Here is a 216,453-nt window from a genome sequence, read left to right on the forward strand (position 1 = left end):
GTTCGATGGAGTTGAGGTCAGGGCTCTATGCAGGCCAGTCAAGTTCTTCCACACCGATCTCGACTAAACCATTTCTGTATGGATCTCGCTTTGTGTACAGGCACCACTTCTAAATTAATCATCTGGAAATAACATGATGAAATATTTATCCAGCTGACAAAATATGGCTGCATCCCACTCCTAAATTAAACCCTATTTCCTATATAGTGCAAGTCCTTTGACCAGGGCCCATAGGGCTCAGGCAGTAAATCTGCCTGCACACCCAGGTGAGCAATTCAGCTGAGAACAAGAATAGAAGGTCTTTGTAAATCAAAACACTATTACTGAGCTCAATGTAGTTCTACACACAGAGAATAAAACCTGAATATGGAATGTCCTGACAGCTTGTCTTTTTCCTCAAGAGACAAAAGCTTTTGAACAGAGAGAAACTAGAGTACAGAGCCTGATGAAAARTAACACCAGGCAGGGAGCAGTCAAACTATTCTGTCCTTCACTCTATTTTAATATTTAGAGACAAGGAAAGTTATTCTCAGCCTACCATTGAAGTGAAGGGGGAGAAGGCCAGATACATTACATAACCAGAGGTATGTGGACACCAGCTTGTCGTGTTCAATGGGGTTCAGGTCAGGGCTCTTTGCAGGCCAGTCAAGTTATTCCTCACCGATCTTGACAAACCATTTCTGTATGGAGCTCGTGTGGTGCACGGGGGCAGTGTAATGCTGAAACAGGAAAGGGCTTCCCCAAACTGTTGCCACAAAGTTGGAAGCACAGAATCGTCTAGAATGTCATTGTRTGCTGTAGTGTTAAGATTTCCTTTAAATGGAACTAAGGGTTTTAGCCCAAACCATGAAAAACAGCCCCAGACAATTATTACTCCTCCACCAAACTTTACAGCTGGCACTATGCCTTGGGACAGGTAATGTCATCCTGGCATCCGCCAAACCCAGATTTGTCCGTTGGACTGCCAGATGGTGAAGCGTGATTCATGCCTCCAGAGAACACATTTCCACTGCTCCAGAGTCCAATGGCGGCGAGCTTTACTCCCCTCCAGCCAACACTTGGCATTGCGCACAGCTCTAAAGAAATTTGACGACCTGACTTGTTGGAAGTCACTGAGAAAGTCACGGAGCTCTTCAGTAAGGCCATTCTACTGCCAATGTTTGTCTATGGAGGTTGAATGGCGTGTGCTCGATTTTATACACCTGTAAGCAACGAGTTTGGCTGAAATAGCTGAATCCACTAGTTCAAAGGGGTGTCAATACTTTTGTATATATAGTGTAGCTGCTATTGTTTGTAAAAGTTTCTGTATAAATGTCTAAATAAACTTTTCTATACCCCATATCACAAACTAACAAACTGAAAACATAATATGTGCACAATTAATTGGTTAGAGAGAGGTCTCAAATATAATTTTCAATTCTATCCCAATCATGTTGGTTCCTGTTTCAGTCCCGTTTATGTTCATGTTCGAGTGGGTCAAACAAAAACACCCTAATGATTGGTTGACAAATATTGCCTCCAACAATGCAAGTGAGGGCTGCATTCATGGTGCAGTTAGTGAGAATAGAGAGGAAGAGGTGAAGCGAGAGGGATAACTGGGCCCAAAATCTGTCTTCTCCAGCAGGTGGCGATTTTCCATATTTTTTTTATGGAGGTCAATGAGAGAGTGTCTAATTTGGTTAAAAGGGAATTTCAATCTGGGGGAATCTGGGYTTGTTTTCATCATGTCTGAGGCGCATCTACGTCATTGAGATAGATGTGTTTCACACATAATTGCCCAGAAGAAATGAAGTTCTGGGCTTCGCGCGCTGAATGATACACCCTATGACGGCTTCTAGTCTATTGATATGGGGGTGTGATCTGAAAATAAATGTAGTCCTGCTTTGTGGCATTGCGCAAAGCCTGAGACAACCAAGTGTGGGTAGGTCAAATCAAATGTTATTGGTCACATACACATATTTTGCAGATGCTAGTGTGGGTGTAGCAAAATTAATTACTAATTAGTGACCTTAAGTCATCAATCAAGGACAAGGGAGGAGTGAAAACCGCAGACACACTGCCCTCCGTAGAATGAATTTGACACCTGTGCTCTATGTGATATTGATAACACTATACGTTTTAGTGTGAGTAGATAGGTTGTCCTAGTTAAATATACAAGCTGACACATTATTTCTAGTCTCTGAAAGACTACAACTCGTGTGGGGCGGTGCTTGGTGCTCTGGCCWCATCCTCACCCAAGGCAGGCTTTTTAAAAAGGGAGGCGGACATTAACAACACAATCCTTTGGGCAAAACTGAAAGAACTGACCAGACAGCAATGGCGTCAAGTGATTCCACTCAACGAATTTGACGTTCGACCATTTTTTGATATTCTATTAGCTACATGGTGACATTCAACCATTGATGTTTCAACCGGAATATAGGAAAGAGGATTAGAAAGAAATACTTGGATTTAGCTATATCCGATGCCAGCACCAAGAGGGCAGATGACAAATACGGAGGCTAGCTAAGTAAGTTATTTGTCCTGCAAGCCACCTAGCTAGTTAGTTCACTTTAGTGTTTCTACTGAACCCTATTTTGTGTATTGCTGGCTAACATACTGTGTTTCAGTGGAGAAAAAAATGTGTTTGCTAACTTAGATAGCTAGCTAGGTAGCTTGCTAGTCTAGCTAGCTAAGTTAGCTAAACAACTACAGGTAACTATATATGACWAAAAATAGAAGAGGTTGTACAATCTGAGCTCTATTGTATTTCGATAGGAAACTTATTTTTAGTCGTAGATATGGCTATTAAACAGCAAGCTACAACGTTACAACCAGCTACCTAAAGCTAGGTTTACCAACAAACATTAGCACATGACTGGAGTTGGCTGGTTAGTTAGCCTGGCGCCTGCTAACTTATGTGCCATGCCTCACGTTTAACTTGTTAGCAAACGTTTAACATCAGCAACTGTAAATCTACTAGCTAGTTATGTAACATAATTGCCGAGTTTTGAGATTGAAATGCATCCACGGTCATAATCATAACCAATATTGTTCTAAATTAAATCTCGTGCCTGTTTAACTTGTCTACTCTAATGTTGAGGGTTATGCTGGTACAGTTCAACGGTTGTTCAAACTGAACACTTGAGTATAATTTATTCTATCTTTTTGGTGGTGGCAGCATCATGCAGTGGGGATGTTTTTCAGTGGTAGGGACTGGGAGACTAGTCAGGATTGAGGGGAAAGATGAACGGAGCAAGGTACTGAGAGATACTTGAAGAAAACCTACTCCAGAGCGCTCAGGACATCAAACTGTGGCGAAGGTTCACCTTCCAACAGGACAACGACCCTAAGCACACAGCCAAGACAACGCAGGAGTGGCTTCGGGACAAGTCTCTGAATATCCCCTAGTGGCCCAGCCAGAACCAGATTGAACATCTCTGGAGAGACCTGAAAATAGCTGTGCAATGACGCTCTCCATCCAACCTTAGAGCTTGAGAGSATCTGCAGAGAAGAACGGGAGAAACTCTCCAAATACAGGTGTGCCAAGCTTGTAGCGTCATACCCAAGAAGACTCGAGGCTGTAATCGCTGCCAAAGGTGCTTCAACAAAGTACTGAGTAAAAGGGTCTGAATACCTATGTAAATGTGATATTTCAGTAACAAAATATATAATAAACTTGCAACATAAAAAAAAGAAAAAAAGTTTTTGCTTTGTCATTGAGGTAGTGTGTAGATTGATGAGGATTTTTAAAATCCATTTTAGAATAAGGCCGTAACGTAGCAAAATCTGGAAAAATGCACTGTAAATCGACAATTCTATTTTTAGTGTTTCAGGACAAGGGTGGAATAGATGGCTAGCAGATTGAGTTACTCTTATTTGCTAATATTAGCTAACGTTAGTCAATTATAGAACAAACAAATATTTACTCTGCTGAAGGTAGCTACCAGTGACTACATGGCAAAGGCAAAATTGATTGACAGTGTATAGCCAAAAGATAGCTAGCTATATGATTTACAGGACTGTAACGTTAGCTAGCTAATTAACTTAGTCCAGCTAGGCTAGCAAGCTAGCTAACGTTACCTCTAATYGAAAATCTTCTGTTTTTTTGTGAAGGAAAAATGGTATCATCACTTCTCAGCTGTCGTCGAAATGGATTCCCCATCCGTTCAGCCTGAAAATCCGTCTAGACTTTGGTCACCGGAAGCATCATTCTTGATAGTCGTAGCATTGGGCAGGGATGCAAACTAGTCACCTTTTGGCGAAATTCGCCGTTTTGAATCCAAAATAGGTGACCTACGTGATTCGTGTAAACCCGATGAGAAAAGTTTGGTGGGGTGGGGGGGGCTTTGGATCACTACTGGCTGTATGCGAATGATTGATGCGCTTTTGGAGCAATACTGGCTGTATCCAAGGCTCAGCCAATCGTTCGTGTAACAGTATAACTTTAGTACCGTCCCCTCGCCCCGACACGGGCACGAACCAGGGACCCTCTGCACACATCAACAACTGACACCCACGAAGCGTCGTTACCCATCGCTCCACAAAATCCGCGGCCCTTGCAGAGCAAGGTGCAACACTACTTCTAGGTTTCAGAGCAAGTGACGTAACTGATTGAAACGCTACTAGCGCGTACCCGCTAACTAGCTAGCCATTTCACATCCGTTACACTCACCCCCCTTTCAACCTCCTCCTTTTCCGCAGCAACCAGTGATCCGGGTCACGGCACCAATGTAACAGTATAACTTTAGTACCGTCCCCTCGCCCCGACACGGGCGCGAACCAGGGACCCTCTGCACACATCAACAACTGACACCCACGAAGCGTCGTTACCCATCGCTCCACAAAAGCCGCGGCCCTTGCAGAGCAAGGTGCAACACTACTTCTAGGTTTCAGAGCAAGTGACGTAACTGATTGAAACGCTACTAGCGCGTACCCGCTAACTAGCTAGCCATTTCACATCCGTTACATTCGCATAACAACAGAATGCAGCACTCGGCTGGAGAGAGAAGAGACAACCAATGTGCTAGTTACAGCAACAGCGCGCACTGAGCAGAGAGCAGAGAGTTGAATGGCAGTTTACCAGCTACAGCAACGTGTCCCCAGAACGATAATGATGAGGTAGGTGAGAAGCCTAACCACAGAGACTGGGGTGAGAAGGTGATGAAGCGTACTTCATGAGCTGTAACCGAAAAACAACTGCCATTTGGGAAGGTTGAGGTGAGGGAGAAAGTGTGGTGGAACAAGTATTGTTAGCATTGTTAAGTATTGTAACGACCCTGGGTTTATAAGTGCGGCTATCGACTCTGCCGCTCGAGCATGCTTTTGGGGCACATTCGATAGCGCGCTGGACTTCGGGCTAGAAGGTTGAGGGTTCGAGACCTGCTCCCTGCCTGTTTCATTACAGTGTCTTGCTACAATAGCTGGATCGAATTCTCCGTTAGCTAGCCAGAGAAATGTAGAGCAACATTAGCCAATTTAACTGATCAAATACTTGACTTTATGGTGTGAAAATCAGCTGGCTCAGTCAGCTAAGGTCAGASGGCTAACGTTACAACATCAGGTTAACTAACATTAGTAACCTAACCATTTGCTATAGTATTAACTGGTATACGACTCCTTGCCAAGTTATAACGCGTTAGTTGATTACAGGACCCTTTAATCTGTGTGAAATGTTAACAAGTTAACTAGAGTACTATCTGTGAACTGATGTTTTCCCTCTACAGTATGTGGTTAATTTTTTGAATTAAAGAATTAGGTGAAAATGAGGCGTTGCTTGTTAAACAAGTGGATTCAGGGATCAAGTGTAGTTGGAGCTGTGCCTGGCTTAAACTGGAAGCCACTATAGAGTTGGAAGGAATACCACACTTTCCTGCTCTCACTTTTTCATTAGTGGATAAAAAGGGGTATGCCAGGTGTACTCTCTGCCTGAAAGAGATCAATTATGCCAACAAAGGGTATCATGCTGTGCTGGCACATTGTAGAATAGATGTCCACAGGCAGAAAGTGTACGATGTAATAATGTGCAGTGGAGCCCAAATATATTGTTTTTGTTGTGTTGAACTTGACAGTAACACGTGAGTGAGAAGGGATTATTACATTTTTATTTACGTTATTTTTGCACACATGTAGCCTTGTGCACTTGATYGACGTCTACTATAGTGGCCACTATAATAGAGCAAAAATAGAATGCCTGTTTGTTTCATTCTATTTCTACTTTAAGATGTGAACAAAACAAGTGCAATATTTAGATGTGTGTGTGTGTGTTCACACGCGTTCTATTATAAACTTTATAGCAGAGTTGTGCATGCTACATCTACCAATGCTAAAGTCATAAACCCCCACAATTTCTCTTCATAAAATGTGATTTTAAACCTAACCTTAACCACACTGCTTATGCCTAACCCTAACCTTAAATTAAGTCCATAAAACACATTCTTGTTTTCATGAGTTTTTACGATATAGCCAATTTTGACCTTGTGGCTGTGGTAACTAGTGACAACCAGGACAGGGTTAATTGAAAATACTGTTGGCTGTTAAACCCGGTTAAAAACAATRTACAGTAAGTGTATATTTTGCATTAGTGAAATTATTTTATGTAATATGAAAGTAAAGGGCTTTATGTTTCTAGAACCGTATTCCACTTGATTAACAATTAACTTTTAGATGGAGTATTTGGCTGTTTTGGCTGCCAAGGCCAGTCCTCAGACAATGGTAGGCTTGCCTAGACTCCGTAACAGTAGGCTACATTCTTGGGCTAATGTAGCCTATTTAAAGGACATCACGCTGCTTGCTAAGCAAGTACCACTTCTTCCTGATTCAGCTCACCCAAAGGCTCAAACCCAGGACCTCTGCCTTGCTAGCACACGTGACCGCCCTCCTGAAGCGTCTTCCCAGTCATCGCCACCACTTCAGGCTGAGGAGTAAGTGTCACACATCCCCATGTGCTACACCTATGTGGCATACATATTGTAGCGAGATGCAGGGAAGCGAACCCGGGTCGCTGGTGTGAAATGCAAAAACCCTATTCATCGCACCAATCGGGTTAACCCACTTGGTGGGAATTGTAAAGTGGCTCAAATAGCAGGATCGCTACACTGCCCCCTCCGAACCGCGTGCTTTGACTACTCAGCTCCCTTACACGACGGGTCATGCGTTCTGATGGCCATTCCATTTCTGACACCAGTGTATCGAACGACAGGGCAGGGAAGTAAACCCAGGTTGGTGGCGTGAAATGCAAACACCGTATGCATGGCACCAATAGGGTTAACACACTTGCTGGGAATTATAATGTGGATATTGTGAGGATAGCTACAATATAATCAATATCAAGACTTCAACATTGAATTATGATTTGTCCCACCTACCACTGGGTGTATGGGTCCACATACAAAGATAGATAGCTAGCAATCTGACACTGTCCCCCTCAACCCTTCCCTGTGGCAGAATAGATTGATGACAGGACATTCTCTCTGGTCTATTTGTCAACAGGCCTTGTCCTTGCTGTCTAGCCTAGCCTGTGTGTTGTAGTGGATTGGACGCACTACACCAAATTCCCCCCAGGCCTTGCCGCCCCAAAAACGGGGATCAATGTGGAATGCTGCCCTTTTGAGTTGGGCAACACGGCTTCCTGTTTATTTGACTGCTGAGTAGACTGACCCTTTAGACACGTGACAAACTCATTCCATGGAGGGCCAAGTGTCTGCAGATTTTCGCTCCTCCATTGTACTTGATTTATTACTTAAGGTCACTGATTGGAACTCCCCTCACCTGGTTGTTTAGGTCTTAATTGAAAGGAAAACCCCAAAAAACAGCAGACACTACCCACTGGGCACAGACGTCAATTCAACATCTATTCTACAGTAATTTCATTAAATGATGGAGAAAACACACACTGCCGCATGAGAAACTGGCCTCCTCTGTCACAGGTGAAATAAGGTAAGCTGCCCCTGACTCCCAAGTCAATGCACTTCTTGAACCGGATATGACTACTATGGATGCTATTGATTTTATGAGGGATGAAAGATCCAATTTGAGAAACACGGCATTCGGTCTAACGGTTGTCTCGCGCCGAACTGCGCATGTGCAAAAAAGGCACTCCTTTGATATAAAGCTGTTTTTGACATGAAAACGTTTCAGTTTGCCACTTTCACAAGGTTGGAGTATAACATGTTCAACTACTTAAGACATTGGCTGAAATCTAAGTTGTGCCTTTACATTTACAGAAAATTAACAACCTATGGAGGAACTTCTCATTGCCTTCTCAAACCCCAGCTTGGTCTGTTTCGCAAGTGTTCCCGGAAGTCTCGCGATGTTTCGCCTCTGCGTTTAATCCGTGTTGAAGTTGACATTTAAAATGGGTAAGGGTTAAGATTTGGCGTTAAGGTTTAGGGTATGGATGTCCCAAGGATCACAGGGAGCACTGACCCTCTGTGTTTAGAAACGTTGTTACAGTAAGTTTTAAATTGTACTTAACTCTGTGTGTATAACTTATTTACATTGAATATATTGTAATTGAAAATGAATTTTAAATGAAAAAGGTAAATTCAAAAGTGCATCCTGTTCTTCATGAAGAGAGAAAGGCTCTCACAGAAATCCAGCTTTGTCGAGAGCAGTGGACAACAACTGGTCGATTGCGATCGACTTCTGTAAAAAAGTCAAAACTTGTGTTCCTATTTCTTTTATTTATTTGTCTTTCACTGTTGGCGGTAGGTGCACCTGATTCAGCTCTCTCGCATGGCGGGTAGGCGGTGTGCTCTCATTTTGAGCCATTTCATATGTCCTCAGCTACAAACTGCCTTCCCAGCGGCCCGGGGGAGTAAATCAAGTACACTATAGGTCTACCACTGGCCAATCGGTTGGCTCAGATTATCGTGTCTGCAGTAATGTTGCAGTCATAAAAGAACGCTACAGCAAAATTGCTACTGTGAGATTTGAAAACTTTTAAAACCATGACTAGAAAGAGACTGTCAACGGATAAAAGAGCTGCAGTTTTTATAAGTTAGGTCATGTTTAAGTTTACTCAGTACTGTCAACATTCTATTAAACACTTTTATATACCGTAAAATGGGCGACCTCCGTACTTCCATTTGCACTTACACTACAACCAGCATTGCAGCTGCAATGAATAAATAGGAAAGTATATCGATAGGCTTGCGTTATTATTAGAAGGGTCTTTTAATATTGAAGAATATTTAACTTTCTCTGGTCATAGAAGTAACATTAATTTGTGCATGAGGCACACCATCAGCTGGAAGACGGTGTCCCTTTTTGGTCAGCGGAGGAAGGGAAGGAAGGGGGGCTGAGACTAACCATCAGATGCACGCTCCAACAGCCCAGTAAAAGAAAAAAGCAAATCACTCAGTTGTACTTCACAAGTAATACAACAACTGATCTATTACCGGTGTGATCATATAGCCTACCTCAAATGTTGACATAGAAAAAAAAAAATATGGTGTGAGAAGAACAATGCATTGGCAGGGCAATTCAAGCAAAGCCGACATGCGGTGATAATGTTTTGTACCTATAGCCTACTGCACAAACCTCATTACTACAGTACTGTTTTTAAATTGGTTAATGTTGCATACGCTTACTTTTTTCATGTAAAAAATAAAAAGTAGATCTCGGCTTGCATTTTGACTCAAAGTGTTCGACTCAAAAAAGGTTGGGGACCACTGGTCTAGAGGACAATAATGTACAAAGCAGCGCTGTGTGTGCCACAACCATCAAGGCTATAAGGGCACAGGGCGAGACCCAGATGCAGATGGTTCGAGTCTCTGTAGCCCCGAATCCATCTGAACATTCCCTTTAGCGATGATGTATCCCAGAAAGGAGATAGTGGAGCGGTGGAACTCACACTTCTCAGCTTTTACAAACAACTGATTTTCCAGGAGGAACTGAAGGACCTGTCAAACATGGAGAGTGTTCCTGGGCAGAACGAGAGAGAACCAGGATGTCAGAGGTAGACAAAAACAAAATGATTCAACATGTCCCGGAGTACATCGTTGACCAGGGCCTGGAAGACACCGGGCGCGTTGGTGACTCCAAACGGCATGACCAGGTACTCAGTGTCCACTGGCAGTGTTGCAAGCCGTCTTCCAATCATCTGCTTCGTGTATCTTCACAAGGTGGTAGGCATTCTRAAGGTCCAGTTTAGAAAAGATGGTAGCCCCCTGGAGAGGTTCCAAAGCCAAGGAGAGGAGTGGTAGAGGATACCAATTTTTTCATTGTAATGTCATTGAGACCCTGGTAATCAATGCATGGACGCAGGGTCTTGAACTTCTTCCCCACAAAGAAGAATCCTGCACCAGCAAGAGAGGCAGAAGGACGAACACTCCCAACAGCCAGAGAGTCCTCAATGTACTCCTCCATGGCCTTGGTCTCAGGACCAGACAGGGAATATAGCCAGCCTCGAGGCGGTGTGGTGCCCGGGAGGAGGTCAGGACGATGTGGAGGAAGGGAGGTAGCACGAGCCTTGCTGAAAGCCTCCAGGAKGTCATGGTACTCTGCACGAATGGCAGAGCGATCTGGGGCCGTACTCAATCCTGGAGGCAGATGTTCCGGGGAAGGCTGTGCCGCCTTCAGGCAATGTGAATGGCAGAATGGGCTCCAACCCAGGATGGAACCCGGGGTCCAGTCAATATCGGGGTTGTGCTTCTGGAGCCAAGAAAAGCCCAAAACAATAGTGATGTGGGGAGACTCAATGAGAAGCTGTATTGACTCACTGTGGTTTCCAGATACCCGCATATTAATCCATGGGAACGGAGAGGAGTTGAGTAGGGATACTTAGTTCCGATACCAGGGTAGCKYCMATGAAACGCATCTGCACCAGAGTCAATGAGCACCCGGAGAGACTTAGGCTGGTCTCCCCACAGCAAGATCACATAAAAAGGGAGTTTGGGTAATGAGAATTAGAGGTTTCCCAGTCAGGCTCACCAGTGTACTTGTACCTACTAAGGATTCAGGTCTCTTCATTGGGCAGTGGTTATGTAATGCCCTACAGCACCACAATACGGACAACAATTAGAGCTTAGCCTGCGTGAACGTTCCCTAGGCGATGATCTAGCTCTTCCCAGTTGCATAGGTTCCGGTGTATCCGGCTCACCCGTCATCGATGATTCTCGAGGGAGCTCGGGTGGCCTCGGATCCTCTCGGAAAACAGCCTTCGGGGACTTCCGGATTCCTTCGGAGGTGAGTGAGCCGCAGCGGATGGATGAGTGGAACCTAGGCCAGACCTCCTCTCACTCCTGCGTTCCCATAGACGTCCATCAATCCTGATGGTGAGGACGATGAGGGAATCGAGGTCCACCGGAAACTCCCGAGCAGCTAGCTCATCTTTTATCACCTCTGATAATCCGTGAAGGAAGGTATCGAATAGGGACTCCAGATTCCAGACACTCTCGGCGGCCAACGTGTGAAAGTCTTGACGTAATTCAAGTAGTTTTCAGGCCACCTCTCTCCCGGATACCGGAGAATCGAAAACCTTCCTCACCTCTGTCATGAAGTCTTCCAAATCACGACAAATAGCGGATTCTTGCTCCCAAACTGCTGTAGCCCAGGAGAGCACCCTTCCCGACATTAGCGTAATAATATACACTATCTTCAACCGATCCGAAGGGAACGAAGATGGCTGCAGCTCAAAAATGAGGGACAACTGAGAAAGAAAACCCCAGCAGGTTCCGGGATCCCCAGAATATCGCTCCGAAGTTCTCGGGGAGCCGGGGTAGGCTGTACAAACCCACCACTAATAGTTAAAAAGTTACTGGGGGGGGGGGGGGGGGCGTCTCAGAGGTGGCAGRCTGTCTATGAGCTAACTCCCTGATTTGCTCCATAATAGCATTGAACCCTTAGTCGTGGCGTTCCGTCGAAACGAAACCCTTCCAAAAGGTCCAGCAGTAGCTCCTCATGCCTCCCAATGGTGGCTCCCTACAGGGAGACAGCGTGGCGGAGCTGGTCCAAGTCTGCTGGGTCTGTCATGGCCAGTTCATACTATAAGGGCACAGGGCGAGACCCAGATGCAGACACGGGAGGCAGATGATTCGAGTCTATGATATTTATTATAATCTAAGGTGCAAGAGAATGGTCGTGGACAGGCAAAATATCATAAACAAGGTCAGAGTCCAGGAGGTACAGAGTGGCAGGTAGGCTCGAGGTCAGGGCAGGCAGTATGGTCAAGCAGGCTGGTTCAGAGTCAAGGCAGGCAAGGGTCAAAACCGGGAGGACTAGCAAAAGAGATAAGAAAAAGCAGGAGCACGGAAAAACACGCTGGTTGATTTGACAGACAAGTCAAACTGGCAACAGACAAACGGAACACCTGAATAAATACCCATGGACTAATGGGGATAACGGGTGACACCTAGAGGTGGGTGGAGACAATCACAAAGACAGGTGAAACTGATCAGGGCTTGGCAGTTTTAGATTCAGGGAAACAATGACACATTCAGAGAAAACACTGTTTACAAATAAGAAGAACATCTATATTATAAAATGACTGTGGTCAATGAATAATTCAAAACAGAAAAATAGAAGTCTTCAACTTGCACTGAGGTGGTACTGTATCATTGCACATGTAAGAAACACCTAGTCAGTCATCCAGKAAGACCGATTTGATAACCCTTTGAGCAACAAACCAGAAATATTTCTCAAATGTCACCACCCAGATTTATGAAGCTGTATCAGCGCTCATATCAAATTATGCTGAGGTGTTTTATTTTTTGAGGTTCACGTCCCAGTCCAACTTTCAACAAAACTATCTGTAAAGTGAGATGGTGTGCTACCATCTAGTGCACATTTGGTGTAAATGCATTTATTGACCCACATTAAATTAAGCTCCACATTAAATTAATAGCCAAGTCTTAAAAAAAAAAACATTTATTCAATGAGTACATAGTATTTCTCTGAATCACTGTAACAGCCATTCAAATATCTAGTTCTCAATCATAGATTTGTTGAAAGTACATCTACAGTAAGTCAATTAGCGGAATACTGTACAAAAACAACTATTTCATGGTGATAGCGCAGGCAGATTGAACAACAGCATATATATATATATATATATATATATACACACTGTTCAATTTCATTTAATTTTCAAAGTGAAACTATGTGCTGCCACATTTTAAGATTATGTGCTGTTACAGTATAAATAAAATACGAAACATAGAATTCAACTTAAATACTAAGACAAAGTCGCTCGCAACAGAAAAACCCTTAATTGTCAGACAAAAAGCCTTCATGGATATGGAAACCCCATACTATTCAAATAAACTCAAAGTGCATCTAAATGACTTCAAGGCTTGAGGGAGCAACACATGGTTCCCTTGTCTGAATAGATCCTGGTATTTCATTATTCTTTTTTTATCACGGGAAACAGAAAAGACCAGTCGTCCTAATTTCATCATATTGTTTTGGGGTCTGATACAGTAAACCACAAAAGGTTAGAATGGTTGCTGTCTCTATGCAAACTACTCTACTCGGCACTTAAGAATAAGACTCGAATGAGCAAACCAACAAAAATAAACTGTGTGTTAAAGGCTACTCCTGCAGAAACAATGTGGGTTAGTCGGTTGGTTGCTGATCACCAGTTCTTTGGCATTCCTTCTTCAGTCAAATTGAAACACAATGAATTGGAGTGATGCAGTGCTATTGACAGGAAGCAATTTACATTATATTTACACCTTTCTTAAAGAAACAGTAAACATACATTAGTGACCAGTGCAATGCAGTGATGCTGTGTTGATGGGAGTTTAATAATGAGAGGTGAATGAACAGGGGGAGTTTCATCTGTGGTCAGTATGAAGCTGCGCTGTCTTTTTGTGGTAGTGAGGTGAGTGCTGTGTTGTGTGATAGCGCCTCATGTAGTCCAGCACATAGCTGCTCTATGTTAATAGGAGACGTATGTGTGTGTGTGTGTGTGTGTGTGTGTGTGTGTGTGTTTGTGAGAGAGAGTGTATACTAGATGTATGTGTGTTGAGGTTAATTAGACCTCCTGTGGTCAATGTAGCTGTTCTCAATACACAGCACTATGAAATGGTTGGAGCAGCTGCGGGTGTGTTGGCCCAGAAGTCTGCCTGTCTGGAGGAGCGAGGCCTGGCCCGTCACCGCCATGTCACCCGCCCGCCACGCCTCACAGTAGTTAGTGGTCATACGGATGCCCACCGTACTGGAGCCATGCCACACCAGCTTCTGAGGCCTGCATTCACAGAAAACACACACCGAGAGTTAAACACAGATCTATGCCATTCTACATTTCCAGACACTCCTATCCAGAGTGACTTGCATCAATGTTCACCTAAATAGCCCAATCTGTAATTGTTCTCTGTATGTGTTTTAAGGGGTCAGCCAAAGCTGGTCACTCACCAAGTAGGGTCCGTCATGACGTTCCGTCCTTCAAAGGAGTAGATGGGGATGGATGGGTCAAACACGCCTCCGTTCCCAGAGAAGATGTTCATCCAGCTGCTATAGATCACCTCTCCCTGTGGAAAAGATGTGGTTAAAGCCACATTTACAGTCACAGACTTCCTGTAGTTCAGAAAGGAAACACCACGTAGAAATATATTTAACTATTTATTAAAGAATGAATAATGCAAATCTTGGTAATATAGGCTCTGCTCCTTCAGGGTAGCTCACTGTCCAAGCAAAGTATCAATATATAAAATGACCTACAAGCAGGTAGTGCGTATGGCTATACCAATTCCCTAGCAGGAAAACAGAACCTAACATGTGGGAGCAAAAGAAGCATACTAGCAGCAGCAGGATGTGTGAGCAGAACCGGTCAGATGAAATAGACCGCCAAATAAGGTAAGCGTGATTGTTACTAGCATCTAATTGGTGCAATCTCAGCTGACGCATCAGCTAGCCGGTTTTCGGGTTCCATTTCTGAACTGGCTTCACTTTATTTTCAACAACCGCATCATAACCAAAAAACTCAGGACCTATCAGTCCATTGCTTATGTTTTAGTTGTCATAAGAGACAACAACTGTACCTTGAGGTTGATGACGGGCATGTTGTAGCGGTCTCCCTTCTTGACGATGGTGGCCAGGTCCTGGAGGTGTGAGGACAAGAAGGCTCTGTAGGTGGCAGTGAGACCCATGGCTCGGGCCTGCTGGTAGCACTGGAAGTCTGCCCCCCGGATGCCACGCATGTCCCCAGAGAACGGAGCATTCAGGGCCACCAGGTGCAGCTGAGGGGGGCAAAAGTCAATGGAAGTAACCATAGACAACACAGCTCAAGCTAGTCCAAGGTGACTGTGCAACTGAGAGGTATAAATGTGCAACAGAGGTATAAATTCCACCTTACCGCTGGTACTGAGTGTACTGTATGAGGTAGGACATTATAGTTGGGCACGTAGCTAGTTCCAACTAGTTCCTAAAAAAAACACAAGCGCAGATTGACACTGAATAATGAAATCATAAATGAAACATTCATAACAAACTGTGAAGAGAGCAGATATAATGCGCAGTGTAACCACAGTACCTGGCTCTGTGGCCTGTGGGGTCTGGTGCGATCTCCTGGTCTGCTCAGGGCCTGGGACACTGCAGAGGATGGGCTCTCTGCTGGGACGAGGATGAGCTCACCAAGCTGGGGAGACAGGACACACCTCACTGAATAAGCACAGGCAACATCACATTTTCTAGAATTTTTTTGCCACATTTAGCCATATCAAAGGCTTTAATTAACTGGAGACATCACTGTGGGACTGTAAAGGCATGCAGTACCTGAACCTTGCGCCAGCCATCTCTAGTTCTAACGTAGAGTTCTCCCTTGTCTGAGACGTAGGCCATCGAGCCCTCTGCAGCACGGTGTTTCTCCCTCATCAAACTGTTGGTGTTCCTGTATGTGGACACCTGGTGCGAGAAGAGAGGAAGTTCACACTGAATCCTCTGGACATAGACAACGCTGCTCAAGCCAATCCATGGTGACAATGTGTGAACTAGTGCACACGCAAACCCACAAGTCGGTAAACACCTACACACATTTCTCTATGTTGACTTTGTGAGTATATAAGGAAGTACCCTACTGGTTACCTTACCGGGTTTTCATAGCCAGTAATCCCAGGAGAACCGGGAGGCCCAGGTGGGCCGGGAATACTCACAGCTGAAAAATAGAACAGTCATACAAAGGTATCACAGTGTACTGTAGGTCTACTAAACATACATTTGTGCTTTTCAAATGCATACATATGGAACTTGACAGCAACGCTAAGTTTAAGATGTTGTATTTTAGCGAGCACGCCGTGCAGTTACCTGAACCATAAACAGGGGGTGGTCCAGGGGGTCCGGCAGGGCCAGGGGGCCCCCGAGAGCCTGGTCGTCCAATGCCAGGAACCCCTGGTTCACCAGGAGCTCCAGGATGACCAACGGTTCCAACGACGGACTCACCTTTTGGCCCCTACATAAGCATATACAAAATGCACATTTGACAGTGTCTGACCATTACACAAATGTCTAAGTAATAGGTTTATCATGTATGCAAATTAGTCTTTGCTATTTACATTGACTATAGTTTGTCAAATGTATACTGTACTTGTTGAGTATTTTGAGCCTGGAATTACTCACCACAAGGCCTGATCTCCCAGGAAGACCTGGAGGGCCAGGCAACCCAGGTTCACCCTGGTCTCCTTTCATTCCTTCATAGCCCCCGTCTCCTTTTTCTCCCTGAGGAACAAACAGTTTGGTTGAATCAGACTGTTAATATATTATCACATGCATAAGTTTTACATAACATACATTTCCACTACTTATACAGTATTTGAGTTTTGAACTGGTAAATGTTCCTTAAAGAAGTTAAGGTAAAATACTCACTACAAAGCCTTCTGGTAGAATATCATCTGATGAGGGAGAACACACATCTTATATGTCATCTTGTATGTCGGTTGCAAACACGTCTGAGGACGCTCATGGATACAGTTTCGGTTCTAATCAAGTGCGATTATTGCCAATAAACAAGTTAAATGGAGGAGAAACTGCACCCCTGGCTGCACATGCATACCTGATTCTCCAGGCATTCCAGGAAGTCCAACCTCTCCCTTTTCCCCTTTAGCACCTCCGTTTCCTCTCCTGCCACCTTCACAGAAATACAGTACAGGTGCATGAGACCACTGAGCTCATCTGTATGTATATGTTGAAAATAGTTGTCCATAGACTAGTGATCATACTGTTATGATGATCACCCTGTATGATCAGATTCATTATCACAAGAGTATAATGTATGTCTTGCGTACAATGGAATATCTGATGACTTACCTTGTGACGACCCTTTGCTGCCATTAACCTACAAGTCAAAATGGTATGGTTATTGTGCTGTTATTGTGGAAGGATTTCACAAACTACATGGTTAAAATATGAAATTATACCCACAACCAGATCCACCACCAAAACCACCAAATAATCAACAATAAAACAGCTTTACATCCTATACACACACAACAGGTTAGTTGTTTTGTTTCAGTCAAGATGGCCATTCAAAAATGTCTGAAAATCAAAAGAGACATGTTATAGGAGAGAGATTTGTAATTCATTTGGATTTTAAAACATTCATACCAGCCTTGCACACAAAAGTTAAACATAAAATGAGGACAAGGATGGCAAGAGGTAGTAAGGAACTCGGTTTAATGTTCTTATTTTGGTTGGTCACCTTGAATCACAGGAGTTAGCCTTAACATTTTAGCACTGTAAAGCTAAAAAACAACAACAGATAAAACCACATGCAACAGCAACATGCCGGGGGTAGAGACRTTCCACCACGCCAAACCAGGGCTCAGAGTTAAAGGAACAGGAACACTCAAGGGGAATTTTTACACCGTCAGCATAAAGCAGGCAGAAAATAGATTTATATTTTTTAAATCATAGATTCTGAAATTGATGTATTGAATTCAATATGACTAGTCAGTGTGGTTGAGATAGATAAATATATGTAAAGTGACTGTATGATGTCACATGACTTTCTGACCTGCGGAGAAGCAGGAGCCAGCTTTATGCTATTGTGAGGACCACCACAAACCCAGGAAACACAAAGGGAGACAGCACGGCTGCAGACAGGAGGGAAGGGAGGGGCTGCCTGTTAGGGGTAAGAGCCCATGGACTTACATGCGCCGCCACACCCAAAGAGCCTTAAAGGGGCTCAAACACTAACTTACTGGTGTTTTGCAGAACGGTCTGGGACGGACCGGAAAAACTGTCTTTAAGATTCAGAGGAAAATTATGACATCAGCATTGATATTGACGTCATGGACGACATCTGGATATCCAATGGAAGCGAGTTCTTCATGTGTTGACATTATATCATTACTGGAGACAAACTACCATTTTGTTGTTCTGTTTTGTTTGTCTCCAGTGTGTCTTGTTGCGTCTATATGAACATTGCTACTAAATCAAAGGACCAATCCCTTCCATAGCGCATACTAATTATGGTAGAGTAACAGCAATGACATCAATCTGTACTTATACAGCAATGACATCAATGTGTACTTATACAGCAATAACATCAATGTGTACTTATACAGGCATACTGTACTTACTCCATTGAGTCCTGTTACTGGACCTGGGGGTCCGGGAGGGCCAGGAGGACCAGGAAGTCCCTACAAACACAATCACACAGATCAATCAATCACAGTCAATGACACCTCACTTTTCTGTCACTTAGTTAGTTGATTGTACTGTAATCGCATAAAATCATGTTTCAAGATGGCGATTCTTACTGGTTGACCAATGGCATCTCCCTGGTCTCCCTTCTTCCCTGCCATTCCAGGTCGCCCCTGCGGAGGTAAGAATGCCAACACTTACACGGGGAAAATTACAGGGACTCATCTTTTACTCAACCAAATTAAAACAGCAGAGGGTTGACAAAAAGCACTGACCGGTCGACCAGGGAACCCGTATTCTCCCTTTTGTCCAGTTGGTCCAATTGGTCCCTGAAAAAGAACATGGTTTTCTATCATTTCACGTTCACCCACTACTAGACAGTAGATGTTTACAGTTGTTACAGATACCAATATGTATAGCAAATACAGTGTACATTTTTATAGAGCATTATTTTATGCTTTCACAAGGCATCATTGGCTTACCATGACGCCATAAGCTCCAGGGAAGCCACGCTCACCCTGTGAAAAGCACACCGACATGGTCAGAGCACTGAATCATCAGAAAACCACTACCATACAGTGACCTTTAACCCTAGAGGTAGAGAGAGGAGTCACCTTGATTCCTTTTGGCCCCCGAGGGCCCCTGACACTTGTCAACACAGTTCCATCGGCAGCGATAGTGACACCAGCTTCCCCTTTCGCACCCTATGAGGAGAAAAGACATAGTAGACACATAGACATGATCATCAGGTCTTGGTTAGGTTGTTAAAGTCCTATCTGATGTAAGATCCATGAAGTAGTACTTATCTGGCATGGAGGGGCAGTAAACATTAACAGACCTTCTGACCCTTACCTTCATTCCTGGTGGACCTTGAAAACCAGGAAGCCCACTGTCACCCTTTGGTCCTCTTGGGCCCTGGGCAAAGACCACAATAATAATTATGGACAGAGAAGATATAAGCATATTAGAGCATATTTACTTATAGTAGTGAGTCAAAATATATGTTATATTCAGAACTACAGACTCTTATCATTATGATAAGGAACCTACCCAATTCCTTCCCATGGCAGCAAAGACAAAATGAAATCAGCATGGTATTTACAGTAGTACATAAATATACAATCCATCCTGAATGTTATATATGGGGTTGGGTCGTTCCACCAATTCGGTGCCTTTTGAGAAGTGTACCTTGGYCAATTTTTGTTGTTGTTAATTTCGCCTAATTTGAACATTCTGTCATAAAGACCACATGTCTATCTTCATAAAAAACATGTTTTCCCATCTTACGAGGAAAAATATATATATACTAWAGTAAGTGCCTATTGAGTGCTAAATAAAGTAACAGGGTTGACCGTTGACGATTTCTTCTTAAATCAGCCATAAATCCCGTTGTGACAGGGGGAATGGAAGCTTGTTGTGTGCAACAGGGAGTGGCAATTGAATGCAAGCTTCACCCAAAAAATCTAATTGTTAAATAATTTCTGGCCTGTCTATCTATAGGTAACAGGGTTGACATGTTATGCTCGACCCGCTCRGTTTTCCACCACAAAACAACAGAAAATGGCCAAAAATAGTAGAACCAGCTCACCTGCTTTTACTCTATGATTTGAATATTAGATGTTCATTGTTTCTTATGGGGGGAAAAAACAGTTTCACCATATTACGAGTTCAGTTCACGTAACAGCTTTGACCTTGAGGGACAGACGTACTGTAAATGAATCACTAATCACATCAAATAAATAATAATCTTTAGAAATTACTTTAGAAGCAACAAAATAACTAGGGTTTTACAATGAGGGTGAAACTTGGAGACATTTTGGGATGAAGTGGGTTATAATCTTCCTAGAAGTGACACAGGGTTGTCAAAATGATGAATATTGGCAYTTCAGCCAGACTTTATTCATATAAAAAACCTGATTTATTGAATTCTCCATGTGGTCTATATTAAACAGCACAGACTTTTAAAACTCAATATTAGTGCACAATTTCTACTTAAAATATCAAAGAAAGGGCACTCTTTTCGTGGAACAACCCAGTATATTAATATTAAGTATGGAGTTGCTCTTACAGGGAATCCTGCTCTGCCAGGCTCGCCTTCAGGGCCCTGTGACATGCAACAAAACACACAGGCAGGTAGCAGGACTGGGTCAGCATAGCTGTCAATCACATGCAATAATAAAGTAGCATGCAGCGTCTTTGCAGAATATACTAGCATGATAGCATCCATCTCACAAAATACAGCACAAACATTTCCAAGGCTGTAATGTAAGAACAAGCTTTTAAACCTGATAACATCATAGTTTAAGTGTATGCATTATGTAAGTAGGCGAAGCATATGCATTGTATAAGTAACCTGTATTATGGATCAAGTATGCATTATGGTTGCATTAATGGTTGTTTGGGTGGTTAGGTTGACCCTTAGCGGAGCCTACGAGTATCTCTAGTAAATAGGCATTGCAAATGAAAACAGGCCATTCTGGCTTCACACATGACAGGTGTGAATGAATAATTAGCATCATTGCTCATGCATGAAATAGCAATAAATGCAAACTGCCCTGAGGCATATTGATATGTGCCATGCTCCAGCATCCACACTATTTAATGTAAAGCATAATGGATATTGCCATTTAAATATAATGGGCTAGTTTCAGAAATACATCAAATTAACATTGTGCTACTCACCATTGGGCCAGGGGGGCCACGTATCTCAGTGATGTTAAACATGCCCTCTGTATTGTTCAGGAGGAGCTGAGGATAAACATATGACATATTGATTACAGTAGCAAATCTACTGTAGCTATACTAGTTATAAACTTTACATAATGTACAAACTATGAATATATGTAAACCATGTGGATGGTGACAGACAACTCAAGTTACTTCCTGTTATGAATGCTCATGAAGTTAATAACCCTTAATAAACCACAACAGCTCTATTCCTGTTCAAGGTGTGTGTGTAATTTGTGAAACAGCACTCAGACAGGGGATGAGAGGTGTGTGGGGTGGACGTACATCCTGCAGATTGATGATTGGTCCTGGAGGGCCGGGAGGACCAGGAGGACCAGGTACATTGTGTCCATCAGGACCACACTCCCCCTGTAAGACACCGCACACAGGAGAGTTAGGACAAAGAACCCCTATGAACTCAACAAGCCATTTGAATGACACAACCAAAGATGGTCTATAATGTTGTAACAGGCTTTGATACAACCACAAGTATTATATGATGAACATATGATGAACAGAAGAACAGCCCACATCAGGGTTAGTTTGGAGTCGTTCTGCTGTCTAACACGAACATACCTTTGATCCTGGATCACCTTTGTCTCCTTTCAATCCCTGCAGAGACAAGCACACACAACACAGTTAGCTACAAACTTTAAATTCATGGTTACTGCAGATGATGCTATACTTTCTGGTTCAATACTGACCCTGGCGCCTGGTAACCCAGCTAGCCCTTGGAGTCCCTCAGGTCCAGAAGCACCAGGCTCACCCTGAAAAGAGACAGAACAAAGGTGAAGACACATCCACCAATGTCCACTAATAATATTGTAGAAGGTGGTGTAAGAGAGATGCAACCAACCTTCACTGACAACCCAGGAGCCCCATCCTTCCCATCTTTACCCTGTAGAAAACAGACAGGATATACATCTGATCAGATTTCCATGTGAACCTAGTTTTTTCCACAGCATAGTTATTTTCCTCATTTGTACTCCTACCTTTGGTCCTGCAGGGCCAGGGAGACCAGGAGGTCCCTACAGAAGAGAGTAGATAACGACAGTTATTCCCATATATCTCAAGGTGAAATACAATGTAAAAGGACTTCAAAACTACAGGAGACACACACATATACCAATCTCAATCACCTGAGGGCCTTTGAGTTCTGTGCCAAGGACCATGTCATTCTTCCCAGACCCCTCCACGTCCTGCAAGCACCAACACACAACATTATTGCATTCAGAATCAATAGAGACAAAACAAGACAACAGTATGATGGGAAACTGACTCAACAGTAAAATCAACAAAACAGCACCTCGACAAAGAATCCTCCTCCTGGGGGTCCAGGCAGCCCCCGAGGTCCAGGGTCGCCCTTCTTCCCCTCTGGTCCCCTTGGTCCTGTAACTCCTGTCAGCCCTGGGTCACCTGATTCACCCTGCGAGGAAGAATAGACCCATTTAACTGACTACGAAGAACAAAGTAGAGTTTTGACTTAAAATGACAACGCCTAAAGTAGATGCTTCTGCATGTCAACAGCATGATTAGGAACATAGCTCTCATTGTTTGGTTTATGCATTTTATAATTGATAACTGATTTGTCAGATGGTTAAAATACCGTTGGTCCGTTTGGTCCAGCTAGTCCTTGTTCACCCTATGTGAGGAAAATAGATAGGTTAGAGTAAGCATTTGCAATGGACATGGTAATATGGGATCTAGGCAGCTAATTTCCCTTGTAAAATACAAACAATAGCCTCCTGAGTTACTGTCATCTTACCTTCAGACCTTTAAGCCCTGTCAGCCCAGCATCCCCATCCAGACCAGTAGGACCCTGAAATCAACAGCAGAGAGATGTGATGTCACAACCGTCGCTCTCTGAATCTCCTACACATAAAGGTCACACAAGTGACTAGTCAACCATGACCAAGACTGTCTTGCTTTTCTTAGTGTCATAGTAGCTACCATATATACCATTGCAAAGATAACGTCCAAGTCATTTAAAAGGTTTCTCATAATTATTCATGATGAGATTCTTTTTTTAATTACTTTAATCCCACAGAATTAGTTACTTTTCATCATAAAATATGATATTCTACTTTCTAAATAGGTTTAACACAAACGTTAATAAATCTTAGCCAGCCGGTGCGACCATTTCCCCTTTGCCATTCCCGAAGGAACAACATGGCTCATCGACTGTAAAAAATAAAGTGCAAGCTCCATCAATGCAGTTAGTGAAAGCATGCACGCAACAGACTTATATAAAAAGGAAGGTTCTCTCCAATGTAGCTGGACCATGTTTGATGTATGAAACACATACTGTAGCTCAAGCTCAATGTCCATCAAGGCAGTTRAAGTCAAACCTGGGTTGTTTCTCATTTAATGAGAGGGCGGGGGATGAGCATAGAGCCCCGATGGTTTCATAGATGGGTAAACAACTATAAGCAGAAGCCAATAAGCGCGCGTGCACACACACACACACACACACACACACACACACGCACACACACACACATACACACACATACACACAGTAAGTTAAATGGGCCAGGCTGTTAGTAAACATGGTTGGAGAGTACAGTCTTCCTTTTCAAGCCTACTGGTTCAGTGAAGGAACCAGGGAAATACCTCGCCAGAACCAAGCCCAGAGCCGAACAACCCTGAGCCAAACTCAGAGCCAAACCCAGAGCCACTAAACCAATCCTCATTCACCTGAAACAATAAAGGCCAGGGACAGCCAGGTCAATAACAACAGAGAGTAGAGAGGAAACCACTGTCAGCTACAATGCATGCATACACATATAGACTATAAAATAACATTTACAATACAAAACAAAAGTGGGAACATCAATAACAGTTGGTAACCGGTGGAAACAGGGGGAAACATCCATAATGGATCTTAATAAGGATAACGTGGGACAAAGAGAGATCTCACCGGTGGTCCAGGTTTCCCAACAAGGCCGTCTCTGCCAGGTGGCCCTGGAGGACCTGGTTGTCCAGGGAATAAGCCCTCGGAGGCTTCGAAGAAACGGGTGGGACCAGGCGGGCCAGGTTGACCTGGAGGGCCGGGAGGACCAGGGGAACCCTAGGAGAGAGAGGACACCTCACTGTAAAATCATCACATCACTATAGTGGAGTGGTCTCAACTCTATGTGATCAGATGAAACACCACTACCGGCTGGATATGGGATGCCATAACACACATTTAACACAGAGAGGTGAATATGCTTAGCCTCTTACTACCAGCCTGATATCGCAAGCTTACATAAATATGTGATTCCATGTAGTGAAACATATTTATGAGAGCTCGCGAGATCAGGCTGGTAATACGAGGCTAAAATACTCATCCTAAAGACGTTTTATTAGAGAGAAAAAAAACATAACAGATTGTGGAAGGACCACCAGAGGGCAGGCTGGGCTCACGGATAGTAGCCCAACAAGGCATGTGAGACAAGGTAACCAGAGGCAATTAAGCACAGCTGACGGTACTAATGATATATTCTCTTTCCCCTATAAGATAGACGAGGGAACCAGCAGGAAAGGGGAAGAAGAAGATAAAATATCTTGGCTACCAAGAGAGGGGAGCTATCCAAGAAGATCCATTAAGACAGTGACAAATCTGTGATTGTTGTTATAGTTTAAAGATAATCGTCTCTTGTGTTCCTGTGTCATCTAAAGGAGAATATGTATGTTGTTCCTTGGAAGATTCTCATTGATTGTGTTCGAGTGTTTGTATTGACAGAAATCTCTCAATAGAGAACTGTGTTCAATCAAGAAAACCTACTCCTGACTCGTTTATTCCACCTTTCCGCTTTAGAATGACACCAAATTACTTGGTCCGCTCACATTGGTGGAGAATCCGGGCATTAGGTGGACGAGTGACACAAGGATAAGTGAGTAAATCAAAATTCTTCCAGTAGACACAGAGGAACCATTCAAGAACGATGGACAACGCCCTACTACAACAGTGGATCACGGCACAGCAGACAACCATAGAACTCCTGCAACAACAGCTGAGCCGGCGAGAAGAACCTAGAGTGAAGCCAAGAGCGGCTGCTCACGCCATCTTACCTCGTCTCTCCAAGGAGGATGATCGAGGCCTTCCTCATGACCTTCGAAAAGACGGCCACCTTGGAAGAGTGGCCGCCCACAGACTGGGCGAGCGCATTAGCCCCTCTTTTGACCGGGGTGGCCCAGGAAGCCTATTTTGACGTGGATTCCCGCGAAGCTGCGGACTATGGGCGACTAAAAACCGAGATCCTGTCCCGGTACCAGCTGACTGCCCGAGATAGAGCCGTAAAGTTCCATCAATGGTTGGATGGTTCCATATATTGCTGACCAACCCGTCCGTGCCCAGATCTTCGCACTAATACGACTGACGAAACAGTGGCTGGAACCCGGGAAGGGAGTAGGACATGTAATAGAGACCCTCGTAGTGGACAAGATATTAAGGGAATTACCCAGTGACTTAAAAAGGGTCGTGGGGCAAGCCAACCCGTTGTCAGCCGACGACATAGCCCAGGCGGTGGAAACATACCGAACTACAGGGGAGTTGTTAAAAGGTGACAAGGAGGAACGGAAGGATTCTGCAAATCCCGTATCCCGACTCACCCTGGGGCGTCCGCCACCGAAACATCCAAACCCCCTCCGGAGGTGGGAGAAGTCATCCCACACACAGCAGGGTCAGTGTTATAAATGTCAGTCTCCAGACCATTATGCCCCACAATGTCCCAGCAGGGACGAGTCCATGGTCACGGAGTCATCGCTGCCCATCCCCACGCATCCCGGGTCGAGAGGGCAGGACCAACACTGTTGGTTAGCAGAAATAGCCCCAGCCCCAGAGATTCCGGTTCGAGTAGAAGGACAAGATGTGGTAGCCATTCTCGACTCGGGAAGTATGGTAACGTTAGTAGAGGAGCTGATGGTGACCTCCGCAACACTGCTACCAGACAAAGTAGCCATGTCCTGTATCCATGGAGACACACACAATTACCCCACCATGAATCTGTCTATTCTCACTCCGAACGGAAGATGTACAGTCAGGGCAGGGAAAGTACCMCAGCTGAAGGTGCCATTATTGATCGGGAGAGACTGTCCCCTAAATAAAGAGCTTCGGCAGATGATGTTATGCACGGGAAGAAAAGGGACAGGAAAGAAGAAAAAAACCGAATCCAAGCCCGAGGTAGTAGTCCTACAAGGAAACATAGCCTCGACCTCGTCCTCTGGAGCAGAGGAAGAAATAGTGACCCAACGTTTACGACAGATATTCCAGGAAACCACCGATGAAGACACCTGCGAAGGGTTATACACGATGCAGGAAGGAAGGAGCAACCAGGCGCTAAGGGAAATATTTGAAGCCCCATCCGAGGAGGGAACCTGGAAGGGATTCTCCTCGGTCACCCCTGGCGGGGATGGGGAACAACCTCCACACCCTTCTACCGAGGTCGACCTGGCCCAGGAATTAAAGGGACAGTTCGGCACCTCGCAGCATAGAGACCCAGACCTAAGGGAGGCCATGAGGAAGGTGAAGGTGATCGACGGGAGGAACGTAGACGGATCAGGTGAGCCCCCTCTTTCTTACTATGCAATCAGGCGGGGTCTCTTATATTGGGTCGTGCAACGAAGGGGGGAAAACCAGGAATTACTAATGGTGCCTAGACCATACAGGGATACAGTCCTACAGTTAGCMCATTCCCACGTCCTAGGAGGACACCTGGCACGGGACAAAACTATCGACAGAATCATGCAGAGATTCTATTGGCCCCGTGTCACCCGGGATGTGGCCAGGTATTGTAGGACGTGTGATCAATGTCAGCGTACAGCCCCACGGCCACACCTACGTAAACATTTGATTCCTCTCCCCATCATAGAGACCCCCTTTGAACGCATAGTTATGGAACTCGTGGGACCCCTCCCAAAATCCGCCAGAGGACACGAGTACATCCTAGTAGTCGTAGATTACGCTACCAAGTTCCCAGAGGCCATACCCCTGCGTAACATGTCGTCAAAGGGAATTGCCAAGGAATTGTTCATGATGTTCTCTTGGGTGGGCCTTCCCAAGATGATCCTAACCAATCAGGGAACCCTGTTCATGTCGCGGTTGATGAAGGACTTGTGTCGGTTATATCAGGTTCAAAAGATATGTACAAACATATTCCACCCTCCAACAGACGGGTTGTGCGAACGCTTGAACAAAATGATTAAAAGCATGTTGAGAAGAGTGGTCCAGAGACGGGAAAAACTGGGACATGCTTCTCCCACACTTAATGTTTGCCCTGCGAGAAGTACCCCAGGCGTCCACTGGATTCTCCCTGTTTGAATTGCTCTACGGCAGACCCTGTCGAGGGATCCTCGACTTAGCCAAGGAGACCTGGGAGACCCAACCATGCCCCTTTCGATCCACAATAGAACATGTTACCCTGATGAGAGACCGCCTGTCGGCAGTGTGGCCCATAGTAAAGGAGCATATGGAGAATGCGCAAAGGACCCAAGGCCGGGCCTACGATAAGTCCGCGACACCCCGTGAGTTCACCGTGGGAGAGAAAGTGATGGTGCTTGTGCCCACTGCTGAACACCGCTTGCTGGCGCAGTGGAGGGGGCCCTACGAGGTAATGAAAAGGGTCTCACCGGTCAATTACCTCATCAAGCAACCTGACAGGAGNAATTGCTCTACGGCAGACCCTGTCGAGGGATCCTCGACTTAGCCAAGGAGACCTGGGAGACCCAACCATGCCCCTTTCGATCCACAATAGAACATGTTACCCTGATGAGAGACCGCCTGTCGGCAGTGTGGCCCATAGTAAAGGAGCATATGGAGAATGCGCAAAGGACCCAAGGCCGGGCCTACGATAAGTCCGCGACACCCCGTGAGTTCACCGTGGGAGAGAAAGTGATGGTGCTTGTGCCCACTGCTGAACACCGCTTGCTGGCGCAGTGGAGGGGGCCCTACGAGGTAATGAAAAGGGTCTCACCGGTCAATTACCTCATCAAGCAACCTGACAGGAGGAAGAAGGTCCAACTCTATCATATAAACCTGTTGAAGAAGTACCATGGAAGAGAGGAGGAGGTGGCTTTGATGGCCCTGGAGGGCAAAGGAAAAGAGGAGGCTCTACCACAGGTGCGCAGTAGCCAAACTCTCCTGCCGGAGCAGTCGAGACTGCTAGACAAGCTGATTATGAACTGCGGCCGGGTATTCTCTCCATTCCCAAGACAAACAGATGTCCTGTTCCACCATATCCACACTGAACCCGGCAAGAAGGTGCATATACGGCCTTACAGGATTCCTGAGGCTTGCCGAGTCATCGCTAAGAACGAGGTAAGGGAGATGCTGAGGATGGGTGTGATCGAGCCATCTATGAGTGAGTGGTCCAGTCCCATAGTCCTGGTCCCCAAAYCCGATGGTAGTATGAGACTCTGCAACGACTTTAGGAGCGTGAACGCCATCTCTACATTTGACGCGTGTCCCATGCCCCGCGTGGATGAACTCTTGGAGCGCTTAGGAAAGGCCAAGTTCATCACCACCCTGGATTTGACGAAGGGATATTAGCAAGTGCCGGTGGCTCCGGAGGATCGCCCAAATACTGCCTTTGCCACACCGGAGGGGCTTTTTCAGTATGTGAGGATGCCCTTCGGACTGCATGGTGCCACTGCAACTTTTCAACGCTTCATGGATGCCATTCTACGGCCCCATCAAGAGTACGCAGCGGCATACAAAGACGATGTGGTCATCCACAGCGAGGACTGGGATAGTCACCTCCTGCGACTACGGGCGGTGCTCGTGAGCCTGGAAGCCACAGGGTTGACGGCCAATCCCAAAAMATGCTGCCTGGGTCTGTCCGAAGCGGAATACCTGGGGTACACCGTGGGGAATGGGAAAATACGCCCACAGGCAGAGAAGACCAGGGCAATTCGGGACTGGCCTCGACCCCGGACCAAGCGGGATGTTCGGGCCTTCTTAGGGATAACGGGATATTATCGCCGTTTCATCCCTGGATATGCAAACATTGCCAACCCCCTCACAAACCTCATCAAGAAAAACTTGCCAAACTGGGTAGAGTGGAAGGACGAGACGGAAGATGCCTTTCAATTGCTAAAAGATGGCCTATGTTCTGATCCCGTCCTACAGGCTCCGGACTTCTCACAAGAGTTCATTGTGCAGGTAGACGCCTCGGATACGGGGCTCGGGGCCGTCCTAGCTCAGGGTGAAGGCGAAGCAGAGAGGCCGATTCTCTTCATAAGTAGGAAGCTCAGCGATCAGGAACAGAGATATGCTACCGTAGAGAAAGAGGCCCTAGCCATTAAGTGGGCTCTCGATTATCTCCGGTACTACCTACTGGGGTCGTAGGTTTACATTAGTTACTGACCATGCTCCCCTCACGTGGATGGCTGGTAAGAGAAACAATAACAACAGAATAGCCAGATGGTTTCTTGCTTTACAACCGTTCTCTTTCCATGTCATCCACAGGGCCGGATCGAGGAACGGGAATGCAGACGCGCTGTCCCGACGCGACCAAGACGGTGCATCTGGCGCCCGACCCTCCGGTCCGGTCCTGAGGGGGAGGTATGTGGAAGGACCACCAGAGGGCAGGCTGGGCTCACGGATAGTAGCCCAACAAGTCATGTGAGACAAGGTAACCAGAGGCAATTAAGCACAGCTGACGGTACTAATGATATATTCTCTTTCCCCTATAAGAGAGAGGAGGGAACCAGCAGGAAAGGGGAAGAAGATAAACTATCTCGGTAGAATGACTACCAAGAGAGGGGAGCTATCCAAGAAGATCCATTAAGATGGTGACAAATCTGTGATTGTTGTTATAGTTTAAAGATAATCGTCTCTTGTGTTCCTGTGTCATCTAAAGGAGAATATGTATGTTGTTCCTTGGGAGATTCTCATTGATTGTGTTGGTGTTTGTATTGACAGAAATCTCTCAATAGAGAACTGTGTTCAATCTCCTGACTCGTTTATTCCACCTTTCCGCTTTAGAGTGACACCAAATTACTTGGTCCGCTCACAAGATAGACTGACAGCAGAATGACAGATTAGAAGAATGTTCTTACTCTGATAAATTCTGTATCGTCAAGGTCCCCAAAGCCAGAGCCGAGTGCATCCTCTCCATACTGCAATTCAAAGGAAAACAGGCAATTAAACACAAATCCCCATTTGATCCCCTGTTCAATCCGATGTTTCCAGGATGTTACACTGACACCCACCGGTACACTGTGAGATTTGAGTGGTCCGGGAGGTCCGGGTGGGCCTGGAGGCCCCGGTAAGCCTACTCCTGTGTCCCCCTGTACAGAAGAGAACACATGGTAAGACTAACTGCCTATCTCATACACATTGAATATATATATATATATATATATATATTTTATTTTTTTACTTGTAATTATTGTACCTTTTCTCCCTTGACTCCAACCTCTCCTGCCAACCCTGGGAATCCATGAGGTCCTCTTTGTCCCTGTGGGATATTTAAAGACATACAGTATATTTCTATAATAACATTACAAAACCGTACACATTTGACACAAGACCAGATGTACTCACTGGGTCTCCATCTTCACCCTTGCTTCCCTGAAAAATGAGAACAGTCCTTAGATGTATCTGTTCAATCTTGTCAAGTGAAGATAATAGAAAACATAATCAAACATGTACTAGTATCACAGAGTAATGGGAGATTATAATGAGGTAAAGCTCACCGGCTGTCCGTCCTTCCCTGGCACCCCAGGGGCCCCTGAAGACCCCTGAGGGCCCCTTGGTCCTGGCTGGCCGTGTCCAGACCTATCCTCAGAGGGAGTGGAAGGGCCAGTGGGGCCACGGGGGCCAGCAGGACCCATAGGCCCAGGCTCTCCTTGCTGTCCTTTCTGTCCGTGGCTAAGAGGCCTGCCCTGAGGAGCAGCAGGAGAACATTGTGTAAAATCTATTAAATACTGAATAACTTAAGCTGAATAACTTCAGCATTTAAAGCACATCAGGTTGAGGCACGTTACGTGTAATAATCTTAGCTATTACTTACATCCCCTGACCTCTCCCCTGGCTCCTCTGTTTGGTGGGATCCTGAGAGGAAAAAGCGACACCAATATGATTCACCAATGAGGCTTCAATAATGCTAACCATTGAGGGATATTTGATGTATTCAAACAACAACCACAACAACCGCTCTGACCACTAGACTACCTGGGGCGGCAGGTAGCCTAGTGGTTAGACCGTTGGACTAGTAACTGAAAGGTTGCAAGATCGAATCCTGAGCTGACAAGGTAAAAAATCTGCCGTTCTGCCCCACCTGAGTTAACCACAGTTAACYYACTGTTCCTAGGCCGCCATTGAAAATAAGAATTTGTTCATAACTGACTTGTCTAGTTAAATAAAGGTAAAATAAAAAAAACTAGATTAGCCAGTGAGAGACAGATAAGATTGATCAATGCAAAGGGAAAATCAAATAATAATTTACACAGTCACCAGGTGAGTTGAATCAAGCTTGCCTATCAAGTTATTTGAAAGTGCCCTGTAATGCCATGACATGATTGGTTAAGATAAGAGTATGGTGAACCTGCCTTCCCCACCTTCGAGCAGCATCTCCTGATGTGCCTTGTTTGTGGGGGTCAGGTGAACAGTGTACTCATCTAGCTCCAACTCTGGAGACTCTGTGGGCGGGGCTCGCACTGGCACGCTTAGCATGTCCTCTGGCTGGAGGGAAAGAAAATTAGGGAGGAAGATAGATAATGTAAAAAGAGGGAGGGAAGCAGGAATGAACAGTAAGTAAACTGATAAAACAATGTCCAATTTATTTGAAATATTGAGGAGTAACACAGGAAATATCTAGCTAATTAAAACATCTGGACAAGATTCAAATAAGAACAGACAGCTTATGTAATATATTTATTTGTAGTAATTGGGGTCAGGGCGGATTGTTTGTGCGTTTATTTAGGGGCAGAGTGAGATGACAAGTACAGTATGTTACACGGCTAGTGATAGGAGGATTAAAGTGAATGTAGCATACACACAGCCAGAATCTGGAGCAATCCAGCAAAGGAAGAGAAACGGACAAAAACAAAGGGGTGTTCACTAGCTACATAAACAACCACTGCTACCCATAGCCATAACAGACACATGAAAGGCCAGTGTAGAGACTTATCTCTGGGTAGAGATAGAGAGATAGAGGTACTGAATCTCCCTACTGGAATATATCCCCGTGTTCACTTTTACATACTTGTGTTTTGTACCAGGACAAATTTCAACTGATGAAACAGAAAAGATGTTCTGCTACATGTAAGAGACGTTCAATGAAGTCTGTCAGGGAGTGTTGCTCAGGCAACAATGTGCCTTGTGCCCAAGCCAATCTTAGCTGTGCGGACGTTCCTTGTCTCACCAACGCTCACCCAGCGTCCGCTGACATTCCGTTTCACCGAACACATTCCTCTCTTACACCCCATGCTCACATCTCCCACTTTTACTCACCCGTGCTGTTTCCTTTTTTCGTTCCATGTTCTTCATCGACTTGTCATCTGTATTACGGTCATCCAACGTGTCATCACCACTCCCATCCCCAGAAGCCTGGAATACAGGAGACATTACCACACATCTCTATTCAAAGAAGCAGGTATATCTCACTGGTCACCCCCAAAGCCAATTCCTCCTTTGGCCGCCTCTCCTTCCAGTTCTCTACTGCCAATGACTGGAACGAACTGCAAAAATCACTGAAGCTGGAGACCCATATCTCCCTCACTAGCTTTAAGCACCAGCTGTCAGAACAGCTCACAGATCACTGCACCTGTACATAGCACATCTGTAAACAGCCCATCCAACTACCTCATTCGCATACTGTTATTTATTTATCTTGCTCCTTTGCACCCCATTATCTCCACTTGCACATTCATCTTCTGGACATCTACCATTCCAGTGTCTAACTGCTATATTGTAATTACTTCGCCACCATGGCCTATTTATTGCCTTACCTCCCTTATCTTACCTCATTGTCACTCACTGTATATAGATTTTTCTTTTTGTCTACTTATGTTTGTTTATTCCATGTGTAACTCTGTGTTGTTGTATGTATCGAACTGCTGTGCTTTATCTTGGCCAGGTCGCAGTTGTAAATCAGAACTTGTTCTCAACTAGCCTACCTGGTTAAATAAAGGTGAAATAAAAAAATGTATAAAAAAAAAGATTGACACCAGTGACCTAGAAGTAGCATTTCTCTCACTAATCACTAGAGGAAATTAACTCTTCATTCCATAATTTAGGCACAGAAGGCCAGAGTAGTGGCAGCTTTGTACATTCAAATGTTGTTACATAGTGAGTGATATGAGTGAGAGCCAGTGAAGCAATCAACTAGTAAACAGTATTTCATATTTTAAACACAAGAGGGAGCCACCAGTATGCTCTATGCAGAGTCAAGTCATGTATAAATTAGTCTTGAGAGCCAGACGCTTAACACGTATTAAAGAATCTGTGCTGGCACGGCCTTTAAAATATCAGGAGCTCAAGGCTATGGATAAATACATATCTATGGAACAGGCTGTGGTGTAGCCACTCACATAGGGATCATCCTCTTCACACTGCTCCTCTGCAGCCCTAGGGTCCGGCTTGATCACCAGCTGCTGGATAGAGCCCTGTACAGAGGGAGAGAAAGAGAGATATGTGATAATGCTTTGGTGATGTATAATAGGGAGTTATTGTGCTGATATAGCTAATTGARTTGGCTAAATTGAGAGAGAGACGAGAGCGAGAGAGAGTGAGACGCAAAAAGAGTCACACAGCAGGAATGTTTATTTTGAAGGCTTTCCTATACAGGTAGAAAATGCTGGCTTTTAGAGGCAAGAGGCCCTTTCTACAAGCAACACATGGTTACACACATTTTAATCTGTGAGCAGTATTTGATAGGGACGGGCCTGACACACACTCATTAACTGTCATTGTCACAAGCATTCCTTCCACGTTATTAACCTAAAGCGTGTAATGTGCAACACGATGACGTCATTGGAGGACATTATAGAGAATACCACTGATCATGAAAGAGTGTGGCAATAAAAACATTGGCTAAGGCCCCTGGACTAGAAGCCAACAGGATGAGTAGATTAACATCACGTACAGTAGCAGATTCAGTAGCAGATTATGATCAGTAAAATACAGAGTACAGAACACAGCAAACTACTGACTGAAACACATTTACTGTGAAATCATAAAATCAAGTCCAAAGATACAAAGACAGACAGAGGGAGCGAGTGAAACTAATGAAGGCTGCATCAGAACAAAACCCAGAGCTTTGTCCAGGCTGGTTTTGAAGGGTGAGAGCCATCTCTTGGCACGGCATTTGGCCCATCAGTATTGTATCTCCCAGCATGACAGTCCACTGTGTTCTGTTGGCTGTGGGATCTCTTCCCCCCTTTTTCTCCCCCTTTCACTCACCCCTCTACCCATCTCCCTCCACCTCCCTGCCTCTCTCCTCTTCCACCTCCCTCCCCCTTCTCCTCCCTCCCTCTCTGGCCCCTCTGCTCTGACTGACAGACACTGTCTTTACCCCTCCTGGCCCCCTCAGGCCCCTGGTAGGCACCAAAGTGCCTCACAACAACAAAAGGAAAAGCTACCCACTTTGCTGCCATCGCCATGGAAACCACTTTCCCAAACACACACCACTACCACCACCACCGTCAGCACCTCTCTTAAAGTGCAGCAGCATGCTAATAAAGAACATTGCAGGACTGTCACGTTCGTAGAATAAATGTCGGACCAAGGCGCAGCGGATGTTGAGTTCCACATAATTTCACGAATAACGTGAAACTTAACAAAAACAAAAAGAATAAACTAACAACGAACCTTGACTACAGCGGTGCTACGTGCACTAACTCAAAACAATATCCCACAAACACAGGTGGAAAAAAGCTACCTAAATATGATCCCCAATTAGAGACAACGATACCAGCTACCTCTAATTGGGAATAATACACAATCACCAACATAGAAAAACAAACCTAGAACCCCACATAGAAATAATAAACTAGACTAACCCCCCAGTCACGCCCTGACCTACTCTACCATAGAAAATAAGGACTCTCTATGGTCAGGACGTGACAAGGACGGTTCATTTGGAGAATAAAGTCCCATTCACATTCACTCCATCATCATCAGTGTTTGTTGGACCATATTGAATTGGCCAGGCTTTAAGGGAAGTTTTGCTCTTATTGGGCTTGAAGTATGATATTAATATTTTCATAGACTATATTGAAACAGCTGTACAGTTGTCTCCATAGATAATCTATATGAAATATCTCAATGGTCTCACTCTCTGTAACGTCACTGGAAGACAGTCAATGTGGGGTAGAAGGGGAAGACACCGTTTAATAAATGGATCACTAGTCACTTTAATAATGCCACTTTAATAATGTTTACATATCTTAAATTACTCATCTCATATGTATACACTGTATTTTATATAATATAATATAATATCTATTGCATCTTGCCTATGCCGCTCTGCCATCGGTCATCCAAATATTTATATGTATATATTCTTATTCCATCCCTTTACTTATATTTGTGTGTATTAGGGAGTTGTTGTGGAATTGTTAGATTACTGTTAGATATTACTGCACTGTCGGAACTAGAAGCACAAGCATTTCCCTACACTTGCAATAACACCTGCTAAGCATGTGTATATGACCAATAAAATTTGATTTGATTTGAGTGAACCTCAGAGTCTCTCCTCTCAGAGAAGACTGGAACAGAGATCACAGGATACATTAACGCGAGGCCTTGAGCTGAGCTGAGTTGACCATGCAGAGGTGGTTCTGTTTATTAAACAAGGCTTACTGATATCTCTCCCTTCCTCTCTGAGAGACCGCCAAGACCTCCCGTTAGCCTTGAATCAGGTCTGTGTCCTATCGATGGCTGTCAAATACCAGAATGTTTTGAGCTGAGTTATACAACCTTATATGAGCTGATTCTGAAAAACTGTGATCAACTGACTATAATCCATGACTGAGCACATTCATACAGTAATCACTATACATGGTATAGCTAAACATTCTTGTTAGAATAGAATATTGTATGCTAGACAAGTGGTGCACAGCGAACGAGAAGATGTCCCAGCTGTGGAGCTTTTAGTACAGTTGTTAAGAATAATTCTACACAGACGATCTTTGAGTATTTTATCATGTTATTGGAGTAATGTTCATGCTAACACAGACTGGGCAAACAGAGTAGGACTCACAATCCACACAGTGCAAGTCATTTGTGCAAAGAATTAAACACAGAGAGAGAGACAGAGAGCAAGAGAGCCCAACCCACCCAAACCCAGCACACAAACTCAGTGACATGGTACTGTAAAATGATCAGAAGCAACCACCGACTTACCACAAACTTCTCCAGGCCGGTCCCTCCAGCGTTGCCCACAAAGATGCCTGAGCTGGGCTCAAAGCTGAGCTGGCGGCTGCTCCTGTGGAAGGTCTCTGCTTGGAAGTCATCACAGTCCATATAGAGGCACACTTCCTGGTCCTGCACCGACAGAGTGAATATCGTCCACCTTTTGGTCATATCAGGCACCTTGAAAGACACCACCTGCTGGCTGTGTGAGGACCCCTGGCCCCCCTCGGTGTAGTACAGCTGAATCCTCTGAGTCTGATCCTCCACGGCTGTCAGTGCCAGCCCCAGCTGCACCACCCTCTGCTGGGCATCAGTGATGGCGAACAGCACTCCTCCCTGGTTGCTGCTGGGCCTGATGGTGACGATGATGGCAAAGTCCCTGAAGAAAGGGTCGGGCATGAAGGTCTTGGTGAGGCGTCCGATGTTGGCGCCGGGACCGAAGTTGTAGGCCGGCCGGAAGCCCTCATAGCCGGTGATATAGGAGATAGAGGGAGGGAGCGGCACTCCGATCAACTCAGTCAGGTCTAGGTGGCCTGTAGAGCCAAGCTCTGTAAGCAGGAGGAAACGCAACAGAATCATGAAATCAAAACAATGAATAGAATCACGTGCGCGAGCCTAAAGCTGTATAGAAAACTCTGTGGCACTTAGCCTAGCAGTTAAGAGCATTGGGGCTGGTTCGCGTTGTGCCAGTAACCGAAAGGTCGCTGGTTCAAGTCCCCGAGCTGACTGAAAAATCTGTTAATGGGCCGTTGAGCNACACACACACACACACACACACACACACACACACACACACACTGCAACATGGTCAAATGAAACAGAAGACCAATAAGTGGTAGACATTACTTACCACAAACTTCTCCAGGCCAGTTCCTCCAGCATTGCCCACGAAGATGCCCGAGCTGGGTTCAAAGCTGAGCTGGCGGCTGCTCCTGTGGAAGGTCTCTGCTTGGAAGTCATCACAGTCCATATAGAGGCGTACCTCCTGGTCCTGCACCGACAGAGTGAAGCGCGTCCACTTATTCCTCATATCAGGCAACTTGAAGGACGCCACCTGTTGGCTATGTGAGGACTCCTCGCCCCCCTCGGTGTAGTACAGCTGAATCCTCTGGGTCTCGTCCTCCACGGGCGTCAGTGCCAACCCCAGCTGCACCACCTTCTGCTGGGCATCAGTGATGGCGAACAGCACCCCTCCCTGTTTGCTGCTGGGCCTGATGGTGACGATGATGGCAAAGTCCCTGAAGAAAGGATCGGGCATGAAGGTCTTGGTGAGACGTCCGATGTTGGCGTCAGGCCCAAAGCCGTAGGCCGGGAAGCCCTCATAGCCGGTGATGAAGGAGACAGAGGGAGGGAGTGGCACTCCGATCAACTCGGTCAGGTCTAGGTGTCCCGTAGAGCCACGCTCTGTAAGGAGGAGGAAACAACATATTCATGAGATCTAAACAAAATGAACAGAATCACATGTATGAGCCTAAAGCTGTATAGAAAACTCTGGGTATTTTTATTTTATTTTATTTCACCTTTATTTAACCAGGTAGGCTAGTTGAGAACAAGTTCTCATTTGCAACTGCAACCTGGCCAAGATAAAGCAAAGCAGTTCGACACGTACAACAACACAGAGTTACACATGGAATAAACAAACATACAATCAATAATACAGTAGAAAAAATATATATACAGCATGKGCAAATGAGGTAGGATAAGAGAGGTAAGGCAATAAATAGGCCATGGTGGCAAAGTAATTACAATATAGCAATTAAACACTGGAATGGTAGGATGTGTAGAAGATGAATGTGCAAGTTGAGATACTGGGGTGCAAAGGAGCAAGACAATAAATAAATACATACAGTATGGTGATGAGGTAGATTGGATGGGCTATTTACAGATGAGCTATGTACAGGTGCAGTGATCTGTGAGCTGCTCTGACAGCTGGTGCTTAAAGCTAGTGAGGGAGGTAAGAGTCTCCAGCTTCAAAGATTTTTGCAGTTCGTTCCAGTCATTGGCAGCAGAGAACTGGAAGGAGAGGCGGCCAAAGGAAGAATTGGCTTTGGGGGTATACCTGAGATATACCTGCTGGAGCGTGTGCTACGGGTGGGTGCTGCTATGGTGACCAGTGAGCTGAGATAAGGCGGGGCTTTACCTAGCAGAGACTTGTAGATGACCTGGAGCCAGTGGGTTTGGCGACGAGTATGAAGCGAGGGCCAGCCAACGAGATCATACAGGTCGCAGTGGTGGGTAGTATATGGGGCTTTGGTGACAAAACGGATGGCACTGTGATAGACTGCATCCAATTTGTTGAGTAGAGTGTTGGAGGCTATTTTGTAAATGGCATTGCCGAAGTCGAGGATCGGTAGGATAGTCAGTTTTACGAGGGTATGTTTGGCAGCATGAGGGAAGGATGCTTTGTTGCGAAATAGGAAGCCGATTCTAGATTTAATTTTGGATTGGAGATGTTTAATGTGAGTCTGGAAGGAGAGTTTACAGTCTAACCAGACACCTAGGTATTTGTAGTTGTCCACATATTCTAAGTCAGAGCCGTCCAGAGTAGTGATGCTGGACGGGCGGGCAGGTGCGGGCAGCGATCAGTTGAAGAGCATGCATTTAGTTTTACTTGCATTTAAGAGCAGTTGGAGGCCACGGAAGGAGAGTTGTATGGCATTGAAGCTCATCTGGAGGTTAGTTAACACAGTGTCCAACGAAGGGCCAGAGGTATACAGAATGGTGTCGTCTGCGTAGAGGTGGATCAAAGAATCACCAGCAGCGAGAGCGACATCATTGATGTATACAGAGAAGAGAGTCGGCCCGAGAATTGAACCCTGTGGCACCACCATAGAGACTGCCAGAGGTCCGGACAACGGGCCCTCCGATTTCACATATTGAACTCTATCGGAGAAGTAGTTGGTGAACCAAGTGAGGCAATCATTTGAGAAACCAAGGCTGTTGATTCTGCCAATAAGAATGTTGTGATTGACAGAGTCGAAAGCCTTAGCCAGGTCGATGAATACGGCTGCACAGTAATGTCTCTTATCGATGGAGGTTATGATATCGTTTAGGACCTTGAGCGTGGCTGAGGTGCMCCCATGACCAGCTCGGAAACCAGATTGCATAGCGGAGAAGGTACGGTGAGGTTCGAAATGGTCAGTAATCTGTTTGTTAACTTGGCTTTCAAAGACCTTAGAAAGGCAGGGTAGAATAGATATAGGTCTGTAGCAGTTTGGGTCTAGAGTGTCTCCCCCTTTGAAGAGGGGGTTGACCGCGGCAGCTTTTCAATCTATGGGAATCTCAGACGATACGAAAGAGAGGTTGAACAGGCTAGTAATAGGGGTTGCAATAATTTCAGCAGATAATTTTAGAAAGAGAGGGTTCAGATTGTCTAGCCCGGCTGATTTGTAGGGGTCCAGATTTTGCAGCTCTTTCAGAACATCAGCTATCTGGATTTGGGTGAAGGAGAAGTGGGGGAGGTTTGGGCGAGTTGCTGTGGGGAGCGCAGGGCTGTTGACCTGGGTAGGGATAGCCAGGTGGAAAGCATGACCAGCCGTAAAAAAATGCTTATTGAAATTCTCAATTATTGTGGAATTATCGGTAGTGACAGTGTTTCCTAGCCTCAGTGCAGTGGGCAGCTGGGAGAAGGTACTCTTATTCTCCATGGACTTTACAGTGTCCCAGAACTTTTTTGAGTTTGTACTACAGGATGCAAATGTCTGTTTGAAAAAGCTAGCCTTAGCTTTCCTAACTGCCTGTGTATATTGGTTCCTAACTTCCCTAAAAAGTTGCATATCACGGGGGCTATTCGATGCTAATGCAGAACGCCACAGGATGTTTTTGTGCTGGTCAAGGGCAAACAGGTCTGGAGTGAACCAAGGGCTATATCTATTCCTAGTTCAATTTTTTTTGAATGGAGCATGCTTATTTAAGATGTTGAGGAAGGCACTTTTAAAGAATAACCAGGCATCCTCTACTGACGGGATGAGGTCAATGTCATTCCAGGATACCCCGGCCAGGTCAATTAGAAAGGCCTGTTCGCAGAAGTGTTTTAGGGAGCGTTTGACAGTGATGAGGGGTGGTCGTTTGACCGCAGACCCATTACGGATGCAGGCAATGAGGCCGTGATCGCTGAGATCTTGGTTGAAAACAGCAGAGGTGTATATGGWGGGAGAGTTAGTTAAGATGATATCTATGAGGGTGCCCGTGTTTACGGATTTGGGGTTGTACCTGGTAGGTTCATTGATAATTTGTGTGAGATTGAGGGCATCAAGCTTAGATTGTAGGTTTGCCGGGGTGTTCATGTCCCAGTTTAGGTCACCTAGCAGCACGAGCTCAGAAGATAGATGGGGGGCAATCAATTCACATATGGTGTCCAGGGCACAGCTGGGGGCAGAGGGTTGTCTATAGCAAGCGGCAACGGTGAGAGACTTGTTTCTGGAAAGGTTAATTTTTTGAAGTAGAAGCTCGAATTGTTTTGGTACAGACCTGGATAGTAAGATAGAACTCTGCAGGCTATCTCTGCAGTAGATTGCAACACCGCCCCCGTTGGCAGTTCTATCTTGGCGGAAAATGTTATAGTTAGGGATGGAAATGTCAGGGGTTTTGGTGGTTTTCCTAAGCCAGGATTCAGACACGGCTAGAACATCCAGGTTGGCAGAGTGTGCTAAAGCAGTGAATAAAGTAAACGTAGGGAGTAGGCTTCTAATGTTAACATGCATGAAACCAAGGCTTTTACGGTTACAGAAGTCAACAAATGAGAGCACCTTGTCACGACTCCCACCGAAGGTGGCTCCCCTGCCTGTTTGGGCGGTGCTCGGCGGTCGTCGTCGCCGGTCTACTAGCCGCCACCGATTTCTTTTTCCTTTTCTGTTAGTTTAGTCTTATTAGTTGCACCTGTTGCTTTTTGTTTCTTGATTTTTGGTCTATTTAAGCCTGTTAGGCCCGCTTAGGTTTGGGGGGGTTATTTGTGTTCTCTGTCCGTTGTGGATGTGTTTTCATTTTTCTCCGGATCGTTTGCCCTGTGTTTGGGCTGGTCAGTGTTTATGCGCCCTGTATTTTGGCGTGACCGTTTTGTGCCGGAGAAATACATCACTGAACAAATCACTGAACCCTCTGCTCTCTGCGCCTGACTCCTACTCACCACTCTTAGTATCCGTGACACAGTAGGAGTGGAGCTAGGCACTGCAGGTCCTGGATTAACCTCTACATTACCAGAGGAACAGAGGAGAAGTAGGATAAGGGTACGGCTAAAGGCTATAAGAACTGGCCGTCTAGCACGTTCGGAACAGAGATTAAAGGGAGCAGGTTTCTGGGCACGATAGCATAGATTCAAGGCATAATGTACAGACAAAGGTATGGTAGGAAGAGAGTACATTGGAGGTAAACCCAGGCATTGAGTAATGAAGAGAGCGATATAGTCTCTAGAGACGTTTAAACCAGGTGATGTCATCGCATATGTGGGAGGTGGAACAACATGGTTGGTTAAGGCATATTGAGCAGGGCTAGAGGCTCTACAGTGAAATAAGACAGTAATCACTAACCAGGACAGTAATGGACAAGTTATATTGATGTTACGGAGAGGCATGCGTAGCCAAGTGATCGTATGGGTCCGGTGAGTGGTTGGGCTGGCTGGGGACACGGTGATTCAGAAAGTTAGCAGGCCGGGGCTAGCAAGCTAGCATAAGGGCCTTAGAGGGATGTTGCGATGGTGGAAAAGTCTGTTTTTGCCTCCTCGTGCGGTGACGTCGATAGACCAGTCGTGGAATTAGTAGGGTTCAAAGTAGCAGATGGGTCCAAGTCCAATTCGCAAAATGGGTATAGTGGTCCAAGAAACTGTCCGATGGATCAGCTAACAGTCCAATATGCTATAGATAGCTAGCTGGCCGCGGTGAGCAGAATGGGCCTTCAGGGGACGTCGCGCCTGAGGGGCCTGTTTGGATCCTCGGGCAGATTTTGTCGGTATTCGGAGTCGTGAAGGATCGGCGGGGTTCCGTGCCCCRTACCGGCAGTAGAAGGGGTCCAGATATTGTAGCCGAGGAGTGGGCTTCAGGAGTAGCCCAGGAGCCCTAGTCGGGAGATGGGTCTAGCTTGGGCTAGCCCCAGGCTAGTTGGTGCTTGCTCCAGCACGGAAACGTTAGCCAGGAGTAGTCAACCCGGGTTGCGGTTAGCTAGCTGCCATGATCCAGATGAAAGGGTTCAGAGTTTGCGGTAGGAATCGGGGGATATGGAGAGGAAAATAGGTCCGATATGCTCTGGTTTGAAACGCGTTGTACGAACTGGCGAGAGCTTTCCGAGCTAAAGGTTAGCTGACTGATAGCTGATAGCTAGTTAGCTAGCTACAGTTGAGGTAAATATAAATACTTTGGGGGAAAAAACGATCCAAACCACATTGGGTGAGGCGGGTTGCAGGAGAGTATTTTGAAGTTGAGCTTTAGGAAAAAATATAAAAAAGAATGCGAAGAAAAAGATATAAAAAGATATGTACATGGGACGAGACAAGACAAAGACGTGTGACTGCTACGCCATCTTGGATATATATGTAAGGATATAAAGGGTACGGTACTACTATAGATATCAGCAACATTTCTAATTTCAGCATTGCATAACTGTACAACGATAACATCCAAATGCTCTCGTCAAGATATGTCACCATACGTCATAAAGATATGTATGCCATTTCACCACTGAACATTTATGGATCTCCTCCAATGTAACTAATCAGTTAGCAGATGTACTTCTGTGCTATCACCTGACTATCATCACAATCACTATTACATCATTGTTTGCATGAGAACACACAAAGCATAAGCACAGATGTAGAGAATATCTCATCTTGCGGTAACTGATGTGTCCATGGTCTATAGTTTTTTCACAAATTCATCTATCCTCATCACTGACAGTAACAAACCCCTAATGAGTTAGACATTCACCTAAGGATMATTGCTCTCCCTCTTCTTCCCCTTCCCCTCTTCAGACCCTAATTCCCCCCAAATAACTCCAGACACTAGGTGAAAAGCCTTTCATTGGCGTTGGGGGGCTTATCATCGTGGCGTAGGGAGAGTGCTTAGTGGAGAAAGATCGATCACATTCTCTCCCACATGGAGCTCATCTCCCGTGACGACCACTCTCACCCCAACATTCCACTGAGGTAACCTCTTGGCCGTTAGTTTCACCTCAGTCTTGTCAAGTATTAACCCTCCTCTACACATCAGTGGGCCTCTGATCTCTGCCACTAGGCTAGACAGGGTCTCTGATTGGGTCTGTAATTCATCAAATTAGCGAAGTGGAAAAAGACATGACAATTAGGGAGGAGGGTGGTAGTGTTTGAACATCCTCCACTCGGAACGAATGCCTCCCACAACATGCAGCCTCACACCAACACTGACTGAGTCGCACAACCCACACTGCCACAGACAAGCCAATCTATAAGTGGGATCAGAGAGAGAGAGAGAGAGATCCATTAGAATTTAATGTAAAGCAGTTTGGTGGAAATATATCGAAACATGCACATCCAATGAGGACCCTGCCTTAGTATATCAACACAGTAATGCTAATAACATACAGGTGAAGGGTGTGAACCTGTGTAAAGTTCTTTAAGTAGCTTGTCATACTGAGTGAGCGGACATCTGGGTGCAGAGCTACTGTTTATGGAGGCTGGAGCGACAGACAGCTGTTGTACATTACCATGGTGGAGAAAAGCTGTCAGGGCATCACACCTACAGTACAGCTCAGACAGAGGAATAGACAGGAGAGCCTTCATCATGAAGCTTATGTTTTTACTATAAATGCTAACAACACATTTTGTTCTGAGAGAGCTTGTCCTCTTTGACTTGTGATTTTCTGAAGAGTCTACTGGACGATCATTTAGCGCCCAATTCTTCTAGTCAGTTAAGACCTCAGACATATAAACTCAGCAAAAAACAAATGTCCCTTTTTCAGGACCCTGTCTTTCAAAGATAATTCGTAAAAATCAAAATAACTTCACAGATATTCATTGTAAAGGGTTTAAACACAGTTTCCCATGCTTGTTCAATGAACCATAAACAATTAATGAACATGCACCTGTGGAACGGTCATTAAGACACTAACAGCTTACAGACGGTAGGCAATTAAGGTCACAGTTATGAAAACTTAGGAYACTAAAGAGGTCTTTCTACTGACTCTGAAAAATACCAAAAGAAAGATGCCCAGTGTCCCTGCTCATCTGCGTGAACGTGCCTTAGGCATGCTGCAAGGAGGCATGAGGACTGCAGATGTGGCCAGGGCAATAAATTGCAATGTCCGCATTGTGAGATGCATAAGACAGCGCTACAGGGAGACAGGACAGACAGCTGATCGTCCTCGCAGTGGCAGACCACGTGTAACAACACCTGCACAGGATCGGTACATCGGAAATTCACACCTGCGGGACAAGTACAGGATGGCAACAACAACTGCCCAAGTTATACCAGGAACGCACAATCTCTCCATCATTGCTCAGACTTTCCACAATAGGCTGAGAGAGGCTGGACTGAGGGCTTGTAGGCCTGTTGTAAGGCAGGTCCTCACCAGACATCACCGGCAACAACGTCGCCTATGGTCACAAACCCACCGTCGCTGGACCAGACAGGACTGGCAAAAAGTGCTCTTCACTGACGAGTTGCGGTTTTGTCTCACCAGGGGTGATGGTCGGATTTGCGTTTATCGTCGAAGGAATGAGCGTCTGTACTCTGGAGCGGGATTGATTTGGAGGTGGAGGGTCCGTCGTGGTCTGGGGCGGTGCGTCACAGCATCATCTGACTGAGCTTGTTGTCATCCTCCTCCCTCATGTGGTACCCTTCTTGCAGGCTCATCCTGATAAGACCCTCCAGCCTGACAATGCCACCAGCCATACTGCTCGTTCTGTGTGTGATTTCCTGCAAGACAGGAATGTCAGTGTTCTGCCATGGCCAGCGAAGAGCCCGGATCTCAATCCTATTGAGCACGCCTGGGACCTGTTGGATGGGCGGGTGAAGCCTAGGGCCATTCCCCCCAGAAATGTCTGGGAACTTGCAGGTGCCTTGGTGGAAGAGTGAGGTAACTTCTCACAGCAAGAACTGGCAAATATGGTGCAGTCCATGAGGAGGAGATGCACTGCGGTACTTAATGCAGCTGGTGGCCACACCAGATACTGACTGTAACTTTTGATTTTGACCCCCCTTTGTTCAGGGACACAGTATTCAATTTCTGTTAGTCACATGTCTGTGGAACTTGTTCAGTTTATGTCTCAGTTGTTGAAACTTGTTATGTTCATATAAATATTTACACATGTTAAGTTTGGTGGAAATAAACACAGTTTATTGTGAGAGGACGTTTCTTTTTTTGCTGAGTTTAGTATGTTGGTAACTGATTTCCCTAGAACTGGTGCACCATCCATCTCAATGATAAACATGTTGTATCTCTCCTCTCCTATCATCTCCAGCCTCTTGATCTCAGTCCTCCCTCCCATCCCTCACCCATTCGTCCCTGATTCCCCCTCTCTCTCTGACCCCACAACCCAGTGGGACCATCATCCTGTGGTACACATAATAACTCTGGACCCCGTATCCCAGCCCTCCCATCCATCAACCGTCTGTCCCCCACTTCCCTCTTTCTCTCACCCCACAACCCAGCCCAGCCCAGCGGGAGGCTCTGAAACAATGCTCACGCTCAGACCCCAATTTCTCCAGGTTCCAGGAAGGCTCCTGGGCCTAATCCTATTATTATAATATCATGTGATAGGGATTAACATTGGAAACCAAGGGGCTAGCAGGAAACCACAAGCCTACTCCCCTCGACAACGCACAGCCTCAATTAGACAAGTTAAAAAAGCGTAGCCGCACTCAAGCTGTGGGGGAACACACTAACTAATCCCTGTCATGATCCCACTACAAGTATCAGCTTGAGACTACTTTAACAAAAAATAATGAACCACCATGAGTCCACAGCTCCACAGCTGCCACATGTCAGTGTCTTCAGATTCCTTCAGGAAAGAGTTTTCATAGCATTATGCTAAATCATTACTGCATTGGTTCTCTTTCATTGAAAGTGCAAACAATTAATGTGCAGAACCAGTAACAGAACTGATTGTTATTTAACCACAAAATAAAGACAACTTTTTGGACAGAATCCCCCTACGGAAATAAAACTGAAACAACTACATCACCCAGCATACTCCAGACTAACTCACCACGACTCTTCCACATTTTCAGAGATATTTTCTTAGCCTTGGGCTTGATCTCTGTGGTTCCATCACCAGCAGGCTCCTGTATGCTCTGTAGCGGGGTACTCTGAACAGGTGCAGTGGTGAAGACCTCCGTCTGAGTCCCCACCTGGCCCACCTCTGTCCCTTCTGTGGTCCACAATACCTGGGTGGTTGTGGGGACGGTGGTGGGGGGCTGTGTGGTCATCTCCTGTGCTTTCCCCAGGAAAGCACTCCACCACTGGCCATGAACAGGAGCCATGAGCAGCAGCAGACTATAAAGACGCAGGAGAGCCATCCTGTCCTGATGCTCCAAGTACTGACTAAAAACTTCAACAAGATGTATGTTCTCAGCAGAACAGTTCAGCTCTCAGCCTTCCCTCTCTTCCCTGCTTCTATCTATGTTAACTCTCTCACTTTATGCTCTCGCTCTCTCTTGCTCTCTCACTTTATGCTCTTGCTCTCTCTCTTTCTCTCTCTCTCTTTCTCTTTGTGTGTGTGTTTGCGAGCCACTCTCTCCTCTCGCTCTCTCTCTCTCTCCTATCTCTCTCCTCTCTCTCTCCCTTCCTGGTACTCCTCTGCTCTGCTCAGTGTCTATCGGTGACCCCTGCTCCAGACCCCCTCAGCACCATGCAGACTTAGGTATTTCACAGTCGGCAACAGCAGCAGCAGCTCTACTATACGTCCGGCACAGCAGCAGCTCTACTATACGTCCGGCACAGCAGCAGCTGTACACTATGTCCGGCCAGCATCACAGTGGGTCTGTTAAGAGCATGTAAGCCACAGCCCTCTTGAGTAATGCAATCTACCTCCGTATACCACTATCACTAACTCTACTACAGCTTACTGAACATGAAGGAACTGTCTATCACTGGTCTTTGCTTACAAAACAAATTGTGGTCAGTTGGAAGAATGTTCAATAATGGGCACTGCGACATTGGCTAGGCTCCTGGATGAGATATTTCCTGCTTATAAGGACATAGTGAGCACTGCACACATTTTTCAATCCCCCAGGGACAGAAATCAGGACTACAAGATCTCAAAAGAATTCTGTAAAAAAGGCACCACAAACGAACAAATAATTAAATGTAACATTAACGGTTTCTACAACATTTGGCATTTAACATATTACCTATCCTCAGTCAGTTGCATTCATGTCCATTAATAAACTCAATAGAAGTACAGGTGTAGAGGTACATCTCCACTGTTTTTTAAATTATTGACATAAATGCTCAACTCGGGCAAATAGTACAGGGCCAGGAATCTGCCAATCAGTGGCTGTCTGACTTTGAGGGGCCATGGACACTGATTTGACATGGGAGAGTGAAAAGCTGGACTGTGACAAAAGAGGGGAGGAGAAACATGGCACGGAGGAGAGGAGATGGGTTTCTGCCAAGCCTGCACAGTTCAGTGATCAGAGGGGCTGGGCAGAGACACAGGCAGGCAGGCGTAGTGACAAAGAGAAGCCTCTTCCGCTACTCAGTACTCATGGCTCTGGTGTTGTGTGTTGAGGGGATGAGGATGGGGCCTATGGACAGGTCTCCTGAGTCACCCTTGACCAGCAGCACACACACACACACACACACACACACACACACACACACACACACACCACACAACACACACACAAACACACACACACACACACACACACACACACACACACACACACACACACAGAGAGAGGAGGATGAGCCCACTCCGGACCAATCATTTATAAGTAACAGAGGAACACACTGTTCAGATATTGCGTCATTAACAGTAACGGTACCCATTAAAATGCACAGTAAGATTACCTATACACAATCATCCATTGAACACTAACTGTTACTGTGATGTGCATGTTTGGATATTTCGACCAGGACTTGGAATTGACAGTGCATTATCATTTCCCAGCAATCCACAGTGGTGCTATGGATGGACTCCATCCACAGTGGTGCTACAGTGGTCCTAATGAGGGACTGGATGTTTGCTAAATGGACCAGATGATGGATTTACTGTAATCTGGAGAAAAGCAGAGAGGAAGAAAGGAAGCCCTGGTTAGCCTGCCCCCTGGTGGTAGTGTATTATGTACGGGTGTTCTGGGGATCCATGTTGCACCCCTCTCTAATCCCAGTCTTATCCAGGGGGACTAGAGGCCAGAGGGGCAAGGGGCTAGGAGGCCAGGGAAGGTAACCACTAACCTCCGTCTCACTTCAATGCCCCCACGACATCCATGAATTGGTTTATTGTCACAAGCCATCAGCTGAAGCATGTTGTGAATCTATTCACACAGAGATGAGACTGTAATTTTCCAAAAGGAAACAGCACACAATACCTTTGACAATATAGTAATATAGTAACACCTGCAACTTCATCACATGTATAGAAGAGCTTTGGCCCAAAGTGATTTAAATGCCCATTGCAATGAACAATGAGGACTGATGCTATAAATATTGAGCACATATAAAGCCTAACTATAAAAAATGGGTTTGAATACCCATTAAAATCTGTGATAAATTCCTKTCAATTTCACTATGGTGATGGAACCTCTTTGAAGCAGAAAATGTCTCTGTGTTTAATATAAGAATTCAGATTTTTGGTAACTGTGTAATTTGTAACAGGTGTAAATGCAATCACCATCACCATAGACCCAGTATTAGATAGAACGTCCGACCCTGTCTGCCTGTGGGGAAAACAACCTGTGGATTCCTAGGTTACCCCATTGGCTCATAGCAAAAACGTGCCTGTTGTCTGCTTGTTTTAGTGAATTACAAAACGACAATTAAGAAGAGTACAACATGTCTAAAGATGACTTTTCAACCTTGCCTGCTCCCTAACGTTCTCCCTACTGAGAGAAAGTTATATTGTTGGGCTTCCCTTATGCCCCTTTTCCTCTCCAACACCGAATAGCCTGAAGCCACAGGGCTCTTCTTGCAGGCTCTATTTCTCTACGCTGGAGCATTTCGAACCGTAGGTCGGGATTTTTTACCTGTCTACATGTACATTGAACAACATCATAGCTGTGTTTTCTACATGTTTTGTTATTTCTGTATAACAAAAAATCAACAACGATGTTGCCTATTTTACAGTGGGGCTCAATAGGAAAGAATGTTGCTTTTCCCCAATTTGTGGGCGTGGTCAAGGGGAATTCCTTAATATTACATGAACACCGACTGGGACTGTCTATAGTCGTAAATTCAGTGTTTACGCTGAGAGGTCTAAAACAACTACACACACAGTGGTCCTCTAGCTCCACCATGTGGTCACATCTAGAATCACAGACAGAACTTCATTCCCTTAAGAAAACAGCCTTGTATACATAGTCTGCGTCCCTTCCATCCCACATGGCACCCTATTCCCTCTATAGTACACTACTTTTAACCAAAGCCCTGGTCAACAGTATGCACTACACAAGGAATAGAGTGGAATTTGGGATACAGAGATACAACCCACAGCCAATCACAGCAGTCTCTGTCACTTTAGATTAACCAATGTGATGTCAGTAGGGGTCAGGTCTCACTAAAGAGAAGAGCCAACCTGACAGCCAACCTTGACAGAGGTCAGTTCTCACTAATCATTTAGCAAAGCAAAGGAGGCTTCACGGGTGAACAAAAACAGAGCTTCGCCACATTAAATCACCATCACTGGGAAGCTCTCTCATCAAGAGCCCCTCAAATATTGTATCATTATTATGGGCAGCAGATCAAAAGCAGTCTGAATTTATTGGGGTGATTTAATCAGACACGTGGGCCCACCGGCCTCTAGTTCAGTCTGGTCTAAGTCTCTTTCTCAAAAAAAGATTTGTCCCATCATGTAGCAAGACAAACATTCTGATGTTCTATTGTTCTTTGAATATTATTTTCCTTGCTAAATAATAAATTTTTAGTATGCCACCAGACATTAGGATATTCAGGAGATCCCTTCTCCAGTAGCTATCCTCACCAGTTGTTTACAGTAAGGAAAGTATTCAGACCTCTTGACTTTTCCACATTTTGTTACGTTACAGCCTTATCCTAAAATGGATTTAATAAAAACATTTCCTCATCAATCTGCACACAATACCCCATAATGAGAAAGTGAAAACAGGTCTTTAGAATTTTTTGCAAATGTATCACAAATAAAAAACAGAAATACCTTATTTTAAATACTAAGGTAGCCACTCCTCAGTAAGGCTCGACAGCCCGCTTGAAGTTTGCCAAAAGGCACCTAAAGGACTCTCGTACCATGAGAAACAAGATTATCTGGTCTGATGAAACCAAGATTGAACTCTTTGGCCTGAATGCCAAGCGTCAAGTCCGGAGGAAACCTGGCACCATCCCTACAGTGAAGCATGGTGGTGGCAGCATCATGCTGTTGGGAATGTTTTCCAGCGGCAGGGACTGGGAGACTAGTCAGGATTGAGGGACAGATGAAAGTACAGAGATATCCTTGATGAAAACCTGCTCCAGAGCACTCAGGTCCTCAGACTGGGGAAAAGGTTCACCTTCCATCAGGACAACGACCCTAAGCACACAGCCAAGACAACACATGAGTGGCTTCAGGACAAGATTGAATTGTACTACACCGGCTCTGTCGCTCGTCGGATGTGGCAGGGTTTGCAAACTATTACAGACTACAAAGGGAAGCACAGTGGAATAAAGTAACAAAATGTGGAAAAAGTCAAAGGGACTGAATACATTCCGAATGCACTGTATACATTCAGTTCAGCCTAAATTTTATCTGAGGGCTGGCCAATGTCTTTAATAAAACTACATAACATCTCAACGGCATAAAACTGCCACATGACATTCAAATAAAAGGGCGTTACTATGGACAAAATGCCAACTTGACATAAAAAGCATAAAATATTCCTTGGAATTTACAGTTGGACCAATCCACTTTGAGGACAGAGTATGTAGGATGTCCATACGGTAGCCAATGTATTTATTGTGTCAGAGGAACATAAAATCCAAATCCTTGTCTAGACATAAGAGCTAGAGGTGGAGACCAGTGGAGATGTAGACAGTGTGTGACTGTTCTCCAGTCTGGGACAGGTAATAATATAACATTTAACTTTTAAACTCTCCCTCCACACATAGATACATAAGTTCACTCTCCCTTCTAGCGATACAACTCAATGCAGCCTCGATTGCAAGTCTGTTTTCCTATTTCTAGGAAAACAGCAATAGGAAAAAATCCCCAAATCCTAGATGCCAAAGTCCTGCCCTTGAGCAAGACGCTTAACCCCTACAACAGCTCCCAGTGTGGCAGTTCACCTCGCCAAAACCTATGTATGTGGGGTTGGATTAAAAGTGGAAGTAGAGCAATTTACATGGTTAACTGCTTTGCTCAAGGGTACATCGACAGATTTTTTCCCCAGTTGGCTCAGAGATTCAAAACAGTGACGTTTCAGTTACTGGCCCAACGCTCTTAAGCACTAGGCTACCTGSCACCCCATGTGTGTGAACCAGCCCTAAGGGGTTTTGACATAGGCTTTGTTTGTGATTAGGTAGGGCTAAGGCCAGTCCTGCCCATCCTTATTGTGATGCAGACTGCCTCCCTCAGGGAAGGTGAAATCCAGAGAATGTAAAGAATGCTAGAGCTGAAGACACCTCGTGTCTCCCCAACACCCAGCTAAAGACACAGTGACCACTTGCAGGTCAGAGCTGAAAAGGGGGGGAGAAGAGAGTGAATGCATTTTCTTCAATCAATTATTTTAGAACTAGGGAGCTCCTCTATTGTCACTCAGGGATCAATCACAGTTAACCTGGGCTGGGAAGAGAGGAGGGGTCCCAGGAGACAGACTAAGTATGGTGGGAAAAGCCCCAAAACAGAGAGAAGATAGAGCCTATGAGTGGGTGTGTTGTTACCTAACCTGGGGGTGGCCAGAAAGCTGACCTCACAATAAGAATGCCTGTTCTAGAATGTCCTCAGAGAAAGAATGAAAAGCCAAAAAGCCAACAAAGGATTATTAAGGCACAGCAATATCTGACCCTTGTGAGACCTCAACCTATGAGGTTGAGATACAAAACTGTATTTCCAAAATACTTTTCATCACCTAAGCCTGGGTAGTGACCCTCCTATTTTGTGTAAACCACAGAGTGCAGATTGAGTGTAGCATTAGACTAAACCTGATGTTGAGGGTGTCTTCCAAGTACTTGTTTGTTACTGATAGACAATCAATGTCCTTGAGTGAGTATGTTCGCTAATCGAACTGCTTACTTACAGGTCTTTAGTTGACAGTGGGTAACTTATACAGAAAAGTACTTTGCACTTCGGCTTACCGACTGTCACAACTGTGAAGAGCAGTAACGTGGCTCAGCAGCAAATTAAAATATCCCAAAGGCGCCTTGTATTTGAGGATATGCCTCTATGCCATAAATCCAGAGTTTGGCTTTGGCTCTAGATAACCTTGAGAGAACTTAGTGTATAAAGCGACACAGCTCTCCACAGAGTGAGTACAGAGAGGGTCTCTTTTGACCAAAGTGGTTGTGATGTCCAGGGCAGGTCGTCCAGCCAATTCTATTAGCTTTAAAGGAAGTCATGAGAGGAGAATTATCCAACCTCAGACATTCTCCTCTCCTCAGATACAGACAGTGGCCTAAAGCGTGTGGCTGTGTGCTGTGACAGCCATGTAGGGATGGTGGACAGCAGTTGCCTGCAGCCATTGGTAATTGAGTAAAGAAGATATACAGTGTCTGGCATTGGCTCATTGAGTGGAATGACTTGTACTAAATGCATTACAGTGAGGTCAATAATATAAACCTATGCTAAATGCAAGTTATTTTGGAAGTTATCAGAGCACATAACACATGAACACCTCCACCTCAATCATCAAGTTTGCAGACGACACTACAGTGGTAGGCTTGATTACCAACAACGACTAGACGACACTACAGTGGTAGGCTTGATTACCAACAACGACTAGACGACACTACAGTAGGTGGGCTTGATTACCAACAACGACTAGCGACACACAGATGGTAGGCTTGATTACCAACAACGACTAGACGACACTACAGTGGTAGCTTGATTACCAACAACGACTAGACGACACTACAGTGGTAGGCTTGATTTACCAACAACGACTAGACGACACTACGTGTGGGCTTGATTACAACAACGACTAACGACACTACAGTGGTAGGCTTGATTACCAACAACGACTAGACGACACTAACAGTGGTAGGCTTGATTACCAACCCGACTAGACGACACTACAGTGGTAGCGTTGATTACCAACAACGACTAGACGACACTACAGTGGTAGGCTTGATTACCAACAACGACTAGACGACACAGTGTAGGCTTTGATTACCAACAACGACTAGACGACTACAGTGGTGGCTTGATTACCAACAACGACTAGACGCACACTACAGTGGTAGGCTTGATTACCAACAACGAATAGACGACACTACAGTGGTAGGCTTGATTACCAACAACGACTAGACGACACTACAGTGGTAGGCTTGATTACCAAACGACTAGACGACACTACAGTGTAGGCTTGATTACCAACAACGACTAGACGACACTACAGTGGTGGCTTGATTACCAACAACGACTAGACGACACTACAGTGGTAGGCTGATACAACAACGACTAGACGACACTACAGTGGTAGGCTTGATTACCAACAACGACTAGACGACACTACAGTGGTAGGCTTGATTACCAACAACGACTAGACGACACTACAGTGGTGGGCTTGATTACCAACAACGACTAGACGACACACAGTGGGGGCTTGATTACCAACAACGACTAGACGACACTACAGTGGTAGGCTTGATTACAACAACGACTAGACGACACTACAGTGGTAGGCTTGATTACCAACAACGACTAGACGACACTACAGTGGTGGCTTGATTACCAACAACGACTAGACGACACTACAGTGGTAGGCTTGATTACCAACAACGACTAGACGACACTACAGTGGTAGGCTTGATTACCAACAACGACTAGACGACACTACAGTGGTAGGCTTGATTACCAACAACGACTAGACGACACTACAGTGGTAGGCTTGATTACCAACAACGACTAGACGACACTACAGTGGTAGGCTTGATTACCAACAACGACTAGACGACACTACAGTGGTAGGCTTGATTACCAACAACGACTAGACGACACTACAGTGGTAGGCTGATTACCAACAACGACTAGACGACACTACAGTGGTAGGCTTGATTACCAACAACGACTAGACGACACTACAGTGGTGGCTTGATTACCAACAACGACTAGACGACAATACAGTGTAGGCTTGATTACCAACAACGCACGAGCGACACTACAGTGGTGGGCTTGATTACAACAAACGACTAGACGACACTACAGTGGTAGGCTTGATTACCAACAACGACTAGACGACACTACAGTGGTAGGCTTGATTACCAACAACGACTAGACACGACTACAGTGGTGGGCTTGATTACCAACAACGACTAAACGCGACACACAGTGTAGGCTTGATTACCAAACCAACGACGACTAGACGACACTACAGTGGTGGGCTTGAGAAACAACAACGACTAGACGACACTAACAGTGGTAGGCTTGAATGACCAACAACGACTAGACGACACTACAGTGGTAGGCTTGATTACCAACAACGACTAGACGACACTACAGTGGTAGGCTTGATTACCAACAACGACTAGACGGCCTACAGGGAGGAGGTGAGGGCCCTCGGAGTGTGGTGTCAGGAAAAAAAACTCACACTCAACGTCAACAAAATGAAGGAGATGATCGTGGACTTCAGGAAACAGCAGAGGGAGCACCCCCCTATCCACATCGACGGGACAGCAGTGGAGAAGGTGGAAAGTTTTAAGTTCTTCGGCATACACATCACGGACAAACTGAAATGGTCCACCCACACAGACAGCGTGGTGAAGAAGGTGTAACAGCGCCTCTTCAACCTCAGGAGGCTGAAGAAATTTGGCTTGTCACTGAAAACCCTCACAAACTTTTACAGATGCACAATCGAGAGCATCCTGTCGGGCTGTATCACCGCCTAGTACGGCAACTGCTCCACCCTCAACCGTAAGGCTCTCCAGAGGGTAGTGAGGTCTGCACAATGCATCACCGTGGGCAAACTACCTGCCCTCCAGGACACCAACATAACCCAATGTCACAGGAAGACCAAAAAGATCATCAAGGACAACAACAAACCGAGCAACTGCCTATTCCCCCTGCTAGCATCCAGAAGGCGAGGTACAGCTGCATCAAAGCTGGGACCGAGAAACTGAAAAACAGCTTATATCTCAAGGCCATCAGACTGTTAAACAGCCATCACTAACATTGAGTGGCTGCTGCCAACATACCGACTCAAATCTCTAGCCACTTTAATAATTAAAAATTAGATGTAATAAATGTTTCACTGGTCACTTTAAACAATGCCACTTTATATAATGTTTACATACCCTACATTACTCATCTCATATGTATATACTGTACCATCTACTTCATCTTGCCTATGCCGCATGGCAATTGCTTATCCATATATTTATATGTACATATTCTTATTCATTTCTTTACACTTGTGTATATAAGGTCGTTTTTGTGAAATTGTTACATTACTTGTTAGATATTACTAAACGGTCGGAACTAGAAGCACAAGCATTTCGCTACACTCGCATTAACATCTGCTAACCATGTGTATGTGACCAATAAAATTTGATTTTGATCAGGAATCAWTCAGTTGTACGATGTGTACACTAATGTCCACAGATTGAATAATACAAGGCATGAAACATTTGAGCAACCTTTTAGTATTAACTTCAATTACCTCTTGAATGTCAAAGTCTCTTTCAACAGCTGTGTGTCCTCTGACAATACTAAGCCTGCCATGCGGGGCTAAGCCTTGGTCAATCTTGACATCTGGCCCACTGAAATACAGTAGACTCAGTTTTTATTGTTTCAAGTGTCCCCCGACCTTACCCTAACCCCCACCCTTATCCTCACCCCCACCCTCACCCCAAGCCCACCATCGCCTGAAGACAAGCGCAGTAGGGGACATTGATGTGGTTTTTCCATTGGGTAATGCGTGCCCCAGATAATTGGGAGAGCTGAATAGGCGAGTCAATGTGGTAAGTCCTATAGACAAGTGGTCTCTCATGGTTGATCTATCCCTTTATGAGCTCATTTGGCCCGTGGTGAACTTGTAGGTTCACTCCCATTGTCAATTGTGTAATTGTTTGACCTAGCTCAAACGCCCCAAAAATGTGGGATTTTACACGAGTTTGAATGGGAGAATTCTATTGAATCTCCAATCAACATATTGTATGATATGAATATCACGAGGTTTCTTGTCTATGGACATTTGTGGAGGTTGGCTAGGAGACACTTCTGTGGCCAGCCCTCTTGTTTGCCCAGCTGTAAGCCACTATCTAAACACAACTTCTCAGCCTGAAAAATCTTGAAACTTTTTAATCTCTTGAGCACACGTGTAAATCCTCAGATCCCATTCTCACTGGAGGGGGGTGGTGATGGAGGGTGGGTCATGTGCTAGTAGCTGACATTTTCTTGGTTTCAGGATGTTCACAGAGTACTGTTAGTACTGAAATTATGAAATGTTTCATGCCACTTTCAACTGTAAATAGTGTCACTTTTTGGTCTCCGAGCATGACATAACATATAATCTATCCTTTCCTGTTTACAATCTAAGTGATTGCATTTAAATTCCCCCCAGTCCTATTCACCTCTTAAACACCTCTACATCATGTTTCAGTTGAGAATAGTTCATTCATGGCCATGTCTTCCTGTGCTTGGGTGTAACTATTTACATTTGGCTGTATAGAGAGGCTGGGCTGACCTGAACACAGGTCTACAGTACAGTAGCACTACAAGGGCTAACACGGCCATATTTCATTTTGTGTCCTCATTGGAAGCAATAACAAACAGAGTTCAGGGTCAGCCTTAAGGGCACACCTTTAAAGATCAGTGTAATTAACAGGAACGTTTTCTGAAACATCACCTGTCTTGCTGGGTAATCAGATGAGTTTATTTACCTAATTCTAAATGAATACCTTCTGGGAGGTCAGGTCAGCTAAAGTACTACAGTACCATTAATGCAATAAATTGTTTAAGAACATACATTTCTTATATTGTATGATGCCATGCCAAAATAACACAGTCCTTGATCATTAAGTGCTTAAAGTGGCCTAATGTCCAAATCCACTAAAAAAGGAAAGGTAGCTGATAAAGTGTCTGATAGAGTCACTAGATTCCTAATAACATCTGGGAGTACAGTACAGTTCACTAGGGACGTTTCTGCTGCAACGCTGTTCCCACAATTAGTAGTAATGGCTGGGCAGAGAGACCTGTTGAGATGCATTGTGTGGTCTGCCACTCATGCTTATTTGGGTCAGACAGAGGAGGGCCTGGGCCGTCTCTCTGGGTCTGCCAAGGGTCCCTTCACAACACAACAGGACAGAAGAGTTAGCAGGGTATCAGGGTTCAGACAAGCAAGCCCCTTCCAAAAACAACAAGTACACAAATGCATGCGCACACACACAGACACACACACGTACTTTGGCAGGTAAGGAAAACACAATGCCTCTGTGTCTGGTTTTGTCTTTCAGTCCGCTCTATTAAGACTATCTAGCCATTTCACTGGCTCACTCAACCAACCAGAAATCATACAGCACTGGTGGCATCACGTCATAACAGAATGTGGCAACATTATGTCCACACAGGAAAACAGTCCAGTAAAACAAACCTCTATTGATTGTTGTTCAGGCTGAGACAGATGTGTTACAGTGACTGAGCAGTGATTCAGCACCAGCAGAGTTCATTCATAAATCTCCCTTTGTAGGGAGTGAAAGAGGTCAAATGTACAGGTGAGATAACTTAGTAACGTGCCCTCAAACTATGAACTGTCACTGTGATGATCACTGTCTAGTGTCGACTGGTATCTCAATGATTTGTAGCCCCACAGTCACACTCTCCTCTAATTATGGTCTCACAGGAGAAGACTGGAGTCATTTTGTGTAAATTCACCCATATGCCAGCAGCATTTATGATCTTACAAGTTCATTATGAACTCATGTTAACCTCTAACTAGCCTCTGTAGAGTCCCCAACAACCGGATGTTCAAGTTTTCAGGGGAAATGGACACGACTTCTGCTTTTTAACATTAACCAGGCGACATCTTAACTCCTGCTCCTGGATTGGTTGAACAGTGCAGAAGAGAACCTCCCCTGACAGTTTTTATTTTATTTTACACATGCTACGTTTGGTTAACCTCTTCCTAACAACGAGAACAGTGTAAAGTTTGAACACACCTGGGATGTTAAATGTGTCACCTGTCATGAGACAGCACTCTGACCCTTTGATGAGGTGGTGAGATGCTGCTATAATCTAACAATAGACAATAAGTCATCTGTGCAGCACAAACACAAACACAAGCAGACCAATCAGAGCAAGAGTTCACAGATGAGAGAGAAGACACCATCCAGCAGGAATAACACTCTCCTAGTCAAAAGTAGTGCACTATAAAGTGAATAGGGTGCCATTTGGGATACAACCTAAATGTGAGGTGTTGACAGGAGGTACATCTAGTCATTCATTCTCCATGCCAGTGTAATCTCTCTATGAATCTGTGTCAGGTCGTCCCCAACACAGCTGCATAATGGCCAGGGCTTCCCTTTCACTGGGTGTGTTTCCACAACTTTACAGGACGGAGCAGCAGCCGAGAGAGAGAGAGAGAGAGAGAGAGAGAGAAAAGAGAGAGAGAGAGAGAGTTTTCTAAGGCAGACACAAGATTGCCTTCACATTCAAATGTGGATAATCTTTAGATGAGGGTTGTACTTACTAGCCTTTTCAACAGATGTAACCAAGGAGGAAACCTCACGTCTACAAAATAACACATTTTGAGCACATGGAAAATATGATATTCACGTCAACGTCCAAAAAGTAAAATAACTTTCCATTGAGTGGCTTTTCTCCTCAAAACTAAAGCTAACCGTTACATTATAGCTCAGTGACAACTTTTACAGTTGGTCTTGAAACACAATTCTGTTCTTCATGGCAATATACTGGAAATGGAGCTTACTGGGACCCTTTCCAAGAAGTGGAGGGAATTTCTTAGCCCATAAATCTGTGAATAAGGTTAATATTGTGAATTGTTCAACATATTAACTGGGCTTCGAAAGAAAACACCCACTGGGGGTGTCACGCCCTGGCCATAGAGAGGCTTTTACTCTCTATTTTGGTTAGGCCAGGGTGTGACTAGGGTGGGCATTCTAGTTTCTTTATTTCTATGTTTTTCTATTTCTTTGTGTTTGGCCGGGTGTGGTTCTCAATCAGAGGCAGCTGTCTATCGTTGTCTCTGATTGGGAATCATACTTAGGCAGCCTTTTCCCACCTGTGTTTTGTGGGTAGTTGTTTTCTGTATAGTTTAGTATCCTTACAGAACTGTTCGTTTTTCTCTTTGTTATTTTTGTTCTAGTGTTCTGATTTAATAAAATATCATGAACACATACCACGCTGCACCTTGGTCCACTCCTTCTTCATCAGACGAGCGTTACAGGGGGTCACCTCACTGTACTTTATTGGCCAAACATGAGTTCCTTCATGAGGAACTGAACTAAACTAAAATCAAATGTGAAAGGCAGTAATATTCGGCCCCAATAAAATAAAATAAAATCTGTGAAATAGACTTGACTGTAAAATGATGAAGTCCTCGGTCATAAAAAAATTAAACCTCAGTTAGCAGTGGATTTTGTGGGAAGACGACACAATCCCTGTTGCCTTTCACATCTTAATTACCAGATGTTTTGGCAATCGAGTGATGATTATATTTAGAATTACGACATTCCTACACATACACACATTCCCATGTTTTAACGCAGACATCTGAAAACTGCACATTGCGAATCGGAATTATGTTATTATACAGGCTTTTGGTATTTTTATTCTAATTTGATTCGAAGCATAGTTAACATGATATTCTCCAGAGCCACTCCATTAGACAGCAGATTGAAAAGGAAATATGTATTTCTGAATAGTCCTTCAGAGATTAACATAAGTCTGTGTTCAACAGATGGTACTGTGCAGAGTCAGGTTAATGATAAAGTAACAACCTTAAATAACAGCACAGTTATATCTCTATGGTAATAACAATGTCCTAGTGAACCTTACTTCATAAGGTGCCACAATAGTGCACTTGTCTGAGATGACAAGCTGAAGCATAAATGGATAATATCTGCTCACCAACTCAATCAACATTAGTCTGTAGCCAGAGGGGATGTTTTTGGCTTTCTTGGTTGGACTTAAACCCAGTGAAGGTGCAGCTCTGTAAACACAGAGACCGTATTAAACCCTGTCACACAGGGTGGGAGAAACACCCCAATATCATCCCTCCCTCTCACGTCCCTGTCTAAAACCCATAGAGAGAATGGGATGGGAGTGTTTTCCTCCTCTCCCACTTCAAAGTCACTTTTCCACACGGGCTTGGTCAGCATTACAAGCATGTGGACAAGAGGGAAGTCCTAATTTACATAAGAAGTGACCACACCAGTTCACACCCAGGTGCTGTGTTTAACCAGACCACTGCTTCCAGGTCCACTGTGCACACATGAGGATGGGGAGGAAACCATGTCCCATCAAACAAACARTAGATCCACATCCTATAGCACAGTATATGAGGACCTATTGAAACAAATTCAATAAATTAGACATGCTAAATTGGGAGGGGGGGGATATCTATACACTCTAAAAAGTGTTCACTTACACGTATTGTACTGTATGTGACTCACATATTATTTTGAATACATATGCAAAAAATGCAGGTCCACATAAGGACGTCATATGATCATATAACTCAAGACTAGCTCTGAATCTGTTTATCATATGCTACTGTATGCACATGATAATCTACGTGATGGAATAAAACATGCCTTCAGCTATTCATACAATAAAATAGTTGCATTCAACTTTCAGTGTGGAGGTAAAATTTTCAGCTGACAGGTCATTTGAAAAGCATCTGCAGCCTGGGTGGTCCAATGTAATGTACACTAAAATAAAACTACATAGGCTTACATCTCACACCTTAAAGCCAGAGTCCTTAAAGGCCCAATGCAGCCATTTTTATATCAACATCAAATCATTTCATTTCTGGGTAACGATTAAGTACCATACTGTAATATAATTCCATTAAAATCGGCAAAAGTAGGTTTTTAGCAAATGTCTGGGAGTGGTCTGAGTGGGGAGGGAAAAACAAAGAAATCGCTGTTATTGGTATCGAGATTTGGTACTCTCTTTGTTATTGGTCTATTAACCAATTTACAGCATGGTGATGACACCATGCAAAGCTAAAACTCCCGCCCATGTAAACCTGCTGATTAGAAGGTCCTGTGTAGATTGTATTTTTAACCAGCAAGTACAGTGCCTTCAGAAAGTATTCATACCCCTTGACTTATTCCACATTTGTTGTGTTACAGCCTGAATTCAAAAATTATTAAACTGATTTATTTTCTCACCAGTCTGCACTCAATTACCCATAATGACAAAGTGAAAACATGTTTGTAGAAATGTTTGCACATTTATTGAAAATKAAATACAGAAATATCTAATTTACATAAGTATCCACACCAATGAGTCAATACTTTTTAGAAGCACCTTTATCAGTGATTACAGCTGTGAGTCTTTCTGGGTAAGTCTCTAGAGCTTTCCACACCTGGATTGTGCAACATTTGCCCATTATTCTTTTCTAAATTCTTTCAAATTGGTTGTTGATCATTGTTAGACAACCATTTTCAGGTCTTGCCATAGATTTTCAAGTAGATTTATGTCAAAACTGTAACTCTGAAACTCAGGAACATGCACTGTCTTCTTGGTAAGAAACTCCAGTGTATATTTGGCCTTGTGTTTTAGGTTATTGTCCTGCTGAAAGGTGAATTCATCTCCCATTGTCTGGTGGAAAACAGACTGAAACAGTTTTTCTCTAGGATGTTGCCTGTGCTAAGCTCCCTTCCATGTATTTTATATCTTGAAAAACTCCCCAGTCCTTAGTGATTACAAGCATACCCATAACATGAGGCAGCCACTATGCTTGAAAATATGGAGTGGTACTCAGTAATGTGTTTTAAAGGGTTTTCCCCAAACATAACACTTTTTATTCAGGACAAAAAGTAAATTGCTGTGCCACGTTTTTTGCAGTATTACTTTAGTGCCTTGTTGCAAACAGGATGCATGTTTTGGAATATTTGTACTCTGAACAGGCWTCCTTMTTTTCACTCTGTCAATTAGGTTAGTGTTGTGGAGTAACTACAATGTTTTGATCCATCCTTAGTTCTCCTATCACAGCCATTTAACTCTATAACTGTTTTAAAGTCACCATTGGCTTCATGGTGAAGTCCCTGAATGGTTTCCTTCCCTCTGGCAACTGAATTAGGAAGGACGTATGTAGCTTTGTAGTGACTGGGTGTATTGATACACCATCTAAAGTGTAATAATAACTTCACCAACTTCACCTTCACCACCATATTCAATGTCAGATTTTTTTTACTCATCTACCAATAAGAGCCCTTCATGGCGAGGCATTGGAAAACCTCCCTGATCTTTATGGTTGAATCTGTGTTTGAAATTCACTGATTGACTGAGGGACCTCATAGATAATTGGGTGTGTGGAGTACAGAGATGAGGTAGTCATCAAAAAATCATGTTAAACACTATTATTGCACACAGTCCATGCAACTTATAGACTTGTTAAGGGGGGGGATACAGACTCACATAGACTTGTTAAGCACATATTTCATCCTGAACTTATTTAAACTTGCCACAACAAAGGGCTTGAATACTTATTGACTCAAGACATTTCAGCTTTTCATTTTTAATTAATTTGGATGAACATATTCCACTTTGACATTTTGGGGTATTGTGTGTAGGCCAGTGAAAAATAATCGAAATTGTATCCACATTTAATACAGGCTGTAACACAACAACATGTGGAAAAATCAAGGGGTGTGAAAACTTTCGGAATGCATGTATCAGGAAATAACACTGATTACATTTTTTTCACACTTTTGCAGTTAGTTTCATCACCTGTTGTACAATATGATATAAAACACAGGAATAACAGAATTTTGACCGCACTGTGGCTTTAATTGAAACAATAACAAAGCAGTTGCCCAGCCTCTGTTTTAGTAAAAAGCTGAGGGATGGCCTGGAGAAATGTAACCACTCTCAACTTCATAGACAGAGCTATGGATGCAAGGACTGGCCATCCAAATTAGAGTTGTAATCATGTTTTGAGGCTATACAGTGTGTGTTTACATTTACATAGTTTACAAACATTGGAGTAAAACAATCTTATATGATTGGTTCTGATGGGGTAGAACAGTTGAACTAAGCTCATGAGGCATTTATACGTTATCTTCTTCAATAATCAATGGGTATAGAGTATAACATAAATTTATAGGTACAAAAATCGATTTAGCAACTAAGGATTCATGCTTTAAATCAACCTCCTCGCAAAGTGATCATGTAGCCTTTATCAATTTGACATACTGTATGTAACCAATTTCACATAAAGAAGGCTATTTGAAAAGAAGCTACTTTGTCTTTCAATTAGCCAATGTTCAAGACATTCTTTACCGCGGTACACGTAGCAAGTCAATAGCCTAGGCTTTGAGAATCACATACAGCACTTCCAAGTAGCCTATCTCCCAGAAAAAAATACATCAAATAGACATATATTAATTATGAATAGTTACATTTCAAAACGTCTTACCTTCAATGACCTGAACCGCAGTAGAAAAGTGATACAGCAGGACGAGATGAATAACCAGAGACCACCTGGACAGGCTGGAGATAAGCAAATGATGTTAGGTGAGTTAGCCCGAATCTTTTTTGGTCTTCAAAATTAAGCACAAAACATTAAAATAAACACCCTTACCGAATAATCATTTTGGGCTCGATTTGCAAAATCCAAGAATTCAAAATGGTCCTTAATTAACGTGCTTAGAGTTGGAATCTGCTCTCTCACGCGCTCTGTCTCCTGCGGACCTTTGCATCTCCTGCGGCTGAGTGCACTCTCAAGCTCTCTCCCTCTCTCTCTCTCTCTCTCTCTCTCTCTCTCKCTCTCTCTCTCCGACAGCCTGGAGTAAACCCACCAATCGAACAAAGACATTCTCAGTTCTTCAGTGAGTCACTGGCCCATGGACATGGAAATCTGACTCCTTAAAATCCCTCACTGAACCGCTGCGTTAAACTTCTTATCCTCGCCATTTTTATGGCGACTAGCTGAACTGCCATAGACTTTTCCAGCAGCACTATTTATTAATTTTTTTTATTAGAGCTACTGAATATGATGGCATGACAGCTATATTGCAATCATTTTATCAAGCTGGCTGGGGATAGCTCCTCTACATACTGTAAAAAAAAGAAATAGAGGTGGCCTAACTGAAAAAAATTATAACCAATTCCACAAGTGTTTCATTTGGAGTGTTGCAATAAATCACATGTTTGAGTTGGCCAAAACTTTGTTCTGACTCAATGAGACAAGATGGGGGGAAATTGAAAAAAAATCGAATAATGTGTTAAGGAAATTGTTCTGATTCATGAGACTTGAAGTTGCTCAACAATGGAAATAATTTTATCACAAAATATTGGGTGGCAGGTAGCCTAGTGGTTAGAGCATTGGACTTGTAACCGAATGGTTACAAGATCAAATCCCTGAGTTGACAAGGTTGTTCTGCCCCTGAACAAGGCAGTTAACCCACTGTTCCTCGGTGTCATTAAAAATAAGAATTTGTTCTTAACTGACTTGCCTAGTTAAATAAATATTTGTCAAATATTGCAAAACGAATGGTAAACATCCTTTCATGGCTGATACCTAACAACAGGTAGTGGCACTGTGACAGTGAAGTTTAGTAATAAGGTCATAGACCTTGCAAGTCTGTTTGATGTTTAGCTGTCATCAACCACTGGGGTCTGTTAAGGCCTTTCCATAGACCCTGTATCACATTACTCTCAGCACCCTGTCTAGATGCTAATCTGTGGCAGACTTCATGAACTGGACCTGCTGGAGACAAGGGTAGCGTTAGCAAGGTGTACCCTGTTGGCATGTTGACCATGCCAGGCATCCCCACAAATACCTGACACAATATGCTATTATGAGCTGATATCAGTTGATATGCAACTGCACCAGATTCCTCCAGAACAGAGTTTGAAATTGGATGTGCTCTCTTTAAAGGATCATGGAGAAGTTAACATCAATCTTGGATGGTCATTGGTCAATCTAACATGATTTAATAAATGTTTATCAACTGATTTATTACATTAAAGTTTATGACATGATGTTTCCAAGAAAACTGGGAGAGGGAAAGAAAGCTCTAATGAAAGCAATCCTGATGAAGATTTATGTTGTTTATTTACTTGCACCGACTTGAAAACAATTTACTCAGACAATTTGCCTAATTGTTATTTTAGCTGAAGTCCTCTAATCAGTCAGCCACACTTTCCTCTGTCTCACAAAACACATCATGACAAAACCATTACATACCCAAAACAAAATGATTACATACCCGAACCAACATGATTACATACCCAAACCAAAACCATTACATACCCAAACCAACATGATTACACACCCAAACCAACATGATTACATACCCACACCAAAACCATTACTTACCCAAACCAAAGCCATTACATACCCAAACCAACATGATTACATACCCAAACCAAAACATACCCAAACCAAAACCATTACATACCCAAACCAACATGATTACATACCCAAACCAAAACATACCCAAACCAAAACCATTACATTCCCAAACCAAAACCATTACATTCCCAAACCAAAATCATGACATTCCCAAACCAAAAACATTCCCAACCAAAAACCATACATTCCCAAACCAAAACCATTACATTCCCAAACCAAAATCATGACATTCCAAACCAAAATCATTACATTCCCAAACCAAAACCATTACATTCCCAAACCAAAATCATGACATTCCCAAACTCAAAACCATTACATTCCCAAAACCAAAACCATTACATTCCCAAACCAAACATGACATTCCCAAACCAAAATCCATTACATTCCCAAACCAAAACCATTACATTCCCAAACCAAAATCATGACATTCCCAAACCAAAATCATTACATTCCCAAACCAAAACCATGACATTCCCAAACCAAAACCATTACATACCCAAACCAAAACCATTTAATTCTGTAATAAAGGAACTAGTGGCATAGTCACGCACTGACAAAGTGAACCGTGTTATGGCAAACCATTGCACTATAACAGAATAACATTGTAAGAACAGCTATCTGCATGTAACAACCTTTTCCTCACCAAGAACACAGAAGAGGCTGGTTTCAGTGAAAATAGTTGGGTTGGGATGTTAACACCTACAGTTAGTAGGTGTCAGAATGATAATGTTTTTTTGGTAAAGGTTCCCTACTCTACATTTAAACTGTGGAGAATGCAGACATGATTGTTTCTCCCTGATGATTGGAGTTTACATGCTCTTCTAATCTCCCAAGGACAATACGCTACAGGGTCAGATCTTATCTATCTTAGATAACTGATTTGTTGTTGTCATGTCAATGAAGATGTTCTGCTGAAACTTGCAAAGAGCATTTGTTTCACTATAGAGACGGCATTGTTCCATCATATAACTCTGTGCCATGTAATTTTTACAATATGTTTAAAAATGTATAACTCATCTGATTTCTAGTATTTAATTCAAGGCCTAGATTCATTAACAGATATTACTCAGAGTTTAGCCTTCTTATTTCTGGAACCACAAATACCACCCCTCTCCATTGTTTTTTGGAGGGGGGGGGGGGGGTTCCTCTCATTAGGCTTTAAGGCTTATGAGTAGTGAGACCTGCATGAGGTATTATTTTCTAGCAGGAGCACCTGTCTCCTCAACCTCTGTATCCCCCCTGCAATTTAATGATCATTTGGCTGTTCTGTACCATGCTTTAACAAGCCAGGTCACAGAGCCTTTTCTTAATGAAGCCACTCAACAGAAATAATTTGTTATCAACAAGGTCTGGTGTCAGCCGACCTCCGACCCCTGGGGTTAAGTGTAGCGGCTAGGGCCTTAAGTTGAGACAAGACACAGCTAGCTAATGACACAGCAGTGTTATTGCCCTTGGTCAGCTATTGGCTGTCTCTCACAAGTTACAAACCCTGACCTGTAGAGTTAACCCATTACTCCGTTGGCAGATTATGAATGAATTGTTGGCAATTAATGTTATCGCCAGCAGAGTAATCTGATAGAAAGATTGCAGTCACAGCATGCTTCTTTATCTTTTTGCTCCAAACTATCCCAGTTTGAATCTAGTAACCCCAACGGAATCTAAAGTAACACCCATTCCTCAGTCTGCACTGAGTGTACATTCTTCACATCACTTGCACCTTCGACAAGCATTCTGATGATAACTAAGCACTGAGAACATTACTTTACATCCCAGGGCTTAGTTGAATTCCACTCTCAGCAAGATGCAGCTGATACGTTATTAAAGCCTAAGTCATTTTGTTTTCCATTGAAACCTAGCGAACAACAACCTCTCTTTATTCATACAACAAAAATGTTCACATTCTTGATCTGAGATTCAGTATTCTGTCCTAGACACCAATAGAGATGTTACAAAGAGGCACTCAACAAGTTTAGTTAGATTGGCTAAATTTAGATCGAGGGTCAAATCAACTTTAATGTTAATGTCCTGCAAATTACTTAAAGTGATTTGGCTAGGGCACGCATGGCTCATGTGGCTGGTGGTGAAAGAGGCTCTGTGGAAGGGCAGGGGATTTTCTTGTGCGATGTCATATTGTGCGATGTCAGGCCGCAGGTCTGCATCCTCTTGGACAATTCACATGGTTCCAAATCTAACGGTTCGAGGCAGTGGAAAGGAATGGGAGTTTCAATGGGCAAGCAGAACACTGTCCGTTCATTCAATCTCCAGGGTCAAGGATTCCATTCACAGTGTACTCTTAATCRCCAATCTGCCCATGATGACAAACCTGTATGTTGTGGTTAAATTAAACTGGGACTAAGGAAGGCACAAACCATGGCCATCAAAAGCATCAATATCTGTATATGAGACCACTATCATCCTTCTCAGAGGTAGATAAAAAACGCCTTTCCTTTTTATGTTGTAAGCCTATTCAACTCACAGTTTTATCATACTCATTACAGTAGAATGAGTTTGAATTGGTAATTTTATGCTTAAAAGTGGAGAGTGGATTAATATTTTCCCAATGCCTGCTTTGTTTCTGAGTCGTTCTACATGGTGAGTTTAGATCTGAGAAGTGAGACTTGCTTTCTTTTACATGATGGGAGGCCAGATCCCCTGCTGTGTCCCTATGGTTGTTATAGGTTGTTGACTGATTGCTTTGGTAACCGCGGTAATGGCTTACGTACTGAAAGTGGATTTTCCCCAAGAACAGCCTTAGTATTCAGTGCTTGAAAAAAATTGAAATGTGACTTGTGTGGAATGCCATTTGTGGGATGTGACTGGGTTAGCCAACAGCTTACAGAGGAGGGCTAAATCAGGACAGTGCATGTAATTCTGCTCTTTCAAACCATGGGTCAGCAATTGCCATTACCAATCTTAATCAATTTAATTAGTTCAATTCTGATTGAGCACAAGATGATTTCAAAGAAGCTTTCAAATATGTAGAAAATGAAGCCACAAAATGTACATTTGCCATGAACATTCCGCACACACACAGCCCCCCACAAATACACACTTTAGCCCCCAGTATTTGATACAATCTCTGGTAGTATCACAGTTTGTGATAAACATATTTCAGTTGTAATTCATTTATTAGGTGTGATCTACTGTATGGTAAACAGCTAAACTCCATTTTCATTTCAGTCATTTAGCAGACTCTCTTATCCGGAGTGACATACAGGAGCAATTAGGGTTAAGTGCCTTGCTCAAGGGCCTCACAGATTTTTCACCAAGTCATAGTCAGCCTGGGGATTCGAACTACCAACTTTACAGTTTCTGGCCAAACACTCTTAACCACTAGGCTACTCCACACTGTCTTAAGTGTCCTTCTGCATACAATAATGCCTATAGGGAAATGTCTATAATGTGAGTGAGAAAAACAATTTCCATAGAGGGTTGCCTCCTCCACCCCCATGTCTCTGAAGCAACCTCTTATAGACTGGGCTCTGGGATTGGGGTGTGTACAATGGTTAAAAATGGGACCCATTATTTTAGAATTCTGTCATGCTTTGAACAGGTTGATATCTGTGGGGTACCCAGGGTGACACTGAGCTGAAAGGGCCACAGTCTGTTCTCTTTAGTCACAGACCATCAAACATCCAGGAGAGGAGAGGTGGGGCATGGATCTAGGATGGGGGCTTCCTACATTAAATGTTTCAAGATAACAACAGTGAAATTACGTCTTGGCAAAGTACATACAAAAGCTGAGAAGTTTGATAACTGGGTAACTGTTTTGAGTGTGACATAAAGCTCTCCAATGTAACTGTATAATCCCAAAACCCATGTCACCCTTCTGTACCCCCAATACTAAATCAGTTTGTTCAGGTCAGTTCTCATAGCAGTATTTCTCTAAGGATGCTAGACGCAGTTTAAACGTCTCCCCAGTCAGACTGTAAAAAGAGAACAAGATATGCAGAGCAAGGCTCTAGTAGTCCCAGGGAAATCTGGCTAATATGGTACAGCATGGTACAACACCCCCATCATGCCATTTATAAGTGGGCCAAGTAAGTGGAAATTAATTGAATAACATCCTGTGATAATTGTTAACCCATAAAGGGAAACAAAACATCATGGAGGTCTTCGTTTTTCTGGAAGTTCCTGGCCGATCCTCATTTCCTAATTTGTCTGGTTTGCTCACGCATCACGGCACAGCTCTATTTGAAAACTGTCTGTGAAGGAGGAAAGTTTTAGTGAGGGCTTCTCTGATAAGTAATGGGTGGCTGTACTGTCCTAAATGGGAAAACACTAATCAAACAACATTAACATCAATAAACATGGCTCACTTGAATTAAATTCTCATGTGCTTTGGGATACAAATGCATGTTGTTAGAGGCATTATACTTATTTCTAGAACATTAGTTAGCATTGTGTCTGTGACCCTTTAGTCTGGAAGGACTTACATAAGTTGGTTTAACACAGTAGCTGTTTGTGCTGGGCTGTTGGGACAGTTTCAGAGGTTGCTAGGCGTTGATTCCCAGCCACATGATAATAATCCTTGCCAGTGGAAAGTGCCCAAGCAGCATAATATGACAATATCATGGGAAATGTCATAGGATATGCTTCAACAGTTACATGTTGGAAAGTGTTTTCAAATGTATATCATGATGTTTTTATGGTAGGCTATGACAGTGGATGTTGGATAAAAGTAAAAACTTTGAGTGCAGTACAGTTTTCCATTTGCTACTGATAACTGACTGGTCCAGTTTAGTTCTCACTGTCACGAGTGCTAAACCTTTGCAAGTTATTGACAGTGGGAAGTTTTCACATTATTCTGATTRCCAACAAGACCTCTCCAGTAAAATGTTTTGAGCCATTTTTCTATTGTAAGCAATGTCCTCTGCTGGACAAACCCGGAAACATAAAAACAAGAACTTGGTACAACTTCTATATGGCCCCAGTTGTTATTCAGATTATATTCACATTATTCACACAGTCTCTTAAATATGTAGGCTATAGCTTGTTTATTCCTAAGCAGTTATGGTCACTTATAGATACAATGACAGCGTGGAATCACACGTTATGAAATGGTAAGGACAACTTCCAGCAAATTCATTCATTTTCTCAAACTCCAACAGTCAAGTTTCAGCAAATTCATACATTTTCTCAAACTCCAACAGTCAAGTTTTCTCAAACAGTCTATTTTCTCAATATAATTTACAAAAAAGGGAGAAAAAAAAATCTAAAGAGTTACAGAAGATGAAAGGAAACAGTAACTATTATGCTACCTACCAATTGTTGATGTAGAGGGAAAACCATACTTACATTTCTCATTTTAGTTTTCAATAAACACTTACTATGGACGAGTAAATGAGTCTTAAGAGTTTACTTAGAGATATCAGATATTACATACTCTATACTATTATGATATGCTGTTAACTTTAAATTTAAATACATTAACTCAGTCATTCATTCATTCTAAATATCTTTGGCACATCTGAACCTATAGGGCTCGTATCAGTACATATCATATGAGGAGTTTGCACTTTATCTCCCACTGTATTTCTATAAGGTGGATTACAGAATATAATAGGACAGCAATATGCAATACCGTCAAATAAATCTATAGTTTAATACAAAATAGTGCAAACCAATCTTAGCATTCATCTACCATCTGTCTTAAATGATGGATTTAGACACCATGTCATAGAGCAGGTCATAGTCGTATAGTTCTTGCATATTCAGCTAACACTTATTGTTAAAAACAACATCAGCTAAATCTTAGTGACAAATAACACATCATTTCATATGGTGCAGACCGCAGACACATACAGGCTCCCTCAAAACACACTATAACCTCACGAGATTGGATTCAAACAAACATATAGGTAGGTACTGTAGACAGCATAAGCATTGGTGGAGAGTACAACAATGTCGACCCCATAGTCCTATGTTTACCTGCAATACTCAATGGGGACATAAATAAACGTTTACAGTATCCCACGGGAAACACATGAATTCACATCCAACATCTGTTGACAGAGTGCAGACAGTCACAGTACATTAAATAAATCAATACAAGAAACATGAATGATCTCAATATCGACACACAATGGCTGCTTTCCTATTTAAGTGTACATGTACTGTTGGAATCTGACGTTGTGCTGCTACACAGTTGGTGAGCACAGTACAGAGCAACACAGACAATTAAATAAGGTACTATGTTTCCTAATACACTGTGATATGTAAACAGCAGAAGTAGTCAGTCACCTGATTTAGTGAATTGAAAAAGGAATCAATAATGGCATACAGTGCAGTAGGTCTAATGTTGCACTAGACAACACAAACATGTCATGCTGTGCAGCAAAATGTGACATGACATGGATACTATGTCACTCGGTTATACACTATTCAATATAACCCAATGGACTGTACAGTTCATTCCCCATATAACACCTAAATGATAGGCTGCCTCCCAAATTGCACTCTATTTCATATATAGTGCCTTACTTTTGACCAGAGCTGATACAGATGTAGGATCTTAATTTGATGACTCTGTTGCAGGAGAACTTTCCTGCAATGCAGGAAATGTAAAATGTGTAGTGTATTTAAGGTTTAAAAAGGCTTCTAAAGTTTGTAATTTACACTTTGAAATTTCAGACTTGATTTTCCCTTCTGAAAAATGTATCAACCCCTACAAAAATTTCCATTAATTATAAGCCACATAATAATTCACATTTCCTGTTGCTGCAGGACTATTTTCCTGCTGTAGCAAACTGGCTCAAATTAAGATCCCTCATCTGTAGGGCTCTGGTCAAAAGTAGTGCACTAAATAGGGAATAGGGTGCCATTTGGGACGCAGACATAGACAGTCGAGGATCAGAATGTACAGTTTGACTTCTGTTCTGCCTCATCTCTGACACAGAATCCAAACCATAAAGGCTTGTCATTTGATTAGATCAAATAAAGCCTGGTAATTATCTTAATGTACAGTATATTAAGTTTGGTCACCACAATGGACCACAAAAATCTCAAGAGCTTTGCTTTGGTGAGAACTATTTCAAATACAAAACTATTGTGTATAGCATATCCATATCTCCTGGCTATGGCTTTATTTGAAAGCTGTTTTATCAGGTATTTACACAGACATTCTATGGGAAAAAATTTAATTACATAACAGTTACTTAATAATTACCTTAATAAATAGTACTGTAAAATAAAACATAACCAATCTAATTTAGTGTAACAAAACTACATATTTGTATTGTGGCCTCCCTATGCCATTGTGTATTTCATCAAATTGAGATGAAAATACTGTATTACTATAATAGAAAATTGTGCTCAAACAAATCTCAATAAGTGAAATTTGTGAGGACATTTAATATTTTCATAATTCATTATGTTTTGCGCAAATGGCTCATATACACAACTGGATACTGAGGCGATTCACGGAAAATGGCTCGCTCAAGGGCACAACTGCAGTAGGCTGCCCAACCTGGGATTTAAACACCTGTCTACCATCTGAACTTACAAGCTACATCCCATATCAGCTAGACCAGGGGTTCCCAAACCTTTTCATTCCAGCATTGGGGAACATCCTGCACGCGTGCCAAGTCTATTTCTATGGGCAAAAGCTAAAAACCATTAGCTGCCATGGGCTAGTTGATCTGGACATTTATGACAAGTTATAAATAGCTCGCTAAGGTATGCAATGACAAGAGGAAAACTAACCAATGCATTACTACCCAATGAAATTGTAACTTGGGCATTCTACTATTACAACTTTCAAGAGTAAGTTGAAAGCTGGACAGAGTTTCTTTTTGGGGGGGGGAGGGGGCTATGTCAACAGAGACATCCTCTGATAACATAGTTCAGGGCAGTAATGCAGTATAGTTTACTGCACCCCCCGCTGACTCCTTGTTCGCCCCACAATTTGGGAATCACTGGACTAGACCATACTGCATTAGTGCCCTGAGCTATGTCATCAGAGGATGTCTCTATCTAATCTAATATCATTACTCATGCACTTTGTTCTACTGAAACAACTCCTATTCATAACGACTGACATGGAAAACCTGAAAGGAATATGACAAGAAATAAAAAGGGAGGATGATCCAGAGTGCCCTCTGATGTCCTCCACCAGTCAGCAGCGGTGTGTGCTCAGCCTGCTCTAAGAGTGGAGGTAGCCCCCTACTGTCCTCCCATACTGTAGGGGGCGCCCAGCTCCTCTCCTGGCACTGTGGCAGAGGCTGAGGCCCAGCCACTTGGCTGGCCGGCCACACCGGAGGCTCTGAGGCTGCACCATGCCCGCCCTGTGTCTGCTGGCGCTAAGAATAGATGGTGATCACCTCCCTGCCTCCGCCACGCACCAGCAGCACCCGGTCCAGCCCATCCATAAGAACCTCCAGGAACTCCATGTCTATAGGCCATGGTGTAAAGGAGAAACAACTGCAGTCTGGATATAAACATTGATGTGGAGGAGTACTAATGGCACCTATGGTACAGTCATTTGAAATGTCAAAAGTAAAAATAATGAGGGCAATAACCTAAAATTGTCTGGAATTTCTTTCAGCTGGAGATGCCCCAAACTACTTGATGGTGTCCAAAACAGCATATAGCTTCCATCCATGTCAGTCTATATTACTGTAAGATGATACTGACTAAGTGGACACTCAGTTGGCCAGTTCAGAGTATACTAGTGGTTTAAAAAAAGGATACAATTCTCATCTCCTCCCTTGTTTTTGGGCGGCCCAGGCATGTTCAGCAGCACCAGCTGAGCACCTTGGGACTTGTTGACCACAACCTCATTCAACTTGACCGCGGTGTGCATCCTCCGCACATTAGACTGGTTCCTATGAGAGTACAGGTTGAACTCAGCAAGAACAATTCTTACATGTCTTCTACTTGGGCTGTGTCCCAAATGGCACCCTATTCCTTTTATAATGCATTACTGTTGGCCAGAGCCGTATGAGCCCAATGGGCCTTGTCAAAAGTAGTATACTATATAGGGAATTGTTTGCCATTTGAGACACAACCTTAGACTATGCCTTATATCCTACTACAGGATGCTATTATAAACATGATATCACACCTGTCATAAGCATTCATTATAAGTGACTTGACGGCGTCATGACTCATGACTCAAATTTAATCACACGCTTACCAAGAATTGACAGTAAGCCAATTAGCTACCCTAAGTCATTGTATATTGAATGCCTCAATAGACATGCTACGGTATAGACATACCATATATTATATTGTTCTGACAGTGTTCATGATTGACCTTGTCAGGAGTTATGTCATGTTGATACTACAGAAGCATAGAGATCAGGTTCATGTCATGGTTACAGTAGCATTGTATCAGTAGGCTTAAAAAACATCTAATTAATGAATATTGTAGGTAGAAGTAATTGCATGATAGAATAACTTTGATGATTTGTCTTTAGTAATAATATCACGCCTCTCTAACTGATACATCAAGGCATATATGTTATATATAATATGCTTATGATTATAGCAAACAGTCTCGGCAAGTTAGGCAAGGTCATGCATGCAGAGAGAACGTTATCCTTTCCATGCAGGTCAACTGCGAGGGGGAGGAGGAGAGAAGTGAAGAAAGACTTCACACAACCCTCGCTTCTCCAATAAAAACTGCAAGGTCATGCCATGGAAAGGGAAGGATCACACACACATGCAGGCACACACACACCATCACACAGTTGAGACAAAGGGAAACTTGACTTACAGACTCTCCCACTCGCTAGAAGGAAGGAAACAAAACATATATAAAGGTTAATCACATTCTTTCATATACAAATAGGGACAACTGGGCATCAATGATGGATTACAAACTGATGCCAGGTTATTCACTATATAACGTCCTAAGAACAAAGACTAGTTCAAGTAATGGTACATGACACACTCTCTATTTCAAATAACAGTAGCTATTGTCGCTATGATTCAGTATCTGTGCAGTAGACAGGTGCATCTATGGAATTCCCAGTACCAATACAAGGCCAGGACAGAACAGCACGGCTTGGCTAGACTGAGTAGTGTGAAAGGGATACTTCTGGTCCAACAGCATGCTGCAGTGTGAGCCTGGAGCCTCTAGGGGGAGATACCTACGGTTTCATATTAAACAGGTCCTTCACGCCCACGTTGGGTTCGCTGCGGTTACGGTTCCTCTCGGTGATCAGCCTGTCTTTGGTCCAGGTCATGTGGACGCGGTGGTCGGGCGTGGCGGTAGCGTTGTCGTTGAGGTTGCCATGCGACTTAGTGCCCAGCTTAGTGATCAGCTGAGCCTGGGGAATAACAACACTGGTTTTACTACAGACCCAGGCAGCACGCTAAACAAAGTGGTGCCTCCCATCAGACAGGATCAGCAGGCCGGCACAACTGTAGAATGGAGATTGTCCTTGTTTTGCATTACCGACAAGAATGATAATGTTACTCCTAACAAAAGATCCACAATGTATTAGGGATGATATTCTCATTGTTGCATTACTTAATGCAAAAGTAATGAAATACATTTCAATACCTCAACATGAAAATAACAAAGTGACATAAAACAATGCATTACATAGGAACAAAATGAAGTGTACAACAGCAAACAATAATAAAAACATATTGCAAATAAATTGTAGTGAAGTTCAAAATTGTAAATAATGGGACTACATTTCTAGTTGAAGGGTTGGGGTTGGCAGTTTTCTAAAACACTCTAAGTTCTTAGTTCTAAAAAGATCTAAGTCTAATAGCTGCTACAAAGCCGATAACTCTCAGGTAAGTTAATCGAGGAGTGTGGTGACAATGACGCGGAGAGGGCCACAGCAATAGAGATCCTATAATCATTAAATTATTTTTCCACAGACATATTCACTCAGAGCAATGCTTCCCAGCACTGCTTCCAGAAACACATACAGCATTGGAGTACGCTGCTACTGGAACATCTCTGTCATTCCTTAAGAGTTCCTCAAGAATTCACAATCACAGCAATTTTTGGGGTATTTAATAGCTGTGGCTCTGTCTATGTCAGATACAGGTATGAGGATGGGCTAGAGGGTGGAGAGGGAGAGGGGAGGGAGATGCTTATGGGATGTTTATGGGACATCACATGGCTGCTTGGCTACCTCCTCATCCTCCCGCATGTCCCTGGATATGGACAGGCTTGGGACCTGTAGTGTGTTTGGGGCCTTTAGTGTCTCCACCACTGATGACTTCTTCCTCTTGATGGAGATACGCGACTCGTCTGTGATGCTCTGAATCTGAAGCCCAACCCAATGCGAGCCCAGAACATCCAACACAGCAGCAGGAAATCAGGACAGGCCAAAATGTCACAACAGTCGGCMAATATTACGAGCCGCACACGACAAGGAAGTAAATAACTACTGTAACAGGAAGGACCACAGATATAATCTGTCCCGTGCGTGAAGTGCAATCGCTGTCTTTGTTTTAAACACTTTGCATAGGCCTACAGTTAACATTCAAAGCAGTGATCATGTGTTTGCATGTCAATATAAATGATGCTTTATTCACTATTGAACCACCTGGTTAAACAGAGCCAGACAGAGTAGAACACCACGTTACCTCTCTCTCCCTCTCGTTCCTGGACAGCTGCATCTGTTTCAGCATCTGAGAGCGCTGCTCCATCACCAGGGTCTTCTCATAGGTGAAGGCTGCAATGTCACTATCGTGCTGAGGACAGAATTACAAAGCGATATGAAGAATTTGGCACAATATTTGGGGTAAAACCCTGACAAATGGTTTCTTATTGATCCTATATAACACGTATGATTGAGTGAGTGTGAGTGCAGCTACTTACCATCTCCACCACCTCCACTACAGCATTGAGACGGAGGTGGTAAAGGAACATCTGCAGGTCCTTCTTCATCTGAATACTGTTGTCATCCATCTGAGCCACGGTGAAGATACGCATCTTACACTTCCTCCACACCTGGGACGGAGAAGGAAATTGTTTAATGGCCAAATACACCATGACAGCGCAACACACAAGGGGTGGAACAGTGGCAAAGGTACCCACAGGACAAACAGAATAATATTAGTCTGAGGAGAGATTAAATAGCATTAATACAACAAAAATAATTCAAAACACACCTTTAGTTTACACCAAAGTTAAACAGATGCAATTCATTTTGTGAAAATCTGGCCTCCATTTGAAAGCAGTTTATTTTATTTTTTACAAAGCAACAGTACCCATGGGTATATGGTGCCCCTGTCACAGTACCTTGTGTTGGCGCAGTAAGAAAGGCAGCAGCATGAGAAGGCCTCCATCATGGACGATCCACCACACATCTATGGTGCCCTCCGCCAGACGGTCCTCAGAGCTGGGGAACTTGTCAATGTTCTTAGCAACCAGCAGGGCCTGATGGGCTGACGTTGTCTCTCTCACCGTCTCTGTGGGATAAGGAACCCATATAACAAGAAACCCATATAATTAGGTCCCACAGTTTTGACAGACTCTGGTCAGGTCATTTGGTCAGGAAAAACACTTGACTCGACCATAAGACATTCACTTGCTTGACATTCTCGGAACCCAAAACCAAATCTCACTCAAGGTACAATATATGGCCAAAGGTATGTGGAGTTTTGTGGACACCTGCTCATCGAACATCTCATTCCAAAATCATAGGCATTAATATGGAGTTGGTCGCCACATTGCTTCTATCACAACCTCCACTCTTCTGGAAAGGCTTTCCACCAGATTTTGTAACATTGCTGCAGGGATTTGCTTCCATTCAGCCACAAGAGCAATAGTGAGGTCGGGCACTGATGTTAGACGATTAGGCCTGGCTCGCAGTCGGCGTTCCAATTCATCCCAAAGGTGTTTGATGGGGTTGAGGTGGGGTTGAGGACTCTGTGTAGGCCAGTCAAGTTCTTCCACACCGATCTCGACAAACCATTTCTGTATGGACCTTGCTTTGTGCACAGGGGCATTGTCATGCTGAAACAGGAAGGGGGYTTCCCCAAACTGTTGCCACAAAGTTGGAAGCACAGAATCGTCTAGAATGTCATTGTATGCTGTAGCGTTAAGATATAAATTCAGTGGAACAAAGTGGCCTGAACCATGAAAAACAGCCCCAGACCATTATTCCTCCTCAACCAAACTTTACAGTTGGCACTATGCATTCGGGCAGGTAGCGTTCTCCTGGCATCCTACAAACCCAGATTCATCCATCGGACTGCCAGATGGTGAAGCGTGATTCATCACTCCAGAGAATCTGCTCCAGGGTATAATGGCGATGAGCTTTACACCACTCCAGCCGACACTTGGCATTGCGCATTGTGATCTTAGGCTTGTGTGCGGCTGCTCGGCCATGAAAACCCATTTCATGAAGCTCCCGACAAACAGTTCTTGTGATGACGTTGCTTCCAAAGGCAGTTTGGAACTCGGTAGTGAGTGTTGCAACCGAGGACAGATGATTGCTACGGCCTTCAGCAATCGGCGGTCSTGTTCTGTGAGCTTGTGTGGCCTACCACTTCGCGGCTGAGCCGTTGTTGCTCCTAGATTTTTCCACTTCACAAAAACAGCACTTACAGTTGACCGGGGAAGCTTTAGCAGGGCAGAAATTTGACGAACTGACTTGATGGTGCAGCGTTGAAAGTCACTGAGCTCTTCAGTACGGGCCATTCTAATGCCATTGTTTGTCTATGAAAATTGCATTGTTGTGTGCTCGATTTTATACACCTGTCAGCAACGGTTGTGCCTGAAATAGACGAATCCACTAATTTGAAGGGGTGTCCACATAATTATGGCCCTGTTGTGTAACTAGCTAGGTTAATTTTTCAAATGTATGTGAATGTCTTCTGGAGAAACTACTTTAGTCAGACATACTTGATGATGCTACTTAAAGGTACTGTAGACTATTCTTGTAAAGTATGGTAGAGTACAGTAGAGTATGAAATTACTGCTGACCAATGAAGTTCTTCCAGGGGTAGGAGTCCTCAGCCTGTTTCCAGCCCCCTGGCCAGGCCATGAGGACGGCGTTGTGTTTCATGCCCCCCAGCCCTGCCGACTGGATCAGGTGGGAGAAACCATCCCTCAGGTTAGAGGACACCACCACGTGGCAGAAACCTTTGGTACGTTCTGCGTGCATGGCCGACTTGACGTTCTGCACCAAGTGAAGAGGAACAGCCAGGAGGAAAGAGAATGAAAGAGGAAAATTGATTAATGGATGACAGAGGGAATATAAACAGTTTCCATAAATACTATTTTTACACTTGCAAGACACTCATAGTAGATGAAACATGTTGATGCAAGTATACTACAGAAAGTATGCAGAAAGTATGAAGGAGGCTTTTTTGGAGTTGTAAGCTTTATGAATGCTTTCTAAACTTGGACATGAAGTCAAGAGTGAGTGACCAAAATCATGTTTTAACATGTGCGGCAAATAAATGGAAACATCTATATAGCTGACTGCAGGAATTTCTACAGAGCCATTGGCGTTTGGCCTCGCATAGCGTTTTATTGACCTCTTTGTGCTTGAATTAGACCAGTCAGAATGTATCATTGACCATGGCTGGAGGGTAGCATGACAGAGCAAAAACGGAAAGGCAGCTTTCATCAGACTGTAATCTGGGATGAGGAAGAGGACAGAGAGTGAGGTAAACAGAGATAATAATGTATTTCTCTTCACCAGTTTGATTGTAAATTAATATGGTAACTTACTGAGTATATTATTCATCTCTAACAGTTTGCCTCTATGATATTTTAGCACACCCATCTGACCTCCCAGCAGGTGGCAGAATTCTCTTTTATGGGATAATGAATTGAGAACTCCATACCCCCCAATGTGGTGACTGCACAGGAGTAAGAATGTCAGAGTCAGGGATAATATTACTTACACTAGCACTTGGCTTTATAAACTGCAAGTCTCTTTACTATTTGAGTGGGTGTCTAAATTACACCTGCTTCCAGCGAGCACAAAACACTAGTAATGCAGTTTTATTTATCATATTGGACGGGTCTGAGAATCAGTAGCCAAGAGTGAATCTGTTCCAACTGCGGCTGTTCTGCACATCTTACCTTGTCTGAACACTGATTCTCTGCCACCCTGGTCATGTGATATTAGTGTCTCTCACCTGCTCTGCGCTCTTGGCCTCAGCCCCCAGGGTCATGTAGGTGCCCTCCAACACAGAGCTGACGATGGTCAGACCTTTCCCTGCCTTCAGCTGGGTGGTAAAGGACAGCAGACGAGGGTGTTTCACCCCCAAGTCTGAATCCAGCTTCAGTAGCACTAGTAACTGAGGCCTGGGGGGAGAGATACAGTACAGTCAGTGTATGTTCAGATAAATAGACATCAAGGCAAGCCACTAAACTAGGTCATCAGGCAGGACAGCAAGACAACCAAATGTTAGTCATTATCCATCGTTTTTTAGTGACAGCTCTACATTGCAAACCTAAAGTACAGAAACATTAAACCAAGGAAGGAGATATCATTCATGTGCGCACATAATGGGTCTCAAACGTCAAATAAATGTTATTCATATTTAAAAAGTTAATGTACAATGTGTCTAAGTGGGAAATGACATAACGGAGTATGACTCTGGCCCTCAGGAGTCATCCTCACCCTATGCTCTACACTGCTCTCAGCCTCTCACCTCCAGTTCTTAGTGTGTGGCTGCACTTCCTCCAGGCGGATCAGAGCGTAGCGGGCAGCGTTCAGGGAGAGACCTCTGATCCCGTCTCCCCACTCCTTCTCTGCCCTGAGAAGAAAGAGATCAGAGAGAGGGTTAAAAAAGGCAGGAGCACTACACAAAACCTGTTAGGATTACAGAAATCTCACACATTTAGATACCAATGCCAATACACCAAACTGTATAATTACAAAACACTGTCCAGAAAATGGGTTAAAGAAAGGCATGGACTCTACATAGAGATATAATACTGTGTTATATTTAATTCCGTGGGGACATCTCCCTTAGGAAACAACATCTCCACGCCGCTGATACTCAACACTGGGGCTCACAAGGGTGCATTCTCAGCCCTCTCCTGTACTCCCTGTTCACCCATGACTGCGTGGCCATGCACGCCTCCAACTCAATCATCAAGTTTTCTGACGACACTACAGTGGTAGGCCTGATTACCAACAATGATGAGACAGCCTACAGGAAGGAGGTGAGGGCCCTCAGAGTGTGGTGTCAGGAAAATAACCTCTCACTCAACGTCAACAAAATGAAGGAGATGATCGTGGACTTCAGGAAACAGCAGAGGGAGCACCCCCCTATCCACATCGATGGGACAGTAGTGGAGAAGGTGGAAAGTTTTAAGTTCCTCGGTGTACACATCACGGACATACTGAAATGCTCCACCCACACTGACAGCGTGGTGAAGAAAGCGCAATAGCACCTCTTCAACCTCAGGAGGCTGAAGAAATTTGGCTTGTCACCTAAAACCCTCACAAACTTTTACAGATGCACAATTGGGAGCATCCTGTCGGGCTGTATCACCACCTGGTAAGGCAACTGCACCACCCTCAACCGCAAGGCTCTCCAGAGGGTAGTGCGGTCTGCACAACGCATCACCGGGGGCACACTACCTGCCCTCCAGCACACCTACTGCACCCGATGTCACAGGAAGGCCAAAAAGATCCTCAAGGACATCAACCACCCGAGCCACTGCCTGTTCACCCCGCTATCATCCAGAAGATGAGGTCAGTACAGGTGCATCAAAGCTGAGACCAAAAGACTGAAAAACAGCTTCTATCTCAAGGCCATCAGACTGTTAAACAGCCATCACTAACATAGAGAGGCTGCCGCCAACATACAGACTCAAATCACTGGCCACTTTAATAAATTGATTTAATAAAGGTATCACTAGTCACTTTAAATAATGCCACTTTAATAATGTTTACATATCTTGCATTACTCATCTCATATGTATACACTGTATTTTATACCATCTACTGCATCTTGCCTATGCCGCTCTGCCATCGCGCATCCATATATTTATATGTACATTTTCTTACTCCATCCCCTTACATTACTTGTTAAATATTACAGCACTGTCTGAACTAGAAGCACAAGCATTTCTCTACACTCGAATTAACATCTGCTAATCATGTGTACATGACCAATAAAATTTGATTTGATTTGAGTGGGGACATTACCAATGTAATTACAGTAGTTTAATTAATGTTATTGAGCTGTTATTGGAAAACCAGAATCTTACCCTCTGTACTCAATGTACTTATAGATGCATCCAGCGATGGACATGGCTACCAGAGCGTAGTACCAGGAGGAGATGAACATGAGGGAGACACACAGACTCATCCCCAGGAATGACAGCGTCCTGCAGGGACCAGAGAACAGGACAACAGCTTATTGAATGGGCTTATTGTTTGGATAGGCATTAGGTCAGTGTTACTACATCCTGATCTTGGGCACGTTTGAGCAGTGCAGGCTTTTGTTCTAGCCCAGCACTGACACACCTGATTTAACTAATCAAGTGTGTGATGATGTGAATTTATGCCCACTTGTCACGAACACGCACACTGTCTAATCTGCCATTGGACTCTATATCCAAATAGCACTTTCTTTTTCCCACGTGCATTTTGCCATTTATTTCAAGAAGCATTATACTCAACATTACACATGACTATATAAGTATTTAGCTCCTTTGTTAGCAATAAGCTACTGTTTATAGTTCATTCCCAGTTCTGTAGGAAAATGTTTGTATGGAAAGGTATTTTCGTATAATCGGTTCCAAACATAAATGCGATGATTTACTTGTCTCTAGCCTATGATAGTGAAACGTTGTTTCATTGCACAGAATCATTGCAACACTCACGAGTTAGAGACTCTGTTTCATTCTGTTAATGCTATCCTTTGTTCAGACTTCCCACGTTGTGTCGGAGCACGGTGAGTCATGTCTTGTCTGTGTCATTTGAGTTGTGCGCCTTTGCGCACCACTATACTGCATGTTACTGAGTTGCAGCCATTCGCCGGCTCTATTCATGTAAGAATTCATGATTAATGTTTAATGTGTGCCCAATTTAAAGTGCACATGGAAGTGGTCACATCTGTTTTAGACAGAATGTATGTATTTGGGTAATTATGAGGAAGCCAGTTACATTTGTATACCAATTATGTGGTTACTTGTCATTGGACATGGGTATGTACCAGAGAGGGGCTTAGAGGGTATAAGCACCTGTTTTGGGTTTCTAGGTAGATTGGGATGGGTGATAGAGGGGAGGCTGCTTGAGCCATGTACACTTGTAAGAGCTATGGAAGCTACAGGGTGAGCCTGTTTTAGGCGTAGTGCAGTTCGGTATTTTGTGTGAGAAGTAAATTCATTGTCTACCCATTTGTCTTGTAAATATTTATTTGCAGGCTATCACTGTTAAGAAATATGGACGCCTTTGCACCAGAACCTTCTSCCTCCTTCGGAATATCTGCTCTTAAGACTGCATATGTACATGACCTATTTCACAAAGTGCTTCATGATTAGGTGATTGGATGCGTTAGGTGTGTTAGTGCTGGGCTGTAACTTAATATTGGTCCAGAGTCTAAGATCCCTGAATTGACACTTTTGGCATGGAAAATATTAACTCACCAATGGTAGAACTTAAACCTGGGCCTCCAGTTGGGAGTGCGGAGCAGTGTCTGGACAGCACAGGCCAGGTTGACAAACAGGTAGCACATCAGGAAAAACCTGCAACCCAGCCCCACAGAGAAGATGAATAGAAGTGACTTATAGGCTTCCAAAAGACAATGAGCTAATACTGTACACAACTGACAGGATAAAACACTCCCATCCCATTACTATAGAGAGAAAGACACAAGCTCACATTTGCTGTATCGCCTTCTACACACATACTGAACACACTCACATTGAGAGAATGGGGGCAACAGCATCCAGTGATGCAATGAGGATTCCAATCTCACAGATCCCAGCGGTCATCAAGAGGGCCCAGGTAGGTTCTCCATTGGCTTTACCATGACCAAACACCTGGAGGAGGGGAGAGAGAGAGAGATGGAGAARGAGAGAGAAAAATAAAGAGATAGAGAAACTAGCTGAAGTGTTTATGTTATTGAGATGCAATAGCAAGGGGCATAGCACAGTCTTTAGGACCTTCTTACCTGCAGAAAGGGGACAATCCCGTCACGTGCTATGGCCTGCAGCAGACGAGGGGCACCAGTAAGACTCTGCAGCCCTGCCCCACAGCAAGAGAAGAAGGAGCCAATCACGATCACCCATGGAGAAGGCCATGCCAGAGTTCCAATCACCAAGTTCTTCTTGACAGAGTCCCCAAATCTGTAGCGGAAACAGACACAGTTGAATGTTATACAAACACAGTTACTGTAACCCATAATGACAAAGTGTAAACATGTTTTTAGAAAGTTTTGCAAATTGATTGAAAATGAAATCTAATAACATAAGTATTCACACCCCTGAGTCAATACTTTATAGAAAGCACCTTTGGCGGCGACTACAGCTGTCAGTCCTTTTGAGTAAGTCTCTAAGAGCTTTTCACACCTAGATTGTACAATATTTGCTCATTATTCTTTAAAACATTCTTCAAGCTCTGTCAAGTTGATTGTTGATCATTGCTAGACAGCAATTTTCATGTCTTGACATAGATTTTCAAGACAATTTTTTAGTCAAAACTGTAACTACATTAGCATACCCATAACATGGCCTCATGGTGAAATCCCTGAACAGTTTCCTTCCTCTCAGGAAACTGAGTTAGGAAAGACACTTGTATCTTTGTGTAACAGTTTTAACTTTAGTCCGTCCCCTCGCCCCGACCCGGGAGCGAACCAGGGACCCTCTGCACACATCAACAACAGTCACCCACGAAGCATCGTTACCCATCGCTCCACAAAAGCCGCGGCCCTTGCAGAGCAAGGGGAACCACTACTTCAAGGTCTCAAAGCGAGTGACGTCACCGATTGAAACGCTATTAGCGCGCACCACCGCTAACTAGCTAGCCACATCGGTTACATTTGTAGTGACTGGGTGTATTGATACACCATTGAAAGCCTAATTAATAACTTCACCATGCTCAAAGGCATATTCAGCGTCTGCTTTTTTTCTTTTTACACATCTACTAATCAATGCCCTTCTTGGCATTGCAAAACATCCCTGATCTTTGTGGTTGAAACTGGGCTTGAAATCCACTACTCGATTGAGAGACATTACAGATAATTCTATATATGTGGTACAGAGATGGTCCATTCAACTTATTATGCAATTTGTTAAGCACATTTTTACTCCTGAACTTATTTAGGCTTGCCATAACAAAGGGGTTGAATACTTATTGACTAAAGACATTTCAGCTTTTAATTTTTTATTGATTTAAAAAAACGTTCTACAAACAAAATTCCACTTTGAGAGTATGGGGTATCGTGTGTAGATCAGTGACAAAAATGTGTCTGTATCGCAACAAAATGTGGAAAATGTCAAAAGGTGTAAATACTTTCTGAAGGCACTGTTTGAATGACACAAAGGTCTTTAATATACAAGTTATACACAGCAGGGATGGCTTCTGCATCAATGCTACTGTACATAATGTCATAACAGCTATTGCCATGTAAATAATAATTGTGGAATAGTAGTTACTTGTCTCTCAAAACGACACCCTCGATACAGGCCCCAAATAGCACAACACAGGTCATGTCTGGGAGTTGGGGTTAAGAAGGAAATAGTGTTGTCAAAGTTAACAAATGCACAACACATACCGTATCTCTCCCACACTAAAACACACATGCCAGCACTCCATGCATGCACACCACTCCACACATGCACGTCATCATCTCCATGGTTTCTCCAAGGATACAAATGAAAGAAGTGGTTGCTATGGCCAGGATGGTGCCGAAAGGAATAGACCTCTGGGCATCTCGGAGGTCTCCAGATCTGTTGGATCCCGCCATGATTCCTGTGATGGAACACACATAGATTCTTCAGAAGCTGAAATTCAGGAAATCACCAACATACTTAAATGTTGTCTCCGCAGCAGAAAACAACACCAAAACTAAAAACACAAAAGCGTAAGTTACAGTAACTCTTCCAAAGCACAAGTTACATTAACACCCTTACAATCAGCGTGAGGATGACAAACAATACATTATGTCATATGGTGGTAGCTACACGATGATATCTATGGTGACAATATGGCTACTATACCAACCTGTGACGGAGGGGAAGTAGATTCCCACCAGCAGAGTGAAGAAGGTGGAGATGTCGTTGAAGACGTAAGGCATGTAGATATCTCTGGAGTTATCCTGGGCTGGAACAGACGACTGATTCTTCTTCTCTACCAACATCCCACTGGGCCCGTAGTCCCCCCACATGTTGTCTAACAGGGGACACAGAGACTATAATCTGAGTGTACTATAATCTGAGTGTACAAAACATTAAGGACACCTGCTCTTTCCATGACAGGTGAATCCAGGTGAAAGCTATGATCCTTTATTGATGTCACGTGTTAAATCCACTTCAACCAGTGTAGATGAAGGGGAGGAGACATGTTAAAGAAGGATTTTTAAGCCTTGAAAGAATTTAGACATGGATTGTGTATATGTGCCATTCAAGAGAAAATATTTCAGTCCCTTCGAATGAGGTATGGTAGTAGGTGCCATGCGCACCAGTTTGTATCAATAATGGTCCACCAATCAAAGGACATCCAGCCAACTTGACCCAACTGTGAGAAGCATTGCACTCAAAATGGGCAAGTATCCCTGAGGAACACTTTTGACACCTTGTAGAGTCCATGCCCCGACTAGTTTGAGCCCCAGGTTGATCAAACCAGATGATACGGCTTTGATAAAATATGCCAATAATCATTTGGTAAGTGAGTAAGTAGTAAGCAAGTAGTAGTAGTGCCAATAAGTGTCCTCTGACACAGAATCAGATAACTTTATTACCACACAACAATGTTGTTTTTGAGAAATTTGTCTTGTTGCTCCACTGACCTTTGATGACCCCACTGAGCAGGCCTGGGATGCCCTGAATCTCAGTGACGTTGTTCAGGGTGAAGTACTCATCACAGGTGGCGTTGAGGTGGCGGCTGTCACAGAACAGCTCCCACAGCTTAGTGGTGTACGTCACGTTCTTGATCACCTCTGTCTTCACACACTTCTCAAAGTTGTGGTTCTGCAAGGAACGGTTCCCCAGGAGACAGATTCTGTGGGAAATATATACATATATTCATCAGGATATTTTCTTGTATAAAGAACTAAGAATCTTTTCCCCTTTGGCCACTGTAACCGCTGTAAAGAGTCTATAAATATCTGTCTCACTGATATCAATGTGTGATCACGTTAGTATTCAGCCCTATAAGATCAGATGACTGATGATGGTCCTTTACAGTGTGAATATGAATCTGACCAGACAAACATAGACACAAGCATCTCCTGTGTCTATAGATTAACTATCTAACTCACGGGAAGTCTGGTGGTTCTATGACGGTCTTGATGACTCCGGCGTAGATGGCCATGATGGAGAGCACCACACAGGCCAGGAAGACCAGGGCCAGCTTGTTGACATATTTGACTCCCACAAACACCACCAGAGCCATGAGAGCCAGGCAGCAAGTCCCGTACACACGCATGTTATTCAGCATGGCCTCCGCCTCGCCCTCCTTCTTCTCCGCCACAAACACTGCAGCGTTTGGCACGATGTACGTCTGGAACAAGAATAGGAGAAAGCTCGGACACTACCTTCATGAAACATTGTTTGGGCCAAGAGTTTTCCTGGCACATGTGACATGTCCAGGAAAAAGTCTAAGCCATTGTTATAGGCTGTTACAAGGTACCAATTCCTGGAAGAGTCATGTGGTAATGAAAAACTCCTGCCTCTAAACATTGTGTATTTTCTATATCACGACCAGGCATTGTTTTATCCTTACCAGAAGGATTTCAATGGTACCCAGGATGTACATGGAGCCAGCGAATGTGGTTCCCAGGTAAAAACACAAGCCCACAGCCCCACCAAACTCTGGTCCCAAAGACCTGGAGATCATGTAGTAGGAGCCTCCGGCTGCATGGGGCAAGAGAACAGATACGGGTAAAAGGACTGGAAAGGAAAAGAAGTCAGCCACAGACTATAGCTCCAATGCAATAGTGATATAGTGCTAAATAACCATAAAAGCAGAGTTTGAGGTTTCTTATTCAAGGTGGAAAATAAGTTGAAGTTGAACTGACATTACCTGGCACTACCCCATTTGTTGCAATAGCACTCATGGATATCGCTGTCAGCATGGTCTGTAAGAGAGTAAAAAAAAATACAAAAGACTAGCATTGGTGGGTGTATGGTTACAATGTCCTCAGGGAGCAAAATGAGACCGCTTCATTCATGGCAGAGAGAACTAAGATTGGCAGAGAATACCACAGTTTAGTACCTGAACTCCCCAAAACAGAGGAGTGTTTGTAGATAGGTAGTTAAGCTCAATAGTACTCACACCTTAGTACTCACACCTTAGTACTCCATTTGTATTATTACATAGTACTCACACAGGTGCAACACATGACGACGATGGCGAAAGACTCCAAAATGCCGGCGGTGCCAACGATCCAGGTGAGACGCAGGAAGAGGATGACTCCCAGGATGTTCTGCATGCAGGGCAGGTACACGCCGATGAATGTGCCCATCTGAGGACTCTGGAGGTGCCAACGTAGAGGGCCAGGGAAGAAGAGAGGTACAGTAGGATTACCATGAGTCAGCTTATGGTACAGCAGGGCTTTGTAAGATGTACTGTAATGCCACAATACAGCATACAATACAATATTGTACAATCTTATAAAATACACCTGAGAATACAAGGTCAATTGTCTGTAATAAAGAGATGCTTTGCTTTTTTGACACCACAATCAACAAAGCAAGTCCTCCATGCTCTAGTTTTCTCTTATCTTGATTATTGTCCAGTCATATGGTCAAGTGCTGTGAAAGAAAGACCTAGTTAAGCTGCAGCTGGCCCAGAACAGAGCGGCACGTCTTACTCTTCATTGTAATCAGAGGGCTAATATTAATACTATGCATGCCTGTCTCTCTTGGCTTGGCTACAAGTTGAGGAAAGACTGACTACATCACTTCTTGTTTTTATAAAAGAAACATTAATGTGTTGGAAATTCCATATTGTTTGCATAGTCAACTTACACACAGCACTGACACACACACTTAGTCCATGGAACTCCCTTCCATCTTATATAGTGCAAGTGAACAGCAAGCCTGGTTTCAAAAAACAAATAAAGCAACACCTCACGGCACAACACCCCTCCCCCATGTGACCTACTTGTTGTGTGTACACTACATGACCAAAAGTATGTGGACACCTGCTCGTCAAACATCTCATTCCAAAATCATGCGCATTAATGTGGAGTCGGTCCCCTCTTTGCTGCCAATAGAGCCTCCACTCTTCTGGAAGGCTTTCCACTAGATGCTGGAACATTGCTGTGGGGACTTGCCTCCATTCAGCCACAAGAGCATTAGTGAGGTTGGGCACTGATGTTGGGCGATTAGGCCTGGCTCGCAATCGGCGTTCCAAATCATCCCAAAGGTGTTCGATGGGGTTGAGGTCAGGGTTCTGTGCAGGCCAGTCAAGTTCTTCCACTCCGATCTCGACAAACTATTTCTGTATGGACCTCGCTTTGTGCAAGGGGGCATTGTCATACTGAAACAGGAAAGGGCCTTCCCCAAACTGTTGCCACAAAGTTGGAAGCAAGGAATCCTCCTCCACCAAACTTTACAGTTGGCACTACTCATTGGGGCAAGTAGCGTTCTCCTTGCATCCTCCAAACCCCGATTTGTCAGTCGCACTACTAGATGGTGAAGCAGGATTCATGACTGTATCCTAATACAGTTTGCATTGGCTTTTCAGACAACGAGTAGTCAAATGTATTGCTAAAAGACATTGCAATGTCCTTCGAACAAAACATCAGTAACAAGACATCAGTAACAAATCATCAGTAACAAGACATCAGTAACAAAACATCAGTAACAAAACATCAAAACAAACAATCATTTTTTTAACAATACTATCAAGAACAATCATCATACAAATATAAATAATATAAATTATCCCATAAAAATTACATCAGAAAAATCAGAACAAACATAGTAACAAGACATCATAACTAATAAAAAATAAAGATCAAGTAAGCATCAACATACATCAGTAACAAGTCATCACTAACATAAACTACAATCAACAAAACATCAAGTAAACAAACATACATATAGTAACAAATCATAACAATTCAAAGTAAACAAACTCATCATAACAACATCAGAAAACATCAAAACAAACATCCATAACAAATCATCAAAAACAAGACATCAGTAACAAGACATCTAAGTAAACAAACATCAGATTAACAAATCATCAGTAACAAGAAACAACATGTAAATCAAAGCATCAGAAAAACATCAGTACAAGTCATCAGAAAAGAAGACATCAGTAACAAAACATCATAAAATCATAACAATCATCAGTACAAAACATCATACAATCATCAAAACAAGAATCAGTACAAGACATCATAACAAGATATCAGTAACAAACATCAACAAAGCATATAGAAATCTTTCCTCAGTGCCCAGCCTATTTCCGCATGCCCAACCACTCATACTCATAACATAAAATATTTGAAGTCCTTCGCAGTTTCCAGAGAAATTAACACAGAACTATTCAGTGAAATTATACTATATTGCTCTGTGTGCTTGTACAGTTTGGAAAGCATGAATAGCCAATAAACAGTCAACATAATCTACACAGTGTGCAGTAACAGGCTACCTTAACAATGATCTGCAGACTTCATTTCACCAACAATCCATTACCGATCACCACAGGATAAATGAACAACTCCAGTGTCATCCACCGCCTGATGACATAAGCACCCCTGTTATACTCCAAAGGTGCACGGCCCCACTCTTTCACGATCAGAGAACCCCCCACACACACGTCACACGACAGCCCCCCCCCCCCCACTCACACACAAAACACGCATGAATACAGTACAACATATGTCCATAACACAACACAGCCCTCTCTCATACTGCTGTGGTTCTCCTATTACGCCTTTAACAGGTCAATGTGGCCCTTGTTCATAGACCATTCACAACCTGGAGTGGCATCCTCACTATCCACTCTGTCTCCACAACCTCCCCCCCCTGAGCCAATCAGATCTCCAGCAGGGAGAGGTACTGGGGTAATTGTCAGGGGACAGAGGCATGGTTGGTTTCTGTGGCCTCGTGTTGGTGCTGTGACGCTGAATAGCAACAGTAGGAGTATTTCTTTGGTTGGTTGGTCAGAAGAATGCGGCTTTATATTCTCACACGCGCTCTGCTCTCAGAGGTGCTGTTGCATAGCTACCACACTAACCTAGTCAACTCATGTTGGTATGCACAATAATATAGATGTTATTGTGATCCAACAACAATGTCCTTGTCAAGTGGATTGACAGTTAATAGAATGTCTGTCTACTACTGTACCTCTTTAGCGAGGTCTCCCACAAAGTACCCACCAGGAGAACTTCTCAATAATGCACAACGGTCATGTGGTCCGTACCTTGACTCTAATCTTTGTAACCCCCTCCTCATTTTCATACTCCTCATGCTCAGTGACCCCCTGGGTGAGGTTGGTGTAGTTAGCCAGCTTGTTGAGGAGGGAGGACACCATGGGGTTGCTCTCAATCTCTTCCTGTCAATAAGGATACAACGACATTGAATCGGGACGTCATGGCATTGAAGACATCCAAGTACAGAAAAAACAAAAGCAACAAATGTTTGGATGATATGTACTCTACAATATAATCCATGTAAACACGTAGCTCTCACTTTACATTAAAGTGGCATGAAACCTATGTGGTAATGAATTACATTATGATATCAAAAGCCTTGACATGTGGATTACCTCAAAGAGAGCCATGTTCTTGCCATCGTAGTAGTTTTCTTGGTCGTGGTCAGTGTTGTTGATGAAAGGGCTGCTCTCTCTGGGAGTGACATCTCCTGGGAGACAACAGAAAAGGAGAAAGAAAACATCTCTACTAAACTTTTCTGTCCAATCACTATTGATTTCATGGTATTTCATGGTATCTTATTGCCATTTCATCGCGTATCTTATTGATTTCATGGTACCTTATTGATTTCATGGTATCTTATTGATTTCATGGTACCTTATTGATTTCATGGTATCTTATTGATTTCATGGTATCTTATTGATTTCATGGTATCTTATTGATTTCATGGTACCAAAATATTGCACATTTTTTGAACTACATCTCTTATGAAACAACACAAACACCACTTTCCTCTGCAACCGATAAAGAAAACCTCTACAGTCCAGACAAAGTCATGTTGATTGTCATTTCCATAGTAATGTCCTATGGGGTTATGCTGTGAAGAGAGAAATCAATGCTATCGTGTGCAGCTAATGACACTGGTCAATGAGAATGACACTGGAGATCTCCTGTACAGTATAATGAATAAGGACAAACTACCCTGAACAAAACTTTCTCTTTTTGTGATACTGTATTACAATGTTATTTTCCCATGATTGCTCCCCACCTGGTGTAAAATAAGAGGTGAGATGCAGTGAAAAGTGCACAATTTCTCAAGCATTGGATTTCTTTGCAATACATATTTAGTTTGTCCTACAGTACACAATGGACACACCACGTAATTCCAACATGGAAATTGGGTAATATTTGATTGAGACGTTGATCAATGAGATTTCAATGTCACGTCCTGACCTGACCATAGTAAGCTGTTTTTTCTCTGTGTTGGTTGGGGCGTGATAGTGACTTGGGTGGGTCATCTAGGTGTTTTTGTATTTCTATGGTGACCTGATATGGTTCCCAATCACAGGCAGCTGTTTATCGTTGTCTCTGATTGGCGTTCATATTTAGGTAGCCATTTCCTCATTTGTGTTTGTGGGATCTTGTCTATGTTTAGTTGCCTGTCAGCACTATTTGTATAGCTTCACGTTTCGTTCGTTGATTTTGTTGTTTTTTTGTTCGGTGTTTATTTATTAAAAGGAATATGTACGCCTACCACGCTGCACCTTGGTCTCATCCTTACGACGATCGTGACATTCAACCTTTATTCATCCACTCAAAAACAGCCAGAAGTTTGTTGAATTCTCAAATGTGTTATCACTGTGCTTTCAACCATTTAAAAACACAAGTTCAAATGGAATACAATTTCAGATATTTATACAACAACTTAAATGCAGTGTTTCCCAAACCCCAAGGGGTGCACATCTTTGTTTTTGCCCTAACACTACACAGCTGATTCAAAGCTTGATGATTAGTTGATTATTTGAATCAGCTGTGTAGTGCTAGGGCAAAAACCAAAACGTCCACCCCTTTGGGCCCCGCAGACTGAGCTTGGGAATCCCTGACTTAATGTTTTATCACTGTGCTTCTTCTAATAGCACAACTGTCACGCCTACTCCTGCGCTAGACGTCGCCAGTCTACTAACCACCAGTCCTGGCAACTATCATCACGCACACCTGCTCCCCATCGTTATGCACACCTGGATCTCAYCACCTTGATTACTCTCCCTTTAGTTAACCCTCAGTAGCCTCAGTCATTAGGCCGTGTTGGTTTTGGTCAGTATGCGTCTCCTGTTTTGTTTATCTGCCGTCTCTCATCATTAAACTCACCTTCGGCACTTTCTTCCTGACTCCAAGCGTATACGTTACAACAACCAAACCTGGATTGCAGTTGAGATTATATAAAAATGACATAGTGCAAGTGATCAATGCTGTTTGAGATTCTGCACAGATTATTATAGCAATTGTGAAGATCTCCACAGACATGCACGGTTTCTATGATTGCATAAGAAGACATTTATAGTTACAGTAGGAAACCCTTCAAATTAGTGGATTCGGCTATTTCAGCCACATCCATTGCTGACACGTGTATAAAATCGAGCACACAGCCATGCAATCTTCATAGTGAAACATTGGCAGTAGAACCGCCTTACCGAAGAACTCCGTGACTTTCAACGTGGCACCATCATAGGATACCACCTTTCCAACAAGTCAGTWTGTAAAATTTTGGCCCCACTAGAGCTGCCGCGGTCAACTGTAAGTGCTGTTATTGTGATGTGGAAATATCTAGGAGCAACAAAGGCTCAGCCGCAAAGTGGTCGKCCACACAAGCTCATAAAACGGGACCGCCGAGTGCTGAAGAGCATAAAAATCATCTGTCCTCGGTAGCAACACTCACTAGGAGTCAGTGCAATAATTGATCGTCGGCAGCTTCATGAAATGGGTTTCCATGGCTGAGCAGCCGCACACAAGCCTAAGATCACCATGCGCAATGACAAGTGTCGGTTGGAGTGGTGTAAAGCTCGCCACCATAGGACTCTGGAGCAGAGGAAACGCGTTCTCTGGAGTGATGAATCACACTTCACCATCTGGCAGTCCGACGGACAAATTTGGGTTTGGCGGATGCCAGGAGAACGCTACCTGCCCGAATGCATTATTCCAACTGTAAAGTTTTGTGGAGGAGGAATAATGGTCTGGGCTGTTTTTTATGATTCAGGCTAGGGCCCTTAGTTCCAGTAAAGGCAAATGTCAATACTGCAACATACAATGACATTCTAGACGATTATGTTCTTCCAACTTTGTGGTAACAGTTTGGGGAAGGCCCAGAAGAGTGGAGGCTGTTATAGCAGCAAAGGGGAAACCAATTCCATATTAATGCCCATGATGTTGTCCACATACTTTTTATCATACCATGTATAATGCTTGGATAATTTTATCTGAGCCAATGGCTTAATCCTATTCTTTAACTTTTAATTTGTTAACGTGACGACAAGTTAATAGGCTATTTACTGTATAGCAAAAGTGATGATATACATATAGTGGATATAATGTTGAAGATCTGACATTGTTTCAAAGGTTAAAATTCAACATATTTTACAAGGTTTGTCTATGCTAAAGATTGGTTACAATGATGACATAATCCTGTGGTTCGAATCCAATATATTTTTTCCAGGTAGAGATTCCACATCACAATACGTTGACAATTTACGTTGAAACAATGTTGATTCAAACAGTTTGTTTCCAGTGGGTAGTCTCTTTCCACAGTCGCTGTTTCTAACGACAGGAGTTTGGCAAAGCAAAACTAGCACACTAAATACAATTGACAGACAGCCAGGACATTTTACAGTAGGCTGAGGAAAGCAAGCCAGTCTTCCGAAGAGAAGACGAGGGCAGTGGTAGAACCATCCATCACCATCTGCTCTGTTCATTCCACACACAGGGAAGGCATAGGTACCAGTTATATCAGGCTACATCGATAAATTAGACAAAGGAGAGCTGACACTGTGTCAATCTAGGGAAGTGGACAGGTTCAGGTTTATGCATTAATTCTGGGAGATAATCCTATTGATTTACAGTATGTTTGTTCTGTTGACAGAGATGAACAGCGCTGAACAGTACAGTAGAASTACTTGCCAAATTGTATGATAAGACATTTTGCCGTTGGCTTAAGTGAATAACTTCAAGGTAAGAATCTCAGACACTAGGAATATCTTAATTTAACTCCAATGTAGACAAAATCTCTCTCTCTCAAATATTAACCATTTGGCTGATTTAACAGACATTTTCACTATTTAAAGCCACCCAAATGTTGAAAAATCTGTCCACACAACAACACAATCTCATCAGGTAGTGTGAAGTGAAGTGTTGCGGCCTCTATGATAATAAATGACAATGAGAGCTGTTTATAACTCGTTAAGCCTCCACAGAGGCAGATTCATAAGCTGCCTAGCCTAGCACACCTGAGCCTGAAGGTAAGACGCACAGACACAGAGAGATATCAAATCCCTATATTTAACCCTCGGTCCCCCCCAGCACTAATGTAAACACAGATATACGTACCACAGACTAACAACTACAGTACAATACACAAGGACAGATCTAACAAACACATACATGATGATGGCTTAACCAAAGCTTCCACAACAAGACAAACAGCTGTGGTCATGAGCAAAATTCTTACTACAGACCAGATTATGAATATGCAAATATGATTAGCCTGATTATTTCATAGGGTTTATCACACAGATGAGCTCACCTGATCGTCGTGAACCCTCCCCAAGCTCCATACCAGAGGGGAGGTGCAGCTGGGGTCCACAACACTCTTCCAGTATGCTACTGTAAACCTCAGTAGTTACAGACCTCAGTCTGCTCTGCCTAGCCCCCCTTCAACTGAGTTGACTTGAATCTGTGTAACACAGTTCTCTATGAATGTCTGTCTGTTCTGCGCTAGGTAGCTTTCTGTAGCAGATTTGGTTGTGTCTTTGGTGCCCTGGGAATCAGCTGCTCCAGAGTTGTGGACATCCTTTCTCTGTCCTGTCTGGAGGCAGTGGAGCAGCATCAGCCCTTGCGCTCCTGACCCCTCATCCATTCACTGGAGGGAGGGAGGGGTAGAGGAGGGAGAGGGGTAGAGAGGGGAAGGGAGGGGGTGGGTGCAGCTTTAGCTACTTTAATTCTGTGCCCTGAAACACAGCTCAATGAGCTTACAGAGCATGACCCTACACACACACACACACACACACACACACGCGCGCGCGCGCGCACAATTGAGAGAATCCTTGTCGTGTTGTATCACAGCTTAGTACGGCAACTGCACCACTCGCAACCGCAGGGCTCTCCAGAGGTGTGGTCTGCCCAATGCATCACCGGGGGCACACTACCTGCCCTCCAGGACACCTACAGCCCCCAATGTCACAGGAAGGCCAAAAAGATAATCAAGGACAACAACCACCTGAGCCACGGCCTGGTAACCCCGCTATCATCCACAAGACGAGGTCAGGACAGGTGCATCAAAACTGGAGCCGAGAGACAGAAAAACAGCTTCTATCTCAAGGTCATCAGACTGTTAAATTCTGTTAAATAGCCATCACTAGCACATTAGAGGCTGCTGCCCTATATACATAGACTTGGAATCACTGGCCACATTAATAATGGAACACTAGTCACTTTAATAATGTTTACATATTTTGCATTACTTATCTCATATGTATATACTGTATTCTATCCTATTCTACTGTATCTTAGTCTATGCCACTCTGACATTGCTCGCCCAATATTTAAATATTCTTAATTCCATTCCTTTACTTTAGATGTGTGTATTGTTGTGAAATTGTTAGATATTACTGTTAGGTATTACTGCACTGTTAGAGCTAGAGACACAAGAATTTTGCTACATCCGCAATAACATCTGCTAAACACGTGATTGTGACATATACAATTTGATTTGACACATTTATTCCACTCAGCTATTAGCTTAGCATAAAAAGTGTGTACACAGTATACAGGCCGCAAAAATCCTCAAACGTAATCCGAGTCTTCTGTACTTTTTACATTTAACAGCTCAAATGGAAATCATTATGGAGTAGCTGAGACAGAGGACGTGAAGAAATAATCCATCCATGTACACCCAATCCTCTGGGAAGTGAAAAGTGCAAGCCACACCAAAGTCAATAGACTGCTGAGTTGTTGTCTGGCATATAAATAACATGGACCTGAAGGGCCTCTGACAGTGACATTGAAAGGTCTGCCGTGGTGATGACTAGCACATCTGATGCCATATTTCAAAGGACACAGCACACTATTAGATGAGGTTACTACTTATGTTTCAATGAAAAGCTCTATCCCACATGCCACGCTTTGAAAAGCCTTGCCAAAAGAGGTCCCCGTTTCACAAGAGTTCTGATTCAAGTGTTCAGAATTAAAGCTTATTGACACTCTTTGCAGCTACAGTAACTTGATCAGACACACTTTTATTAGCAACAGAACTTGGACTAAAGGGCAATTCCACAGTAACGGAAATACGCTGAGTCTCAGATATTTCACTTTAAAATGTATGCCACAACAAAACCAGTTGTTGTGGCATAAAACCAGATTGTAAAGTTAAACCAACCATACAACTATATGCATGAGGACTACTTTTAACAATTTCCACACACACACAAGAAAAAAACATTTACTGAAAGAACAGTGCAGATGCTAAATTAGGAAACAGAATTATGGGTAAAGTTTAAAAAATGAACAGTGGGTGAAAAAGTCACAGAGAGAACGTGTGACGATGTGGACTGCAACCAGCGGGCACCTTCACTTGGCTTCTAGTTCTCAAACACGTAATTCTCCTCTAGGCCTATATCCACCAGTAAGATTGTTAAATAAAGGTCATAAATACATATTGAAACCACTCATATTAGCCAACAATGTCCTTTCTAATTCCGTTTCATTCACGCATATTAATCAATGGAYCTTACATTGGAATACATGTTATTCCCACCTGTGTGGTCTTGTTGTGACATTGACTGCCATTGCCTTGCATACTGAAGAAGGGTTCATACCTGAAATGTTTGGGCGGCAATAAAAATATGTCAATTTAAGTTTATTTACTGGAGTGCTCTCCTATTTCGGTCACACCCTGATCTGTTTCACCTGTCTTTGTGCTTGTCTCCACCCCCCCCCCCCAGGTGTCGCCCATCTTCCCCAGCGTATTTATACCTGAGTTCTCTGTTGCCAGTTCGTCTCGTCAAGCATACCAGCATGTTTTTGCCGTGCTCTTGTTTTTCCTAGTCTCTGTTTTTTAGCCCCCCCGGTTCCGACCTTTTCTGCCTGTCCTGACACTTAGCCAGGCTGCCTGACCATTCGTCCTGCCCTGACCTTGAGCCTGCCTGCCTGCCGCCCTGTACCTTTCGGACTCTGAACTGGTTAATGAACTTCTAGAAGCCTGTCCTCGACCTGCCTATTGCCTGCCCCTTGTATTTTCATAAATATCAGAGACTCGAACCATCTGTCTCCTGTGTGTCACGTATGCTCTCTCKTCATGCTCCCGCCCTTAGCCGGATAGGCAGGATCCCGCGCCTTAGCAGAGGTGACCGGTCCGCTCCTGATCCCCGGGATCATCATCTTGGTCGGCGTCCTGCAGCTGAAGCCGCGCGTTGGGGTACTGTCACGTGTGCTCCCTCTCCGGCCTCTAGGTCACCAGGCTGCTCGTTTATGGCGCACACCTGTCACCATTGTTACGCGCATTTCCGCATAATGACACTCACCTGGACTCCATCACCTCCTTGATTACCTGCCCTGTATATGTCACTTCCTTTGGTTTCTTCCCCAGTCGTCATTGTTTCTGTTCCTGTTGTCGGTGCGCTGTTTGTGTTTCTTGTTTTGTTCATTTATTTATTAAAAGTATTCACTCCCTGAACTTGCTTCCCGACTCTCAGCGTACATCGTTACACGGTGTCTGCATCTGGGTCTCGCCCTGTGTCGTTATAATTGATGTTTTTTGGAATACACGTTAAGGCCTCATGACCAAAGTCTTTGACAAAGTCCAATTGATAAATGGAAAAAAGGGATGACTGTCTCTTGACACTGAGTGTGTTTTTCCTGAATGAAAGAACAATGTGGGAAACACTGTACTTTTAATAGAGAGCTTTCAAGCATCACACACAAACATCCTTTTCCTGAAAGGAGGACTATTTCCACATAAAAAGGGCTCCCAACAGTCCACTTGCGTCATAACCTTTTGACATCCTGTACACCACTAAATATCTGGGATAGGAACCTGGAGGGGAAGGGGATTATAAGGGGATTGTGGGAAATGGAACACTAGGGCCTAGGAAACAAAACAGTAGGCAGGCAACAACTGTCGTCTCAATTTACTCTCATTCTCTCTGGTTCCTCTCTCAGAGTAACCTAGATAAATGAATAATAACTATGTTGTTATCTGCTCCGATCACATGACATACAGCTATTAGGTACAGCTAAGTAGACCATGTCTACAGTAAAGACAGATATTCTCTTATCTGACATATGACAACAATATCATGTAACACCATGCAGAACACCATAAGACTATATGATAACAACTACCAGTATGTTCAACTACTGTAAACAAGATATCCAACATAATGTAGGTTCACTGAGAACAAAATACTGTATATCTTCAACCCAGAACGACAGAGACAAAACAGAGTGAGAGCGCCATTGTTATGAATGGTGATGCAAATGACAGTAGCTACAAGTAACAGGTCAAAGTTGAATGCCATCACACATGCATACAGACGACATGGCAGAGGACTTGTGTTTGTAGAGCTCTGTATTGGGCTCTTATTGTGACAGGCAGTAACACAACAGTTGAATGCCCCAAGGGTATAGGCAAATTATTGAGTGTTAAACTCAATTCACACACTAAGACGGGGGGCACGGAGCGTAGCACAGCATTGCAATGTCGTTTTTCATCACAAAAGGGGCGGCTCCTTGTTTTTTTACAGACAGAAATACTCCTGAGCATCCCCACTCCATTCGTTCTCGAGTGAGACTGAGCACCCTACTGTCACGCCCTGACCATAGAGAGCTGTTTATTCTCTATGTTGGTTGGGGCGTGATAGTGACTAGGGTGGGTTATCTAGGTGATTAATGGTTTATGTTGGCCTGGTATGCTTCCCAATCAGAGACAGCTGTTTATCGTTGTCTCTGATTGGGGATCATATTTAGGTAGCCATTTTCCTCATTGTGTTTGAGGGATCTTGTCTGCAGTTAGTTGCCTGTGTGCACACCAGTAGCGTCACGTTTTGTTTGTGGTTTTGTTTGGTGAGTTTCTGTTTATTAAAAGATGTGGAACTCTACGCACGCTGCGCCTTGGTCCGATTACTATGACGAATGTGACAGAAGATCCCACCACCAAAGGACCAAGCAGCGTGGCCAGGAGGAGTGGACATGGGAAGAAATCCTGGATGGAGAAGGACCCTGGACAAGGGCCGTAGAGTATCGCCGTCCAAGGGAGCAGATGGAGGCAGCGAGAGCGGAACGGCGACGATACGAGGAGTTATATCAACAACGGAAGCCCGAGAGGCAGCTCCAAAAATTGTTTGGGGGGGCACACGAGGAGATTGGCGGAGTCAGGGTTTAGACCTGAGCCAACTCCCCGTGCTTACCGTGGGGAGCGTGTCACCGGTCAGGCACCTTGTTATGCTGTGATGTGTACTGTGTCTCCAGTGCGCATTCACAGCCCGGTGCGTTCTGTGCCAGCTCCTCGCACTTGCCGTGCGAAAGGGAGCATCCAGCCAGGGCGGGTTGTGCCGGCTCAGCACTCCTGGTCTGCAGTACGTCCCCTAGGTCCAGGATATCCTGCACCGGCTCTACGCACTGTATCGCCAGTGCGCCTTCACAGCCCAGTGCGTCATGTGCCAGCGCCTCGCACTTGCCGGGCTAAAGTGAGCATCCAGCCAGGACACGTTGTGCCAGCTCTACGCTCCAGACCTCCAGTGCGCCTCCACGGCCCAGTATATCCTGCGCCGGCCATACGTACTGTGTCTCCAGTGCGCCTCCACAGTCCAGTACATCCTGTGCCTCTTCCCCGCACTCGCCCTGAGGTGCGTGTCATCAGCCCGGTGCCACCTGTACCGGTCCCACGCATCAGGTCTCCAGTGCGCCTCCACAGTCCAGTACGTCCTGTGCCTCTTCCCGCACTCGCCCTGAGGTGCGTGTCATCAGCCCGGTACCACCAGTGCCGGCCCCATGCACCAAGCTTCCGGCGACAGTTCCCAGTCCAGAGCTTCTGGCGACGGTTCCCGGTTCCCGGTCCGGCGTCTCCAGCGACGGTCCGGCGTCTCCAGCGACGGTCGGTCGGCGGTCGGGAGCCTCCAGCGACGGTCGGCGGTCCGGAGCTTCCAGCTACGGTCGGCGGTCTGGAGCCTTCAGCAGGGGTTCTCAGTCCAGAGCCTCCTGTGACGATCTACGGTCCGGTTCCTCCTGCCACGATCCATGGCCTGGAGCTTCCGTCGACGATCCCCGCACCAGAGCCGCCATGGAGGATGAAGTATCTGCGAGCGGAGTGGGTACTTCGCCCCGCACCGGAGCCGCACCCGATGTCCTGTGTCGTTCATCGTAGATGCCCACCTGGATCCTCCCCTATTGAGTCAGGTTTTGCGGTCAGAGTCCGCACCTTTGGGGGGGGGGGGGTACTGTCACGCCTTGACCATAGAGAGCTGTTTATTCTCCATGTTGGTTGAGGCATGATAGTGACTAGGGTAGGTCATCTAGGTGATTAATGGTTTATGTTGGCCTGGTATGCTTCCCAATCAGAGACAGCTGTTTATCGTTGTCTCTGATTGGGGATCATATTTAGGTAGTAGTTTTTTTAAATATTTACTTATTTTCCCATTCACATGTTAAGGTGGTAGGTAATTTACTGCTGTTTACTTTGTGTTTTTTCTCTTATTTCCCCTTTCATCACACTTTTCACCTGTGTTTTACATTGTGTTTTATATTGGACCATTTTCCTTCTGATATTTCCGCTTACGATCGTAAAATAAATATCTAAAAGGTCTGCAAATGTCTTTGTCTGGTTATTTGTACTTGTTGCAGAACATATTACTGTTCTGAATCAGTCACTCAGTAAACTTGTTCTGCTTTGTACATGAGCTATGTACAGTTGAAGTCAGAAGTTTACATACACTTAGGTTGGAGTTATTAAAACTCGTTTTTCAACCACTCCACAAATTTCTTGTTAACAAACTATAGTTTTGGCAAGTCGGTTAGGACATCTACTTTGTGCATGACACAAGTAATTTTTCCAACAATTGTTTCAGACAGATTATTTCACTTATAATTTACTGTATCACAATTCCAGTGGGTCAGAAGTTTACATACACTAAGTTGACTTTGCCTTTAACTTCTCTAGAATAGGGGGCAGCATTTTCACGTTTGGATGAAAAGTGTGCCCAGAGTAAACTGCCTCCTACTTAGTCCCAGATGCTAATATATGCATATTATTATTAGTATTGGATAGAAACACTCTGACGTTTCTAAAACTGTTTGAATCATGTCTGTAACTATAACAGAACTTATTTGGCAGGCAAAATCCCGAGGACAAACCATTCAGATTAAATCTTTTCAATGGGTTTTCATTGGGAATCCAGATTTCTAAGGGACCTTCCTGCAGTTCCTATCGCTTCCACTGGATGTCAACAGTCTTTAGAAATTGGTTGAGGTTTTTCCTTTGAGAAATGAAAAAGTAGCCATGTTCAGAATGAGGCTCCAGTGAAGTGTACTGTTTGTTATAGGCACGTGACCAGAAAGCATGCTACACATTGTTTTCCTCCGGTATTGAACACAGATCATCCCGTCTTCAATTTCATCTATTATTTACGATAGACAGGGAATTTTTACTGGGATTAAATGTCAGGAATTGTGAAAAACGGAGTTTACATGTATTTGGCTAAGGTGTATGTAAACTTCCGACTTCAACTGTAGATGAGGTTCATGTCTTGGGGGTCTGTCCTTAATATCTACAGCTGGACAGCCATTCTCACCCATGTACCATAGCAGGAAGGTCTCCATTAAAAGGTCACTTCACATGACTATGTACAACCTTGTATTATGTTAATTAGGTAAATGGCTCCAGGGTCTAGCCTTATTGTCTACAGCTGAACAGCCATTAATTGAAAGGCCACTACACATAACACAAGGTTAGGTAAATTTCATAAGGGTCTAGCTTCCCAAAAATATATTACAAACTAAAACACAAGGATAAAGTAACTGTCATTATGGTAGACTATGTGATTTGTAAAGTGTGAATAAGTAAAACAGCCAAATCCAACTACAAAACAAAGTGTGGAGCTCACAACATGACATATAAAACAGTAATCAACCAGAGGAAGAGAACATATGTGCACATGTTTTGCAAACCACACTCCAACATTTACTGTAGGGTGCCACCCGTGATCGCAGCATCCTGGAACGACACTTGACCAGCTGGTGTGAGGAAGTAGTTCTCTAGGTTGTTGCGCACGTCTATAGCAACACTGGTTGCCCTGTCTGCCGACATGTTTCTTGAGTCCAGGTAGCTGGTGTCCCCTTCTACCACCTGTCTCCACTCTCCTGGACGCAGGTCCCCAGTCGTTGTGGAGTGGTCAACAAACGTGGGGTGGATGTACCGTGTTGTCAGTGTCTGTAGTGTCTGTGGTGCAAAGGTAGTTGTGGAGGGCCATGCAGGCCTTCACAATGGTCTCAGCTTTCTCTGAGGCAACCTCAAGAGCTCGTCCCAGGACCCTCCATATTCCAGCAAGGATCCCAAAATATTTATCTGGTTCTTGAGTGGCGGTAGTTGTCAATCTTCTTGGCGTCATCAAGGCTTGAAGAACCTTTGAATAAAAGAAGCGTACTCCATTAGTATTGAACAGGAACATGAAAGCTATCAAATGTGTACTGTAACAACTGTGTAGCCTATGCTTTGGACATACTGTAGGCCTCCATCCTCTTACTCTTTTCACATCATATGTATAGTCACATGTATTTAGCGTATCTTACCTGGATATGGTCGCATCAGGTTTGCCCTCAGAGGGAATGCCTCATCTCCCACAAAGACATATGGGCTCTGTGTTTGGGTCCCCAGCAAGCACTCTGGTCTTGGTAGCGGCAGCTGGAATGCAATGAGTTGGGAGCCAAACTTTCTTTGTGAGAAGATTCCCACATCTCCCTTCCGACCATGTCGATCATGGTGAAGCGGTACCTTGCTTTGCAGACTGCCATCAGGACTATTGAGGAAAAGCCCTTGTAGTTGTAGTACTCGCTGCCCGAGTTCGCTGGAGCTCGCATCCAAAAATATGTTTTCCGTTGACAGCTCCTGCACAAAACGGATAATTCCAACGATCCCCAAACTCTGACGATTTCTGCCCATTTTGCCACGGAAGGATAAGCAACAAAATCCTCCTTCAGGACATGCCAGATAGCCTGGCACACTTCCGTGACAATGGTACAACCTGTACAGATTCCTAGCTTATAACTTGCAGCAAGACACAGACAGCCATTCTGCAGCACTTACGGGCAAGCTGTAAATTTCTCTTGTGTGAGATAAGGGGCAAGCGACATCCAAAAGTATTGAAAAGGTCTTTCCTCGTCAATGTTTCACATAGGTTGGACAAGAGACATGTATTCTCCATCGTCCTCTCTGAGTAAGAGCAGTTCAACTCGCTGTTCAAGCTCTAGCAATTGCAATTCTTAGAGAGACATGATTGCATCTGCTTCTGTGGCTAACAAGTAGCGTCGTAATGCATAGAACACCAGCACTAGCCAGACATGTAGCTAGCTAAATAGTATTCGTCAACAAAAAGGCATATAACACTGGATCCGGAAGTTTAAATGTTGTTGCTAGCTACAGTTAGAGGGCCTCGGACCCACTTGCTTGGTAAGCTACTCTGTCTCCCCCTAGTGGATATACATTACACAAGGACCCTCTTGCTTCATAAGCTACTCTGGCTAACCCCTAGTGGACATACACCACACAAGGACCCTCTTGCTTGGTAAACTACTCTGGCTCCCCAACCCCCTAGTAGATATGTACTACACAAGACAGACTTCCTCTCTGGGTGGAACGCAACGACGATGTGGACAGAAGTGAGCGCTGCCCCCAAAAACCTGGCTCCGCCCTTACACATGCATGCACGTCTATCGACAGAGTGGAGCTTGTAGCCACCTTTAAGGAGCTTCAGAATGACTGTGTGTTGGCCCGCAGTGTCCTGTGAACAGGATTTCAACAGTTATTTCTGTCTCTATGTACAGTCGTGGCCAAAAGTTTTGAGAATGACACAAATATTAATTTCCAAAGTTTGCTGCCTCAGTGTCTTTAGATATTTTTGACAGATGTTACTATGGAATACTGAAGTATAATTACAAGCATTTCATAAGTGTCAAAGGCTTTTATTGACAATTACATGAAGTTGATGCAAAGAGTCAATATTTGCAGTGTTGACCCTTCTTTTTCAAGACCTCTGCAATCCGCCCTGGCATGCTGTCAATTAACTTCTGGGCCACGCAGTGCGCGCTAACCAAGGGGACCAGGTGCACGGTGTTTCCTCCGACACATTGGTGCGGCTGGCTTCCGGATTGGAGGCGCGCTGTGTTAAGAAGCAGTGCGGCTTGGTTGGGTTGTGCTTCGGAGGACGCTTGGCTTTCGACCTTCGTCTCTCCCGAGCCCGTACGGGAGTTGTAGCGATGAGACAAGATAGTAATTACTAGCGATTGGATACCACGAAAATTGGGGAGAAAAGGGGGTAAAACTTCTGGGCCACATCCTGACTGATGGCAGCCCATTCTTGCATAATCAATGCTTGGAGTTTGTCAGAATTTGTGGGTTTTTGTTTGTCCACCCGCCTCTTGAGGATTGACCACAAGTTCTCAATGGGATTAAGGTCTTTCGCCTTATGGCAAGGTGCTCCATCATGCTGGAAAAGGCAATGTTCGTCACCAAACTGTTCCTGGATGGTTGGGAGAAGTTGTTCTCAGAGGATGTGTTGGTACCATTCTTTATTCATGGCTGTGTCCTTAGGCAAAATTGTGAGTGAGCCCACTCCCTTGGCTGAGAAGCAACACCACACATGAATGGTCTCAGGATGCTTTACTGTTGGCATGACACAGGACTGATGGTAGCACTCACCTTGTCTTCTCCGGACAAGCTTTTTTCCGGATGCCCCAAACAATCGGAAAGGTGATTCATCAGAGAAAATGACTTTACCCCAGTCCTCAGCAGTCCAATCCCTGTACCTTTTGTAGAATATCAGTCTGTCCCTGATGTTTTTCCTGGAGAGAAGGTCCAGCTTCTTTGCTGCCCTTCTTGACCCCAGGCCATCCTCCAAAAGTCTTCGCCTCACTGTGCGTGCAGATGCACTCACACCTGCCTGCTGCCATTCCTGAGCCAATTCTGTATTAGGCGGTGCCCCGATCCCGCACCTGAATCAACTTTAGGAGACGGTCCTGGCGCTTGCTGGACTTTTTTTGGCGCCATGAAGCCTTCTTCACAACAATTGAACCGCTCTCCTTGAAGTTCTTGATGATCCGATAAATGGTTGATTTAGGTGCAATCTTACTGGCAGCAATATCCTTGCCTGTGAAGCCCTTTTTGTGCAAAGCAATGATGACGGCATGTGTTTCCTTGCAGGTAACCATGGTTGACAGAGGAAGAACAATGATTCCAAGCACCACCCTCATTTTGAAGCTTCCAGTCTGTTATTCGAACTCAACCTGTGTTAACGAGAGAATCATTGACATGATGTCAGCTGGTCCTTTTGTGGCAGGGCTGAAATGCAGTGGAAATGTTTTTTGGGGATTCAGTTCATTTGCATGGCAAAGAGGGACATTGCAATTAATTGCAATTCATCTGATCACTCTTCATAACATTCTGGAGTATATACAAATTGCCATCATACAACCTAAGGCAGCAAACTTTGTGAAAATTAATATTTGTGTCATTCCCAAAACTTTTGGCCACGACTGTAGGATAAGAACCTACAGTAACTCAGTGCAGAGACAACATTTGTCACAGAAATTGATTGGAAGATCACATTTTAAACAAACAGTGTGGTTAGCCTGACTGTAACCACAGAGCCCCTCTGTCTTCTCTCTCTCTCTATAGGAACACAGACACAGAAAAAAAGATATGCCCAACAGATGGTAATTTCATCCTCATCCCAAGTCTGAAATTGTCTGAAGTTTAATTGGCATGTCAATGGAGGTAGTTTTCAGAACAGGAAGCAAAGTTAAGTCAAAAATAATTAGCATGTAGCCTACCATGGTTCTGTAGCTCAATTGGCATCCTAAATCTCCAAAAAGGAAGTAGGCCAGAGTCTTCCTCAATGATAAACACAATTATGAATGACAGGGTAACTGTCCTGTCTTGTCCAGACAAGCCACTCACACTGCCTCAGACTCAGGCTCACTGAATTAAATTAACATAGACTCAAATATGTTTGGCAATCCACATACTGGATTAGAAAGACAGGCTCGATTGCAACCTGCAGGGTAAACTAAGCATGATTGCAACTAGAAACACACAAGGACAAACCAGCAGATCAGTTGATCTCTCATTGTTGTTACCGTGTCAAGTGATTATGATACCAGACAGCTGGTCTAGATTCTCTACTCCCGCTCCCATTGAAATATCAACCCATTAGGAGCATCGGAAACCGTAAGGCTGATGAATGTAAAAATACGTATTTAAGTATAAAAATATAGAAATAGTAGGTCTATATATTTTTTTAAGTTTTACTTTAATTGGCAAAATAATATAATATATGCCATTCAAAATAACTTTATAGACTACGTTTTAATTTGATAAAAAATATTGATTACATAACTCAATCATGATTTAGTTGAGATAGTTACACATTTCAAGTATGGACTGACCCTCGATCTTGATAAGAAATGACCATATCAGACTATTTTATTTTAAAGACAGTTATATTTAATGGATGACATAACTTGGAAACAAATAAAATAATAAGAGTAGAACAGTTTTCTATTCATACAATGTATTTGGTAAATTGCTTCAGTTGATTTGCTGTGGTACATGAGGAAATACTTAATTTCAGTTGAATGGGATGATTGTCAAATAGATAAATCACCCTTAGAATGCTCATAAAGTAGGACTAAATTGTTCTGATGATAATACTAACCAGAGGGCGAAATAGTGAGAGAAAAAAATTTGGGCTGCAATCAAGACTAAGACATCCTCGACATCCGCGTTAGGAATGGTAAATTCCTGGCTAATGTTGGTTGAAATTGAGATCAGCTTTGCGGGTGATTTTAGAGCGTATTGATGGTTTAAGTAGAGACCAGGTGGCGATAATCTGGTGGCATTCAATGGTTGCACTTGGCCCACAGGTTTTATGACTTTGGTGAAGTAAAGTTTTATGACAAAACAAAAAAGCATTTATGGACAGTATACAGTATTTAGTGCATTTCAGGGAGAGACCCATAATGTCAGTTAAAGAAAAACAATTATGTGAAGCCTTACCCTGAGGCAGCCCATTTGGAAAAAAGTTGTTTATACTGGATGTTTTTTGTGGAGACAGCACTGTGTACAGGTACTGTTGGCGTGAGAACATAGAGGAGAGCACATGATGTAACACAGATAGAGCTGGTAATCTGGGACTGAGTGGAGCATTCCTAATGCTGACTACAGCCCAAAAGTGACCACAGCCCATAGCCTTCCCTTACATGTATCCTGTGTGACTCATACTGTACTGCCTTTAGAAACAGCAGCCAGAAAGGTTAAGAGCTCCACTCTCAGTGACACTGGGAATGTTAATCTGCTGCTAGATTTAAATGAAGGCACCATTTCTTAGTTTTAAAGAAAGGTTTGTGTTTGACTTTACTCAATTGGGCACTACAATTGCCAAAAACAAAGTACTGTAAATCCCATAGAATTTTACTCCAAAAATGATCATACACAAGCACTAGTTCTACCTTCCTCAGTGACCTTTTGTACTGCTCCTGACCTCTCTGACCCCTCCTTACCACTTTGTGAGGACAATATTGTATTCCAATATCTCATATCCCCACTCAGGCAGCAGTGGTGGCACCTGGAAGCTAAACTCACTTAACTGAACTGGCCAGAGGGAAAGTAACAAATCACTGCTTGCTCAATCATAAAGTAGGATTTTACGCAACGTCAAAGAGGGCCCTTTGACGTTGCGTAAAATGAAACACTGCCTTTAATTAATTTATAAAGCCCATAGAAGTGCGAGTTACCATACCCGATCACAGGGATGGCTAACTCTGGAAATTCCATCTGTTGCTACAGACTTTTAGTTTCTTCCCACCCAGTGTACGGAACAATCTTCAGAGTTCCCTACAACTGGATGTTCTGGTGCCTTTCGGGAAGTTCAGTGTTGATTGAGGACCTCTTTGTTGATGAATGTGATTGTTTTTCTTGAGTGTGTGTTGTATTTTTGCATTATAATTTATATATTTATATAATTTTATAACGTAATGTAAAATACTATATTAAATACTACAACGTTATCCGCAAAAAAAACACTGTAGTAAATACTACAGTATTGTCTGCAAAAACACTACAGTTTCCACAAAAACACTACAGCTTTTTAACTATGGTAATACCACAGTATTTACTTTGAATATACCCCACCCATTCCCATCCCCCATATCCTAATTTGTGCCACCCATGAGTGGGAAACCTACATGCCAAGTATAGACCATATATTGTGTTCCTTACAGTTTTTTAAAATATATTTTTTACCTTTATTTAACTAGGCAAGTCAGTTAAGAACAAATTCTTATTTACAATGACGGCCTAACCCTGGACGATGCTGGACCAATTGTGCACCGCCCTATGGGATTCCCAATCACGGCCGGATGTGATAGAGCCTGGATTCGAACCAGGGACTGTAGTGATGTCTCTTGCACTGAGATGCAGTGCCTTAGACCTCTGCGCCACTTGGGAGAAGAGCAGAAGCTCTGAACTATCCATTCAGACTCCAGTCTTATCTTCCTACAGGTTATGGAAATGTGCTCTTTTACTATTGTCCAGTAGGTTTCCTCAAGGAGAAAGTCCCCACTTCTATGTCAAAGATGATAAAATAAAACACTATAGTAAATACTACAGTTATGTCCACAAAAACATAAAAAACTATAGTATATACTATAGTAATTATTTATAGTAATACTAGAGTATTTATACTATACTAGTCATGTACGCAAAACACTACAGTAAATACTACAGTATACTACAGACATGTACGCAAAACACTACAGTAAATACTACAGTCATGTCCCAAACACGACAGTAAATACTAAACACTACAGTAAATACTACAGTCATGTCCCAAACACGACAGTAAATACTAAACACTACAGTAAATACTACAGTCATGTCCCAAACACGACAGTAAATACTAAACACTACAGTAAATACTACAGTTTTTTTAATGGGGGAAGAGTTTTTTAGGAAAAACACAGGCAGACACCCACGCAAGCACAAACACATCCACACACTCCAACAAACAAACATCTGGGGTATATAATCCCCCCCGTGAATAGATATCCCTTCCATACAAAGTCAGTGAGGGCTGACAGCAGACAATCAAAAAGGCCTCTTTCCTCAATAAATATATTTTTTAAAGCTACACAAGTGAAAAAACACCTCAGAATCTGAGATTACTACGCTTTTACAAGAATGCCATGTGCAAATACTAAAATAGTATAGTTACAGTAGTAAAGAGCACAGTCAGCCTGTGACATTTCAAAAAACTAACCCTAACCCAATCTCCCTTCCAACAGGAAGAGAACAGTGGAGCTCTACTGGTTTACAGCAAGTTAATACTTGACAGACGAGTGGCATTTTGGCAGTGACTTCAACTGTGGAATGTAAGGCTGAGAAACCTTGGAAGATAACAGACTACTATCCATATTGATTTCACATTAAGAGGAAGAAAGATGTGTGAATGTATTGAGTGAGTGATAGAGTGAGAGGTGGAAAGAGAAAGAGAGAGAGCGAAAGGCAAGGAAGATCTCAGAAAGCCCTTACATCTCAGGAATTGATTTGTCAAAATGACAAAAAGTTCAAAAGTTCACTCTTGTCATAAAAAGTATGTTCATCTCCTTAGGCCAGAGAAAAATAAACAAACAAACAAAACCATATATCATATCAGAATTCTGTAAGTCAAGGGCCAGTTAGCTTTGGGACACAACATTGGGAGTCTGTGTATTGGTTGGACTCCCTGAGGAATATTGTGTTCCAAAGCTAAGTTAAAGTCAACATGTTCAGCTGTTCTACAGATTCTACTCTGCTTGTCTGAGCCTGTCCTGAAAACGTCAACATAGTGTGCCCTCACCTGAGTAGGGCCGTCGTGGAGAAATATCTTCTTCATCTTCCTCACTAAACACACCTTCGAGAGTTGACTTCCCGGCCCCGCCATCCTCTACAGGAACCACAGTGAAGTTGGTGGGCATGTTATCCCCTCACCGCATTGGCTCTATTCTGAGAAAGTAAACTACTCTAGTCCCTCTCACCTTTTCAAGGCACAGTTGAAGTGCTCTCTACTTCTGTCTCTCTCACCTCTATTGCTTAGATTCTGTCCCCATGTGACCAGGCTCTCTCCAAATACGTAGTGTTCTACAACTCCTCCCCCAGAGAAAGTCCTCCTTCTTTACTACACTCAACCTCATCCCCATCTAGGCTATAGCACCTACAATAGACAAGACTCCTAATGTCACAGGGGGCACCTCTTCCTGAACAACTCTCCCTTTACTGAAAAGAGCCCTTTATTTGTAACTTACTTTGTAGAACTATGGTACAGTGACACAGGATTTTGTCTTCCTTCCTATATTTTACCCCCATTTGTAGGCCAGTAGACTACTACATATTAGCACTGGTAATGAAAGTGGTGTTTCCTTTCCCACAGAGCAAAGCCTGCTGGGTAATTCAGAGGTGTTGAATGCTAAACTGACCCTGCCAGTCGAGAGAGAGGGAGAGTGGCCCCCTGGGGTAAATGGCAATCAACACAAAAGGCCCTATGGGCAAGGCATGGGAATCACATAGCCTGAGTGTGCCCCAGAGAAAACATATGGAACAATTGAAAAAGATAAGTATTTAAAAGACCAAAGGCTATTAATGACAATGAAGATTCTGGAAAAACCATACGAATAACGTTAAACACAACAAAATAGTAATAATCTCAAATCTACTACTGGGCGATTTAACTGACATTTTAAAATACATCTTCCAGTAATCATTGCTGAGCCATTTTTTTGTTGAGACAATTTTTACATTCAGCATTACTCCATCAAGGGAAATATAGTATTCTTTCTAAGAAAGATATCTATATATATTTCAGGGTGTTGTGCATCCCTGGAAATAATCAGAATTAATTTCAACATTAGTTCTGAAAACATAGCTTGTCCCAAAAAAGTGTCCTCTTGGCACAAATTACCCCAGGGCTAAGTTGAGCCACAGGACTGGGTAAGTTAAGCACCTACAAATTCATGTACTGAATTTTTTTTTTTACCAGGTAAGTTGACTGCAAACACATTCTCATTTACAGCAACAACCTGGGGAATAATTACAGGGGAGAGGAGGGGGATGAATGAGATAAATGTAAGCTGGGGATGATCAGGTGATCATGATAGCTTGGGAATTTAGCCAGGACACCAGGGTTAACAACCCTACTCTTACAATAAGTGGATCTTTAGTGACCACGGAGAGTCAGGACACCCATTTAACATCCCATCCAAAAGAAGGAACCCTACACAGGGTAGTGTCCCCAATCACTGCCCTGGGGTATTGGGATACCTTTTTTTTTTTTTACCTGAGAAAAGAGTGCCTCCTACTGGCCCTCCAAGACCACTTCCAGCAGCATCTGGTCTCTCATCTAGGGACCAACCCTGCTTAGCTTCAGAAGCAAGCCACTAGTGGGATGCAGGGTTAGATGCTGCTGAATGAAATGTTACCACTATATTTTTAAAACCATGTCTGTCTTTATTTCCCAAACACAATCACAAACACCTCCCTCTGCAACTAGATCCTGGACTTCCTGACAGGCCGCCCTCAGGTGGTGAGGGTAGGTAGCAACACATCTCCCACACTGATCCTCAACACTGGAGCTCCCCAGGGGTGCGTGCTCAGTCCTCTCCTGTACTCCCTGTTCACCCACGACTGCATGGCCAGGCACAACTCCAACACCATCATTAAGTTTGCTGACGACACGGCCTGATCACCGACAACGACGAGACAGCCTATAGGGAGGTCAGAGACCTGGCCGGGTGGTGCCAGAATAACAACCTATCCCTCAACGTAACCAAGACTAAGGAGATGATTGTGGACTACAGGAAAAGGAGCACCGAGCACGTCCCCATTCTCATCGACGGGGCTGTAGTGGAGCAGGTTGAGAGCTTCAAATTCCTTGGTGTCCACATCAACAGCAAACTAGATTGGTCCAAACACACCAAGACAGTCATGAAGAGGGCACGACAAAGCCTATTCCCCCTCAGGAAACTAAAAAGATTTGGCATGGGTCCTGAGATCCTCAAAAAGTTTCTACAGCTGCAACATCAAGAGCATCCTGACCGGTTTCACTGCCTGGTACGGCAATTGCTCGGCCTCCGACCGCAAGGCACTTCAGAGGGTAGTGCGTACGGCCCAGTACATCACTGGGGCAAAGCTGCCTGCCATCCAGGACCTCTACACCAGGCGGTGTCAGAGGAAGGCCCTAAAAATTGTCRAAGACCCCAGCCACCCCAGTCATAGACTGTTCTCTCTACTACCGCATGGCAAGCGGTACCGGAGTGCCAAGTCTAGGACAAAAAGGCTTCTCAAAAGTTTTGACCCCCAACCCATAAGACTGCTGAACAGGTAACCAAATGGTTACTCGGACTATTTGCATTGTGTGCCCCCCCCAACCCCTCTTTTACGCTGCTACTACTCTCTGTTTATCTTATATGCATAGTCACTTTAACTATACATTAATGTACATACTACCTAAATGGTCCGACCAACCAGTGCTCCAGCACATTGGCTAACCGGGCTATCTGCATTGTGTCCCACCACCCGCCAACCCCTCGTTTTACGCTTCTGCTACTCTCTGTTCATCATATATGCATAGTCACTTTAACAATACCTACATGTACATACTACCTCAATAAGCCTGACTAACAGGTGTCTGTATACAGCCTTGCTACTCTTTTTTCAAATGTCTTTTTACTGTTGTTTTATTTCTTTACTTACCTACACACACACACACACACCTTTTTCCCCCGCACCATTGGTTAGAGCCTGTAAGTAAGCATTTCACTGTAAGGTACACCTGTTGTATTCGGTGCACGTGACAAATAAACTTTGATTTGATTTTTGTCGTTTAATCATTTTAAGCATCTTTTAACTCAGTCTTAACACCTTAGAAACACTTTGTACTTTTTTAAAGACGGGCCAGGCCCTGTTGTTTCCTCATACCTCAGCGACAATGCCTTGCATTATGCCTGTTAAGAAAACACTTTAATAGCGGAGGTGCATAAAGATGGTGTCCCCCATGCACTTACCACAAATTCCTTGTTTTTTTAAGTTCACCATATTGTACATTGCTCTCCGCTACTTTTTTTTGGTATGGTCATTAGCAGAGTATACATTATCCCAATTTTAGCTTCAAGACTGAACAAAAAAAAGTAGATTGTGCTGATTTATTGGCACATTAAACCATATTGCGTGATGTAGTTTAAAAACTCAGTGGATAGTGCTAATGATAGTATGAATAGTATGAATGATAGTATGAATTCTGCCAACTTTATGCACATTCGCCATTTGCTCAACTTGCCATTGGCTCAACTTACCCTAAGTCTGTAAATCACACTGTGTTCTGGGTATGTGCTAGAAGCCATAAACTTTGTCATGGGAAGATAAGATAAGAGGTTAAATGTCTTGTAAGACTGTGAGGGTCATTAAATGCTCCTTTGGCAGTTCATATAGGTAGTTTATTGTCAAAGCTCATACAGTATTGACAAAAACAACTGTGCGTCAATTGAAAAGCAAATGTCAACAAGACAGATAAACTATTTGGAAAATGCTGTAGTATAGTCCAATTTGTCATGTTGTCAATCATCTGTAGTCTTACCAGTTGGATAATTTTATAGTTTGGATAGAACAAAGTAGCATTGGAATACAAAAAAACCTTTGGTTAAATTTGACTGGCTTGTCAATGGGCAATGTTTTGACATAGAAACATATCCTTCACAATTTAGTTCGGGACTAGGCCTACAGTCAGAAAGGAACAGGCAAAGCACTTGGAAATCTTTGCTAAGAGCACATTATACCAAATGTTCCAAGACAGCGGAAAACCCATCCTTGCGGACATAACAAGGGCTATAAAGGAAATATGAACTTCAACCTGGGTGCAAGCTTAAGCTTGTCTCCCGGGCCTAGGTTCGAGAGACAAGCTTGCACACAGGTAGAGTTTCATATTTCCGTTATAGCCATTGTTAAGTGTAATGAACATAATGGCTGAATTAAATGCCAAAGTAGAACCTGTAGACAGTGGAGCATAAACAGACGAGGTCAGTTGCACATGAGAGCAAAACCCTAAGATGTTTAGCATTCAAACCTGGCCATTTATAACCTGCTGTTGCCACCTGCTGGTCATAGGGTCATACTGTAACCTACCACAAACCCTCTAGTAATGTGCTTTCTGTGTCTCTAGATGGCAATCACACCCTTCATTATTCAGTCTGGAATGATGGCACATGGTCCAATGTGAATGAGCATAGTCCAGGTGGTGAGTAAATTATGCTATAAAATGGTAGGCTATTTAATAGCATATATTTTAAATAATTAACAAAGCATGAATCTCTGATCTAGGCCTATAATGTAGAAGTTTTACCCTTTGCAATATCACAATCCATTTTTAACACACAGAAAGGAAATCTCCTGTTCAATAAAGTAATTTCTGAAATTGTCAACCTCAGTCTGACTGTATAACATCAACAAGAAAAAAACACTCCTTGGACAATTGACAGAGACAAAAATCCTATGGGGCACAAAGTACATTCAATTAGGGGGAGAACAATGTACATGACATTGGCCAGGCTGGAGGTCAGGAGGGGAGCAAGGTGAAAGTTGGAGAATTTTGCCTTTTCCAAACACCTGAAACAGCTGTTTCCTGCAACCTAGAGCCATAGTCAGTATGCTTAATTCTATGCAAAACATTTTTTATATTTTTCTACATATCTAAGCATACCACTTGAGCTGTCTGTATCCTGACTTTWAAAAAAAAGAAAATATGCTTCTCTGCATCTCTGCAAAAACAATTGTGTAAATGTTTGCAAATAATTTGAGTTTTATTCAGGACTTTTAGTTATTGCTTTCTTTTCTAAAATCAACCAACCTTGTCAGCAGGCATGCCAGCTAAAATAGTTAGACAAGCTAGCTGAAATGGCTTCTTGGTAGCTAGTTATGAGGTTGAGAGTTTGGGAACCTATCTTGGCTAGCTGAAGCCAACTTCATGGCTAGTAGCCAACTAGGTGGCTAGTAGTATTACAGAGAAATAACACAAATAAACATTTTTATGGGCATGACGCATCTGCCAGAGATACAGGGGGTACTTATATTTGTCATGTTACACTAACGGAAATTAGTTTCTTGCATATCCCAACTCCCCCTCCCCCAAATTATTATTATTATATACCTGAAAACTCCATCCATTACTTGATAGACCATCTTCATTTCAAAAGCAGAGGTTGCAGCCACGGTCCGACAGTGAAACAGGATAATAGAGCAGTAATGTCAAAGATGTTATAATAATCGGTAGCAACAGTTCTGTAGGCACCTGTGATTTGGAATTGCATATTTCACTGAAGAGGCGGTGCTACTTCCAAGCAGGGAAGTAACGGATGGATACATCATCCGTAAACATCAAAGCAGGTCGGTTGATACACGGCCAAATATACTATTTGTTTGGGTAATGTATAAATACAATCGTCGGAGTGTCTGCTTTAGAAAGTGATTAAAAAAGTAGTTGACACGTCACGCCGCAGGACTTGGTGGTGGCTGTGACATGTTTTCAGCTACTTTGGGATTTTTATAGGGGTCACATAGGCTACAGCGGTGCAGAGTGCTAGATCTAGACAAGAGTCTGCGGTCCAACTTTCCAAACCGAGGGAAATACCGCCCAAAAGATGCCTGTTCGGCGGGGACACGTGGCTCCTCAGAACACTTTTCTGGATACAATCATCCGAAAATTCGAAGGACAGAGTAAGAACTTTTTTACTTCAATATTGAGTCATTTTGGGGAACCATGCTGTGGTTTGGAATGTAATGCAAACCGTGTCTTTCGATTTGCAAAATGCGTTCTTAAATGCATTTTGTCCCGATTAAAATGAAAATACCAGGCTATTATTGTAGGTAGTCTGCCTGTGTTCATTATAGTTCATAGGTTTCATGAGATGTGACCACTTTCTATTATATAGTGTTATGATTGTCCTGTAAAAAGGAGCGTATTGTCTCTGCAAAATTTAGCCTTGATATGACTTTGCAAATATTGAACCAAATAATATAGATGAAGATTAAAGATGTACAGTATGCCGCACAGTTGATTGTATAGTCTCAGGGGTAATTATATGTTTACCCTCTTGGTATTGGAATTTTACACACATAGTCTAATGATAAAGGCATGGCTACATTTCTACCTGACATTTACTGGGAGACTAATATTTCAAGTGGATATAAATAGGGCAGCAGTGTCTGTCAGAGCATAAATATGGCTTATATCACAGCAGGACCTGAAGAACCCGAGCTGCATTTCTAAGCAGGATGGGAGAGAGTAAAGCAGCTACATTTCAATAACTAAAATCCATCACTGAATGTTTCCTTCTGGGGACATATTTTGATACCAAAACGTCATCTACTTGTTTTTCTAAGGCTCTAAACAGTTTATAGTTTTGATATAAACAGCAAGTCTAGTAGTTGAATGTGAAAACAGACTTGCACCTTACAGATTCTCCCATCTTAGTTCTCATGCATGGTTTACATGCCTTGGTGTCACTGATATGGCATGTTTGGTCAAGTAGAATAACCAATTTAATTTGTATTTTAGTTTACAAAAGGTTCAATCAGTAAGGCTGGAATGAATGCTTGCTTTAAATGTATCCAGTAAGCATAGGGTAAGGTGGGGTAACTACCCCCCCCCCCCCTAAGAACAGTGTCCAATTGCTGACACAAAGCAAAGTTTGGTAAAAATGAGGTATATGGATGGTCATGCTTAGGCAAGCAAACTATGACGGGAAATACAGTGCATTCAGAAAGTATTCAGACCCCTTGACTTCTTCCACATTTTGTTACGTTACAGCCTTATTCTAAAATAGATTAAATAAAACATTTTCCTCAACAATCTACACACAATACCCACAATGACAAAGCAAAAACATGTTTTTAGAAATGTTTGCAAATGTATAAAAAAAAAWTTTAAACAGAAGTATTCAGACCCTTTGCTATGAGACTCGGAATTGAGCTCAGGTACATTCTGTTTCCATTGATTATCCTTGAGATGTTTCTACAACTTGGTTGGAGTCCACATGTGGTAAATTCAATTGATTGGACATGATTTGGAAAGGCACACACCTGTCTATATAAAGTCCCACAGTTGACAGTGCATGTCAGAGCAAAAACCAAGCCATGAGGTCGAAGGAATTGTCCATAGAGCTTCGAAACAGGATTGTGTCGAGGCACAGATCTGGGGAAGGGTACCAAAACATTTCTGAACATTTGAAGGTCCCGAAGAACACAGTGGCCTCCTTCATTCTTAAATGGAAGATGTTTCGAACCACCAAGACTCTTCCTAGAGCTGGCCAAACTGAGCAATCAGGGGAGAAGGGCCTTGGTCAGGGAGGTGACCAAGAACCTGATTGTCACTCTGACAAAGCTCCAGAGTTCCTCTGTGGAGATGGGAGAAGCTTCCAGAAGGACAACCATCTCTGCAGCACTCCACCAATCAGGCCTCCACCAAGCCACCTCAGTAAAAGGCATATGACGGCCCACTTGGAGTTTGCCAAAAGGCACTTAAAAGACTCTCAAACCATGAGAAACAAGATTTTCTGGTCTGATGAAACCAAGATTGAACTCTTTGGCCTGAACGCCAAGCGTCACGTCTGGAGGAAACCTGGCACAATCCCTACGGTGAAGCATGGTCAAATCAAATCAAATTTTATTTGTCACATACACATGGTTAGCAGATGTTAATGCGAGTGTAGCGAAATGCTTGTGCTTCTAGTTCCGACCATGCAGTAATATCTAACAAGTAAGTAGCAGCATCATGATATGGGGATGTTTTTCAGCAGCAGGGACTGGGAGACTAGTCAGGATCGAGGGAAAGATGAACAGAGCAAAGTACAGAGAGATCCTTGATGAAAACCTCTTCCAGAGCGCTCAGGACTTCCGACTGGAGCGAAGGTTCACCTTCCATCAGGACATCGACCCTAAGCACACAGCCAAGCCCACGCAGGAGTGGCTTCGGGACAAGTCTCTGAATATCCTTGAGTGGCCCAGCCGGAGCCCTTGAACCCGATCGAACATCTCTGGAGAGACCTGAAAATAGCTGTGCAGCGACAGTCCCCATCCAACCTGACAGAGCTTGAGAGGATGTGCAGAGAAGAATGGGAGAAGCTCCCCAAATACAGGTGTGCCAAGCTTGTAGTGTCATACCCAAGAAGACTCTAGGCTGTAATCGCTGCCAAAGGTGCTTCAACAAAGTACTGAGTAGGGTCTGAATACTATGTGATTTTTATTTTGTTTTTTATTTTTAATACATTTGCAAACATTTCTAAAAACCTGTTTAGCTTTCATTATGGATTGATTAGATTGATGAATAAGGATGTAACAAACAAAATGTGGAAAAGTCAAGGGGTCTGAAACTTTCCGAATCACTGTAAGTGCTACAGTTGACAATTTTTTAGTTATTTAATGAAATCTTAATTTTACAAAAGTTTGCCCCAAGTACTGTGGGTAACTGCCCCCTGAAGTATTTTATAAATGTATAATTAATCTTAAAGGCTAAAGTCTATGTGTCTTATTTTAATTAAATAATCAAAATATTAAACAAAATGGTATTGCACATCTCACTATTAATAATTTTCGCACCAACTCATGTCCAATCATAAGTATCTGAAAAATGACTTTGTGATTCAATGATGTTACTTGAAAATGATTTGGACATAATTTAAAATGCTTAATTTAGGTACCATTAATTTACATTAGATTGCCAGGGGGCAATTTGCCCCATCTGGATCTGATGATCATTCCTCAAACTATTAATAAAATGTCTGTTGTATTCTGACTCATTCACTGAAGCTGTACTAGATTGAACTGTAGTAGACTGTATTATACACTGCTCAAAAAATAAAGGGAACACTTAAACAACACAATGTAACTCCAAGTCAATCACACTTCTGTGAAATCAAACTGTCCACTTAGGAAACAACACTGATGACAATAAATTTCACATGCTTGTGCAAATGGAATAGACAACAGGTGGAAATTATAGGCAATTAGCAAGACACCCCCAATAAAGGAGTGATTCTGCAGGTGGTGACCACAGACCACTTCTCAGTTCCTATGCTTCCTGGCTGATGTTTTTGGTCACTTTTGAATGCTGGCGGTGCTCTCACTCTAGTGGTAGCATGAGACGGAGTCTACAACCCACACAAGTGGCTCAGGTAGTGCAGCTCATCCAGGATGCACATCAATGCGAGCTGTGGCAAGAAGTTTGCTGTGTCTGTCAGCGTAGTGTCCAGAGCATGGAGGCGCTACCAGGAGACAGGCCAGTACATCAGGAGACGTGGAGAAGGCCGTAGGAGGGCAACAACCCAGCACAGGACCGCTACCTCCGCCTTTGTGCAAGGAGTAGCACTGCCAGAGCCCTGCAAAATGACCTCCAGCAGGCCAAATGTGCAGGTGTCTGCTCAAACGGTCAGAAACAGACTCCATGAGGTGGTATGAGGGCCCACGTCCACAGGTGGGGGTTGTGCTTACAGCCCAACACCGTGCAGGACGTTTGGCATTTGCCAGAGAACACAAGATTGGCAAATTCGCCACTAGGCGCCCTGTTGCTTCACCAGATAAAAGCAGGTTCACACTGAGCACATGAGCACATGTGACAGACGTGACAGAGTCTGGAGACGCCGTGGAGAAGTTCTGCTGCCTGCAACATCCTCCAGCATGACCGGTTTGGCGGTGGGTCAGTCATGGTGTGGGGTGGCATTTCTTTTGGGGCCCGCACCGCCTCCTCATGTGCTCGCCAGAGGTAGCCTGACGCCATTAGGTACCGAGTCCTCAGAGCCCTTGTGAGACCATATCTGACACATGCACGGGGCCTGCTGAGGTCATTTTGCAGGGCTCTGGCAGTGCTACCCTTGCACAAGGCGGAGTAGCGGTTCCTGCTGCTGGTTGTTGCCCCTCCTATGGCCTCCTCCACGTCTCCTGATGTACTGGTCTGTCTCCTGGTAGTGCCTCCATGCTCTGGACACTACGCGACAGACACAGCAAATCTTCTGCCACAGCTCGCATTGATGTGCGATCCTGGATGAGCTTCACTATGAGCCACTGTGTGGGTTGTAGACTCCGTCTCATGCTACACTAGAGTAGGAAGCACCGCCAGCATTCAAAAGTGACCAAAACATCAGCCAGGAAGCATAGGAACTGAGAAGTGGTCTGTGGTCACCACTGCAGCAAATCACTCCTTTATTGGGGTGTCTTGCTAATTGCCTATAATTTCCACCTTTTTGTCTATTCCATTTTGACAACAGCATGTGAAAATTTATTTCAATTCAGTGTTTTGCTTCCAAGTGGGAACACTTAATTTCTATTCGAAGTTGTGATTGACTTGGAGTTACATTGTGTTGTTTAAGTGTTCCCTTTATTTTTTTGAGCAGTGTATGTGATGACAAATTGCAATGACTCTTTAGATTAAAACAATATTGATCTATTACTCCCTCCCTCCTCAGATCGCAAGTTCATCATCGCCAATGCTCGCGTGGAGAACTGCGCCATCATCTTCTGTAACGACGCCTTCTGTGGCATGTGCGGGTACACGCGCGCTGAGGTCATGCAGAAGCCGTGCACCTGCAGCTTCCTGTACGGGCCGCACACCAAGAGGCCTGCCGTGGCCCAAATGGCCAAGGCTCTGCTGGGCTCCGAGGAGAGGAAGGTGGAGATGTCCCTCTACGCCAAAGATGGTACGACCCGACCTGGCACAGCCCGCCAGGGCTTCAGCATGGCTCACATTTTATTTTTAAACATAAAATACACATAGGAATAGTGGTTATAAAGTATTTCATTCATCAGTGTTTAATCTTTCATTTTAGGTAATTTTTTTAGGTAATGCCAGAGGCTTTTATTGAGATAATGAGATCCTTATAAAGGCTTTGGGTATTGGTTAATCCTAGTTTGATAACACTTTACTTGAATGCTCTGTCATAAGGACCACATAACACTGTCTTGATGATGGTACAGAAATGGATGATGTTTTTTGGACCATATAGCTGGAGAATGAGATGTGCATATTGAACATTCCATTTCCCCTCTCAATGTCCAAATGGTCCATGTGTTTATGTGACTCTATTATTCCTCTCATAGGTTCCAGTACACAGCTGTGCCAATTACAAGAAGAGATAGGAAAGCAATGAACTATAGATAGTGTTTTTATGACATCTTGATTGCTCTCTTCAGTGCCTGCCTCATGCCTCTCCAATGTACTCTAAATGGACATGATGCTTCCTACACCCAGAAAAACAGCCCCCTACACACACACACACACACACACACACACACACACACACACCCTTCACAGGGCAGGTGGGAATAGCGGAATCAAAACAATAGTAACAAAAGACAATGAGTTGTGACCCAGCTCACTCATAACATTCAGTGAACCATATGTTTCTTAGAGCGTGGTTGTCCTATGGTGCAGGATAGTTGCTTGTCTTTGGGACATTCTCAGCACATTTAAGGAACTTGACAAAATAATGTTTTTTTACTTTAAACAGAACGTTTCCTAAAAGTTCAAACATGGTTACATTTTGTGTAATGTTCTAGGAACATTCTCCAAATGGTTTGACATGGGGAATGTTCTCCAATAGCTCAGAGAACATTATGAAACAACTTTCTTCTGTGGGAATTTCAATACTTCAGCATAACATTTCCTACAGCTTTATTCATGGTTCTATTTAAAGTAATGTTCTCATTGTTCTGACAATGTTATGAAAAAACGTTCTTCTGTGAGAATATCAGTACTTCAGCATAATGTTTCCCACAGTTTTCCTCATGGTTCTTCAATTTAAAGCAATGTTTATATTTACAGTACATTTTAGTCATTTAGCAGCCGCTCTTATCCAGAGCGACTTACAGGAGCAATTAGGGTTAAGTGCCTTGCTCAAGGGCACATCGACCAATTTTTCACCTAGTCTGCTCGGGGATTCAAACCAGCGCTCTTAACCGCTAGGGTACCATAAAAAAAAACACAAGAAAACATTAGTAACATTTAAATAACTTTCTAAGAATGTTATTTAAAAATATACATTCCGTTCTCAGAGTCAACAAAACTCTCTCTATCCTCTATCTTAAGTGTGTTCAGGTGTGTTGGCCACGCCCACTAATTGGCCACACCTGATCTTAATGAGTGCTTGTTCTCTTTAAAATGGGGTCAGTTTGAATAGACAAAAATTAACAGCTTTGTGTGAGTTTAAAAAACATGGCATGCTAGCTCCATCCTGGTTGCGCAGTGGACTAATTCCATGAATAGAGAACAGAAGATCATAGGTTTAAATTTCAGTGATGCTGTGACACAATAAAATAAATGTGTTTGCATGCCTAATGCCAAGTGGACACTACACAACTTTTAAAATCCTAACATTGCTGAGCCTCTCACATTAAACAACCACCTTTCCTGTAGTTTTTTGTCTTGCCAACGTAGTGGCACAGACGGGGCATTCACACACTAGAAGATTCTTAACTTGGTCGTGATGATTCTCGATACGACGCTGTCTCACTACAACAAGGATGTGATGTGATTAGATAGCTAGAACAAGCTTTGGCTCAAAGCAGCCTCATAAACGTTTTCAGTGAGACATTCACGCTTGCCATAAAGAGTTGAAATATTTAGCCAATACATTTTGAATTGAATAACATTGCGTGTAAAGAGCTTGTCAGAGCTGTAACGATTTGACACTATGGCAAGTACAAACGCATACTAGTACTGGTCAATGCTCCTGCTCGAGAGTACACATTCTGGGTGCTGTGATAAAACGTCATCTCACTAGCTCCTCCTCTGGAGAGCTCTAATTGGCTGTTGCTGATCATCGTTCTCAAATCTTGTCGTTGCATATCTCACACTACAAGAGCATTGCAGATTTAGTGCCGATAAAATCAACTGTTTGAAAATATCGGGACGTCTGGGACTACTCAAAGACCGGATCGGTAGCCCTCAGATTGCGTCTCTGATCCGCTCACATTAAACAAGCGTTGAGAACGGCCGCTTACCCCGAGTAGGCAACGACGTGGGGATTTTGTTTCCGATCTCCAAAACCTGTCTGGCATAGCTAAATCGGGGCCAAACTCGTGTACACCCAGCTTAAACAAAAAACAAATTAATTTCCATGTGTCCTATCTGTGCTTGGAGTTCAAAAAAAGTTAACCCAAACTAAGCTAGCAGTGTTATTAAAAGTCTTATTGAAACATTCAGTGAAAGTTTTAAGGAAGTTATTCAACAACCTCCAAATAATCTTTACATTTTATTCACAACATTCAGAATGTTCTCAGAACATTATTTAATTACCATCAAATAACCTATCATTTCCATTCTCAGAACGTTAATTAAACCTTCCAGGAAAACTTTCAGGGAACCATAGTAAAACATTCTCAGAACCTCCCTGCAACCTAAAAATGTATGTTCGCGGAACAGGCAATATTTTCACTTCTGTTGTCAGAACGTTTAAAAAAACGTTCACTTTTACTGGTCAAGAAACAAAGGGCTTTGTTCCCAGACCAATGTGAAACCAAAAACCTCCAATGAACCAAATGTGCTAGCTGGGGATGGCTTGAAGGACGATTACTCACTATGGCGCTCAAATCCCAAAGGTAACCCCTGGATTTTTGAATGGTTGCATAAGAGTCTAAAACACACAATGCCCTCTGTCTGTTTCAAGGCTAGGAGGAGCAGAGCAGGGGGCGGGAGACAGTATTGTATCATGTAAATCAAATCAAATTTTATTTGTCACATACACATGGTTAGCAGATGTTAATACGAGTGTAGCGAAATGCTTGTGCTTCTAGTTCCGACAATGCAGTAATAACCAACGAGTAATCTAACCTAACAATTTCACAACAACTACCTTATACACACAAGTGTAAAGGGATGAAGAATATGTACATAAAAATATATGAATGAGTGATGGTACAGAACGGCATAGGCAAGATGCAGTAGATGGTATAGAGTACAGTATATACATATGAGATGAGTAATGTAGGGTATGTAAACATATAAAAGTGGCATTGTTTAAAGTGGCTAGTGATACATGTGTTACATAAAGATGGCAAGATGCAGTAGATGGTATAGAGTACAGTATATACATATGAGATGAGTAATGTAGGGTATGTAAACATTATATTAAGTGGCATTGTTTAAAGTGGCTAGTGATACAGGGCAGATGTAACTTTTTGTGTGCTGGGTACTTATACCGTACGTAGGTGTTAATTTTTTACGAGAGATTAATACATTCATAATTATAAATCCTTTTGCATAACAGTCTGTATCAAAGTAGACTGAGGTAAATTTAATAACAGTGGCACAGCATGCATAGGCATTGGATTCAGTCATTCATTAGTTAAGATCAGGGAGTTCACAGCCAGCCAAGCTCTCATGCAGGCAGCTGAATCGATGATCTCATCATATACACAGTGAGAGACCCTACTAATATACCTAAACTCCCAGTAGATTGAAATGGTCTTTGTAAACAAGAAAAAATTTGGCACAGTGTGTCTCAGTCCTCACAGTTCATCTCTCATGAGAGGTCATTAAAGCACAGGTGAATTGCTCACCAGAGTATTCATTCATTCCAGGAACTCAAATATACTGACGACAAACATTTGTATTTAACTAGGCAAGTCAGTTAAGAACAAATGCTTATTTACAATGATGGCCTGGGAACAGTGGGTTAACTGCCTTGTACAGGGGCAGAACAGCAGATTTTTACCTTGTCAGCTCAGGGATTCAATCTAGCAACCTTTAAGTTACTGGCCCAATGCTCTAACCACTAGGCTACCTGCCGCAAATCAGTAAACATATTCTCAGAAATGAGCAGCAATCCCCGGAAATCAGTGTCAAACCTGGTAACGCTGCAATGTGTTTGCATATAAAAGTTGCAGGCAACTGATGTATTTTACACCTTTGAGCCATATAATGTTGAGTATCAGAATACAGTGCCCATTTAGTGAGTTCCTGAGTGACAGATCTCCTTGAGGGTATTGGAGTAATGACCTCGCTAAAGGTGTAGATAATACTGTAGAATATAGCTGGAATAACCTAATGGCTATGGAGATAACCTTGGTGTTCACTACATCCTCAGTTTAATCCTAGTTAACCCCTTGAGAGTATGCTCCGTAAATGATAGATGTACCGGGTGTTTTTTTGTTGGGGGGGGGGGGGTGCTAATTGGATCGTTTTTTTCTGTAAAGAATGTCGCAGCAGCTTAATGTTGATTTTCTGGTGAATTACATTGCGGAGGAGTAACAGGGGAATTATTCCAAAATGTATCTGGATTTTGTGAATGCTGTCTTCTGGGCCCAGTCCAAGCACAACAAAGCTCAGGTTAGCATCTCCCTGCTGCCTAAATCTCTTTGGATCGTAGAACAAGCCCAATTTAATCTGCTTTGAAGTATGATAGTGTAAAGTTACAGCACGGTAAAGCTTTCTTCCAGGGTGATTTATGCTCAAGGTAACTTTGGATATGATGACATCTCATCTCGCTGTACTGGGATGAGTATTTTTAAGCAAGCAATCTGCATTTAGATTACTACTAGCAGTTTGAAGTAGTAGCAATCAATTAAATACATGCTCATTGTTGTGCTTCTAGTAAATTATTGGATGTATTGTCCTTTCAAACTGGGCTCAAAGACATAACAGCTGTGTATAGTATATTATGTACAGTTGAAGTCGGAAGTTTACATACACTTAGGTTGGAGTCATTAAAACTCGTTTTTCAACCACTCCACAAATTTCTTGTTAACAAACTATAGTTTTGGCAAGTCAGTTAGGACATCTACTTTGTGCATGACACAAGTCATTTTTCCAACAATTGTTTCAGACAGATTATTTCACTTATAATTCACTGTATCACAATTCCAGTGGGTCACAAGTTTACATACACTATGTTGACTGTGCCTTTAAACAGCTTGGAAAATAACAGAAATTATGTCATGGGTTTAGAAGCTTCTGATAGGCTAATTGACATAATTTGAGTCAATTGGAGGTGTACCTGTGGATGTATTTCAAGGCCTACCTTCAAACTCAGTGCCTCTTTGCTTGACATCATGGGAAACTCAAAAGAAATCAGCTAAGACCGCAGGAAAAAAAATTCTGGTTCATCCTTGGGAGCAATTTCCAAACGGCTGAAGGTACCACGTTCATCTGTACAAACAATAGTACGCAAGTATAAACACCATGGGACCATGCAGCCGTCATACCACTCAGGAAGGAGACGTGTTCTGTCTCCTAGAGATGAATGTACTTTGGTGTAAAAAGTGCAAATCAATCCCAGAACAACAGCAAATGACCCTGTGAAGATGCTGGAGGAAACAGGTACAAAAGTATCTGTATCCACAGTAAAACGAGTCCTATATCGCCATAACCTGAACTGCTGCTCAGCAAGGAAGAAGCCACTGCTCCAAAACCGCCATAAAATGTGATGAAAGAAATAAACGCTGAAATAAATCATTCTCTCTACTATTATTCTGACATTTCACATTCTTAAAATAAAGTGGTGATCCTAACTGACCTAAAACAGGAATTTTTACTGGGATTAAATGTCAGGAATTGTGAAAACGGAGATAAAATGTATTTGGCTAAGGTGTATGCAAACTTCTGACTTCAACTGTACATAGAGAGAGGATAAATCATTTCCGTTGACATCCTATGTTGAGTCAATATTTAGTGTCTAGTTAGCTGTACTGAAGTGTAACTATAGTTGGGTTTCAGTGCCTACACTAACCCCCCAGCTAAAGCACATTGATATGGTAGTAATCCCTCCCTAGTTGCTTCTCTGTGTGAGGCACCACATGAAGCCCAAGGACACACTGGCACATTACACTGGTCTTCTATCTCTCCTGTGGTTTGTGTGTAATTGGCTTTTCAATTTGGGAGCAGCGTGTTTTCGCGCCATGTCTTTTGGCTGCCTTCCATTCACGAGACAGAGATTTGGGACTGGAACTCCTGAAGATTCCATCCTCTCATTATTAGCATTAAAGCAGAAGACTTGGAAGAGAGTAATGATTTCTATTTGGGTCATTATTATGGCACCTTAATCTGGTTAAGGAGTGGAGGATAAATGCTAAATCCTGTTAAAGGGGGATAGGGCCAAGCCAAGCTGGTAATTATTACAGGAAATTAGTTACTGTGGCTCTTTCACTCTTTTCCTGTAGAATCACCATAGTCAATAATCCATATTTAAAGTCTTGGTTATCATGATGTCCTGTACTACAACCAGAGCATTCCACCCATGAAGTAATTTATGATTTTTATAAGGATCCCCATTAGCCGACGACAATGGCGACAGCTAGTCTTCCTGGGGTCCGTGACATAATGAAAAAGACCACAGACAAAAATACAGTACAATTTATATCTAAAACATTAGCATGGACATTAGAGACACATAATCTTAATCTTAAAATTAAAACTATAGTTATGCTAAGAGTAGCACACTTGTCTTGGAAAAGTCTATTGGCTATACAGTACAGAGAGAGCATTTCCCTGAATTGATATTATGTGTGTTGAGATATATGATATACTGGATTGTCTTCATGAGTATTTTCTTTAGAAACATTCCTATCACCCTCCTTCACATCAGACTGTAAATATTTCTGTCATATACAGTAATATTAAAACTGTTCTGCATTAATATCTTATTACAATTTTTTGCCCTTCGATCACTTTTGTTATAGTTTTTTCCTACATATATTGTTTCAGCTGACCAATTCAGTGGCCTTGTGGCTGGAGTGTCAGTGACAGGTAGCCTAGCGGTTAAGAGTGTTAGGCCAGTAACTGGAAGGTTGCTGGTTCGAACCCCAAAGCTGACTAGGTGAAAAGTCTATCCATGTTCCCTTGAGGCACTTAACCCCTGCTTGCTCTGGATAAGAGCATCTGATGCATGACAAAACATATGTTTTTTTGAAGGTTGTGAGTTCAATCCCTCGACGAGTCATATGAAAGACATAAAAAATGGGACCTGATGCGTATCCGCTTGGCACTCAGCATTAAGGAGATAGATTTTGGGGTAAGGCCCTGCGATAGACTAGGGTCCTGTCCAGGGGGTGTACTTGTACGTCAAACTGCCTCATGCTACAGAAACAGGAGATAGGCTCCTGCCCTATTAGCCGTTCTGGCTCGCACAAGATAAGGCTACTTACTTACGATTTCTTTAGCTACTGTATGAGATGTAAGCCCCCATGAGGATAATAACGTGTGTCATATAGACTTATGACCACAACTAAACAGAACTTAATGAGATCCTGTTTCGGGTCTAAATCAGAATGCTATGGACATATTACACGTCCAAAAATATATTTACACTAATGTTATTGTCATAAGAAGGATGTCGTTGTATAAACATATCTCATGGAGTGATTTCTTCACGCTATCCTGTGAATTGGTGTATGCCACTATTCATTTTATTAGTTTAAAATATTTTTACGTTTCCAGACATACTGTAGCCTACTGCAGTTCTCCTTCAAAACAAGTCACGATTCAGGGATATTTCTCTGACGTCATACGTTGACAGATGCATACAGTAGGAGCAGAACAGGATATATTATAAATCTGCAGTGCAATTTCTGCCACAGGCCGCAGTGTAAGTCATTTATTACTACGTCTGGGCATGGGGTAATGAAATTGTCCCACTGTAATGGGTAGAACAGTATCTGGTCTAAACTGGGGTTCTATTATACTGGCTTGTCACTGAAAAAAACAATCTCGGAAGTCCGATTTGGGAAACGACTGTTTTTTAGTACTATGGCTAATGTCACAGTTCAACGTACTGTAATACCAAAACTACTTTTAGTGTTAAGTGTACAGTTATTTTCTTCTTGAAAAGAGTGTAGTTTGAATGACTGTCTCTTCTTAACTCTAAGGTTAGCTATTAGAAAGCCCATTATTTTGTAACGATCAGAGGGGTTCTCACTATGGTTGAATACCGGTGACTGGGATACCGAGTTAGAGGTTGACACAGGAGTGAAATTTCATTCCTGTCTTGTCCTGTCAAAATTTTCCCGTGCTGTCTTGATCCTGCAACAGTTCTATAACCCCAGAACTTTCCTGTCCCGGCCTGATTAAAATCAGTCCTGTCCCATGCCCATGTGTACTTGTAGTAATCTGAAATAATTTCCTCTGTTAACTGCTCGTCTTTTTGTCCCCTGTGTAACTGACAGTTAGACTTGCAGGTTATGTCGTTGTTTTTTGTTTGAATTGTTTATGTGTTCGCTGTGTGGGGGAAATGATAAGACAAGCGGAACTACGTAGCTAATAACTGTTGTAACGGGGATCCTTATTGTAGCAACACACTTTTGGAGGGAAGGCAATCCCGCGCTATGTTAGCTAAATTTTCATGTCATCGGGTGTAGTTCGTAAAGGTTGAAGCATGTATGTTAGGATGGTAAAGTTATAATAATTAAGAATGAAGTGTGAATTCATGCAGGAATAATAAGTGTGAAGTTTGATTTCCTCCCTTCTGTAATAAGCAGCCAATGAGGTATTTGTCCTTTATTCATGTGTTTAATCTGATACTGTTATAGCGCCGGCAAAACTGTTTAAGCACTTCAGAGTTATACCAAGCTAATAAGTCACTCGTAAGATAAGGAGGTTGTAAGAGTGTGCTTAACTGTATTTTCATTTACTTTATAGTTCTCACGGAAGGTGATAATTCTGACTAAATTTACAGAATAAAGCCGCCAGTTAAAATCAAGGAACGGTTGTGCTCGTGGTTACTGGAGGGAGCTACACCCTGCTCTGGTGGTTTCCACTAGCCCAACCGGCTGGCAGGTGGCACTATTATTCCTATTATGTCATCTGTGTCCAACTGGACTGTATTTTGAAATGTTTTATTTAACCTTTATTTAACTAGGCAAGTCAGTTAAGAACAAATTCTTATTTACAATGACGGCATACCAAAAGGCCTGCAGGGACAGGGGCTGGGATTAAAAATAAATAAAATCACTGGTTGCTGCAGAAAAGGAGGAGGTCAAAAGGGGGATGAGTGTAACCGATGTGAAATGGCTAGCTAGTTAGCGGGGTGCGCGCTAATAGCGTTTCAATTGGTGACGTCACTCGCTCTGAGACCTTGAAGTAATTGTTCCCCTTGCTCTTCAAGGGCCACGGCTTTTGTGTCGCGATGGGTATCGATGTTTCAAGGGTGGCTGTTGTCGATGTGTGCAGAGGGTCCCTGGTTCGAGCCCAGGTAGGGGCGAGGAGAGGGACTGAAGCTATACTGTTACATATGGAAATTGTCTTTCTTGGCTGGGCGTCTGGTAAAAACTGCAGTAAAAAGACTGCTGCAACCTGATTGGCTCAAGTAGCATTAGCCACTCTAGCGTGGTGGAAATGGTGTTTTATTAAAGGTGCAATATGCAGAAATTTTATGAAGTAAACTATATTAGGCCTACACACATTTTTTTTCTTCTAACCCCTCCCTCAGTTTATAACTATTCCTATGCTGCCCATTCCTGTGGACTCGATTTTGTCTCATCCTGTCCCGAACTTGATTCTCGAACCTCACTCCCATTCCAAGACCTGCGGGAGGGAGGGAGAGAGAGAGAGAGGCCTGGGAGACCTTTTTTAGATTTAGGTCTGATGATGCGCTGAGCTCCCCAGTCTCTCCCCTTAATTACTCTCTTTGGTTCACTTGACCGTTTTGACATTCAGCTTCACAATAAACACGCTGAGGGTGTTTTTAAACGTTTGAGAGCATTTTGTGTAAAACAAAATAAAGTTGCACAGACATATAGGGAGTAGGGATGAATATTTTCCTGAAAATCCACCAAGTTTCAATACCGAAAATAATTCATATTTATCCCGATAGTCCCAGGAAAGACAGCAAAAAACGGAAGTGCCCATTTAAAACCAAGATGGTCACTATGCCAGGGTTCTCCCCAAATCACGGCTCTGCTACACTACAGCCAGGGGGGCGTCCGGCATTGCCATCAGACAGGGAGGGAATGCTTCCTTTTAAATCAGTGAAAGCTGCAATACCACCCGTGTTGCGGTTGTGTTGAGTCATGTCCAATGGCAGCGTCGAAGCTCAAAAAATGCAGAGGTTCAATTCTCGATGGCTATAAAGACACACGCCCAAATCTATATTTAATTTCAGAATTTATAAAAATTAGGGTCAGGGTTGAGGGTTTGGTTAAGGTAAGGGTCCGTTTTAGGTTTTTACTAGTCGTTTAAGTGTCGGCTCTACCGAGATGGGTGCTGTGCCATCTTGTCGACTTGGCCGCCTCACTATGTAAAGATTTCAGAGCAAATTCAACTGATATTTAGTAATGATAGGGTAACTATCTTTTCTCACCAATGACATTGTTGTGAATTGCGAGACAGGCCGTTCATAAATTCAGAGCGATATCATATTCCTCTATCAATTCAGCGCATTCCAGCAGTAGGTTATCTCGACACAGAGCATGATCAGGACGCACAAAGCGCACCCCAAGACAGAATATCTCCTATATTTGGCAAAATCTAGCTGATGATTATACAGATACTGTAGATGAAGAGTGGAAATAGTTTAAATATCAACCCACTGGGCACACACTGGTGTAAACAACGTTGTTTACACGGCATTCCAATGAAATTACATTGAACCAATGTGGAATAAACGTTGAACTGACGTCTGTGCCCAGTGGGAAGGTATCTTATTCTTAACGAGGACCAACTCCGTTTTAAACATATCCATATCTACTCTCAAACTGTTTGATGGCTATGAAGTGAATTGTGCAGTGTCCTATAAAATGTGTGACTGTCTGAAGAGTCACAATAACAGCTCAAAGAGGTACATGTTATTTTATAGGCTATACTGTAGAGGTTTCCTGTAGAGTTTATTAACTGCATTCGGATTGTGTGTGCAGTCCGGCAGTGTCAATTATGCGCATGCTTTGAATTTATTGTGACTTTGTGTGAAGTAAATACTAGGCTAAAGCTTCTATGTGACAACCTGTTTGGATAATGTGCTATTACATTTTTTGCTAATCTGCTGCTATGCATGTTGTATGTTTTGTGGAATTGCAATAGTGCGAAATTGGGGAAAATATGTGGAAGGACCACTCGGCTGTCCTGTACTGTGAGCTTGTGTTGCCTACATCCTCGTGGCTGAGCAGTTGTTGCTCCTAGACATTTCCCCTTCACAATAACAACACTTACAGTTGACTGGGGCAGTTCTAGCAGGGACGAAATTTGAAGGAAAGTGGCATCCTATGACAGTGCCACGTTGAAAATCACTGAGATCTTCAGTAATGCCATTCTATGGACAATGTTTGTGTATGGAGATTGCATCGCTTGGCGCTCAATTTTATACATTAGGAAAGAATTCACTTTTTCCACTTTTTGTTATGTTACTGCCTTATTCTAAAATTGATTAAATAGTTTTTTCCCCTCATCAATCTTCACACAATACCCCATAATGACAAAGCAAAAACAGTTTTTTTGAATTTTTTGCAAAAAAAAACTAAAACTGAAACATTATATTTACATAAGTTTTCAGATCCTTTACTCAGTACTTTGTTGAAGCACCTTTGGCAGCGATTACAGCCTTGAGTCTTCTTGGGTATAACGCTACAAGCTTGGCACACCTGTATTTGGGGAGTTTCTCCCATTTTTCTCTGCAGATCCTCTCAAGCTCTGTCAGGTTGTAGGGAGAGCGTCGCTGCACAGCTATTCTCAGGTCTCTCCAGAGATGTTCAATCGGGTTCAAGTCCGGGCTCTAGCTGGGCCACTCAAGGACATTCAGAGACTTGTCCCGAAGCCGCTCCTGCGTTGTCTTCGCTGTGTGCTTAGAGTCTCTGTCCCGTTGAAAGGTGAACCTTCGCTCCAGTCGGAGGTCCTAACCGCTCTGGAGCAGGGATCAAGGATCTCTCTGTACTTTTATCCGTTCATCTTTCCCTTGATCCCATCTAGTCTCCCAGTCCCTGCCGCTGAAAAAAATTCCCACAGCATGATGCTGCCACCACCATGCTTCACCGTAGGGATGGTATTGGCCAGGTGATGAACGGTGCCTGGTTTCCTCCAGATGTGACGCTTGGCATTCAGGCCAAAGAGTTCAATCTTGGTTTCATCAGAGAATCTTGTTTTCATGGTCTGAGAGTCCTTTAGGTGCCTTTTGGCAAACTCCAAGCGGGCTGTCATGTGCCTTTTATTGAGGACTGGCTTCCATCTGGCCACTCTACCGTAAAGGCCTGATTGGTGGAGTGCTGCAGAGATGGTTGTCCTTCTGGAAGGTTCTCCCATCTCCACAGTGGAACTCTGGAGCTCTGTCAGAGTGACCATCGAGTTCTTGGTCACCTCCCTGACCAAGGCCCTTCTCGCACGATTGCGCAGTTTGGCCGGGCGGCCAGCCCTAAGAAGAGTCTTGGTGGCTGTAAAGTAAAAAAATAAAATTAAAAAAAAGTCAAGGGGTCTGAATACTTTCCGAATGCACTGTAGCTACTAGAACTAACACGTTAGTAAATCGCTACAGCCATGCAGTACGGTGTACAGTCAGCAGCAAGCAATTTGGCAGTTACACCAGCGGGCCCCGGTGGCAATAAATTAATAAACCCAAAACCTACCTTGACTTGGAAGAGTTCCCGTGTTGGATAGCCATCGCCAGCTAGCTAACATAGAATGATTCTATATTTGAGCCAGGTGTTTGAATAGGCTAAACTAGCTAGCTGCATTCGACGCTAGCTAAGTAAGTGAAAGTAAAAAAATATATACTATTAAATCTCTCTTGCTTCTCTTTCATTTTGAAATAAATTAATTAGTTCAAAACTATTCAACTATTGTCTTTCGCTCTCTTTGAGTCAACTACTCACCACATTTTATACACTGCAGTGTTAGCTAGCTGTAGTTTATGCTTTCAGGACTAGATTCATTCTCTGATCGTTTGATTAGGTGGACAACATGTCAATTGATGCTGCAAGAGCTCTGATAGGTTGGAGAGCATCCTCCGGAAGTTGTCATAATTACTGTGTAAGTCTATGGAAAGGGGGTGACAACCATGAGCCTCCTAGGTTTTGTATTGAAGTCAATGTACCCAGAGGAGGACAGAAGCTAGCTGTCCTCCGGTTACACTATGGTGCTACCTTACAGAGTGATTCTGAGGCTACTGTAGACCTTCATTGCAAAACAGTGTGTTTTAATATTTAATAAATATTTGGTGACGTGAATATATTTGGTATAGTTTTATCTAAAAAGGATCACTTTTTTTATGTTTTACAATTTTTATTTTTCTGAAATTCACTGAGTAGGATGGTTCTCCCCTTCCTCCTCTGAGGAGCCTCCACTGATTTAAACGGTTATGACAGTTATTTTATTTTCATGACGGTCTTCATCCATAACCGTTGGTTACATGGTTATCCGGTAATTCTACCATCCCCAGCCCTGAATTGATGTTGTGTGTAGTAAAATATAATGCAGATCAATAACATCAGAGATGTGGAAAGTGTGATGTTAGAAAGATACTGTGGAAGGCTAAATGTAAGATACTCACACCAACCAGATTAATATTCTATGGGTGAGGAATGACCCCACACAGTGTAAATCTCACTGATCTATTATTGGCTGACTCCTAAGGTTATTATTAGGTAGAGTGATGATGACTTACAGGGCGTTGTGAATGGCTATTATGAGTGTACATTAGTCATGTCTAACTTTTCATAGATGTGTGTTCACAAGTAAAGCCAAATTTCGATGGTGGGATTATTGTTTTGGCTCTAAAATAACTGTATATTTCTGAATGAAGGATTGGCTCAGTGGTAATTGGTGCTTTATTTTTAGCAGGTCAAAGGTATCCTCGGAATCCAAACTAAATCAAACTGTTTGACTATTGTTGAAGTGAAACAGTGTTTCAGTGGGATTTTGTGGATGGGCCAAAGGTGCATCTGTCTTAAAATCTGTTTTAGAGGAATTCTTGTTTTCCTTTTCTTAGGTATTCAATAGAGAACCTCACACAAAGTAGTTGTTGTTTTAGGGTCTTCACATTGATGAGGACTTCTTATTTCCAATAGGGCCCAGGTCCTAGTCTCTATCTCTAATTCTCCTCAGTGAGAACAATGATGACTTCCTTCCACAGATAATAAGGTGATTCTCCCCTGAGAGCAGAATCAGTGTTTTATTAGCATTAATTGTCCAATTATCCCCAAGGCTCATTAACTCTAGTAATTAGCCTACATCCCAAATGACACCCTATTCCCAAGATAGTGCATTACTTTTGACCAGGACCACAGCCAGCTCTATTCTGGCAAATCCTTAAAGTCCTACTCTCATTTTCACCTCATTTAACACTTGTGTACTTAACAAAAGGCACAAGTGGCATTTCAATAGGTGGTCCAGATGCCTCATGACAKGGGGGGGGGGGGGGGGKTCCTCTTTTGCTCTCTATTGCTCCTCTAGTGTTCCTCAAGCAAGGCCGGAGGCCGATGACATCAGCGGGCACCAACAGCCCACCTCCTTGAATGCTCTACTCCTTGAAGTTTGCAGTTGTCTAAAAAACATGATTTTTCTCAAAACAAATTTTTGATACCCTTTAGTGTGTGTGTGCTTTACTGTATTTATACTTGGTTTATCGTTTTTCAACAGGAAAAGTTCAAATATCACTGGAGGTCTTAAAGTGTCATCTTCATGAACAGTATTCACACCTAGTATCAATCATTAGTACCCAGTCAATGATCCAATCCAGTGTCCACATTTGTGATGAATTTGGTTTTGTGAATATTTAATATATTATTTTTCTTTGCAACTCTGGCTAGAAGGCCAGCATCCCGGAGTCGCCTCTTCACTGCTGACGTTGAGACTGGTGTTTTGCGGGTACCATTTAATGAAGCTGCCAGTTGAGGACTTGTGAGGCGTCTGTTTCCAAACTAGACACTCTAATGTACTTGTCCACTTGCTCAGTTGTGCACCGGGGCCTTCCACTCCTCTTTCTGTTCTGGTTAGACCAGTTTGCGCTGTTCTGTGAAGATACACAACGTTGTACGAGATCTTCAGTTTCTTGGTAGTTTCTCACATTAGAATAACCTTCATTTCTCAGAACAAGAATAGACTGATGAGTTTCAGTAGAAAGTATTTGTTTCTGGCCATTTTGAGCCTGTAATCGAACCCACAAATGCTGATGCTCCAGATACTCAACTAGTCTAAAGAAGGCCAGTTTTATTGCTTCTTTAATCAGAACAACAGTTTTCAGCTGTGCAAACATAATTGCAAAAGGGTTTTCTAATGATCAATTAGCCTTTTAAAATTATAAACTTGGATTAGCTAACACAGCATGCCATTGGAACACAGGAGTGATGGTTGCTGATAGTGGGCCTCTGTATGTCTATGTAGATATTCCATTAAAAATCAGCTGTTTCCAGCTACAATAGTCACTTACAACATTAACAATGTCTACACTGTATTTCTGATCAATTTACTGTTATTTTAATGGACCAAAAATGTGCTTTTCTTTAAAAAACAAGGGAATTTCTAAGTGACCACAAACTTTTGAACGGTAGTGTATATCAGACGGACTCATTCTCAGCTGCTTATCTGAGTTGGGCACTGCTGGAATGCAAGAGCTGTCTGTCATTGATTTGTCATTGTTCCTCCATCACTTAATGATATGCATTCATGCAGGCTAGATGAGCAGTATTATTGGCTGAGTCTAACATGTATATCCATAATTTGTGTCAGGCATCTCTCATCTCTGGTCTTGGCAAAGTTTTAAACGGTTTGAACAACTCTGCTGTCCCCTGCCTGCCTGTGTTATTGCAGACAGAGATGAAATAGTGGAGGAACAGACAGATCAATAGTTCAGCTCTCTCCTCAGGCTAATATGTAAATATTTCATGAAGAGAAAGAGAGAGAGAAATCTCCAATGAGTAATTCAGAGTTTCTGATGATGAGGGAGAGGTAGGGTGGAAAGAAGAAAGAGAAGGGGGAGACTGACAGGGAGAAAAAAAACTGAGATGGAGAGAGAAAAAGAGAGATGGGGAGGGGGGATATAATCATATCATTTATTTTGGTTTATATGGTGCTTGTGGTCTTCATGAGAAGTATGATCCAGTTTCCATATTGCCCCTGATAATTGTCCTTGGCTCTTTGTAATATAGTCTACTGATCCCCTGCAGGTGCAGAAAATATGATATACATTATGCTAATGTTTATTTAAAAATGTTTTACCAGTAGTCTTAAAAATGTATTTAGGTCATTTTTTCCACTTGGACACTTATAATTCCAACCAATGATTTCAGTAAAGTCCTTCACTCCGTTATGGATAGGGTCACCATTGTTATTATATCTAGCAATCGAAGTGTTCTCAGGTGTGCTCCACATGTAAAAGGTGACTAAACCAATGTGCATATAAATCTGTATAGATTTAGGATGTGGTGCGTCCCGGAACAAAGTGTTCAGTAGCAGATGGTTCTGCAGTACAGTAGATGACTGTGTGATTTCAATGAGATTAATTAGGCAGAATAAGGGGCCATGTTAGAGCTCTAATCCGGGAGGGGATGATGATACAGTATATTCCTACTGTCCCTGTCAGGCCTGTCCTATGTGTCCTTCCTGCTAACCCGTTATCTGACTACCTCCTCCCCATCCCTCCACAGTCAGTCAGTGACCTCTCTTTCTCTCTCTCTCTCCCATTCTGCCAGGGGAAGCCAGATTGGTTTGGCTCCTGGCATAGCTGTAGCTCTCTGCCAGGTGGACGATGTGGAGGAGCCTCTCTCAGAAAATTACATCAAAAGACGTTGTTTACGTTATTATGGAGCCTATTACAATACTATCCTAAATATTGAATGATAACAGCAGATCATTCATTTTTGTTGAATTCAATGTGAAATCAACAAAATATATAATCATCTCATTGAATTTAGGTTAAAAGTTGTAGGACAAAAATACGAAATGCCCTTAAGTTGACGACTTTTTGCAAATCCAATCAGTTTTCCACGTTGATTCAACGCCATCACATTAATCGTTTTTTTTTATGACGTGGAAACAACATTGATTCAACCAGTTTTTGCCCAGTTGGCCACTCCCTGGCTGATCTCTGCAGCTTTCATTTGCTGTTGTGTGTCTCTCTCTAGAGGAGAACTTTGGTATGCATTCATGTGCTTTAAAATACAGGTGTTTTCTCACTTTGGTGGTGATGTGTGTGTCTCTGTGTTCAGGTATGTGTTTCTCCTGTAAAATTGATGTGGTGCCAGTGAAGAATGAGGATGGCTTGGTGATCATGTTCATCCTCAACTTTGAGCTGCCCACTGATCCACCTATTCCCAGCTCCCCGACCAGAGACCTCAACAAGCTGCCTATCCCCTGGCTTCCCCTAGGTAAACAAAGAAGATCCTCTATGTGTAAAACCTTAAAAAATCTAGTTCTAATAAGTCAGGAAGAGATTGAGGTAATGGTCCAGAGTTTTTAGAGTACAGTATTTTTCTCTTGGGTACAAGAAGATAGAAATACATATCATGCACCTTCAGAGGTACACATATGATCTCACATGGTACTGTTCGGTACCATTTCCGGTATGTGTGGATAATGTACTGTATTATAATGGTATATTTTTGTACAATCATTGGAGGCGTGGCTTATTTTGTTGGAGGCGTGGCTTAGTTTGGCTTAGTTTCAGTTTGTTCTTTTTGGCCACCTGTGAGTGGAAGTGTTTAAGTGGTCTCTGTTTATGTTATTTAAAAGTTGAGCTTTTTGGCTTTCAATTCTGAAGTCTTTATAAAGGCTTACATAAGAGACAACAAAGAGCTCTAATTAATATTGTAGTGACCTTAAAACCTCCTCAAGGATTTTCACCTAAAATGACATACCCAAATCTAACTGTCTGTAGCTCAGGACCTGAAGCAAGGATATGCATATTCTTGATACCTTTTGAAAGGAAACACTTTGACGTTTGTGGAGATGTGAAATTAATGTAGGAAAATATAACACATTAGATCTGGTAAAAGATAATATAAAGAAAAAAACATGCGTTTATTATTATTTGAAATGCAAGAGAAAGGCCATAATGTATTATTCCAGCCCAAGGACAATTTATATTTTGGCCACTAGATGGCAGCAGTGTATGTTTTTGACTGATCCAATGAACCATTGTATATCTGTTCAAAATGTTGTACACGACTGCCCAAATGTATTTGGTTTATTAATACAATTTCAAGTTCATAATTGTGCACTCTCCTCAAACAATAGCATGGTATTATTTCACTGTAATAGCTCCTGTAAATTGGACAGTGTAGTTAGATTAACAAGAATTTAAGCTTTCTGCCTGTTTCAGATATGTCTATGTCCTGGGAATTATTTTGTTACTTACAACCTCATGCTAATCACATTAGCCTACGTTAGCTCAACCGTCCCATGGGGGGGGGGACCGATCCCATAGAGGAAGGAAAAATCCACAAAAAATATATATTTAGTTCTTATTTAAAAAAATAAATAAAGGAACAAACTTTTAACCTCAAACTGGGTACAATTATGTACCTATAACTAATGGCACAATGGACACAGGGTACCACTACAGTCACATGCGTTTGTACCCCTTTAAGTACAATTCAGTACCTTTTTTTCTAAGAGTAGTAATTAAGTCATTGTTTTACTAATGATGTTGGTGCGGTGTGTAATGTAGTCAGAAACCTATCTCCTTTTCCCTCTGAACTGTCCCCTCTGACCTGCAGCACGTCGGCATAGGTTCCGCCTGCCCTCCGCTCTGCTTCGCTCCCTCAGCAGCAGTAAACATTCCCTGGAGGATGACACCGAGCTGGGCCACCAGCGGGACCTCTCTGCCCTGGGGCATGAGTCTGTAGCCCTGGACAAGCTGCTGTCCCTGCCAGAGCGCCGGCGGCTGGGGGGCACCGGGGTACTACTCTGGGACGAGGACCAGAGGGCCTTGCTGGGAGGTGAGTAGTCCTGTGTGGCTCAGTTGGTAAAAGCATCATGCTAGCAACAACATGCTTGTGGGCTTGATTCTCACTGCGGTCACATACAAAATATATGCACTCATTGTAATTTGCTTTGGATAAAAGTGTCTGCTAAATGGCATGTTTATAGGTGACCCAGTTTCTCCCACTGGGGACCCCTCGGATGCCCCTCAAGCCCTGTCCCTGGCCATGGGCTTCTCCCAGTCTTCCCCCAGGCTGCACTGCCTCTGGGTGGACGAGGAGTGTGGCTCCAACTGCAGCGTGATGCCCAGCCGCTCCTATGAGAGCCTCTGCAGCCCGCTGCACGCCTCATCTGTGGACGGCATCAAGACTCGCAGGGGACAGTCCAGCTGGCACGGGAAGCTCCAGACGCGGCCCAGCAGCACAGGTAGAGGGCAAGATGGGGACAGGGGTCATGGGCAGGAGACAGAGATACGGATGTGGATGGTGGCAAGGACAGGGACAGGGGCAGGTAGAGGACATGTATGGGACACACGAAGGAGGTTTAGGGCGCGGGTGGCATAACGAAATTTGAGGATCAAAGAACATGTAATTGATTAATGCTTATCTTACATTTATGTTCCATCTGTTCAATATCTCCTTATACTGTATCTTGCACTCAGCACATTCAACTCTTAAGTCACAGGCAATGAAATATCCATCTATATTTATTCCTTCTCAGGCGGAATGAAGTCCAGTCTGCGTAATGTTACATCTGACTCCACGTCTGACCCCAACCTCACCCGCTTCCGGACCTTAAGTCACGTGACCCAGCTCAACCCACTGGACAACAGGCCAGACCCCCTGGTGGCCCTCCCGTCTGCGGAGATTGACATCATCGCCCCCTGTAAACTAATGGAGCGCACACACGGGGTCACTGAGAAAGTCACTCAGGTTAGTCGCTGCTCTTCTCTTACCAGTGGATGTGTATGGATGGGATGACACTATTTCATGACAAACTGCAGTATCGATAGGCTTTCACAGACACCTTGCTCCTTATGTAGTCTGCCATTGCAGTATCTGTCCTGAGGGTGGCAGCACTATCCAGATAGTTTTGCTCTAAATTCAGTCGCTGCTGGTGAACTTGTCACTCACTGTAGAGTACAGAGGTTGACGGAAATGACTGCATGGTTATATTGCAAAACATTGAGTCAGTTGCTTTTGTATTGTGCCTCAATCAGCTCATCAACTAATTTAAGTGATTTTGTTGAACAAAGTCACCTCACAAAGTGCTCAGGTCTAAATCAAAAGGCCTAAAAACTCTCATAGACACTATACACCAGCATCACTCTAGGACTAGGAGTGAAGATGCAGCTCAGAGCATCTTCAATTTGAAATGTAAGCATTTCCGTTTCTTTCAACACTAATGTTTCTTGTTCAAACACTTCAGGCGGTTGGACAGAGCTGAAGCGATATTAAACACAGTGTAGCAGCCCAGTAACACACTGTAGCAGGCTTGCAGCCCACCACGCCACCTGGGAGGAGTTTGATTAATCCTGCCTAATGGAGTGGACAGCTGTGAAGAGGGAGATATGATGAGGTTCACTAGTCATGGGGCCTTTTCTCATTTGGGCTAAAGTCTCCATCGTTCTCTCTCCAATGTGACCCGGAAACCAATAAGTGGTTGAGTGGTTGAGGAGATGTCAATTCGTTAGTAGGCAAACTGAAGAGTGTCCATGGCCTTTTCTCAATTAGTTTGCTTAACACTTGCGTCCTCTCTCTTCCGTTCTCTGGCCTCCTTTTGGAAAAGGTCAAAGGTAATCGAGGAGAGGTGGCGAGGAGAGGGAAAGTGGTCAAAAATGCACTTTTATGAAATGAGACTCTTATTGATGTTTACAGGGTGGAATCCTAAAATAAATGTCTAAAGTGATAAAAACATCACTTAGCTAGTTGTGCAAGACATTTTATAGATAAAAGGGTAAGTAGAACTTCGTTTTTTTATGTTTGCATGCTTTTCTCCTTTGAGAAAACAGTAGTTGATTCAAAGAGGGTGTGGCAGATTTCCAAACTGTTCCGCGAAGGACTCAGGTAGCATACACTTGCAGTGGTGTAAATGTAACAGTATAACTTTAGACCGTCCCCTCGCGCGAACCAGGGACCCTCTGCACACATCAACAACAGTCACCCACGAAGCGTCGTTACCCATCGCTCCACAAAGGCCGCATCCCTTGTAGAGCAAGGGGAACCACTACTTCAGGGTCTCAAAGCGAGTGACGTAACCGATTGAAACGCTATTAGCGAGGACCACCGCTAACTAGCTAGCTATTTCACATCCGTTACATAAAGTACTTAAGTCAAAATACTTGAACTTCTTATGGCTGGGGGCAGTATTGAATAGCTTGGATGAAGAAGGTGCCCAGAGTAAACTGCCTGCTACTCAGGCCCAGACGCTAAGATATGCATAGTATTAGTAGATTTGGATAGAAAACACTCTGAAATTTCTAAAACTGTTTGAATGATGTCTGTGAGTATAACAGAACTCATATGGCAGGCAAAAACCTGAGAAAGAATCCAACCCGGAAGTGGGAAATCTGAGGTTTGTAGGTTTGCCTATTCAATATACAGTGTCTATGGGGTCATATTGCACTTCCTAGGGCTTCCACTAGATGTCAACAGTCTTTAGAACCTTGTTTCAGGCTTCTACTGTGAAGGATGAGGGAATGAGAGCTGTTTCAACCAGGTGTCTGGCAGAGTGCCATGAACTCACTCAGGCGCGCCCCCGTGAGAGGTAGCTGCGTTCCTTTTCGTTTCTAAAGACAAAGGAATTCTCCGGTTGAAACATTATTGAAGATTTATGTTAAAACATCCTAAAGATTGATTCTATACATCGTTTGACATGTTTCTACGAACTGTAATGGAATTGTTTTACTTTTCGTCTGGCCTGCGCATCATGAATTTGGATTTTTGAACTAAACGTACGAACAAAAAGGAGATATTTGGACATAAATTATGGACTTTATCGAGCAAAACAAACATTTATTGTGGAACTGGGATTCCTGGGAGTACATTCTGATGAAGATCATCAAAGGTAAGTGAATATTTATAATGCTATTTCTGACTTCTGTTGACTCCACAACATGGCGGGTACCTGTATGGCTTGTTTTTGTGTCTGAGCGCCGTACTCAGATTATTGCATGGTGTGCTTTTTCCGTAAAGTTTTTTAAAAATCTGACACAGCGGTTGTATTAATGAGAAGTTTATCTAAAGTTCCATGTATAATACTTGTATCTTTTATCAATGTTTATTATGAGTATTTCTGTAAATTGATGTGGCTCTCTGCAAAATCACTGGATGTTTTGGAGGCAAAACATTACTGAACATAACGCGCCAATGTAAACTAAGATTTTGGGATATAAATATGAACTTTATCGAACAAAACATACATGTATTGTGTAACATGAAGTCCTATGAGTGTCATCTGATGAAGATCATCAAAGGTTAGTGATTAATTTTATCTATATTTCTGCTTTTTGTGACTCCTCTCTTTGGCTGGAAAAAATGGCTGTGTTTTTCTGTGACTAGGTACTGACCTAACATAATCAGATGGTGTGCTTTCGTCGTAAAGCCTTTTTGAAATCAGACACTGTGGTGGGATTAACAACAAGTTTATCTTTAAAATGGTGTAAAATACTTGTATGTTTGAGGAAATTTTAATTATGAGATTTCTGTTGTTTGAATTTGGCGCCCTGCACTTTCACTGGCTGTTGTCAAGTGTATCCCGTTAACGGGATTTTAGCCGTAAGAAGTTAAAGTACTACTTATGTCGTTTTTTTGGGTATCTGTACTTTACTATTTATATCTTTGACTACTTTTACTTTTACTTCACTACATTCCTTAAGAAAATATTGTACTTTTTACTCCATACATTTTTCTCTGACACCCAAAAGTACTTGTTACATTTTGAATGCTTAGCAGGACAGGAAAATAGTCAAATTCACTCACTTATCAACCGAACTGGTCATCCCTATTGCCTCTGATCTGGCGGACTCACTAAACACAAATGCTTTGTTTGTAAATGATGTCTGAGTTTTGGAGTGTGCACCTGGCTTTCCGTAAATTAAAAAACAAGAAAATGGTGCCATCTGGTTTGCTTAATATAAGGAATTTGAAATTATTTATACTTTTACTTTTGATACTTAAGTATATTTTAAACCAAATAATTTGACTTTTACTCAAGTAGAATTTTACTGGGTTGACTTTTACTTTTACTTGAGTCATTTTCTATTAAGGTATCTTTACTTTTACTCAAGTATGACAGTTGGGTATATTTTCCACCACTGTACAATTGTACTTCCTCGCCAAAAGGAGGCTACCGATGAGGGGAGGACCGTCAACCGTTTGCCTACTAACGAATTAACACTATCCTCGACCACTTGACCACTTTATTGTTTTCCAGGTCACAGAGGAGAAAGACTTGTCCAAATGAGAAAAGGCCCTCCGCTCCTCGAAAGTCACTTTTCATCGAGGACGGTCATGTATACCCTACCTGAGTCCTTCGGAAGTGTTTTGAAATCTGCCACACCCCCTTTGATTCAGCTTTTGTTTTGTCGGAGGAGAAAGCATGCACACGTTTAAAACGATAAGTAGCATATTGTTTTTATCTATAAAGTGTTGTGCACAACTAACTTAATTTGTTTTAAGCACTTTACACATTTATTTTGGGATCCACACCTATAAACGGCATTTGCCTGATGACGTGCGAGTGGAGAAGCAGAATCTCATTTCATACAAGCTCATTTTCATCCATGTTCCCTCTCCTCGCCGCTGATTACCCTTGACCGTTTTCAAAAGGATACGAGAGAGGACGGAGGAGAGAGGATAGAGGAGTTGAGCAAATCTAATTGAGAATAGGCCCTGTGTGTATCGCTTAATACATCAGAGTGTTACAATGGTTGCCCCATGGATATTAATTCAAGTCACGCTGACCTCTCACCATTTATGATCTTTCACCCTCTAACTTTCATCATTATTCACGATTAATTCAGGATTATCCATAATCATGGTAGCATAGACATTAATGTAGAAGTGCTTAGAAACATATTCTATTATTATTTACAATAGAAGTGTCTCCAAAATTACACAATATATTATTTACCATTCATTTCTATTGGGCACAAAATAATCTGAAAACACAACCAAAACAAACTGCAAATGCATCCAACAAGTTTGTAGAGTCACAAGCTTGATGTAATCATTGGGTTCCAGGAATATGGGACCAAATACTACGCTTTTGACTATTTCATTTATAAGAATCGTTAGGGGTGTCAATGATTTTCACCCCTACTCTTTTGAGAAAAATGTTCCTTGTTGATCAAAATCTCTTTCTCTGAGCAATTGTATTAGTATAAAATAATATAATTTTCACTCCAGAAAATTGCGTAAAATATTGCTCAGTATTTGAATTATTTAAATTGTATATACAAAAGTATGTGGACAAGCATTCAAATTAGTGGATTTGGCTATTTCAGCCTCACCCGTTGCTGACAGGTGTATGAAGTCGAGCACACTGCAGTGCAATCTCCATAGGCAAATATTGCAGTAGAATGGCCTTAGTGAAGAGCGCAGTAACTTCTAAGGTGGCATCATCTTTTCACAATTTCTGACATTTAATCCTAGTAAATATTCCCTGTCTTAGGTCAGTTATGATCACCACTTTATTTTAAGAATGTGAAATGTCAGAATAATAATAGAGTGATTTAGCATTGCCTTTAAATTGTTTAACTTGGGTCAAATGTTTCGGGTAGCTTACCACAAGCTTAACACAATAAATTGGGTGAATTTTGGCCCATTCCTCCTGACAGAGCTGGTGTAACAACACATTTAGAATTACTGATGCTGGCACTAGATGTGTTCGTGGAAGCAGAACAACTTCTGTCGTCGACAGGTGCAGGTGTAGTACTGCTGGTAGTAGCAGTACTACCAGTAGAGCTGTTATGTGTCTCTTTGGACGCAGGGCTTACTTTTTAAAATAATTTTTCAATTTTCGAGCAAACGGAATGAGCAGCAGCTACGTTTGGCTACATACTGACCGTTAGTGGAATTCCCGCGAAAGAGTAACGGTTAATGAGATTGGATGTTCATTATTTGGTTAGGCTACCTGTATTTGACATTGTGTTGTTATTTCGTTTAACACTAGATGGTTTAATTTTATTTTTGGCAGTGAAAAGAGGCTACTCAGGCGAGGGGAAAAAACTCACCCAAATGTATAGCCCCGTTGGAAAATATGGACTGTTTGACAATGTGAAGAATTTAAAAAAATTCAAAACATTTTTAAATGTCAATCTCATTTTTATTTGGCGTACCCCAAACGGCATTGCGTGTACCCCAGTTTGGGAATACCTGGCCTAGTAAAAGTCCAGACCTAATCCGAATTGAGATGTGCCAGGATTTGCAATGAGCAGTTCATGCTAGAAAACCCACAAATGTCCCTGAGTTAAAGCAGTTCTGCATGCAAGAGTGGCCCAACATTACTCCACAATGATGATGTGAGAGACGGATCAACAACAACAAGAAGCGTTTGTTTGCAGTCATTGCAGCTAAAGGTGGCACAACCAGTTATTGAGTGTAAGGGGGCAATTTGTTTTTCACACAGGGGAATTGGTTGTTGCGTAACTGTGTTAATAAAATAAGTATCCTTTTTTTGGTTCTTTGCAAACTCAGGTTCCCTTTACCTGAAGATCTGTTAACATTCAGTGTCAAAAATATTCTAACATAGAGAAAATCAGAAAGGGGGCAAATACTGTAAGTATCTTAGCTTGTTCCTTTGGTCTTAATATTGTCTCTTGTGACAACCGAGCAGCTGATTTGGTTCTGGGTTCTAATTTGAGTCTGTAGGAAATGTTATAGAACCAAGCTGGAGCTTGTTATTTTTCACACAGTGTCCTCGGCCCTGGGAGCAGTGTTCTGGGATGTATGAGTAACTGAGGTGTTAGGACACCCGGGACACACAAATACAACCTCCAATCACACAGCTCTCCAATCAAAGTCACTGTGAGTCACCTATCTGTCTGGAGTTCACTGATTGTTCTGCCCACCTCAGTCTGAACTACAGCTTTGCAATGGTTGAAAGAAATGTAAAAGGACTTTGCAAACTAAAATGGAAACCTCCAGGTGTTCAGGGATGTTTAGCAGGGCTTTAGCAGGACAGTAGTTCACGTTTACCTCAAGCTCATGAATCATATATATTTTTTTACTGTACTAAATAAAAGACACCAATAACAGTGTTGACTGGAGTAGAATACGCTTAATCTCAACATATAGTAAATCTATTAGGCAGTGAAACACTGCCAGTAAAACTAAGCTGCTGACACTACTGTTGCATAGACACAGAAACACAGGGAATCCCTCCCTATAGCCCCAGAGTCTCATTTACTATAACAGCTCCCATTACATCAACAGTGAGCTAGATCTAGCATACCTATGCAGGCCATCCTCAATTAATTGTTATCATCATTTACTAACCCAGCCCTCACCCATCCTCAATTAATCGTTAGCATCATACGCTTACCCAGTTCTCCTCTCCCATCCATATTCAGAGTGGGGCTTATTATCCCAGTGAGGCAGAACAGAACAGCCTGGCTGGCTGGAGTTATAAGTCAGTGAGACAGTCCATGGTCATACAGATTAGTTATACTGTACTGCAGGAGGGCCCGGGCAGTCAAATCTGTGTGCTGGGAGCTTGTTTACTACAGCAAACTTTAATTAGGTCTGAGACATATGCATGCATAGAATATATTTACATCCTGTACAGTGCACTGCAATGCTCTGGTGTGTTACTGTGGATGGATAGATTTACTGTACATGGCATGGACATGTGAGGTGATTTGTAATTCAGTGTGGTCTAAGAGACATTATAACTCTGCAAATATTTGTTTTACTTGATGAAAACTCAAGGCAATGATCAAATGATCAATATATAAAGTTGAAGTTGGAAGTTTACATACACTTAGGTTGGAGTCATTAAAACTCGTTTTTCAATCACTTCACAAATTTCTTGTTAACAAACTATAGTTTTGGCAATTCGTTTAGGACATCTACTTTGTGCACGACAAGTCATTTCTCAACAATTGTTTACAGACAGATTATTTAACTTATATTTCACTGTATTCACTGTATCCAGTGGGTTAGAAGTTTACATGCACAGTCAACTTAGTGTCTTTAAACAACTTGGAAAATTCCAGAAAATTATGTCATGGCTTTAGAAGCTTCTGATAGGCTAATTGACAGCATTTGAGTCAAATCAAAAGAAATCAGCAAAGACCTCAGAATTTTTTTTGTAGACCTCCACAAGTCTGGTTCATCCTTGGGAGCAATTTCCAAATGCCTGAAGGTACCACGTTCATCTGTACAAACAATAGTACGAAAGTATTAACACCATGGGACCACGGAGCCGTCATACCGCTCAGGAAGGAGACGCGTCATAGAGATTAACGTATTTTGGTGCGAAAAGTGCAAATCAATCCCAGAATAACAGCAAAGGACCTTGTGAAGATGCTGGAGGAAACAGGTACCAAAGTATCTATATCCACAGTAAAATTAGTCCTATATCGACATAACCTGAAAGGCCGCTCAGCAAGGAAGAAGCCACTGCTCCAAAACCGCCATAAAAAAATCAGATTGCGGTTTGCAACTGCACATGGGGACAAATATCGTACTTTTTGGAGAAATGTCCACTGGTCTGATGAAACAAAAATAGAACTGTTTGGCCATAATGACCATCGTTATGTTTGGAGGAAAAAGGGGGAGGCTTGCAAGCCGAAAACACCATCCCAACCATGAAGCACGGGGGTGGCAGCATCATGTTGTGGGGGTGTTTTGCTGCAGGAGGGACTGGTGTCACACCATAGATGGCACACCATAGATGGCATCATGACGAGGGGAAATTATGTGGCTATATTGAAGCAACATCTCAAGACCTCAGTCAGGAAGTTAAAGCTTGGTCGCAAATGGGTCTTCCAAATGGAGAATTACCCCAAGCATACTACCAAAGTTGTGGCAAAATGGCTTAAGCACAACAAAGTCAAGGTATTGGAGTGGCCATCACAAAGCCCTGACCTCAATCGTATATAAAATTTGTCGGCAGAACTGAAAAAGCGTGTGCGAGCAAGGAGGCCTACAAACCTGACTCAGTTACACCAGCTCTGTCAGGAGGAATGGGCCAACTTATTGTGGGAAGCTTGTTGAAGGTTACTCGGAACGTTTGACCCAAGTTAAACAATTTAAAGGCAATGCTACCAAATACTAATTGAGTGTATGTAAACTTCTGACCCACTGGGAATGTGATGAAAGAAATAAAAGCTGAAATAAATCATTCTCTCTACTATTATTCTGACATTTCACATTCTTAAAATAAAGTGGTGATCGGAACTGACCTAAGACAGGCAATTTTTATTAGTATTAAATGTCAGGAATTGTGAAAAACTGAGTTTAAATGTACTTGGCTAAGGTGTATGTAAACTTCCGACTTCAACTGTATATTTTTTGTTTGTTTGTGGGAGATGTTTTTGGATACTATATCATGTACACTAAAGGACAGCCTTGCCGTCTCTTCCAGTGTCCCCCAAAGTTGCAATATTTTTCTTATTGCTAATGGTCAGACACATTTGAATACAGGTAATGGATGGAGGACGCACATATACAGTGGGGTCCATAATTATTGGGACCCTTAATAAGGATGAGCAAAAATTACTGTATAAAATAAATAATACAAATACTGAGCTATATTATGTTTTTAAAAATGGAATGGGGTTTAAGTCCAGAGACTGAGATGGCCATTGCAAAATGTTGATTTTGTGCACAATTAACCATTTCTTTGTGGATCTTGATGTGTGCTTGGGGTTTGTTTTGCTGGAAGATCCACTTGCCGCCAAGTTTCAGCTTCCTGGCACATGCAACCAGGTTTTGGCTTAAATGTCCTGGTACTTGATAACGTTCATGATGCAATTGACCTTAAGAAGGGCCACCAGACTGGTCTCCTAGACTAGACGTAACATAGTAAATGAAAATCAGGGACACTCAGCAAGACAATAACCGCAAGAACACATTAAAATGCACAAAGAAATTGCTAATACATTTTTTGGAGCATGCAAAATAGCTCTGTATTTTAATTATTTATTTTATACTGTCATTTTTCCTCATCTGTATCAAGGCTGTCGATCATTTTAGACCCCACTGTATCTGTTTTACCTTTTAGAAATGAAACAACTTTATGTACAGTGTCGTGTCTTTGGCTATGCCGGATTAAGTGATATGTCATGCTATTCTATAAAATTACGTCATAAAGGAAAACGTCCCTCGTGGATGGAACAGATATGACAGCTGGTTACACAAAAGAAAAGGGGGCTGGGTTTGAGTGAAAGAGCGGGAAGACTTGAGGAACAAAGGTACCAGCCATGCTATCGTAAATACAGTATCTTATGCATTCTAAATTACCGCCCATTTGGAAAAGGAAAATGCTATAAACATTTACTCTGAGCTGCGCTTCGGTAGGTTGGTGGTAGATGGAAGGCCGTGTTGCCCAACCGAGTCCTTTGTCCTTTGAAGAATGTCTCTGGTGGTAAATTGGATACGTTGTAGTAACGTCGTTGTGTGGTAGACAGGGTACTCTGTCTGTCCTTTCCTAGCCCACGTTTGCAGCTGCTGTTGCTAACTCAACGGCTAGGAGGTATCACTTCTGTAGTGAATAAGAGTTCAAAGTTCATACCATTCGCAACCAAACCTCACGCTGAGGTTGGCTTAGTTCTGTAGTTGACATGTTAGTCCTTTTAACGCAGAGGCTGCAGACCTCACGTACTTGGAACAGGAGGTTATATTGTCGTCAAGGCTTTATATAGGAAGGGAGAGGAGGGCGTGTTTGAAAAGTTTTATAACCCATGTTTCTTCACAGGGGTGGGCCACTGATTGAGCAGAGCCCGAACCTTATGAAAACCCAAATCTCTCATTTGGAAGCTAAAATTACATTTAATCTCTTCACCAATAATTGTATATTCAAACATTTAAATTGAACAACAATTCCATGTGACTCCGATAACTACAATGTGCAGACTTTCCACTGTAGAGTTTGTCATTCTATCATTGATCAGAATGTCTCAGATGACAACCAAACTGACATCATATTCATTAAGTACCACCGCATATGTTCAATTGGTCGGATTACCAGAATATAGTTCATTTCCCCCCACCTTCTGATGTTCCCAGAATTTCTATGTTAACCAAAGGATTTTCAAATGTCACATCAGTAGGGTAGAGAGAGGAAAAAGGGGGGAGAGGTATTTATGACTGTCATAAACCTACCCCCAGGCCAACGTCATGACAACAGTATGACTTCCTCAAATGGGGGACTAGATACTGTACCTTCAGAAAATATTCACACCTTTTTCCACATGTTGTGTTACGAAGTGGGATTAAAATGGATTTAAATGTTATTTTTTGTCAACGATCTACACAAAATACTCAGTCCCTATTGGGCAAAACATAACCCAAAACAAACTTCAAATCCATCCAATGAGTTTGTAAAATCACAAGCTTGATGTAGTCATTGTGTACAAGGAATATGGGACCAAATACAAAACTTTTGACTACTTTAATACACTATAAGTGAATTTGTCCAAATAATTATGACTTCCTCAAATGGGGGGACTAGATACATAAAGTGTTTACATAAAACAGATCAACTATCTGACCAAAAGTATGTGGACACCTGCTTGTCGAACATCTCATTCCAAAATCATGGGCATTAATATGGAGTTGGTCCCCCTTTGCTGCTATAACAGCCTCCATTCTTCTGGGAAGACTTTCCACTAGACTTGCTTCCATTCAGCCACAACGAGCAATAATGAGATCGGGCTATGATGTTGGGCGATTAGACTTGGCTCGCAGTCTGCGTTCCAAATCATCCCAAAGATGTTCGATGGGATTGAGGTCAGGGCTCTGTGCAGGACAGTCAAGTTCTTCCACACTGATCTCGACAAACCATTTCTGTATGGACCTCGCTTTGTGCACGGGGGTATTGTCATGCTGAAACATGAAGGGTCCTTCCCCAAATTGTTGCCACAAAGTTGGAAGTACAGAATTGTCTAGAATGTCATTGTATGCTGTAGCATTACGATTTCCCTTCACTGGAACTAAGGGGCCTAGCCCGAATCATGAAAAACAGCCCCAGATCATTATTACTCCTCCACCAAACTTTACAGTTGGCACTATGCATTGGGGCAGGTAGCAATCTCCTGGTATCCGCCAAACTAAGATTCGTCCCTCAGACTTGCCAGATGGTGAAGTGTGATTCATCACTCCAGAGAACGTGTTTCCACTGCTCCAGAGTCCAATGGAAGAGAGCTTTACACCACTCCAGCCGATGCTTGGCATTGCACATGGTGACATCTTAGGCTTGTGTGCGGCTGCGGCTTATCATGTTTATACTTGAGTGAATCACTCACATAATAGTTCCAGTTTTAGCAAGCAGAAGCAAGATTGAGAGCACTGTGTGTGTACTGCAGACTCAATGCTTAACACGCTGATATTTTACTATAATACATTTGGCATATAAGTCATAGCTTATGTTTTGTCTGTGAAAGTGACTAACAACTTTTTAGTCATTTAGCAGACACTTTTATCCAGAGCGATTTACAGGAGCAATTAGGGTTAATTGCCTTGCTCAAGGGCACATCGACATATTTTTCCTCTAGTCAACTCGGGGATTCAAACCAGTGATCTTTTCCCAACACTCTTAACTGCTAGGCTACCTGCCGCATGTCAGCTATTTAATGTGTGTGTATTTTTGGGGGCTTTTATTGTGATTCATAGACAATAGTCGGTTTGTTCATGAACATTTCATTTCCATTTCCTGACAGTAATAGTACTTTTATTGGTTACTCAGCACAATAGTTGACCAATAGTTCAAATATCCAGTACTTATGAGCAAAAGTTGAGTAATTTTTTTAAGATATTAGAGCTTACAACACTGTTGAAATGCTGGCATATTAGTTTAAACCGCTCTCTTAAAAGCTTTGCCTTTGAATGCGGAGGCTCAGCTCAAACTGTTGATTTTTAACGCCTACTGACTGTGTAGCCTTTTAGAGAATCCTGGCTTATTATCAGTTTTGCTCAAATAACTTAACTCCCCTGGGCAAGGTAATAAATTACATTGCTCCCAGTTACTCTCTGGTAGACCATAGATTTTTCTTCACATCGATAGTGCCCTTGGGTAAGGCTGAATTGACTGGTGGTAATACAAATGCAAGGTGAGCTCCTGGCTTATGGAAGGTTATACATTGGATGGAAAGATAACGAAGCATGGGTTCTCCTTACACACCCACTGGATCTTCTTTCACATTATCAACTGGATTGATTGTTTAATCCCAATACTATACTTCCCAGTTGAGATTAGGTTGAAATAAATGCCCCACGGACTGACTGCCATCTATACTTTGGCGAGCTGCTATTCTTCACACAAGTGCGTTATAAAATGTATGAGAATTGGAGGGCGAAGATGTGGCAAAGTTATGGTGATTGATTATCTCTGTGTTGATAATCTATATTCCTATTCAAAGTGGTTGAAATGGAATGTATTTTCTCAGCCCAATAATGTTTTGTCAGCATCAATAAAAGATGAGATTAGTTTAGAGTAACAATGTATGCCCCAAGGTCATGCCTAAGTTAGCCAAGATGTGAAAACAGTACTCGTTTAAATACTAGAGGAGAATCAGTCTGTAGTCATTGACCTGTTGAGAAGGTCTCTATTGACTACACTACAGTGTCTGGTGTATCGGAGTCAAAAATAATAAAACATTATTTAACATACAACATCAGCTTAGATTTAACACACGTTAGCAGCTGTAGGGTCAGTGCAGTGAAAGGATAGCTACTACCTGGTGTCAGTGGGGGAATTATCCTTGCTGCTGTTGCTGCTTCAAACGCAGCAATCTTCAAAGAAAAATTTTCATTTTTTTAAGAGCATTAACATACAGTATGTGGCTTGTGTGTGACTAAGGGAGACAACGAAGGAGAGAGGGAGGGAGAGAAGGTTTATGGATGCCTGTTGGTGTTTATTTGAGGAAATCAATCAAGTCCTGCAGCTGGCCTGAGGATGGAGTGGAGAGGAGGAGAGGAGGATCAGAGAGCCAGCTGCAATTACAGCTGATCCTGAGTGGTCCAGTGCTTCTACAGAGGCGGGCAAGAGAAAGGGGGAGAGAGAATTTGGGAATGAAGAGGGAAAAAGAGAGAGGGGGAGAGAAGGGTATGTGGGACCTCACAGATACAGCGAAGCAACTAAAAAGTAGAGTGGAGACTACTCTGAGAGAGAGACCTCTGGCTCTGAACATTACATAACTGATACTCTGAACCTGAATAAGGCAGAGAAGGGAGTGGAGGAGGCGTTATAGAAGAAAATGATGGGAAAGGACCATGAAGATCACAACGATGCGCATTAGGTGGAACCACACTGGTGCACCTCTTGTCCCGTGACCTGTCAGATTGTTAAGAGAAGGAACATTAGCATTTTGCTTCTAGACCTAAACTGAAATGAGTGACAGGACTCACCCACAAAAGAATAACATAGATAGACAAAACTAATGGTCCATCTCTCTTTGTAGTTAGACAGAATCCTAAACAGTCCTGTGTGGATTCACATCACAGAGAATCACAGGGAGAGCCTGTGAGTGTGAGCTCTCCCAGGGGGAGGGGCCGGGGGTGTGAGGTTGGGGAGATGAGTCTGGGAAGATAGGAGGCAGTCGCGTGGAGGAGAAGGAGATAGAGGGAAGAGGAGGGCACTGCCATCATGTCCCTCGGGGGAAGGGGTAGTATATCCCAGTACGGGGTACCAGTGGTCAGTAACGAGCGCAGGAACACGCGGGTGAAGAGGGCTGTCCACATCTCCAGCATTGTGGCTCAGGAGGTGAGTAGTGGGACTGAGACCTTATCTGTTACACTTTACGGGACCCACGGGCACTCTTGGTAGAGATGAAGGACATCCAAATAAATCCTTACTTTTAGGATTTTTTAAATTTGAACATTTGGTCTGTCAAGGATTATTGTTCAGTTAAACAGAGGCTAATTAATTGCTGTTGAAGGAGTTTCACAACTGTTATTTTGCTATGTGCATTTGCCTACATTATCTGTGTATTACCTTAATAGCGTATAGAGCCCATTACTCACCTGCGCAGGGTGCTTGAACAGTTTGTGTCATACCTGAGACTTATTCAAAGAAGATTCATATGTTTCCAGACAGTGTCATTATGAAGCCTATTCAGTTTGCTTCAGTCTGTAGAGGTTAGTTTAAAACCAGACAAGTTGTGGTTCCTTGGTGTGTTGTACTGTAATTAAGGCCCTTTTGTGTTAATTTGATCCATGAAAGTTTATTTTATGCTAACTCCAGTCAGTGTTGCTCCAACTCGAGGTGTCATAAAACAATGGACCCCCTCCCCAACGTAAAAACAGGGTTGGGGAGTAACGGATTACATGTAATTACTTTTAAATTCAGAAAAAAAATCTTTGACACTTCTCTGTTTTCTCAATGACATTCAAATCAGCATTGTTAAAAGGCGCAAGTTTAAGTTTGTTCCACCTGAGCGAGTCTGACCACAAGTCAGAGACCACTATGATGACACACCAAATGTGTTTGATGGATCGCAGGAAAAGAGCAGGAATAGGCTTTTGTAGGCTACAGTCCAAGCTATGTCTTCCAATGGTGCGACTGCTGTCGGCATCCAAAGATTATTCAACTTGAATACACGCTTGGAGGTGAGGATGACAGTAGTGGTGTAGTCTACGGGGATGCGGATATCACTTATTATTGATACCTACATACAGTAGCGCATTGATGTGAATCACACTGCTGCTCTCTCATTTAGCTATTTGCGTCTTACGGATTGTGGTTGTTGAGGATGGCTGTTCACAAATCTAAATGTGTATTTGAATCCAATAATGGTTGAAATCAAGAAGTTTAAGATGCCTATCAATCATTGTTTTTGAAACCAGTGGACAGCCAGTGAAAAATGCGCTCTTGCAACAGCTGCATAGTACGGATTCAAGCCTATGGAATAAAAGTGTGGCTTTTATTGCTCAATCTAATTCATGCTGTTAAAAAACAACCCATAGGCCTAATGGACACATGCTCAAACCTGCACACTTTTGATAGACTTAAAGGGGCAAACTGTAGTTGCTACATACATTTTTTGACTTATAAATGATATATACAATACCAGTCAAAAGTTTGGACACACCTACTCATTCAAGGGTTTTTCTTTATTTGTACTATTTTATACATTGTAGAATAATAGTGAAGACATCAGAACTATGAAATAACACATAAGGAATCATGTAGTAACCAAAAACAAATCAAAATATATTTTGGATTCTTCAGAGTAGCCACCCTTTGCCTTGATGCACACTCTTGGCAAAGCATGCCATTCCATGAGCGCAGCATTTATTTTTCAACTTGAATCAATGAGCCCAATCAATCCTCCATAAACAACACAGTAGGACTGGCTAATAAGTCCTTCGTTTTGGGGTCATGCTCACGTAAAACAACTTGGCTAATCTATACTTCCATATTTCCAATTCCTATTCTTGAAGATCAAGGGGTATACAATTTATTGGAATGACTGGAATTCTGATAGACTGTGGTTTTTAATGTAAAGATATAATTGAATTGGGTCCTGAGATCCTGAGATCCTCAAAAGGTTCTACAGCTGCAACATCGAGAGCATCCTAACTGGATGCATCACTGCCTGGTACGGCAATTGCTCGGCCTCCGACCGCAAGACACTACAGAGGGTAGTGCGTACAGCCCAGTACATCACTGGGGCTAATCTGCCTGCCATCCAGGACCTCTACACCAGGTGGTGTCAGAGGAAGGCCCTAAAAAGGCCCCAGCCACCCCAGTCATAGACTGTTCTCTCTACTACTGCATGGCAAGCGGTACCAGAGTGCCAAGTCTAGGACAAAATGGCTTCCCAACAGTTTTTATCCCCAAGCCATAAGACTCCTGAACTGGTAATCAAATGTCTACCCGGACCATTTGCACTGTTTGTCACAACTTGGGGAAACTCATGGGAGACTGTGTGGCTACATTACCATACCACTGTTTACATAATAGCCTCAGATATGAGGTTTACATCTAATTGTTGTATAAGATGAATGAGTGAGTATGATACTGTTTGTATAATTGTGTAATATGATTTTTGACTGTTTAATGAAGAAAAATCCAATCCCTTTTGATTTGATCTAAATCCGAGGACCCGCCCCTGAGCCCAGTTAGGGTCAGACATCCTGGGACAGCCCCTTTCTGCAATTCCGAATAAAAACCCAACTCTGATAAATTATCACTAGACCATGTTTTTCTCCATTAGGAGGGGAACGAAGGTTGTGGACAATTGCTGAATCTTTTAACCATACCACGTGGTTAAACTCTTAGACTATCTATACCGACAGAATAAGAACAAGTCTTTGATATTGATTACTAGTCTGCAGCTAGGAATTCGGTATCATTGAACACGAAGAACGACAACCGCCGAAACATCCACTCGATAACGAAACGAATGAATGTCACTCTGAACTATCTCCTCTAACCAAGACAGAGAGAGAGAGAGAGACGGACGAAACTCTCCAACAGAAACGAACTTTTCACCAGCGATCAAGACGACACACTGAGCATAAATATATATATATTGATTGCAATTGTTCCCGAATGAGTGAGCGTTCATGTGTAAAAGATTAGCATGTCAATTGTTATAATTATGAACTCTGTAGTGACTTCTTGGTCGACCCTCCATTTCCCCTTTGTCTAACAAGCCGCCATGCCGGTTTAGCCCAAATAGGGCATATTCTCCTACCATTTTAAGTTTGTTTGTTTGTTAATGCATTTCTGTGAATTACTTAGTTAGTAATAAATAAATGATTTAAGACAATTGATGTATGGATGACTCATAGTGAAGACTGGGTTCTTGCAGATAACCAACAATTTACGACGTTTGGAATGAGACTAACGTGAGGTGAAATAAATAAATCATTAATCAGAAGACTATTGATCAGATATGAAAATATCTGAAAGGTTATATTGGGAAATTATAACTTTGTAATCTGAATACTTTCCCTGGTGCCCCAACTTCCTAGTTAATTAGTTGCGTTATTATTTAGTTGATCGCGTAATAACTAATTACAGAGAATCTTTTATAAAAACGATAAGTCTTCAATTTAATGATAGTAAAGACACGACACCACTTTAGTTATCACTTTTGCCTTATGGCAAGGTGCTCCATCATGCTGGAAAAGGCATTGTTCGTCACTAAATTGTTCCTGGATGGTTGGGAGAAGTTGCTCTCGGAGGATGTGTTAATACCATTCTTTATTCATGGCTGTGTTCTTAGGCAAAATTGTAAGTGAGCCCACTCCCTTGGCCGAGAAGCAACCCCACACATGAATGATCTCAGGATGTTTTACTGTTGGCATGACACAGGACAGATGGTAGTGCTCACTTTGTCTTCTCCGGACAAGCTTTTTTTCCGGATGCCCCAAACAATCGGAAAGGGGATTCATCAGAGAAAATGACTTTACCCCAGTCCTCAGCAGTCCAATCCCTGTACCTTTTGCAGAATATCAGTCTGTCCCCGATGTTTTTCCTGGAGAGATCCTCCAAAAGTCTTCGCCTCACTGTGCGTGCAGATGCACTCACACCTGCCTGCTGCCATTCCCGAGCAAGCTCTGTACTGGTGGTGCCCTGATCCCACAGCTGAATCAACTTTAGGAGACGGTCCTGGCGCTTGCTGGACTTTCTTGGGCGCCCTGAAGCCTTCTTCACAACAATTGAACCTCTCTCCTTGATGATCCAATAAATGGTTGATTTAGGAGATGCAATCTTACTGGCAGCAATATCCTTGCCTGTGAAGCCCTTTTTGTGCAAAGCAATGATGATGGCACGTGTTTCCTTGCAGGTTACCATGGTTGACAGAGCAAGAACAATGATTCCAAGCACCACCCTCCTTTTGAAGCTTCCAGTCTGAGTTCGAATAACAATCAGCATGACAGAGTGATCTCCAGCCTTGTCCTCGTCTACACTCACACCTGTGTTAACGAGAGAATCACTGACATGATGTCAGCTGGTCCTTTTGTGGCAGGGCTGAAATGCAGTGGAAATGTTTTTGGGGGATTCAGTTCATTTGCATGGCAAAGAGGGACTTTGCAATTAATTGCAATTCATCTGATCACTCTTCATAACATTCTGGAGTATATGCAAATTGCCATCATACAACCTAAGGCAGCAGACTTTGTGAAAATTAATATTTGTGTCATTCTCAAAACTTTTGGCCACGACTGTACATACTACCTCAATCAGCCCGGTGTCTGTACCGGTGTCTGTATGTAGCCTCGCTACTTTTATAGACTCGCTACTGTATATAGCCTTGCTACTGTTATTTTTCACACTCTTTTTACTGTTGTTTTTATTTCTTTACTTACCTATTGTTCACCTAATACCTTTTTTGCGCTATTGGTTAGAGCCTGTAAGTAAGCATTTCACTGTAAGGTCTACACCTGTTGTATTCGGCGCACGTGACAAATAATGCATTTGATTTGATTTAATTGTATTATATGTAGTAGAAAGCGATGAGTTAGAATAAGCCTACATAACCAACCCATAAAGTAAAATTTAACATCCATATATGGCCAGCTATGTAAACGTTAACATTCATGTATCCTGCAATAGTCTTTCAATTTGTAACACACATTTTTGTCTTCTTCTAATGCCTCTTAAGGGGAAAATAATCTAAAAGTAATGGAATGTAATCGGATTACATTACTGCGTTTGGGTAATCCAAAAGTTACCTTACTGATTACAATTTTGGATAGGTAACTTGTAACTTTAACGGATTACATTTCGAAAGTAACCTACCCAACCCTGCGTCATAAATATTTTCACACAACCCTCCCCTTGTACTGTAAAAAAGTGCACACCCTCCCCCCTCGTAGATTTAATTTTAAATAATGTTTATGACCACAAATAACGATAACTGTAGGGACCCTGTGTTTATACTTCAGCATGCTTTTGTGGCACAGTAGATGCCACACAGGGCTGTAGACCAGAATGCTGAGGGTTTGCCGATCTCTCCCTGCCTGTTTCATTAGACCTACACTATGATCAAAGCGGGCTGCAGACAATGATCAGATGAAAATATGATCAGTGAAAATATATGCAACATTTTCCACCAACAGGTTTCTGTTCCAATGCAAATCATGCTGACTTCGGGTGCTTGAACATCATGGTTTGCGTTTTCAATACCATAAATCTGCACAGTTTGGATGCCTGAATTATATTTTGGACTAACGAGCGCAGGTAGTCTACAGGAGACATTTGGATAACTGGGCCTGCTAGGAGCATATGTGGCCACATTATTATAGGACAACTTGGGAAAATGATGATCTGCAACAGACAGCGCATCTCAGTACATAAAATACAGCCAGACTGGCCTGCTACTGTGGCTTTCTAGACCTTATAAACTGTCAGGAGTAGACCCACAACTGATCCAAATGGAATTTAATATTCAAACCACAGGGCTTTTTCTCCATTATTCAAATGACATTTTAACTACAGTTTACAGCCTAGAGTAGAATTTTGTACTCGCTTGAAAACAATAATGCAATTATTCATTGCATTGTGGTTTTATAGGCTAGTCTAGGTAAGATAATTCTATTGTCTCTAAACAAAATCAATAGGGGAGCTTTTTGAGCTGCGTGTCTCATGTCTTCACTGTTCTTTCATGCGCAATGACACACAAGTCCTCTCCGCTTACATTGAAAATGGGTGCAGCTTTGAATGATTTTATATGTGGTATGATTGCTAGTTATCATATTGCAGATCTGGACAAACGATCCACCTACCACTATTGTCACTATGAAAGGTGGATAGAAGGCAGGATAGACAGTTAGACTGGTAGACTATATTAGCCTGTGGTATAGTTAGTGTTTGGAAAAGTGTAGTGCATAATGGAACTAGCAAAACACCTTGATATAGGGGAGGTGCATGCAAGCAGATGAGGAAATATGTCTACAATGGAAGAAATTATATAGTAAAACCTGAAAAGGGGCGAATCAAAAAATTGATTACCCTCCCCTGTGCCCAATTTTAAAAAAATAAACACTTCCAAAATGACCAATACGAAGTAGAAAGGAGTTGGAGCACTCAACAACAAAAAAGGAGCGATTGATTTCTTTTAGCTCACTTTAATCCATTATGCACGATGCAAACGGGTGACTGAAGTTTCGTCGTCAAGCTGACGTCTTCCTCAGAGTGGTTTGGAACTCTCTTTCTTTTTGGTCTATTAACTCATTTTCCGCCTGGTGAAACTCCATCCCACCAAAACAGGCAGATATTTCAGGCGGTCTTTTCAAACAGCTCTTACACTAAAAGGGCATTATCAGCATTTTCACAATTGCACATTATTATTCCAACCTCATAGTGTGGAAATATATATATATATATACAGTGGGGCAAAAAAGTATTTAGTCAGCCACCAATTGTGCAAGTTCTCCCACTTAAAAAGATGAGAGAGGCCTGTAATTTTCATCATAGGTACACTTCAACTATGACAGACAAAGTGAGAAAAAAAAATCCAGAAAGTCACATTGTAGGATTTTTAATGAATTTATTTGCAAATTATGGTGGAAAATAAGTATTTGGTCACCTACAAACAAGCAAGATTTCTGGCTCTCACAGACCTGTAACTTCTTCTTTAAGAGGCTCCTTTGTCCTCTACTCGTTACCTGTATTAATGGCACCATCTTCCTCAGAGGAATCTGATGTGGTAAACAGATACTGCTATCATTACATGCTGGAATTGAGTGTCGTAAGTCTGCGAGAGTCAGTGTTTAGTTGTATCTTCTGCATGCCATTAATCTATCCATAGTGTTATCAGAAAGAATACAAGCCTCTTGCTGCAAAGCTTGGTGAATTTAAAACAAATCCAGCAATGTTTCGCAAAGGTGAAAAAATATAAATGTTTGCCTGCTGTCCAAAAAAGAGCAAAATGGGTCTCATGAGATTAGTTATAGTAATGGTTCATCATAGTAAGCTCCATACTTTGAGACACAGATAGGTTATGGTGTTGATAACCAAAGAGCTCATCTAACTAAGTATATGTAGCACATAGTGCACTGAAGGGGAGTTTCCCCTCTCAAGGCACCAACATCCATCTTGCCAAAACAGTGCCCTTGGCTTGAACACTGTACTCCATCAGGCAAATGTCAAATGGCATCCCATGTCCCAGGGGCCCTTGTGCGGGGAGATGTATTTCAGGCTGGGTAAGTGGGCTTCCCTTGTGCTGTGCGGTAAAGCAGAGGTGCTTGCTTGTTACTGTGACTAGAAGTTTCTACCACAAAAGGACAAATAGAGGTTTGGATGTTGGAACTATTCCCTCATTTACAATAGCCTGTTCATCGTCTACTGTATGTCAGTAATAATTTGCAAAGTTATGTCAATCCCCTAGCACTGGGTATAATATAATTTAGTAATTATATTGTCTTGCGGACAGATGTAGGATCTTAATTTGAGCCAGTTTGCTACAGCAGGAAAATGATCCTGCAGCAACAGGACATGTGGGTTATAATTAATGGACATTTTTGTAGAGGTTGATACATTTTACTGTAAGGGAAAATCAAGTGAGAAATTGCTAAAGTGGAAATTACAAACTTCAGAGACCTTTTTAAGCCTAAAATACACTACAAATGTATGTAAGATCCTATATCTGTACTGTCGTTAATGAGCGGATTTTAGTGTATGCTATGTATTTTTTTATGTTTCAGCTGGTATCCAACATTGGTCCATTAAGATGTCGCCGCAGGAGATGGCTGCCGTTTTACGGGCTCCTAACCAAGTGTGCTATTGTGTGTGTGTTTTAGTGTTATTTGTAACTTATTTTGTTTCTGCCACCGTCTCTTATGACCGAAAAGAGCTTCTGGATATCAGGACAGAGATTACTCACCTCGTACTGGACAAAGATTTTTTCTTTAACTAGTCGGACGCGAAGAATTGACTTCAGACACCCGACAAGGCCCAAATGCCTGTCATTCGCATGAAGAAGAGACGGAGATATCGGGGACGTAGGTCGCGATGCCTTGTAAGGATCTGACGGTGAGTGAGTAATCCGCCTTTACCATCAGTCCTATTAGCCAACGTGCAATCATTGGATAATTAAATGGATGAACTCCGATCAAGACTATCCTACGAACGGGACATTAATAACTGTAATATCTTATGTTTCACCGAGTCGTGGCTGAACGATGACATGAATAACATATAGCTGGCTGGGTTTCTCATGGCTGGGTATCTCATGATAAGCTGTTGACCACACTATTTACCAAGAGAGTTTTCATCTATATTTTTCATAGCTGTCTATTTACCACCACAAACCGATGCTGGCACAAAGACAGCACTCAACAAGCTGTATAAGGCCATAAGCAAACAAGAAAATGCTCATCCAGAGGTGGCACTCCTAGTGGCCGGGGACTTTAATGCAGGGAAACGTAAATCTGTTTTACCTAATTTCTACCAACATGTTACATGTGCAACCAGAGGAAAACAACTCTAGACCACCTTTACTCCACACACGTCTACAAAGCGCTCCCTCACCCTCCATTTGGCAAATCTGACTATAACTCTATCCTCCTGATTCCTGCTTACAAGCAAAAACTAAAGCAGGAAGTACCAGTGACTCGCTCAATAAGGAAGTGGTCAGATGATGCAGATGCTAAGCTACAGGACTGTTTTGCTTGCACAGACTAGAATATGTTCCGGGATTCTTCCGATGGCATTGAGGAGTACACCACGTCAGTCACTGACTTCATCAATAAGTGCATCTATGACATCGTCCCCACAGTGACCGTACGTACATATCCCAACCAGAAGCCATGGATTACAGCCAACATCCGCACTGAGCAAAAGGGTAAAGCTGCCGCTTTCAAGAAGCGGGGCTCTAACCCGGATGCTTATAAGAAATCCCGCTATGCCCTCAGACAAACCATCAAACAGGCAAAGCGTCAATACAAGACTAAGATTGAATCGTATTACACTGGCTCCGACGCTCGTTGGATGTGGCAGGGCTTGCAAACTATTACGGACTGCAAAGGGAAGCATAGCCGTGAGCTGGCCAGTGACACAAGCCTACCAGATGAGCTAAATAACTTCTATGCTTGCTTCGAAGCAAGCAACACTGAAGCATCCATGAGAGCATCAGCTGTTCCGGATGACTGTGTGATCACGCTCTCCGTGGCTGATGTGAGTAAGACCTTTAAACAGGTCAACATTCACAAGGCCGCAGGGCCTGACGGATTACCAGGACGTGTACTGACAAGTGTCTTCACTGACATTTTCAACCTGTCCTTGACCGAGTCTGTAATACCAACATGTTTCAAGCAGAACACCATAGTCCCTGTGCCCAAGAACACCAAGGGAACCTGCCTAAATGACTACTGACCCGTAGCACTCACGTCTGTAGCCAGGAAGTGCTTTGAAAGGCTGGTCATGGCTCACATCAACACCATCATCCCAGAAACCCTAGACCCACTCCAATTTGCATACCACCCCAACAGATCCACAGATGATGCAATTTCTATTGCACTCCACACTGCCCTTCCCACCTGGACAAAAGGAACACCTACGTGAGAATGCTATTCATTGACTACAGCTCAGCGTTCAACACCATAGTGCCCTTAAAGCTCATCACTAAGCTAAGGACCCTTGGACTAGACACCTCCCTTTGCAAATGGATCCTGGACATCCTGACGGGCTGCCCCCAGGTGGTAAGGGTAGGTAACAACACATCTGCCACTCTGATCCTCAAAATGGGGACCCTCAGGGGTGCGTGCTCAGTCCCCTCCTGTACTCCCTGTTCACTCATGACTGCATGGCCAAGCACGACTCCAAAACCATCATTAAGTTTGCCGACGACACAACAATGGTAGGCCTGATCACTGACAACGAAGAGACAGCCTATGGAGAGGAGGTCAGAGACCTGGCAGTGTGGTGTCAGGATAACATTCTCTCCCTCAATGTGATCAAGACAAAGGAGCTGATCGAGGACTACAGGAAAAGGCGGGCCGAACAGGCCCCTATTAACATCGACGGGGCTGTAGTGGAGCGGGTTGAGAGTTTCAAGTTCCTTGGTGTCCACATCACCAATGAACTATCATAGTCCAAACACACCAAGGCAGTCTTGAAGAGGACACGACAATGCCTATTCCCCCTCAGGAGACTGAAAAGATTTGGCATGTGTCCCCAGATCCTCAAAAAGTTCTACAGCTGCGCTATTCAGAGCATCCTGACCGGTTGCATCACAGCCTGGTATGGCAACTGCTCGGCCTCCGACCGCAAGGCACTACAGAGGGTAGTGCATACGGCAAAGTACATCACGGGGCCATGCTTCCTGCCATCCAGGACCACTATATCAGGCGGTGTCAGAGGAAGGCCCTAAAAATTGCCAAAGACTCCAACCACCCTAGTTATTGACTGTTCTCTCTGCTACCGCATGGCAAGCGGTACCGGAGTGCCAAGTCTAGGTCCAAAAGGGTTCTTACCAGCTTCTACCCCAATGCTATAAGACTCCTAAACAGCTAATCAAATGGCTACCTGGACTATTTGCATTGTCACCCCCCCCCCATTTTTACGTTGCCTCTACTCTCTGTTTATTATCCATGCACATACTCAGTCACTTTACATGTACCTATTACCTCAACTAACCTGTGCCCCCCGCACATTGACTCTGTACCAGTACCCCTGTATGTAGCCTCTCTACTGTTATTTTGTTGTTGCTCCTTAATTATTAGATATTTCTCAGTTATTTTTTAAATATTTTTTTTAAATAACTTGAGTTGATTTTAGTAAGTACTTTCTTGACACTTATTTTTCTTAAAACTGCATTGTTGGTTAAGGGCTTGTAAGTTGGCATTTCACTGTAAAATCTACACCTGTTGTATTTGGCGCATGTGACAAATACAATTTGATTTGTTTATCAGAAACCTAGAGTGCAGATACTGAACATTTATAGAACAGAATAGAATAACACTTCAGTCTCCCACATCTGAAGTCACTCATAAAATCTGCCCAATAACAGAGTGGCTAAAGCTAACTTGTTGTATTACTGTTATTGCTCTGTGAGTCTGAATAAACCCAGTCCACTGTTGCCTCCCTCTGATGACTCATAATGATACGGCACTTTGTAAAGGAGAATGGGAGAAGATATTTTCACAAGGGTAGCGCTGTTCACGAGAACCCAAGTCAGGTCTTTGCTGGCATAGAATGTTGAAGTAGAATGGGGGATCATCTGTTTCAGGGTGCATCCCAAATGTCACCCTACGCCTTTAGTGCACTACTTTTGACCAGGGCCCATAAGGCTGTGGTCAAAAGTAGTGCACTACACTGAGTGTACCACACATTAGGAACTCAACAGTTTCCCCTGTGAATCATGAATGGTCCACCACCCAATGGACATCCAGCCAACTTGACACAACTGTGGGAAGCATTGGAGTCAACGTGGGCCAGCATGCCTGTGGAACGCTTTCGACACCTTGTAGTCCATGTCCTGACAAATTGAGGCTGTTCTGAGGGCAAAACAGGGTGCAGCTCAATATTAGGAAAGTGTTCTTAATGTTTTGTTACACTCGGTGTATATAGGGAATAGGATTGGCATTTGGGACACAGACGTTGGGTGCACTTTAGGTCATGCACTGTTACAGCTGGTTGGACTAATCTAGAGTGTTGATGAGGTTGGAGGCAGATGAAGGCCCCATCCCTCTTGCTATTGGATGGCTGCCAAGGACTCTGACCTGCTTCAAGGGGAGAGTCAGGGTTTGACTCATCTGGCCTGGAGATGCTTAAGGACCGAGAGAGGAGGTGTCGAGCTGTGATTAATAAGGCATGGTGACATGAATCCGGTTGACTGGTGGTTCCATTCTCGGAACCATCAGTCAGAATGACAAATCTCTGTAGAGATGCTGATTGAATCCATCTCCCGAACCCCCAAAGTCCCCAAATCACTTATTTTCAATTTAGGATGAAATCAACAGAGAGCAAAATAATCCATCAATATCTACTGTAGGAAGAGCACTGGAGAGGTATAGCAAGATGCAGTCTGAACTGAAATGTTCATTTTCAGTTTGCAATTGAGGGTAGGAAACAGATACTGACAACATATCCACTTGTTACTCATTTGTGAAGTGCGCAAACAAACATATGAGAAGAGGAGACTCAGTGGTACAAGATAGTCAAGCATCCAGCATTTAAGGATGCTGTACTTTGCTGCAGGGAACTTTACACATGGTTTCCTCTAATAGTGTGATGTGGTGTTTGTCTAGACTCAACAAAGTTATGAGAACTCTGCTCTGAAGACATGTCTAATTATGAGTAATTACTGAAGAATAACACAAACATTACCATCAACAACACAATAAGTACTAGTAGTAAAAGATGGCGCCGAAGAACATGGCTGACATTTTACATTCTCCCAACCAATTGTGCAATTTATTTAATTTTTTTGCGTTTTGTGTAACTTATTTTTTTTCTTATTGTGTTCATAATGTTGCTGCTACCGTCTCTTATGACCGAAAATAACTTCTGGACATTCTGGACAAAAGCGATTACTCAACGTGGACTGGAAGAAGCTTTTTCCTGTAACGAGTCTGACGAGAAGGACATCCTGCTTTCACTGGAACAGGCCCAGATCCACGCCTTTCGCGTGAAGAAAAAACGCCAGAAAAGGGGACGCAGATCGGGGATCCATCTGAGAATCCGGAGGCGAGCGAGTAAACTCCCAATGCCTTCCATTCTCCTTGCTGACGTACATACTATTAAGATTATCCTACCAACGTGACATTAAAAACTGTAACATCTTATGTTTCACCGAGACGTGGCTGAACGAAGAAACGGACAATATAGAGCTGGCGGGAATTTCCATGCACCGGCAGAACAGAGACGCTACCTCTGGTAAGACGAGGGGTGGGGGTGTGTGTCTTTCTGTCAATAACAGCTGGTGTGCGATGTCTAATATTAAAGAAATCTCGAGGTATTGCTCGCCTGAGGTAGAGTACCTTATGATAAGCTGTCGACCACACTATCAACCAAGAGACTTCTCATCCGTATTATTCATGGCCGTCTATTTACCACCACAAAGCGAAGCTGGCACTAAGACCGCTCTCAACCAATTCTTTAAGGCCATAAGCAAAGAAGAAAAGGCTCACCCAGAAGCGGCGCTCCTAGTGGCCGGGGACTTTAATGCAGGAAAACTTAAATCAGTTTTACCAAATTTTTACCAGCATGTGCAACCAGGGAAAATAAAATCCTAGACCACCTTTACTCCACATACAGAGATGCATACAAAGCTCTCCTCCACCCTCCATTTGGCAAATCTGACCACAATTCTATCCTCCTGATTCCTGCTTACAAGCAAAAACTAAAGCAGGAAGTACCAGTGACTTGCTCAATACGGAAGTGGTCAGATGACGCGGATGCGACACTACAGGACTGTTTTGCTAGCGCAGACTGGAATATGTTCCGGGATTCATCCAATGGCATTGAGGAACACACCACCTCAGTCATCAGCTACATATCCAAACCAGAAGCCATGGATTATAGGCAACATCCGCATCGAGCTAAAGGCTAGAGCTGCTTTCAAGGAGCGGAAAACTAATCCGGACGCTTATAAGAAATCCCGCTATGCCCTCAGACAAACCATCAAACTGGCAAAGTGTCAATACAGGATTAAGATTGAATTCTACTACCCCGGCTCTGACGCTCGTCGGATGTGGCAGGGCTTGAAAACTATTACCGGACTACAAAGGGAAACCCAGACGCGTGCTGCCCAGTGACGCGAGCCTACCAGACCAGCTAAATGCCTTTTTATGCTCGCTTCAAAGCAAGCAACACTGAAGCATGCACAAGAGCACCAGCTGTTCTGGATGACTGTGTGATAACGCTCTCGGTAGCCGATGTGAACAAAACCTTTAAACAGGTCAACATTCATAAAGCCGCTGGGCCAGGTGGATTACCAGAACGCGTACTCAAAGCATGCGCGGACCAACTGGCAAGTGTCTTCACTGAGATTTTCAACCTCTCCCTGACCGAGTCTGTAATACCTACATGTTTCAAGCAGACCACCATAGTCCCTGTGCCCAAGGAAGCGAAGGTCACCTGCCTAAATGATTACCGCCCCGTGGCACTCACGTCGGTAGCCATGAAGTGCTTTGAAAGGCTGGTCATGGCTCACATCAACAGCATCCGCCCGGACACCCTAGACCAACTCCAATTTGCATACCGCCCCGACAGATCCACAGATGACGCAATCTCAATCGCACTCCATACCTCCCTTTCTCACCTGGACAAAAGGACACCTATGTGAGAATGCTGTTCATCGACTACAGCTCAGCGTTCAACACCACATTGCCCACAAAGCTCATCACTAAGCTAAGGACTCTGGGACTGAACACCTCCCTCTGAAACTGGATCCTGGACTTCCTGAAGGGCCGCCCCCAGGTGGTAAGAGTAGGCAATGACACATCTGCCACGCTGACCCTTAACACTGGGGCCCCTCAAGGGTGTGTACTTAGTCCCCTCCTGTATTCCCTGTTCACCCACGACTACGTGGCCAAACACGACTCCAACACTATCATTAAGTTTGCTGATGACACAACAGTGGTAGGTCTGATCACCGACAATAGAGAGGAGGTCAGAGAACTGGCAGTGTGGTGCCAGGACAACAACCTCTCCCTCAATGTGAGAAAGACAAAGGAGCTGATCGTGGACTACAGGAAAAGGCTGAACAGGCCCCCATTAACATCGACGGGGCTGTAGTGGAGCAGGTCGAGAGTTTCAAGTTCCTTGGTGTCCACATCACCAACGAACTAGCATGGTCCAAACATACCAAGACAGTTGTGAAGAGGGCACGACAAAACCTTTTCCCCCTCAGGAGACTGAAAAGATTTGTCATGGGTCCCCAGATCCTCAAAAGGTTCTACATCTGCACCATCGAGAGCATCCTGACCGGTTGCATCACCGCCTGGTATGGTAACTGCTCGGCATCTGACCGTAAGGCGCTACAGAGGGTAGTGCGAACGGCCCAGTACATCACTGGGGCCAAGCTTTCTGCCATCCAGGACCTATATAATAGGCAGTGTCAGAGGACAGCCCATAAAATTGTCAGAAACTCCAGTCCCCCAAGTTATAGAATTTTTTTCTCTGCTAGCGCACAGCAAGCGGTACTGGAGCGCCAAGTCTAGGACCAAAAGGCTCCTCAACAGCTTCTACCCCCAAACCATGAGACTGCTGAACAATTCATAAAAATCGCCCCGGGCAATTTCCATTGACACCCCCCCGTAAACTAGTGCTGCTTGCTGTTTGTTTGTTACCTATGCATAGTCACTTCACCCCCACCTACATGTACAGATTACCTCAATTAGCCTGTACCACTGCACACTGACTCGGTACCAGTGCCCCCTGTATATAGCCTCGGTATTGTTATTCTTATTGTGTTACTTTTTATTATTACTTTTTATTTTAGCCTACTTGGTAAATATTTTCTTCTTCTCGAACTGCATTGTTGGTTAAGGGCTTGTAAGTAAGCATTTTACGGTAAAGTCTACACTTGTTGTATTCGGCGCATGTAGCAAATAAAGTTTGATTTGATTAGTAAGACAACAGCAAGAAGTACAGGTGTAGTTTACAACTGTCATTGCAGTAGTATTTGTAGTTAAGTTAGGCAGGGTGGCCCTCTGTTTCTGCTCTCTTGCCAACTGCTTATGGAATTGCATTTGGCTCGACGATGATAGCAATGGAGTTGACAAAAGCACAAACAGATCTGGGACCAGGCTAATAATAATATAATAGGCTGTAGTAACAATACTTCAATACTCCAATGCTGTAGCACAGTACCAGTGGTTAGTAATACAGTAGTAGCAGTAGCCTTAGTAACAGGCTTATTTGGGTCCCATGTCATTTGCCTGACAGTATAACTTGTACCCACATTAGTTCCAGCTGTGCAGAGTACTTAGCAGTATCCCTGGACAGATGTAATGAGCTGAGGGATAATAGTTTCTGCCTCAATAAATACCCAGCAATAAGAGTATGTTATTTGCTGCTCTGCTGCATCAAAGTTGGAATCGAGAGACAGCATCAATCTCCAGGCCATCAGACTGTTAAATAGCCATAACTAGCCGGCTACCACCCGGTTACTGCCCTATATACTTAGACATGGAATCACTGGTCACTTTAATAATGGAGCACTAGTCACTTTAATAATGTTTACATACTGATTTACTCATTTCATATGTATATACTGTATTATATTCTAATGTATTTTAGTCAATGCCACTCCGACATTGCACGTCCTAATATTAATATATTTCTTAATTCCATTATTTTACTTTTAGATTTGTGTGTATTGTTGTGAATTGTTAGATACTACTGCACTGTTGGAGCTGGGAACACAAGCATTTCACTACACCTGCAATAGCATCTGCTAAATATGTGTATGTGACCAATAAAACGTGATTTGATTTGCTCTGACATCATGCTCTACTTCTCCTCAATTCTCTTTCTCTTAGTCCCTCCTTCCTTTTCCACATGACACTTATGGTGTCACTTGCGGCTGTGTTCCATTCCTCTGTATCATATCATGTTCACCACAGCCTGTTGTTTTTCTTTTAGAAGGTGAGCCCCGGCACACTCTCTTGATCGCTCTTTTTTGCCCCCTCTCTCTCCACTGTTCTCTTTTAGAGGCAGAAGGGGTCATACCTTTTCCATTCTGCATCAGACCGTATCTAGACCTAACGTAAGAAACACACCTGTGCACTTACTGGGCGTCCTGTAGTCTACTAATACCACGTGTTCACTAGCAAGCAGTGCTGCGCGGTGAAACACTGCTTCCCATTCAGTTTCAATGGAAGGAAAGAGGTGAGAAGCGGAGAGGGCGGGGGACCTTTGGGCGGCGCGAAGATGGCGTGGGAGACAGTGAAAAAGTTAAACTTTTCTCAACTTTATGCAAATCACCAGTAGCGACAGGTTACCATTATGAATTTGACACTATACGACCCAAGGCTGGAGACTTTCTTCAGCAAAAATGGCTGACAAAAATACTAGGATGAAAGCAAATGTAAGTGATTATAACATCATAGCGAGTCATGCAAAAAATATACAGTTGAGAGTAGAGGTCGACCGCTTATGATTTTTCAATGCCGATACCGATACCGATTTATTGGAGGACAAAAAAAGCCGATACCGATTAATCGGACGATTTATTTAAAAAAATATATATAATAATAATATATATACTGTATATATATATCATACACAAATACACATTTTTGTAATAATGACAATTGCAACAATACTTAATATAATATATAAATACAAACACAATACTTAATATAATACATAAATACACACACACGCACACAACAAGCACAGAATACAATTTTTTAAATAAAAGACCCCAAAACAAAAAAGATCACATGCAAATTAGATGAAATACAGAATGCATTTGAATCGTATTACACAAATCTGTACAAGCAACCAGAGAAGGCAGATGCACAGACAATAGAGCACTTTTTGATCTCACTTGATCTCCCCTCAATTGGGACAGAGCAAAATGATAGACTAACTTTAGAAATATCCACCGAAGAAATGAATAAAGCAATATCTCAACAAAAAGTCAACAAGTCTCCAGGCACTGATGGCTTCCCTTCAGAATGGTTCAAGACCTTCAGAGAACAATTAGCACCTCTACTTAAGGCCTGTTTTAACTGGACTCTGAGGGAGGGGGGTCTCCCACCGTCATGGAGAGAGGCCATCATATCTGTAATCCCAAAAGAGGGTAAAGATAAGAAAGAATGCAGTTCATATAGACCTATCGCAATTCTTAACACAGATTATAAACTATATGCATCAATAATAGCCAAAAGAATGGGGAACATAATCCCAGAATTGATTGACGGAGATCAAACTGGTTTCATACAAAATAGGCAGACACAGGACAATATAAGGAGAACACTACATGTCATGGACCACATTACTCAGAATAAGACAAGTGCAATATTAATCAGTCTAGGTGCAGAAAAAGCATTTGATTCAGTGGGATGGGATTACCTATTCCAAGTTATGGAAAGATTTGGTTTCAACAAAGAAGTGATACAGTGCATCAAAACACTGTATTCATGTCCGACCGCTAGAATAAAGATAAATGGACATTTGACACGAACGATAAAATTAGAGCGAGGGGCAAGACAAGGCTGTGATCTTTCACCCACGCTCTTCTCCTTGTATCTCGAACCATTAGCACAGGCAATAAGACAGGACCCAACCTTAGAGGGAATAACAATAAGAGACAGTGAACATAAGATATGCATGTATGCTGATGACGTTCTGTTATTCCTTAAAGACCCAGGCTCAAGTGTACCTAGATTGATGGATGTTCTACAAACATTTGGAACATATTCAGGGTATGTGCTTAACGTACACAAGACCCAAGCCCTGGTATATAATTATACCCCACAGGAAGAGCTGAAGAGTAGGTATAACTTCACCTGGACCTCTTCATCCATTAAATATCTTGGAGTATACCTACCAAAAGATACACCCAAACTTTATTGCATGAATTACGATCACATCAACAAGAAAATATATGATGACCTAGACAGGTGGAACTCACTTCCCTTAGATCTTAGTAGTAGAATTGAAACAATCAAAATGAACATCCTGCCGAGGTTATTGTATTTGTTCCAATCACTGCCCATAGAAATCCCACCTAAACAGTTTAGGGAATCGGATAAACGGATATCAAGGTTTATCTGGAACAGTAAGAGACCAAGAACTAGATATACAACATTACAATTACCAAAAAACTGTGGGGGTATGGCCTTACCAAACCTAAAAGATTATTATGTGTCAGCCCAATTGAGACCCCTGGTTTGTTGGTGCAATTCAGAATACGAATCCAAATGGAAAGACATCGAGACTACTTTGACAGAGATACCCATACAGTCAGTTTTGGGAAATAAGGACATGGTAAAAGAAATATACAATAGACAAAATCAGTCGATTAATTTCTCTCTGAAGACATGGTTTAGGGTAGTTAAGCAAAATAATTTAGACAGAGAGATCAAACTGCTGAGTTGGCCCGCATACGACCCCAGCTTCATCCCTGCAACTCAGGAGAGCAGATTTAAACAATGGACGCAGAAAGGCATCACATCATTCAGTACAATTATAAGGAATGGGGACCTAGATAACTTCCAGGACTTAAGTAAAAAACATGGCTTGGATAAACAAGATTTTTACAGATACCTATAAGTCCGACACTATTTCTTAAGGGAGATAAAAGTGACTGACCCTCGAGCACCTCCAAAATTAATCCAAGTATTCACTAACGCATACAACTTGGGGAGTAACAAATCTCTACTTGGGTATTCAATCCTCAAAGAAACATTCTACAAACTATATTAAAAAGAAATGGGAGGAGGAACTTAACATTGAAATAACTGATGAAACATGGTTGAACATATTAGAGACTCAACAAAGCTCCACCAACTCAAGATCATGGAGAGAATTCTGCTGGAAGAATGTTATACGTTTCTTCATAACACCTAAACTGAAATCAAAACAGACTGGCTCACCACACCCTTGTTGGAGAGAATGCGGTCTATTGAGGGCGGACCACTCTCATATCTTTTGGTCCTGCCCCGCAATCGAAACTTACTGGGGAGAAATAAGATCTAACATTGGAAAAATAATGGGATTTGACATAGAACAAACATTCATTTCTTTGTACTTGGGTGAAATACCTGATAACTTACACAATAGAGAAAAGTACCTCTTGAAGGTCCTACTGGCAGCCAGTAAAAAGGCTATCACTAGGAAATGGCTACAAAAAGACCCTCCCACAGTGACACAATGGATAGACATTGTAGAAGAAATACACCACATGGAGCGTATGACCTTCGCTTTAAGAACTCAACAGGAGAGAGGTCAGGATTACTGGGAAAAATGGGTTTTGTACTTGGAAAAGGTCTAATTCAAAGATGCCGATAACTAATATGATGATATGATGATGAAGGTATGACGTGCACTGTAACTGCCAGATCTTTTTTGTTATTTTATTTTACTTTATTTGTACTTTCTTTGTGTTCCTACAATAAAAACAAAGTATAAAAAAAGAAAGAAATAAAAAAGCGCTGTCTCATGCGTTCTTGGAGGAAGTTGTTGATCCTGATTGCCAGCATTATAAGGGACTCGCGGTCCTCTCCCAGTTCATCCTTTATGGAGTTACACAAACCCTGGTGGAAAGCGGCGAGAGTGCGGAACTCAATGGCGAAGTCAGCCACTGGTCTGGCCCCTTGGCGGATATTGAACAGTCGGCTGGCCACTTCTCGTCCGCCGCCTGGGTGGTCGAAGACTCGTCGCAGCTTGTCAGTGAAGGCTAATAATGAGCTGCAGGATGGTGGCTACTGTTCCCACACCGCCGTTGCCCGCGCCAGGGCCTTGCCCAAGGGTAGAGAGATGATGTAGGCGATCATGGCCCGATCGGTTTGGAATGAGGACTGTAGCTCGAACACCAGAGAACACGAAGTAAGGAACCCCTTGCAACCTCCCAGGTGGCTGTCATACCGCTTGGGGGCTGGGATCTTGGGTTCCTGGTGCAGGTTCCCTGGAGGAACTACGGAGACACCTGTAGCACTGGGCGATGAGACTTGGGCATTTACTCCTCCTGGCTTGAGGTTGGACTGTGGTTGTAGGGAGTCTGTAAGTGCCCAGAGGATCTTTGATATTTGGGAGAGTTGTTCTTGCTGCTTGGTGGGTTACAACATTCTTGATCTGGGTGATCTCTGCTGGGTCCATGTTAAGGCAAAAGCTTACTGTGACGTGATGAGGTTGGACCCAGGCGCAGAGAAGAGACCAGACGAGGAATCAGTGGTTAAGGTTAAACACTTTACTGAGAAACCGTTGCCGCAGGATCACAGTACACTAGACTAACAACAACCATTAAGTCTGGAAACCTCACTCAGGAAACGACCACACACACAGTAACCAATTCAAGCTCCTGCAAAGGACAAAAGAAAAGACTCCTTTTTTTACGGAAATCCTAATGAGTAAATAGGACACACCTGAGTGGCGTTAATATCTCTAGTACGATCTCTGCCGCCCTTTGGTGACAGGTGGAACCATGACAATTACTCTTTACCCTTCTATTAACCAGACCTTCATACAAACTTGTTATGCTGTATTCTTGACGCACAATCAAACGTGCTGCTATATGCTACCAAATGCTGCCAGCACACCCACAAGCGAGCCACTCTGGGTAGCCTAAGCGGCACGCTGCAATTTACCATGTGCTAGTGAACACGACCCGTAACAAATCAATTGTCCCAGTTGCAACGCATTTAGTACATGTCCCAGTTGCAAAATTCCCTGGAGGATCCCAGGAGCGTTTGTCCTCCTTGGAGTACAAAGTAGAATATTCAAACTATGCAAGAGGAGGGAGAGCTGATTTCAGCTGAACACCAAGACATCAGAGAGTAACCAGAGATCTGAAGAGAGCTGATGGTGGTGGAACTAAAGAAAACATCTCAGGGAGACCTGCCACCAGGTACCTGGGTATTTGTTAACGGTGACACTTCTGGAAGAGAGGATCACATCAGTGTCCTGTCAGGACGATGGGACCAGGAGGCTTGGGAGGGATGCAGGTTTGGTGCTGGGCTGAGGTCGGGGAGCCTTGTTGCTGCCTGTCCCGTGGCATGATGTCTATGACAATGTTTGCTGGTGTGAGGGGTTCCTTTGAGGGGAACGAGGGGAAATGACTGCCTACTCTGGGTTTGAAGCTGTTGAACAAGTTTCTTTGCTTTACTTTTCGTCCTGCTGGTTCTCCCACACCTGGCCTATTGGACGGAAATAGTCCGTGACTCTCAGAAAGGGCAGATAGGTGAAGGGAGGTGGGGAGGAGGTTAGAGAGAGGGAGTTTGTGGCAGGTTGGGAGGCTGTGAAATGAGGGAGACAGGGTAAGCCCTATGGTTTAGGCTAGGGGGACACGAGTGAAAATATAAATGATCAAATATCAGTATATTAACATGTCAATGTTTTATGAAAATCCTGTGGAATTAGCTTTTTCTCACAACTGATAATTAACATGGAAATCACTTTGGTGACCGAAAAAGTTGCCCATATTCCAGTAAATCACACTCCCAGTCATGAAAGGATACGTCATAGCCCAGATACAGGAATAGAAACATGAATAAAAAATGGTCTTACTTCTCAACTGGGTTGTCGATAGCAAGAGCCTTAGTGCTGCTGTTATGTTCATTACTGTGGGTGGGGAAAGTTTGATGTTCTCTGTTCAAGCTAAAATGTAATTAATTTGCTAGCTAGCTATTTGCTGCCTGTTCCGGATGTGCTGTAATTTCTCATTCCGACTGATACGTAATGAGCAGGAGAAATATCTAATGATAATGTAAGTTAATCATGTTTGCGTGTTTCTGGCTTTCAGAGTCTTTGCATGTGTACGCTATGTGTGAAGCAGTCTGTCGGCCTACAGTGGATTAATAGACTTTAAAGGAATGATTGAAATCACTTTCTATCATGGAGAATAATTCACTTGGCAGTTAGGTACTTGACGGATTTACAGTTCTGTAATAGACAGTGGAATCATTAGTTTTGGCCAGCAGTTTCCCAGACAGGGCCAACCATCAGATATACTTGAGTGAGTTCTGATTGGGTGTTGATGGGTGATTGAGAGGCCGGAGAGAGTTTGGTGAGAGGAACAACAGAACAGCAGGGGCTTGATTGGAATTATTAAGTACTTTCTGACTGTCTCATTGTTAAATTTTTCCCAGACAGGAATGCACTGTACTGTACACTGTGTTGTGTTTTGGACAGGCGAGTACTATGTGATGTTCTATACCTGCTTTTGACAGTGTCACGTTCGTCATAGTAATCGGACCAAGGCGCAGCGTGCGTAGAGTTCCACATCTTTTAATAAACAGAAACTCACCAAACAAAACAACAAAAGTACAAACGAAACATGAAGCTACTGGTGTGCACATAGGCAACTAACTGTAGACAAGATCCAACCAACACAATGGGGAAAATGGCTACCTAAATATGATCCCCAATCAGAGACAACGATAAACAGTCTCTGATTGGGAAGCATACCAGGCCAACATAAACCATTAATCACCTAGATGACCCACCCTAGTCACTATCACACCCCAACCAACATAGATTATAAACAGCTCTCTATGGTCAGGGCGTGACAGACATCACACAAGGAGACGAGCCACAAATCATAGGGCTAATGCCGGTCACGTGATTCAAGATGCTTTAGCTGAAGATACAATAACAAAAAAAATGTGAAAGTAAGAACACATGAAGTAGCAGAGGATGTATGGCATATCTTCGTCATTAATTTCCATTCATATTTTGGTGCAAGGAGGAGGTTTGATATTTATAAGAAGCTGTCAACTTGTGTGTACAGTTCTTAGATTTCGTCTGTCATATTCTCTTTGGGCCTAAAGGCTGGAGCCACCTGCTCCTCTTCACCAGTCACTGGTTACACACTGACTAGGGCCCTCACTGTCACGCCTGCTCCCGCTCTTCCCCCCTGGCGCTCGAGGGTGCCAGGTTGCCCTGCATTACACACACCTCTTTCCCTCGTCACGTGCATCAGCGATCATTTGGACTCACCTGGACTCAATCACCTGTGTTATTTCCTTCCCTATATCTGTCTGTTCCCCAGCTCTATTCCCCGCTTCCTCATTAATGTTCGTATGTCATTTTGTTACCTGTTTCTGACGCTGGTCCTGTCCGGTTCCATGTCTGTGCTATATTAAATGTTCCACTCCCCGTACCTGCTTCTCATCTCCAGCGTCGGTTCTTACACTCACAGGTCGGACACTCTCTCATCTTGATTTCAATATGTAACAAGAGTGATTTATAAACCATACTACACAAGAAACTGACTTTTCCCAGTCCCACATACACAACATGCTATATTCCTACTCAAACACATTCAGGAAGTTTAGTCTAAAATGGCCATAATCAATCATATGAAAATTAGATCCTACCAGACCATGACCAAATTGTTGGAATTTAGTTTTCATACAGTTTTTCATGAGCTCCATTACCGTTTCAAGCACTATAATGAACAAGTGGTTTGTGATTGTGTTGAAGCCTAATGGCTACTGTCAATCATCTACTGTTTATGTATGGGGGCTCCCATCCTATTCGTATGACATAAATCTCATGTGGGCCTTAAGTAAAAAAAAAAAAAAAAAAAAAAAAAAGATAAAATTGTCCAAAATGAAACAAATAATGACATTCACACCCTGTTTAGAGGACAGGTTCCTCTCTTGGTCATCAAATTCGACAGAATTTCACCTTTCGATCTTCAGTTTCATTACACATCTCCTCTCTCTCCTTCCCAAGGTCCTCTCACTAGGTGCAGATGTCCTACCAGAGTACAAGCTCCAGACCCCCCGCATCCATAAATGGACCATCCTGCACTACAGCCCCTTCAAGGCAGTGTGGGACTGGGTCATCCTGCTCCTGGTCATCTACACAGCCATCTTCACACCCTACTCCGCGACCTTTCTCCTCAGTGACCAGGAGGAGGCAGCCATGCAGACCTGTGGTTACTGCTCTCCACTGAACGTGGTGGACCTCATCGTGGACATCATGTTCATCGTTGACATCGTCATCAACTTCAGGACGACATACGTCAACACCAACGACGAGGTGGTCAGCCAGTCGCAGCGGATTGCCGTGCACTACTTCAAAGGCTGGTTCCTCATAGACATGGTGGCGGCTATCCCCTTTGACCTGCTCATATACCGCTCTGGAGAAGAGGTGAGGAGACCTGGGTGGAGTGGTTTTTAATGCCCTAATAGTATCATTGTTGTACCTAAGTGCTGCTACGAGCGTCTGTTTTAAGAGCCTGTGCAAGATTTTCCTGTAAAAAATATTTCTTTCTTCTTTCCTAAGTAAACTGACACAGTGATTATAATCTAAAGAGCTTGGTTGTATGGCTGGGTGTTCTGCATGTGTGAATGACCTGTGTTGGACATATTTCTTACCTGTACCCTTTAAGACAACAACCCTGATTGGCCTGTTGAAGACTGCTCGGCTTCTGCGATTGGTGCGCGTAGCTCGGAAGCTGGACAGATACTCTGAGTACGGAGCGGCCGTCCTCTTCCTCCTCATGTGCACCTTTGCCCTCATCGCTCATTGGCTGGCCTGCATCTGGTACGCAATTGGTAACGTGGAGCGTGCAGGAGCAGCCCGGATTGGCTGGTTGGACTCTCTGGGGGACCAGCTCGGAAAGCCCTACAATCAGACTATACCAGGGTCAGGTCCCTCCATCAGGGACAAATATGTCACAGCACTCTACTTTACCTTCAGTAGTCTGACCAGCGTGGGCTTCGGGAACGTCTCACCTAATACCAACTCTGAGAAGATCTTCTCTATCTGTGTAATGCTCATTGGCTGTAAGTCCCAATTATAAACCCTCAATACACAAATAAATATTGCTTAATACACAGGTTATGTTACTGTTAACACATGACATGGATGGGGAATGTAAGTATTATGTGTATTGGACGTATTGGACAGCCACATCTCGTGTCCACTGTCCAAGGCAATTCTTCCCCAGGGAAGATTATGTTCATTTTATTGTATCTTATTTAATAATATAAAACACTACATTTTGATTACAGGCACAAAATCTTCATGTTTTTCTAGCATTATAATTTTACATGCTTATTTTTGGGGGAGTACATGCTTATTTTTGGCCTCAGTCCCCTCTATTCTCTCTGTGTGTCTACAGCTCTCATGTATGCCAGCATTTTTGGTAACGTGTCAGCCATCATCCAGCGGCTGTACTCCGGCACGGCTCGCTACCACACCCAGATGCTGCGGGTTCGAGAGTTCATCCGCTTCCACCAGATCCCCAACCCACTGAGGCAGCGGCTGGAGGAGTACTTCCAACATGCCTGGTCCTACACTAACGGCATTGATATGAATGCTGTGAGTCATAAACACACTTGTGCGAACACACATGCACACACACACCGCTACTTGTTTTGGTCATGTAAGTGTGGCGAAATGGACACATTTAAGTAGTAAAAAGGCAACACACAGTGGTGGACACAAAGACAAACCAGCTGATGTGTCTCCGCTCCTCTATGTTGTCCAGGTGCTGAAGGGCTTCCCAGAGTGCTTACAGGCTGATATCTGCCTGCACCTCAACCGCACCCTGCTGCAGAACTGTAAGGCCTTCAAAGGCTCCACTAAGGGCTGCCTGCGGGCCCTGGCCATGAGGTTTAAGACCACCCATGCCCCGCCAGGCGACACCCTGGTCCATGTCGGTGACGTCATCTCAGCCCTCTACTTCATTTCCCGTGGCTCCATAGAGATCCTGAGAGGGGATGTGGTGGTGGCCATCCTGGGTAGGATATCATCTAAACTGCATTTCCATATGGCACAATAAAGATTTACTTGACTTGGCTTGCAGTGGATTTCAACCTGTACTGTATATATATACTTGTACATATTGCTATTGTTATTTTACTACTGCTGTTTAATTATTTGTTACTTACATGATTTATTTTCAATTTTTTACTTAACACTTCTAAAAGCATTGTTGGTTAAGGGCATGTAAGTAAGCATTTCACTGTAAGGTCTACACCTGTTGTATTCGGCGCATGTGACAAATACATTTTTATTTGATTTGATATATTGTTGCAGAGGCTTTTAACAGTCTCTCTCATCTCCTCCACTCCTTGAGATATGCCCTTATAGCCCTCCACAATGTTTAGTCGAACAGCCTCACCTGGTGGTTGCTATGGGTTAGTCACAAGAATATGAGAGAGCACATTCACTCAGAAACCTTGTAAATCGCTATAAATGAACATAGAAAAAGTAAATTAGATATGAATTATTAACACATTGTCTCTGAATATCCACAATATCAGAAGCACATAATGTATCCATAGATATGCTATCATCAATGTATCTTCTCCTGTGCATCCAGTAAACAGTCTCTCCTTTCCCCCTGCAGGTAAGAATGACATCTTCGGAGAGCCCATTAACCTGTATGCCTGTCCAGGGAAGTCCAATGCAGACGTGAGGGCTCTGACCTACTGTGACCTCCATAAGATCCACAGGGAGGACATGCTGGAGGTGCTAGATATGTATCCCGAGTTCTCTGACTACTTCTGGGGTAACCTGGAGATCACGTTCAACCTCCGGGATGTGAGTTGGCTTTTTGTTACAGAATTTTGTTTCGAATGCCTTGCTAGAAACATGTCATTCAGGGGAATTTACTCTCTCTTATCTTAGAGTTTGATTGTTTGAATTTAAGTTATTTGACTACATAAATCATTCTATAACTTCTCACTTTAATATTTTTTTCAGGCTGCCACGGTAGCTGGTTCAATGAGCAGTGAGGACTCTGATCATTGTGGAGTCAGCTGTCGTATTCACAGACAAAAACGGTCCCTCAGTTGCAGCTCGGACAGAGGTGTGGTACCCTGTTAGTCAAGTACTCTGGGTAGCACACGGCTAGATTAGATCATTTTGTGTATTTCAGTTTGATTTTAGTAAACCCATTCAATTTGCATTAATCACACTTGCTTCAATTAGACAAGTCTGTTCTATCCACTCTATAGGTGCGTCCCAATGTGCACCCTATTCCCTGTATAGTGTATTACCCTATGGGCCCTGGTCAGAAGGACAAACCCTATTTCTGCATTCTATGCCTCTCCTCACAGAGGCAGAGGAAACCAATCCATCCCAGAGACATGTCCGCAGGGCCAGAGGCCAGAGCTCCAGAGCACAGGGAGATGGGCAGAACACAGAGTCTCAGGGCCTGATGAGCTCAGCCTATTCTCCTTTTTACTCCAGTGAAGATGAGGAGTCAGTGTTAACCAGCCCTGTACAACCAACTTCACTAGTAGGGATCCCCCATAGTCAGACCACCATCCTCAACATCAGTAGTGCGGTGGAGGATGAGATGAACCAGAAGACTGGCAATACCTGCAATCCTCTCTCAGGTAGACCATGTCTCCATCAGCACTATTTAAAAAAAAAAACTTTGTCTTTGTGTTAGATCTGAGTGGTGTTATTTTTCTCAATTTGTTGCACCACAATAATAGCAGAGCATGCTGCTATTCATGTCAGTGCTGTTACAGGCTTTGGTTTTTCCATGTAATATTTCAAGGTAGGACTTTAGAATGTGGGGCGCATCGATTGGTGTCACCTCGTTAGTCAGTCTGTATTACACGTGTGCTGGTTGGTCATCTCGTTAGAGGGATGCTATTTAAGAGTGGCTGGCCCAGTGCTCCAGTTGTCTTGCGAGACAACACATTTAGTTGGCACTACCTATTTGAGGTCTAGACAAACAATCCTTTATCTGATCTTCCCTGTTTTTGTTTTGCTCCACTTTTTGGTTTGTTTCCTGTCTTTAATTTGGGGGTGGGTTTTTATTTTGTTTGCCTCTTCTTGGGCAAATTTAGTGGCCGCTCATGGTGGGTGTCTTTTAGGTTCCAGTTGTTGTTGCTAGTCACCTTTCAGTGGACACCCCCATGAGTGTTTTTCAGAACCCCTCCTAGAACCTCACCTGTTTCATTTTGGTTGTTAAAGTGATTTTTCTTTGTTAGTTCCCTTTGTTGTGAGCGACTGAGTTTCTTGTGGGAACGTAACAGTATAGTATACTGTATGTTTCTGATAGATGCTATATGAGCTGGACTAGCTGTCTGTCTAACCTCCCTTGTTCTCCCCTGTATCAGGGGCTTTCTCAGGCGTCTCCAACATCTTCAGTTTCTGGGGGGAGAGCCGAGAACAGCAGCAGTATCAGGAGGTGACCTGCCACTGCCTGCCCTCCACTCCCCCTCCTCCCCCTCTCCACGCTGTCCTGAGCAACATCAGCCGACGGCAGCGCAGCGAGCTGGAGAACAGGCTGGAACTGCTGCAGAGACAGCTCAACAGGTCGGAGAATGTTCGGTCAATGTTGAGTGAACCCTTGGGTTGTGTATTCTTGGGTGTATCCCAAATGGCACACTACTCCATATATAGTTTACTACTTTTTACCAGGGCCCATAGTGCAGTGATTTGACCAAAGCCCTACAGTATGTAGGGAATAGGGTTCCATTTGGGTTGCAACCAATGACTTGCCGAACCTTTGGTGTTGGGAGGCTGTCTCCCTTTAACGGCGGGATAATGAGATGACCCAAATAACCATTTACTGTTGTGGCCTATGCTACTTTAGCTGTGGTTGTAGTCTGACTATTCTACTGTGATCACTCAGGATGGAGTCACGGATGTCCACAGACATCGGGGCCATAATGCAGCTGCTCCAGAGACAGATGGTGCTGGTGCCCCCGGCCTACAGCACAGTGTCCTCTCCCCCTGAACCGTCCCCCTCCCTCACCCTGAGGCCTGCAGAGAGGCTGGTGCAGCCGGTCTCACCGCTGGACTCGGAGACCCTGGCCTCCCTCTCACAGGTACTGTATGTATACCACATATTGCAACGGGGCACACCATCCAAGCAAAGGTGCTTCTTGACTGATGGACACATCTTCCAAATGTTTGTATTTATGCTGAACAAAAATATAAACGCAACATGTGTTGGTCCCTTGAGTTTCATGAGTTGAAATAAAAACTCCCAAATATTTTCCATATGCACAAAAAGCGTATTTCTCTCAAAGGGTGTATTTCTGTTTGTAATAAAGGCCTTTTGTGAGGAAAAACTTGTTCTAATTGGCTGGGCCTGGCCCCCCAGTGTGCGGGCCTGGCTGCCAAGTGGGTGGGCCTGGCTGCCAAGTGGGTGGGCCTAGCCCACCCATAGCTGCATCAATGCCCAGTCGTGTACTCCATAGATTTGGGCCTAATTTTATTTCAATTGACTGATTTACTTATGAACTGTAACTCAGTAAAATCTTTGAAATTGTTGCATTTATATTTTTTATCAGTGTAGATTTAACCTGGTTATTGATTTAGGGCAGTTGATTTACTGACAGTTGAGGTCGTGTCATCAGTGTGATAGCAGCACATTGGTTGGACAGAAAAATGTTTTCTTGTGAAAGCATTGGGTTAAAGACGCCAATACTGTAGCATTTGAATGTTGAGTGGAAATCCACTAAGCCCAAGGGATTGTCTGGTCTAACCTTTCTGGATGTAGGTGATCAGTTTGTTAGGACCATCATCACTAGTCTGGATCCATAGGAAACAACTGCTCAGTGTGTCTTGTCTAGCCTACTGTATATCAACCAATAATCCCACTTTGACGTTTACATGTTCACTCTGAGAAGTTATTCTGTAGTTGTGTACTGTAGATCTGATTCTTCTCACCTCTCTCTTGTTCTCTACCTCAGTTCTTGATCAAAACAGATTTTGACTACAGCCTTTCCAAGTCCTGTGAGTCTCTCCACAGTGCAGTGGAGCTGTGTCTTCTGGAGCCAACCCGAGTCCTGGAGCCAACCCCAGTCTTAGACCCTCTCCCCAAGATTCTGCCTCTTGGCAACAGCATCCACCCAGAGCATCGCGCCCTGGGCTTGTCCATCCATACAGATACTGAGCCCTTAAGCCTAGTCAACCATGGGAACTTCTCAGCGCCAGGGACAGGATTGGCCCAGTCAGACCCCTCAGAGGGCCGACGGAGGCTCTCGTTGCCAGGGAAATGCACAGCTCTGGACCTGGAGAGCCCCTGGACTACTGCACACAGATACAGCTCTGACCCTGGGAGTTAGGGGCCAAACAGTGTGTGTGTAACACTATCTCCCTGCTTCTGGACATGGAGTCATGAGAGGTACTCAAACAAAAACATATCCAAACTGTTTCCCTCTCTGCCCGTGAAATAAAATGTCCTGTGCATGGATACAATTATTTTCTGGTCATAGAAGTCCTCAAAGCATCACTTTTCACAGATTTATGCTACCATTTGCAGTATTGTATATGGAAACATATTTGTCCTTGTTAGTCAATATCTGTCTCTGCTGTATATGTCCTTGTTGTCACCGTGTATGGGTTAAGTGTTAGCTGACTAACAGAACTCTGTTCTGTCTCGTGGAGTTGTGATGGGAGAGCTGCTGCTAATTTTCATTAGTCTACTGATTTTGCTCTAACATCTGTCTGGCTCAATGGGTAACAGAAATGAATTCTGGCATCCATATCTAATTCTTAAATTACTGAACTGAATTAGCAAGCAATATGCAAACTGTAAAACATTTCTGTTCTGTTATCATTGTGTGGTATCCTCTCGCCTTTGTCTTTGAGTTAGTCTAGATGTTGAATGAGATGGCGTGCGCGCTGAACAACATAATATCCAATCCTAGGCCAGCAGAGGATCACAGAATTATGACCTAATCTACTGAATGTAGTAGTATCTGTCAGACCACAGCAATATTCCATGATGCAAGCGTGCCACCTGGGCCTCAATTCTCCTTCTCTCTGCAGAAGACAGACTACTCAGTTACTGTAACAAGCAACTCCAAGTGTAATGACAATGTTTACACATCATTGAAGAGCAGGACCTGTATGTGTTAGAACATTTTAGTTTAGGTTGTATCTCTTGTTTGATAAAAATATTTAGATTGAATGATTTCTTGGAAATATATTTAAAGAACATATCATTATGGATTATTGCTTAATTGTCATTCTGAATAGTACCATTAACCCTACCTATACTGTTATAGTGTGTTACTGTCCAGTTCTGGGAAATAGATTACTGCAGGAAAAGTAGCTTGTTATGTAGGGATATATTGTAAAAAATCTGAACTATTATTGTTTGGAGGTTTGGGTCAGGGTACAGTATTTATTGATTCAGTTGAATAGAGTTACTGTGTAGCTTGATGTATATTTGATAATGAACAGTTGGATACTACTCATGAATAAAAAGATGAACAATAAATGCATTGTTTTGTGTATGGTCATACCTTGAAACTATTCAAACATGGTCAATTGAACAGGCCAATGCACATGTCTTATTGCATGTTTGTTCACGTGCATTTTACTAAACATGAGTAATCTCACTTTTAGTGGGAAGATATGAATTCATGACATGTATATACTTCAAATAAAAGCACAATACTGATCTGGATCTTAGGCCTCTGCAAATCTACAATACCTCATAAAACGTCTGGTCACTATCATGTCCTGAGATTCCCTTTTGAAATTGCAGAGGTAAAATATATTTATCATTCCATTCCAGCTATTACAATGTCCCTGTCTTCATTTATCGCTGACCACCAGCCTCATTTGATGAAACGATTTATAGACAGGGATATTAAATCATAGTGCATGGATCATATAGTCCTAACCCTAAAACCAGTCAGAGGGTGACCAGCATAGGCCTATGAATAAACAGCAACAGTTTGCCTATAGATGAAAGGTCCTTTAGATTTGACTGGTCCAACACTGGGTTAATTTGTTTATCCCATGTGTAACTCTGTTGTTTGTGTCACACTGCTTTGCTTTATCTTGGCCAGGTCGCAGTTGTAAATGAGAACTTGTTCTCAACTGGCCTACCTGGTTAAATAAAGGTGAAATAAAAAAATCTGCTAGGGATTATATATTTACCAAATCAAATGAGACCGTAATCTCTTAATTTTATAGAAAGCACTACATTACAGGACAGCAAGTGAATCTGAATGGATGGCGGTAGTCATGGTCTTAGATCTAACACCTGGTTGGTCTGACTTTCTTTACCTCAACTGGGAGAGACAGGTTTTTATTAGTGTCATTGAGGTCAGGGCACTATGCCCAAGGATAAAGCAGCAGACCATTAATCCCTGAGTAGAGTAGGCTAAAGTTACACATGAGCCTGTAACACCAATTAGATGTCATAATAATGAGCTGAGTGAGACAGGCCAGGCTGTGTTTCCATTGTGAGGATGAACAGAGAAGCTACAGAATGTAAAATATCCCTGCATAGATTTGAAAGCGAGACTAGCTGCAAAGTGCCACGCCCCCGTTGCGCGTGTGTGTCCGGCATTGAGAACTGCCTCCATGTAGCCAATCAGTGCGTATTGTGCCCATACAGTATATAGAACTGTTGTCTACTGTAAATGATTGGCCAAATCTCGTCTCAAGAATGGAGAAATGGATGATAGTTAATTTTGTACAATCACATCGGCTGAGTTGTCCTTCAACAGATGTGGGCGGCATCTACACAGAAACGGTTTGGGAATTATGTGCTGCTCTGACAATCTCTGCGTCAAAAACAGAGAATCAAACGTAACACGGCAGCATTTCTCGACTGTAATAGGCTGAGCGTGGTGAAGTAGGCGGGCTGATTTTCAGCTGTCAGTGAAGTGCTCTGTACGAGAAGGTAGAACAGACTTCGATCAGCGACATTCACGACAACAATTAACAAACGGATAAAAAAAGAGAAAACATAGGGTAAGTAAAATTATGAATAATTACAATTGACGGGAACACTGCAGCTCAGGTGATTATCTGGGTGGAGGTATTTGTGTATTTTTCTATGCCTCAGAGATGTAGTAATTATTGATGAATGGTTACACGTTTTTTACGGAGCAAGAAGCTCACAATATGCAGAATAGACGCAGTCCTAGTCTGGTTGACCATGAATGTAATGCGCGATATTTATTGTTCATACACTATCACACTCTGTTCCCAAATTGATGTTGTTTACATATCCACAGTGGGCGTGTTTGATTCACTCCCACCACGACCAATGCAGAACATTTTCTTTGTTATGTTGCCGCAGTTGAGTTAAGGGATGCTGACTGTAGACAGGTGTCCACCGCATCGCAGATGGGTCCACTCCAACAGAGCAAACATTGATCGTCGTTACATAAATGTGATATTATACAGCTTCGACATTATAAATCATCAAGATAACACCGATAGATGCATAAAGAGTGCAATGCTACATCCCAGTGTGCACCGTCCGACTCCGAAGTCCATGGACATTGAAAAGACGTTGAAATTTGGTCCGTCTGCCTTGGCCTTGATTTTGGACGCGAACATAGACGTATATGATTGGTTCAGATTTGGTCCTGTCTGGACCTACCTTGGTCCACACAGCGGACTTGATTTGGCCCAAACATTGGTTCAGATTTGGTCCGGTCCTGACCAAGTTTGGTCTTGTTTGGGGACGGAGCTCATTAGAATAATACCCAGCATGCTTTGCACGTGCGTTTTGTATTTGTATTTATTAGGGATCCCCATTAGCTGATGCCAAGGCAGCAGCTACTCTTCCTGGGGTCCAAAAACATTAAGGCACTTACATTACATATAAAACAAAATATAAAATAACTCATCCTCTAACATTATTACACCACTACATATCTACATTACAAAATGTATAATACCACCATACAACAATATTACAATGTATGTGTAGAATGCGTGTACTAGTGCTTGTGTGCTTATTCGTGCTCCTTTTGACATTTACATTTTGGGCTATTAGCAGTTGCTCTTGTTCAGAGCGACTTAGTCAGTGCATTCAACTATGGTACATAAACAACCACATACTATACCACAGCCATAGCAAGAAAAACTTTTCTGTAATTGTTACTGATAATGTTATTGTAGTTGAAGTGTTCTGTTGTTTTTTTCTGTTGGTCTGGACTTAGTTCACTGCCTAAGCTTTTGAAAAAGCTAACATAAGTGCTTGTGATGTCTATGCTAGGAATAATACATATTCCATGGCCTACTGCAATCTTCAGTTTGCTCCATTTTTGTGTATTAATTATAATACAAATTATTATTATTATTAATATAATACTTACTTCATTGACATGTGGATATCAGTGAATGTATGCACGTTTGAAATCTGGCCATAGAACAATTACAAAAAAACTATGTCCATAAAATATGTATTTTCAACGTCTGTAAAATATGTATTTTTAACATCCGGAAAATATGCGTTTTCAACGTCTGGAAAATATGCGTTTTCAACGTCTGGAAAATATGCGTTTTCAACGTCTTCAGAATATGCGTTTTCAACGTCTGGAAAATATGCGTTTTCAACGTCTTCAAAATATGCGTTTTCAACGTCTGGAAAATATGCGTTTTCAACGTCTTCAAAATATGCGTTTTCAACGTCTGGAAAATAAGCATTTTAAACGTCCGGAAAATAGGTATTTTCAAAATATGTATTTTCAACTTCCATAAAATATGTGTTTTCAACATCTGGAAAATACGTATTTTCAATGTCCGGAAAAGACGTATTTTCAACTTTCCTTCAGAACCGATGTCAACATAATTTTGCTCACTGGAAGGCTCATCTCTACAGAGAAGACAAATAACACACAATGCCCCCCCACCCCCCTCTATGTGACTGCAGCCATACCATGCATGTATTGTGTGTTTTGCAAGCATGGTTCTGTATCCATTGTGAACTATGCCCTCTGTACTGTCCTGCAAAAAAAGTCAGCTTTAGCCCATACACTTTGTTTTGATTTTTAGTCCCAGGTTTATTGATTCTGGCAGGGGAGGTATTTTATACTCTCTCCTCTAGCTTGCCTATTGTTAGTGAGGAGGATTCACCATCTTTATGGAATGTTTTCATTATTTATCTGCAGATAATTTCCAAAAAGCCTACCAATATGCAAATTAGGGAGCCAAATGAACGGCTCTCTTACCAATGTGGTTTGGTAGGCTACTGACGAGTCACTCACTTTAAAGGGATACTACTGGAAGCCCGTTATCTACTTCCCCGGTGTCAGATGAACTTGTGGATACCATTTTTATGACTGCGTGCAGTTTGAAGGAAGTTTCTGATTAGCATTAGCGCAGTTGCTAACTAGCATTAGCGCAATGACTGGAAGTCTTTGGTAACTGCTAGCATGCTAGTAAAACTACCTCTAACTTCATTAGTACTTGTTGCAGAGACATACAAATTGTATCCATGAGTTCATCTGACTCTAGGGAAGTAGATTGCCGAAATCCCGAAGTAACAATTCAATGTCACTGTCTGGCGTATTTGTTATCCTCACATTATCCTGATAGGTATCAGTCTGGTGTTTTCTGTAATGACCTTAGTGATCACTGTTTTACAGCCTGTGTTCGTAATGGCTGCTCAGTAAAACGACCTGTCCTGATTTGTCATAGACGCTTGCTAAAAAACTTTAATGAGAAAGCCTTCCTTCATGAACTGTTCTCTGTAAAATGGTATAGAATCAGCTTGATCCCCTCTGTCGAAGATGCTTGGACCTTTTTTTCCCGCAGGAGGCCTTTTGCCTTTTGGTAGGCCGTTATTGTAAATAAGAATTTGTTCTTAACTGACTTGCCTCGTTAAACAAATATAAAAAAGACAAAAGAGATCTTTAGTTTACTTGACCCGATGCGATACCATGGACATATAACTACATTGTATGTTTATGAATGACAAGGATATACAGTACAAGTCAAACGTTTGTACCGACTCATTCAAGGGTTTTTCTTTATTTTTACTATTTTCTATATTGTAGAATAATAGGGAAGACGTCAAAACTATGAAATAACACATATGGAATCATGTAGTAACCCAAAAAGTGTTAAACAAATCAATATATATTTTAGATTTTAGGCCCTTCAAAGTAGCCACCCTTTGCCTTGATGACAAATTTGCACACTTTTGTACCGAGAGGTGGGACAGACAGCAGACTGTCAAACCAGCAGTGTTTCCCTGTCATCGCTCAGTTTGTGATTGACAGGCGCTGGCCCTATCAGTAGATCTCTAGAAGATGCATGTTGTTTATTCTATTGGGAGAGGGCTCGGCAGACTTTTTTCTGACTAGCAAATTTAAAAGTGGCCTAGTTAATTGAAATGGAAAAAGTACCCAGCTGAAAATGAGTCTGTAATCAGCTGTATAGCCGAAAGCCAGAGCTAGTGGTAAACACTGGTCTTGTCACACAACAAGGATTATTTAGACTGACAGACAGACAAATACACATTGTTAGATAGATACTGTAGATAAATAGCCCTTGATAGACAGACAATTAGGACTTTTTTTGTGCAATTCTAAACATTTTGCCATGGGGCAGAGAGAAGATTTAGCAATTTTATAATACATTTCATGCAATTCTACTCATTTTTGCTATGGGTTGGAGAGGAAATTTTGCTATTTTACAGCAGATTTCTTGCAATTCTAGACATTTTGCCATAGGGTGGAGAGAAATGTTTGTAGTTTTTAATATGAGATCTCAGTGAGACTACCTAACAAAATCAATGGGGGCCCCCTGGCCAAGATAACAAGTTTATATAGCTGGCCACTAAATTAATTTAGAGATATATAACTTTTTAGCTGACATGGGTAATTGACTGACAATCAGTGACTGACATAACAAGAGTAAAACTGCTGAAACACAACCACATTTTTGTGGGGGAAATTAATCCGAGGGCCTTCAAAAGGGGGGCCATGTGGCCCGCGGGCCGCCAGTTGCCCATCCCTGGCCTAATGTATGCCATACAAGAAAATCTCTCTTTCTCAGTCGCCTGGAATGGTGGGATTATAGTGCAATCCTCCACAGATTACGGGAGACAGAGTCAGAGGGACTTGGACAGCACAGCAGTGTCTGTCCATCAAGGTTCACAAGCAATGCAGAGGCAAATAACTGCCAGTCAGTCATTCTTTAGAGATTGCTATGGTACTATGAGTGGAGATGTGTGGTACAGCCAGTCAGTCATTCTTTACAGATTGCTATGGTACTATGAGTGGAGATGTGTGGTACAGGGAAAATCACTCAAGTGATATTGAAGTTGGCTTTGCATGAAAGGGATGGAACTTTCTATTTTCAGTAAAACGATCCCCCATTGTGAGAGCACAGTGAGGTAAATCCCAAGTGACACTATATGTTTGTTGTGGGGGGAAGCTCAGTATGCCATGGCGTGCGGTTTCCTTGTCCGCTGCATGGTCTTGGTGTCAGGTCAAGGTCTGCTGATCTGTTGTGATGTCTAGCTTTCCTGTCATAAACCATCCTCATCATCTCCACTGTGAGATGCTGTCCACTGTGATCCACGAGAACACCAGCCCTCCTCTTTCACAGTGGCCTTGGCCTCCCAACACCAGAGAGCTTAACAATAGAGGCAATGTGAGGGTGCAGAATGAGGAGGGCTGGGAGCCAGGGCCTTTGAGAAGAATCCAAATGAGTAGAATGTGATGTCATCCCCATTGGATGTCACTATGGCTCAGTCTGAAAATGGGTTCTTTGGAGAAATATTTCCGAGATGACTAATGTCGAGGACTTGTTTAGTTAGGTGGTTTACACACTTGCTACTCAAATCAAATGTTATTTGTCACATGCACATGGTTAGCAGATGTTAATGCGAGTGTAGCGAAACGCTTGTGCTTCTAGTTCCGAACATGCAGTAATATCTAACAAGTAATCGAACAATTTCACAACAACTACCTTATACACACAAGTGTAAAGGAATGAATAAGTACATAAAAATATATGGATGAGCGGCATAGGCTAGATGGTATAGAGTACAGTATATACATATGAGATGAGTAGTGTAGGGTATGTAAACATTATATAAAGTGGCATAGTTTAAAGTGACTAGTGATACATTTATTACATCCAATTTTTTATTATTAAAGTGGCTAGAGATGAGTCAATATGTTGGCAGCAGCCACTCAATGTTAGTGATGGCTGTTTAACAGTCATTGCTAGTGTCACCGTGAATAATAGAGGAGTTGTAACATTGCAATACATTTTGAAATACTGTACCTTCTTGTCATGATGAGTGTTATGAATCTAACATGATTGTGAGTTTTTAACGTGAAAGCTAGACTAGGAATGGTAATTGCCAAGAGGAACATGTGAGTGTGAATGAGAAAGTAAAATCCATCACTATGCATAAAGGACCAGGTCAGTAACCACAGGGTCAGGGACAATGCACAGTCAGGTGGTTGTCACACACACTCCTCACAACCAGTCCTCGCGCGTGTCGATTTAGATGAGTGTTCACAAACTGGTGGTAAATACAGACCTCACCACTGTGCTCTGACTGAGTGACTGTTTTCAGGGACTGTGTGTGTCTCCCCTGAGAGGACGAGACAGGGTGACAAAGCATTATATCAGCAGTAACCAGAGCTGGTGCCCATCATGCATGAGAGAGACATAAAAATGCAGACTCATGACGAACACTAGGAGACCTGGCAACACTTTTAACACATTAAGGCATGGTTTCCCAAACTCGGTTATGGGGCCACCCTGGGTGCACATTTTGGTTTTTGCCCTAGCACAACACAGCTGATTAAAGTAATACAATATTGATGATGAGTTGGTTATTTGAATCAGCTGTGTAGTGCTAGGGCAAAAAACAAAAACGTGCACCCAGAGTGGGCCCCAGGACCGAGTTTGGGAAACCCTGCTGATTTAAGGATAATCTCTTGAGATTAACCCTCACAAAAGAAGAGATTGATTAACCATAACTGGCTGACTGGCTGACTACTGTTTATGCCCTGACATTAAACTGCATGTTGGGTCAGAGAGCTAGCCCCCTCACTTAAAGATGCACAATGCGGAAATTGCTCCACCATTTCCTGGTTGCTAAAATGTCAGTTTATGTGACAATACAAGCAAGTATAGTGTAGAGAACCCTGACCCTAGAGAGCTTTTTTACTCTCTATTTTGGTTTGGTCAGGGTGTGATTTGGGTGGGCATTATATGTTCATTTTTCTATGTTTTGTATTTCTTTGTTTTGGCCGGGTATGGTTCTCAATCAGGGACAGCTGTCTATCGTTGTCTCTGATTGGGAACCATACTTAGGTAGCTTTTTCCCACCTATGTTTTGTAGGTAGTTATTTTCTGTTTAGTGTTTTCCGCACCTGACAGGACTGTTTCGGTTTCGTTATTCACTTTGTTATTTTTGTTTCAGTGTTCAGTTCAATAAAAGTCATGAACACTTACCACGCTGCGCTTTGGTCTGATTCTTCCTCATCACACGACGACACCCGTGACAGCTGTGATATATATTTTCCAGAACCAAAAATATTGTATTTTCAGCTGTTTGAAGCTGGTGTACAAAACCGAGAGTAAAAGACGCAAAAACCAAATTTAGGAACAGGAACCATAGAAATAGCGCACCTAGCAAATATCTACTGCTTCTTAGACTTGCTTTCAACGAGAATGACAGATCCATAACTCACATTTCTATGTGAATTTGGTCAGGTTCCTCAAAAGTGACATATTGCAGTTTTAAAATAACAGCACAGCAATTATAGAGATTAACTGCTGTTTAAATAACCCACAAGGTAAAACAAAAAGTGGAAACTTATATTAAAAAGGCCATTTGGCCAGAGAGATAGTGACCTGTGAACCCGTGCTGATCTTTTACTCTGTGCTCTGTCACTGATGATATATATCACTGTTATGGTCCACTATGATGATCCACTGTTATGGTCCACTGAGTCTGCAGTGTTTCCCCTATATAAATCGTGGCCACCACTTAGTACTGAGTGATTAGTGCGGTTTCGGTTCAGTTTCGGTTTTCATAATGTAGATGTATAGATGTAGACCATTGGAGGCTGCTGAGGGGAGGACAGCTCATAATAATGGCTGGAACGGAGCGAATGGAATGGCATCAAACCATGTGTTTGATGTTTTTGATACCATTCCACTAATACCTCTACAGCCATAACCACGCGCCCGTCCTCCCCAATTAAGGTGCCACCAACCTCCTGTGATGTATACATAACTAATGCTGAATGGCCAATAGTACTGTAATCAGGTGACTCATACTACTGTAATAACTTCTTCAAATCAGTGTGGAAACACCTGTGAATGAACCTAGTGCAGCGGATCAAAGGTCTGTAAGTGGGTGTAGTTATGTTAGTCATCTAGTGTTGGCAGTTAGAGGTTAGCTGACACGTACAGTATCTGTCAATATAGTGACTGAAAGTGGGTGAGTACAGTACTTCAATTGCTGTGTGAACTATTGGATCAATATGCATTTTACGGTTATATGGGGGAAATACAATATGGCGATGTGGGGGGGGGAAAAGAGGCTTACTGAGGGCATTTTGTGTAAACAGAACCCCCCCCCCCCCCCCCCCCCGAACAATGCTGTTGTTTTGGATGGTAGGATAAAGCCGGGGATCCCCTGCCAAGCTGCTGGCCTAGGCCCACTTTGTGTATTACTCTGTTAAGCAATGCTGTGTGTTACAGTACGGAGGCCTGCTGTGGTTTTTGGGATGATTGCGTGACAGACAGAGGGGGGATTTAGTGAATATAATATAACAGGGCCTGGCTGCATGTGGAAGTGGGGACTAGGGTTGACTCTAGCTAGCACTAATCCCCATGCAGCAGTACCAGCTGGTCTCTCAGGCTTTTACACTCAATCTGAGCATAAAACAGAATTATGCTCCTTTATGTTAAATAGGAAATTGAAGTCAAAGTTGCACTCAACTGGGGAGCTCTACATCAAATCTAATCAAAGTTTATTTGTCACGAGCGCCAAAAACAACAGGTGTAGTAGACCTTACTGTGAAACGCTTACTTACAAGCCCTAACCAACAGTGCAATTTTTAAGTAGAAAATAGGTATTAGGTAAACAAGAGATAAGTAAAGAAATATAAAATAAAAAGAAAACAGTGAAAATAACAGTAGCGAGGCTATATACAGGTGGTACCGTTACAAAGTCAATGTGCGGGGGCACCGGATAGTCGGGCTAATTGAGGTAATATGTACATGTAGTTATAGTTAAAGTGACTATGCATAGACAATAAACAGAAAGTAGCAGTAGCAGGGGTTGGTGGGTGGGAGGTGTCGGGACACAATGCAAATAGCACGCGTAGCCATTTGATTACCTGTTCAGGACTCTTATGGCTTGGGGGTAAAATCTGTTGAGAAGCCTTTTGGTCCTAGACTTGGCGCTCCGGTACCGCTTGCCATGCGGTAGCAGAGAGAACAGTCTATGACTGGGGTGGCTGTGGTCTTTGACAATTTTTTGGGGCCTTCCTCTGACACCCCCTGGTGTAGAAGTCCTGGATGGCAGGCATCTTAGCCCCAGTAATGCACTGGGCTGTACTCACTACCCTCTGTAGTGCATTGCCGTCGGAGGCCGAGCAGTTGCCGTACCAGGCAGTGATGCAACCAGTCAGGATGCTCTCGATGTTGCAGCTATAGAACCTTTTGAGGATCTGAGGACCCATGCCAAATCTTTTCAGTCTCCTGAGGGGGAATAGGTTTTGTCGTGCCCTCTTCACGACTGTCTTTGTGTGTTTGTACCATTCTAGTTTGTTGGTGATGTGGAACTTGAAGCTCTCAACTTGCTCCACTACAGCCCAGTCGATGAGAATGGGGGCGTGCTCTGTCTTCCTTTTCCTGTAGTCCACAATCATCTCATTTGTCTTGATTACGTTGAGGGATAGGTTGTTATTCTGGCACCACCCGGCCAGGTCTCTGACCTCCTCCATATAGGCTGTCTCGTCTTTTTCAGTGATCAGGCCTACCGCCGTTGTGTCATCTGCAAACTTAATGATAGTGTTGGAGTCGTGCCTGGCCATGCAGTCGTGGGTGAACAGGGAGTACAGGAGGGGACTGAACACCCACCCCTGAGGGGCTCCAGTGTTGACGATCAGCGTGGCAGATGTGTTGCTACCTACCCTCACTGGGGGCAGCCTGTCAGGAAGTCCAGAATACAGTTTCAGAGGGAGGTGTTTAGTCCCAGGATCCTTAGCTTAGTGATGAGCTTTGAGGGCACTATGGTGTCGAACGCTGAGCTGTAGTCAATTAATAGCATTCTCATGTAGGTGTTCCTTTTGTCCAGGTGGGAAAGGGCAGTGTGGAGTGCAATAGAGATTGCATAATCTGTGGATCTGTTTTGAGCGGTATGCAAATTGGAGTGGGTCTAGGGTAGCAGTCAGACGGGGGGGATGTAGCAGTCCAGAACCTAATCATGTGATGAGGTAAGACAATGGTGTGTGGCAGATAGAATGTTGTACCACTAAATGTATACTACAAAATGTACTGTCACAACCTATTTAATACTAATGCTTGAATAATTGTATTTCTCCTTTTTTTGTGTGCTTTTATTTTTCGGTGTTTTATTTTTGTGTAACGGGTGTCGTCGGAAGGATGAGACCAAGGCGCAGCTTTCTTTGAGTTCTACATAATTTATTAACGAAGTGAAACTTTAGAAAATAAAAAACAATAGAGAATACAACGACCGAACAGCTTCGTTGTGCAAACTACCTGCACACAAACAAAGAACAAGATCCCACACAGAAAGAGGGAAAAGGGCAGCCTAAGTATGATCCCCAATCAGAGACAACGATAGACAGCTGCCTCTGATTGGGAACCACACTCGGCCAGAAACAAAGAAATACAGAACATAGAATGCCCACCCAAATCACACCCTGACCAAACCCAAAATAGAGACATAAAAAGCTCTCTAAGGTCAGGGCGTGACATTTTGTGTTATTTTTATTCATGTTTATGTTATGATTTGTCCGCTCTTCTCCCAACCATAGGGAAGAGATGGGTGGGTGGGATGGTGGGGTAGTAGGTGGGTGGATGGGCATGAAAAGATTGTTTCTGTATTATGAATTACTGTTACTAAATATTGTTATTGTGCTGGAATAATTGTAATGCATGGAGTTACCTTCAAAGATGTAGAGAGAACTCTCTTTGAATGAAAAAAAATATGTATATAGAAGGGAAAAGGCTTCTGAAACAGTCTAAATTCAGGGTTCATTAGAAGAGAGAAAAGACAGCCTAATTGATTGAATGGGGATCAGAGAACATAAAGGATTGAAGAGAAGAAAGACTGATATGGTAAGCAGAACTTTTAAAGGAAGAGGGGTATAAAATGAAATACAGCAGAGGTGATTAAGATTTGGAGGTGGAGATTGAGTTCAGAAAGAGGGGGGTCGTTCTACGAAAAGAGTACCCCTTTGATATTTTAGGTATAAATTGTGCACCAATATCGAATAAATGAAATTAACTTTAATATAGACCACATGCAAAATTCAATAAATCTAGTGATTAATTCATCTGTCCCTCATTTTATGGTCAACCCTGTTACGTGAACTGAACTGAACTTTTAATATGATGAAACTATTCCTTTTCAAAAGTTATTTTCAAAAGAAACATTGAACATCTAATAGGCAAATCATAGTATAAAAGCAGGTGAGCTGGGTCTATCCTTTTTGTAAAATTTCTGGTGTTTTGTGGTGTAAAACTGAGAGGATTGAGCATAACATGTCAACTCTGTTACCCATAGATAGACAGGCTGGAAATGTTTTAACAATTGAATTTGTTTGGTGAAGCCCCTCCCTGTTGCAGACAACTAGTTTCCATTCTTCCTCTCGCAAGGGAATGTATGGCTGATTTAAGATGAAATTCGTCAACGTTGTTACTGTCAACCCCGTTACTGTCAACCCTGTTATATTATTTGGCACTTAGTAGGCACTTACTGAACTCTTTATTTAACCTCTTTATTACAGAATGTTAAAATTATGAAACATTTTATTTTTCAGTTACACTACCCAAAAAGTACTCAGTTGGTGGAGCGACCCACGGACATGAATCTGATGTTTGTATGCGTCTTTCCTACATTGGATGGATGCACAAAAGCTGAGCTGTGATTTAGCTATTTTATTAACTGCTGTGGTCCTGCCTGAATGCGTGCTTGTTTGCCGCTTTTTGACAGTGAATTTTGATGAGTTTTATGTGTGTCACGCAGTATTTTCTCTCTCCTAGGAGTTGCTACAAAGTGTGTCAATGTAGTGATCTGACTATTCCTACTGTACTTAGTGTGGCTGCTCCCAAAACAATGGGGCACAGTTCCAACCATGGCCAACAAACACTGTACATACTCAAATCTGCAGGCTGGTGCACAACAGCAGCATGGAGATATTTGTTTGTGTGTGCCTGTGTGTTTGTGGATGTGTGTGTTTGTGTAGTGTCCGGACAATGATCGTTTGTTCATGTGTGAAGGAAGAGAGCGTGATGAGTGGAGGGGACGGAGGGAAAAAGGATGAAGATGTGGGTGTGCGTGTGAGGAGTTCTACTGATAGACCATTTGTGTAGAGCAGCTCTCAACGTATGTATTAGTTTCGCTGTCTTTCTCACAAAGATAAACTCATTATGAGGAGTAAATGGTGCACTGTGAAGAGAGGAGAATGTCCTCCCTCTTACTAAAGCTTGGATGCTTCTATCCCCTACTGCACTGTAGCACGCAGGGCTGGATCACTTAAGGCAAACAAAAGCATGCTGTTTTGCAACAAAGTAGCAATAGCTACCCTCTTTTACAATAATTAGAAATTATAATCCAGGGTAATTCATTAGATGAATAACTTCCATGGTTTAGACAGTGAACCCTTCAGGTTCTTTGCATAGGCGTAGTGAGTACTCTCCATTCATTGGTTACTGTACTGTATGTGTTCAGTACACCCGAATGGCTTCTCTGCCTTTTGGGACACAGTGGTGGGGTTCCAGGTCGTCTTTATTGCACTGCTCAGGCTATCAGATCTATCAGCAGCTGGAAACCACTTTCATATGATAGCCTATTGCAGTCTTCTGCACAGCGCCAAAAAAGATGACCTGGAACGTGGCCAGTAACTGGCTTTGATTACACAGCTGCTGGTCGGAACCACCTCTCTCAATGGGAAGCGCTCTGGAACAACACCTGACGCCTCACCTGGTGCAGGTTAACGACTGAACATGTCTTATTAGTCCCAGGTGTGTGTCTGCTCTTACCTCAGAGAGCATCTCACTCTCACAACTCCACCTCAACCATGCTGATTTCATATCGATTACAACACTCTCATCCAGGAAGTCTAATTTCCAGGTTCATCGGAACACTGACACCCTTTTATATCAAACTAGGAACACTCTTCCATGCTCATGAAGCAGTGGTTCACACAGAGTTTGATGCTGTTACTCACCTGAAGTGTTTATAATTGACCCTCTAACTACAGTCTGGTGACCCAGGGAGAAATTAGTAATCAATGAATTATGTTATATACTGTAAAATCAGTGGAAATATGACTACCCAATTTATGTCAACATCAAGTAATATTTGTGTGATTTCTTTGCAGCTATGCAATAATGCAACACAAATAACGCAACACTTTTAGTGTTGCATAATTGTTGTTACTGTACCAAAAATAAGATAGAATATGTCTCAAACCATGAAAAGGCCAAATATTGTGGTGATTTATTGGTAGGACCAGATGGCCGACGATAAAACACACACAGACACACAGAGATAGCAGAGAGGAGCAGTGATATCTTATGAAAATAACTAAAGAAGCCAAACTGAGCTTGGCCCCACTAAGTGAGCTGCATGGCACTGCAGCAAACTTTCATAATAGTGGCACATGAAGGAGGCAATGCTAGCTGTGAGAGGAGAGAGCAGAGCATGACTCTGTCAGTAGCTGATCACTACGGGGGTCTTTACAGGCAGATAGTGCCCTGTGAGAAATTAGAGCAATGCAAAAACCACAGCATGACAACTTGTCTGTTGGCCTGAATAGGCCTAGTTTATAATGTGTTCTGCAGTGGTGGTGGGTACTAATGTAGGGTGAGGACAGGACAGCTAGCTGCAGTGGGGGAAAGAGGATGTGGGAGAGACTGCAGGAGGAGACTAGCCCCGGACTAGCCCCGGACTAGCCCCGGTGACATCGTTCATTAATATCTTTTACGGTTCCAGACTTTTTTCGATTTTACATGGACCCTGTTCTGGTCTCTTCCCAGAGCCACTGTGTCTAGTTTAATGACACGATGTAGACCCATGAGTTTTGGCCAGCAATAACCCAGTCTTTGGTCAAACCCTGTTCTTATTGTGGGCTGGGGGATGGTGTCTGTCAGCTAGGCTATATCCCCCACTGGGAGATAACCTTTTGGCCTAAATACCCCCCCATGATAAAGAGGCAGTGGTTTGTCTGCTGCTGGATTTAGTAGGGTGCACATATGGTGACAACCATTAGCCAAGCTCAGCCATCAATATGAGCTTTGACTGGTGGGCCTGAAAACCAGTATGCAGTTGTGGAGGAATGCAGTATTGGTTTAGCACCAAATCTTGTACTGATGGATGATGATAATAATATGTATGGTGATGATGCTGATGACCTGTGACTTCTAACCTCTGTGGTCTCTCCCTTTCAGGATAATGGACCTGAGCTTGCATGACGCTTTCACGGACAAGGCGCCTAAGTCAGGACCGGACAGCCTGGTGAGGAGGGACTTCATGGCCTCCCTTGAGAAAGAAACCTTTGATGACAAAGTGGGCGAGACTGTAGGAAAGACAGACTACCGCCCTCTGCTGGATGGGAAGGATGGGAAAGGTAAGCTGGGATGCAGGATGCAGACTTTGTGGTATTGGGAAAACCCATAGAGAATTGGGGCAGCAGAGACAATCCAGTGAGAGGATTTTGCTGGTTGTTTTACTCAGTAAAGGCAAACATTGTGATGTATAGCTGGATGGCAGCTGCATGCCTTACAGCTGAAATCCCTTCCCCCAATGTAATCCTTTGTATCTATGCAAATTATCCATATCTCATGTATGCATACAAAATAACATACACATATGCTATTTTTATATAGCATATACAGTACTCTGTGTGTATAGTATGTGTATTGTGTAAGTGAATGTGTTGAATGTGTTGAATCATGTGAATGTGTTGAATCATGGAGACTAAGGCACAGAGGAACCAGGCCAGACAATGTTCAGGAACAGAACCACTCCCATCCAGCGCCTGCTATTTACTCTGCTCTCTTCCTGCCACAGCTCAGGCTGCATGACTACTGTCTGATTTTAAACAAGTATGTGTGTGTGTGTGTGTTTGTGTGTGTGGTGGGGTGTACACCCACGTGGGTGTGTGTGTTTGTGTGTGTGTGTGGGGGGGGGGGGGGGGGTGTACACCCACGTGGGTGTGTGTGTGTGGGGGGGGGGGTGTACACCCATGTGGGTGTGTGTGCATATGCTTTTTGTTTTGTCTATATGTGTCTATATACAGTGCATTCGGAAAGTATTCAGACCCCTTGACTTTTCCCACATTTTGTTACGTTACAGCTTTATTCTAAAATGGATTAAATAAAATCAATCTACACACAATTCCCCATAATAACAATGCAGATTTTTTTATTATTTTTATTATTGCAAGTTTATTAAAACAAAAACAGAAATACCTTATTTACATAAGTATTCAGACAATTTGGCTATGAGACTCCAAATTGAGCTCAGGTGCAACCTGTTTCCATTGATCATCCTTGAGCTGTTTCTACAACTTGATTCGAGTCCACCTGTGGTAAATTCTATTGATTCGACATGATTTGGAAAGGCACACACCTGTCTATTTAAGGTTCCATAGTTGACAGTGCATGTCAGAGCAAAATCCAAGCCAAGAGGTCGAAAGAATTGTCCGTAGAGCTCCGCGACAGGATTATGTCGAGGCACAGATCTGGAGAAGGGTACCAAAACATTTATTTGGCATTAAAGGTCCCCAAGAACACAGTGGCCTCCATCATTCTTAAATGGAAGAAGTTTTTACTGACTCTAAAGGGTCTGAATACTTATCTAAATTTGATATTTCAGTTTTTTGTTTTTAATACATTTCTGTACCTGTTTTTTCTTTGTAATCATTGTGATATTTTGTGTAGATTGATAAGGGAAAAAAACCATTTAATCCATTTTAGCTGTAACTTTACAAAATGTGGAAAAAGTCAAGGGGTCTGAATACTTTCCGAATGCATTGTAAAAACGAGTCATTGCAGTCATTGGGATCTCTGTGATTCAGTGGTAATGTGCACTGATGTTATTATGATTGGGTTTTTCCTGAACTTCTTGGGTGGCAACTTCCCCCTGACTCATTGAGAGAAGAAAAATGGCTACTGGAAAACTCCTGTGTTTGTTTCCCTCTGCCGAGAAAGTACTTCACAGTTCATGAGAACTGTCATGACCATGAGGGGAAATTCACTCCTTTGGGCCATACAGTCACTGTTGTTCACCCTCAAATTTAGTTGTTTATTGTGAAGCATGGGGACAGCTGAATTATCCGCTTTTGGCTATGTTGGATGGCAATTGGTCTTTTAGCCCCAGAGTAAAATAGCTAATTTGCACAGAAATAACAACAGAGAAACTGAGAGAAAAAAATGTAAGAACAAAAGGTTCAGTGAATGAAGATTCTGTTTTATAGCTATACCATTGGACAACGCTGCTTCGCACAGTAGCAGTAGAAGAACCAAATATGGCATAATATGATAAAGCTCATATGTACAGTGATTAGTGGTGTTGGAGGGCCAGTAGGAGGCACTTTCCTCTGGTCTAAAAAATATCCCAATGCCCCAGGGCAGTGATTGGGGACACTGCCCTGTGTAGGGTGCCGTCTTTCGGATGTGACGTTAAACGGGTGTCCTGACTCTGAGGTCATTAAAGATCCCATGGCACTTATCGTAAGAGTAGGGGTGTTAACCCCGGTGTCCTGGCTAAATTCCCAATCCGGCCCTCAAACCATCACGGTCACCTAACAATCCCCAGTTTACAATTGGCTCATTCATCCCCCACCTCTCCCCTGTAACTATTCCCCAGGTCGTTAATGTAAATGAGAACGTGTTCTCAGTCAACTTACCTGATAAAATAACGGATAAATAAAAAATAAATAAAATAAAATAAATGAGTCTCCTCCACTCCAGATAGTATCCTTTCTCCCAGGCAGTCCCTTCAGATCCAGCCCTCTAACCACAGACATGGTCTCATTATACCGCAGACTGACAGCACTCCCAGCACCAAAAGCACTCTCACTCTCTACCTCTCTGTAATGGGTCCTATGTGTAGCTGGTGTAGAGAGTCAGGCGCAGGACAGCAGATATGAGTACTCACAAAAAAACATGGGGGAACAGAGGGTTAAATAATGAACAAGTAATTGTGGGATTGAAATCAAGTGTGTAAAACAAAGACAAAACAAATGGAAAATGAAAAATGGATCGGCGGTGGCTAGAAGGCCGGTGACGTCGACCGCTGAACGCCGCCCGGAAGTCGTGACAGTTCCCCCCCCCCCCCCCCYYSMCGCGCGGCTCCAGCAGTGCTCCGACACCAACCTCGGGGACGACCCGGAAGACGAGGCGCAGGGCGATCCGGATGGAGACGGTGGAAATCCCGCAGCAACGAAGGGTCCAGGACGTCCTCTACCGGCACCCAGCATCTCTCCTCCGGACCGTACCCCTCCCACTCCACGAGGTACTGAAGGCCCCTCGCCCGACGCCTCGAGTCCAGGATAGCTCGAACAGCATACGGCGGGGCCCCCTCGATGTCCAGAGGGGGCGGAGGAACCTCCCGCACCTCAGCTTCCTGGAGTGGACCAGCCTCCATCGGCCTGAGGAGAAACACATGGAACGAGGGATTAATACGATAATCTGGGGGAAGCTGTAACCTGTAGCATACCTCGTTCAGTCTCCTCAGGACTTTAAATGGCCCCACAAACCGCGGACCCAGCTTCCGGCAGGGCAGGCGGAGGGGCAGGTTTCGGGTCGAGAGCCAGACCCAGTCCCCCGTGCTCGCTGCGGTGGCGGTCAGTGCCCTCTTTTTGCCGCCTCACGGCCCGTTGCAGGTGCACATGGGCAGCGTCCCAGGTCTCCTCTGAGCGCTTGAACCATTCGTCCAACGCAGGAGCTTCGATCTGGCTCTGATGCCACGGTGCCAGAACCAGCTGATACCCCAGTACGCACTGGAAAGGAGAGAGGTTAGTGGAGGAGTGGCGGAGTAGGTTTTGGGCCATCTCTGCCCAGGGGATGAATGCCGCACACTCCCCCGGCCGGTCCTGGCAATATGACCGCAGAAACCTACCCACATCCTGGTTTACTCTCTCCACCTGCCCGTTACTCTCGGGGTGAAAACCTGAGGTGAGGCTGACCGAGACCCCCAGACGTTCCATGAACGCTCTCCAGACCCTGGACGTGAACTGGGGACCTCGATCAGAGACTATGTCCTCAGGCACCCCGTAGTGCCGGAAGACATGAGTGAACAGGGCCTCCACAGTCGACCCTCAGGCGGTGGTCGAACACTGCTTGAAAGCGGCGGGTGAACTCTGCATAATGATCCAACGCCGCATCTCCCTCACACCATACGGCGTTGGCCCACTCCAGGGCTTTGCCTGAGAGGCAGGAGACGAGGGCGGACACACTCTCACGCCCCGAAGGAGCCAGGTGGACGGTCGCCAGGTAGAGTTCCAGTTGTAGTAGAAAACCCTGGCATCCGGCAGGCCGTCCCATCATACTCCCTCGGGAGCGCAAGTCAAATCCCGCTGGGACCAGGGGAAAGAGGGGTGGACAGTGGGACCTGTTGTAGTGGGGCAGGTGGAGGCGCTGAAAAACCTCCTCCTCTCTCCAAACGATCCATATTCTGCAGCACGCGATCCATGGCAGTGCCCAGACGTTGCAACATGGTCGCGTGCTGCTGAACGCGCTCCTCCACTGGAACAGGGATGACCCGTCTGTTCCTGCTGACTCCATTCTTCAGGTGAGTGAATCTGTAATGGGTCCTATGTGTAGCTGGTGTGGAGAGTCAGGCGCAGGACAGCAGATATGAGTAATCAACGTACTTTTACTCAAAATAACAAATATACAAAGTAACAAATACACGCACACCATGACAGACCGAAAATACAATAAACAATCACTCACAAAAAACCATGGGGAAACAGAGGGTTAAATAATGAACAAGTAATTGTGGGATTGAAATCAGGTGTGTAAAACAAAGACAAAACAAATGGAAAATGAAAAATGGATCGGCGGTGGCTAGAAGGCTGGTGACGTCGACCGCTGAACGCCGCCCGAACAAGGAGAGGGACCGACTTCGGCGGAAGTCGTGACTGTCACGCTCGTCTGATGAAGAATGAGGAGTGGACCAAAGCGCAGCGTGGTACATGTTCATGATTTTTTATTAACCCAGAACACTACGAACAAAAATAACAAAGAGACAAACGAACAGTTCTGTAAGGTAACTAAACTAAACAGAAAACAACTACCCACAAACCCAGGTGGGAAAAAAGCTACCTAAGTATGATTCTCAATCAGAGACAACGATAGACAGCGGCCTCTGATTGAGAACCACACCTGGCCAAACACAAAGAAATAGAAAACATAGAAATAAAGAAACTAGAATGCCCACCCTAGTCACACCCTGGCCTAACCAAAATAGAGAATAAAAGCCTCTATGGCCAGGGCGTGACAGTGACACTCTCTCTTTCTCTACCTCTCTCTGTCTCCCCCTCTCTCTGTTTCTCCCTCTTCCCATCTAGCTGTCTATCCCAGTCTTTGTCCATCTCTCCCACACTCCCTCTCTCTCACTCCCTCTCTCTCTTTGTCTCCCCTCGCGTCCTGTCACTTCCAGAAGTGTCAGCCTGGAGACAGGGCAGCGTTAGCATAGCCCTGACTGGAGCAACATTACAGACTCAGCCATGAACAAGTCAGGACACCACAACGTCAATTAACACCCAGACCATTAACACCCAGGCTTCTCCTCTGACATCTTGGCAACAACGGTTGCATGTTAATTATCCTGCTCTAAAACGATCAACATGTACATGCATATTCAGTCAAAACAAAGGATTAAGATTATGGATGGATTAGGGATGGATTAGAGAGGGTATTCTTTGACCTCTGAGGCTTTATGACCTTTATGTCAATCTGAAGTCATAGACTGTTCTCCCAAGTCTTAGACTGTTCTCTCTGCTACCGCGCGGCAAGCAGTACCGGAGCGCCAAGTCTACGACCAAAAGGCTCCTTAACAGCTTCTAACCCCAAGCCATAAGACTGCTGAACAACTAATCAAATGGCCATCTGGACTATTTACATTGACCCCCCCTCCCCTTTGTTTTTACACTGCTGCTACTCGCTGTTTATTATCTATGCATAGTCACTTTACAAATTACCTCGACTAACCTGTACCCCCGCACTTTGACTCAGTACCGGTACCCACTGTATACAACCTCGTTATTGTTATGTAAATGTATTGTGTTACTTTTTTAATGATTAGTTTTGATTTACTTTTTGTATATTTAGTAAATATTTTATTAACTCTATTTCTTGAACTGCATTGTTGGTTAAGGGCTTGTAAGTAAGCAGTTCACGGTAAGGTCTACACATGTTGTATTCGGTGCATGTGACAAATAAAAATTGATTTTATTTGAAATGGACACATTGATTTATTTGATAAAATGTTGTTGATTGACACATGTCATTTTTCCCCACACAACTGCTTGATTTAATGATGTCTAATTAAGACCAACCAACATCATTAGGCTACGCTACAGTATGTGGTTTATTTCAGGAGGGCATGCAGAACACTGTGTACAGTTGACTAGTGTTGACTAGTGCCAGCAGTGTGCTGCATGATAGGGGCTCAGGGCAGAGCATGTGACTACAGTACGCTGGAACATCAATAGCAGAAGGAGGAAACAGTGCGGGTGAGCTCATCAAAAAGACTCGTACACACAACACCGGTGTTGGCAGTGCAGATCCGTCTGTGTGTGGGTGTGCTGATGTCAGCATCTCCTCTGTACTGTATGTTGTGATTGATGCTTTTAGAGCAAGACCTCTGGACAACCACTGTGTAGATCAAGGTTTGCCCAAGGAGATATGAGAGCTTTTGCTGCTTATCAGTCACGTACTGTACACTATTCTTCTTGTTTAATACTCCACGTTCGTTTAATACTGTACTTTATCTAACTGATTTAGCTTCTGTTTGATGTAGTCACAATTCTTAGGTTGTCTGATTTGTGGAGTGACAATTCAATATGCCTTGTTCCTTGAACTGAAGCCACGCTACCTTGACATTGAAGTAGGAAAACGTATATTTGTATGTAAAATGTCAGTGGAAAATACACACAGTAATAGACTGATATACTAACTTCTATCATTCTATCATGTCAGGATGTGCACTGCTACTCCATCTTGTCTGCAGTGTTCAGAAGTATACTGCTGGATATGGCCGTGGAGACTCTTACAGCACCTGTGCTCCTTTTTCCTGTCATTGCATGAGATTCAACCCATGTTTTTTTATGCAGTGCTATCACATGTATCTTATACGGAACTCTCCTTGACCTACACAAAGGCATTGCTATATTCATCAATCATTAAAAGCCTTCCCAGAATCTTCCCCACGCCCACTTCTCCCATCCCCCAATGTCCTTCAATCCCAAAGTCATTGGTTGGTTACTTTAGAGATTGTCATATAGAATTGGATACTTTGATTTGGCTATCCCCTTCGTCTGTTTGTAGTAAAGAATAAAGGATTATTGGCGCTCATCATGTCGAACAGCAACCCAAAATGAGAGAAACCCATACATGTACAGAGGAGGGAATTCAGAACAGCTCATCTCACTGTACAGTATTCATATTTTCTTTCTGTTTTCTCTTTTAGCTACACAAATAATCCCATAAGCGGTGAACAGATTTTTATGCAGCTGAAAGACGCCTATCATGGTGAGGAGGCTGAAGCTGGGTAGGCCTGCCAAATGGTGGTGTGGTACTGGAGAGGTTTGGCATGGTACTGGACAAGCTGAGTGCATATCAACCCCACAGGGACCGGCTGAGGCTGAGGCTGATTCTCTGTCAGGCAATAGAGGATGATGAACTTTATCAGCTCTCTGGCCTCTTAGAAATAGCCCTCAAACAATGTCTTAGAAATGAGAAATAGCCCTCGAACAATGTCTTAGAAATGAGAAATAGTTCTCGAACAATGTCTTAGGTCTTAAGCTAATTTCTATGTGTTATTTACCTACAGCCTATACCATAACAACTAGTATTAGCTAATTACTTGTCCATTCAATGTGGGTGTTAACTCATTAGTCACAGAACGGGCAGTAGGTAGCCTAGTTGTTAGAGCATTGGGCCAGTAATCGAAAGGTTGCTGGTTCGAATACCTGAGCTGAGCAAGGCACTTAACCCTAATTTGCTCTAGGGGTGCCGTACTACTATGGCTGACCCCGTAAAACAAGACATCTGCGCCTATCTGGTGTATGTGACAATAAAACATTGTGTGTTTACACATACCATATCAGTGGTCCATTAGCCGTCCATGGAGTGTGATCCTTCCCTCCTACGCACACACAACTACATCCTTGTAAACCCCACTCATTTACCATGCTCACACAATTCAGTCACGTACAATGTATTTTGTACTTTACTTCTCACAACCACAAGCTTATTTATTTACTTTTTAAACACAGAAATCATCAAACCCTTGCTTCACCATTCTGCAGCTTAACCCCCACCACCCCTTTTTTTGGGGGGGGGGGGGGGGGGGGTCCTTACGTAAGTGCCTGCCTAGCAGACAGGCTGCTATGCTGAAGGAGTGAGAGGGAAGGAAGGTCATTGTGACTCCTCCGGCAGAGTACAGAGGGAGCCATTGCACCCAGCATGACTCTGCAGTCTGTCTGGTCTGGACACTAACTGCCGCACGGCGGCGTGTCTGCTTTTATGATTTTGTTCTTCCTTTATTGTTATTATTGCTCCTGGGTCCTTGTGTCACAACAATATCTGTTTTTATTTTATCTCCCTGCCTGCAGTTTGGGTTCCCCCACTTTCAGAGATATGCATATTAAAGACAAGTAGCCTGTGGTGGTTGGCTCCTTCAGGGATGTCACATCTGAAACCGGAGAATTAAAACGCCCCAAACACATCATTTAGGTGTCCCTTTAAATTCATTTTGAAAATAGCCTGAGAGGGGGAGCTGACAGGGGGTGCTGTTTTGAGGCCACCACGCCTCCATCTTGGCACTCCCACACCTGTGTAAAAATATTTTGGAAGCTATAGAAATGCATTTATTAGTGTCTACATTTGTTTTTGCCACGTTTATTCTATTTTATACAACGGGTGGGTCTAATCTTGAATGCTGATTGGTTAAAAGCGCAATTCCCCACGTTACCACCGGCTACATCTATGACTTCAAAATGCCTATTTACTTTGTTCCATCTGACTGCGCAATCCACTGTCTCATCAGCTCAGCCAAGCAATTTATAGACATTATCTCACATTTATTTTAGACTAACATTTAGTTTTCAACAGCGGAGGTTTGTATAAACCTTGCTGTCCGTCTCTCTGACATTTGCAACATTGTTTCAGGATTCAAATTCGATCTCCAACTGTCCATAGTAATGAACGTGTCGGGAGTTGGTACGAGACAGAGGCAGGCAGCGTTTCTCAACCAGTCGAAATCATGAATCAGCTGGCATAATTTTTATGGATATATACAGTACCAGTCAAAAGTTTGGACACTTATTCCAGGGTTTTTCTTTACCACAGGCTACTTGTCTTGAATATGCATATCTCTGAAAGTGGGGGAACCCAAACTGCAGGCAGGGAGATAAAATAAAAACAGATATTGTTGTGACACAAGGACCCACTTTCCAGGGTTTTTCTTTATTTTTACTATTTTCTGCATTGTAGAATAATAGTGAAGTGGCGGCAGGTAGCCTAGTGGTTAGAGCGTAGGGCCAGTAACCGAAAGGTTGCTGGTTCGAATCCCCGAGCTGACAAGGTAAGAATCTGTCGTTCTGCCCCTGAACAAGGCACTGTTCCCGGGTAGGCTGTCATTGTAAATAAGAATTTGTTCTTATCTGACTTGCCTAGTTAAATAAAGTTTAACTGAAATAACTTATTATTATTATTATTTTAAACTATGAAATAACACATATGGAATTATGTAGTAACCAAAAAAGTGTTAAACAAATCTAAATATATTTTAGATTTTAGATTCTTCAAAGTAGCCACCCTTTGCCTTGATGACAGCTTTGCACACTCTTGGTCTTGGCATTCTCTCAACCAGCTTCATGAGGTAGTCACCTGGAATGCATTTCAATTAACAGGTGTGCCTTGTTAATTTGTGATATTTTTTTCTTAATGCGTTTTAGCCAATTAGTTGTGTTGTGACAAGGTAAGGGTGGTATACAGAAGAGAGCCCTATTTGGTAAAAGACCAAGTCCATATTATGTCAAGAACAGCTCAAATAAGCAAAGAGAAACGACAGTCCAATGTTACTTTAAGACATGAAGGTGAGTCAGTCTGGAACATTTCAAGAACTTTGAAAGTTTCTTCAAGTGCAGTTGCAAAAACCATAAAGCGCTATGATAAAACTCTCTCATGAGGACCGCCACGGGAATGGAAGACCCAGACTTACCTCTGCTGCAGAGGATAAGTTCATTAGAGTTACCAGCCTCAGAAATTGCAACCCAAATAAATGCTTCACAGAGATCAAGTAACAGACACATCTCAACATCAATTGTTCAGAGGAGACTGCTTGAAACCTCTACTAAAGGACACCAATAAGCAGAAAAGACTTGCTTGGAGCTAGAAACACAAGCAATGGACATTAGACCGGTGGAAATCTGTCCTTTGGTCTGATGAGTCCAAATTTGAGATTTTTGGTTCCAATCACTGTGTCTTTGTGAGATGCAGAGTAGGTGAACGAATGATCTCTGTGTGGTTCCCACCGTGAAGCATGGAGGAGGAGGTGTGATGGTGTGGGGGTGCTTTGCTTGTGACACTGTCTGTGATTTATTTAGAATTCAAGGCACACTTAACCAGCATGGCTACCAAAGCATTTTGCAGCGATACGCCATCCCACCTGGTTTGCGCTTACTGGGACTATCATTTGTTTTTCAACAGGACAATGACCCAACACACCTCCAGGCTGTGTCAGGGCTATTTGACCAAGAAGGAGAGTGATGGTGTGAGAGTGCTGCATCAGATGATTTGGCCTCCACAATCACCCGATCTCAACCCAATTGAGATGGTTTGGGATGAGTATGACCGCAGAGTGAAGGAAAAGTAGCCAACAAGTGCTCAGCATATGTGGGAACTCCTTCAAGACTGTTGGAAAAGCATTCCAGGTGAAGCAGGTTGAGAGAATGCCAAGAGTGTGCAAAGCTGTCATCAAGGCAATGGGTGGTTACTCTGACGAATCTAAAATACATTTTGATTTGTTGAACATTTTTTGGTTACTACGTGATTACATATGTGTTATTTCATAGTTTTGATGTCTTCACTATTATTCTACAATGTAGAAAATAGTAAAAATAAAGAAAAACCCTTGAAGTGTTAGCTGTGTTGTTGGCTAGCTCCTTTGAACAACAGTGTCCTGACGAATAAGCATATTTTCTATGCCAGGCGAAATCGCGCCTCATTAGCTCATTGTTATGGATGTATCTGTCATGTTTTGTCTTTGATCATGTCTTGTCCCTGTGCTTCCCTCTGCTGGTCTTATTAGGTTCTTTCCCTCTTTCTCTCTCTCTCTCTCCTCCTCCCTCTCTCCCTCTCCCGCTCTCTCTCTCTATCGTTCCGTTCCTGCTCCCAGCTGTTTCTCATTCTCCTAACGACCTCATTTACTCTTTCACACCTGTCCCCTATTTTGCCCTCTGATTAGAGTCCCTATTTCTCCCTCTGTTTT

At 43.1% G+C, this 216,453-nt stretch overlaps 3 protein-coding genes across 10 annotated transcripts; 1 reads left to right on the forward strand and 2 right to left on the reverse strand.

The window, feature by feature from the left end:
• Positions 1-12,833: 12,833 nt before the first annotated feature.
• Positions 12,834-64,844, reverse strand: LOC111956829 (collagen alpha-1(XV) chain). Of its 6 annotated transcripts, XM_070436548.1 has the most exons (44): positions 64,690-64,844; positions 64,525-64,598; positions 37,482-38,035; positions 33,808-33,882; positions 32,729-32,824; positions 31,825-31,957; positions 31,287-31,327; positions 30,970-31,158; positions 30,818-30,844; positions 30,669-30,731; positions 30,484-30,561; positions 30,331-30,390; positions 24,209-24,358; positions 23,902-23,985; positions 23,054-23,107; positions 22,895-22,930; positions 22,595-22,714; positions 22,428-22,487; positions 22,281-22,316; positions 22,145-22,186; positions 21,993-22,055; positions 21,865-21,900; positions 21,574-21,657; positions 21,244-21,309; positions 20,630-20,665; positions 19,414-19,476; positions 19,176-19,265; positions 19,044-19,079; positions 18,837-18,890; positions 18,678-18,734; positions 18,498-18,557; positions 18,117-18,158; positions 17,224-17,251; positions 16,970-17,044; positions 16,783-16,808; positions 16,537-16,635; positions 16,225-16,369; positions 16,011-16,075; positions 15,697-15,825; positions 15,455-15,559; positions 15,278-15,346; positions 14,964-15,161; positions 14,338-14,453; positions 12,834-14,170 (listed from the first exon to the last, which is right to left on the reverse strand). In XM_070436548.1, exons 1-44 carry the CDS (start codon positions 64,698-64,700, stop codon positions 13,954-13,956), a joined length of 3,942 nt encoding a protein of 1,313 aa, XP_070292649.1. In that variant the 5' UTR covers positions 64,701-64,844; the 3' UTR covers positions 12,834-13,953. The 6 variants fall into 6 exon arrangements, with proteins under 6 accessions (XP_070292649.1, XP_070292645.1, XP_070292646.1 ...); XM_070436544.1 differs by lacking the exons at positions 64,525-64,598; positions 64,690-64,844 and adding an exon at positions 46,803-47,485; XM_070436545.1 differs by lacking the exons at positions 64,525-64,598; positions 64,690-64,844 and adding an exon at positions 46,803-47,484 and having other exon boundaries at positions 31,834-31,957.
• A 6,599-nt stretch (positions 64,845-71,443) lies between these two features.
• On the reverse strand, positions 71,444-113,304 carry LOC111957218 (solute carrier family 12 member 7-like). Of its 3 annotated transcripts, XM_023977994.2 has the most exons (26): positions 113,058-113,304; positions 93,306-93,400; positions 92,961-93,092; positions 89,908-90,054; positions 89,604-89,658; positions 89,304-89,434; positions 88,840-89,081; positions 88,369-88,580; positions 87,585-87,752; positions 87,234-87,332; positions 87,017-87,074; positions 85,534-85,708; positions 85,284-85,402; positions 85,007-85,105; positions 83,624-83,743; positions 82,054-82,158; positions 81,535-81,703; positions 80,369-80,564; positions 78,680-78,849; positions 78,257-78,388; positions 78,022-78,129; positions 77,565-77,699; positions 76,564-76,739; positions 76,184-76,198; positions 75,157-75,290; positions 71,444-74,857 (listed from the first exon to the last, which is right to left on the reverse strand). In XM_023977994.2, exons 1-26 carry the CDS (start codon positions 113,173-113,175, stop codon positions 74,766-74,768), a joined length of 3,402 nt encoding a protein of 1,133 aa, XP_023833762.1. In that variant the 5' UTR covers positions 113,176-113,304; the 3' UTR covers positions 71,444-74,765. The 3 variants fall into 3 exon arrangements, with proteins under 3 accessions (XP_023833762.1, XP_023833760.1, XP_023833761.1); XM_023977992.2 differs by lacking the exon at positions 77,565-77,699; XM_023977993.2 differs by lacking the exon at positions 77,565-77,699 and having other exon boundaries at positions 93,306-93,397; positions 113,058-113,289.
• Positions 113,305-118,617: 5,313 nt separating this feature from the next.
• LOC111957009 (voltage-gated inwardly rectifying potassium channel KCNH2-like) lies at positions 118,618-190,018 on the forward strand. Its single transcript, XM_070436685.1, has 16 exons — positions 118,618-118,957; positions 123,700-123,930; positions 141,347-141,505; positions 142,856-143,077; positions 143,229-143,486; positions 143,781-143,992; positions 182,538-182,957; positions 183,199-183,595; positions 183,934-184,133; positions 184,303-184,555; positions 185,167-185,360; positions 185,523-185,628; positions 185,879-186,160; positions 186,896-187,094; positions 187,414-187,609; positions 188,480-190,018. The coding sequence occupies exons 1-16, from the start codon at positions 118,882-118,884 to the stop codon at positions 188,852-188,854; spliced, it is 3,780 nt and encodes a 1,259-aa protein (XP_070292786.1). The 5' UTR covers positions 118,618-118,881; the 3' UTR covers positions 188,855-190,018.
• Positions 190,019-216,453: the final 26,435 nt, after the last annotated feature.

This window comes from Salvelinus sp. IW2-2015, linkage group LG32 (assembly GCF_002910315.2).
Source record: "Salvelinus sp. IW2-2015 linkage group LG32, ASM291031v2, whole genome shotgun sequence".
Classification (NCBI taxonomy): Eukaryota; Metazoa; Chordata; class Actinopteri; order Salmoniformes; family Salmonidae; genus Salvelinus; species Salvelinus sp. IW2-2015.

Bases quoted from the DNA above. Each gene is read 5' to 3' on its own strand.
- LOC111956829 (XM_070436544.1), bottom strand. From the start codon at position 47,112: ATGGCTCTCCTGCGTCTTTATAGTCTGCTGCTGCTCATGGCTCCTGTT. The intron at 30,732-30,817 runs GTGAGTACATCT...AATATCCCACAG, and splicing joins AGGGTGAAGATGGAGACCCA to GGACAAAGAGGACCTCATGG. The intron at 18,159-18,497 runs GTAAGTACAGTA...TGAATCTTAAAG, and splicing joins CAGTAACAGGACTCAATGGA to ACAGTTTTTCCGGTCCGTCC.
- LOC111957218 (XM_023977994.2), bottom strand. From the start codon at position 113,175: ATGCCCACCAACTTCACTGTGGTTCCTGTAGAGGATGGCGGGGCCGGG. The intron at 87,753-88,368 runs GTCAGTGGAGCA...GTCCCCTGTTAG, and splicing joins GCTCAGTGGGGTCATCAAAG to ACAACATGTGGGGGGACTAC. The intron at 76,740-77,564 runs GTAGCCAAGCAG...GTTATTCCCCAG, and splicing joins ACATGCGGGAGGATGAGGAG to GCTCAGCTGATCACTAAGCT.
- LOC111957009 (XM_070436685.1), top strand. From the start codon at position 118,882: ATGCCTGTTCGGCGGGGACACGTGGCTCCTCAGAACACTTTTCTGGAT. The intron at 123,931-141,346 runs GTACGACCCGAC...CTCTGTGTTCAG, and splicing joins GTCCCTCTACGCCAAAGATG to GTATGTGTTTCTCCTGTAAA. The intron at 186,161-186,895 runs GTAGACCATGTC...CCCCTGTATCAG, and splicing joins TACCTGCAATCCTCTCTCAG to GGGCTTTCTCAGGCGTCTCC.